General features: G+C 43.2%; 19 protein-coding genes across 25 annotated transcripts; 4 read left to right on the plus strand and 15 right to left on the minus strand.

Annotated features, from left to right (window-relative positions):
• Positions 1-762: 762 nt before the first annotated feature.
• vps9d1 (VPS9 domain containing 1) lies at positions 763-20,837 on the minus strand. Its single transcript, XM_071911266.2, has 15 exons — positions 20,648-20,837; positions 20,312-20,477; positions 19,849-19,960; positions 17,184-17,246; positions 16,901-16,953; positions 16,275-16,362; positions 16,103-16,188; positions 15,279-15,427; positions 14,710-15,078; positions 14,256-14,385; positions 12,708-12,913; positions 11,580-11,664; positions 8,092-8,196; positions 5,221-5,337; positions 763-2,923 (listed from the first exon to the last, which is right to left on the minus strand). Exons 1-14 carry the CDS (start codon positions 20,835-20,837, stop codon positions 5,226-5,228), a joined length of 1,914 nt encoding a protein of 637 aa, XP_071767367.2. The 3' UTR covers positions 763-2,923; positions 5,221-5,225.
• A 2,034-nt stretch (positions 20,838-22,871) lies between these two features.
• Positions 22,872-32,493, plus strand: znf276 (zinc finger protein 276). Of its 3 annotated transcripts, none has more exons than XM_071911248.2 (12): positions 22,872-22,984; positions 23,856-24,170; positions 25,143-25,458; positions 26,048-26,094; positions 26,214-26,624; positions 27,348-27,429; positions 28,046-28,132; positions 28,270-28,389; positions 28,989-29,064; positions 29,541-29,658; positions 30,053-30,152; positions 30,525-32,493. In XM_071911248.2, the coding sequence occupies exons 2-12, from the start codon at positions 23,909-23,911 to the stop codon at positions 30,796-30,798; spliced, it is 1,893 nt and encodes a 630-aa protein (XP_071767349.2). In that variant the 5' UTR covers positions 22,872-22,984; positions 23,856-23,908; the 3' UTR covers positions 30,799-32,493. The 3 variants fall into 3 exon arrangements, with proteins under 3 accessions (XP_071767349.2, XP_071767350.2, XP_078139337.1); XM_071911249.2 differs by having other exon boundaries at positions 22,903-22,984; positions 23,876-24,170; XM_078283211.1 differs by lacking the exon at positions 22,872-22,984 and having other exon boundaries at positions 23,852-24,170.
• A 21-nt stretch (positions 32,494-32,514) lies between these two features.
• fanca (FA complementation group A) lies at positions 32,515-57,411 on the minus strand. Its single transcript, XM_071911272.2, has 42 exons — positions 57,182-57,411; positions 56,332-56,444; positions 55,622-55,718; positions 55,282-55,436; positions 54,742-54,837; positions 54,543-54,616; positions 54,250-54,359; positions 54,005-54,115; positions 53,712-53,775; positions 52,671-52,783; positions 52,498-52,574; positions 52,069-52,210; positions 51,580-51,713; positions 51,190-51,300; positions 50,870-50,965; positions 50,522-50,584; positions 49,903-49,970; positions 49,502-49,562; positions 49,102-49,151; positions 48,534-48,604; positions 48,256-48,354; positions 47,736-47,869; positions 47,531-47,601; positions 46,531-46,630; positions 44,598-44,785; positions 38,799-38,895; positions 38,487-38,690; positions 38,279-38,352; positions 37,992-38,124; positions 37,769-37,831; positions 37,115-37,284; positions 36,905-37,010; positions 36,532-36,591; positions 36,340-36,444; positions 35,935-36,050; positions 35,651-35,816; positions 34,904-34,966; positions 33,677-33,770; positions 33,430-33,505; positions 33,056-33,221; positions 32,883-32,981; positions 32,515-32,716 (listed from the first exon to the last, which is right to left on the minus strand). The coding sequence occupies exons 1-42, from the start codon at positions 57,240-57,242 to the stop codon at positions 32,618-32,620; spliced, it is 4,350 nt and encodes a 1,449-aa protein (XP_071767373.2). The 5' UTR covers positions 57,243-57,411; the 3' UTR covers positions 32,515-32,617.
• LOC139921086 (olfactory receptor 6N1-like) lies at positions 42,427-43,362 on the plus strand. Its single transcript, XM_071911242.2, has one exon. It carries the CDS (start codon positions 42,430-42,432, stop codon positions 43,360-43,362), a length of 933 nt encoding a protein of 310 aa, XP_071767343.2. The 5' UTR covers positions 42,427-42,429.
• A 3,868-nt stretch (positions 57,412-61,279) lies between the features above and the next one.
• On the minus strand, positions 61,280-63,165 carry slc10a3 (solute carrier family 10 member 3). The gene has a single exon (XM_071911246.1). The coding sequence runs from the start codon at positions 62,730-62,732 to the stop codon at positions 61,317-61,319; it is 1,416 nt and encodes a 471-aa protein (XP_071767347.1). The 5' UTR covers positions 62,733-63,165; the 3' UTR covers positions 61,280-61,316.
• Positions 63,166-66,090: 2,925 nt separating this feature from the next.
• Positions 66,091-74,311, minus strand: chmp1a (charged multivesicular body protein 1A). The gene is made up of 7 exons (XM_071911273.2): positions 74,192-74,311; positions 72,839-72,858; positions 72,657-72,734; positions 71,072-71,218; positions 70,253-70,381; positions 69,252-69,445; positions 66,091-68,278 (listed from the first exon to the last, which is right to left on the minus strand). The coding sequence occupies exons 1-7, from the start codon at positions 74,196-74,198 to the stop codon at positions 68,257-68,259; spliced, it is 597 nt and encodes a 198-aa protein (XP_071767374.1). The 5' UTR covers positions 74,199-74,311; the 3' UTR covers positions 66,091-68,256.
• A 3,590-nt stretch (positions 74,312-77,901) lies between these two features.
• On the plus strand, positions 77,902-87,411 carry cdk10 (cyclin dependent kinase 10). The gene is made up of 14 exons (XM_071911241.2): positions 77,902-78,037; positions 78,230-78,540; positions 79,626-79,698; positions 79,844-79,915; positions 80,052-80,154; positions 80,767-80,848; positions 81,174-81,241; positions 82,611-82,663; positions 83,328-83,397; positions 83,622-83,681; positions 84,010-84,133; positions 85,047-85,186; positions 85,308-85,360; positions 85,458-87,411. Exons 2-14 carry the CDS (start codon positions 78,451-78,453, stop codon positions 85,550-85,552), a joined length of 1,083 nt encoding a protein of 360 aa, XP_071767342.1. The 5' UTR covers positions 77,902-78,037; positions 78,230-78,450; the 3' UTR covers positions 85,553-87,411.
• A 2,149-nt stretch (positions 87,412-89,560) lies between these two features.
• On the minus strand, positions 89,561-94,145 carry vps4a (vacuolar protein sorting 4 homolog A). Its single transcript, XM_071911250.1, has 11 exons — positions 94,007-94,145; positions 93,344-93,455; positions 93,000-93,144; positions 92,834-92,895; positions 92,295-92,414; positions 91,987-92,143; positions 91,274-91,422; positions 91,081-91,162; positions 90,743-90,962; positions 90,393-90,533; positions 89,561-89,662 (listed from the first exon to the last, which is right to left on the minus strand). Exons 1-11 carry the CDS (start codon positions 94,025-94,027, stop codon positions 89,561-89,563), a joined length of 1,311 nt encoding a protein of 436 aa, XP_071767351.1. The 5' UTR covers positions 94,028-94,145.
• A 761-nt stretch (positions 94,146-94,906) lies between these two features.
• sntb2 (syntrophin, beta 2) lies at positions 94,907-121,394 on the minus strand. Its single transcript, XM_071911245.2, has 7 exons — positions 120,472-121,394; positions 104,792-105,011; positions 103,849-104,059; positions 102,058-102,200; positions 101,528-101,724; positions 98,048-98,238; positions 94,907-97,858 (listed from the first exon to the last, which is right to left on the minus strand). The coding sequence occupies exons 1-7, from the start codon at positions 121,196-121,198 to the stop codon at positions 97,766-97,768; spliced, it is 1,782 nt and encodes a 593-aa protein (XP_071767346.2). The 5' UTR covers positions 121,199-121,394; the 3' UTR covers positions 94,907-97,765.
• A 3,399-nt stretch (positions 121,395-124,793) lies between these two features.
• spire2 (spire-type actin nucleation factor 2) lies at positions 124,794-147,547 on the minus strand. Of its 2 annotated transcripts, none has more exons than XM_078283110.1 (15): positions 147,161-147,547; positions 140,664-140,707; positions 139,205-139,591; positions 138,120-138,200; positions 137,862-138,026; positions 136,562-136,648; positions 136,018-136,135; positions 134,425-134,591; positions 132,663-132,885; positions 130,043-130,170; positions 129,404-129,541; positions 129,245-129,312; positions 128,557-128,584; positions 127,735-127,832; positions 124,794-125,010 (listed from the first exon to the last, which is right to left on the minus strand). In XM_078283110.1, the coding sequence occupies exons 1-15, from the start codon at positions 147,456-147,458 to the stop codon at positions 124,920-124,922; spliced, it is 2,121 nt and encodes a 706-aa protein (XP_078139236.1). In that variant the 5' UTR covers positions 147,459-147,547; the 3' UTR covers positions 124,794-124,919. The 2 variants fall into 2 exon arrangements, with proteins under 2 accessions (XP_078139236.1, XP_078139235.1); XM_078283109.1 differs by lacking the exon at positions 124,794-125,010 and adding an exon at positions 125,938-126,361.
• Positions 147,548-154,563: 7,016 nt separating this feature from the next.
• Positions 154,564-165,199, minus strand: chst6 (carbohydrate sulfotransferase 6). 2 transcript variants are annotated; one of them, XM_071911263.1, is made up of 2 exons: positions 165,120-165,199; positions 154,564-156,854 (listed from the first exon to the last, which is right to left on the minus strand). In XM_071911263.1, the coding sequence occupies exon 2, from the start codon at positions 156,770-156,772 to the stop codon at positions 155,573-155,575; it is 1,200 nt and encodes a 399-aa protein (XP_071767364.1). In that variant the 5' UTR covers positions 156,773-156,854; positions 165,120-165,199; the 3' UTR covers positions 154,564-155,572. The 2 variants fall into 2 exon arrangements, with proteins under 2 accessions (XP_071767364.1, XP_071767363.1); XM_071911262.1 differs by having other exon boundaries at positions 165,114-165,199.
• A 3,538-nt stretch (positions 165,200-168,737) lies between these two features.
• Positions 168,738-173,322, minus strand: tmem231 (transmembrane protein 231). The gene is made up of 7 exons (XM_071911268.2): positions 172,897-173,322; positions 172,578-172,744; positions 172,148-172,276; positions 171,911-172,054; positions 171,158-171,239; positions 170,627-170,732; positions 168,738-169,270 (listed from the first exon to the last, which is right to left on the minus strand). The coding sequence occupies exons 1-7, from the start codon at positions 173,033-173,035 to the stop codon at positions 169,108-169,110; spliced, it is 930 nt and encodes a 309-aa protein (XP_071767369.1). The 5' UTR covers positions 173,036-173,322; the 3' UTR covers positions 168,738-169,107.
• A 2,358-nt stretch (positions 173,323-175,680) lies between these two features.
• Positions 175,681-185,742, plus strand: gabarapl2 (GABA(A) receptor-associated protein like 2). The gene is made up of 4 exons (XM_071911244.2): positions 175,681-175,853; positions 177,565-177,620; positions 180,463-180,635; positions 183,266-185,742. The coding sequence occupies exons 1-4, from the start codon at positions 175,820-175,822 to the stop codon at positions 183,378-183,380; spliced, it is 378 nt and encodes a 125-aa protein (XP_071767345.1). The 5' UTR covers positions 175,681-175,819; the 3' UTR covers positions 183,381-185,742.
• Positions 185,743-190,325: 4,583 nt separating this feature from the next.
• adat1 (adenosine deaminase tRNA specific 1) lies at positions 190,326-195,537 on the minus strand. The gene is made up of 9 exons (XM_071911269.2): positions 195,396-195,537; positions 194,519-194,587; positions 194,260-194,314; positions 193,866-193,996; positions 192,713-193,307; positions 192,465-192,610; positions 192,127-192,226; positions 191,821-191,907; positions 190,326-190,458 (listed from the first exon to the last, which is right to left on the minus strand). Exons 1-9 carry the CDS (start codon positions 195,535-195,537, stop codon positions 190,326-190,328), a joined length of 1,458 nt encoding a protein of 485 aa, XP_071767370.2.
• Positions 195,538-203,087: 7,550 nt separating this feature from the next.
• wwp2 (WW domain containing E3 ubiquitin protein ligase 2) lies at positions 203,088-247,576 on the minus strand. 3 transcript variants are annotated; one of them, XM_071911279.2, is made up of 24 exons: positions 247,530-247,576; positions 246,185-246,266; positions 242,290-242,446; positions 241,547-241,668; positions 240,000-240,137; positions 233,044-233,122; positions 230,915-231,078; positions 229,636-229,882; positions 229,124-229,213; positions 222,446-222,620; positions 216,013-216,067; positions 213,898-213,979; positions 212,686-212,814; positions 210,405-210,483; positions 210,131-210,202; positions 209,934-210,022; positions 207,696-207,855; positions 206,267-206,400; positions 205,907-206,047; positions 205,690-205,810; positions 204,993-205,097; positions 204,779-204,875; positions 204,067-204,139; positions 203,088-203,943 (listed from the first exon to the last, which is right to left on the minus strand). In XM_071911279.2, the coding sequence occupies exons 2-24, from the start codon at positions 246,252-246,254 to the stop codon at positions 203,844-203,846; spliced, it is 2,679 nt and encodes an 892-aa protein (XP_071767380.1). In that variant the 5' UTR covers positions 246,255-246,266; positions 247,530-247,576; the 3' UTR covers positions 203,088-203,843. The 3 variants fall into 3 exon arrangements, with proteins under 3 accessions (XP_071767380.1, XP_071767381.1, XP_071767382.1); XM_071911280.2 differs by lacking the exon at positions 247,530-247,576 and adding an exon at positions 246,765-246,874; XM_071911281.2 differs by lacking the exon at positions 212,686-212,814.
• Positions 247,577-249,257: 1,681 nt separating this feature from the next.
• LOC139921116 (diacylglycerol O-acyltransferase 1-like) lies at positions 249,258-254,172 on the minus strand. The gene is made up of 5 exons (XM_071911275.2): positions 254,138-254,172; positions 253,984-254,049; positions 253,791-253,878; positions 253,603-253,665; positions 249,258-249,770 (listed from the first exon to the last, which is right to left on the minus strand). Exons 3-5 carry the CDS (start codon positions 253,851-253,853, stop codon positions 249,600-249,602), a joined length of 297 nt encoding a protein of 98 aa, XP_071767376.1. The 5' UTR covers positions 253,854-253,878; positions 253,984-254,049; positions 254,138-254,172; the 3' UTR covers positions 249,258-249,599.
• A 2,720-nt stretch (positions 254,173-256,892) lies between these two features.
• Positions 256,893-265,183, minus strand: LOC139921117 (diacylglycerol O-acyltransferase 1-like). Its single transcript, XM_071911277.2, has 8 exons — positions 265,047-265,183; positions 264,254-264,341; positions 259,575-259,615; positions 259,095-259,180; positions 258,282-258,334; positions 258,085-258,190; positions 257,240-257,344; positions 256,893-257,005 (listed from the first exon to the last, which is right to left on the minus strand). Exons 1-8 carry the CDS (start codon positions 265,181-265,183, stop codon positions 256,893-256,895), a joined length of 729 nt encoding a protein of 242 aa, XP_071767378.1.
• A 2,054-nt stretch (positions 265,184-267,237) lies between these two features.
• polr2c (RNA polymerase II subunit C) lies at positions 267,238-270,725 on the minus strand. The gene is made up of 9 exons (XM_071911255.2): positions 270,575-270,725; positions 269,790-269,839; positions 269,321-269,389; positions 269,168-269,220; positions 268,843-268,971; positions 268,617-268,668; positions 268,318-268,486; positions 268,142-268,216; positions 267,238-267,924 (listed from the first exon to the last, which is right to left on the minus strand). Exons 1-9 carry the CDS (start codon positions 270,658-270,660, stop codon positions 267,780-267,782), a joined length of 828 nt encoding a protein of 275 aa, XP_071767356.1. The 5' UTR covers positions 270,661-270,725; the 3' UTR covers positions 267,238-267,779.
• Positions 270,726-271,013: 288 nt separating this feature from the next.
• Positions 271,014-276,762, minus strand: coq9 (coenzyme Q9 homolog (S. cerevisiae)). The gene is made up of 9 exons (XM_071911251.2): positions 276,661-276,762; positions 275,418-275,646; positions 275,173-275,308; positions 274,781-274,923; positions 274,121-274,205; positions 273,032-273,136; positions 272,200-272,355; positions 271,802-271,855; positions 271,014-271,706 (listed from the first exon to the last, which is right to left on the minus strand). Exons 1-9 carry the CDS (start codon positions 276,716-276,718, stop codon positions 271,671-271,673), a joined length of 1,002 nt encoding a protein of 333 aa, XP_071767352.1. The 5' UTR covers positions 276,719-276,762; the 3' UTR covers positions 271,014-271,670.
• Positions 276,763-277,890: the final 1,128 nt, after the last annotated feature.

Consider the following 277,890-nt stretch of genomic DNA (forward strand, 5'->3'; position numbering starts at 1 on the left):
TACAGCAGTGGATTTCATCAATGGAATTAGGATTGAGATGCTTCAGAAGTCTCATGTACACTAACTTTTCTAGGATTTTTGAAAAGCATGGAAGGACCTACAGTAGATAGGGCAATCATTAAAAGATTGTGGGTCCCCTAATTTAAAGAGGGGAACTACTTTGCCATTTGGAATTACTACAATTTCCAGCCTTATCAATTGCTTGATATCTTGGATCAAACCTGAGTAAATAAGCGTCTTCTTTCACATAATCTGAGGGAGAACGATCAAGTGTGTTTAATCTTCATAGACAAGCCAGTATTAACAAAATACTTCTTAGAAGCTTCACTGTATTTGTTAGTATTTTGTTTTTGTTAATCTTGCAAATCTTCTCTCCACATTCACAAAAATTGAACTACAAGTTGCAAAGTACAAATGAAAAAAAATATTAGTGAATACATTATGGAAGTGATTTAACCCCATACTCATCAGTCAGTGCGTTGTCTATGAAGCAAACAGTTTTCGCATGGACAGACTGCCTGCGATTTACAGCCATCTAACCCCACCCCATTTAAACCAATTGATCTTGATGTGAACAATACTGATGTATAAATGGAGCCGCATGCATAGTCTATGATCTGAAGAATGGGATTCAGCCTGAGTGTTTCTCTGAAGTTTGTCCTGCATCCCAGTCAGCTCCATCTCACATAAAAGAAATAGCAGTGTCATCAGCTGAAGTCTACTGATCAGATTTAGAGTCGGACCAAAACACACATGAAACCATTTAAACATTTCTCCGCTCTTCTTTATTGGCATCACAATCCAACACGCATTCATTAGTCACATTCTAACTTTCCCATACACTGTCACAGTAAAATAGTTTAATAATGATGAAATAACATACATTCATATAATAAACTCTTCAAATGCAACAACAACAACAAAAAATAACAGACAATAAATCATTAGTTGCATCAGTGTAGTGGTTTCATCCACTTTGCAAAATATATATCTCAGCTTCCTGGCCTTTTTATTATAATTACATACAGTTTCCATAGATGAAAACATGAGTATATTTTTGGTGTTAACAATGTCACAAAATGCAGGCAGTAGTTTTAAATCCAACAAACACTTAAGATATCTTTTCACATCATCTTTTTGGACCCATACAAAATAAAAAATATATGAAATAGGCGATTCGATCGAGCAAATAAACCAAGCAGAATAAAACGACGACAAAAAACAGTCTGTAAGTGAACGCAGAAAAGACACTGGAGGAAACTCTGCTTACTGGATCTACCTTTGTCCTTCAGGTGAACACTCATCCCACCACTGTGCACACATTTGAAACCAAACGGCTTGAAGAGCTGCCATATATTTTGCATTTTCTCGAGTCCTTCAGCGTCCATCGGTGGGTAATCTAATTCAAGTTCGCATGGATAAACCTCAACCAATCCATAGAGTGGCAATGTGCCTGTGCTCTTGCTCCCATCCGGTGGTTTTAAACCTGTGTGGATTTGCGGGGATGAGGGTTCACTTCGAGGAAAGGGGTTAGAGAGAGAGGAAAACAGAACAATAAGGTTGTGTAGAAACGGTTGCTTTATTTTGACGTTTCCTTGACATTGAAAGGCTAAAGTCGAGGAAAAGTTGACGACAAAGACGAGCGACCTCTCCGAATCGAACGCTCGGTTTCTACTCGTTTGCCTCTTTCCATCCAAAAGTCGTTCACAGTAGACCTTTGGACACTCGAACCGCTTTTGGGAAATGTCGGATGCTGAAAACGACACTGCTGTAAATCAACGTGACAATATAATGTTCCACACATAGCTGCAGTCCCTGTGGCTTCACTTGCAAATCAATTCCTACAACACACGCATACACACACAAGTTGACAGGACTTAAAAAAAGAAAAAATACAGTGGAGCAAACCAACAAAGTGCAAAAGTATGAACAGTCAGGTCTAAGTATTGCCTAACTGTATTCCTGTGTGCGTCAATTCCTGCCATAATGGTCGGCTGTGTGCCGTCACATGACAAGATGACAGTCATTAGAGATGACCCTCAACTCCCAAAGTGCATAAACTAATATATCATTTCATATTTTTGTGGATGAATTTTACCTGTTCATTCTCCCAACCAAAAACAAAGGTGCACATAAAACACACACTCACCCGCACAAACACACACAAGCTCTCTCTAATAAATACTCATCATCGCCGTCGATGCATTCTTATAAAACCGCTGCAAGATACGTGGATTAAAAAAAACTCTAATCCGACGTCAGTCTGAGACATTCCCGCTCATCAGAGGACTCCTTAAAATAATGAAAACCTGTAACACAGTTCAATAGCGCTCTTTCAGTTTAGCTCCCACAGAGATCGCCTATTTCCTCATCATGGAAAGCAATAAAACTGTGACAGACGTGAGGAGGGTGGGAAAAAAACAAAGTTGTAAAACATATTGCAGGTTACTCTAAAGTTGCAAACTTTAGGTGTGAGCAAACGCTAAACCTGTATGGATTCATACAAACGATGGCATCGATTCCAATTCCGTTCCCTAAGACTCCGTCCGTTCGCTAATCTAGACCGCGCAGTCCCTTCTGCAATCCAATCCTGGTTTATATAGCAATGCCTTAGTGTTTGAAAACACAGCGCGAGACCCAGCAGAGCCTAGTCCGGCACCGAGCCCCCGCTCCAGGGCCAGGGTTTGGTTAGAAAACTATTCATGGTGTAAGCGGCCAAACGGGTCCGTAGGCACTGGCGACCAAAACAAGAGGTAAGAGAAAGATAGTCCTGTTAAATATAGAATATCAGTCTGTGTCTGGTAGGTTACATGCGTCTGCAGCTGCAGGGGTGAAGGGAGCTGCAGGTGCGGCTGTTGCCATTCAGCGGTGCAGCGGGGATGTGGGTTGGATTGCAGGTTGGGACTCTTTTCACTGCAGCAGCCTACAACGCAAAAAGGAACAGCAAAACAGTATTAAGAATACAATATTCAAGATTATATGCAAGGGTTAGGCTGATATATACAATTTCATGGGTTTCAGTGGAGAGTTTTAGTGTCCCATGATGGTCTAAATGCTGTTTCAGAGGCTTTTCCACCCTGACAAGAACACAATTCTGGGTGAAGCACTTGACATTGTAATGTTTTGGCACGAAAATGGTCAAATTTAAAGATATTGGCACAAAATATCAGCTATCGGCAGCTCTGAGGCAAAAGTCTCAGTATCGGCCTTCATAAACCTATATTGGTCAAACCCTATTATAAATCAGTGGAGCTGTAAAAATGTGATATCATTATAGTAGAATGCATGATAAGCATAGGCACAAGTTTCCTCTGTGAAATATTGGATAACTAACAAGCCTTGGTTAGATGCATAACTTTCATGTTTTTAGAGTGTCTTCAAACGCAAAATAAGGATCAGCAAAATCTGACTAAACTATTTTCAAGACTTGCTTTGGCCCTGGATGCCCTAAAGTGACTTTTAAAGATCTAGCCATAAGTGACTGGATGTGACTTATGGCTTGATTCATCAAGTGTAATTTCAACAGTGTAAGACGGCCTAATTTGATCAAAATCATGAGAGAAGACTTGTGAAATCACACATAGAACAACTGTCTACATTTGAGGCCGACATTTAAAACGAAATCTGTTATTCCAGTGTGAAACACTCCGAACGTCCAGCTCCCTCTTCTCAACCCAGCGGCCCGGCGGCAAAGCGACAGTTCTGGGGAGCGCAGCGCTCCGCGGAGTCCAGTATTTAGCCAGAGTGGAATCATTGTGTCACTGGGAGTTTTGGGGAATGCCGGTTGAGGATGTCACATGTTATAACATACAGTCCCATCGTGTCACTTTGGGCCCCGCCAGACAAGCCGTCCAGCTACACTCTAATCCCTCGGTGTGAAGCATTAGTCTTAGCTGGTCTACTTCACTCCGTCTCTCCCTCCATCCCTCCAGCTCTGGTCATAATTGCTGGCAAAAATTGTCCATCTATGACATATTGCCTCAAAATGTTGCCCATGTATCATGGCCTTTAGACACTTCCAAAGATTAGGTCTAACAAACAGCAAAAATGAAATGAAGACTGTGTCAGTGTTGTAAAGCCATCTTAAAGGAACAGTTCACCCCAAAATTAAAATTCAGTCATTAACTACTAGCCCCCACAGTTCCATCTCAGCCTATTGAAGTTAACAGGGCCATCTTTTTATAGCTTCCAAAAAAGAAAATTCCACAAAACCTAAACAAAAACAAAACAAAAAACCCCACATAAAATGTCCATCAAACAACCAAGTGTTTTGTAGCCAAACAATTGCACTGTGGGTCCAAAAGTCCAATATTTACCTCATCTCCTACATTTTCCTCAACGACATTGCTTTGTTCTAGTTGCGCACGACCCTGCAGCGCTCTGGCGGAAGTCGCAAAGCAATGTCGTCGAAGAAAATGTAGGAGATGAAGTAAATATTGGACTTTTGGACCCACAGTACAATCGTTTGGCCACGAAACACGTGGATTATGCTGCACGAGCTGTTTGGAGAAATTAGATGGACATTTCGTCCATTTTTTTGGGAGCTGTTAAAAGGCGGCTCCATTAACTTCAATAGTTTAGAAGAAGGCTGAGATGGAATGACGGGTGCTAACTCGCTGGGTGTTTTCCGTAACAACTTCAATGGATTTTCATGTTGGGCTGAACATGAAAATCCACTGAGTGAGAGAGTAAGAGAGAGTTAAGAGTAAATCTGAGCTACTTGTGTTATCTTCATCGCTGGTAACGTATTGTATCGCTTTGTGCTGTCATTTACTCAGGTGTGGTGTAATGAATTGCATTCTGTTTTTAAATGGAGCAGTATTGTATCCAAAACTAATGTAAGGGCATTTAATTACGTTCCTGAGGTTTACCATCTTGATGTTATCGCGTTCTCTTCATCTTTGCATTTCGCAAGTTCTACAACTCTTTACATTAGCATTGCTAGCTGACAACAACTACAATACAGTAGCTTCAAATGCCAACACTACCTTACTGTGTTACTTGGCTACTTGTTTTTGCTTTTTGGCTGTGACTGTTTGTCCAACAGCCATTTTGTTTAGATACGCACAAAGATAGAGCCACAGATGTTTAGTTTTGCAACTGTCAAACTATCATGACACTCAGCCTCACCACATACTCCTTTCAGGTGTAGTGGCTTACTTTTTAACCTTTTTCACAAAGGCCAATGAATGCATGAATCTAGTCCGGACATTCCTTTACCTGTATCAGGTGAGCTTGGCTGTGCGAAGGTGAGCTCCTCCTGTGTACAGCGACTCAACGTAGGCCAAGGCACTCTGCATGGAGGTCAGACAGTAGCCCTCCTCTCCTATCAAATAGCTGGAAAATAGATGGAAAAGAGATGTGAGTTTAGCTGTTCCTTTGAAATACCTTGAGGCTGGAAGAAACCTTGACAGTCAAATTAGGACAATAGGAACACAGACAAAAGACGACTCCAATCTGATAGAAGGAAAGATAGACAGGCATGACTGACCACAAAAACCCCAAACATCCACGCACAGATTGGATCCCCCGATTCATTCTTTTTGCTGGAATCATCAAATCAGCATTTTCCCTTAAGGGTAACAGATCAACCTCCCTGCTCAGCCTTGACCATACCACTACTAAACAAAAGGAATCCCCCCAGCTTTAGAGCTCTCCGTGTATATACACAAAAAGGGTGGGCAGCATGAGGAGTTCGAAAAGAGGAGAATGATGGGTAGAGAGGGATGAGAGGAGAGGATTGCTCAGAGACAGCAGACAAGAGACAGAGGAGGGCTGGAGAGCCAGTCAACTCTGGCTGACCCTGAACTAACGAGAGCAAGACACGAGAGCAACTGGATACGAAGGCAGGGGAGGAGAGAGAAGACACAGAGAGAGAGAGAGAGAGAGAGAGAGAGAGAGAGAGAGAGAGAGAGAGAGAGAGAGAGAGAGAGAGAGAGAGAGAGAGAGAGAGAGAGAGAGAGAGAGAGAGAGAGAGAGAGAGAGAGAGAGAGAGAGAGAGAGAGAGAGAGAGAGAGAGAGAGAGAGACTAGGATGTTTATCACTTAACTGCTGGTAGGGCTGTGGTCAATTGTCAATAAAGATGTCTGATACTGCAGAGTGTTGTCACGATAGCAGAATTTGGACTTCGATACCAACACTAAGTTTAATATGTAAAAATGCAATGCTACTGCAATACCACTCCAAACAAGAAACCGGACAGCTTTGTAGAAACTTTTTACACAGGGGTTTGATGAGGGTTGGTCCATCCCCTTGTTGGCTTTGTTAAGTGAAATAGTTCCATATTTGGCTCCTGGCACCAGAATTGTCAACCAGTTTAGGTGGACTGGGATCCAGTTCAAGACGTTGTGGACTGATTGATGCCTTTGAATGTTTTCAGCTGTTTGGCTGTGACTGCTGCAGTCCACTGTCAAGAGCCAGATTGAGGCTCTGTCTATTCCAATCCTTCTTCTTCTTCTAACTATTCCAATCTGCATGTATACACCCTCTAGAGGCCATGTTGAGCTTACAGAATACTTTGAATTTCTAGAAAGTATTTAATGTTCATACAATTCAGTACTTGAAGTAGTGAAGTAGCGAAGTTGAAGTAGTGTTTAAATTTCAGTTATCGTATAACACTATACGGCGCCTGTGTTGACTGAGGTGCTAATGATTACTTTGTGTGTGTCGGCTCAAAAGCACAGTTCAAAACATCATTAAAAAGTGAAAAGGAGCCCGCACACCAGCCAGTTAGGGCATCAAGCCTCAAAAAAACAAGGACATTAAGAAGCTGAAATAGCCAAAATGGTTCTTTTAATTTGACATGGTGCTCAAAAAGTGCAAAAAACTAAAATTGAAGACAAATTGAAGTAAAATAACCTTTTTCCCCCCTTATCTCACCTTCTTAATGTACTTTTTTTAAGCTTGTTTTGGTGTGCGGCCTTTTCCCCTTTGAGGGCTGCTGGTCACGGCATTGCATACTTTTACACAAATTACAAAAACAGTGAGCGACAACTGATTCAACTAATCACTTCAAAGACCCCCCCCCCCCCATCCCCTCGGGTGCCACCTCTCCCCCAACTTGAGCCCTTCCAAACCGCTGAGCTGCATAAACATCGAGTGGGATTTTATTTGTATTTTTATAGGGAAGAAAAACCAATTCCTAAATATCCCGACATTCCACGGCCACTGCCAATCTAACCAGGCGGCTTTTTACGACCGACTGTTTTTACGGCTGCGAGTAGACCTCTCGGGTGTGGTCTGGACTCACACGCGACGACACCCTGATACTCAGCCTGATTCATCTGAACCCGAGATCCCCCCCCGTACGTCCTGCTTGCCTGCTCCTGTCTTGGTATTGGCCAACATGCATTCAAACGTAGTGTAGTAGTTGTGGCATATGCTTACAGGACTTTATACCCCTACTTTATGACAGTGAGCATGTGTCAACTTCAGGAAGACAGCAGTGAGAAAGATGGTGAACAAAAAACAAGGGTCATATACTGATGTCCCTTTGCTGATACAGCATTTTATTGCAAATTGGATATCATCCAGTCAAGTGTCGTCCACCTCTGATATGATGCAGTTTGATTACACACTGTACAATTTAATTAATAATACACTGGTTGTCTATGGGAAGTCCTTAACCTGAACTGATTCAAATGAGACATTTTGACTGGATTATTTTAATTAATAATGTTTTTATTATCATCATCACCATGGAGAGTTTTAGTGTCCCATGGTCTAAATGCTGTTTCAGAGGCTTTTCCACCCTGACAAGGATAAGATTCCAGGGGGAAACACTGAATACTTGGAATGTTTTGGCGGAAAATTGTCAGATTTAAAGATGAACATCGGCACAAATCATTGGCAGCTTCAATCCAGAAATGTCAGTATCGGTCTTCAAAAGCCTGTATCACTCAAATGAATCACGGTGAGGAGTATTGCGCAAGTTGGCAGAGGCTTCTTATGAGGTACGCTTTTATCTGAAACAATGCTGGCATCTCTAAGAATGAGCCCTGCGGTGGAGGGAGGTGCAGGTAAACAATAGTTTTCTGCAAGAACTTGGTATGTTTGTCATTTGCCGTCATTCCCCATCATGCTGACACTCACCCTTCGTGAATGAACTCTTCCAAGGCGGCGCATTCAGACACCAGCTGGGGACACTCGCACCGCAGAGCCACGAAGGACAGGATGGGCAACAGGTCGTCTGCGCCGCTGTCGGACGAAAGAGAGAAGCAGAGAGGAGGAGGAGGAGGAGGAGGAGGGGGATGTGGGATGAAGCACAGAGGAAAACAGCAAGTAAATAAATAGGGCAGAGGGAGAAAAAAAAACAAAAAAAAGAGAGAATGACATTTACAGGCTATGATGACATGTGCGCCCCGAGGGACTGACTGGAAACTAAATCAAACGCAGCCCTTAATGGGATGTGTGTTCAGAGATGGAAATGATAAAGCTTTTTTTTTTTTCCTGTTGGGAGGAGCGATTACGGCCGGAGAGATGATGACAGCTCGATAGCATTCTCTCCCTGGGTGCAGACAGTGACTGTTTGTTTATTGGGACTCACACGCAGGGGCCAGCCGCTCGGGCCCACCGGCCTCGCGTGAGAAGCTAGGTGGCTGGCCCTCGACTGACCCCGGCCGCACGCAACTGGATACTCTCCCTCTGCAGGTTCGGGGAGGCGCGGACAGGCTCGTGTAACCGCGGAGAGCTGGACCTCACACGCATAATCGCAACCCTGAGTAATAATCCTCTGAGTTCACTACTGTAAACACACACACACACACACACACACACACAATAATCAATCCCCTCACGCGAAACCGGTGTCTCTGCATTCCAAGGCTACAATGCGCCGTGTCTGGATACTGATTTCGGTGAGAAACCGCATCGGGGGACGAAGCTCCGTAACGGGGTTTCAAAAGACAGCAGAAACACTGAGGGAAAAAAACAAAATCAACAGGACAGAGAGAGGGAGAGAGGTGGGCGAGGTGAGCGACACAATGAAGAGAGAGAAAAGAAAAGGGATGTAGAGCCAGACAAAAGGCGTGGGGGAGAACAAATGAGCCCCCATTGGTCAGGAACAAAAGAGATGGATGAATGTGGAAACGCTATTGAACGGATTAAAAGAAGAGAGCGAGCAGAGGAAGAAGTGTGTGTGTGTTCAATTAAGTCGAGTGGAAACCAAAGGGACAGGGTGTGAAAAGAAAACACAAAGTGCACAGCGTAAATATAAAGTACGCTCATTCCTATTGAAAGCTGATGATCCTATATATGAACTGAGCGAGGTCATGATTAGTTAGGAGCCTGATTGTAATTTCTCTTGCTGAAACGGGCCTTGACCAAAAGCATTCCCTTGCAGAAAAGCAACCTGTATTTAGATGGACTAAGAAAAGCAGTCACATCTGGGCCTGTACCGAACCATGATCAAGAAGAAAAAACATTGGTCACTGCCAGATGGCAAGCAGGAAAATATACAGTCCTAAATTACCCCCCTCAATGAGGCCTGAATCAACTTCTGAGCGAAAAAAAACATAAGAAAGAGGACACTTCTGCAATGGTGTTTTATTGCATTAGAGTTGCCAGCGGCCACTGGCTAGATTATGGCATTCCCGAAAATAAGATGGAACTGCGATGACCTAAAAGAGCCAGAGTGCTCCGTGGAGAAGAGTTGTTTCTTTGCAGCAGAGGCTTTCTGCTCAAGCTGCAATCATTTTACTTAAAAATGTGATTATACATCATATCTGGAGATCACAGACCTAGTCATATGAGATCATAGATTTTTGAAGACATAGCAGAGTTTGACTTTGCGGCTCGGCCATAGAGTGAGAGTCCGGCTTCCTGAATGCTCAGTGGGCAACTAATGCTTCCAGGTAACAAATTAAATCCCAGACAGTACATAGGAGATACTGCTTAGCAACTAAATTTAGTTCCGAGAAATGAAAACTGAATCACAGCGAGAGGGTGGAACGAAAAAAAAAAAAACCTTCAACTTTTTTGGATGAACGTCTTTGAGAAGTGCTACACCCATCAACTCCTCCGGTCCGCCGTCTCCGATCGCCCCGCACACACTCCGATACAAGGAGACAGATATGGAGCAGGAGACGTGGCCTCAGTCGTCCTCCGAAACATTAGCGGGTCCAAAAAAAAGAGAAGACGCAAAAACAGAGACGGGGATGAGAGTGTATGGGGAAGACGAGATATGCAACTCTTTGGGGGGGAATGTGGACTCATAAAGCAAACAGAGAAGTTCTAGATTTAAAGCCTGGGGGCTGTAAACTCCTCTTTGGTTTCCTACCAATGCTTTTGAGCCCTATTAAAAAAAACACAGTCTATGCCCTTAACTTGAGGCTTAAGTTAGCAGACTCTCCAGTCAAGCAAACAACCCAGTAAATGCTCCTATTCTGAGACTGCAGCATTAAGATCCGGACCCACCTCGCTCTGAAAAAACTATTAGCCCTCAGTTGGTTTACTAGACGTCTACAGTTCTCTGGTTATACAACATTGATACCAAAACGCTCCCAGTCCATTAACTTACAGATCAGGGTTTAATTGAGCAGCGATGCAGATTATAAGCGTATCACTGCTTTCCCTCCTGGGTGTGGTGCAGGGGGGGGGATAATACGAAGCCCCGACTAATAGATCCGCGTACATATTTCCTCTGCGGCCATTTATTTGCCGACGTTTCAGACAAACCTTTGTCAAAACGGGGAACAATTTAAATTGAGTCCGCGGTGCGCTCTGTGTGTTCCCCCATTATGGGCGCTGTGACCCACTGAGCCTCTGTCCGACTCTCTCTGCATCACCCAGGATTCTAAGAACCTTCTCCGCCCCTGTCCTTACCCGAGCTCCTCGTCGGGACCCTGGGTCTGTTCCAAAACCCAGACAGGACGACCCAATTTTTTAGGCCTGGCCAGGAAGAAGCGCTCTACAGGGGGGTAACAGACCTAGGACGGCCCCCTGCTGCGACGGGCCTAGCCGAGCGCTGATGAGACCTGACAGGGCGACTACCGAGGCAGGGAGCCTTAAATGATGTTTGGGTACTTCCACTGGACTTTGGGAAAGTCTTGTCCCTTCCTACCATCAGCATGGAGTCAACAGGGATCGGGGAAAGGGCTTTCACTTTGAGGCAAAGTTTAACTAGGTGTATTTGGGGTGGATTCAATTGAAGGAAAATTCCATCCAATCTGTATTCAGTGCATTCCAGGAGCTATTTTGTGATCAAGTCTTGCAATTTACTTGTTGGTGTACCCACTTTCCCGCAACCTGCCTTGTCTACTTCGACTTCAGTTTGTGATTTCCTACATTTCCCAGAATGCAAGACAAGCCCTCGCTCTTTGATTCTGAGGTACTGACACCAAAACCTGACGTTTACCGTTGATGTTTTAGGTAGCTTCAAATTTTTATACCATCAAACTCCATTGTAGCTACGCTGGAAATACCTCAACATCACCAACAGCTGTTTTTATAACAGTGTTTTTGGGGGGAATTTTCCTTCAATTATGTGCATTTGTGCTGTCTGCTTCCAATATGCAGTGGAAATCTGTGCGTGTGTGTGTTAGTCTTCATCAGTAATGGCGAGGCAGTGATCTCATACTCACATGGCGGCCGTTTTGGGCGTCAGGTCCACCTCGTGGAGGCATCTGTAGTCCTCGGCGCAGGCACAGATCAGACGCAACGTTCGAACTGCGGCACAACAGCAGAGCAGATGTAAGAAATATGAGCGATGACGAGCCACTGTAGTCGGCCCAAATATCCAGAAGTAGTGCAGCACTAATTCTGCCAGTGTGCAACACACTAAATTCATGCTGTGGTTTGCTCAAAGTAAGAAAAAAGCGAGTAAATTTCACCATGACTTCAGAGAGCCACTTCAGATCAGTACGCCTTCTAACATTGATTATTTTGAAAGTGTAGAGTGACAGGAAATGTGGGAGAGAGACAGACTCAAACCTACAACAACATATCATCAAGAACTTATCCTCTTCAAAGTTATTTTTACTTTTAGTATTGGACAGTACGAAGTGGAGTGGAACATGAAAGATGGGCAAGACAGACAGGCATTGACATGTGACGCGATTTGAGAACCACATTGGAACAAATGACATGGTGAGTACATGATATTCGCTTTAGCCCACCAGAAATCTTCCCAGCTCATTTATTCTAAAGATAATTTACGGCCACGCACAAAAAGGTGGAGCTGAGTGGGAAAACCACACCAGCGGGACGGTTGTCCATCACTCAGATTTCCAACCAAACCACATCTTTTTGAATCATCTGTGAACGATTTTTGTTAAGTCTATCATGGAGTTCATTTTGTTGACTTCAACATATTTGGCTGCCTCAGACACTAAAAATGGTGAGAAGTGGTAACTCTAACCAGCAAATGATCTCTCAATGTTCCAAGTAATAACCCGCAACATTCCATATAAATGTCTATTTTGCTGCTCATTGACTGCTATAACTTAATGGTGACTCAACCTATATCCAGTTTACAAACAACTGTTGCTGCTGCCAGAAACAGAAGAACTGGGTAGTTAGCATGAGCAGTGATAGCCACCATGACTGAACAGACAAAGAAAAGAGCGCCACCTACAGAAACTCAAATTGCATCAGCAGAAAATCCAAGGAAAAAGACGTCACAGTCCTGGACACACCGTTTGGTTGACAGGTGATCTCTGGGAAGTGCAGTGCAGAAACACCACAGCAAGAAAAAAACAAAACTAACTCACCAATACACTCCAACTTCCTCTGAGGACAGCAGTCTTTACACACAAGCTTCAGCTCCTGAACTGCAGACTCATAGGGGTAGGAACCTTGCAGCGCGTCAGGGTCCTGGGGGAACAGCTTCAGGGGAACACCGACATCTCCAGGCGAGACGTCCCGGTACAGCTGCATACTAGTCTCAAAAGCCAGTTCCCTTTCCTTATGTACCTTCCTGATACAGATACACAGAGAGTTACAGTCAGACTGAAACCAGTGCAAGGAAATTTTGCAGCAATGGATGTTCATGATTGACGTGGTTGACGTCGCTGATATTCAATATCTTTAAATGTGACCAATTTCAAAGCAATTTGTTTTTTATTCCAAGTATTCAGTGTTTCCCACAGAATAAGAAAGATAACACTCTGCTCTGGAGAAACTAAACGAGAAAATAAAAATCCTGGATCCATTTTGGATCCATCAACACAACTTAACTGATGATTTGAAAAGACGGGCCACAAAACAAAAAACAAAATGTCTACTTGTGTGTTTTGAGAATCAGACAAGCAATAAAGGATGGAAGAGGCCGACACACTCTAGTTTTAGAGTATCACTGCCACATACTGGTCAATGTGAGAGGTGCACTCATGCAGTATTTCTAAGGAACATTCACAAACATTCTTCCCAAATGGTAACATATATAAAGCTGATAAAATCCTATACAACACTGTGCAGCATCGTGCCAAACCTGGACCCATCTCTAACAATAGAAACAAACATGTTAGCCAATGTCTGAGTCCTGTGACATCCTCCCACCACTTCAGCCAGCATGCTATTGATCAGCACTAGACTGCGACCTGGAGTTTGACCCTGGCATTTTGTGGGCACTTTCAAACTAGTATGAGTTCTTACTTTGCTGAAGTTATGCATCGGTTCAGCTGCCTTTCATACTCTATTTGGACTCATTGTCCAAATATAGTAACTCTAACCCAATTATATATAGGTCCAAAATCAATTAACCATCCAGACAGTGGAGAAACAACTTTAGCCTTGTGTAGAGCAGCGTAACAGGCACCCAGTCAGGAGCCTGTTTGATACAGAGCCATTATTTGCTTTGATTTGATTGGCTCACGGCCAGAGTGAGCGCACGCTGTCAGGAAAAAGTTTGGGAGCAGGTAAAACCAAAGACTGTATATAACCGAGACATGAAATGTTATCGTCTCAAAAAGTTAGCACCCAGTGTGGCTGGTGAACCTCAAATTTTACTGGCATGTGATGCTTCATGGGTGGCAATTTCGGACCATGCTTGATTGGCCAGAATTTTGGTCTAGGAAAGGACTTTGTTTTGAGGTTAACATACATAGAGCATCGGCATAACCCATAATTCACGGTGTATTTAACCCATAATACTCCGCTTCCCATAGTTGGGTGGAGTTGGTTTGGAAACGTAGTGAGAAACCTCCCTCTCAAAACGAGGTCTCACTCCGACTGTTTTGCTCTCATACAGACAAATGAACCCAACTCTGGTGAACCAACTAGATGTGAAGAGATGACGATTCAGGATGTGGCTGCATTACCTGAAAAGAGCCAACAGGGGGCTCCACAGTGGCGTGAAGAAGGCTTCCTCTATGCTGGCGACGCACAGGTCCTTAGAGCTGGCTGTGTTCAGACACTCAAAGGACAGCAAACACAGCGACAGCAGCTGATCTGAAACACAAAGCAAGGGAAGGGAAGGGAAGGGAGGGACAATTGAAATATTGCAAAGGTATGTACTTGGACAAGAAAGCAAGATGAGGAATGACAAAGACGAGCGATCTCTCTGAATCTAATGCCAGATTTTCTCTACAGATGTTCTCCATAAATCATCCCAAACGACTGGACAGACCTATGACTTTGATGTCACTGTGGATGTTGAAAACAACAGTGTTTTAAATCAACATGACAAGATAATTTTCAACTATGGGCCCTGTGGCTTTCATTTGCAAGTGAATTCCTCACACAAACACACTCATCCTCTCCGATCCTGCTCACCAATGGCGATATGGATATCCTTGACGATGGCCTTCAGGTGTTCCTTCAGCGCTCTCATCTCCAGCTCCTGGACGCGGCTCTCGTCCCGCTCCGGCTGCATCGAGGGGTCGAAGGTCAGGTCAGAGTCGGAGCCGGCGTCATCCCTGTCGCCGTGCGGCGGCGCCCAGTCCAGCTGGGTCAGGAACTGCTCCAGGTCCTCGAACGAGTTCTCGCGGTCCACCGTCACCAGCGTGCGAGGCTCCTCCCCTTCCTCCTCCTCGTAGTTGGTGTTGCGGTCGTGGGAGAGGGAGGGAGAGAAGGAGGGGTCGGAGCTGAAGCTCTGGCTGCCGACGATACCGCCGCCGGTCCTGCTCGGCTTCTTCTGGGTCTCTGTAGAATCCACGGCATTTTCATTTAGATAAATGTCCGTTTTGCTAATGTATCTCCCACTGATGTAACACAGTAGTGATTCAACCTATACCCAGTTTATGAAAGCTTTTACATTTGCGGTTGAGCTGGGAAAGAAATGATTGATTTGAACCAAACGTTCCCTTCCAAGACCCGCCCCACAAATAACTGGCCAGCCATACCTGGGTGCAGCAGGCTTTGGGTGCTGCGGGAAGCTCTCAGGGGCAAGGCGGGACTTGAGGGGAGGCCTTTACTGACGATGGGGTAGAGCCTGTTGTAAACCCGGTACTGGTGTTTCCTCAGGAGCTTCATCACTGGGTGGTCAGAACGGCTGTGGACACAGTACATGTGGAAAGTAATTTCTCTTTTGTTTTGATAATACGTGTCTGGTGCAAATAGTTGGAGTGATGGCGGCACCTAGTGGCCATGCAAACTCCTACTGGAGGACAGTTGAGTTGAGGAGATGGAAGTTTTCAACTGCTTTTCATGTGTCATTTTTGGGACCTTTATTTTACTTTACTTTGTTAATTTAGATGGAATTTTCTTTACTTAGATTAACTCAAAGGCCTATTTTGCCAAATCTGAACTTTATGTTACAACTTGTCCCTGCAGCATACTGCCTTCTGGCATCAAGACCAACAACAATCATCAAACTGTGAGTTAAAGCACACCATTAGCAAGCACAGGTGAGACATGACAGATATTCTCGCTCCTTTGACTCAAGTGTGTAGTCACATTTGTGAGTGATAGTAACCAAACCTAATCTAAACACAAGATAACACAGGGAAAGACAAACGTCACCTATTGACGGAACCAAACAGAGTAGCTGAGCTGACCCTTCGAGCGCCTCCAATAATCTGCTGTGGTACTGGTGACATAACACCTATCACTCGACCATGTTTCATCAGACTAACAATACTGCTGAATGTGTAGAATAGTAGCACAAAAGAGCAGCTAAGAACAAACACTACTTTAAACAGAGTGTTATCCGAATGCGGTCAGTTACCTGAGCAGGAAGGAGACCAGACCTGAAACCAGCGTGGCATCGTCAGGATTCTTCTTCATGTTGGCTTTCCACAGCTTGGGCCAATCCTGAAGGACAAACAAACATATATGAAAAATGTATTGGCAAACGCATCTGGAATTTCATGACCCTGCTCAAATTCAGACAAACTCACATGGTCTTGTTCATATTCCAGCACATTGGCGTAGAGAACGCGCTGCTCTTGTTCCTCTGCAGTCACTGTCCCCGATGCTGCGAACCTCCTGTAATGAAAACACACACACAAATGTTTATGTATCAATTAACATGACAATGAACAGTTTTCTTCTTGGGTTGATCCACAAGCACTTACATTATCTATGGATCTGAGCTGATGCAAAAATGTATGCAAATATCACATGGAAATACAGGCAATAATTTTAAGAATTCAAATATATTCTTCCCTCAGACCTTGATTTCTTAAGTGTGTATTTCCAAAACTGACTGGCTTTGACAAGTCAAGTATTTGACAAAAAGCTGCAACATCATTTTTGCAATAGATAACTCTAGCAAAAAATCTAATCCTTTAGAGAGCATTTTAAACGCACTTTGGACACACTGAGAGCGACAAGACATGTCAATTTCAACTGAAAGTTTGTTAGACTCATTGGAAGGAACTAACTTTACTTGGGTTGATGTAGCAATAATTACATTAAGGGTGGGGGAAAAGGGAGAGAAGCAGTTCTTGATGCTTGTAAGACAAGACAAGACACACTCAAATAAATGTAAGTTTTAAATGATGATTAAAAGACGGAGGTGTACCTGTTGGCCTCCTCCTGCAGCCTGAGTCTTCTCTCCTCCATCTTCCTGTGGAGCTGATGTCACGACAAACATTGAGGAAACCACGCACCATCATCATGGATCAGCTAAAAGTGATGACGCCTTTTTGGAGTTTCAAAACACAGGGGGGCGTCTTGTCATTACAGCCTTCAGTGAAAAATGAAAACCCCCGCAAACGAGAATATTTCCAGTACTGCGACTATCAATGTTTCAGAACTTTCAAAATAAAGTGAAACCGGGCCAGCGGCCGACAACAGAAGGATACGGCGTCCTGCCTGGCTTTGGCTATGATGAGGTTCTCCATCATCTGCCGCTGGAGAGAGAGCGTCTGCGATGGAAAAGAGAACAAGTTACTTTTGTGGTTTAAGTGCTTCATAAGTTCATGCAATTAAATAAGAAATATGAGTCCATGTTCTCCTCAACAGTTCTCCTTGACTCCTCCACCTGATGGTGACTTTATATGCAATAACTGTGTTCATTGTAATGCAATGATCAAGTCAGACATATTTTACCATGCCCACACAAGGAGCAAAATATAGAGTAAAAGGCTCAGTAACAAGTCATAGCAAATATGCGATTTATATGGTGAAATGTCCATGTGGCCTTTGTTATATCGAAAAGACCAACAGCAAGTTAAGGATCAGAATATTTGAGCACAAAAGAAATTCGAAATAATGATGTCAAGTCCTCAGTAGCTACACATTTCAATACAAATAAACATGGTTGATTGAGGTTTATGGGTCTAGAACTGGTCAAGAAGCCATTTAGAGGAGATAGGTACACGCTAATCTTGAGAAAAGAAAGTAGATGGATCTTTGAAATAAACACTGGCTCCAAATGGGCTAAATGAAGAAATGGATTTGTCTTGCCATCTATGAGATTTGTATTGGGGGAGGGATAGAAACTTTGGAGGTAAACAGGATTCCTGGATTGATTAGGGGTTAGTTGAGTTTTTGTTGTATGATGTGAAAATAACTTTCTTGCTGTATATGATGACTGTAAGAGGACAGTGAGCGAACTAGAACAAGACTGAACAACATGTTATGTACTGTTATGGTTAATTATGTGGTATAGTCTAGTGGCTAATTAAGCTGACAGTTGAAAGAAGTGTTTACTTGGTGTGTTGGATGTATGCCGATTTGAAGAATGGCTCCTAGACTTTCGTAAAACGTCTCAACTCATGTTCTACCAGGTATGTAGGTGTACTGACAAGCAAGGTAAAATTAAATTTACAGATTTTTTTCATTGAGTGTGGCGTTAGGTTCTCCATAGAAGAGAACGACACATATCGAGGAACCAAACTTTAACTGGACTTTACCTTTACAAACGCCTTTAGCTTTCTCCAGTAAGCACGCAGCTCCACTTGGTTGTTTGGACGTCGGAACATTTTCCGTATCTGAATGATAACATTACATTAAAAATCCCTCCAACACAACAGACAATGGAAATAGGGATAACGTTAGCGAGTTAACTAGAAAGTTGAAAGTTGCACCAACGAGATTTATGTTATCGCATTTCGCATACCATTTTTTTCCTGTCCGAAGAGAGAGTCACCTTTTCCCACCAGAGTGATTAGTACGACGAGGAGAGAAAGTTCCGCTGTTTTGTTGAGACGTTATCTAGCATTAAAATATCCCTGATCTAAGCAGTAAGTAGATTTCAACACAAGTTGAAGTCCCCTGCATGCGTTCAGCGACAAGCTACCAAAGGTAGATACGACACGCCCGGAAGTACATCGATTTTGCCTTCAAAATAAAAGCGCATCGAAAAAATAAGTATTGGTGTTCACTCTCTTTTTTCAAACTGCCGGCGCCTTTTGTATAAAGTCAATGTTAAGTGTTCTAAGGGAGAGTGTTGTGCTTGTGTACCACTTTTTGTGAAACATCGACGGTTTCCCACACTCATTTGTACATCAAATTCAAGGACTTTTCAATGGCTTTCAAGATATTGCTTGGTGTAATTCAAGGACTCAAAATTGTCATGTTTTGGGATTGGTCAAAACTAGACACCATAGAGGCTTAACTTGTCAAGTCAAGAAATCAGGGTGAAATCATTGGTTTCAAAATAACACATCGTTGCCATATCAGTGCAAATATCCATCACAGGGTTTTCCTCAAGATGTGAAGTGTTGATGCTAGGGTGGAGGTGGGAAGACACTACTAGACTGCTAGACTTTGGCCACTACAGTTTAATACACTGTATTACTCAAATAAGTTACACTATCCATGGGTTTTATTTTGAAAATCGATGGGAAGTCCTATTTTTCTTTATTCTAGCTAGCTTGATAACAGCTGAGCCTGGAAGGGTCCAACAGAGATCAAACTAATTGACTGGCCATGAGGGGGGCGGGGTATCACAGATGGCATCAACCAATCACGTGTCTCTTACCTATGGCAAACACTAAAGCCTGAAAAACAATCTGCAGTTTTTCCAACATCTACGTGTGACAGTGATGCAAATGAATGCCTCCAGCATAAAAGGTATGGACAGTGTCATTTTATGCCTGGGTTGAACCGCAGAGTAAACCGTACTGACTCCTGTCTTGTCCTTTGAATCTTGCATTTTAAAATGCATGTGGTAAATACTGTGGAATGAGGGAGAGGCCACTATTTCTACACTATCTGCCTTGCTTTAGCATTTCATTGTATGCAGAGAAATGCATGGAGGTCCAAGGGGTAGTGAATTGCAAAACCAACCACAAAACCCCCAGAGATAATCAGCTGTGTAATATCACTAACCTATTGTGTGTGTGTGTGTGTGTGTGTGTGTGTGTGTGTGTGCTGTGTCAGGTGAGTGCAGAATGACCTGGGTGCAGAATACATGTGAGCTTAGAGTGAGTCAACAAAATGCTTGGTATGGGTCAGAGGCTGAGGCCCAAGCCAGGGGGGGCTTTCTCTCTCCCTCTCTCACACACACACACGCGCACTAACCAAAGATGTCTTTTGGTAGGCTTGACCAGGTGCGAGCCTTGCCAGACGAGCTTCATAATTCGCTTTCAGCTTCTGGTTCAGGCGTGATGCTTCTTCAATGGGGGTCAGTTCCCTACGCACAAACACACACACACCCACACACACACACACAGTCAATACATTATTACTGAAGGGGAGATTTCTCACAAGAGCTGCAGCGAGCGAGAGCTACATTGCCTCGGAAACCATATTAAAGACTCAAAGGCAACATATAATCGTATTTAAGGCCTCGAATTGAGATAATTCAATTGAAAACACTTGAGGACTTGTTAAGGATCTGGTAGATGTTTTGCCTTTGCTCATTGACGGTTAGGAGAATCTGCAAAGTGGCTACTTCCTGGAACTGCCTGTTGTTTACCTTAATGGATATCTATATATGGAATGTAGCAATGCTTGCACTCCTTGATAAACACCCGGCCCTTACTTTCTGCTGCTGTCCTGTGACTCCACTGTCTGCAGTCTCTGGAAGACCTCGGGGGGCAGGAAGGGGGAGGGCTCCCCGTCGCCCTCCGACAGCACCCTGCGGTGGCCGGGCTTCGACGGGCTGCCCGCTTTAGGCCCCGCGTCCATAGGGGTATCAGATGGAATGACTGTGACAACAGAAGAAGAAAAGAGGAGGGGGGGGATAGGTGGTGATTGGTTAAAAGGACAAAGTGGCTAAACATTGGCTAGTTTTGATTTAGGACCCCTGAGGGCACGCTCCAAGAACTGATTATCTGTTTATAAAAGCGATGCTTGTGATTGGAGGAAGCGTATTCACCAGTGTTTTCAGCGGTGGCGGCGGCAGGGAGGACGGCGCTCAGGTGGTTGAGGCTTCCCGATTGGACGGGCGAATGGGAAGCGGAGGCGGAGAGGTCGGGCGGGTCGTCTCTCCTCTCTATAAAGGACTTGGCTCGCTCCAGGCACTGCTCGGCCAGCCGCAGCATCCGCTCCACCTCCACCGCCACCATCTCCCTCTCCTCTGAGGAAGAAGAAGAAGAGAGAGGGAATGACGGAAAGTGATGTTTGGAGAAACGGCATTCCTAGGGGATTCGTCTCTATCAAGGTCATCTCCTGACATTTCAGGTCTGATCCAATTTGCTGGAGTAACAGTCAAGTACTGTGTTCCAGTTGATTAGTTCAGTTGCGGTTCAAATCATTAACTACGTTGGCAGAGGGGGCAAGTCTGGGCAAGCTCCACCCACACTATTAGTAATAACTTTATAAAGACTGACTGAGATTGCAATCAGCATTCAGCCACTAATTCGTTATGTGGGACCATAGCTGTCAAACAATAAGTTTCTTAGACACAGTCAAATGTAGGTACAGTCAAATTCACTGTTGGTGCATTTGTGGTCCCATCTAAAAATCATAATTGCCTAACTTTGATGGATCATATTCACAGATCTTACTTTGTGATACACCTTCCTCCAAAAGTGCATGTGAAATGTAGTTGATCGTCCTCAAGTATTCACAGTAGGCTTCCTGCAGAGACAGAGCAAGCATGTAATATATTGTTATAACACACATCCACAATACAAAATGCCACCATAAATGTCCATGCCCATGAATCATTAATACAACAACAAACATCAGGCAGTTTAATGCTGCCTTGCTTATCGGCAAACAACCCAGTAAAACATGACTTTTACAGTATATTCTCTCATAAAACATGACTTTCTGAATCATTAGGTTCCACTTGTAAACTTGGCATACATACAATCCACCAAGCAGCTCTTGGTTCAATAAAATTCTTCAGAACTGTCTCCTGTTATTCCCACCCCTTCTTGCATCACAAACACACCTTGGAGGGTGGAAGTGTGAACCAAGTCTCAAAGTGGACATTTTATTGAAGTCACACGCTGCTTGGTGGATTGTCTATAGGCCGAATATTACAAAAGACCCTAATGATTCATAAGAGGTCTCAAGTCATGTTCTAGCAGGTGGGTGCGCTTAGTGACAAGCAAGACAACAGTAAACTGACAGGTTTTTGTATTCAGTTTGGCGTGACGTTCTTTCCATTCAAGACAACGGCACATACGAAAGCGACGTATCATGCCATAATATATTTCCGTTATGTTTATTGCAAAAAGCAAAATACAGCGTTATGAAGAGACTTTCGGAGTTCACTTCCTGTAGCACTGTTTATTTACCTATGTGTGACACCATTAGTAGGAGTGGTCACATAAATATGATACCCCCGCCCCCCCCTTTCCGTCTGTTTACATCAACTAGACCAGGCTATTTCCTATGGTTTTAAAACTGTACCGCTGCCAGCAGCAAAGCCGGATAGCCTACTACCTTATGTCTGTTCCCTGCGTCCAGCTGTATTGCTATTTTGGCCATTTTCATGGCATTTTGAAGGGGCGTCACGCCGCCGTCTGAGCCAGATGCAGCCATCGCTAGTCCGGATGTGACGTAAGGCCTGAACGGAAGTATTGTCAGCCGACCAGAGCAGTGGTCAAGGTAGCTAGAAGGAAGATGTGGGTGAACTTATGTTGCAACGTTTTTTACTGAGTAAAACAAAGTACCAAAGTGAAAATTAAGACGGTATTCAAGGAGGAATCTGTAGTGAATTGAATTATAGTTGTTATCATCCTTTTTGCAGCATAACACGAAGTTTTTTGTTCTCTACACCTATTTCCCCCAAACGTGACAAAGTTTACGTTTTTATTTTGAAGCCAAAATCTATCTCTGGCTGGTAGCAGATAGTTGTTTATTAATGTGTTTCAGCGCTATTTGTACACAGCAACAAGAACTGATAAAATCATAAACACTAATCATTTATGGTCGTGGATGTTAATGGATTATGAATGTTTGCTAAACTGAGCGTTTATGCTGTATAGGTATGTATATAATACGTAACTACAACAGCTTAATTAAAGTAAGCTTGACAATTTACTTTAGCGAACAGTTTATGATTTTTGGCAATTTCTCACATTTTCCAAGGGTGGCGCTACATAATATTTCCCCTTTTTTTTTCATTACCACTTCCGGGTTTCAATGTTTACAACTGGGAGCTGAGTTCAAACCACATATTTTCCTGGCTGGTTCAAAAACATCATTTTGTGCCAAAAACAACATGCATTGCAAGTGTTAAGATTTGCATACATTCACGGTAGGATTGTGTATGCCATAAAACTATAACGTTAATAGATTAACTTTCAGTAGCCAGTAAATAATCTAATTTGGCAAGCTAGCTAGCAAACGTAAAGGGCTGCTCAGGCTAACCAGCTAACGTAAACTAACTGAAAATCTGTAACAAACAGAAATTTAAGAAGTCATCTGCAATAGTTCAAATATAACGATTACTGCAAATAGAATGACATTGTTTCGTTAAGGGTGATTGGAAATAAGAAAAGTGATGTAACGCCAATGTTAAAATGTTTTTATTGCAACCCCCTAATCAGCACTCCAGTTAGCCCTTTTTTTAAAATGTAACGTTAGTTATTTCTGTGAGTTTTGTCTGATTTCTGTGCAACTTTCATGTAGTTTTAATTATTGCAGTGATATGTGATATGTTCTTTTAACTGTTAGCCTTGTCATCACCTGCAGATTTTTACATTTGTCTTGTTAAAATCAGATGTAAATGTAATCATCACTGAGGGAGAATTGGGTCGTGGCAGCAGCAAATAGTAGTATGATGCAGCAAAGAAAGATATGAATAAGAATCGAGTAAATGGGGGTTATAGAAACATACAGCTGACAATTACAACATGTAAGGTGGTAGAAATTAGTCAATGAAAAGTATGAAAAAAAAATTACAGCATTATGGTGTACAGAGGGTATGCAAAATAGCAACAGCAGTAGAACTAGAGACAGAAAAAAGCAAGTAGTATTTGCATAATATGAAAATATACCCAAAACGTGAAAATTATTAAATGAATTACAACATTGTTCAAATAATTGTTTAATAATAATAATAATAAAGACTAAAACTTAAATAAAAACTGATAGCTAACCACTCGGCTAACATTACACGTTTATAGCAGCAGGGCTCTATCGTCAGGATTGGTTGCCGAGAGTCCAAGTCTTGTAATTGATGATGAAGAAGAAAGGCAAACGTCCGCGGTTGCCCGACGCTTCACGACCGACGAGCAGGACACAGCCGGGCGGTGTCGGCGAGGTCAAGAAGCCGTCTGGAAACAGAGGGAGACCCCGGAAGACCGTCCCGGTAGCCCCGCCGACGATAGGTAGCCTCCATCATGATAAAGGTCCCACAAACAAAACTGCAAGGTTGGACTTGACCGTGACAGCTGCCGACGACACGCAAAAACATCCGGAGAGCAGGTCGAAATCTTCAGGTTGGTGGCAAGCGTTTGGCTCAGTACTAGCGTGGCGTTTTCATGTATGGTGAGAACGGCACACCAAACTCCATTTAAAAAATCTGTCAGATTCAAGTTGCCTTGCTCATCTGCATTCACGCCTCACAAAACATGAGTCAATACCTTTTCTGAATTGTTAGCTTCCACTGATGAATTCGGCATGCATATAATCTACCAATCAGCACTTATTTCAATACAATTTCAACCTTTACAACTGGATCGCCTGCTATTACCACAATGTTCTTCCACCAAAAATGCGAGGGTGGTAGCGAAGACTGGGAACCAATTCTAAAGATTTGATTGAAATACAATGCTGCTTGGAGGATCAAATGTATGCCGAATTGAAGAGTGGCTCCTAACGATACATTAAAGGTCTTAAGTCATGTTCTTTAAGGTTTTCACATTTGCCATAAGCAAGGCCACATTCAATTTCCAGATTTTTGAATGGAGTGTAGCTTGATGTACTCTCCATGTGAGAGCGAATGGCAAATGAGGACTAGCTGAGTACTAGATCCTTAATGCGTCTGTCATTTACATATCTCAAATGCTTGGTGGAGTTGTTGATGTTGCTGTAGCACATTACACTTTTATTCAAACTAGGATATGAAAGCATTAATTATCCAATCAGGTTTCTTGTTCATGGTATTGGGCGTACATTATTAAGTTAAACGGAAGAAACCCTTACCACTGTAACTTGCATTATATTTTCCCCCCTCTGCCTGTCAGTTGTTTACCTTTTTATCCTCTTCTTCTTGTCAAAGTTTTCTTCCGGCCCAGGACACATGTTGAGTAAATTTAGTCTTGCCCTGTGACCTAGACTCATGATAAGATAACCTACTTACACTCAAGGTAACCTACTAGACTTCTTGTCCTATGGAGAGCCACCAGAAGCCCCTCTACCCATTTTGGGTCATGAGTTGCAGTTTAAGAATCTATTTTCTGTCCCTGCAGGTAGACTATCCACTGCCCTCTGCAGGCTCTGCCATGGGAAGTTCTCGCCGCGGAGCCTGCGGCACGCCTTCAACAAGTGTCCTCAGGATTCGGCTGATATTCTTGACGACGAGTCGGACACGGCCGCCCAGTCGCCCGTTTTGTTCCACACAGACTTCCAGCGACTGGTCGGGGTGCCACTGGACCGTGACCCGCGGCTATCTGAGTTCATCTGTAAGAAATGTCATGCCAACTTCTACAAGTGTCACAGCATCCTGATCAGGTTCCTGCAGAGAGTCAACCTCCCACCAGTTGGCAAAGAGAACGCCCGAGGCCGGTGAGTCTGAGGGGGGAAACTGCAGGTTCAGACAAGGATAGTGACTATATGGGTGTGCTTGCGTGTGTGTGTGGGAAGCTATCGTGTGAAATTGGAGAAGTGACATAAGCAATTCTGAGGAAATCTGAGGGTAAATATGGTCAGCTGTATAAAGGTATTACTTAAAGCTGCACCAGGGCAACTTTGCATGTTGAGAGGTAATTGTGTTCAGAGGTATTTGAAAAATTTGAACTTCAATACCCAGAATTCTGTAAGGTGACGTCAGTAAACTGCACACAACACGCTCATGTTTACCAACCCGGTCGGTCTGTGATGCTTCATACCAAAGAGACATGAGAGGAAAAGATCTAGTATTTCATTTGGGCAAATAGGGTGAATCTATGGGTCTCAGTTAGGGGGGATGGGACTATAGCAGTCCCATTTTGTGATTTAGGCAGATAAGACAGGTGTATTTTTACTTAAAAATCTTGCCTAGTACAGCTTTAATGACAACAAAATGGAAATTGTTGTAGCTTTGTATGCTGTTATCTTGGTCCAGTTTCCAGGTAGATAATCTACAGCCGTTGGCAACTGCTTGTTTCTTTTTCAGGAAGAATGCAAAGTGTCCACAGTCCTTGGTGAACCATGGTTCAACAAGTAAGTGACCGCATCTCTTCTTCACCTTTGCTATTATGAGAGTTAGAGATAATTTTCACTGAACTCTCCCATCATGTCTGCCATACTATTGAGGCATTCTACTGTCTTCCCTGTTACAGCGCCGCCGTCCTTTACCTCAGACCCCAAGTGCCTCCACAGCCTGGTATCCTGGGCTCACCACCACGGAGAGGCCTGCCGCTCCTGCCCCGACCTGAAGGAGGTGCTGGAGGGCCGGTGTTGGGGCTCTGTCAGGGCCGTGTGGGGCTGCGTGGACGGTCACAGCTACACCATGGACACCGCCACCGCAACTCACGCCACTGGCAACCCAGCGAGCCTAAGCAGCGGCCCGCTAGGGAGTGGCAACGACGACGGTCCGATGTCTGAGGAGGAGGAGGAAGAGGAGGAGCAGTCCAGAGCAGATCTAAGGACCCCAGGGGGAAGCACAACCGGTCTGGCCCAGCCTAGCCCAGCTGCAGTCACACCGCAGACTCAGAGCTCGGCCCTGATCGACGGAACCACCAACACTGACGGTGAGAGGCAAAGGCGAAGGAGTTCATTCCTTAGGAGAATCCCAAAAAGGTCAAAGTAAAAGGCAGCACTTCCCACAAATAGAGTCAAAATGTTGGATTCATTACATGGCACAAGGTTCATTGAAGAGTACACAACCATCATAAAACGTGCTGCCTTTTACTCCGTTATGAGGATCTCCCATGGAATCTTTTGGTGTTTTTGTTTTTACAACAGAGAAGGTGGTGGTTAACATAAGCCCAATCTTAACTGGGACTATTGATACCCTGAAGTTGATTTTCTGTGTGCCATCTTGCACCAAATTGTCCATCTTCAGAATAGGAAACAGTTTATTTGCCAAATACAGTATAAGACTGTTGGAATTTGTGTTGGTGACATTTCCATGCATGTAGAATTACGTAGAATTATGTAGAATTATCTTAACCCAGTTAGTCAAGTAAGTGGTTTAGGTCAACACATGTAAACATCATAACTAGGTTAGAATAACCTGGTTAAGCTCATACTCTGATTATGAGAAACCTGATTAAGATGTCTGGCTTACTCCCATATTAAACTGGTTACTGTAGTATGGAAACTTTTACTTTTAGTTTTCACCGTCTGTGCAAACTCAGACCCGCACAGCATTATTCTTCTTCTCTGAGGAAGCTGCCTCTACAAGTTGAGCAAAAACATAACAGATATGCGTCAGTATGATTTGTTGACTCGTGTGGTTTCTCCTAAACTAGAGTTTGCGGGCCGCGGGGAGGCACCGTCTCCTGCTCCCGGCCAGCTGGAGGACAGGACCGCCGACAGTGACCTTTCTGACAGGTGAGTCACATATACAGCTCATCTTTCTACCTTCTCGTCGCAGTTCCTCTTTTCCCTGGTCTTGTAATTGTAAAATCCTGGAGTCACTCACGCAGAGCATCTTTTTCTTGATCTTCCTTTAGCCCTTTACCGTCTTTGTATGATAGATGGTTAGAGTATACTGGGGTTAACAATATATTGGTTTGCGGATATAGGCCTTGTATGAATCAGAATATGGTCCAGTCAATGTCTACCTTCAATATGATGCAGTTTGATTGATTATATATTTATTGTAGAATTGATCAGTGCTACACTGGTCGTCTGTAGGAATACCTGAATTGATTCGGATTGATCAGATTCCACACAAGTGCGCATGAACGTTTTATTATTATCCTGGATTTCATTGGAGAGTTTTAGTGTCCCATGATGGTCTACATTTTGTTTCAGAGGCTTTTCCATCCTGACAAGAATCAAATTCTGGGGGAAAAACAACACTTTTGTTGAAATATCTTGAATATTAGCACAAAATATCGGCTATTGACCTTAAAAATCTGACAAATCGATACAGGCCAATCCCTTTGCGTTTGCATTGTGGTTTGGTGACAGGACGTTAAAGCTTGGGTATGTGCGTCCACAGAGCCATATCCATCGAGGACGAGTTTGAGGAGAGCAGAAAGAGGGGCTTCTCAGACGATGAGCTCTTCCAGCCGTACCCAGAGAAGAGGTGGGTAGAAAAGTTTTGCCTTCAGCCATGGACGCTCCTCTCATCCTTCCTAACATAGTAGAGATCTACTGAAAATAAATGGTGACAAGAGAATCCCGGGTTTGAGCTCAGTGTGCCTTCCTCTCCCCACTCCACAGGCCTCGCAGGGTGACCGCCCCCAACAAGAGAAGACGAAGCCCGAAGGCCCCGGAGGAGCCCAAAGTCAAGAAGAAACCCGGACCCAAGCCTGGCTGGAAGAACAAGTTCAAACCTAAAGGGTACAGAGAGATGCTCGACACGAGTCTATTCACGACTATTCGGTGTATGGTCTAAACAAATACTTGAATACCGGGGAAGGTTAGAGTCAGGCTGAAGTCATGTGGAAGAGATTTGTTTTTAGTACCAGGAAATCAGCATGGTGAGATAAGAGAGATGATGAAGAGCAGAAAGTGATGAGAGGGTAGAAAGATGATACATCATGTAATAAAAGAGCGCTCTTTGTTGTTGGAAATTGTCTCTCAAATTTGCACTTAAGGTTAGGAAATGTTTGAAGGCTGCATACAGTAGGATTGTACTTTATCTTTACGGTATCAGAGGTCAGAGATCTTGTGAGTTGCATGCCATTTTTTTTAAAGATTTTATTTTCTAATTGGAACTCAGTTTTAGTTGAAGATAGTTTTAGTTTTGATGGTTGTGGATAAAGAGAATGTGTCCTGAACTCTTTTCTAGTTAGGACTCTTCTATTCTACAGTCTTAGTTTGGCTTTGATAGAAAGACTTAAACTGAAGGTAATACACTTAGTTTCAGTTTTAGTCAATTAGAACCTTGTATAGTATACACTTGTATTAACAAAGTAATCATGTGTTTCTATTCTCAGAGAGGAGCTGCCCAATATCTACAAGTGTCCATATCAGGGCTGCACAGCTGTCTACCGAGCTCCTGATGGTTTGAAGGTCAGAATACAGAATATATTATACAAGGGCAAACTAATGCCATCTCTGTATTATTGAAGTTTCTCTGTTGTTAAGAAAACTTTATTTTCTGCCCTTTTTACACATAGATGTTTAGCATTGATATGAGGTATCTCTATCTTAGTCATTCTTGTCCAGTGACCCTATGTGGGTTTAAGCATATAGTGTTCTGTAAAAGAAATGGATGACATTGGTATTCAGTATGTATTGTCTCATATTTAAAGCTTAGTAACTGGAAGGTGTTGCCAGTGAGAAAGTGGAATCAGTGCATCCCTTAATTACTATTAACGCATGTAATGCAACAAAATAATAGGGGGGTTAGATCAGACACACCTCAGGTGACTGAAGGAAAACAGATGGCTAGTCAGTATTTTACACTGTCATACATGACCAGAGGTAACAATACAATCCCTATGGCCGTGTAAATGACTAGTTTTCTTATCCGGTGGGCTTTTCAGAAGCACATCAAGGAGCACCATGAGGAGGTGAGAGAGCGACCCTGCCCTCATCCTGGCTGCAACAAGGTCTTCATGATCGACCGCTACTTGCAGAGACACGTCAAGCTCATCCACACCGGTAAGGTCACACCACATCTCTGTGGATCTAGTTTGTACTAGGGTTGGACCAATGTTTTGGGGGGTTTTTTCGGGGGGGAATTAAAGCTGCCAATAGCTGATTTTTTGTGCTGATATTCAGTATCTTTTAAGTAATAATCGGACATTTTCATAAAAATAAATGTACATTTTACTACTTTGTAGCGCTGATTGATATAACACAATAGTTCAATGTTCATGAAAGATTTTCCATTTGCTGTTCTAAACACCCGGTGTCTGGTAGGTCTTTCCTCAGAAAAATCCTATGGTGCACAGGAAGTGATGCATTTTATGATTCATCAACAGAGGGTTCGTTGTATTGTGTGTTCAGTGTTTATTTTGGCTTCTACTGAAGTGTGTCACCTGTGTGTTTCCAGAGGAGAGGAACTATATCTGTGACCAGTGTGGTCAAACCTTCAAGCAGAGGAAACACCTTTCTGTTCACCAGATGCGCCACTCAGGGGCCAAGCCACTACAGTGAGTACTGATGATTCTGCTACTCAGCTATGCTATTAGTACTTTACATGTAAAATGGATCTATCTTACACCAGACATCGCCCTTTCCTCCTCTGCTCTTTCATTCTTATTTTCACGTGAGCAGAGCACTAAATGCTCAGAAGTGTAAATTGGAAGTTTGTCTTTACGCTAAATTATGTGTGATAATGAATATCCATACTCTTATCATGATGAACATTATTTTAGTCAGTTAGTCATATCCATCATATTAGAGGTAGACAACACTGATTAGACAAGATCTGATTTTTAATAAAATGTCAATATTGGCCCCATATATCATTCTAACCCTGATCAGTATACAGTCATTCAGCTGTCTTTTCCAACCTCTTCCAGGTGTGAGGTGTGCGGCTTCCAGTGTCGCCAGCGGGCGTCGCTGAAATACCACATGACCAAACACAAGGCGGAGGCCGACCTGGAGTTCGCCTGCCTGCTGTGCGGGAAGCGGTTCGAGAAGGCCCACAACCTGAACGTCCACATGTCCATGGTCCACCCGCTCACTCAGGTAGATTCCCAGAGAGGCGGCGTCCAGCAGCAGCACCCGCCGTACTCCGACATCCACACCATCACACTGACCGGGGAAGTGGTTCAGCAAGACCAAGACAGATGACAGCTGGGAGAGTGATTCAAAGTCTGTCTCTGGTGGGGCATCACATGACAGAACTAGTATGTTCAAGTTGGTCTGCTTTCCAAGGCAAGGCTACAATTCCTACAGTTTGTTCACATCTTCACACATCATCGGGTTGATGGACTGGGATGGAGGCTGTGGCTCTTTCCAATAAGTGATGGATTTTAGCACGGGTTTAATGACATAACTTGTAAACAAAGTCCGTCTACTTTTAAAATTAGAGTTAACAGAAAATAATTTGACTATTTTCTTCACAATGAGAACTTTCATGTTGGTTGATAGTGACAATATTGGTGAGAATTATTATCTTATGGCCAGCTATTTATATTTTTGAAGAAGTTTCATTCCAAAACGTAGCTATTTCATTTCGAGGGTGCTTTCCTGCGAACTATACCATAAATAGTCAGCTTGTTTTGGGGGAGGCAGTGGGCTTTCCTTCATCTTCAGTATCTACCAGTTATGGACAAATTTGCGTTACACTTTCTGGGCCAATGTGTGGGGAGTTCTCGTTCCAAAATGAAGTACGGGCTGGAAAGTGAGTTTTGAAAGCCAGAAGTAATGATTGAGTCACTGGTATTGATCAACCCCCCACAGATGTATCGTGGTCATTTTGTGCTATGGGGCAGTTAAGTTCTTATCTATTACGCCTTTAAGTAGTTCAAGAACGGCTAGTCTATTTTATGGTCTATCTGACAGCAAGATAGGCTTTCTTCCAACTTCATAAAGTGGCAGAGGGAACATGGTTTAAAGGAGATTGCTGTAATCCTGGGTTTTAGAGGACAAGAAGTACAAATTGGTGCCTCTGTAACGGGTCTGATGTAAAGGTGGTAGGAAACGTGATTTTGCACTACCTGGAGAAAACAAGGCTTCTGTAGTGCACTGTGACTGACTTGAGTTGACAGTTAAAGGGATAGTTTGGTTTTTGCGGGATTTAGCCGTTTCCTACTTACCCAAAATCAGACAAACTCATGGATGTCATTTTTATGTCTCTACATGCAGTTTGAAGGAATGGGAACGGTTAGCTTAGCTCAGTTGCTGGAAGTGTAGGGGATCAAGTAGCAGCTCCTGGGAAACGTCCTACTTCCTAATTGGAAAAATCCATTTGAACAGCACTCCACTCATAATTCCAAGTTGGAAACTCGGGAATCTTCTCTGAGCTCATGTTCCACCAATATAATACTTCCATATTAAGTAGGAAACTCAACCAAAAAACCAAACTATCCCTTTAATGTGTATGGAATATGGATTTAGATAAAGCAAGATTTTTTTATTTGATAGCTGAATTATACAGTAGCAGACCCTGGTTAAGCCACATATAACTGTATAACTGTGTGTACCCTACATTAATGCTGTTGTAAATTCTATAATGTAATATTCTCATTACCTAGATATCGTATGTAAAGCACTTATTCTGCCTGTATGCGCTGTGTAATTCCCACAGTGCAAATTAATGTGCAGAATGATTCTCAAGAACATGGATTTTCTTTGTAATGTTGCATACAGTAAATGTTTTTATTAAGTTATTACAATGCAAAGTACTCTTTAAGTGTTTATCTCTGAATTGTAAACATTGAAAAGGGCTTGAGATATACACATGTATAATATAGACATTTAAGTCCTGTGTGCATTATGTACAAGATGACCTGTAAATAAACTGTGTGGAGATGTTTTTACAAAGCTGGATATCAACATTCATTTGAGACTTGCATAGTAAGCAGTAAAGAGGTTTCCAACGAGCCTCCAACCATACATTCCCTTTAGCTTTGAAGTTTTTCTGCCTGAACGCCCGCTCCTCACCCGCTCAGAGGAAGTCCATCTCCTGACTGAGGCTGTCGGGGCCGAGGTGCAGGGAGAGGGCTGCTGCCACCTCGGGGTCCAGCTCTGCACACTGTGACTCCAGCTAGACCAGCAGACAGAGAGGGGGCAGGAGGGAGGGAAGGAAGGAGTGGGAGGGAGAGGAGTGGAGATACGATGATGTTGCAGGGCTCTGACTTCATGCAGGCAGGTTAGGGAATGAATGTAGTCAGTGGAGTGTGTGTGTGTGTGTGTGTGTGTGTGTTGGTTACCTGTCTGAGCTGGCTGGAGGAGAGAGCGGTCGGGGAGGTCTGAGAGATCGTCCTAAGAAGAAACTGCTGGGCTCGGCTCAAGATCTGGGATGGCTCCGCCTGACCGTACAAATCATATGTTTGAATTCAGTAATGTGAAGTGTGGAGACCATCCCTCTGGTATGAACAGATACCCGAGGCTCAGTCACCTGGTTGGCGTGGGGTTCCGAGCTCGGTTTAGGCGTGTCCCCGTCCAGGAAGAGTTGGAGCAAATTGATGTAGCAGAGGACAGCAGTATGCAGGAAGCCTGGACACCGGACGGCCCTGTCTAGCAGCTCAGCACTCTGCTGCAGCAACAGGCTACACACACACAGTAAAGACCATTTTTCCAATAATTGATAATACAAAAATTACAAAGCGTAACTGCAATAACAATTTATAAAGTATTTTTAGTACAGTATGCAAGTTACATTGGTATTTGAATGAAACACCATATTCCAGGTTATTATTCCCCCAATAAAGCCACACTTAAACTAGCCACACCAAAACGACTTGTTGAAAAACTCACCTGTAGAAGGCCAATGGCATCAGCCTAGTGCACTCATCTCGTGTCACCATGGTAACCGACTGGTAAAGACCTTGTTCTAGTGCGGGGGGAAAAAGATACAGCACATGAATTTAACAATGCAAAAATATACACATAAAACAAATACCAGCAAAAAAGATGTACACTACCAGCTGGTGTCAATCCTTTTATTATGTTTTTACTGAGCGCATGTGGAGCGAACCAAGGTTTTAGAAACGTTGTACTCTACCGTTTGGCTTAAAGATGAGCAGCCAGTCAGGAGAGTCCACCAACACAGTCAGGACGTCTGTGCACAACGCCCTGGCTCTCTGATGGCTCTTCTCCTACAGAAACCATCACAGACAAAACACAACAGTGACCCCCTCCATTCAATAGGTGAGGCTGGTCAACTTGCCACCGCAACTAAAAGACTATTAATTAGTGTAAAGGTTTTTTTGTCCATTTATTGTCAATGCTATGTGATAAAAGGTGTTGGGTTTTAAAGCTGCTGTAGCATTTTAACATCAATACACCATTATCATATTAACTTTGAGACAATAGTGTAATTAGCATATGAGACTATTGTTGAGAACGTTGGTAGCTTCCACACTGCATTTTACATTGTGAGCCACCAGGTTGGATTTGCAGGGAAATCATATATACTTACTGTAAATTCACATCTGTTTTCTTCATATTCACAACTCCTTCTCATTATTATATATTGCATATATATATTGATATTTTTATACAGTTTCCACCCATTTCATACTGAACATAATTCCTATTTTTGATATATTTTCCCATCATACATACTGTATACTGCATTCATTCTTTCTTAACCTCAGTAAATTGTACTGCTGTTTGGCACACCTTCATAATGCTGTCATCCATATTTTTTTCAGACTTTTTATTCGTACATTCTTCTTAACACGCTCTAGTGTTGACACTGTGAGTTGTGTATGTTTATATAACCCCCACTTGCTACATTCTTGTTTACATTCTATTTTTCTATTTCTACTCTATTTTCTTTACTGTTTCTCAACATTTGCTGCTCCAACAACACAATTTCCCTACAGGGAACATTAAAGTTACATCTAATCTTATTTTATTTTATTTATTTAGTACTTAGCTCTCATAACTCTTAACTCTTATCCAGAGGACATTGCAATGAGTGAATCAGTAGAATAAGCTTCAATTCCTACATTCCTTGACCTAAAAATTTTACTCCTACTTTGTTAATGTTGTTTCTCTAAAGCGGTAACAATCTGGTTTCCACTATATTTGGGCTGAAAACCATCCAATGCAATGAATGTGTGAAACAAACTGTAAACCCTGGTATCTACAATGTTCATGTATAACAGAAAAGTGCTAGATAAAGAAATGGGTTTTGTTTTGTCTTTTTTTGTCTGAAGCCCTGTGTGTGAGAGAAAGAGTGTTTATGTATCTGTGTGTGTGTGTGTGTGTGTGTGTACATTACCTGAGGATACAGGAAGGTCCAGATAAGGTCATTTATACATAGGAAAAGTAGAAAAACTAGCACCTGGAAGGAGGAATGAGAAAAAAAGGTCAGGTGGAAAACACACAGAGTGGTCAAATGTCAGGTCAAAGGTCACACTGCATGCAGCAGATCATGATAGGAATCGGTTAAGTCTGTCCTCTTGAATCCCAGTAGGTCTTGGACTGACCAATATCTCCTTCAGGACTGTCAAATCTACCATCTGCGGCCATTTTCTACCCCCTCCTGGTAATCAGTTGGTTTAATAATAATAATAATAATAATAGATTACATTTATATAGCGCTTTTCTAAGTACTCAAAGCGCTTCACAAATCGGGGTGGGGGACACACGACTCAACTCAACTCATCCACCACCGGTGTGTAGCACCCACCTGGGTGATGCACGGCAGCCAGTTTGTGCCAGAACGCTCTTTATTGACCACAGAGTCAGGACCTCGGTTTAACGTCTCATCCGAAGGACGGTGCTCACTCACAGGACAGAGTCCCTGTCTCTGCCCTGGGGCATTGGGGATATTATTCATGAAACCAGAGGGAAGAGCACCTCCTACTAGTCCTCCAACACCACTTCCAGCACCAGGTGGTCTCCCATCCAAGGACTAACCACAGCCAGACCTGCTTAGCTTCCCAGACAAGCTAGCGATGTGATGCAGGTGCTATGGTGCTGGTTTCACTTAATTAGTGTGAGAAACCCAGTTATGTGCTCTCACCTGTCGGCACTGCCTCTCCCTCTCTGCTCCCAGCATCTCCAGGGTGTTTCTGAAGCCCCGGTTCTCCCCCCGACGCCCCCCGCCGCCTCCCCAGGCCCGGTGCAGGCCGGCGGCCAGCAGCAGGGCCGGAGCTGCAGGCACTGGGGATGACATGCCCTTCCCTGAGCTGCGGGCGACAAAAGGGTTAAAAAAAAACAAAAAAACACTGGTGGACTGGCCTGTTTTGGGTCCCACTTCCACAGCCTTTGTTTAAGTGCATAAGTAAGTGGCTGAAATGGTTTTACCTGCAGACCCAGTGCTGACAGTCCGTGAGGAGCTGCAGCTGCTTCGGGAGAGGATCTCCATCACACAGGTGACGCCACAATGACAACAGCATTGGAGATGCACGCTCCCACCAGTGCTTCACACACACACACACGCACACACACACACACACACAGTAAGCATGACTAAAATCATGAAACAGACACTGGACATAAGTTACAATTAGTGACAGAAATGCCGAGCTTCAATGCGTTAAGTCTCTTGAATTTCTTCAACCAATTAAAATCTCGCTGTCATGGTATCAGTAATGGTATTTGGCATCAAAAACAAATAAACAAAAATCAGTCAAACCCTAGCGTCAAGGCCTTAAGATCAGCAAGGAAAGGTGCATTCATTTCGTTAGCTATATGAAGAACAGACAGTACCACAGTGGAGACCAGGAGCAGAGGACAGCGGAGACTGATCTGAGACCAGGCCTTGTTGACTTCTTCGGACGAGTGTCCGCACCGCACACCGGCACTCAGCACGCCCTGGGGAGGAGACACAGTCTAATCTCATGAGAGCTCAAACAGCAGAAAAACATGTTTGTCTTTAGATTTCAGAAATGCAGTTCTCACTCTCAGGAAGTGTGCCGTTACATGGTAGGGCAGCAAGCCAGCCGGAGAGCACGCCTTCCTCTGACGCACAAAGAAGTGCAGAAAGAAAGAAAGGCAGACAGAGAAGAAAGACACGGGCATTGTAGCGGTTATTAGGTAGTGAGGAGATGTTGTAGATCAACACCGCACAACCCATCCACTGTTAAGTCTAGTTTACTAAAGGTGTATTTCACAAACAGAATCATCATTACACTTGACTTACAGATTATGTAGGTACAAGGCAACAATAAACATGTCGTCCCCTCTTTGCATGTTATCAATCACCGTGTTGGTTGTCACAAGGTTTGTGACTACTTTTTTGTACTTCATCAATAGAAAGAATCCAGCAGCTCACCTGATGCTGGTTGACATGTTCTATCAGGTTGTGGCAGTCCAGAGTCATCCTTCCTCCTTCATTCTTTACCGTAACAAACGACACTGCTGGGAGGGCCAGCAATACTCTGCGTGACACACACACACACACACACGAAAAGGTTTCAGCGGCCCCACAGCTGACACCACAGATGATCTGCGTGTTATGCATCAGTGTGTGTTGTGTGTGTACCTGTTCCATGTCTGCAGTGCGTGCTGCAGGCTGAGCTCCCCGCTGATGCTCGGTGAATCGGAGGTCACGGTAGAGGAGCACCTTTGGGACGCCAGCTCAAACAGGAAGTCACATACATCGACTCTGCTTCTGCTAGAGTGACCGCTCACTTCCATCTCATAGACCAGCTCCTGCACAGACACAGTGAGTGTTACTGTAACACACACACACACACACACATGCATCACACCAGTATAATTTTTTTTTTTTATTTGACCCCTCCACCACCCCCCCGCTTTGGAGGACATATAGCACTTTGTTTTTACATTATTTTGATTTTACTGAAATTCTTTTTACACAGTTTTGAGATGAGGTACATTTTGACATGATCTATAGATACACACATACATCTGCACATGCACAATTACACATAATCCCATATACGTATACATATATATCTATATGCACATATACATACACATATTGCATGGCAATGCAAAAAAATACATCACCATTCACACATATCCAACTCTCTACATACATACATAGCATAATGGTCCTCTTAATCACCAGCCCAACTCCCAGTCAAATGTAGTTAGGAACATAGCTCACACCAGTATAATTGTTTTTTGGTTAAACATCTGTCAGCCATTTTGGTGAGACACACACACACACCTGTAATCTGGATAGGATGTCTGGAAGACAGGTGCCTGTTTCTGACACTCCACTCTGATCCAGCTTTTCCCGGCTTTGGCCACTGTTAACAGAAAATATACAGCACTGTGATTATATTAATGGAAGCAACAAATTACATTTACATTGTGTGTGTGTAACAGCACGAAGCTTAATTTTCCATTACATATGACGTACAAGACTTTTCCAATGGAAAGAATTCTACCAACCCTGACTGCTGGTCCATGATAGCATTGAGGATATGAGCGCAGAGGCTCCTAATGTCGCCTCCACAGCCTCCCTGTTCCACAGGGCAGGACAGGTAGAGCTCCAGGCAGGCCCACTGCTGGTACTCCTGCCTACAACACACACACACACACACACACACACACACACACACACACACACACACACACACACACACACACACACACACACACACACACACACACACAGGTGCCTTTAGACATGGTACAATCAAATGAATATGCAGTGCGTGTAATTCTTCCTTACCTATCTGGGTCAGGCAGGGCATCTTCATTTCTCTGCACTCTGAGCTCAGTGGCCAGCCATTCTGAGAAAAACAACTTCACAAACAACAAAAGACTCAAAGCTGCATGGTTGCTCTCCAATGCTCAGTGAAGCTATAGATCATTTTTGTAGAAGAAAATCATTTTAGAAAGGCAAGGCTTAATCCACGACCCAATAGATTCGGTCATACCTGGTATTGTGGTATCTGTACTAACTGACGGAAAGCGGCGTGCCTCCACAGATGCCAAGCAGACTTCCTCCAGGTCGTGTTGGCGTCTGCAGTGCTCCTCCACAGTCCAGGGTGATCCTCCTCATGGTATTCGCCCTCTGGACCCTCGCCGGTGAGAGGAGTCCTTCTAGCTTCAGGCAGCAGTCTTGGGATGAGGTACAGCAGCTGAAACATATAGACACAGTTACATGCATTTAGTTTTAAAGTTGTACAGCTAATAATAAACTGAAAAAAGGACCTAAAAAGGAGAATGGTAATGTCAGAAAGTGATACCTTCTTATAGAGGCTGTTTGGTACGTAGTCCTGCTGCTGGTGTTGAGGCAAGGAGTCGCCTCTGCAGATCCCGTAGCACACAGCCGCCAAACAGAACCTGGTCAGCAACAAGAAAAATATACGAGTCAAACTGCCGCTCACATGCTATGATCAAATTCTGATGACAACAGCAACAACATCCTAATGATGACAACATCAAAACATGATGACGCTAATACTGGTCACATCATAGAGATTTTACCGCTCAGTCTCTATGGGTCATACCTTGATGATGATAATATTCTGACAAGTATTCCAATAAGTCCTTCAATGAGTCAGCTACAGTTTGTTCGCCACAATAGGACATTGCTGAACGGCCGGGTGAGACGCACGACTCTGTGACCTTTCACCTCCAGGCAGAAGATCAGCGGAGGGATGGCTTATTGATAAGTGTAGCCTTTGCAATATGTTGATGTGCTAGGCTTAGAGAATTTTATTGAAATTATTATTTATCACTACAGGGGACTGGGACGATCAATTAAAGCCTCTTGTTGACCATAATTCTCTTTTTGGCAAAAGTCTTCAAGTCAAACAATATTCAAAATTAAAACAAAATTTCACCTCACAGATTGCAAAGTAACCAACCATGAGGGCTTTACTAAAATCTACAAAACAAAAACTGGATTTAAATGTCACTGGACTAAAGTATATCCTTGCACATTCTTAATAGGTACCTAAGAGAATAATTTCCTGATATGCCTTTGAAGAGTGACTGGTAATTAAGGTTAGATGTACAGTAGTGGTCCACTGTGCCGTATCCCCCAATGTAGCATGTTAAAGAGTAAACATGTTGATTCGGACAGCGGGTCATCGGTCAACAGTATCTCCTCATCCCCTGAAGAGCAAATTAGAACTACAGCAGCCTGAGGGAACAAACAGGGAACGCCACCAAAACATAGACACTCCTTAGAGATAGTGTGGTAGTGGGGTGTGGTTTTTGTGTCTGTCTGAGGCGGGAGGGGGGGGTACTGGGACACATCTCTTGCAGGGAGGCTGGGACAGAAGGCCCCTGGACTCCAATAAAGAGTACGGTCAAAGTTAAAGTGAGTGCAAGAGAGAACATCTAGAAATAAGGAAGACCCACAGCTGTTCATTTATACATTAATGCGACTAATTGATTTTTTAACATTAAAGTCCTATCTGCAGACACAATTTGCTTGTCCATGACAATTATAATACTAAAACCTACTCTGATTCTCTATGAAATAAAAATATATTCAAAACTTCCTCCACAAAAAAGACAGCAAAATACAGGGAGCAACAATTTCTATTCTTTAATATCATTATTTAACGGTGTAGCAGTTTTAAACATCAATATTATCATTGTCAAATTAGTTGTGATACATTGATATAATTACTATAAACAAATGAGAGCATGGTGGATTTGATTGGTAGCCTCCATCTCAAACCAACGGTGTTGTTACTGCTAGTGTTTCTCAAAATTAAGATATTTCCCATAAACCTTTCTGTCCGCCCTCCCCATGCCTGGCGTCTTTGTCTTTACTGAAGAGGATCAACATGTTGGAAGTGATTTTTCCATTGGCCTTCCATCATCTGCCACTGCCAGAAACTCTGAAAGCTTTAGCTCCGTTTACACTGGAAGAGCAATGTAAAATTCAGTGTAGAGGCCGGTAGAGCCTGACAATCTTCTTGGCGATGGTCTTGCTTGTTTACGGTAATTATACTAATGTCTCAAAATAAATGTGTTAATATTTTATTGATGTTAAAATGCGACACGTAGCGCAATTAAGTGAATTCATCGCAGGCCGTGAACGATAGAGCAGCAGAATTAATCCCAAATTAAAATCTGAACTTTTAGTAAAACATAAAACATAAAACAAATGTTGAGGTATGACCTCCTATGAAAGGTCGGAGTGTTGTGTCTTTACACTTTGTGCACATCCAGAATTTTTTCTCAAGGGCGATACTTTAGACCTCGCAAGGTATTTCTCATAGTCTCAGGCAGAACTGTCGCATGGGCTGTGCGAAGTGTGCGACCGCACAGGGCCTCGCGCCTCTAGGGCCTCGCGCCTGGCCTGCAATCCTGCAGTTTTGTTAATTCCATTATGCATAGTCAAGGTCACATGAAAAAATCTAACAAATAATTTTTAGATATTGCGTCGTTACGTAGTGCATGCTCCATCTCGCTGGAACAACTACAGCACTTCAAACACTTTGTTTCCTCAAAAGGATTGAAGGAACCTTCCCCAACTGTGAGATTGCGCTCAGGATCCTATTGACTATCCCAGTAACGGTGGCATCGGGCGAGCGAAGCTTTTCAAAGTTGAAACGAATTAAAAACTATTTGCGCACCTCCATGTCGCAGGACAGACTATGTGGGCTCACCCTTCTATCAATTGAAAAGGATGTTGCATCCAAGCTGGATTACAAGGATTTTATTGCTGAGTTTGCGGCCAAGAAAGCAAGGAAAGTGACTTTCACTTAATCCATTTATGTGTATGGTGAGTCGATCTCATTTGTTTGAGTTACAGTAGAGTGCACACTACAGTAGGCTAGGCCGTGTATGACCTGACCAGTATGAAAAAATAATCCTACATCGTAATGAAATGTATAGACCTGAAATATTGAATTGAAACATTCCAGCTTTTATTAACCTGTCATTTTTCCATAGAAATGTCATGTCAAAATAGTGACAGATGAGATGACTGTCATCAGTGGGTGTTACTGTAGATTTTTTTCCTTTGAAAGACTATAGCAACAAGTGATGAGCTTAGACATTATTCTGTATTATTCTAGCCTACTTGTTCAAAATGTATTGCCTATATATTACCGTATTGTACAGCCTGCAGTAGATCTAGAATAGCTACATGCATGTGACTGTGACCGTAGGTTACGTGTAATGACCGGTCTGAAAAATGATCTAAAATCTGAATGAAATGTAGGCTATAGACCTGAAATATTGAATTGTAACATACTGTCATATTTCAACATGCCAAAATAAAGTGACAGCTGAGCTGACTTGATGATGTAAAGCCAATAGTTTTACAGTTGATTTTTTTTCCTTTGAAAGACTATAATAGCAAAAAGTCATAGCTGAGACTATGTGCATGATGATTCTGTATTATTCTACTTGTTAAAAATGTATTGCACCGAGATTACGCGTGCAGTAGAACTAGAATAGCTATGTGCGTGTGACCGTGATTCATGCGCATGCATGTCAATGAGCAGGGCCTCGCACCCCCCCCTGCGACGGCCCTGGTCTCAGGCGTTGTTCAGAAAGAAGGAGGCACGCAACATCAATGATGCAACGATAAAGAAATCATCTTAAGGGCACGAGGTCTGTTCTCCACACGAAGACTCGGTCAGTACTTCGGTGAACTGCGTGGAGTCTGTAATGAGACCCGCTGAGGATGAGAGAACCTGATAAAAACTTTGACGGCGGGCGTAATCAATAGACTGCTACTGACATGTAGTTTCATCACAAGACCGTTTGCAGAACACATCTGGGAGAACAGAGAGAGTGAACTTGAGGAGCGGTACATTTTGAAAGGGAACTGACCACAATAATACATTTGTCATATGAAATGTTGAATTAAATGTTTTTGCCGTAGCTTTTACAAAATCTCTCCACATGGACGGCTATGTAAATGCGACATATCTTACACTTGGAGGGCACGTGCATCTGCTGAAATACCGATATTTGTATTTCTTAATCACGCTCGCGCTCTTCGTTCTTATCGTCTGCAGTAACGGCATCGTCTTCTCTCTCATCTGTGTTCATAAGAGCCTTCATGAACCCATGTATATTTTCATTGCCGCTTTGTTACTGAATGCGCTTTTAGGAAGCGTGGCTCTTTATCCAAAACTTCTGATAGACTTACTCTCCACTAATCAAACCATTTCTTATCCTGCCTGCATCTTCCAGGGGTTTCTACTGTACGTGTACGCCGCTTCCGAATTCACGCTGCTGTCGGCGATGGCGTACGATAGGTACGTGTCCATATGCAAGCCGCTCCATTATCACGCGTTCATCAAGACGCACACTGTCAAACTAATTCTGATCTTGGCCTGGCTTTTGCCGGTTTGTGAGGTCGGAGGTGCGGCCGTGATGACCAGCAGACTGAAACTGTGCAAGTTCACGCTGGCGAGAATCGTTTGCGATAATTTCTCGCTTGTCAAACTGAGCTGCGGGGACTGGAGGATGAACAATTTATACGGCCTGTTGATAATGGTGATTGCCATCTTTCCGCCTGTGATATTCATCCTGTTTTCATACACGAGGATATTGATGATCTGCCTCAGGAGGTCCAAAGCCTTCAGAAGGGGAGCACTCCAGACGTGTCTCCCCCACCTCTTCATTTTCAGTAACTTCACTATCATTTCTCTGTTTGAGGTGATTCAAAATAGGCTTCCTTCTGACATGCCGCATATCTTCCGTGTTGCGATGTCTATTCAGTATTTAGTCATTCCGCCTCTCTTTAATCCTCTCATATATGGATTCAAAATGCGAGAGATCTCTCAGCAGCTTAGGGCGCTGTTCCGACTAAAACGACTTGTTCAGTAATCACCACTTCTCATCAGCTTTTATCCCTTTTCCAAACTAACATTTCTGTATTATGGGTGCACAGGTTTTACTCTTACCTACATGTTTAATACCACAAATTGTGGCCCACATCACTTCTGTTTAAATGACATTAACTGTAACTGCAAAAACACCTTGTTTCAATTCATACTTTGGAGTTTTTTTGTTTAATCAATACCCTTCATACAGTAATAAGATCAGCCCTTTGTACTAATGAAGAAATAGTTTGATATGTCAACAGTAATTAACGAAAATTCCTGCCTTTTTCCTACATTCATTCAGCAGCAGTATAAGGACTATTCATGATATACTGTACACCACATGCTTGACTTAACTTTGGCAAAGTAGAACAGCTGCATAAATGTTTGCATTAACGTGTTTGTTCATTTATAAATTCAACAATAATAAATAGTTCATGTGAAATATTTTGTTGATATATTGGTTCTTTTTTGAAACTGCAATAAGCTCAAACTGAACCGAATGCTACAAATGCTGTTATTTCCCAAGGCCAACTGTTTTTGGCCAAGGCAGGTAAAATAATAATAATTTTCTTACATATGATTTACATGTCAAACATATGAAATGTAATACTCCTGTTCAAAATGTGTTCTACACTTGTATTTTAACAAATACAGTGGAGTAAGTCAACAAGTATGCATTCTCAAGATGTGAACACACTTATTCAGTTTTGTATTTTATAGTCCATACACACCATATTTCCTGTATGATAAATCGTTTTCATGACAAAACACATTTTGCAGCATGTTATTGATTATATTGCCTGTGATAGATGTAGGATGCATATTTTACATTTGACTATATTTACAGATATTTTGTTTGTCTTGATGCCTTGACATAATCAACACATACACAACGTTAATGCTACAAGTGTGTGTGTGTTTGTGTATGCGAACAATCTGGACAGTGTATTCACCCGAGAAAGTTATTTTTGCAAATATGCATAAATACGGTTTTTTGTTGTTGTTGTGTTGTTATCATAATCCTGGGTTTCAATGGAGAGTTTTAGTGTCCCACGATGGTGTAAATGCTGTTTCAGAGGCTTTTATACCCTAACAAGAATACAATTCTGGGGAAAACACTGAATACTTGTCATTTTTAAAAAATCTTTTTGGCGTGAAAATGGTCAAATTCAAAGATATTCAATATCAGCACTAAATCCTGCCTTCAGACGCCCTCATGGCGCTGCAGCCCCTCACCTGACACAGAAGAGCATGTTGGTGTGCGTGCTGCAGACCAGGGCCGAACCGAGAGCCTCGGCGACGGGCACCAGCGTGGGCAGCAGGGCCGGGACCGTCTGCACCAGAGGACTCTGGGAGTTGGAGGCGTGGAGGTGGACCACAAACGCTGCCAGACCGAGAACGTGCGCGGCGCTCAGCGATGACCCCTTTGGACAACAGGAGGTTTGTTAAACTGGAGAGTGTATTTATTTATATGAATGACATGGAGAAAATCAGAGGTGAAGGGATGATGATGGGTAGAATGAAGGAGAGAAAGGAGGGAGAAAGGAAACAAGAAACAAAGGCCGATGCTTTACCTACTGAACCAAACTCCTGTTACGGTTTTATTGAGGAGAAACGAACTAAAGTAAAACTAGTTTTCTGCACATGTGATTTAGTGTTGATTTACTTTTCATTAAGCTTCAAAATGATCACAGTTCATCAGGGGCTTAACTACTCTGCCAACTTCCACTTTGCTGTTCAGAGTAGGAAAATCAAACAAAGGGACAAGTGATTGGTCATAGGTGATAGTCCAACCCATATTGAAAGCCTCAGAAAGAACATTATAACTGTATTAGTGTCCTCCTTTAATCAATTTAAACATGACTTTAAAGACGATCAAATGATTGATCAAACTATTTTAAACATATCATATTTGCAGCTGCACATTTCAATCTACCATACACTCAGTTTTAAAGATATGAAGTTTTTGGCTGTTTACTAATTAAGGTATGACGATTTAAAAAACGTACAGTTTAGGCGGACAATGCTGTGGGATCACAGTCAGTTTTTGCTATAAACAGAGGGGGGCGACTTCAGAATCGGGGGTAGGTACCAGTGTACGAAAGATTGATCTCACTTCAGCCGACATGTCCTGAATATTTCATCTCTCTTGGACATACAGCTGATTTTTAATGAATTTTTGAAGTTTTGACTTTATGAAGATTTGGTTATTATGCAATAAGTCACGCCCACTTTCATCAATCACGACCAAATTGCATGGATCGACTTGGACATGATCCTAGAACATGTGCACAAAATTTCAGAAAAATCTATCTATATAAACTTTTTGCATTTGTAGCGCCCACTAGTGGTAGAGCTCAAAATGCTTTTGTGGGCGTGTTCAAGCAACACTCCTCAACATGTGTTTCACATTTTGGCTTAATTGGATTAATGGTCAATGAGTTATAGCCAATTTAGTGTTTGGGCGTGTTTCGTTAAAAGTTTATTGGTGGATAAATGCCAAACCAATTGGCCTATCAATGACCTTTATACAACTTTGAAAGAGGACGGTCCAGGATTGTGCACACCAAGTTTCGTGTGAATCAGATGAACGGCCTAGGAGGAGATGTGAAAAAAGTGTTTCTTAAAGAATTCAAAATGGTAAAATCCAATATGGTGGACAAAGTGGTACATGGATTGGACTCAGCACCTTCCAAAGAATCTATGGAATCATTTTCTAGTATTCATACATACAGTATACAATAATACTTATATTAATACTGCATATATTTTCATATACATATTTTTCATACATTTTTCCTCGTCTCAATGTCATTCGTCACATCCTGTATACATGCTGTAATTCATATATTTTTACACTACATTATATATTTTACATAATACATTCTAGTGTTTTAACTGTCAATTGCGTTATGTTTAATACCCACAATTTTCTCTATTAATATTTGTACCCTAATTTTATTTCTTTGCTGTATCCTATTATTTGTTGCTGCAATGACCCAATTTCCGAATGAAGATCAATAAAATGTTATCTAATGTAATCTTATCTAAGGAAGAAACTTGCAGACACGCAGACAGCCAGACAAGATATGAAAGGGCGAGGGAGACAGGACAGACACAGAGTTAAAGAGACACAGAGAGACGTCCACATGAAGGCCTGGTTATGTACCTGGTTATGAAATAGGTCCCAGAGTCTGTGTGTGAGGCTGGAGAGCAGCTGTGTGTTACCAAGCAGAACGCTAACAAACCTGGAAGCCCACGGGATTTGTCTGGGGGCAGACAGAGGACATGATGAGCCACAGTCCAACCCTCAAACTACATAATACAGACATGTAGAGAACAAGACTGAAAAGGTCAAGTGACTGAGTTTTACAGTGGCATTATGACATTTGGCAGGGTTACTACACATTATCAGTTTTGAAAAAATCTATTTTTTCCAGAACAGCAAATTGTAAAAACCTTCCTTTTCCATACTTCTCCAGACTGTATGGGAAGCCTGATATGAACAAAGAAATTTCCCTGCGATAACTCTATATATTTTGTGCATGATACCGTATTTATTAAGGATGGGACGATATGCTTATCTCACGATTCGATACAACCACGATAAATAAAGGTTCAATGACAACAAAGTCTGACTGTGCAGAATTCTGTTTATTTCTGAGCCACAAATCTTTCTAGCGATGGCATTGGCTGCTAGAATGTAAACAACAATTTAAAAATGTCATTACAAAGTGTAAATAATATCATTTGGATGGAGAGCTTGTGAAATTGTGATGGACAAGCGTCTCATTTGTGATTACTGCAGCAGAATAACATGGAGTTAATATTACCGTTCACTTTTCTGTCCCATGATACGTATTGTCACATTTTTGTATCGTGCTATATTGAATTTCAATATATCGTCCCATCCCTACTACTGATGTACTTATGCTTCAAGTGATATGTTCTGTGAGGTTTTGTCAACGTAGGCTTCATCTATTCTGTGATGATATGGTTCAAGCAGGTGACAGCCTTGGGAGATTGTTCTTTTAGAAGTATGTTTTGCAATAGGCTGAGTAAATCAGAAAGAAATCGATCAACTGACCAACCGATCAATCTGTGAATCAGTTAAGTAAACAGGAATCACTCTGCTGCCACAGCAAAAATGAGAATTTGTAAAGTCTTACTTGTTAGGTGGGTTTGCTCGGGAAGCGTCTAACATACACTGGCAGAAGTTTCTCAGGATCATATTGACCACCTGAGGATACAAGAGACAGAAGGTAACATACCACAGCCAATTGACACAGCTGGAACAAGACAAAAAACAGAGGACAGCAAGGTATACAAAGAAGACAATGAAATTGTTGACAGTTCATACAGGGAAGTTCATACATTGACATGAAGCTCAGGGGACAGGGGTGTGTCTGTGTGAAGCTTGATGACCGTCTGGCCAATCGGCTCCTCGGGACGGTCCGGGAAGATGGCGCTGAGAGTGTGCGAGATCCTGGACAGCTGAGCCGACACCTCTGAGGACGGGTTTGTAAATGAAGAGATTCGAAGAGACTGGGCTTAGTGGAAAACAACTGAGATACGAGCGCTAAGAATGAGAACCTCCAGTGAGAATAAACTAAACTCTTGAGCTGTATCTATAATGTCTGAGGCACTCTGAACCCAATAAGGAGAGAAGAGACTTGAAGCTTCGTATCTAAAAAAGCTTTTATTGTAATGGCTTAGAACCGACGTGAGGTGGAGCATTTTTCTTTCAACACTTCCTTATTTGTCCTTTTTGTGCAAATCATGGCTACAATCAGCCTAAAATCTGTGTAGCGCATTCCCAGAGTAAATAAGACTAATTGTGTGTGTCTCTGTGGATGTGTGTGTGTGTTGACGTGTCTCCCTTCCATCTACCTACCTCCATCATTGCCCTCAACGACCAGCTCTCTGAACTCCTGCAGCTGAACTTTAAGGACCTCCAGAGGATCATCGTGGTTTTCCACACACAGCGCATTCCCTGGAAGCACAACGCAGCTCAGCCATAGACATACATAAATAACCTGCTGCAGTCCTGTATTACTCAGTGAGCAGCGCCATGCTACTGTAGTGTACTTTAGATAAAAGCATCCGCTAAATGGCATACATTATCATCACTCACCTCTATGAGAGCGTATGAGGAGAAGTAAGGATACTCACTCTCCTGCTGCCGCTGTCTCTGGCAGGACTCGACATAAGATGAATACTGGGCAGCGGGGATCTTATCCGCTCTGAAAAACAGAGAAACAATTGTCATAATAGTCAAAATATACATTTAAATTATTATAGATGTACAATCATTTGTAGAGCATGCCACTAACGATCCAATGGTTATTCCCATAAGGCCCATACTGACTGTTAAAAAAAGATATGCAGTCATTGTACTGTAAGGTACAAGGGATAAAGACATTGCCATATGAAGAAGAAGAAACTTTATTTATGCAGCACTTATCTAAAAGCAGCATTTACAAAAGGTGTAAAAACAAGAAAAGCAAAATATATAAGAAGATAAAATAGGAAACGCATTCAAAAGAGAAAATTGGTTAGAATAAAAAATACATAATAGGATAAAAAAAAAACATAACGCAGGGTCAAAAGTGGGCAAAATCAAAAACAATTACGTAAATGCAAGTCGATAAAAATGTATTTTGAGATGCGACTTAAAAGATGACACTAAATTAGCGGAGTTATGTGATGAATAGCTTACAACCTTCAGATAATAACTCACTTTTTCAGAGCTTCTATGAAACTCATGCGGGCATCGGCCTTCACAGGAAGCTGTAATGGACAGACACAGAGTTCAAAGTGAAAATCTGGCATGTAGCACACATTTACAACTACAATATAACTAAGAAACTTCCTGTAGAAAGACATAAACAGTGTTTCTAGTTCATGTATGATTTAATTACTGGTTATACAAACTGTAAAAACTGATTTTCTTCAAACTACTGTCACTCTTTAACGCTTTAAGATACAGAGTTCCTAAAAATATTCCCCATTTGTTATGTGGTTTATATGTGGTTTGTTCATGAATGCACACTTGGATCCAAACTGAGATAGTGCGAAACCAAAACGAGGCAGTTCATGTACAGAAGGGTAATGGCAAGGACTGAAATGACGTTTCTCACCACTCTTGGCGTCAGCAGAGCAGGGAGGAACCGCGTCAGGAAATACGGCCTCCGGAAAATACTGTCAGAGGACAGGAGTGTCACTGATTAGTGGTCAAATTCGGCTTCGGAGCCCTTTTTAAAGCAACTTAGAATTAACTTTAAGACAGATATCACATCCAAAATAAAGAAACAAAATCTGTCAAAAGTCCAACTGTGTTTAGTACAGCAGATATGAAGATACTAAAACATCTTTGGCATGTACACCTCTAAAAGCTGTATTTCAGACTTTTTAAGGACCCACAGATCCTCTAATGTACTTTATGAATGCAGCCCGCTGACAAAGAGGCCAGTGATGAAATGTTACACCGTGCTGCTGGTGAGTTGAAACTGGGTTGCTTCCATTGAGTCGGATTGAATACCTGGCCTCCATGACTGCGGCAGAGATTCTCCCTGCGCTCTCAAACAGAGACACCGCCTTGTCCACGTCCTGCAGAGCCTGGCACTGCACACACACGCACACACACACACACACACACACAGGTTTATACTACTATACTTCCACTGACGTACCTCCATTCACTAACCCCCAGCCCAGACTTCAAAATAACCCATTTTCAAAGACAGAGGCACAAAATGTCAACAATTTGTAGGACTTTCCTCATCTTTCTACCCTTATGAAGACTGATGATAACGCAATCCATTTCCACATTCCATTTCTCTTCAGAATTAGATCTGTTTATTTACAGACATTTGTACAGAATGACCTCTTGAACTTATTTACAAGCAGTTTGCTTCTACCATGCTTGACATTTGCACTGAATGGAGGGTCATACACATACAGACATACACACGTCTGATAACTGTGCTTTACAAAAACAGTCAACAGACTGTCTGTGTGTGTGTGTGTGTGTGTGTGTGTGTGGAGGGGGGGTCCTGACTGACTGACCTACATTTGCTTCTCATAGACTGTGGTGCTGAGGCGACAACACAAACAAACAGACATCAGTACACAAACACACCACTTGGTGTCACTGTTACCTGCACTGGTGCTCCGGCTGCCCCAGAAACATCCTCATACAGACCCATGTCCTCCACTGACACCTGCAAACACACACACACACACACACACACACACAAAATCATCATGGATAATGCCAGAGTCTGCAGAGTCTTGTCTCTAGCATTCGTGATCACAAATCCTACATCTAGCTGTCCAGCATAATGAGAATAACACATGTGAGGTCTGTTTTAGAGTGGATTTTTCCTTTAAAGTTGAAAAAATCCCATAAACCTCGTTGGATGAGTATTGCTACTAACCCTAACCCCCACCCCCTTCCCCTTCCCAGAAAATGAATGTGGTAATGATTTATCGATCCCATTCCTTACCTTGAGGTCAGCTAGCCTGGTCTTAGCCAGGGAGATGTACTCCATTAGGAGGCTGCGGTGTTTCATGGCCACATAGGGAGGATGCAGGATGTGAACCTGAGAGGTCAAAATGACGAGAAATTAACTTGATCGGACAGGAGGGTAGAAAAAGGGTTTGTGTTCACATGGGAAGTACAACAATCCTTCAACAATCCAATTTTCCCACAGGGATCCTACAGGTTTCATCTAATCTAATCTGATATACACTATATATCTTATGTCCAGTGCAATGATGCCACCCCATAATGTCCCAGGGACTAGCGAAACCTCCCGAAGCTCACCTTGAGGTACTGTGGGGGGTCAAAGGGCACCAGGTCAGACAGGAACTTCAGCAGGAACACCAAAGATTTCTTACTGGCCGCATGGTAGCCACTGGCCCCTCCGAAAGACATCTGAGAAAAGTAATTGACAGGAATATAATAAACCAAAAGGTGTGACAATAGATTAAAAAAAAAGGATGAACTAGATCTGAGGAGAGAGAGCCAGGTGAGAAGTGTTATAACAAAGAGTCAGGGAACATTCAGTCAAATCCAGGCATTCCTGAACCCAGTAGCTCCTCAAACATCTGAAGGCTTTCATTCAAAAATGTTAGTCATCCACTTTGGAAATAGTCTGCCACCTGCACTTCATCAATCAACATTTCTAGTTTGACTAGTAGGGTTAGAACAAACCTTGAACCAGTCGCTGTAGGAGGGGAAGAAGCCGGGCCCCTCCAGCGCTCCCTGGCGCGCCAGCAGGAAGGCAGTGATCATGTTCTCCAAGTCGTAGCCGTCAAACGCAGAGCTCAGCAGCCTGGACAGCAGCTCTGGCAGAGAGAGAGAGAAGACAACGTTGTCTTGAATGAATGCCAATGAATGCCAATGTGTATAAATCTGTGTGTTTACTAGGGTTAGACTGATATATTGGTTTGCCAATATATAGGGCTGATATTGTCCTTTTATTAAAAATCAGATCTGGGTCAGTCAAATGTGGTATGATGATATGATGGATATGATGCAGTTTGATTTCATAATTATGGCAGAATTGATCAATGCTACACTGGTTGTCTATGGAAAGACCTTAACCTCAATTGATTGTAATGAGACATTTTGATCAGATTCCATGTTGTCGTCGTTGTTGTCGTTTTTCTTCAGTCCCATGATGTAAACCCTATTGTTTACCTCTGAGGCTGGGCTGGGCGTCGGGGTTGTAAACCAGCAGAGCAGAGAGGAAGGAGAGGACGTGTTGCCAGTTGACCTCGTGCGTTTCCAAAACCTGCTGCAGGTGACACAGCAGCTCCTCTACACTGAAGATGACAGCCAGCTGCGGCGGAAACACGACAAAAAAGTTCAGTTCACACAGTACATGATTCTATACACAGAATAGCACTGAAAACTGGTAGGGTGACAGCACACAGAGCAAAAAAATAAATAAAACCACAGTGATTTACAGAGAGACCTCAGAAATTCACAAATCATTGTGGAATTTAGAGACTGACAGCGAGGCCAAGTAGGATATATTCTCAGGAGAGAGACAGAAGTGTACACGCCCTCTTACATGAACAAGTTATACAAACAAAACTAGCACTGGAGGCTCGCAAATCTATTTACCTTACGAAAAAGGGAGGTCAGCGACCGACTGGCTTTAGCGAAGCTCCACTCGCTCTGCATGGCGATGGCATCCGACACTGAGGAAATATGTTTTTGTTCGCTTTATGTCCTTAGGAATGGAAGTAGTGATCATTAAGAAGGGCCACGAAGATCAACATGCGACTTGCTTTTACCTGTGAGTCGAGGTTTATAGGTGAGAGCGTTGGTGAGGGAGTGTGTGAAGAAGCGGCGAAGGGCCGCTGGTGATGCGGTCGCTCCGCACAGCGACGCGTCAAACAGCTGGATCCTGCACAGACAGAGGGAGGGTGGGTGAGAGACGGAGACCATATCCCACACAAACCAACACTGTGTGACCCTGTGCTGTGAGCCTCTCACCATAGAGCAGCATGGTGGGGAGATCATCTAAATTATAGATCATCATTCAAGACCCATGTGGAACACCTTGCTCAAAAACCGGGGCTCAAAATGAGCTTTTTGCATAGAAACAAAGCATGGTTCGCTTTTGAAAAACACATACATTCCACTGCCCTGTCTGTATTTGCTTATGAAGACAATTATACTTTAAAGCCAGTGGATGCAGTTTACTACACCTTGATAAATAATGCATTTCCTGCATTATACACTCAGTGGCCACTTTCTTCGGTTTACCCCCCTGTCTCTCGCTCCTCCAGACAGTGAGTCAAGTGGCTGTGACTCACTGCATGAAGCGCGCAGACAGGCTGGAGAGGCTCAGAGACAGCCGCTGTTCCACTTAACGTTAGAACGGGACAGTGAGCGGTACAGGTTGGAGCCGGTGGTGTTATGGTGCGGGGGAATGTTTTCTTGGCACAGTCCCCGGATCTCAACCTTTGGGAGGAGGTGGAACGGGGTTTTTTACACTGCAAGAATGCATCGCTGGAAAATCTGCAGGGACTACGTGATACTATCGAGTCAACGTTGAGCAAAGATCCTTGCGGAACGTTTCCAGTCTCAAAGAATTCTGTTCTGGAGGAAAAAGGCTATTCTACCAAGTACCTAGGTGTAGCAAATAAAATGGCCACTGGTATTTATCTATAAGGCTCTACTTTTGAAGCTACCACTAGGCCTCATATCTCTTCTTGCTTTCTAATCCAGTAATTACGGTATGAGGAATCATTAGGAAACATTTTGTTCTCCGGTTTCTCTTAGAAGAAGAAGAAAAGAAATCTGATCTGAAATAATAAAATGAAAACAACCATAGTTCAGCTCCCGCTCTGCCACACTGCGTGGTCTGTGTCTTATCCATGGTGTCCAGAAGCCCTGAAGAAGGAAGGAGGGGAAACAATATGTTGAAAATCAAGACAAAGGAATTATTAAAAAGTATAGTAGGATTTCTCAGCAGTTTGGAGACTAGGGGGAAACGTTTCAGATCCCACATCATAAAGCCCAGAGGTATGAGTTAAAGTAGGGATCTAAATATTTCATCAATACAGGAATACAGCTGCACCACAGCGTTACAGCGGGTGGGAGAGGGGGAAGGCGGACTCACAGGCGAGCATGTGGTCCAGCACTGAGCAGCAGAGCAGGGAGACCCTCCTGTTTGGTGCTGCTGGCTCCTGGCTCCCCTCAAACCCGGCTCCCACCAAGACCCCGACCACCGCTGGAATACAGGGAGACAAGAGGGTCTTTAGGCAAAGGTTGCATACTGTGTTTTCTCTTAAGATGAAGTAATTGAGGCGTATTAGTGCTTATTTGGATAGACAATGACTGAGAAATCCCAGTGATGTTTCTTACTGGATAGCACTTCCCGTTGGACTTGTCTGGCCTCCTGCTGGTCCTCTGGAGCCATCCAGCCACACAGCGCCTTCAACTCAGACACCAACCATGACCTCACTGCCTCATCACTGAGGGGAGAAAGAGGGAACCAGAGGACAAACATGAATGGCGAGGTAAACTTGGAATCCTCTCTAGTTTGTATAGTAATCTCCCCCATCCTCTTACGTTCACCCCAACAAGAGGGTGAATTTCCCCCTTGGAGGATCAGTAAAGCATAACAACATTCATAAAAAATAATAATAATTCTCTACCTCTCTAAAATGTACTTGAGAGTGAGGATGTTGTGAGAGTGAAGATGGTACACCACCTCCAACTTGGGCTGCTTCTGTAAAGACACCACATTCAATTACTTATTTCATGTACTTATTAGTACAAACCAATACACACAAACACTATATATCCAAACTCTCCCTCTCACTCTCTTTCTCTCTCTCTCACACATTCACACACCTGAGCCTTCCAGTACTCCTGCCAGAGCAGCTCGGGGCAGAGGGCTCCCAGGGACAGCAGCTCTCTGCTGGACTGCAGCAGGACACACAGCCGGGTCTGGAAAGGACATCCACACCAGGGATGGGACTTGAAGTATAGACAATTCACATTTGACATGCTTGCTGCACTCTAAACGCTAAATGACATGGCGGAATTAATGATCCACCGACTGATAGAAGTGATTTGGCAACCATTTCCTACATGCAGAACTGGTGCGAGAGTAAAGTTGTGGCGGCAGGCAAGTAAACCAGAAAAAGCCAAGTCACTCTGTGGGAATGACACAACCTCATTAGCATACTGAAGGTGCTGGTGTCTTGACTGTACAGTGTGATTATAGTTGTGTAGAGATGTGACTGAAATTTCAATTTCAATTCAACCAAATTCAATACCAATTTAGTATGTTTTGTTTCTTTAAATGTGACCATTTTCATGCCGATCTTTTCAAAAAGTTTTCAGTGTTCCCCCAAGAATTTTGTCACAGCGCAACAGTGAGATACTAACTCGCTGAGAGGAGGTGAGCAGCACTCTCCTCTTGTCCTCTTCCTCCTCCTCTTCCTCAGTTCTGATGATCTCCATCAGTCTCTCCAGCACCATCCTCACGGACAGAGCCGCCACGGGGACGCCCAGCTGCCCGGCCTGACGCCTCAGCTCACACACTGGGAACGCACAATGTAAACACACACATAAGACATTTTAAGACTTTCTGTTTAATTTTGGATCCCTGTCCCACTTAAGAGCGCCGCACACACAAACACACAGACACACTGACTCACTACAGAGCGCCGCTGCTTCAACAGCGTCAGTGTATACACGTCGCTGTGCCGCATTTCAAATCGCTCACCCAGGAGTGACCCTGCCATGGCTGATGGGAGGCCTTCAGACGCCGCCCCTCTCTGCTCTGCATTCTCCTTGCAGAAAAGATTGCGTGGGTTTGGACTCTATAAAAAGAGTTCAAAGATGAGAAGAAGTGAAGATACACGGGTGAAGGATAAAGATGAGATAAAAATGATGAAGGGAAAAAAAGACACACTGACATATCAAACACTGGCAAATAATCAGGAGCAAATGCCCTAACCCGCTTACATAGAAGAAACACCTTGTCTATTATTTGGTCAGTGTGATAAATTATTAGACGTAGGTCAACAATCAGCTTAGAGGGAACTTTGGTCCTGAATGTTGCCCTGATGTGATTTTTGCTTGGTCTTTGATCTCCATTATAATGCTAAAAAACTACCATTCCCTGATAATGTAATAACTGCCAGATGCTGTAATAACCTGTCAAACTGTAACAAAATGTCCCTCTAAATGGGTTGAACATGTAATAAAAACCTGTTAATGTAATAAATTGCTGGATAATGTAATAACATGTTGATTGCAGCTTGATTGCATTCACCTGTGTAAAATAGTCGCTAATTAGATGTCTGCTAAAAAGCTACACATAGCACCTTTAACTGGTTTTATTACATATTTAACATCGATATTTCATTATTATTATTATTGAACTTTTAATTAAATGTGCAGCCTTAGTGGATTTGTCGTCCCTCCACTCACCCCGGCCTCCTCCAGCAGGCTGCAGAGGCTCTGCTGCTGGTTCAGCAGCTGGACGGCTGCCTCCTGCAGCCGCTGGCCGTCTTCCTGCCTCGGCCTCTTCACCACACGACCAGCTGGGTGTAGACAGGCAGGTAAAATAACACAATGTGTATTTATTTTATTTTATTTCAGGTAGTGGGGATCAGCTTTACGGCAATAGGAGGCACTGCTGTTAGCGTTATACTATATGGAAGTAGCATAACACTAAAGTGCTATTGTAAAAGAATTAGGCGGGGTCTCTTGTGGATAAAAGCACAACTGCCTCGTCGCCTTTTTCCTCTCCTTCCTTCCTGTAAACGAAAAAACTACGTCCTGTCTCGCTCTGTAGTACTTGTATCGCCTTATTTTCCTTTCAAAACAAAAACTATTCTTAAGCAGCAGTACCAATCACTCACTCGGAAATGTACTCATGTTCTAACCGTGAAACACAGGAACTGCTCCAAACAAACACTGCTAGTACTAACAAACAATAAAACAATCATGGCACATACTCCTTAAAACATGACTCTAGACATTTTCTGAATTCGGCGTACAAAGCATTCACCAAGCAGCACTTGCTTATTTAAGATATCAACTTTTTTAACTGATTCGCCGCGGTGGGCCACTTTACAAGTTAGTATTTTATTGAAATAAAATCTGCTTGGTGGATTATATATGAGCCGAATTTAAGAGTGGCTCCTAATGACTCGGGGAAGATAATGGGAATAGACTTGTAGTATTTGTTCAGTGCGTTTCAGTTCTGTATTCACATAAGATAATGTTGTTACTGAGACTCGTTTAGCAAGGAGCACAACTCCAGCTGTCAACTCACCAAGGAGGCTCGACAGAGTCCTTTTCTGGGAGACGGAGCTACACGATGCACTCAGAGACATTCTGCTTTAACTGTGAATAAACTAACATTTAGAGCATGTCGTCTTTTCTGGCTACTGCGGTGTTTTCAATTAATGATAATACGTTGTATGGTTAATTAATTATTATGAAAAAGTCTTCTATATTCGCTAGTTAGTCGATTCTGTCTGCGGCGAAACTGTTTTGGTTCACCCTCACTTTCATGTTTTCTCCTCGCGCTCTTCTCCCTCTGCTCTCTCATTGGTCCACGCCAGAGCCAATCAGGATTGAGCATGTCGCCCGGACAAACAAAAATGAACCCTGAGTTTCAATGTCCTGAAAGAGGTATGTGTGTGCGCGCGTGCGTGTGTATCAATATGCCAAAATATGCATACACAGTATTTTACAGTATATGGAATATATTGGGCTCGCAAAATAAATAAGCATTACTAATGAGTGCCAGTAAAGGGAATTCAACAACAGATCAATCTCCCCAGACAGGACAGGAGACAAGCAGATCAATGAATAACAAAGCTGGCAGGGCTAACATTTCCTCTGTCTCTGTCCTTCACTCTTTCTCTCTGTTGATCTCTGCTCCTTGTTCTTCTTCTCCTGTCAACAAACAGACCTGGCAACCCACACCATTAATTGACTGAGGGTAAATAGCAGCAGCCAGTCCATTAGAGGCACTCTGTCACTCTGTCACTCTGTCACTCTGTCAGAAATGGGAAGTGGGCCTACTTCCCATTTCTTTGAACTGATATTGAATTGAATGTGCGCAGCAGGAGCGTCAGTTTACCCAACCCTACAGTGTTATTATCAGCTTCCAAACCTGTGTATAGAAACAGATCACAAGTGGGGCAACGACTGATGACTGGCAAGATTATTATTGGGTTAAAGTGCTAAATGATTAGATGTAGGTCACCAAACTATCAGTTTAGAGGGAACTTTGCTCCTGAATTCTCCTCTGATTACCTTCCAAATAGATTTCTGTTGATTTTTGCTTGATCTTTGATGATAAAACTACAAGATCAAACATGGACTCGCTCAGGCCGAGGTATGGAGTGCGCCACACCTTGCCAAACCCAGCTGACATCCAATGACTATGCGCCAACAGGTTCCAGCTCGCCCTTGGTGTGAGGGCGAAGATATTCCCTTGTACTCTCCCAGAATGCTCCTCTCCTCCTCTCTTGTGCATTTTCTGGACTTCCCCGGCTTCATTGCGGCAGTTCAGCAGGGAAACCGTCTCACGGGAGCAGGTGAAAGGAACTCATGAAAACTTAATGCAATCTGTCCTCATGCATTTTTTAAGGGCCGCCTCTCTCTCTCTTCCTATTGTGCCGCTAATGTGCAGGATAGAATTTCCAAACAAGGACAGGCGGGTAGACGGAGGCGAACTCGCCATCGTCACCCGTCAGCCCCGTGAAGCACGACAGACACTGACACCCCGGGGGCGAGACAGCCGGGCGGCTGGCCACACACACACACACACACGCTCAGTTACAGTACCAGCTCCTTTCACCTGTCTGAATCAAGAGTGACACGCTGTCACTTGAGGGATGAATCTACCAGAACATGATGCAAGCAAAGATGTGATTAACAAATGACTGGATGGAGAGCTCAGCAGTGTTTTCTGTGTGTGTGTGTGTGTGTGTGTGTGTGTGTGTGTGTGTGTGTGTGTCTCCTCTGTGTTTTAATATGTAAGGCAGCACCCTCTGGTCAAGATCCCCCACTTCAAACCCTGCTCATCGCTGCAGATGAATGCTAAAATCAGGCTCCAGCAGCAGTAAAGGAAACCAAAATGTTTTTTAAAAAAAAGAAAAAAGCCCCTGATTCAAATGCATAGAGAGCAAAATAAGAGCCTGGGACAAGCTGCTGGTGCTGGATGCTGGTTCACACTGTTTCCAGCTGGGATGCAACCTTTGATAGTGTGTTGAAACACGCCACACTCCAGTGGGTGGGGGAGGTTTTGTTCCAAAACAAGAGCGCAGGCTGGAAAGCGAGGTTTTAAAAGGCAGACATCACAGCAGGTGGTGAGTCACAGAGTCACTAGTGTTGATCAGAAACCCTATCAAGCCCTCACAGATTGTGCTCATTTTGTACTATGGGACAGAACAAATTGTACGTATTGTCCCTTTAAATTCCAAAACAGAGTGGGAACAGTCTGTAATAGCAAGCTTAAAGGCCAAATGAACAAACGAATAAACTAGTAACTGGGAAAAAATTGCTTCAGCTTCCACTGCCTGCAACAAACATTTCTAGTTACAATATAGCTATGATGTCAGGGAACAAGTCTGCCCATGACACATGCTCTGTAGTAAGAAAAATCAATAATCATCCCGGAATATAGGGACATTTACCGATACGTAATGGTGAGGAGTGGAGCTATCATGTTGCTCCCTCTTACAATCATCATTTCCCTACAGAAAACACACAGAACTGGATACAGGAGTCGAAAAAAAACACACCAAACAACCTGAGCTCAGCCTGGAGGCTTTTTTACAGCGGTGCTACATTCCTGACAGCCCGGTCACAAGCACCAAGGTCTACGCTCTCCTGTTTTTCCACTACAAAAAGTCCCAGGAAAGCACCATGGAGGGCCTGCCGCTGCCTTTCTTAAGGAAGTCAACAGGAAATGCACTGTTACAGGCATATAAAAGCCTCCCCTCGGGCCTCCAGCCAGGAAAACCAAAAGGCTTTAATGCCTTAGTGCGTCTGAACCGGCTGACAATACTTCATCTCTCTAGCTGGGCCTATTCACTTCCCTGTAACCTATGAACGGCAATGTGCTATTGGATAATAAGCTGATAAAAACTGGCCTTTGTCCCCCTGGTGCAATGAGTTACTAGGCTGAAGGCAGTTGTATGCATTTTCCTCTTCTTGTTTTTCTTCTTTTTTTTTCTAAAGCACTCTGCTGTTAGGCAAGTGCTAGGTAAATAAAGTTTATTATTGTTTATTAAAAATCAGATATCATCCACCCCTGATATATCTGATATTGTACAATTGATCAATACTACATAGGTTGTCTATGGGAGGACCTTAAACTGAATTGATTGCAATATATTGATTGGATTCCATACAAGTATTCAGGAATATTATTATTATCCTAGGTTTCAGTGGAGAGTTTTAGTGTCCCATGACGGTCTAAATGCTGTTTCAGAGGCTTTTCCATAAATCTCCAGTGGGAAACACTGAATACTTGGATTTTTTTTTGCATCACAATGGTCAAAATTAAAGATGTTGGATATGGGGATAAAATACCAGCTGTCAAAAACATCAGTATCTTTAATAACCCATATTAGCAGAAGCCATGTCTACAGCAGTTAAAGCCCCATATGGGAATTTCAACACATACCAACAGACTCTTAAGTGCAAACAGCTCAGTTAGGTTGGGTTGCCTTTTGGCAACCCAACCTAACATTTTGACACGGCCGGTTTCTTTTCAAACACACTCCTTCGACAAACTGAAGCTTGCTTTTGTAAGATGCTTTTAATTTTATCATAATTTTTTTTTTCTTCAATTCTCCTCTTGAATATTCAAGTACATGGATTCTTCGATCCAGGAAACACAATCAGTAGCAATTACTTTCAAAAAACATCATCATCATACTCCTGTCTGATTCAAGAAGCAATTCCACTTTCCTCCCCCCCAAAAATCCCCCCCCCCCCCCCCTCTCCTCCTTTTGCTAAGACACATTGACCTCTTGTAAACATGATACAAATCAATCTTGTTCTTATTTTTTTTGGATTACAAAAAAGAAATCTGGTAGAAAAATATCTTTTCTTTTATAGGTATTTCTCTTCTTATGCGTATTTACATTAAGTACCTCACAGTACAATCTGATTTAAAAAGGACATACTGTAAAAGAAACAAAACAGGTCTTAGAGGGGTAAAAGGCCTTTGGTTTTCATGAAAAATAAAAAAAACAACAAAAGAACCCAAAAAAGTCCATTCACTGTCCTGTGTAGAACAACAGTGATGACTGGATTGTTGATTGTTGGCTGGCTCTCGCCTTGCTGTGTGTGACTTGTAGCCCAAACTGTGGGGCAACATCTTTCCACAGGTTGAGGAGGGTTCGTGTTTTTAGAAGAGTTCAGAACAAAAACTCCGGCTACAATCAGGTGTCAGTCCTGGGGGCGGCGGGCCCGCACAGCCTCCGGTAGGCGAAATGCCCCAGGACGATGAGCAGCATCTCCGAGGTGCTGCTGAGCGCCACGATGAACGGCGCCTGGGACGCGAAGTCGGCCTCGGCCCGGCGGAAGGACAGCTGCATGACGGCGAGCGCCAGCAGGCTGTTCTGCACGCCCACCTCGATGCTCACCGTCTTCCTCTGCGGCAGCGCGAGCCCCGCCAGCTTGGCCAGGGCCGCCCCGACCACCAGCCCCAGCACGGGCACCGTCACCCCGGCCGCCACGATCTGCGGCCGGACGTTGGCCAGGATGGACGCGCCCATCTGGTAGGCCATGAAGATGCCGCCCACGATGAGCACGAAGCTGAACGGGCGGATGAGCGCCAGCAGGACGCGCGTGAGGGCGGGCAGCCGCAGCTTGACCAGCATGCCCAGGGAGATGGGGATGGCGATGAACAGGAGCGTGCCCAGGATCTTGACGAAGGGCACGTGCAGCGCGGCGTGCACGCCCAGCAGCCGGCCGTACAGCGCCGACGACAGGGGCATGGCCGCCGCCGCCACCACCGTGGACACCAGCGTCATGGAGATGGCCAGGGTGACGTCGCCGCCCAGCAACAGGCTGTACAGGTAGCCGCCGCCGCCCCCCGGGGCCGAGCAGGTGATGACCAGACCCAGGGACAGCGCCTTGGGCAGCGAGGCCAGCCGGGACACACTGTAGGCGTAGAGCGGCATCACCAGGAACTGGCCCAGCACCCCGAGGAGCAGCGGCACCGGCCTCCGCAGCAGCGCCCGCAGCACCTCCACCTCCACCTTACACCCGAAGGCACACTTGTTGATGAAGATGAGCGGCAGCAAGGCGAACAGCACCGGGTTCTCGGAGAAGTGGGACAGGCCACCCGACTGGATCAGCCGGGTGGCCGGGTCGTCGCTTCCGGGAGCCACCCTGATGGAGTAATCCGTCCGCTCCTCGATCAGAACCGGCACCGAGTCCTGGTCCAGGTCCAGGAGCTGGATCTGCAGCTGCGCCTTGCCCGGTAAACCAGAGCGGATGCTGATAATGTAACTCGTCACCGGCCCTGCGTGGCCGCTGTCGGTAACGTTGAGTATGGATAAGACCTCCGGGTCCAGGGACTGGACCCTCACCGTCTGCTTCCAGCTCTGGCGGCCCTTCCTGCTGGCCGCGGCGCTCCGGTACTGACTGGAGATTACAATCACGCCGTTGGTGTTTTCCGGGAACTCAAATTCCTGCGAAGAGCCGTCGCCTATATTAATATACCTTCTGCTGCTGTCGGCCGTCAGGTTGGTGTTGTCGCTGTTGTCGACAGGCAGGGTCCTGGTCGTCGTCGCCCGGTCCGCTCCGCCGGTAATAAGGAAGAGACAACAGAATGCAAATAGCGTCCTCATCGTATTGACGGACAGGGGGCGGAGGGGCGCCGCATAGACACGCTTCTCCCCCGCCAGCGGCCTCCCCAGACGGTCTACGCCGCCGCCCTGTTACAACAGGCCGCTGAACTTCTCATATTCTCCGGTACAAAACAACAGCGTCGGCAGCCGGCTCCACATCCCTCCTGGTTCCCATTTTCTCGCTGCCTTTATACCGGAACCTAAACATCACCCCGCCCTGTCCGAGCCCAGCTCTACAGCAGCCCCCAGCAGCAAAGAGGAAACATCCAAATTTAGGCGAATTTCACACGGTTTCACGGTTTTCTCTCGTACTACTCGAGGCCAAAACGTTCGTCTCCGTAAACCAAAGTTTCACCGTGTTTTCCGTTTTTATTGTTTCCCCGGTTGATGGAAACTATAAGCATCGTAGCCACCGTTTCCTTGCCGCTTATCGATGTTATGTCAAGCTAGCCACTATAAAATAGCACATCCTGTTAACACTTTCAAAATAAAAGCCCCATTGACGAACATCTGTTGCAATGTGCTTTAAGTAAGTACCATAGAGAAAATAAAGAATGTATTCAAGGGGTAACTTGTTGTAAATCAAAATACAATTGATTTATTTTCATATAAGGTGGACAAATAGTACATACCCTCGATTTATAATATATTTGATAAGGTGACTTTTTTTTACAATGCACGCCTGAACACCTAGACACTAGACACCTCTGTCCATCCATACATATAGCCTTCTGAAAACCCGGTAATTTCACATCCTGTAAATATGCTGTAAATTCACCCATTTGTTAATATACTCTTTTTCTTTCTCATCTTTTATAGCCTATATTGCATATACCTTCATTTTAAAAAAATAGAAATTATCATAAAATTCCTATTTCTCTACTTCATTTGTCAATTTGCTCTACTGCTGCCTTTGCACACCCTGCATAAATATACATTGTTATTCATATATTTTCATACTTTTCATTCTTATATTTCTTCTTCATACATTCTTGTTGTGGCTTCATACTCCTCAGTTGCTCTATTTGACTGTGGTTGTACTGGGCAGCTGCAGTGTAAATGTTTGTTACTGTATCAATATGAACCAGGATGTTGCTGGAAAGACTATGCATGCTCAGCAGACTTAAGTAAATAAAAAAATCTTTGCGGCATCGTACCTTGGGCTGTTTTTACAAAATGTCATGTACACTTCCGACACTCTAATACGCATGCGTGTTTAAGTGACAAATCTTCGGCTTTTATTATTACGGCAAAAAAAAAAAACTTACTTCCGCTCTCCCTCTGGCTAACGCTGACTATCTTGACGCAGCTCCCCTCTAATCCAATCGGAGCGGCCCTGAGCGTCAACTCTCCCCGTCCCTCAGCCAATAAGCAGCGGCGGTCACATGAGAGAGAGACAGAAATCTATTAGCGGGGCTGCTCTGGCTCTCATGATAACAGAGGGAACACCATGATTTGTTTCTATGGGGGGAGGCAGCCAGGGATTACCCATACACACACACACGTATGCATCTGATTTGCTGATGCCGACCAAAGCAAAATGGTGGAATTGCTAGAGACTGAAGAAAATAAATAATTCCAAAACATGAAGTCAATGTGAAATTGTAACACAATTCAGAATTAGGGATCTTTAGCCTTTATGCAGAGAGCTGTATCTCATCTCTCCTCCACTCTCCCATTCTCTGCCTCCATCTGTCTCTCTCTGTGTTAGACTAGAATATACCTGGGCTGTGTATGTGTGTGTGTGTGTTGATCACCGGATGGCAGGGCTGGAACCGCGCGCACACACACACACACCCACACACACTCATTCTAATCTGCTTTGCCTCCGGCTGTTTGATGTCTGCTTATCTCTCCAGCTGCACATTTCTACTGTTTCCGTGCCTCAGTTAGTGCATGGGCCTCCTGTTTTCTCACCAAACAGTAAGTGTGTTTAGGCCTAACTGATCCCCATCACTTCAAGGTAATTACCAGTTTTTCTTGATTATTTACCATTGATGCAGGTTGAGTGTGTGTTCACATGCTTGTGCAAACAGGGAGCATTCTGTTGCTTCTCTTTACTGCCCACTTAATCTAGATTTTCCAGTTTCCGACCCTTGACCTTTGACCCCCCCTCGCCGCGCTGAGCCCATTCTGATCGTGTGGAGACAAATCTGCACACTCCCCACAGCTCCAGTATCCAGTTACAACCCGCTGCCAAGTAGGCTATTGCTTATTTGTCATACACAACAACAGACACAAACTGTGAAATCCGACACCGCCGCCCATAGCAGCATTAAAGGGGAACTCCGTTCTGTCAGCAGACCCTGGGAACATCCCTTTTATAGTAACCGCCTGTTTGTCTGTCCGCTCTCCGGCTCGTATTCACCTCGGATATTTAAAAACCCCTTTTCTTCTTCTGCGAGGTCAGTCGGTCGGTCTTTTGGAGATTGAGTGTCGCCGCTCCCAGTGTTTCGAAGCGCAAACCTGGTTTGTCGTTCCATTGTGTTTCTCTTGTGTTGCGCGGCCCCCTTCTGTCGCCACGGCTCTGTCTGGGGCTTCTAGAAAAAAACAAACAAAAAAGGAGGCGGTGGAAACACTCCAGCGCACGCCAAGGCAACCTGCTGGGGCGAGCGCTTCGGCCTCTCGCGTTGACATTTAATAGAGCGACAGCCAGTTGTTACGGGGGCTGGCGGGCAGGCGAATACCCCGCCTGGCATTTCTGCTGCTCCCCGGGCTGTCTAGTTATTTAACCACGGTATGATAATTTACCTCACAGACAGAGAGAGAAGAAAACCAAACAAAAAGCCCATGGGTGAAATCAGACCACCTCCCATTTGGACAGTTTTACCAGAAAACGGCTTCAGTGAGAAATTACAAGAACATTTGCAGACAGTTTACCCCGAAATGGCCGTGTTGGTATGGAGTCTGTTCAGCGTTCAGTGAATAAACAGCAACCCATGTTTGCCGTTGTGTGTGTGAACACAGCGCAGCCGCCTGAATATTCATGAATCGCCTCACAGCAGCAGTCATGATCTGCGTTTTGGTTTTGCCTTGCTACAAATAATAAGACCATAGGGAGCCGTGATGACTGATCAGAGAGTATTATTCTGCCTGCCCAGAGGATGTGTCATTGTCAGTGCATCAGTGTGTCTAAATTTGGGACACACAAAATATGCTCATAACATCAAATGCTGTGTCATCATTACATGTTGCTATTAAAGCTGCACTAGGCAACTTTGCACATTGGCGGCCCCAACTGGCAGTAAGAGGAAACTGAAACATTGGAACTTCAATACCCAGAAATCCTGTAAGGTCAGTTAACTGCACACACTACGCTCATGCATTGAAAACAAATAACTGACTTCAAAGGGAAGACTTTGCATCAGAGGGCAGTTTTTATTTTCACAAGATAAATATACAAAACAAAAGCACTGCGAAGTCGGCGTAACTCTGAGTATAAATAACCCTCCCCGTGTTAAAATGAAAGAAAGGTTAACTTTACCCCCCCACACACACACACACACACGATGAAGCTGCTCTGTCATAGGTGGAGATCTGGCTTCTGTCTGCATCTACAGCAAAGGCTCAGAGAAGGACGCACCAAAACCAAAAACATTCTAACTCTATCAGCCTTCTTCCAGCACGCCTCCTCCAGTCACCTCACGAATAATCGGAAACATTTTAAACAAACTTCGCAAGCAAATCAACAATTTACAAGGCAAAGCAGGAGTAGCAAACCGATTCCTGCCGAATGAAAAAGTCCCAGGCTGTACATCCCTGCCCTGCTTTGCTATCGTCACTTCTTAATCAACTTCAACGCTACAGATAAGGGTCCGCGATAATGTCGGCTTACGATAGCTATGGCAACCAGAGCCTGTATTTATCAAGTCCAGCGTTGGATCAGAATTGGCCTGAGATGTGGGATGGATCGAGGAACTATTCAAGGACTCCAGATCGGTGGTCCCACCTGGAGAAGCTTGGATAAATACTAGGGATGGGACGATATATCGAAATTCATTATATCGCGATACAGAAATGTGACGATACGTATCGTGGGGCAGAAAAATGAATCGCGATATTAGCTACATTTTATTCTGCTGTAGTAATCACAAATGAGACGCTTGACCATCACAATTTCACAAGCTCTCCATCCAAATTATATTATTTGCACTTTGTAATGACATTTTAAAATTGTTGTTTAAATGCCAATGCCATTGCTAGAAAGATTTGTGGCTCAGAAATAAACAGAATTCTGCACAGTCAGACTTTGTTGTCATTGAACTTTTATTTATTACATCGTATTGTGGTTGTATTGAATCGTGAACCCCATATCGCGTATCGAATATCATATCGTTGCATCGTATCGTAGCATATCGTCCCATCCCTAATAAACACAGACCATGACGGATAACATCTCAGTGAAATGAGAAATTACTTCATACCTAAAGGTTAAGATCAGCTTGCATCCACTACTGTTCGATTTCTAAACTACTGTCCTTCAGGCACTGAGGGGGGGGGAAGCACCTATGCAAGCACCTGCATCCCAAATAAGGCGTACAACGTTCAAAGCAAAAATAAACGTAAGAATACAGGCATGGGTAATCATCGATAAATCTCAACAAAAAATACAGATGACAGCAAAAATAATTCATTTTGACGCTGAGAAACAAAACGATTGAGGATTGTCCTTTGTTGTACACAGAGTTGGAACTTTGTCATGATGAAGCGGTCGCGTCTTGGATGAATCTGATAAGAATATACTTATTCTTGCCCGCTAGCGTTATCGACGCGTCACCGTGCGTTTTAACTCTCGAGAAACGGAAAAGTTACGATACATCGGAATGCGCGCACAGTGATATTTCTCCCCCATCTGATGTAGTTGGCTCCTGCCTTTCTAGAGAATCATCCGTTGCAACCAACATCTTTCCATCGGCGGGTTGAAAACGGAGAAAGCCCGAAAAACATCAAAACAAAATACATACATCTTCTACCCACCCAACTCCCTTATAATCAATATGTCAAACTTATTAAAACTCTTTGTCTTTATCGTCGTTGTACATTATACAATATGTAAAATGTCTGTACAAAGGATACATCCAATAGTGTGTGACTCGAGATTCGGATAGTGAAACCACAAGATGAGGTGGTGGTGGTGGTGGGAGGGAGACAGAGAGAGAGAGAGAGAGAGGGGATACAAAAAGGAGGAAAATAGAGGAAAAATTCAATGAAAGGTAAAATGAGACACAGCAGGGAATTGGTAGGGGAGACAGAGACGGGAGCAGAGGTGGATCGAAATGGGAAGGTGAACGAGAGAGAGAGAAGAGAGAGAGAGATTCATGCCTTCTCAGGTGTTATTTCTAGCCGGTGTGAGTGTGTATTTATAGACCAAGGGGGGGATGGTAATCAATAGGCTCATTAAGTCCTCACGGTAGGAACAGTTCGATAGAAAGACACACACACAGCTCCCGTTTCCCCGTCTTCATGTTTGTCTGCCTCCAAACAGTTGTTGTCGTTAGCCCACCGCCTCTCCTACAAGACGTCTTCAGTTCCGCAAAGCAGCCAACCTATGAACATGTGAAAAATGTGGGTGAGTAAAAATTGTTTGAACACATGACTTTATTTTTTAAGCTTTTGAGAAGTGTGAAAAAGCCTTGAAAAGGTCCAGTGTGCCGAGTATCACACGTCCCAATATCACTCTGCTCTGACTGGTCAACAGTATGTACATTTAAAGCACTAGACCATTATTTTAGGAGTTCTGACGCATCTGACGGAGGATTGGCGCCAAAATTATCTCTCTTTCTCAGGTAGCTAGTTGTTGCGAAGCTTTCTAGCTTGATCAAACAAAATAAAATCAGTTTCAGCAGGTAGACCAGTGAAGCACAGATGGCCTCATTAATTATTAATGATTTAGTAAATAAAATGCAATTTTCTCAATAATTTACACAATATTTCATAGTATCTGCGAGGACACCCTTTACAAAAGTAAAGGAACTATCTAAAAAGGCTACTTTTTGCTACCGAGTTAAAGCTGCAGAACCCAGAAAATTAAAATCCATTGTCAAAGCATGACAAATCAAGGTATTCTTTCCAAACCACATCACATTTTTGTCTGTGCTAATGGGAGCATGTCTTTATAATGCAATACAGCAACCCAAACAGTAGTGTGTGGTGCTGTGCAAACTAATTTAAAGATCTAATGCTCCATTCTAACTGCAAAATTTTCACAAGTTTTTATTAAATATATTTTTTTATATTAATAGAGATGAACATTTTGATGAGAATCTCTTGTTTCACATTTTAGACATTTACGACACCATTCTGCAGAGCAACTTGCAGTGAGTTAACAGGTAGGGGGTTCAGTGTCTTGCTCAAGGACACTTCAACAGGAAACATGGCTTAAAATTGCTGGCATCGAACCTGCAATCTTCTGGTTATGGGATGGTCTCTCTAACCGCTACGCTACTACACTGCTGCCCAGTTTATCGCCCAGCACTGGATGCACCTCACATAATGCTTAGCACCAATAGAGGTCCATACCGTCGGGACAGCTGGTCCTCCTTCTCCTGGGAACGCGAGCTCTCCCCGCCCAGTGAGGTGGCCCCTGCAGGCAACTGGTCGAGCTGGTCCATCACCTCCAGGCCGCTCTGCTCTGCTATTTGGTGGATCAAGTCATCCACCTGCTCCTGAGGCGTGGTCAGCGTCATGGCTGAGCTCATCGAATCCTCCATCACCTGGAGTGGGGAGGAGAGAGAGAGATGGTTTGAGTTGAAAAAGGAGAAAAATCAGAGAGTGCAGAATTGGGTTTTACTATCCAAGGCCGGGGGCCACAGTACAAGACTTTTAAGCCCATGATAGCTAGGTTTTGGCATCAGGACTGATCTTCAAGATTGGAGCGAGTCGGCGCTAGTTTGTGGCGGTCGGACAGATGATCTTGTAATGTGTGAGGGTTCAGGACTTTAATTTCTTCACAAGATTTGATGGTTGCACACCCTTAGATACTCGGGTCGTGTATGTTCCCGAAATCCAACTGGTCGTCAAGTGTGCATTCCCTAACTCCAACTGGTCGTCAAGTGTGTGTTCCCTACATCCAACTGGTCGTCAAGTGTGTGTTCCCTAAATCCAACTGGTCATCAAGTGTGTGTTCCCTGAATCCAACTGGTCACCACGTGTGTGTTCCCAAACCCAACTAGTTGTCCAGTGTGTGCGCCTCTATGAAGTGAGACAAAAAAATTGGCGAATGCCAGTCGCTAAGTGTGTGATATCCAATGTTTTCACAGTCTGTCATATAGTGTTGATTAACAAGATGAACATTACAACAAGGCATTGAAAGGGCTCTTCATAAATAACACCTAAACACCTAAAACTTGACCAAATTGTGTTGGGTCTTGGTTTCATCAAAGTTTAACACAATACAGTAGTACATTTCAGCCTCACACACACTCATACACACACACATAAATACGGGTATGCAAAATGTGTGCATGCAAATACCCGTACAAAACCCCCAAAACAAATTCGCACACTCTGCAGCCACTCACCGAGGTGTGGACGTCGAGGTTCTGGACCTGAGTTTCAAACTTATCCATGACGGCGGAGACCTTCTGGAGGTCCATGGAGCCCAGAGCCTTGTCCAGGGCCTTGGTCACCTGGGTCATGCTCTTGGTCACCTGATGGAAAAAAAAGAATATACGTATATATATATATATATATATATATATATATATATATATATATATATATATATATATATATATATATCTTTGCCTTTATAATGTGTATGTCTCAAGTTCTGACCCACATTCTGTGAAAGTTAAAAAAATAAATAAATCCCATCTACTCCTTTCCCTGGCGTTTATTTCCCATACCTTTTCTCATCTTATGTCTCATATCTTTTCCTAGAGCCTCCCTATTACATATTTTCTCCCTATTACATAGCCCTGACCTTTGCACTCCTCTCTATTGGTTGCTTATAATGCTGATGATCTAGAAATTGAAGCTTATTCCACTGTTGCACTCAGTCTAAGTGACTCTGGATAAGAGCATCAGCTAAATGCTTAAAACATAAATGCAATGAAACAGAACAAAGACTCTGGGCCAAAGTATTAACATGTAGAAAGGGGCAGAGAGAAGGAGAAGAAGAAGGAGAAGAAGTAGAAGAAGAAGAAGAGAATGTATCAAAGAGTAGGTGTAAATCAGAGGGAATGGAAGGGCTTATGTGTGGTGTGATAATATGAATATTGTTATTTCTTTCTCTCCATTTCAACCTTGTGGATTCAATAAGCCATTGTCAGTATGACATAGACTTATACAATAAAAAGGGACATGGACTAGTCAACTAACTAAACACAGTAGCTTACCCCCTTCATGGTGACAGCGGTCTGGACTTTAGAGGCCACCGCGTCGACACGAGACGCCATGCGCAGCCAATTCAGACCCTCGTTTTTCTTTCGGATGGCGTTCTCTGCGTAAACTCTGGCACATTCCACATTCTTCTGCTGCAGAGCCTGGCCAACGGACAAACACACACAAACACACACGGTTCACACTCAAACTCTGCGTCAACAATACACCTTTCATTTCACCTCCGGGTGTAACCTTGCATGTGTATTTATGCATCAACTCTAAAGGTGTATACTGACTCGGTGAAATGTGCTTTCATGTTAAAGCCGGCAAAAATCAGTGTTTTTAAATCATGTTTTTACACTCATATGTTTTTACCTATTTTATTCCTGTTGCATACACCTGTTTCACTCTTCTTTAACCCCATTTAAATTCAAGTCTAATATTTTTATTGTTCATCTTACTGGCTTTTATCTCTTATGGTTGTATTATATGTATAGCATTTCTTACTCTTGAAAAGTACAGTGCATAAAAAGTTTATAATAACAACAACAACAATACTTTCAACAGCAAAAACAGCAGCAACAGCAACAACAACAATGACAATAATAGAAGAATAACAATAACAACAGCATAGCCATCCCTCTTCATTTAAAAAGTATTAGAGCTTTAAACAGGATATGGAAAGTGAATACTAACATCACTCAGCAGGGAAATCTCTCTCGCCAGTGAGACAAAAAGGGATACTTTACGATCCCTTTGTTACATCCAGCTTTCCAGCTTTCTATTCTATAATGACCAAACCAAATCATCTGGAGAAAAAAAAAGAGTTGGAACTAATTTGGGGATAGATTCCTAATAGCCTTCTTTCCCTGTGAAAACATTTAGTCAAAGACATTAAACCAATACCCAGATATCATTAACACGACAGAGCCTCGACAGCACTTCTTGTTTAATGCTAAAGTTGTACTGCCCCCTTCTGACTGATGCCTGCCACTCATAACATCACCTGACCAGTAGAACATGGATAAATGATCAATCACTTACAATTTCAGTGGTTAGAGCATGTCATTCCTCTACTTGGGTTATATGAGTACAGATAAAGAATTGCCTTTACCTACTAAGTCTACAGAAATGAGTCACTGGCTTAATTCCAAACAGCCACACCCACATATTATCATCACCCCCCAAAGACTCCAAAGATCACACAACACCAACTATGTATGACATTCAGGCCTGCTATGAGCCATTCAAGACTGAAGACGCATGTTATACAACTTATACAAAACAATTCCAAAAGGCTTAGAAGGTGACAATGTCAACAAGGTGGGTTCTGGTGCAGGAATTTAAGATTGTAGAGTATCTAAAAAAACTCAATTTTAAGGGAAAAGATAAGTCTATTTGACCACAATCAGAGGCTTCATGCAAAAAAACACTAATCCAACTCATTCAAAAGCTTCTTGCCATAACAATATACATACTCTTTTTTCGGCGGTCGGCACAAAACAAATGATAGCAGTTTAATAGGCAGGGAAAAGCCAAACACCAAAGCACTGCCCACCAAAACGAGGCCTGGCCTTTAACCTGGCTCCGATCGCTCACCTTCTTGACCTTGGCCTGCTCCTTCTCCGAGTCCTTCTCTGCCTTTTTGGCCAGTTTCTCAAGCTGCTTAGCTGTAAACTGTGAACAGAGAGAGAGAGGCACGGGAATGAAGTCAATAGATTATTTCTTTTTTTCAGATTATATCAAGCTGAGATGAATTAAACCTTTAGTCAGATACATACCTTTAGCTGGAAGAGTGTTTCTGGGGAGAAAGAGAAAAAGGGAATTAGGAATATAGAGTGTCTCTTTAAAAGCACTGTGTCCCAATGATTGTCTGCCAACTTTCTCAATCTCTGCCAATTATTGGTGAATTGATAACAGGAGTAGCAGTAACACTACCAAAGACAAACCCTGATAGAAATTTGGCATCACCTAAAAAGAAAGACCTCACTAAATTAAATTGGGACAGGAATCCATTGCTGGTGTCAAAGGGCTCTGATTAATGTTTACTCTATTAGAAAGCCTCTGCTGATGACGTCCCAGGCTGCTCAGCAACACCTTAAGGTGAGCGGGCCACAGCAAAGATGCACCAAAGAAACACTTTGTGACATTAATAGTTGGGTGCTTGGTTTAGCATGCGGGCTTATCTAACTGGTAGAGGGAGCCAATTGTCAGACAAGGTAATGAGATTGGCTGCTGCTCGAAAACAATGACTGGAGCAGAGAGGAGACAGACCTTGCCTTGACAGTTAAGTAATTGACCCAGCAAAGGCACCCGAGTCCTTACTTACATACACACAAACACGCATAACTGGCTACAGCTGAGGAGCAAGCTCTTCTCCTTACTTAGCCCCTTCATGTGACGTTTTCTCTTGGATAGAGCGGACGTCACGCCAAACTCCATTCAATAATCTGTCACTTTAATGCTGCAGTGTTTATCGGCAAACCTGTACACCTCGTACATGACTTAAGACATTTTACGTAGCGAGAGCAACCACTGATAAATTCGGCATACATATGATCGACCAAACAGCATTTATTTACATAAAATGTAAACTTTTAGAATTGGTTCGCCCGTTATTTTTAAAATATACAGTAGAGGGTGGTACCCAGTAGCGTGAACTAATTGTAAAAGATGACATTTTACTGAAATAAGTGCTACTTGACGGATTACTGGTATGCCGCATTATAAAAGGTATTTAGCGAGGTGTGTACGTTTGCCGATAAGCAGGGTCAAATCAAACTGCCAGGTTTCTGAATAGGGTTTGGCCTGACATTCTTTACATACATTAGGAAACGGTGCGTGTCGGGGCTAGCAAAGACTCTGTAGCTTGAAGTTTTTAAATCAAACCCAAGGCTACAGTCAGATAGCTACAGTGCCCAGCTATATTAGCGAAGTTAGACAATTAGTTATGACCGAGTATCAAACCAAAACTGGTTGGACAGCTGCTGTTACAGTTAACATGTAGCTAAGTTAATATATTAGATTTAGCTAGCCAGCCTAGCTAATTTTGTCGTCACAAACTGATGATGTAACTCAAAACCAAAGGCAAACTCCATCTAGACAGACTCGTCAACTGTTAAAACACTAGTTACCATCCATGTCAAGGCGTTTATGACTTCCAGGTAATCAATTTAAAATGTATTTTCCGCTCTCCAACAAGCTAGTCTTGATTTGTTTTGATTAGCCCGTGTATCTGGACACTGCACTTCCTGGTTCTGACACTGCACTTCCTGGTTCAGGGGCAGTCACGTGATTATAGGTGGAGCCCGGTAGAAACACGTGATTTGGTGGCTCACATAAACTATGGTTGAAGATTATAATTTTGGATGATGTTAAGTCCCTCTTACATATGTTATGACTTCCCTTTTTCTGTATTATTTTGTATGTATGTGTGCATGTTATTTGTATTTTTAATCACACAATTTGTTGGTTTTGGTGCTCAGTAGGCATAATTTATGTTTAGCTGATTATATTGTACATTTATATTGTACATCTACAAGTTCTTCAATCAAAAAAACATAATAAACTATGACTTTTCAAATCATCTCTATTTGTTTTTTTAACTCCAGAATATTTTACGACTGAGCCACTGGACAGGCGATCCTACATTAGTGCCACCCCTCAGTGAGAGAGAGAGAGAGAGAGAGAGAGAGAGAGAGAGAGGAGGGAGAGGAGGGAGAGGGAGATTGGGGAGTGGAGCAGCCACAGATATAGCACACAGGCTCTTAAGTGCAGACATAATGACTCTAAGTGCACTGTAGTGTAGGCTGACCCAGCAGTGATCACCATGTATGTGGATGTCTATGGATTGTACAACAGCTGACTGAAGCCTAATGGGGTCTGGAGCAAGCCAGAAGGAAGATTCAGGTAAGAGTAAAGCAGTAGAAATACTCTGATTGAACAAGCAAACAAGCATCGCACTCTGACATTGCCTATCCTTCGATTAGTCTGTGAAGTACACAGATTAGAGTCATGAATTCATGTATTTTATACCATAATCTGTTGTCTCATTATGACATTTTGTCACTATTCAACCTGTAGTGTGGTGAGTTGAAGGTATATACATGTATACACTGCCTGTCAAGTCTGGACCCACCTGACTGAATGTTCTATGTTCTTCATTCTCTTAAAGCCATTTTGATCTAAAGGCTTCTGCTTAAATGCTTGAAATGTGTTTCTTAGACAAATATAAACAGTGAAGTTGATCCTATGTATGAATTTCTTTCCAAAGTCTTTGCCTTTCCATCAAGGCAAAGGGCAGCTACTTTAAAGAATATAAAATATAAGATAGGTTTGATTTGTTTAACACATTTTTGGTCACTGCATAATTCAATTTGTGTTAGTTCATAGTCTTGATGTCTTTACTGTTATTCTAAAATGTGGGAAATAGTAAAAATAAAGAAAAATGGGATGCGTCCAAACTTTTGACGGGCAGTGTATATACATTTTCAGGTATACACACCCTACCAGTTACCATTGAAACATAGAGGATATGGTCAGAATGAAAGGAGTATCAACATCTAAGCACTATTAACATAATGATACTGAATGATACCACTCTCTTCATTATGCGTTTCTTATTTGAGGCTCTTCCACAGAGTAAATACCCTTATTAACACGGCATCGGCTATCACACACCAGGTTGAAGAGCATTAGAATACATAGAACATTTAGTGGAGAGTCAGTAGAGATGGTGTTTACCACCGCTGTCACTAAGATGGAGGCCTGGATGACCACTCAAATTTATTATGCTGCTACTAATGCTGATTAACATCCACCTTGCTGCTTTCTTGGAGATAAAACCATGGCAACAAAGCAGCCAAACCATTACACAGTATCACTGAGTGGAGTCCTGACAGTGCTGTTTGTGTATCTATAGGTGTGTGTGTGTGTGTGTGTGTGTGTGTGTGAGGAGGGGGTGTGTGTGTGTGTGTGTGGGGGGGGGGGGGGGTGTCACAGTATATCCTCATGTTAGTAGAAAGCCTCAGGTAACCTCAGCGACCGTCACACCGCCGCGTTCAACACCGCGTCTTTCGCAGAAGCCTTTGAATATAGGCAGACACTGTAAATTAATTGGTTGGTCATTAGCATGATGACTAACATGATGCAGGCGCAGCTCTAACGCTCTTAAGAAATTAGCACAATCCTATTTAAAAGTTCTCGCTGTTCACTGGGCTTAAAGCAAAAAAAACATTCCGATCCTGAAATGTTCCTGATTTATGGGAATATGAAACCCATTATACTCCCTATAAATCATGCTTGTAGAAAAAGCATGTTAATTAAATTTTATATACAACTCTGCGGGCCGCTGTGGTGTCCCTGTTTGACGTTATCAATATACATATTACAAATCCGTGTGCACGGTCTACTAATCCGCGGGCATGGTCTAGGACTCTGTGCGCACTGATTACTAATTCGAGGGCACGGTTTACTAATCCATGCGCACGGTTTACTATCGTGCGCATGGAGCCGGTCAGATATCGGAGTGCGCGCATAGCGGTGTTGTGTCTGGGATTTACCTCATGTGGAAGGAGCACTTTCTTTCTGCTGGTTGAGCTCACAGTGCAGAACAAACACCCGGTTCCCTTAATTTGTCGCACCAAGTGTCAAACGGTTTCCCGTCTCCACCCGTTTATTCAATCCATGCCTAACGCCGTTTGTTTTTTACTCCTGTCTCAGTGACGCGTGTATCTTCTCCAGCTTTCATAAACTTCGTTTCCATATTTCAGCTGTGCTACACCACGGAATCGGTGCTACATTTTGATAGAAAGTGGCTTGCTGTTCATTGGATTAAAAAAAAAACTTGATCGCATTCCATTGGTAAATGTAAAATATTTCTTTGCTTCGCTGAATATGATTGGATAAAACGCATCAAAAACAGGCATTTTTTGTCGAAAATAGTTTGTGAATCTAAAACGTCCATACGCCGGAAATCCGGCACCTGGCCGGAGGTCTTTAAGCCCTGTGTTCATCCATAAACATCCAGGAACAACACAACACAGCAGAAATTAATATGTGCGCTGATCCAGCTAAGCGTTTGAAATATAACAATATAACTAGACAACAATGTGTCATCATTAGTGAACTTTAAAGGAGACATATTATAGAAATTCGAAATGTCCCCTGTTTATATACATGTATGATTAAAGATGTTTCATATAGACATTGTTTAAAATAGATTTTGTTTGAGCGGTTAAATTTAGAGTTCATCTGTTTTCAAAGGGAGTTTCAGACCGAGTCAACGCATCACAACTGGACTTGCTCTTGATTGGCTCAATTAAGCAATTAATAATTGCTAAAATCCCTCCAATTGGACAGGTTTGCAGCACCTGAACTGACTCAACTTTCAACCCCTCGTCCTGCCACACACACACACACACACACACACACACACACACACACACACACACCACCTGGAAGCCGCCACTCAGCAGATTTACCTCATTTAACCTGGTGGAGCTGGCATTATCAGCCAATCAGGGTCCAGTATTGTGACTGTTAGTCTTCTAATTCATTCAATAAACTCTTTTAACTAAACTACACTTATTTGCATTACATCACACGGAACATTATTCATATCCTGAACCATAGTATATTTGAAAACATCAGGAAAGCTGAATAATATGGGACCTAGACCATACGCTGTGTACTGTAATAAATCAGTGTGATGAGATAAATTCATGTCATTTCTCTTTGTCGTAGAGTTGCCCTCCTCCTCACAGTCCAACACTGAGTCTGCAGGCTCCCCTGACTTTCCTCCTCGTCCGCCCACCATCATCGTCACGGCTCCGTCGCGGGATGACATCTACGCTTCCGCGTCCACCATAACTATAGCAGACGCCATGAAGGAGCGGAGGCCTAACTCAACCCCCATCATAGTGGGGCACAAACCAATAAAGAGCCAGTAAACTTAAACAGAACACGTCCTGCTACAGAAGGTACGCTCAGGACTCTGGTTTCATCTAGTAATACTTTTTAACCTTTTGACTCCTTCTAAAGGTTGATTTGGACCACAAATATTGTAGGAATATGTAATACTAACACTGCTGCTGCTGCTACTACTACTAATATTTAAGGCCATATGGTATTCATAGTATTTATAATATTTCCGTTTTTTTGTCTTCTAACAGTGTTTCAACGATGAACCAGAACGAAGTCCACCTCTGTATGCCTGCACGGTGTGGGTCTTCGTCTCTGCTCAAACTCCGGGAAAGCGCACGGTTGTCCTTTTGGTGGCCTAAAACAAAACACGATGGCTGCGCCCACCGGAGCTAGCTGCTGCCTGTCTAGTTAATGCCATAACGTTAATAATTCCAGTCTTCTTTAGTTGAAATCGGTCTCAAAAGACAGAATGGACGCCATTGGCGAGGACGAACCGGACCCTATAAAGCTGAAGTCCATTAAGAACAACAGAACATTCACAGTGCCGCAGAATCACAGGGTAAGCATTAGCTCTGCCGTTCTGCTGTATTGGGAGAACGTCACGCCAAACTCCGTTCAGGACTCTGGTAGTTTAATGTCGACTTGCTTATCGGCAAAGCTACATAAATAATAGAACATGACTTAAGACCTTTTACAAGTTTTGATTGTCTACGGAGAAGTTCGGCATACATTTAATCCACCAAGCAATAATTATTTAAATACAATTTAAACATTTTAATTGGTTAGCCTGGTATTACCACGGTTTTCTTTCATCAGAATAGCACGGCGGTGGACGGTAGCGAGCAGCGTGAACCAGTTGTAAAAGTTGAAATTCTATCCCAAAATGAGCTGCTTAGTGGATCAGATGTGTGCCGAACTTACCAGTAGATCCTAATGATTCATAAAAGGTCTGAAGTAATATTCTACGAGGGGTCTGCTTTTGCTAATAAGCAATGTACCTTAAAAATGCCAAAGTTTTTAATGGAGTTTGGCGTACAGTTCTCTCCATCCAAGAAACTTTGCTCCAGTCATTGTTTTCGAGCAGCAGCCAATCTCATTACCCTGTTTGACCATTGGCTCCCTCTACCAGTTAGATAAGCCCGCATGCTAAACCAAGCACCCAACTATGTCACAAAGTGTTTCTTTGGTGCATCTTTGCTGTGGCCCGCTCAACTTAAGGTGTTGCTTAGCAGCCTGGGACGTCATCAGCAGAGGCTTTCTAGTAGAGTCAACTTTAATCAGAGCCCTTTGACACCAGCAATGGATTCCTGTCCCAATTTAATTTAGTGAGGTCTTTCTTTTTAGGGTTAGGGTTAGGCCAAATTTGCCAAATTTGTAGCAGGGCTAGTCCTTGCAATTCAAGTGTTCTTATTCATTGTTGGATACATCAGAGATTATGACACATGCAGCTATCCAGACCAGCAGTACACCTCCCTGTGTCTTTCCAGTAACCATATTGATTAGTTGAGGTTTATCCTTTTAGGGAATGTCGTAACCAAAATGCACTTTCTAGGTAAAGACTTCTTAACTAGTGATGTATGGAACTGCTAGGAACTGATCTGAACTGATCTCATCTCTTTTCTTCTCCCCTCTTTTTTTTTTCAGCTCGGGAACTGCAGAAGTGTCAAAGAGTTTGAGAAGCTGAACCGAATAGGGGAGGGAACCTATGGCATTGTGTGTAAGTCATGAATGTAGGAGACTGTTGATTTCCTGGTTGGACCAAAGATGTCAGACCAGCAGATCCAGTGGACACAACCTGGTTTTGCAGAATGTGACCACAGCTGCTCAGTAGATAAGCCGCTTGTTTCCTCTTCTTACCGCAGACAGGGCCCGCGACACCAAGTCTGACGAGATCGTAGCGCTGAAGAAGGTGCGGATGGACAAAGAGAAAGATGGTGAGACAACTGCTGCCCTTAAACAAGCGCACCTTCTCTCTCTGTCTACAGAGTATCTGAGAGTCCTTACAAAGTCTGAAAAAGTATTCAAACTTTTCTCTCTCTCTCTCTCTCTCTCACTCCCTCTCTCTGACAGGGATTCCCATCAGCAGCCTCAGGGAGATCACCCTGCTGCTGAGGCTGAGGCATCCCAACATAGTGGAGCTGAAGGAGGTGGTCGTAGGCAACCAGCTGGAGAGGTAGTCCACACACACACACACACACACACACACACCTGAAAATGTAACCATGAATTTGAGAGCATAACATTTCACTAGAGCCCAAAAAGACTGTCTACCAAAAAATAGGGAGACGCATTTTATTCATTTCATTATTTGCTCATTAAGCCAGGTTAAGTCCACACAAAATACCCTGTAATGACAAAGTGAAAACATCCTTTATCTACTATTCATGAACTATATTTTAAGGCAGACAAATACTTTTATTACAATGGTGTGTTACCACCGTTTTACTAAAGCAATAAGCCATGAGAAGCTGTAATTTGCAATGATTTTTTAACAGCTAAGACAATTTTAGGTCATTGTAACCCAGGATAATGATTTTAACAATAATAATAATGCAAAATATTCATGCATACCTGTGTGTAATCTGATCAAAATCTGTCCTTAAAACAATTCAGGTTAAGGTCTTCCTATAGACAACTAGTGTAGTATTGATTAATTCTACAATACATATGTAATCAAGCACAACTCATAGTCATCAGAGAGAAAATACTGCATGTAGCCTCTTTAACTGGCTCTCTCTGTGTGTGTGTGTGTGTGTGTGTGTGTGTGTGTGTGTGTCCTGTCCAGTCTGTTCCTGGTGATGAGTTACTGTGAACAGGACCTGGCCAGTCTGCTGGAGAATATGCAGACGCCGTTCTCCGAGGCTCAGGTAGGACAGAGTTTTGTCATTCAGGAACTGCTATATGGGGAAAATTTAGCTGCTATTGTTAATTTAGCCTTGAATTGCACTGTATGAAGGGAGATAATAGTGGTGAGTGTGAAACATAGGATGAGAATAGTCACTCTCATACATTCTCTACTTGAATGAATTTGTAGTCAATTAGATTATAGAGAAATCAAAATGTTCCTCATTTTTTTGGGCGACCCCTTGGAACCTGCTCAAGCACCCTTGGGTCTCTCCAGCCCCGACTTTGACACCCATTGTCTCATCTGCAGTGTGGTGATTCTCCACTTCTCTGGGGGTTTTTTTCCAGGTGAAGTGTATAGTCCTTCAGCTGCTGAGAGGCTTGGAGTATCTCCACCACAACTTCATTCTACACAGGTCGGTCCCAGACACTCAGTGGGAACCAAGTCTTCTGGCTTCTAATACACTGTTTCCTCTGTAGTTTGATGCAGCTGTGGTGCTTGGGTGGATCATTCTAGTTTTATCAATTAGGTTATCATTTCCTTGCTATGCTACATGAATACAGAGGAAACACTGTTCTGTTCTCAATGTATTTCGCAGCGTTGTAATTGTTTTCTGATCAGTGGACCACAGGAAGGCTAACAATTGCCAATTGCGGAAGCTCAAATGAACTAAAAATAGTAGCAATGGAGCCATCTACTAGTCTATAATCTGATAGATACTCTGCATCCTGTATAGAGGGCTTTCAGGCAACATAATGCTGGCAGCCATATTGGAGTGCATGTGACTTGGGTGGGTCAACAGAATTCAATAGATGTGGTTAATTTTTTTTTCTGGCCTGTTTTCGCTATTTTCTACCAATTTTCTTATTGGCAATTCCTCATGTGCTCCATGGTCTCTGTCACTGTGCGACCCCCGTCGGCCTGGGAGCGTGTACACTACCATGTGCATCCAGTGATCGCTGGAAAATGCATCGCAAAACACCAAAGCAATGACCGCTTATCACCAAATGTGTCTCCAAAACCATAAAAATGTAAGAATGTTGCGGATTATCACTTTAAAACTGAAGGGGCACGTACCAGTGGCCAGAGAACTATTCCTAATAGATAAAATACTAGGACTGAAAGTGTCAGAAACATCTTTAAGGGACTTTGTGGGAACAGCATCAAGTGGACAAGTAGATGACCTCATGTGGGAGACAGTTTCCTTTTAAGCAAAATGGGGAAATCGGTTTAAAATGTCTCAAAACTGGAGAATATTCTGAAAAATCAGACAGGTCTTGGTCAGGAGAAGAGATCTGCAGTTGTTTATGTTCCAAATGCATTCAGCTTTTCGGCCCTCTCTTATTTTTGGGCCCGCACTGCGTCATTAAGCCACGGAGATGGATTAATTAAGTGGACTGATCTGGTTTTCGGGGGTGCGGTAGCATCCAAGGTTGTGGGGCAAAGGTCGTTAAAGCGGCTAACGAGATCATCGGCGAGCGCAGAAAGAGCCATAGGCCTGTTTTCACTCAGTTGGGTAAAGGCTGATGGGAATTTAATAGATTAACTGTTAGGGATGCAGGGGCATATGAGGTAAAGTCATCTTTTTTTTTAATTATGATTATTATTTTTAAGACACAGGATCACAGACTGATCATGTAGAACACATCCCATTTATTTGTTATTACTAATCTCAATCCTCAAACACTGCAAATGCATTAACACAGTCCAGGGGCCTGACTAGTTGCTGAAGGCACTGCGGCTTATCGTAGCCCGGCCATTATCCTCTCCAATCTCGTTAACAGGGACCTGAAGGTGTCTAATCTGCTGATGACAGACAAAGGCTGTGTTAAGATAGGTGAGTCATCATTATTACCATAACCACCTCTGCCGCTTGCACCATAATCACATTATACCTGCACTGCCCACACTCGACCATCACTGACCTCTCTCCTCGACTGTGACCAGATTGGCTTTGATTTTACAGTCCATCCAGTCAAATTCCCAACACTTCTGGAACGGATCCCTAACTTTTTTTTTTTACTTGTATCTGCTTTTCATATGTAAATGAAGGTGATAGTAAAATAACAAACTGCTGATAAAGCACAAGTTCGTTTCCTTGGCTTGTGCTCCCGAGGCAAAAGTGCTTCTGAAATCGGCTACTAAAGTCAAACGTCTTGTGGCCGTTCCAGCATCCCAGCTTAAAACTGCAGTTGACCGTTTTTTGGCTCGGGAGCTAACCCCGCCTGAACAGCTTAGGCTGGCAAAATCAGCATCTTATTTTAAATCACCTCTTAAAACCTGTTTTTATAGCCTGGCTTTTGTAATGTAATGTTATGTAATTTTTTATTTTGCGGTGCCTTCTTGTTTTAATTAAATTTTACGAGTGATGTTTGCTTTATGCGATTGTTAAAGCGCTTTTTTAAAAAGTGCTATAAAAATAAATGTTTGTGTTTTTATTATTAGTTGTAGTAGTATTTTCATGGGTCTGAATTTTGGTTTCCCCTGTTCCTTCTGCACAGCTGATTTTGGTTTGGCCCGGATGTACGGCATCCCCCTGCATCCCATGACGCCCAGAGTGGTTACACTGTGGTGAGTGGTGTGTGTGTGTGTGTGTGTCGGCCTTTGAACCATGTTTATGGTGTGCCTCTTTAGCCTAATTGTGTGTGGCGTGCGCCTGCAGCTAACCCTTGTGCTTGCTTACTTTGTCCTTGTGCTGCCACAATGGAAACTTATCCCTCTAATCCCTCTAACTAATCCTCCTTCATCAGCTCCATTACCTCTGAACGACTGGGTCTCTCTCTCTCTCTCTCTAGGTATAGAGCACCAGAGCTCCTCCTAGGGACCAAGACCCAGACTACAGCATTAGATATGTGGTAAGGCTTCAAGCTCCGACATGATGGAAAAAACACACATAACATACCGACCAGTATTTTGTGTCGATATTCAAATATATTTAAATTTGACCATTTTCAGGCCAAACAATTCCTTCCAACAATACAAGTATTCCTTCTTTCCTCCAGATGTCTATTCTTGTCAGGGTGGAAAAGCCTCTGAAGCAGCATTTAGACCATCATGGGACACTAAAACTCTCCACTGAAAGCCAGACTAATAAAATAGTTTAAGTTAATATTAAGTTGATTGGAACTGACGGCAGGAGTCGCTGAGGTAATGTCCAGATCACGGTGATGCTTCTCTCTGCAGGGCGGTGGGCTGTATCGTGGCTGAACTGCTGGCCCACAAACCTCTGCTGCCTGGAAGCTCTGAGATCCAGCAGGTCGACCTGATAGTTCAGCTGCTGGGAACGCCCAACGAGAATATCTGGCCGGTAAGAGTTCAGCTCGGAATACCTCTCAGGCGGGGCCGTCGGCTCACTAAACACGAAGTCCCTGCATCTATCATCTGTATCTTGCCATGAAAACTTCCAAACCTGGTTATATGTATTACATTTCTGGGGACAAAGTGGAGCAACGACTGATAATTGACTGACGAGATATTATTTGGTCAGGGTGATATTAGGCCCCATGCTAACACTTTAGCATATACTATGTTGAGTGATAGCAGGCCCCATGCTAACACTTTAGCATACACTAGCAGCTCTAAAGCTAAATGGTCAGTAATAAATGTTATGCAGCCAGGTCTGTCATTTTTGTGTAGAAGATTGGTGAAATTTACACAAAATATAATAGAAAAATAACATAATGTTTTGTACTAGCAGGGACAAAACTGTTTCCATAGGAAGTGAATGTGGTGGGTGAAGGGAGCCTGAGTACAGCTAAAAACTGCTGCACAGCAGATGAATACATGGTTTCTCACCTGAAATAGTTCAAAAAATAAACCTGGCTACATCAGATATGTTGAGTTAATTAGATTTCATGTTTTAAATGTAAATGTCAATTTATGAATCTACAGGGCATACAATAAAAACACAAACTTTTTATTACTAAAAGGTCAGTTGTCTTACTTTCGATAATGCTAGTGGCCTACTATCACTCAACATAGTGAATGCTAAAGTGTTACAGGGTGCTTAATCCTGCTATACTTTGTCTTGTGTTTCTTTTAGTTTTAGTACTTTTATTACCTTTTTCGCTGCTTTACCACTGGATTTGGGTACTTTGCAGCTGGCTTGAGGCCGGCTGCCAGTCTGGGGCCAAAAATGACCCAAGGATGACCCCATTTATTAAAGCTTCATCAAATCTAAATCACCTAAATGTGTGTGTGTGTGTGTGTGTGTGTCACAGGGTTTCTCTCGACTCCCCCTCGTTGGCCAGTACAGTCTGAGGAAGCAGCCGTACAACAACCTGAAGAACAAATTCACCTGGCTGTCTGACGCTGGACACAGACTACTAAACCTGCTGTTCATGTACAACCCTCAGCGCAGGTACAGGACACACACACACACACACACACACACACACACACAGTAAAGAATGCTTTAGCAGACACGCACCTTGTCTAAAGAGGAACCCAGCAACTGATTCTTGTCTTTTTTTTTCATCCAGGGCTACTGCCAAAGATTGCTTGGAGAGTTCCTACTTCAAAGAAAAACCTCTACGTAAGTAAAGGAAACCAGATTCTGGGTAATATGTGAAAGGTGTAAGCCCTGACCTCCAGTGTGTGTCGTTAATCTTCTTCCTCTCCGCTCTCTCCAGCCTGCGAACCGGAGCTCATGCCAACCTTCCCTCACCACCGCAACAAAAGGGCTGCTCCTCCGGCAGAAAGCCACGCGAAACGAAGCAAAGTGTGATGATGATGATGATGATGATGATGATGATGATGATGATGATGATGAGACATTGGATTGGAAGACAGCAGTGTGGCAGTGGCATTCTCAGTAATGTGCGTTGGACCCACAGATTTTGCTCATAATGATAATGGTTTTTGTGTAATTTTGAACCAGTTCAGTTTTTATACAGATGGAGCCAAACAAAGATATGGACTGTGGCACAGATCAACACTTTGTTGGACTGGCTAGACGGGTCTCTTTAGTGTTAAAGAGTAACTAAAACCCAAATCTGTGTGAAGCCTGACATCTAATGGTAAAAAGCCTGGTACTGAAATTGCCATCTTCTATTGGCTGATCTTTTGTGCCAGGTGATGTCACCACCTGTTGTACTCTATAGAGCACAACAGCAGCATGCTTTTTACCACAAGATCTCAGGCTTTACACAGATTTGGGTTTGGGGTTTAGTTACTCTTTAATTAAGTATGTAGCGCAATACAAAAACAGCTTGAGCATTTTCAAATGGCTGTACCTGTACATTCTGCTATGTGGATGCAACAGTTGTGTCGCTCATAGGCTCAATAGCAATTTCCTCTGTTATGTGTCTGGAGGATTCATTAATGTCCTTATTGCTGCCAAGCTCTGTTCACTAAATAAGGTCAAGGTAATGATGACAAAGTTTCCTTGACGGCAGTACGGAGGAACCATGTAGTTCGAGGCGAGCATGGGTTCGGCAAATGGACGAGAATCCATTCTGCCGTTTCAATCCGAACATCGAAGCAGGAGAGCAGAAAGAAGACTCGTGTACATCCTCAAAAACTTGACTAGAGTTGCCCTGGATCTGCTTGAAGATTTTGTATTTTTTTTTTTTATCGAGTCGTTCGGACGGTATCGGGGTGTAAGTAGGACCGAAGTAGAAGAAACGCTGCCATTTCCATGCAAGGAACGTCAAAGGGGTTGTGGCAAAAATAAAACGGCACGGTGGCCTTGTTGTTAAAGAGAGGTCGCCCTGGAACTGAAAGGTCTCAGATTTGATCCGCGCCCCCCAACAACCGTCAATGTCCATCAACACCCGACGCGTCCTGTCTAAAGTGTCCTTGAGGTAAGACGCCGAACCCCCTACCTGCTCGCTCACTGGGAGGCGCTCGGGATAAGAGCGTCAGCTTAAATGCCTAACATGTAAATAAACCGTGGCCTAGTTTCTAGAAATCGTCGAGAAGTGTGTGGTGGTCGGCAGGGGGTCTTGTGTCTGACACTCGAGCGCCATCAAATAAGTTGTAATGTAGCATGTGGAGTATTTGTATCAAAATGGCGGTCAGATGATGAATGTTGTGGCACAGTTTGACTGACTGTAAGCGGGACAGATTTTGTGCGATCGGGGATCCCGCACCTTTTCACCGATGAAATTCCAAAAATGTCTCCACAACTTCTCCATGAGCCCTTTTCAGATTTCCATGACCAAATTTGAAGGAGACTGAATTCAAAAGTAACCATCAACTATGCTAACATTAAAAATTAGTTTGTTTTTCACTTTAAAACCAAGGATTATTATATTATTTCAACTCTGTCAACACAACAACTTGACAAATAAAATGTCATGACTTTTCCCAAAACTTTTCTCCCTTTTTAATCATGTTTTATAACTTCTCCAGGAATGGAAAATTCCATGACTTTTTTCCAGGTTTTCCAGGAGTGTGGGAACTCTGTGTGATTTACCTGTACTTTGCATATGTGATGACCAAGAGGTGAACTAAAGTTTCATTAATGTTGTTGCACTCCTGGCAACAATCACTTCATGAAATCGGTAATAAAATTCATGTATAGCGCTTAAGTCATCTGATATTTTCAAGTCAGGCTTACTAATATTTGACAATGATGTTACCATTGTGAAATCACACTAGGCTGTTCAAACCTGAATAAAATAATTTCAAACCAATAAGTGACTTTTCCCATTTGAAATGTAGTCTGTTTTTATTAATTCAGGTTAAATTAGTAGTTATGGTTACATGGGCCAGCGGCAGGTTAGGTCCCCTTAGGGACGTTAATAACTGACCTTGGACTAGGCCAATATGTACCTCCAGCTATACAAACACACAGCAACACTAGCAATGAGCTATTTCAAGAAGCACCATTACTCAGCCAGAAAACTCATGAAATAACCTCTGATGTGCAGTTTGTAGTGAAAGGTCAGTAGTTGGTATGATTACATGATGAATAGAAGAACCAGTACCCGAGTTTAATTTGAAAGATTCAAAACATCATGAATGAAATGACATTCTGGCTAACTGGGTAATCCTGCTTCTTAAGGTAGCCGCCAGGGCTAGCTTTCCCAAAAGTGTCGTCATTTCTGCCCATTAGCTTACAACAGAGCAAATACAATTCAAGCGGTGTGGGAAAGCCAGCCCTGAAAAACCAGTAATTAAACAATATGGTAGTGGAACTTAGTGTGAACGTTGCTTCCCGTTAGAAAAGACGACTTTGCACTGTGCGCTGCCTTCACATACATGGAGCTCCGTCATGAAACATCAACAGAGGAAATACTGACTGTGTAAACGTCTCTCTTCTACCATGAGGTCTATCATACAGTCCGACAGATGACATATTGAGCTGAGAGAAGAGGCGTGTTAAAATAAATAAGTAATAAATAGTGTTCCGTAACACTGTGTTGTCAATGCCTGGGCAAAAAACACAAAGATGTTGGAAAAAAATGTCACATATTCAAACCTCCAGAGGCGTGCTTGATTCCTTTGCTTTGGATGACAATTGAACAGTTTCAAAAGCAGAAACTAGCCAGATAAATGGATATCAGGGTGGAAGTCGGTTTACTTCAGTTCGCTAAATTCAAAATGTAGAGCAGAACTGCTTTCTATTGGTTAACAATAGAGCGCTCATTTGACTCTAGATGGAAAGATGACATATTAACCTTTAAAGTAATAACCTGCAACATTTACATATAAATATATATCCGTTTTGCTACTCTCTATCGCCAATTGATAAAGGATCCCATGGACTACCACTTACAAAAAAAAAAAAATTTTTTTGGATTACCACTTTAAAATTTAATTTGATTTTTTTGGGGGGGATTTTGAGGAAAACGTTCTTCCTGAAGTGAAATGAATGGACTCTGGAGGGCATCAATCAAGCACTTCTCTTGTACAGTTTGATACATATTTGAAATTAATCTGACTACTGCTTTGCCCGGGTCAGATTGCTGCTAGCAGGTACGGGCCTGTTGGAGACAGAAGGACACTGGGGCAGCGATCGATCGATGAATCTGTCCGTCGATCACCTCCGGATTCATCCATCGCAACGACAAAACAAACAGGGCGGTCGACAAACAGCAACATACACATTAAGACACACGAGTTTTAATAAAAACACTTCTGCACGTATGCATTCACACGCCCGCATGCCTGGCAGGACAACTAAAAATGTAACTCCTTTTTTTTTTGTTTCTTCTTCAAAAAGCTTTTTGGACGTCGCTCTCCGTCGCGGCGATCCAAAAACAAAGTGCAGGATGGCAACAAAATGTACAGTCCTTCAGTCGGAGAGAGTGTAGGCTCAAAAACTCTAACCCTGCATTCACGTTAAAATGCACCTTCGTTCTTGCCAATGCGGGTTAGATGGGGGTTGGGGGATAAAGTTCATGTTTTGGAGTGAATATGCTGTAGCGGCTACTGTTTGAAATGGGGAAAGACAGTGGGCTCTATTGTCCAACTCAATTCACACCAACATTTTTTTTTTTAAGCACTTGGCCCAGCTCTTCCGAGGATTCAAAACACAGTGGATTGGACGATTAGAAGTAAAACAACACACAATTTCTCACCCTCATCGTTTCAGCCGTTTACTTTGAAATCCGTGAGAGGCGGGTGAGCCAAGCGGAGCGGGGTCTGAAGGGCGGGTAGAAAGCGCACAGGATGGTCGGGTGATGGGGGATGGGTGGGTGGTGGTGGTAGTAGTCGTAGTTTGACCTGTCAGGTGCACGGAGGGAGGGAGGGAGGAGGGGAGGGGAGGGGTTATCTATCTCTCTTCTCAGCCCTCCATCCCAAAGTCCTCTGTGAACTTCTTGACCTTCAGCAGGTCTTCGGTGTTGACCGTGGGACGGGTGGTGGACAGGGAGCGCAGCATGTCCGACTGGAGAGGGGGAGAAACGGAACGATGGTTTTGTTACGAGATTTTTTTTTTTACAGAATTTCTTATTATATGCAGTTTCTCCTACATTCAAATTCAGAAATTAGCACCCGCCAAGCGCCAAATAAGGTAAAATCAGTAAGAGTCACCCAACACACTGGCTGGCAACTTTTTCAGACGATAACATAACACTTCAAAATGCTCTTTTATAATATGAATTACTGCGATTCATGATGAATAATAAGCTTGATCCATTGTATCTGAGTATGTTAAGTTATCACAATATCTGATTCTATACATGAAATCTATACTGCTCTTTTTAAGATTTGGGCTGACTCACTAGCAGGTCTTTGCTCAGCATTACCCACAATGTGATATTCAGGCTTCAGGTTGGAATAATAGGTTTTGGGACAATATTATATAACATATATATATTAAAAAGTGTTCTAATTTTGCCTTTTTTCCCCCAACAAAGCTGATATCAGGTTCTTTCAGGTGTTCTTAGGGTGTGGGATGGCATTGTTGTTTCCAAAAACTAAATTATCATCCTCCCAATACTACATGTGAATATAAATATGGTGCCATTTCAGCGGAATCTCCCATGTCCAGTTTTACTATGGAAGTCAATGGGGAAACCGGACAGCAGCAACCACAACTGGCTCTGTAATTGATATTGGGAATAGGTGTGAGAGCTACAATTACTGTGTTGTACGAGAGTGCGTGTGTGTCTCACCATGCAGACTATGGGCTCCAGCAGCTTGTCACTAGGCACATCCATCCAGGTCATCTCTATGGCGGCGGGGTCGCCAGGGGAACAAGGGGTCAGGAGGTCGTCCACCATCACCTGGTTGTTGCTACGGGACGGACCGCGAACCTACAGCAATATGAAAAACAAGTTTGTGCTGTATTCAAAATGGAGGCCGACGTCACTTCCATCCCGTACGGGTGGTGTGGGACAACAATTGAAAGCATACCGCAATGTTTTCCATCCCATTGTAAAACTAATCATCCATACTAGTGGTTCGACTGACATGGTTTCTGCTGTGGAATCTGATCAAAATGTCTCATGCAAAACAAACGCACCTTTTTGAAGTGCGTGGCCGACTGGACCTTCCTGACGGGCTGCATGAGGGCGTCCCGCACGATGATGCTGATGTCGGCGCCAGAGTAGCCGTCGGTCTTGCGGGCGAGCTGCCGCAGGTCGGCCTCGCTCAGGCTGTGCGGCGTGTTGCCCAGGTGGAGCCGGAACATCTGGGACCGGGCCGGCTCCTCCGGCAGGGGGATGTAGATGCGCTTCTCGAACCTGGGACATGGCAGAGGACCAGTTTCATTCAAGTCTAGGCCCAAGAAATAAATACAGGGTATCTGCAGAATTTACCACCCTGCGATACACATTGCAGTGTGTTCAGGTGACCTCTGACCTTCTGCGGATGGCGGCATCTAGGACCCAGGGGATGTTGGTGGCTCCCAGCACCAGGATGCCGTCGTTGTTGTTTCCCACACCTGCGAAACCACAGAACTGGAGCTATTTTATCGATATAATATCTTACTGCACGTCGTCTCTGAGCGTATACTTCGTGTGTTATCTCTGTGATATTTTCTCCGTCGACTCACCCTGCATCTGCACCAGGAACTCAGTCTTGATGCGGCGGGCGGCCTCGCTCTCGTTCTCGTTCCTGGAGCCGCACAGCGAGTCCACCTCGTCGATGAAGATGATGGAGGGCTTGTGCTGGCGGGCCAGGTCGAACAGGTTCTTCACCAGCCTGCGCGGGACGGGGAGGGAGAACGACAAAGAGAGAGACGGAAGGAGCAAAATGAAAAAAGGAGACACACTCTAGATTAGTTTTGGTGAAGCAGGCGGGGGCAGATTGCCTCGGAGAAAGAATGACGGCGCAGCCGGTCTGGATCGTAAGCGGGTTTACTGGGAGTGCATGTTCACCTATTGTAGTTTAATTTCAAGACTTTTCCCATGACTTTCCATGACTAAATTGGAGAGCTTCCATGACCTAAATTTTATTCCTTCCTGGTTTGTTGATGTTGTTTTTCTAAAGGAGTGAACAGTCTGGTTTCTACTCCACTTGGGCTGAAAACCATCGAATGCAGTGAATATGTGACAATATGTTACAAGTTGTAAACCACATTCTGGTATATTCCTATGAAGTGACCCGTTTGTAAAATTCCCTGATATTCCCTAACTTCCCTAGAGAATTGATCGAATTCCCTGCGTTTCCCTCTCTGGAATACACCTCTCTAAACTTCATGCTATTCCAGGAATTCCAGGACCCATGGGAACACTGCAGACAGCTTATTACAGGAAAGAAACTTACTTCTCGCTCTCTCCCAGCCATTTGGACATGAGGTCAGAGGAGGAGACGGAGAAGAAGGTGGAGTTGTTGGCCTCGGTGGCCACGGCCTTGGCCAGGTAAGACTTCCCCGTCCCCGGAGGGCCGAACAGCAGGATGCCTCTCCACGGAGTCCGCTTGCCTGGGAACACACAGGGGAAAAAACTTGTCTTCTTAATTTTCGGTTAACTTTATCAAATTTTGCTGTTTCCATTCGGCTTTCCAATTTAGATGCATCATATTTCGTGGATGCAACCCCAGCTAGAGAGGGATAGCAGTCAGAGCTACAGTACCTGTAAAGAGGTGAGGGAATTTGATGGGCAGGATGACGGCTTCCTTCAGGGCCTCCTTGGCTCCCTCCAGTCCAGCCACATCGTTCCACCTGACGTTGGGCTTCTCCATTACAATGGCACCTGGACGCAGAAACAGACAGTTTTAATGAAGTTGGTCAACAACACTCTCTACAGGCTGACGAAAACAAACCAGAGAGGTGACTACAGAGTTTCATAATTAACATATATTCATACTTCTCATTACAATCAATCCAGGTTAAGGGCTTCCAATAGATAACCAGTGTAGTATGGATCAATTCTACAATAAATATGTAATCAATCAAACTGCATCATATCCATCATATCAGAGGTGGAGCACATTGACTGGACAATATCCCATTTTTATAAAAGGCCGATATCAGTCGGATATGTATTTCGGTCTAACCCTTGTACTAATGTCAGGCCATTTGATATTACACAAATGTCAGCATAAATTCTCAATTTGATCCCTCCTTAACCACACACATACATAAATACATGCACTAATTGCACACGCTCACCCATAAGTTGCTCCTGCAGTTTCTTCTTCTCTGGGTTTTCACCCTCGCTGTCGCTGTCACTCCTAGAGAGGAAACAAGCACATAAAGAAATATGAATTGGGATGAAAGAAAACAAGCTGTAGGTGTGATTAGTGTACTCTGACAGAGCAGAAGAGCAACAGCATACTTGTCATTGCTCTGTGCCTCCTTGACAGGTTTCTTGCCCTGTTTGTCTTTGTTCTTCAGGTAGTCCTTGAGTTTCTCCGCTCTGTCCAGATACTGCATGCACTTTCCTCGTATGCTCTCCTTCGCCTTGTCACTGTGGGCCTCATCTGGAGTAAAGATGAGACACTACATGCTTATAAGGAAGAGGGATGCAAACATGACTACAGAGGGATGCTGTGACATCAAGCGACAGCAGATCCTACGTTACTGGAGCAGTCAGTTTGTGTTCAAACGATAAATATATGAATGTATGTTATATACACATGTTATGGCATTGTGTATTGAGTGTAAGGCTGCAGTACTCACATTTGATAGCATGTAGGAAGTACTCCACAGCATGCTGGTACAGGCGCAAGGCCTCCTCATAGTTCTTTGCCTTGTCCTCCTCTGTGGCTTTGGTCACAAGATCAATCGCTTTCTGCAAGAGGGACGGAGAGGCAGAGAGATGTAGGCAATGCATCCTGTCACGGACCAGTGGTCCCCTCGTTAGTCCCAGCATCATGTCAACAGCCTGATCCAAAGGGATCACTAACGTGTCAGATAATAGAAGCCAATTAGTTTCTTGAGGTCTATGACAAATGTTCCTCTGCTATTTGATGAGCCAGTCACCAGACTACAACCCTCCAGCAGGGTTTTTGTTTTGCAGTCTAGCCCAGCTAGCTAGCAGCTTATTAGCAAGCTAGCTACTGTTATAAACATGCCCCTGTGCATGTTTAAAATTGAAGTCAACAACCGTCACCAGAATTCTTGCTATCATTGTTTTGATATTTAGCTAGCTGCTCCAACACGTACTGCCAATGCAATTAAAATGACGCATTGTAAATTGACACAGCTAACCAACTGGCGTGCTAACAAAGATAGCTCTAGCGTTAGCTGTTTTCATTGCCAGTTAGCGTTCAAACTGCTGTATAACGGGTTGTGTCCAGCTGTAGCTAACGTTAGCTACTCAGCTAGCTAACAGTAGCCTACCTGTAATGTTGACGTTGTCATTTCATCTCACTCTTCTGCTATCCGCCCAGATTTCTAGCCTTTGATCCTCCCCAATGACGGATGTTTGAAGAAATGCGCCTGTTAACTGTATTGTATTCTTCGGGGACAGGTTGCTCTTGACATGACAATAGTGGCTAATACGATAGCTAGCAAAGATGACAGCTCGGCCGAGCAGCAACAGCAACACTGCGTCTACTAGCAGGTGTCAAGCTGCCGCGAATAAAAAAGAAAACTTCCGGTCATAATTCCAAAGTAAAACCCAAATAGATGTGTAACGTTTTAAGAAATACAAGTACCCAAATGAAAATAAAAAACATATTTTGGGAGGAATCTGTAGCAAATTAAAATGCAATTGATGTTTTTTCGAACACCTTATGTAAACCCCAACACTTTTGTTCTCTTTTTAAAGTTGCAATTTTATGCTGTATTTTCCGGTCGTATTTATGGCAAACCCTGGCAGCTTGACGCAGTTTATTGGCAGATGGTACAAGCGATGTATGGGTGTTGCCACCTAGCGGTCATGTTGGTGCTATGGAAGAATTAAAATTATTTTTAACTGAACCACATTCAAAACGCCACTTCAAAACATTGGCATGTAAAGCATTTAAAGGTTGAGAACAACAAATCAATAAAAAAACAATGAAATAAAGTTTATGTGGGACTCATTTCTTCATTCATCATGTTACACAATTCAGGGGCACTATTATTACTTTTTTAATGATTTAAAAACAATGTCATCTCATTTTTAGAAGCAGAAAAGACTGAATGGGTCTTAACAAAAGCCACATTTATGAATACAAAACTAACCCATAACTATAATATTGTTAGAATCCCCCATAAAGCATCCATCCATACAGATACAGCACACAACAGCCGGTATCATTTTGTAACAGTTTTATTGGTAGATATTTACATTTGAGATTATTACATATCTATCATACATTGTATACTGTATCTTGGTAGGAAGTCTAAAATACTTTGCATATGACGGGTTTTCGCAGCAGCACTTAATCCTCTTGTGACTTTTCTGCTAAATGATTGTGTTGGACGCAAGCTGCCACAGATATTACCTTTGGTTCAGAAACCCCTTCTTGAAGCGTTGCTTTGCATAGACAGGAGAGCCACGAGTTCAGAACATAAAAAGAGGCAGGAGAAGAAGAAAAGGGAGGGTACATTCACAGGTTTAAAGGGATCTAATAGACTAGTGCGCCAAGCTGAAAGAGAGTCTGTAGCTCAAAGAAACCAACTTCAAATACTTGGATCTCTGTACTGACGCAGCAAGGAGAGACAATGCACACTACTGCTTTTGTGTTTGTGTTGAAAACTGTTTTGAACGTAACTCAAAAGATGTGCAACAGGTTATGATACACAGGCTTCACTCTTTGAGGCGAGTGGAAACAGGCAAAATCGCCTGTAAATGGAATGGAGGTTGAAAATTGGATACAAAAAAATGTGTGCAACTTTGTAAAAGGGAAAGAAAGTATGATTAAGAAGTGTAACACTGCCTTTCACCATTGCCTCAAATGTTGCCAAGTGTATCAGGACCTTTTGTGTGCAGACCGAATTCAACTCCAATCTGAGATTTTAAGGGATTGCTACATCGGTAACACATGCAGTCAGGAACCTTGGCTTACTAAAAATAGTAAAAACAACTAGAATCTGCAGTTAACAGAATTGCATGTCCGCACTCCCCTGCTTTCATGCAAAAACCGTGTTGTTCAAACAATCGTCGAAGAGATCAAGGTCCAAATAAAAAGCATACAGGTCATGCCGAGGTTATAAACACAGAGCGACTGTGATCCGTATCTGAGGACAGAAGGGTTGCCTTGTTTTCCTATGCTGCAAGGTCAGACATAATGGGACATTGTCTGTGGCCTGAAAAAGGACACAGTGGATCTACTGAAGAGGAAGGTTCACTTGAGAAATACGTACCATGAACCAACTGAAGCTTATGAAAATGTGTCAGTCTTGTTCCACTCAAAAATGAGTAAAATCTTATCATATGAGTTGAAGGAGTTGATTAAAACTTCACCAATCACTCTGCTGTATCACTTCTATTTCAGAAAAAAAAAATCTACAATTATGCCTAAAGCTGATGCGGAATGGGCGAACGAATGAGTTTGCTGATGGCAGCTGACGGTAATGTTCCGATCAGCATGGGATTATTGTTCAAAAGAAACTTTCTTCGACTCTAAAAATGGGAAAGAAGGAAGGAGAAGGCCATAATGTGCGGGTAGGCATCAGCTATAACTCCTCTACTGCAGGGGTTCTTAGGTTTTTTTTTGTCATCCCAATAAAGTTCTGTTCATTAAAAGGTATTAGTATTCTTGTCATGCAAGGAGCCACCTTGAAACAAGCCTCTTAAATACATTTTGTCTGTAGCCGGAGTTTAAGAAATGCTGCTCTAAGTGGGTTCAGACCGGACGAGAGCGGAGGTGATAGCGGCTGAGACAGACGGACGACATTGCGGTGTCGGTACGGGGGGTACACACTGCCATTTTCGTAAATCATCTGATACAGAGTTCATTTGAAGTTCAATGTCAGGAAGTCATGCTAATGTAAGATACACACTTATAAAACGAACCAACATAAAAACAAAAGTAATGTGGTTTACACTATAAGAGTAATACTATTGCTGTGCACATTGAAAGCTTATGTCGTTTTTTAAAAGTTCTCTTACGGCGTGACGTACAAAAAAAGAAAAAACGTTACAAAGAGCGTCTTTGTACTACGTGGAGAAAGGCACAGTTGGCAATCCTGATTACAACAGTAGTTTGGGATAATGTGCTAAAAGGTGAGTCTTTCAGACGACAGGCACGCTATCAAGCCGACGTAAGCATGTAGTATTAAAACGCACACACACACACACACACACATACACGCAGACACACACTGCACGGCTTTCACCATTCGCAAAATCTCAGCATGCGAGCTCAATTAACTGCAACTCTAAAAAAGCAAAACACACACACAGCTTCTCTCTCTCTCTCTCTCTCATTCGTCCACCACAAAAACAAAACAAGTACATAAAAAGAGCCCAAAGTACATTGGAAGGCTGTCATGGAATGATAGGCATAGAGTAAAACGAGGGAACATTTACAAAATCTGTTCTTGGCTGCGTCGGAATTGTCTAAAAAAAATCCTTCCTTTCCTTAATACTCTTCAGTAACACTTTACTTGAAGTGCATCGGTGAGGTATCACAGGTGCATTAGAGTTTTGCTTTTTAATGTTATAATCACAAGCAATTTCATACGTTATCACATGAATGTTGTGAGATCGTTTATAGCTATTCAGTTGTGGCACAAAGTATCCCCCGTAGATTCGCACATTGTGCCTTACAGTATTGCATTCTCATCAGAATGCTTAGAACGCACTCGGAATATGCTTGCAACACGCCTCGGCTGCCTTGTAACACCTTATAATACCTTACGAGCAACGCTTCAAGCAAAGTGCCACTTACTTTTCCTCGACCTCGCGATAAAAAACGCAAAAGACCGCGGGAGGCCGAGGAGAAGCCGGAAGAGAAGGCACGTTTTTGAGACAATCGCAAAAATGACTCGAGGGTGAAGTCGTCCCTTTCGGCGCCGACTCGGGCCTAACTTCAACCGTGAATGGAGAAATTGCAAAAAACAAAAAAGGGCCCCTGACCCGATATCAGCGTTTCGGGGGCTACTTCACCCTCCGCCCCGGTGCCTGGGCCCGTTCGGTGGCCTGCTGTCCATGCGGCTGCTGCCGGCTCACGTCAGCAGGCCCATACGGGTCAGCTTGGCCGACAGGAAGGAGTGGAGGACGAACACCACCGGCTTGGGGCCCGAGTGGAGGTCAAACACCTGTTGGGAGGGAGGAAGGAGAGAGGACAAGAGAAAAGAGGAAAACAGCGGGGTAGAGGAGGCAGGAAGAGAGAGTCGCCAGAAGAATCAAAATTAAAAGGTGATAATTGCAACATTTGGATATGGCAGGTGGGAGATCAAGCAAAGGATTACTATCACACATCTTCCCTCAGGTGGCCCGTAACGTACCATTTCTCCCTCCGGACCCCCGAAGTCCAGGTAAAGGTTGCGTATCCCGTCGTCGGCAGACATCTTGAGCTTCTCGAAGGGGTACCTGAACAGCACGGCGCCCCCGGCGGGGTCGGCCGGCTCTCGCGTCACGGTGAAGCCCTTCTCGTAGTGCAGCGTCAGACGCACGTCCTGCCTGTTCATTGTGCAACCTGGGACAGTAGGTGGGAGGGGTGTTAGAACAGGACAGGAAATAAGGGAGGAAGTTTGGTTAAAGATCTGTGCTCAGGCCCATACAGTCACTAATGCCAATTCGTGGAGAGAATTTCAATGGAAGATAATTAACAGATTTTTCAGAACACCACAAAGTGTGGCAAAGATGAATCCAAACCAGTCAAGTAGATGTTGGAGGGGATGTGGAGAGACCATGGCTACCCATTTGCATATATTTTGGCAATGCCCATTGTTAGATAACTTTTGGAAATCAATTTTTACTACTGTGAACAAAGTATTAGATGTTGAATTGGTAAGAGACCCTCTGATAGCAATTCTTGGGATGAAACCGGATGTAATTCACAGTAGGAAAAGGATGTATCTCTTACAAATATTATTAACAGCAGCAAAGAAAGCAATTACAAAAAGATGGCTTAAAAAGGACCCCCCCACCTATGATGAGTGGTTAACAATTCTAAGAAGCATTTATACAATGGAAAAAATTACATATATGCTAAGACTACAGAGAGAAATTTTTATAGAAAGATGGACACCACTAATGGAGGCAATTGGGGAACATTGGGATTGATAACTGAACGAACATATACTTAGTAAGGAACTGGACTGCAGGTGATGATCTGAGGTAGTTTACTGTGTCTTCTTTAAAGTGAGACAAAATAAACAGGAACTTTTATTTTTTATTTTTTGATAAATAATATGGATATTTTCCTATGTATATTGGACTGAATATGTAAGGTGAACTTGTATATAACCCATGTTTAGTTTTGTTTTGATATGTTTGTGTTATTTACGTTGGTTATTTTCACTATTGTTATTATTATTATTTCAATTTGTTTTGATTTATTTTTATACATATTTTCATGTTGAATTGTTCGGATATATAAAACTCTACAAAAATTGTAACCCCTTGTAAAGGAAACTGTCAACCTATGTTGAAATATTTTTGATGTAAAAGGGGATGTGAGAAATAACCAAATAAAAAATAAGTTTCAAAAAAAAAAAAAAGAACAGCGGTAGGGGTCTGAGTGGGTACGTGTAAGTGTGTACGGAGAGGTGGACAATATGTGCACAAGTGTGTCTGCAATATGTCTCAATATTTAAAGCTCCACGAAGTGACTTTGCAAATAGGACAAATCTACGACATCTAAATGAGTGGGGATGGGACGCTCGTCTCTTTTGCAGCCCTGCTCTGATAAGACAAGTGTATTTTTACAACAAAATCTTGCCCAGTGCAGCTTTAAACGTGCGGTCATCTCATTCGAAGCGCTTTCATGTGTATTATTGTAACTTGAACAGTCTGAATGTTCCTCCACAACTGTGTGTTTGTGTAGCAGCGGGACGGGGAAGGAAAAAAAAAAGCCTGAGGTTTTCCAGCGCTGTGACTGCAGCCAACTATTGTTCTCTGCTGAGTGGAAACATTCTCCTCCGCTGGCTCCGACTTCTGCTTTTCCTACGCAGCGTTTCTCTCTCTGTGTGCGACATTTAATCTGCGGCGCATTACTACCGAGTCGCTCGTCGTCAGAAGCTTCCTGCGTCAGAGGATCATCATGCCATTTTAAAGCCTGTGTACAGAAATGTATGTAAATGTGGAGCTTCTTGTTCAATTCCTTGTACTGACACTGCTCAATACAGTCAAACTGTCCTTGAGCAAAGGCATCTAAACCTCATGGAAATATGTCTTATCCAACTGGCAACCTGGGTGCTGAAAAGTAGCTAACATTAGCCAAAATACCGTGATACTGTGCTACAAGAAGCCATCTGGACAACGTGGTTTTGTCTGTCCTTATATGCAAAAATAACCCATTAAGGGTTTAGTTTGAAAACACAATATATCCATTTTGAAACATAACTCCTACCAGAAATCACTGCATAAAAGTTCCTTAGTAATCCTAGGTCCTTAGTGATTTAATCCTCAGAAGTGAACCTGGGTCCTTCTCCTCTCCACAAGCTGTATGTAATAGGCACACATGCATTCACCCAAACGTATGCATGCACACATATTGTATGCAGCCAAACACACAAGTGCGCAAGTAGGTTTGCAGGAGAAAACGAATCAACCCACATGCGGACACACACGTCAGGTCTTTCTCAATTTGTTCTTGTCTGTTTCTATGCCTCCATGATGTGTTAGACAAAATATGCAACGGCCGAAGTACGATTCCAAAACTACAGAACACAGAGGACGGATCAAGATCCCAGAAGTTCACTTGCCAACAGAGGAGGCATCGGATGGTGACTTGGCCGACGAGAACGAAAGGAAAACTCTGAGGGTTCTGTTTTCGTGACGGCCCACGGCGGGTGGCGGGGCACTGAGCCGGCGAAGTGGCATTTTCGTTGGGCGCACACACACAATTTTTTTCTCCCCTGTAACCATTTGATATTTTGGTGACTCGCCATGAATGAGAGGCACAGTAGGGGGGGTTTCAGTAAAGTTTGCACAGTGCAATTTTGGTGTCAAGGATTCCAGGGATTTGCACTTGCACTGCCCGCCTGCTAAGACCAGGTCAAAAGTGCATGGCGCAGTGTTCTGTCAATTTGACTTTGATATATTTCCCTCAAGCAGGAAAAAATAAGATACAACATTTTCCGTTCTAACTATATACACATGTGGCTGTGGTGTGAGTGACTGTCATCCAACATAGAAGTGTCAGTACGTGGAGGCGGCACCATCCTCTATAGATGTCAGGGATCTGGTGGATGGTGGACGCTCCCCTCCTGTAGCCAAACTGTCCCTGCTGTTCGCCACCAAGCTCTGTTTGGCTCTTTGGCCTAACATCACTGAACCGTTTCCTACATTCAGCAACAATTCTCCTAGAACCAGAGCAACACGGTAACCAAATGTGTTTGGTACATTCCATTTGCTTTCTCCAAGCAAATGGAATGTAAGGTGTCGTATATCCACTTGTGGCGATTCCCGCACAAGGACTGTTCTGCTTTCTCCATCAAATTCTCAGACGCAGAAAGACGCAGAGCACACTGCTTTTAAAGGGAAGGAAAAGAAGAGATTTGATTGGTCGTGACTGATGTGACCTTTGCTCTCTGTTCTTCATCTCAAACTGTAAAGACGTTCTCTGTTCTACAGTCCATCAAAAAACAGTAAAAGATGCTCTGTTCTCACGTTCTAGAGAAATTTGTTCTCTCCAAGACAACTTGGGAAGAACGTTCTCTACAAGGACACAAGTATTGACTTTGAATTCTTGATACTAATAATGCGCACACACACCAACACACACACACACACACACACACACACACACGCAATCTCACCGATGGAGACTTCTTTGATAAGCTCGGCGGCGGCGTGTCCGCCCTGCACCAAGGCTCGTGTCCACGAAGACAGATCCCAGTGGGTCTCCACCCGGAAGACGTGGGACTCGATGCCCCGCCCCGTACCTGTCCGGGTGGCAAACACCAGGTCTGACCCCTGGGCTGGAGAGCCCCGGGCGCTGCCAGAATGCACCAGCCTGCAGGGAGACACGGATGATGTAACATGGAAATATGATAAGGCATTTGTTATCTTTACCCTCCTCCAGGTTCTCCTTGTTTTGCCAATGCTTCTGCCTTTGCTCTACTGTATTCTTAGTTAGGATAAAGCTGCTATTACCCAGTATCTCCATAGCGATCATCAAAGTTTCATCTTATTACTTGACAAATCCAATAAATACCCAAATCAGTCAGTAAGCAAAATCAATAGAATAAAACAAAATGTAGGACTGTGGGACCGATATAGGATTTTACCACTGCATACAGTAAATATGCAGAGCTAGCTGAATCATCCTCCTGTCTGCTGTCTTTACCTTGTGGCTAGCAGTGGGTGGGTGAGCAGAGGCATGGACCAGGCCTCTCGGCTCCACGGCACCGATTCAAACAGCAGGATGTCTTTCTCCGTCAGCGCCATGACCACCGGCCTGAACTGGTGGCGTCCGCCGTCCAGCTGGACCTATCGGAGACAGAGGGCGGGACATGTCAGCGCGGAGGGGTTTACAGTAGGGTTAGATTGATATATTGGTTTGGAGTGATGTAGCTTGATAGTGTCCAGCTATAGTGATGTAGTTAGATCGTGTGCAGCTATAGTGATGTAGTTTGATCGTGTGCAGCTATAGTGATGTAGTTTGATAGTGTACAGCTATAGTGATGTAGTTTGATCGTGTGCAGCTATAGTGATGTAGTTTGATCGTGTGCAGCTATAGTGATGTAGTTTGATAGTGTGCAGCTATAGTGATGTAGTTTGATAGTGTGCAGCTATAGTGATGTAGTTTGATAGTGTTCAGCTATAGTGATGTAGTTTGATCGTGTGCAGCTATAGTGATGTAGTTTGATAGTGTTCAGGTATAGAGGAGTTAAGAGTCTCACCCTGACTGTCTGATCTGAATTGGGTGATTGTGGTTAAAATAGAGCAGTGTATGCGTGCCTGAGTCACGGCTGAGTGACTGGAGTGTTTGCAGAGTTATCGTGACGAACCAGGTGGTGTGTTTGGGAGTGCAACTGACGTGAGTAGGTAAGCCCTGCAGGAAGTGGTGTAGCGCAACGGAAACTTCTATTGGTTTTCCGTCTCCGTTTCCTGTCTAACCTCAGCCTAGATAAATAGAACCACACACATCCATACATTCAACACGGCCTTGAATGAACACTACATCAACATTGTTCACAGAACAAGACATGAATTGAAACTAGCCCTGGGTTATTTTTTAATGGAAATGTTGAAGTTTATGATTAAGGCTAACCCAGGGAAACAAGCATTTCCTGTTTGCTGCTGCAGTAATTGCATATCTATAAAATCTTGCCTTTACGCTTCCTTTTAAAATGCTGGGAATTTATTTTTCTGTCATGTGCCGAGACAGAACTATTGGTGTACTGTACATCTATACTCAGGGAGGTTTAGGCAGCAATGTCAGCCAGTGTGTTTGAGGTCTGGGTGTGAGCAGTGATGTTGATAAGGCTTTATATCAGCTCATAAAGGTGGATTCATTGAGTTAAATTGGCCTTTCTCTCCACTACATCCCTAACTGTGCGGAATCACTAGAGAGCCTGGCAAATAAACAGAAGTGTGCAGAAGTCCCATCTACAATGGGAGACAACCTATTATGTACAGTATATACGCTGCTTCATGAATAACAAAGCACTCTGCGAGGGGAAAATGAGATCCGGGAACACTGACTGAAACGAAAACTGAGCCGTTTCGGTACAATACTCCTACCTTCCTATCTGATTTACCACAGAAAAATGCACCTTTTACATTCACTGTAGGTTAATGTGTAACATATAAAGTTACCTCTATCTGTAAATCTGATAAATAGCTGACAATGCATACTTGCACATTTGGACACATTTCTGCATATTTGTTCTCCTATTCGCACACCTGATCATGTGAATAGCTAGTGATGCACATTTGCACATAAGCTTCAACCTGGAAATCTGTCACTGAAGATGTATCTGTATGTATTTATTTGCTGCATTATTTTATGTGTTCATATGTTCGATTGTTGTACTTATTGTTTGTCAAGCCCCAAGCGACCGAAAGGGATTTTTACACATATACAAACGTGCACGTAGCGTGCAGCTTTAAGATAAACCGGGCCTGTAAATACCTGTTCAGCCAGCCAGCCGATGTGCTTGAGGTGGGGGTGCGTGGAGGCCGAGGACGAGGACCCCAGGTAGGTGTTGATGTGGGCCAGGGTCTGCGGCAGCAGGGCGGCGATGTTGGTGTGGACGGCCGTGAACCAGGAGTTGGCGCTGGGGCCGTCTTTGCAGCGCAGCACCACCGTGTGCTGGCCGTCTGGGGAGTGGAGCTCCAGCAGCCTGGAGGGGGAGGAGGGAAGGTCAGTCGCTAGTCTTTTTGGGGTCAACAAAAAGACTACAACATGATAAACATCTTTTCTTCGTCTGTTCAGCCATGGTGGCTATCACTGCTCATGCTAACTACCCAGCTCTTCTTCTATTTATTCCAAACAAACTGGAAACATAAAATGTATCACCACCTGTGTACCAGAGGATTTTTCCCAGGTAAGAGCTATCAGACACCGGCTGTTTAGAACAGACAATGGAAAAGCTTTCATGAACTGACTATAGTTTGATGATGATTTAAAGACTGCATATGATAGTATAGTATTACACCTATAATACCTAAGGGAAAATGTGTATGCTATGCTGTGTCATATTTACACCTAAATTATATTCAGGTATTATTCTTTGGATGGGAGTAATCAATATATTTCCACATTTTCACACACAGTACACAAATAATATTCCCCTTTAAGGAACATTAGCAGTTTTAAGATATTAATATCCAAAATCATAGAAAATATTTCTATCAAAGCTGATTATCTCTCAGACCAAACATTCCAAATGAATGAAAAGAAAATCAAAATGGGGAAAACAACCCACACACACCCAGTGGCAAAACACACACACACCCAACCACACCCAAACTCCCACATACTCAGGTATTTCTCTCTCTCTCACACACACACACACACACACACATACATACACAAACAAACATTCAGTGGGTGCCATATCTGTGTCTCAGACCTGTTCTCCAGGTCGGGCATGGTGAGGTTTCTGCTGATGAAGCACATCTTCAAGCTGATGACCTTCCTATCCTTGGGCGAGGAGGAGCTGCTGTGTTTGGGCGACCCAGAGTCCTCGCTGCCGCTGTAGCTGGGAGACTGCGGGCGCACGCCGTCCCACGGCAGGTCGGCCACCAGGGACGGCTTCTTGAACAGCGGGGAAACCTCGCGGATGTACTTCACTGTGGGGGGGAAACGCACAGGGAGAGGAAAAAAATGAAGTGACATACATCCACACTAGAGATAAAGATAGCAACAGAAAAGTCTGACTGAATTATGTTTATTGTGGTGCCACAGATCTTTCTAGCGATGGCATTGGCTTGCTAGAATGTAAACAACAATTTAAAAATGTCATTACAAAGTGCAAACAACATAACATTGATGGAGAGCTTGTGATTCATTTGTGATTACTACAGCAGAATAAAATGGAGCTAATATCACCATTCATTTTTCTGCCCCATGATACGTATTGTTACATTTTTGCACTGAGATGTATTGAATTTCGATATATCGTCCCATCCCTACAATCTACCAGTGAACCGATATTGGCCTTGCATTAAAAATCAGATATCACCCTGTGTGGTCCACCTCTGATATGATGGATATGATGCAGTTTTTTTTATTACATATTTATTGTAGAATCAACAGTACACTGGTTGTCTATGGGAATTCTATTGATTCTAATGACACATTTTGCATTCCACTCAAGTATGAATGAATATGTTTTATTATGATTATTATAGAATTAGGTCATGCTGATATAATGTATTTATAATATAATGTATACAGTATTTTTGGGAAAAAACAACAAAAATATTTAAATGAATATTTTTATTCACTACTTCAGTGACCCCCTTAAACATATTCACTTAGGTACTTTGTATTACTCAAAAAACTGCAACACATGTTCATCAGTATGGGTTCTATTCTGAATTTTTGAAAAAAACTTCACAGAAAGTGTTAGCGGTAGGTAAACCAACATGAAATTGTTGAAATGTTGGAAAGAACGTTCTGCTCATTTTCCATTTTATTATTGAGGTCAAAGGGTCAAAGGTCAAATTTAAAGATGTTGGCTATCAGCACGTACACAGTATCTGCTGTCGGCAGCTTCAATCCAAAACTGTCAATAGAGGTCTTCCAAAATCCCATAATCGGTCGAACCCTAATTGCCTGATGTAATAGGCTACTTCTAAAGGAATCAATATGCGGAATGTGAATCAACCCATTGGATTTCAATCACATGAATCACATCTAACAATAAATGCTCCATAATCTAGCCCTTTTATCCAATATATATATATTTGGGCGATTTATACCCATATATTTCACTATTTCGAGCAACACGGAAGGACAGAAAACATTTCACCAGTTTATTTAAAGTACCAGTAATCATCCTACTACTTTTAACTAGTTTCAGTGACAGGCCAAGCCAATTAAAGCTTTTTTTTTAAATGATGTTCGAGTTCCATGGATACTCCTCTTTATCATGTAAGAATAAACACATGTCCGATTGCTGCAGTTTGTCAGAGTACAGCAAAAACTATCCCGGGCTTATCCTTGGAAGCATGACAGTTGTTGAATATCTATAGATCTGCAGCAGATAGTGTGTTGATAGTTTGACCATCTGTGGGATTCCGCCCAATAACACACAGTCACTCAGGATATATGGTGCGGAACGCTGTGGGATGTTTTTTTTCAAAGAACTGAGCACCCAATCTCCCATCAAATACACTTGCTAGCCGACTTTTCTTGCTTTGAGACAGCTGTGGTGCAGTACTATCAACAATCAGCTTGTAAATTGATGTGGAACGGCCTATCGCCTTTCCCCAAGTACTGTGATCTTAAAAATTTGGCAGGGGACGCCGACCTTGTCCGTGTGTTTGTCCAACCTCAAGTTTAAACATTCCTAATTATTCATATTTTATCCGAATGGAAAAAGGGCATTGATCATATTTCGGCCAAGCATTCGCAAAGTAAACAGTCCCCGCTATCTGCTAGCGTGTCTTAAAAGGATATACTGGTCCCCAGTGTGGAATTAGCTTAGAAAAACAAGAGTTAACTTGGCGGTACAGCTGTGAGCTTGGCAGGTTGGCTGTTTGGAGAAGAATGGCTTTCGCTCCCGATATGATGGATTCAGTTTCCAAATTTGGTCCCGTGGCCTCGTCCCCCTCCCGCCCCCCGCCAGCCCACAGTCACGTGCCCCCCGCTCGCTCCTCCACTCTTTTATCCTCCCTTTTACATGCTTACTTTTTCCTCTGCTATCAATCTTTCCCCCACCGCATACTCTCTTAGTCTATTCATGCTATGAAAAGCACAGGGCGTGCTCAATGTGTGTGTGTGTGCGAGCACGAGAAATGAAAGAGAGAAAAACAGACTTTGTCAATGTGTGCATGTGTGCGTGTGTGTGTGTGTGTGTGTGTCCGTCCACTGGGTTGGTCTGCTCTCTCTGAAACCTGAGATGAGGCTCTGAAGAGGTGAGGTCATTCTCGAATGTAGGCTGAGATAGGTTTGTGAAAGTGGGTGTGTGTGTGGGTGGGTGGGTGTGTGTGTGTGCGAGCTGGAGAAATGGAGGGAGAAAGTCAGACTGTATATGAAAGGGTGTTTGTATATGACTGTAAGAGGGACAAAGAAAACCAGAGAGATGAATAAGACAGTCAGACTTGATGTACAAAGTCACAGAGAAAAATGACTGAACCATAGATTCAGAGAGAGAGAGTGTGACTGTGTGCAAACTGTGCATGAGTCCATGCATGTTTGTGTGTACATTAAACTATGTGTGACTCAGAGTGAGGGCGGTGCTGGTAGTAATGCTGGGGCAATGGGCCAAGACGTGGAACCTCATTTACTGGCCCTCTTAACCACTCTGCCCATACCGACTGGGAATATTTCTGCATACGTAAGTGCTTTGGCCTGAGTCAATGAGTGCATGCACATACGCATTCCTGAATGCCCGTGTTTATGTCTGCGTGTGCGCGCACGAGTACGCGTGCACACCCAAATCCTCGTCTGTGTATGGGAGCCGGCCTCTGTGTGCACAGCCCTCGTTTCAGACTAATAATCAGATCTGCAGCAGAGATGTTCAGCTGAGATATTTTCCAGCCACAGACTCAATGCTGCATTTGTGGTTGTACAAGTCGTAGTCTTTCTTTTTTTCTTCAAACACTGTCTCTGTCTCCATCGCTTACTATCGTATACACTGACTGCCATCAGCAACGCTGCAGCAGCCTGTTGGTTTTTGAATGTTGTCCAGCATTAGCAGTAATAGTTTATTTGTTTATTTGTTAGGATCCCCATTAGCTTTGCCCTAAAGCACAGCTAGTCTTCCTGGGGTCCACATTTAAAAACATACATTAAACACTACAGTCAACACAAATGGCAAACATAAACATAAAGATAAACATAAGACATATATTTAAAAAAAAATAAAAATAAATAACATTAATATGTATGAGTAAAACTTACACTGATGACTCTCAACAGTTACCGGCAAAAACTACAAATCTGCATATGCATAACATCCTACAAATATGATGTTCCTAGGTGTTTCCTCAGCAGGTGTTGTTGCTGATGCATGTACTGTAGTGTCATCTGCGTACATAGTTAATTTAGCATTTTTTAGTACGAGAGGTAAATCGTTGGTAAAAATGGAATACATAAGTGGGCCTAGGTGATAGTAACAGCAATACTAATAATAATGCTACTACAACTACCACTACTACAACTACTACTACTTATATACGATAATATCGAGTATCACAATATTTTCCGTGGTACCAAAGATCACCCTACCAAATATCAGCTATTAAAGCCTAAAAATTGGATGTGATTTAGAGGAGATAAAACAAAATACAAAAAAAATAAAATAAATAAAAAATAAAAAAAGATCTGATAATAACGTATATCACGATATTTTTGCAGGGCAGCATTGCGATATAAAATTTTGGATATCGGCCAAACCTAACTACTAATACTAAAAATAATTATATTTTCATCACACCATGTAAAACAACTGTGAAGTGGTTTACAGAGAATAAAACAATAATAAATGAAAGATAAACAAGATAGCCAATAAGATAAACAATAAAGTTAGACTTGAATATAAACGGTACTGAAATCTTCATGCTTTTCAAACAACTGAGGACCAATCAGTTCTCTGCACCTTCTGACTGTTGGCCAGTGAACAAAATTTTTCCAAATAGTTCCTCTCAAGTGTGGAGCACCACCACAACAGTGGTGCGACATTACATAGGCTACATGTTACAGGTTTGAAATGTTGCTTATATTCTTAACCAGAGCAATTTACAGTGCAAAACATCCAAAATTACAAGCAACCAAAAATAGGGAGCACAGAGTTCAGCAATGCGCTTATAATACTCATAAGACCATAGAACAATCCTGTAAAAACGGAGCACTACAAAAAGAAACAGAATAAGAGCTGTGGAGAAAGACAGAAGTGATTTTTGAAAAGCAAACAGAGTGCCACTTCCTGGACAGATGAGTTTTCAGTCTACGACAAAAGATAGGAAGTGGCTCTGCTGTTCTGACTAGAGTAGGAAGGTCTATCTACCATTGGGGAGCCAAGAGGGAGAAGAGTCAAAAGTGGGTGATGACCAGGCCAGGCAGGGAAGGCATCTAGGGTTGGACTGTGGTATGGAGGTATGGGGGGTGCAGAGGTGGACCATGGTCTCAAGGTATGGGGGTGCAGATCCATTCGCAGCCTTGAACACCAGCACCACAGTTTTGAATTCGATAAGAGCAGCCACTGGCAGCCAGTGACATGAGGTTGAAGATGAGGCAGGCTGCAGCATTCTGGATGAGCTATTGAGGCTGTATGGAGTGCTTCAAGAGGCCTGTGAGGAGGGATTGCAGTACTCCAGACAGAAAAGGACTAGAATATGAACAAAGAACTAGGCTGAGTTCCTGGTGAGGAAGGGTCTGATTTGGGCGATGCTGTAAAGCGCAAACCTACAATATCGTGACAGTCTGTTGTCTAGAATCAGACATTTTTTGGCAGTTCAGGCAGGAGTCACTGTGGTCTTTACAGGTTTTTAAGAGGACAGGATGTTCCAGGGAAATGTAACATCTCAGTCTTGTCGAGACTGAGTTTGAGGTTTGGGCAGACATCCAGCTGGAGATGTCAGGAAGACAAGCGGAGGTGTATGCGTCAACCCGAGTGTCAAAGGATGAGAAAGATAAAGTTGCATTGAGTGTCATTGGCATAGCGGTGGAAGGAGAAGTTGCGCGATGTGATGATACAGCAAGCGATATAAGTGTAGGGAGAGAAGAGGAGGGGACTCAGTACTGAGCCCTGGGGGACTCCGGTGGAGAGGGTGCAACGATGAAAATTCCCCTCCACAATACTAATAAGTGACAAGTAAGACAAACCATGAGAGAATAGACATGGAGAGCCCCAGGTCAGCAAGGCTGGCAAGGTAGTACAATGTATGAAACAAATCAGTGGGACTTGGACAACATCTGTACCAGTGCCTGTGTGGAAACAAAGGCAATAAGCTATAGGAGTAAAAGTTAAGAACTCTTAGGCCCGGATCTACTAACATGTCGCAATTCCCGGCGCAGCGCAAAAGCAATTGCGGGTGCAATTGGTACCGCCAGCGCAAGGTATTTACTAAAGTAGGGCACGCAAATGAGCAGAGGTGCAGATAATTAATTAGAATTGTGACTGCGCTAATACAAGGGCCAAACAATGCGCACAATAGCCCATTAGCAGCAACGTAATGATGGGGAAAAGAAGCGCAAATGTCTCTCCAGTGGAGCTGGAAGTGTTGGTGGCAGAGAAAACACCGTTTTACCCGCGTGTAAAAAGTCACTCTGGGATGACATAAAGTGAATGCAGTTGGGCACCACAAGCGCGATTTAGTGGAGGTAAAAAGCGCTGGTATGATATGAGGTGAGCCAAAATGCTTACCATAAATAAAGCCAAAGAGGAGCCTTAACTCCCTTGGAGGAGCAAGTGCAGGAGAGCCTGACTGAGACGCAGGTGCCAGGTGTGGGAGGGATGGAGAGGGTGAAGGTATGGTTACATATAGCTGGAGAAGCCGCGCGCACACCTCCCCACTGTAGTGACAGTTATTACGCACACATGTTGTACTGTTTTCATCAAGGCAATGGCGCGGAGATATTGGCTCATAATAAGTGTCAGCAAATCCAGAGAAGAGCGTGCAACTTTTCTTTTTTGTATATTTAGGTAATAGTCTGCATGTTGAGTACGTATTCTGCCACTCCGCCAATGAGGCTTAAATTGTACTTTTTTAAGTCAGCATACTAATACTAATACTAATAATACATACTAATGACTGCGTGTTATGCTGTGTAGATGACTGTGTCACTTTGATCTTGGAGCCGGTTCCAGAGACAGTTTCAGCAGAGCTATCCTATGCGCAAAATGATAAGACATGCTTTTTCTAGGTCTTAAATTCTGTGCGCAATCGACAGGTGTTAACGGCCACCGCCTCTTGATAAATCACGTCCACTGCCAATTTCCATAAATCCCTCCTTTTATTTTGCGCCTCAGCCTTGGAACACCCACAAATGCATATGCAATTAGACCAAACCGCAAAAAACGGCGCACACAGATCAACCCATGATTTCAGGCGCAAATGCCCTGTGCGCTGTCTTAGTAGATCAGAAAACAAGGTTTTAGCACCCGCAATGCGATTTGCGGTGGCACAAACCTTTAGTAGACATTTCCATAGTCAGTGTAGTAAGTGATCCATGGCTAGTGTAACTTCATGGCTAGTGTAACTTCAGCCACAGACAGGTTGGACAAGGTGAAACACATATTGTGAAGAGTTCCACTGGTTTGAACAATGAGAAAAATACAGTGGACTAAATGCTGTATGTGCATACATGTTAATGCTTTCCAGAACAAAAAGCCTTTTTCCTGTTACTTACAATCAGTCTCACCAGAGTGACAGGGAAAGAGGATATGGGAATGATTCATTTCCCAGCATTGGCAGGGAGTTTCACAATCATGGCTTTTCTCTGTAGAGGGGAAAGTGAAAGTGTCCTCATTGACGCACTGAGAAGCTTGGTGTGCCAACTTTGCACACATATAATAATGTATAATAAAATTTTATAATAAGGTGACCTCCAGTTGGTAAAAATCATAAGGTAAACAACCACTAATATGAACAAAAACGTACTACTTACTACTATTACTACTTACTATGGTGTATACTGTTCATTTATGTCATTATGTCATTAGCTGAAGATTATTCTTCACAACAATTATGGCATTACATGAAATGACAGCACGTCTACATAAAATGTGTGGTCATGTTGTATAGTGAGACCGATCAGGATTTTTCCATAAGTTTTCGGCCTGGCATGTGCATTTTCCCAACTTTCTCATCGCCCAGAAATTCATTTTCCATACGTTTCCAGATTTCCCAGGCCTGACAAACGACATACTTCCTTATTACAGTCTATTTCCCTCAGCTATTGTGCTGTTTTTTTCTCCTTTTCCACCATTATAGACAGATTTATAATGCTTGCGATGCATATCTGTCTGTCAGTGTTGTCAGTCCTTCGGTCTGTTGGTCTGTTTCCCGACCTCCCTGTCTGTCTGTCCCATCTGTCTGTCTGTCCTCGGGTGCTGTTAAAAGAACTCATTAGTTCTGTCAGGCCTGTCACTCAGCTCCATTTCTGCTTCTAATTAGGCCTGTACACAGAGGACTACCAGCTCTGTGTGTATGTGTGTGTGTGTGTGTGTGTGTGTGCGCGCGCATCTTTGCCTCTATATATGTGTCTATATGTGTGTATTATGCATGTGTGTGTGTGAGAGAGATTCCCCAGAGGTACCATCCAACCTCCCATAAGGCTGGCTCATCTGCCTCGCTTCATACCTCTCTGCCCACAGCAAAAAAAGGAGGAGGAAGAAGGATAGAAGAAGAAGGAGAGGAATGCAAAAGGCAGAAGGATCTGACTCGACACATATTTGGTTGTGGCGTTAGTTGTGGCGTGAGTCCGTGTTCAGCCTGTACTGCTACTCCCCCCCCGCCCTTCTCTCTCACCACACACACACACGCACACACATGCGCGCACACACACACACACACACACACAAAGTAATCATCTTATGGTATGGTTTGAAATAATAGCTTACAGAGTGGTAAGTCAGTCAGTCAGACCCCGGCCTCTGTTTTTTTCCCCCCAAAACTGACCAAAAATTCCCCTGCGGTTTGGCCAGCTCCTCTCTCTTCCCTCTCTCGCTCTTCTCTCTCTCCTCCCTCTCTCCGTCTGTACACCCTCTCCTCCCTCTCTCACTTTCTTGCTCTCCACCTCTCCCTCTGCTTCTTCGCCCTCTTCCTCCTCCATTCCCTCTCCTTCTCGCGTTCCCACACCTCTCTCATTCAGTCCCCACTCTCTCTCTCTCTCTCTTTCTTCCCACATTGTTACCCTCCCTCTTTCTTCTTCTACTCCCATCCCTCTCTCCCTCCCCCTCCCTCAAAGTCTGTCTCTGCCAGACCCCTAATGAGAACAATGTGTCAGAATGCAGCTCCTATGGAGGGAGCAGTGTGTGTGTGTGTGTGTGTGTAGAGCGCTGGTTGTACTTTGCTCTACACCTTTCTCATGGGGTTCCCCTTCAAGTACACACATGTGCACATAGATAAACAGCTGCATGGATGTATGAGCCTTCTAATGGCGGACTGTTTTGTCATTTAATCCCTAACATGCACTAGTCACTAAACATTAGCCTCTAGTTCTTATGTTTTAGTCACTAGTCACTATTCTGCCAGTTACTAGTTGCAACTAGTAATTTTACTAGTTGATTATATAATATATACTAGTTACAATTTAGGTACTTACAAGGTATACAATACAAGGTACTTGTAACTAATTTGTTTTTTACTAGTCACTGATCTGTTTTTACTAGTAACAATTTAATTTAGCAATTTAAGACTAGTACTTTTTTCATACTTACTAGTGACTAATTAATTATTTGCTATTCACTATTATGTTTTTACTAGACATAAAACATAAAATGACATAAAATAATAATATTTTTAACTGAATCCTATAGGGCTACACATTTTAGATAGCTATTTTAGTTATTATGCATTAGTTACTAGTAACTATTTATTTAACACTAGTTCCTATTCTAATTTTTACTGTTCGCTATTCTTCTGTTACTAGCAGCTATTAAATAGTGACTAGAAGTAATTTGATAACTTTTTTTTATTCCAAATGAAGATATCAACATTTTTCTTATTACTAGACTTACTACTTTTAAATGCTAATGACTCAAAACTAGATGTTGATACAATTGTAGGTTTTACTAGTAGCATCAAATGCAATAAAAACTAGTCATTATTGAAAAACTACTAGTCCCTATTGAATAGAAACTAGTAAAACTGGAACAGTCACTAGTGAAGTGGAATAGCAACTACTCTAAAAGTTACTAATAACTAATGAATAATAACTAGTAGAATTGGATTAGAGACTAGTGCTAATTAAAACGGTCACTAGTGAGTAATAAAAAACTAGTAGTAAAAATAACGACTAGTAGCTATCAGAATAGAGACTAGTGACTAAAAAATAAATACTAAGATAAGATAGCACTTTATTAAATACTGCTGGGTATGTTTTTAGTGACTAGCAACTTTTAACTGGCATAATAGTGACTAGGGAGAAAAAGAACAGTGCCAGTGGCTATTTTTAGTGACAAGTACATTTTAGGGAATAGATAATAAAATGGCACACAGATGGATGCAGAACGATGGCGGAGATGCAATCACTCAGCCACCTGTTGCAGTTATGTTCGATGGATTATGTAACGCTCTTCAGTGTGCCAGACGAGAATTGAACCAGACATGAACCAGTACACCAACTGGCGGAATAGTGACTAGAGACTAAAGAAAATAGGTACTAGTGCCTAATTTTTAGTGACTAGTGTCTTTTAACTGGCAGAATAGTGACTGCTAACTACAAAATAAATACTAGTGCCTAATTGTTAGTGACTAGTGCTTTTTAACTGGCAGAATAGTGACTAGTGACCAAATTATAAGCACTAGTTCCTAATTGTTAGTGACTAGTGTCTTTTAACTGGCAGAACAGTGACTAAAAAATAAGCACTAGTGCCTAATTGTTAGTGACTAGTGTCTTTTAATTGGCAGAATCGTGACTAGTGACAAAAAAAAGCACTAGTGCTTAACTGTTACTGACTAGTGTCTTTTAACTGGCAGAATAGTGACTAGTGACTAAAAAAAGTACTAGTGACAAATTTTTTGTGACTAGTGCTTTTTAACTGGCAGAATAGTAACTAGTGACTAAAAAACTACTAGTGCCAATTGTTAGTGACTAATGTCTTTTAACTGGCAGAATAGTGACTAGTGCCTTCTTCACACACACACACACACACACACACACACACACACACAAATGCATATGCATGCACACATGCAAGCATAATTGCATACACAAGACTGCACATACACGCAGATGCCCACATGGTCACACATGGTCGGGTCCAATATCTCTCACACACACACACACACATCATAACAAGGGAAAAATGAATTCCCTCATCTCCTCAAACACACAATGTCACACCTGCCCCCTTCTGTTTTCGGTCCTCTCTGACCTGGTTCAGAGGGAAGGCTTGGGACAATGATGCTGTTGATGTGTGTGTGATGAATCTGTTCATCTGCAACACCACACCATTACACTTAGGGATGCCCATAAATCCATTGTTTTTACGGTTGACTGTTCAGTGCGTGGTCTAAATGAGCATTTGAATATTCGGTGCCACATTTTACGAAAGGCTAAAGCAGGTTATGGACAAAAACTCAGTCCCATCACTTTCTGCTCTCTGTCATACTGATCCAACAGAAGTATTATTTTTCTATTGATTGACAATCTAGAGCAGTGATTCTCAACCTTTTTCATATCAAGGACCACTAATTTAGTCCACATTAGCGCTACAGACCCCCATTTGATGAGATGTTGTCTCTCGGCCCCAAATCTGAGAATATTTGTATTATGATTTAGATTATGATCTAGTCCAGAATTCCATGACTGTCTCTATTGTAGGTAGAGAGATAACCACATGACCAAAACAGTCATTCTTCTACATTCTCTAACTGTGTTCACTTCTTGTAAATGGAATAATGCTGAAGTTTAACAATTCATCAATTTGCTGGGGACCCCCTGGAACGCCCTCAAGGACCCCTGGTGGTCCCCGGACCCCATGCTGAGAACCGCTGATCTAGAGGACCAAGCCTGGACCTTGAATGTGAATGGCTGGCTGGCTGGCCTATGTCTTTGACCCAGAGAGAACAGCTGGATTTCCATCCAAATATTTTATTATCAAATCAGGAAGCTTAAAGGAAATGGCAAGTTTCAATAAAAATTCCTCAGTTTGGCCAAAGAGTCTTTATGCTCACTTGTGGCAGAAAAGATTTCTCAATAAAGACATTATGCAGTAAATAGTGATGGGTGTCGATGATTTGTAATGTAATAATAAGTAATGACGTAGGCTTGGTTCAGTCTTATGGCACAACAGTTGAAAAGTGGCTTTGGACATTCTGTAATGTTCTGTAATGTTCCAGAAATGTCAAACCTGCTGTTTCTCCCATGTGTAAGTTTCTATCTTGGTTGTATTGACAACCTCCAGACAGCATGAAATATGGCCAACATTATCTGACACCAAAGAACAATATTAACTTACCAATACTACTCAGCTCTTGAAAGACTCTATTTTTTCTCATGAATGCATTTGTTTTTGATGTTGTGTTTTGATGTTTTTGATTTATTCACTTCAACCCAACTGATGGAAACGCACCGAATTCGCGTTTCATTTTTTTTGCGACATCAAAAGATGGCTTCGAATTCGCCTGACAGTTGGATGGAAACATCGCTATGGAGGGAAATCAAAGGCCTGTCGCTCTAACAAGGCCCACCCTGCAGTGGAGTTCATAATGAGACAGAACTGACAAACTGGCACGGCCTATTTCGGGCGGCGCGGATTCACGCTCCGCGGCGGATCTCGCCCGGCGAGGACAGCGAGCGGCCGAGCGAACGGATGGTCGGCCGGGTTTTGGCCTCTGAACAAAAGGAAAGAACTGTTCCTCATCAGGGCTGTCCCCGTTTCATCAATGGCCTCTTTGTCTGCTTCTGTGCTGTTTTTATTCCTCCAATTATGCGCACAATGGGCTCATCCTGCGTCTCCTTCCACTGACCAGCAGGCTAACCCAGTAAGACATGAGGGGCTGGTGCAACGAGCTTTAACTAATCACTGGAACATATGGGACATTATGTCAGTCTGTCAGCTGGTGAAAGGGGGGCAGTAACTAGCAGTATGTCATGTCTAGGATGTGTGTGTCATGTGTTAACGGGGCGAAACCACTTGATTTAAGAAAAATTCATATTCCTGTGGCCTTGGAGTCTGCAGCTCCCTCCCAAAGCCACAAATCACACAACCTTGACCCTAACAGGATGTCATCAAGATGACAAATCTGGAGCTGTATACAAGCACCAGGAGACTGATTACAGACCTGCACTGCAAAAAATGTCCATCTTAACAAGTCATTTTCAGTGTTGAAATCCTAAAAGAGTGAAAAATCCTGCTTGTTTCTGGAATTTTCTCAGAACAAGTGTCAAGTAGGGCTGCAACTAACCATTATTTTCATTATCGATGAATCTATCGATTATTTTTTCAATTAATTGATTAGTCATTTAGTTTATAAAATGTCAAAAATAATGACAAATGCCCATCACAAGTTCCCAGAGCTTAAAATGATTCTTAAAATTGCTTGTTTTGACCAGCAGCCAAAAAAAAAACTAAGTATTGATTTAATAATAATATGAAACGGAGAAAAGCAGCAAATCTTAGCATTTGTAGAGCTGTAACCAGCAAATGTTTGGTACATTTACTTGTTAAATGACTAAAACCATTAATCGATTAGCAAAATTATATTCAATTAGCCTAATTTTCTGTTGATCGACTAATCGATTAGTCGACTAATCATTTCAGCATTAGTGTCAATAGTGTGAAACAAGGCAGAATCACGCAGATCACTCCGCTAGTCATCGAGAAAATAAGACTTGATTCAGGAAAAGTTGATTTGCATTGAAAACAAGAGAAGCAAGTGATTATTCTGGATATTTCTTGCAGTGTGTAAGTATTTGCTGAGCTACTATGGGCCAAATGGGATTTTTTTCTATGTGTTGCCAGTTCTGATAAGCAAAGTTGAGCACTGATTCAAACCAATAAAATAAACTCACTGTTCCTCTATCCCCTCCATTCCATCCATCACTTCCTCTACTGCATATCTCCTCTCCCTCTCCCTCTCCCTCCCCCTTCATGCAATGTTGAAAGAGTGCTACGAGCGCGGAGCAGCACAAAATGTCCAGGCTGGAGCCGCCGGTGTTGACCTTTGCCCTATATGCGCGCATACAACCGGAGGTCAGGAATGTGGGGCGCCTAAGCTAATTGTGAAAATATCTGGGGGTTTCTGTAGTGTGTACACGCCACAGGGGTCTGGAAATTCAAGCCTCGCTCTGACCGGCCGTCATTCGTTGCCTCAGACCCATGGGAGCCTACAAGGGAGAGACAGAGAGAGAGGGGGACTGGGAGGAAGAGTCAGTCCACAAACAACACAACTCAGCGCCTGTCGAACCGGCAAACAATGACAGGCAGCTGACACATTCCTCCAAACAGACTGCCGTGTTTGGCTTCACATCGCATCCTCATATCTACGGCCGAGGAGCGTCGGAATCTATCGGTCTTTCCGTGGAAAGGGCGGAAAGGGGGTTGATTTGGGTTCGACTTCGTTCAAAAGAGCGGAAATGTGTTGCACATTGATTAGTTCCTACAATTCTAGCTAGTCAGTATTCATCCGGCGTTCATTCCAAACCATTAAGCGCTGCATTTAGCCATTCCTGGCCCTAAGTTTCCTAAGCCCGAGGGCCCTGTGGCTTCTCTCTCTCCGACTCGCTCTCTTTCCACTTTTCTACTGATGGCACAGTTCAACATCAGCGTGCACACTTTCTGGTGTGCACATGTCTCTGCATAGATCTATGCACATGAGTCAGTACATATCTCCCAACACATTTTTGCATGTTTGCTACCTCCATCTATAAATATGTTTGAGAGAAATGCGTTAATGAGAACAGACAGCAATGTACTTGTCGCTTTTTCTGTACATACGGTTCCTCCCTCTGAAGTTTTGATAAGGCGAACAGCTAGTAATGCACACCTAGACCCTTTCAGTACATATGAATGACCATCTGTAGACCTGCTAATGTGAATACGATGCACATTTACTCTTTATATATGCTGTAAATACACATTTGATTTCTTCATATTGTAATACTTTACTCATTTACTATATATTGCCTATGTCTTGATATTTCTATTGTCTCTTGCTTCTTACATACTGGACACATTTAATAGTTTAGGTGTATTTCCATATAGTATACACTTTTTTCAGTATGTTATATCGCTGTTATTTTAGTCCATTACATTTACATAGTTGTAGTTACATTACATTTCTACTTACTGTTGAAATTGTTGGCTTTTATGTTTGAATACCTCATCTCATTTGCTATATTCTTATTTTCATTCCAATTTCCCAGCTGTATCCTATTTGTTGCTGCAATCACCCAATTTCCCCCAGTTTCATCTTCCCTTGCATCACCCTGTCCCTTTTCTTTCTCTCTCTCTCTCTTTCTCTTTTTATTTCTTTGTCCCTCCCCCTCCTGGACCATGTCACTGCAGCCACACAGAGACACATGTGATTTGCTCATGTTTACAGTGACCTCTTATCTAAAAGAACCCACACTCACTCAAATATACAGTACAATGTATCTAACTTTGACTTTGACCACGACTGTGGTTACTTTTCCTGTTTACACTAATCAAAGGCTTCTGTTCTGTTGATACTATTTAACCCCCCCCCCCCCCCCCCTCCCTCCATGCTGCCAGAAACATCAACAGCTGCAAGGCTGTGGAGTGTTTGTTTATGTGAGGTCGTCTGTTGTTACATCTTAATAAGTTATAGAAATGGTTATTTGTGTCGGTGAAAGCTGCGATACACCGAAAGTGACAGGAGTATCTAGAAAGTTCGCCATGCTTTAGTGATAGCAATGTGCATCCTGCTGCTCCCATTCAAAAGAGGCCAAAGGGTCGTGTATTGATGAATGTACCATCTTGTCAGTATAACAGGGGCGTCAATTCACTACACCTTAAGCTAGGCTATATGGCAAAGTTCCTGCATTTAATATCACTTGCTAACAAAACTTCTAGGGACAAAGTGGAGCAATGACTGATGACTGAGCAGATTTATTATTCAGTCAATGTGATAAATTAGGTCACCAAACTATCAGCTTAGAGGGAACACTGGTCCCGAATGCTCGCCTGGTGTGACATATTTTTAGATATGGCTTCCAAATGCACTTCTGGTGATTTTTGCTTGATGTTTTCGCTCTCCATTCTAGTGATAAAACATCAAACGTGGACTCGCTTAGGCTGTTTGGCGCCACACCTCGCCATATCCAACTGACGCTCGTGCCAGTATAACGCAGCTGGAACTAGGAAAGAGAAGTGGGAAGAAGAGTATACAACACAAGAGACTACTCTCGGCCTTTTGCAAATCCCCGCTCTCGCGTTGGCCAACTTACCCTCCAGCGTCACCTCTTTTCCTGCCTTCTTAAGCGCCTGCACCGCCAGGTCGTGTGTAGCCTCCCGGAGGTCGTTCCCGTTCACCGACAGGATCGCGTCGCCCACCCGGAGAGCCCGGCTCTGGTCCGCGGCGAGCCCCGGGAAGATCTTGGAGATGAGAATGGGCATCCGGTTCTCGCGCCCCCCCTTGATACTGATACCCAGCCCGCCGGACTCCTGTTTGACAACTCGGACTTTACGCACCGCTTCCGAGGAGCCGTCCAAACTGACGGGAACTTCGCCTTGCCTCGAACCGAAGCTGGACCCGGGACTGCCGTAGCTGGACCCGGGGCTTCCAAAGTCAGAGTTTGAGCCGTTATTTGGGTACTTCCCGGGGCTGTTTAGACCGTAGTTGCCGTCGTATTGACCCCGGTTGACACCCCCGCGCCCCGGGCTGCCGCTGCGCCCCCGCCCCCCGTGGTTCTGGTTCGGGTGTTGGTCTTGACTTTGGGTCGGACCGCGGCTCGGGTTCCCCGGAGCCGTTCCCGGGTCGTTTCCGTTCGACATGCCATTTCGCAGGCCCGCCGAAGAGTTGTAATCCAAGTGATTGGCCCCTTGTCCGGTCGCGTCCGCTTCGGCCGTTAAAGTCAGCGTTTCTCGGGTGAGTTCGGCGGCCACTCGGATCCAACGGTCGCGGAGCAGAAGGTCCAGTTGACCGTTTTTGTCCGCTCTGGTCCAAACTGCCATTCCTGGACGGTTAGCCTGCTCCGAGGCGGGCCGCTTTCACACTAAACTCATCATCAACTTTTTTCCTCTTTTCAGAGTGCGCACAAGCAGCGACTAGGCTACACTGGCCCGCATCGACACACCCACTCACACACTGACTGCAGGAAACAGGAGAGAAAAAAGAGCGAGAGCCCCCAAAAAAAGAGAGGGAGGAAAAGAAAAAACAACTGGCTGTGATGGGCCAGCCGGAGAGGGATTGTTGTTGAGTTGAGGCTCTAAGCTGTCCGACTATCACTATCAAGCTAGCCACAATAAAAACAATTACACTTCCGTTCAAAACTTTCAAAATAAAATAAATAAATCCCTTAATATTAAATCCCTTATTAAATCAATTTGCAACAGGTTACAAAGTGTTTTGAGTAATACAAAGTGCCAAAGTGAAAACAAGACAACACTAAACATAGTGTTCCCTAGAAATGATGCAGTCACCCAACTCAATCACTATCAAGTTATACATGTAAAATAAATCAAAGTTTCAAATCTGTTATGGACCAATGTAAATACATTTTTGTAAAGCCATGTGCATTGTCTGCTAGTCTTTTCTTCTTGTGGTGTTTGGTTTTGGTGGATTGGTTGATTAAAGCACAAATGATGCAGTCACTCCTTGGGCCAATCAGTCAATAAAAAATTTAAAAAAACCTTAGGGAGAAATGTTTTTTTCTTGTTTTTCAAGAAACTAAAACTGGTGGGAAATCCCATATGTTGTACACTGATAGTCCTAGAGGTAAATTTGTAGGGCAAGGATAGCTGGATATGTGGGCCAAATTTCATATCATTCAAACATGCAGTGTTTGAGGTACAGTATGACTGGTTACTAAGGTTTTTTTGACCTGTAGGTGTAGCGCCCCCCTTGGGACAATCAGAGTCATTTTGAAATGTCAGAAAGCAGTGGTGAGATGCATCATTCCTCCAAGTTATGTCCAAACCTGATCAGCATGTGTCTGATAACGGCATGATGGAAGAACCTGATCCATGGATTCCCCTCTACTTCATCACAGGGGACAGTAAAGTGCACATTTAAGGAGGAAACACAACTAAAATGAAAATATTATTGCTGTTCTGTACACCCCAATAATTTCATAAAAATTTTCAGCTTTTATTTTGAAAGCAATATCACCTAACTTCCGGCCTTATTCTGGCTAACTCTGCCTGACTTGACACAGCTTGTCTGTCAGGAGTAAAGTCGGAGCCGGATGACAGAGACAGCCAATGGACATTTAGACCTTTAGATTACTTATTCATGATAATAGAGGCGGGGTTTTATAGAGGCATTATAGATCCACTGACTGGGGACAAAGCCTTCTTCAGTTCACTACCAAGTTGCTCTCATGTCTGGGCTCTATCAGTGGATACTGCTATAGCTGCTCTAGGCTCTTTTCATATTCTGGAGGTTATAAAGCCATCTCCATTAATAGCCAATCGATAGAACTGCAGACCTACTGTCATTAAACCCAATAATAGCCCTATACTTTCATAATGCATTGGCCCTGGTTTTATTCAAGGCCTCGTCTAAGCCTGTAAGATGCATTATTCACAATATCTGCTATCTCACCTTTGGTCTGCACCATAGACCGTGAAAATAAGGTCTGGACCGGTCTGGACAGAGGACCAGCAGTGAGGTAGTGCCCACATTGGATATTGAAAAGAAAAACAAAACCTTGCCTTACATCCAAGATGCATGAACTAGAAAAAGGGAGAAAGGAAGAGCAAATGAAGCTACTCTTGGAGACAAATGGATCACAAGATAGTTCATATTTTAAAGCTGCATTCACTAACATTTGAATGCGGACCATGTAGAATCAAGCAATACAAATATGTCGATTAACTAATTTGCTGGGAGACTTGTGAACTGAGAACCATGCAAAAGCCATTAAATTACACCCATATTTGGTGTAATTGTATCATGGTTGATTCTACATGGTCCACATTCCAATATTAGTGAATGTAGCTTTAAAGCTGCAATAAGTGACATTTTCTGACCACTAGAGGGTGACAAAAACATCAACACATTTGTAAATAAACTCACAGCAAAGCCACTTCTCCCTCCCTGTCTCCCCCCCCCCCCCCCCCCCCCCCCCCCCAAAAAAAAAAAAAAAAAAACTTAAAAGGTACCTTTTAGTTATTGCAGATAGGCCTAATAAGGATTTGGTATGTTAATATCCATTGTCTGTTTACACTGAATAGGCATGTCCCCCAAATATTGCAACATATTTAGCCACTTAAACTTCAGGCCATGTAAACACAATCAGGTGGCTGCAACACACCCAGGACAGCGCCACATTTAAACATAATCACCAATATGTGCACTGACTCTTTATAAGCTCGTGAAGAGCGCATGTATTATATATTGAGAGCACGATATCACTATTTTGAGGGCTTTTGGCAATTCATGTGCACGTAAAGAGGAAATCGAGGGAACGAACTGTATCTCGTGCGCACGAATAAACCAAAACGAGAGCTCGAATTGCATATCGTGTGCACGCTACAGTAAATCGTGGCCATGACATAAATTATTTTTCTCCCGATGGCCACTCCCAGGCTCCATAAGGAGGAGCTACGTTCCGGACCAGAATTTGACAACAAGCTTTATAAAAGAGGTGAAAACAGCAACACAGCTGCTGCTGTGTGGATATTGGTTTATATCATTATGTCTCAATGAAATCTCCACATAGCGCACGTTAGTTTCAGGATTGGTTATAAGGTCTGATATTGCTTATTGCAGGTTTAAGGTAATATACAATATATGTCCCACTATAGCTACCAGAATCAAGCCTATTAGCTAGTAGCTAACTAGATTGTAAGCTAACCAACTTCCCTGCTAAATTCAAACAGTCGTTTCTGAGAGTGCTAGCTAATTTGACTCCAACTCTTGTGTTAACTCTATGTGAAGTCCTCACTTATGTGTTGAAGTAACACAATATATATATGTATATATATATATATATATATCTCATCTTCTGGATAGTGTAGCCCACCATGAGTTGACGTAAATTCAAAATGGCAGCCATGGGAATAAAGTGAATTAAAAGCCTACATAAAAATTGACAGCTTGTGTTGTTTTCTTTGACCATTGAAACATTGTTACATTGAAACATTGTTACTACTACCTTGTTTTCAATGAAAAAGATGATAAACAAAAATCAGACATCATCAGACCAATCAGAACTGAATCTGCCAAAACCTAAGTCCACTACCATTGCCATTTTGTAAATCCATTTAGAATCCATTATTTCTTTGTCATGTAACCATGAAGACTTTCTGCCGAAATGCGTTGGTTTTTTTGAACCAATAAAGACATTTATCAGAGCATCAATTAGCCTCCAAGTGTAGATGAATTTGTTCTTCCTTTTTCACATCTGATATTGACAAATGGGTCAGCAGAGACAAGACAGTGACAAAAAGGAAAAGTAAAACATCCATACACTGAAATATACCGCCTTATGCTCCCGTTTATTATTGAAATGCAGCTTTCTGACCACCGAGGCCTTCATGTGGGCGCACGGAACAGCTGAACCCAGCGTGCTACAGGACAGTAAAACTCACAGACACGGCGTGGTCGTGTTTGTCGTTAGATTTTATTGCAGTTGAGGTTTGCTTAGTGTTTACAAAACCAGAGCAGATTGCAAGCGTCCATGGGGAGTGAGAGAGAGTGAGAGAGAGGAGGGAGCTTCATCTGCTCGGTTCACGTCATCCCTCTGCATTGGCCAGCAGCTTCGCCCATGTTACATTCACAGTGTCGCCGCCGTCGTACCCCATCCAGCTGGACCTCCGACCTTTTTGAGCACATCCCAAAAAAAAAAAAAAAAAGCAAAATAGACCTTGTTAACGCAGCAGCCGCTTGATACAAATCCCCTTTTTCTGGACGATTAAAAATAAAACTTTTATGACGCGGTGTACAAGCTTACGAGTGTACAATGTGTTCTTTTGGTGTCACTTAGAGTAAGTTACATTCATAGCAAAAGAAACAAGGCAACCACACAGGGAGCTAAAATGCTAGGATTACATCTCCGCTCTTATTCCCCTCAAATCACCCCCCCCCCCCTTCTCTTTCCTCATCTGCCCTCTCCTCCCATATGCTTGCCTTCTTCTTCCCTCACTTCATCGCTCTTTCCAGCTGAGAGCGTTGGGAAATGAAGTCGTGGTGCGATAGATAAGGCAGACACGGGATGAACTGCTTCCTACTTAAACCTTGACAAAGAAAAGAGAGCCTGGGGGCGCTCTTTGTGTGTGTGTGTGTGTGTGGGCCAAGCACTTCAGCTAGGTGAGGTATGGAGGATAATGGAGTACTTGCAGGGCTGGGAATTGGGTGGGTGGGGTGGCAGCGGTGGTTTGGAGCAGCTACACTCTGACCAAAAAGGGTTCCATACAGCACCAGCAAGTGGTTCTATAGGCTTGTACCACAGCAGAACCCTTTATGGTGAATTAAAGAACCCCTTTAGAAAGGTTCTCTACAGCACCATGCTCAAATGGCTCTACATTGGATCTTTATGGTGCTGGAAAGAACCAATTCAGAATACTTAAAACAACCATACTGGGTTATTTGTTATGATTCTCCATTTTTTTTTATTTTAACCAATCAGAGGGTTCTTTGAGTCATTACGGCTCTGTATAGAACCACTAGCCTAACCAAAGAACCCTTGAGGAACCCCTCCTTTTTCTGCGTGCACAGCTAAACAAGTGCAGCATTGTGTGTGTGTGTGTGTGTGTGTGAGATGGGGGGGGGGGGGGTAAATCGACAGTCTGTCTACTCATTGGTTCACATTGTTCATCCTCGAAGGCGTCAACGACGACGGCGCCGACGCCTGAAGCTGCTGCGGGTGGCGAGGATGGGGTCGGGGAGGAGGGTGCTGCGGGTGGCGCTGTGTCTGCGGGTGAGGCGGAGGAGGGTGGGGGTGAGGCTGAGTCTGGGGGTGTGGGGGATGTTGCGGCTGTGTGGCGGTGGCGGCCGCTCTGCTCTCCCTCTTGGGGGTGTTGTTGAGGATGTCCAGGCTCCGGCGGCTGGACGAGATGACGTCGGCGACGAACTTGGTGCAGTCGGCGCAGACGTCGCGCAGGGTGCAGCCGTGGGCGTACAGGTGCGGGAACTCCTCCTCCACCGAGCGACGCGACAGGCTGCGGAGGGACCTGGGGGGGGGTGGGGGGGGGGAGTTGTTATTGGTCGGGAAATTACATGGAGTTTACCCGCCTTTTCAGTTGCAGGAATACAGTTTATCCACCTTTATAGTCCGACATAAATCATCAGGAGTTAAATTCATAGTAAACATCACAGTAAATAGGATCAAACTGATGTAAGTTATATGAGGATAGGGTCTTTTAAGGGGGGAAAAACATAAATTAATGCTTTTCTGGATATATAATAGATTTTTGTTCATATTGGTGGTTGTTCGCCTTATAATGATCACCGACTTTATGTTTACCCCTGCATCACTGGTCACAAGAATACAAAAAAGTCATTCAAAACCTACAAATTTAACAATGTCACATTAAAAACAGCCACTTTTCTTGCTTTTCTTTGCTGTCATTTTGTCTGCGCGTCTTTGTGCGCTCCCGTAAAATGCACTTCAACCCGATTAACATTCAAGCTGCTTTCAAAACAATAAACTGAAACATATCCCATTCGGCGCATTAAAAATCAGCGGAGCATCTGGGAGAGCGGCGTAATTAGCTGCACTTTTTATGATCTCGCATTCCGAGTGAATATAAACCCGGCACATGATGAAATGTGTAAAGCGGTGGGACGAACGTCAACTAACACACAGATTAAGGTCAGCTTTTCTGATTAAAATAACGCCAAACATTTGCCGTTATGAAACCCCACTATTTCTGCGCTGTAGCGGCGTGGACGGGTAGTGATGACAGGTGCTGGGCGGCAGATCAGCACAGCACCATGCCAACATGTTCTCTCACTCTTTCTTTCTCTCCCCCCTTCCGTCCACCTTTCACACTCTCTTTCCGCGTCCATCCTCGCGTGAGGCAGGGCGAGGAGTGAGGATATTAAAGACGGCTGGTCAATTATTACATAACGGCTGCTTAGAGGCCTTGGAGGAGGCACTGCGAGCATTGTATAACGGGGTGAGGGGAGGGGGGGAGAGAGAGAGAGAGAGAGAGAGACTGGTGATTGGATTGAGTGTGTGATCTCCTATTGGTTGAAGTGCAGCAGAGGCTGCCTCTGCTTTAGGTTGGAGCAGGTTAGCAGTCAGCGGCTGCAGGGAGCGGGGGGGGGGGGGGGGACTTAACTAGATTTAACCTGCGTTCTTCAGGTGAGGCGTGCGCTCGTCCTTGGATTTAACAAGCATAAGGATCGGCGGGAAGAGACTGCGGAGGAACTTTTTGCCTACTGGTGTAATTTCTATCAAAATCTTTCATTTCTATTCAGTTTCTATAATTAAACACATCATTTGCATAGAAAAATACTTGGATAGAAACCCAGCCTCTGGCATAGGTGAATTCCAAACTCTCCCTGCCAGTCCGCTGGCATACAACAAACACAGACTCACTTGTAGACTTGGCTTTTGTGCCCGTGGCTCTTTGGAGTGCTGTGGAAGCCCACGGTGTACACAGGGATGTGGGCCATCTTCTTGGAGGGAATCTTCATCTGGGCCGCAGGGACAAGGAGCGACAACGGAGAAAAGAAAGACAGAAAGTGCATTGTGAGGGGAGAACAGGAGACTTGGTAGCAAACAGTTAATGGAATTAGGTTGAACAGCAGAGTCCACAAACAAAACCAATAGACTGGAAACAGGCACAAACTACAGACTCCACACTACACACACAAATAAACCAACAGTCATCAGTTGGTCCATGATCACAGCACACATATCACAGACTAATATCACACAGTCACATACAGGAACTATCTGAAACTGTTCAATAATGACAAGTCACAAGTATGTTACACAGTACAAAACAACACAAGGAGTCACAGCACCACCCAAAAAAAAGGGAAGAAAAAGGAAAATAAACAATTCAGAAGCACAGAAACAACACACAAACACCCAAAATCTCAAACCTACAGAGCACAGAACCACACATCCACATGGTCTGGGGACTGGGGCAACAAATCAAAAATCAACAAAAGAATTAACATCCGCAGAAATACCAGCCACCACACCAAACAACATACTCGGCATATTAAAATAACATATTAAACTATGGTGAAATATCCCATTTAGAAAATGTTAGTTCTTGTTCACGCTTTATAAAGCAAATAGCGAGCCAAATAAGCACAGAGCACTGAAAGCATTCTAAAAAAATAAAAATAAAAAAACATGACTATGCACTGGCATCAGTGCAACACACACACAAGTCATGCAAGTTACCTTTGCACTACAGGAGCCACAGACAGATCTGCAAGGGAAATAAAATGAATGAATACACCAGCATTCCTGAACATTAATGAACATATGTGTGAACGCAAGATGAGTTTGATGAAACGCTATTTGATAAAAAAAAAATTAAAAAAAACACGATAGCATTTTGGAATTAAACCCTTTACACACAAGCTCTCTAATGATGTGGTAACACTACATTAAATATTCATTAACTAATGTTAACTAATGCATTTACTAATATGAATAACAACATTAACAAAGATTTGTTCATGTTAAATGCACATGAACAACTGCATTAAGTAATGTTGTAATACATGTTTGTTAAGGTTAACTAACGTTTACTAACATGAATTAAGCATGAACAGTGACATTAACAAAGATGAGTTCATATTAAATGCACAACAACTGCATTAAGTAATGTTGTTATACATGTTTGTATTACTTAAGTATAACTAAAGTGAGTCACAACAAGCATTACCCAACGTGTATAGTGTGTTCATGTGCATTTAACGTTACCTAATCTTTGTTAATGTTGTTATTCATGTTTAATTCATGTTAGATAATGCATTAGTTAACATTAGTTAATGAACACTTAATGTAGAAGTGTTACCAATGATAGGAATTAAACATATTGTGAATTCATATAAATTCACAATATAAATATATAAATTCGCACCTTTTACACAGTAAGCAGGTGGATGGCCAAGAGAAGAGGGGGAATTTCACTCTACAGCAGCAGCAAACCTGGAGAAAACACACACACACAATTACTGAGTCTATCAAAGCACACCGCACTGAGAGAGAGAAAGGCATCAGTAGATTTCCATTCCATTACCTTGCCTCTCTTCAGGTTATTGTAGAGCTCTTTGCTCTGGAGGAACTTCTCCATCTCGGCTTTCACCAACACGCGGCGCACGTTGATGACCTCGTCCACCGTTAGGGCGAGACTCTCCACGGGGTGGCTGAACTCCTCCTGAGCGTGGCCGTCAGTAGAGGAAGAAAGGAGATCGATGAGTGGGTTGTTACATCCAGAAACCTTGGTTTTCACCTGACTACTGAACGCTGAACATTTTCAAAAGTGAGTGTTTCCTCTGACCACCAGGACGAAAACATCAAATATCAAACTGTACAAGAATTCCTGAAAATATACACTAAGAAGCAGTTGAAGCAGCTCCTTAGTGTTTGCCCCTAAAGGTTGGTGTGTGTTCCTAGAAAGCCTTCAACCGCCTATTCCTGTGCCAAACTCACTCCTTACCACCTAAACCTCTGTAAAAGCTACCGAAAACCCTGCAGGTCGGTAATTATAAAATGTCAAGGGAAGATTTTAATTCAGCTGAGGGAGTGGAAACCAGAAGGGAATAATGTTGTCTGTGGAAATGTAAAAGGACATGAGGATATACAGTATGTGTGCTGGTGTTAAAGAGGAAGTGAAATTAGGAAGTCTCTGATCTTGTCGTCTCTGATTTGAACTCACCATCCACTGGTGCTCGTTTCCCGCTCTCGAGCTGGAGGTCGGCTCGGGCCCCTCCGTCGTCTCGTCCACTGAGCTTAGGGACAGGCGGGCCGGAGAGGGGGGAGCCCAGCCATGAACCGGGAACGAGGCTGGAGGGGTGGGGGAGGTTGGGGTGTGGGGCGGGGGGTAAATGGGAACAGATAGGGAATGGACGCAGAGAGAGAGAGAAAAAAAAAAAGATTGAATGGAATCAAATGAAAAGGAGAGCAGAGAGAGCGAACGGAAGGAAGCCGCGAATCCCGGTCCATTCTTAACGCCCGTTCATTCATTCAGCCCCGTCTCAGATCTCGGCAATGGACACTAATGCCGGCCGTCTATTATTAATCTGATTTCAGCGGAGTGCTTCAGCCCATCCCCGGTGCATCTGTAACTCAGATCGCAGCGAGAGGTCCCGCTCGGCGCCTGCTTCAAAAGAGGAGCTCAGGGGGGGTCATGAGAAATTAACCAGCCAGCCACTGCAGGTGGGGCAGGAAGAGGGGCGAGGGCTTTAAATTATGCAACTGTGATGAAAAAAAAGAGACCACACACAGCTGAGATTGGGTGCCTCTTCAATCCTGCAAATGGAAGGTGTCAATTCAGCTCTAATGGAAAGCAAACACGGCTGGGGGAACGGCTACAACTGGCTGGTGAACATCATCAGTACATATAATTTGGATCAGCTGCCGATGACAGCGCGGGCTTACAGGCTTACGGGCCTCGGATTCAGATGGTTAGGGCTTGAGACTCCCCTGTTGGCAGAGCGGTGAACTACATCATAAATAATAATGCATAATATGGCAGGGAGAACTGCAACGGCCTTCACAGGGAAAACGTCTCCCAAGCCCGCGCGTACAGCACACCATTCAAACCCATTAGCGTCCATCCCCCCGTTACTGAGTCATACTTGATCAGCACATCTTTATAAGTTGATTAGAATCCATCACAACACTCCCCCAATTCAATTACACAGTGGATGTAATCCCTCTCAACCCTGCTGCAACCAAGTACCCACGCTGGACCGACACACATTACTCTTGATGAACGGCTCTCGGGCGCGCGGCGGAGCTTCACCTCGTGCCGCTCAGTGAGATAACGGTAATTCAGGGAGCAGGAATGCTTGGAGTGTGCCTCGGGGTGGAGAGAGGAACCCATGGGTGCACACGGTGGATGCCAGAAGCCTCCACACCCTTTGAAATTTTTCGCTTTTATTGCCTTGAGGTCCAACATGAAAGCCAAATCAGACTTTTGTTCACCTTCATTAGAGTGCAGGTTACAACCCACAATAATAAGGAACGTGCACACTTCTGCAACCAAGGTTTTAGTTTTTCCATTTTTAAAACACATTGTCAGGAATAAGTAGCCTTTTGCTTTTGCCTTGACTTTGCTAGTTACGACGTATAAATGAAAGCGGAGAAAAAAAAGAAGTCTGATTTAATGGGTTTTCATTCCAGCCTCAAGGCAATAAAAACTAGAAAACTTGAGCGGGCGTGTGTAGACTTTTGATACCCGCTGCACTGACAATCACACTGCAATGGGTTTATTTGGTTTTGTGGGAATAAGCTTGGATATCAGTTTATTGGCAAATTTCTGTGAAATCATGCACATCTTGTTCACGGTTTCATTAATCCTTTAAAGAGTATGAATGTACAGACCCTTGAAAACCACAAGCTGTAGGCTGACATGCCTGTGGTTGTAGCACAGTTGACAGTGTGTCTCCCTCTATAGGAAAAGAGTTAAAACTGCAGCCAATGTAAACAGTCCATTGGCGTGAAACGGAGGACCTGTTATCTATCAAAAAACACAAAAACCCTATTATCTGGGATGTAATCCAGCCCTAAAACACTAAGTTACTGATCTCAATTCTTAAGAAAAAGGGTTTGATAGATTACCAGAAAATGATCCTTTACATTAGTGATCCCCATAGGAAAATTCTCTTTTCTCTTGCTCCCCTTGTACAGCAGGTCAAAGGTCAGAGGTCAGGGTCAGCTACAGGACACTAGGCCACCCAACTGCCCAGTGTTTTAGCCTTGTACCACATCAGAATCCTTTCTGGTGCTATAAAGAACCCTTTTCATAAAGGTTGTCTCTACAGCACCATGCTCAAATTGGAATTATTAAACTAACTTTAAGACCCACACTGGGTTATTTGTGCAGACTGACCATTTCCGCCTGTGGCCCTGATGTGGCCCATGGAATTCCAAGACTTTTTCATAACTTTGTATAACTAATGTTCTTCATTCCTGGTTTGTTACTGTTGTTTTTCTAAAGTGGTAAACAGTCTGGTTTCCACTACAGCTGGGCTTGCTGTGGAGAAAAACTGCTGAAAACCACCATCTAATGCAATGAAAGCGTGAAGTTGGAAAATACATTCTGCTATATTCCTGTAAAGTGACCCATTTGTCAGATTTCCTGACAGTCCCTGACTTTTCACAAATTCTGGAATGCACCTCTTTAAATTCCATGATATTCCAGAAATGACATTACCTGTAGGAATCCCACAAATCAGAGGGTACTTTGTGTCACTGCGGCTCTATTTAGAGAAAGAACCCTTTATAACCGAGGAGTCATTGCCGAGATGGGCGGTCTACATTTACGCACTGACCTCTGTGCGTGGGAGGCGGCCCGGCGCCTGTCAGCGTCTGGGACCGGGGTCTCTCGCCCCTCAGCCTGACCGCCCCGCCCAGCTGGCCCGACGCGGAGAGCGAAGGAAGCATCTCCCCGCGGAGGAAGGCCAGGTCGTGCTCGGAGAAGGAGCGGTCCCTTTTCAGAGGCGTGGGGGAGCTCTCCGTCCTCCGCAGCTCCCCGCCGTCTGGGGACTCCTCCTCCTGCGGGTGGGGGATGGGAGGAAGGAGAGGGAGTGGAGAGCAGGATGGAGGAGGAAGAGGAGAAGGGAAGTGTGGGGGCGTAGGGCAGGGAGAGGAGAAGTGAGGGAGTAGAGATAGTAGGGGTTGGAGGTGGAGAAGGGGTGAGGCGGAGGGTAGAGGGAGGGACAGGAAAGGGAGGAAGGAGGAAGAAAGGAAATGAAGGGGTGAGGTGAAGGGCAGGAGAGATAGAACAAGTCGGAGGAAGAGGAGAGGTACATTATGTAACATGTTAGATTCTGTGTCAACTCACTAAGCTGAAATACACATGCTCCTCCATTTAAATTGGCATATGGGAGTTTTAGTTTCTCAGAGGTAGAGCTGCTCTGGAGGCAGAAATAATCTGATTGGTTGAGTTAAACCTCAGTGGGTGGAGCCAAAGAACCACAGTTTTTCAGAGTGTTCGGAAGTTGGCTAACTAGCAAAAATAGCGAGGACAAAACTCTGGTCAAAATATACAAGAAATATGAATGGCATTCAAGATTTTGGAAGGTCAGCAGGTTAGCTAACTAGCTTTCCTAGCTAGCTATAGGCTAGTATGGCTAGTTTGAAGCGGCTAACTAGCTAACCTAGGTAACTTAGTATGGCTAGATAGCATTTTTCAGTTAGTAATAGGGTTCATAACATTAGCTTCCTCCTCTCTTACCTCTTTTCACTGGGCTTCACTCTAATGTCACTTAGACAGAAAACTGTCGTTCTTTGGCTCCGCCCACTGAGGTTTAACTCAACCAATGAGATTATTTCTGCCTCCAGAGCAGCTCTGCCTCCGAGAAATGTTGTACACCTAAAACTCTAATCTGCTGTAAATTGGTTCCTTTTCAAGTGGTGAATGTGATTTTACAGTACTGTATTAAACGTCTGTGCCGCTAGACGGAGGGAGCACAGTGCTCGACAGGCCAAGGACAAGTGTTGGATGTGAAGTGCCAACCAGTGGCTAGAGGGGAGGCTTTAATTATTGTAAAAGACTTTTCTGTAACCTCACTTACAGATGTTTGCATGCAAGGTAAAGAAAAAGGTAGAAAGATGGGGGGGGGAAAGCTACCAAGAAAGGATGGTTTTGAACTATCCCCATGTCACCTTTGTTACCTCAGTTTGGTTTATTTACTGTATATAAAAATGAGAAAAACCAAAACACAGATTGTACAAGTAAAATAAAAAAATAAATCAATAGCAAGGCAACAGTAAACATGACATCCCCCATGAATGATCCAATCAATAACAAATATGTTTTGACCTGTAACTGTAGCGCTCCCCTTAGGCTAATGAATGTTATTTTTGAAATGCTTAAGCCCTAATCACGACTATCCACCCACTGTGCCATTCTGCAGCTGCACAGACGCATCTTTAGCCCACTTAAGATCTGAAACATTGACTAGAACATTGATATTCTTCCACAGCAGCGCACGCTTTATATTCTCAAAGCCGGCCCTTAGAGATGACAAGAATGACTCCTTTTCTTTTGTCCTCCAAGGATCTCGGCATCAAGCGCGTCCCTCGCCTCACCTCGAAGATGTTCATCTCCTCCATCTCGGCGAGAGTCGGGGCCTTGAGCAGGATGCGAGGGCGGGACGTCGGCCGGGGCCCCGGCTCCGAGACGGACAGGTCGATGCACGAGGTGGATTTGACGTTGCAAGGACACGTCTGAGCGAGGCAGGGCAGAGAGCCGAACGCTGGGAAAAGAGAAACCCAAACAGCAACAGAGAACAAGTATGTCAGATACACTGAGAATATGCAGAGTGGTTTTGGATGTGAGCATTTCATTTTTTGTTATTTTTTCCATTTCTTTGTTTCGACTGAAAAAAGGTGCTATGTGTAGCATTTTAACATCATTAAATCTTTACCGCATTCATTTTGAGACATTAGTATAATTGCCATTAACAAATGAGACCACTGCCGAGAAGATTGGCAGCCTCTCCCGGCCTCTACACTGACCCAATGCTACACATTTTACATTGTGGAGCATTGGGTCGGATTCAGAGGGAAATCTGCTGTATTGCTTTATGGCGCAAAGGCATATTGCTTTACAGCACAAAACAGGAGAGGCTGCTGTTCTTCCAGCACAAACAGAGCTAAAGCTTTCTGGTAATGGCAGATGGTGGAAGGAGTGAAAGGCTGATGGAAAATTCATTTCCAACATGTTTATCCTGATCAATGATCAGTGTTTTCTTTGTTTTGTTTAGGTTGTGTGCTGTGTGTATTGACCCTCTCTGCAAAATGAGCCTCCTTTATCCACAGCCCACACACTGCATTACCCTGACCTTGATCTGTAAATAGCTAATCAATATATATGAAATACAATACCACCTCCACATGTACTTTAGCTGTAAAAGGAAAAAACTCCCTTGTTTCTACAAACTAGTCTGCAGTACTTGACTGTAGTGCGACCCTTACAGGCTGCAGTACAGGTTGTGCAGTCAGTACAGTGTAAGCCCTGATGTCATTACTTAGCAGAGTGGGTGGTCGGCTCACCTTCAGTATATCATTTGTTATCCGAAAAGCACAGTGAAAGCATAACATGGGTCGAACTGAAAGTCATGCAGTGACTACATATAGGCAGTCCCTCTTATTTACCAGAGGGACAAATGCACACAGGTCCATACAACAAGAACAGCCCAATGAACCCTATCATTAACTTTCACTTAATGCCACCACAGTGCTACTATAACAACAAAAGACACAATAGCTTAATAGCTTCCCAGTTGTCATCCAACTGGTTTTCTATGTTGACGAATGCACACAGCTAGTAGAATATTCAACACTGCCTCTCGGTGGCCACTTCAAAACTGTCCATTGTGTCTCTCCAATGGACACAAAACACAAGGTCTACCTTTGACTAAGGTGAGGCACCACAGGTGAGTGGGGAAAAAATCCCTTTCATCCCATCAGGGTGAAAGTTGATGCGTTATGTTGTGTCTATATTTACATAGACACAACATAACACATCAACTTTCATCCTCAAGCAAAAATTATAATTTCTCAACATTGACCAATCCAGCCCAAAATCCCCATTTTCACCTGTGGTGCCTGGCTTTACTTTAGTTATGGACGCTGCATGGGTGCAGTGGAAAGCAGGCCATGGTGAATACTGTTCCTTACGTCTGGGGCTGGGCGGGACCACGGGCCTCAGCTTTCTCTCCTGCTTGATCTCAGCCAGGACTTGGTCGTGGAGGGACTGCTGCTCCTGAGGGGGAGGAGGGAGGCTGCGCTCTGACACCTGATGAGAGAAAACAACGAGAGGACTTTCACACTCCTGACAAATCTGGGAGAGGTGACTAGGATAAAAAGCAGGATTCAACCGTTATGGGTTTTCAGGGCTGTGGCTTTGTGCCAATATTCAAATGTCTTTAAACTGAACCATTTTCATGGGAAAAAAACATCCAAAAAATTATTCAGTGTTTCCTCCAGAATTGTATTCTTGTCAGGGTGGAAAAGCCTCTGAAACAGCATTTAGACCATCATGGGACACTAAAACTCTCCACTGAAACCCAGGAGAATAATCTCTACTGGACCTCATCACGGAGGTCAGCAGATATCAGTGGAGATACCCAGAAAAAAAAAGGATGAGCATACTCCATTTAATTGAATATACCCTCCGCTACATTGCTGGTGCGAACTTGTACTAGGAGTCAAGGCCACTCACCGGTTTGAGTGGAGGTCTTGATCTTATGAAGTCCAGTATCAGTTCATGGGCGTTTCTCTTCACTCTGGTAGGAATGTCACCGTCCACCTGGAAAAGACAAGAGAGGAACATCATGAATAAGTACCATCTGTAATAACACAGTAAGATGCAATAAGTCTTGGCACTTGAAAGATTTTTAAAGTGAAGTGATTATAATGTTACTGCATAGTAATAGTGATACACATTCATTAGTGCTTAGACACTCATAAAAACCCTTTCTTAATATTTGTCTCCTGGCTGAATTCTGTGTCTGACTGTGACGATAGGCCTCAAGGTGACACTCTGTCACATATATGATGTTACGCGGCATATTTATTACCTGTAACAAAGCCTATATATGGCACAGTGCATTGCATGAAAAAGGGGAAGGCGAGCACAGCAAGGTCTTTCAATGACAAACTCTGGGAGTCACAACAGTCTCACTCCCGTCTGCCCTCTGAGTCCGTATGCCCCATTTCCAGAGGGCGATCTCACCACACTCAAATGACGGTGCAAAAACATTTTCAGCAGGGTGAGGATTGCAGAAAGAAGGAAAGATTCCCCAACATTATGATTTATACAGAATATTTAGCATTTTTCATAACAAAGGAGATGACTTGCATTGTTGAAACACTTGAATTCGGTATCTATTGCAACTGCAACTATACTAACCAGGTCTTGTCTCTTACTGTGTCATTATGTCTGTCTGTGCCGGATTGTTGTGGAAGAGGAGACAAGTTCTATCAGTGTTGTTGTTCCTACTGGTCGTCCATAGAGGTCGATAACTATCATAGATTAATTAATGCCCCTTTAACTAGAACTGCACTTTACTTAAGGCATCATTTTTGCAAATTAAAGCTGCAATAACCAAAATTTTCTGACCACTACAAGACATTGGAAACAGCAACACATTTGTAAATAACACACAGCAAAGCCACTGCACTACGGAGGCCTACCAAGGACATACATTGCAAAGCACCGTGCATAAAGGCTAATAGCTAAGCTAACCGTACCTACGGAGAAGTGTCATGGGTTAACCAGACTCACTTTGCCAGATCTTTCTCCCGCTGAAGGTTACATGTCCCACAGTGACAAGTGAAGAGGTAGGTAACATGTTTACTAGTTTAACAAGTTTACTCACTTGCTTTATCGAGTCCACCATTACGAGAATTTTTCCAAAAATGGGAGGAGACAAGCTAGTTGTAAACTAGCTGTAGTTGTAAGCTAGCTGTAAACATAAAATATATATATATATAAAAAGTTAGGTTTTTCTCCCTCTCACCATGACTTTGCGTAGCTGGAACTTGCGCGCCCGTATGTCCTGCATCAGCATCTCGAAGGGCGTGAGGCTGAACTCGGTGGGCAGCGGGTTGAAAGGCTGCTCCTGCACCTTCTTCAGCTTCACCCCCTGCCTCAGCTCCTTCATCAGCTGCACCCACAGACGTGCCTGGTACGGGACAGATAACACACACACACACGTTACACAACCCTGCCTTCTCCAATGAGACATACTGTCATATTGTCCCCTCACTCATCTCACCCAGTCTGTGTGTTTCAATGCGTCGAGCTCGGCCGTGGATCTGTCTTCCTGAGTTTCTTCTGTTCTGATCTTCTTCAGCATCTGAAAACAAACATTTTTACAATGCTGCACCTGTCTATTACCATTACAGGCTCCAACAGTGATAACAGTAACATAACAGAAGTATGAGCTGCAACAATGGTCTTAAAGAGGCAATAAGTAAGATTTGTACTGCTTCAGAGCCCATAGTGACCATAACAGGGTTGCTGATCACTACCAATGACTCAGGTTCTGAGATTCATGGCTTTCAAAACTCATTTTCCGGCCTCACCCTTTGGAGTTTCCCCAGAGATTTGTGCAGGAGATACAGTAAGTTCTATCAATGCATTTCAAAAGCATTTGTGCTAGATACTGGATTCCACATGTGATCTGAACACATTACTCTGGTGGTAACAGGAGTGTCAGAACTAGGCTGAAACACAGTTTGATTACCATTTGAAAAAAAAAAACACTGCAAACTACTGTTCTCATTTAAAGGAATACCATGACATTTTGAATTTAGTCTCACTTTTCTTCCAAACACTTGTCACATTATGAGAAAAAAGCTTCTGCATTTGTCCTTTAACTTATCCTTTGGCTTGTTGCTAGCAGTACTGATTGTTTTCAATGAGAATTGAAACTGTGATTGCTTTTGTACCAAAGGATACAAAACAGATGAAAGAGGCAGAGGCAGATGAAAGTATGGGCAGAAATTAGTGCCAGCAGAAACTGAATTGGAATAGCATTTATTTGAAATTTTTATGCTTAAATTGAAATTTGAATTGAATACAAATTTGAAAGTGACTGTAATAGTTTGAATTTGGTCATTATTGCTTTCAACTTTTATTTCAAACTAGTTTGAGGTAAAAATTCAACCCTCAATACCCTTTCAAATTCAGTTCTTACAATTAAATTTCAAAACGAAACATTTAGAAACTAAATATCTGAAATCATATTCATAGATCATTTATCCATGTCTACTCCAAAACGGAATGTATTATTATGGAAACCAGTGATGATGATCGATTAATAATCCAAACTGTGAGGAGCATAACAAGCAAACGCACCTCCTTAGCATCTCTGATCTTGATGAGGAAGGTCTGCAGCTCCAGCGTCTCTACAAACAGGGCCCTGCAGACGGCCTGGTAGTGCTCCGGAGCCAGGCCCGGGTTGGCCAGCCGAGACGCGCACAGTGCCATCACCTGGCGGAACGTGCACACTGGCCTCGTCACTTCCCCCTCCTCCTCTTCCTCCACCTCCTCCTCTTCCTCCTGTCCGCTGTAGCCCTCGTCCGTCGTACCGTTCCCGGCTGTCCTGTCGCCCTCCGGGCCCTGGTCCCCCGCGGCCATGCGCTCGATGAGACGCTCCAGTCGCGGGCTCAGCTCGCGCTCCTCGCTCTCGTCCAGCCCCCAGTCCAGCGCCCGGTAGATGGCCACGCCCAGCGACTGGACCAGCTGGATCGGACAGATGAAGCAGAAAAGAAAGAGAAAAAGGCAATAGTGAGCATGTTGTCCACCACGGATGGCAGTCCCCCTCTGCCTTCTTTTGACCTGTAAGTGTAGCGCCGTCTTTGGGCCAATCAGTGTCATTTTGAAAGTGCTGGAACACAGTGGTGAGATGCATCATTTCCCCAAATTTTGTCAAAATCCAATCAGATATCATATGTGTTGGAAAGACAAATGAATGAACAAAGAAATGATTTTGCACCCCCGTTGGTCTAATGAGTATAAGTAAAAAAAAAATCGCCCCTAGCATCCCCCTTGGGCTATTCAGTGAAATTTGAAAAACACCAGAACACAGTGGTGAGATGCATCATTCCGGAGACTGACTTCTTCATCACGGGTGACATTTCTAAGTTTGATACAACAAGCTTTTATGGTGTGTGTGATTTGTCCAGTCAGTTGGATAAAAATGATCATTTTTAACTGCAGATCCAACATTGATTTTGCATGTAAGATTGTATCAAAGCCTTTTAACTAATGTGAGCCACTTTTCAATGGCAGTCCAATGCAGGTTGGTACACATTATATACTGTATTTAGGTTCCCTCAGCAGTTTTTTTGGCACCATCAGAACTGGGGATAGAACCAGCAATCATCAGCTACTAGGTTTCCTCTCTGTTTAACCAATCACCTGCTGCCCTTACGTCGAATGAAGATGGACAGTGTGAAATGAGATAAAGGAATAAGAAAAGCTGTTAGATGAGCTTTAACGTTAAGTCTGCAGTATGCCAAGAGGGGGGATGGCGGTGTTAGTAGAGAGAGGTTTTTAGAAAAGTCCAAAACCCTATTCAGTTTTGGAAAATAAGTGCAAGGTGAAATTCATGACTCAATATTGCCATAAAATACCGATGACTTCTTCCTGAAACACATTACTTTGCAAATAAAGGCTTTAAGTTAGCTCATAGCTTCGATAAAGCCCATAATGACGTGTATTTTTACGACCGGCACCATTTTGACAGTGAAGCCTCTTCCGAGTGTTTTCTCAGAAAAAACAAAGAGAACAGCATGAGGGCCCAAATGCTCACCTGATGCTCTGCGACGGGTGCAAGGGGAGGCCCATCGGTGTCATCTGCAGAGACAAGAGAGGAGACATGCAGCATGTCAGTACTTGAGATTCGGCAACATGTGACTGGATATGATTCATTGTCAAAACTGCAGAGAAAAACCTCACGTTCGCACCCTCGGCGACCATGCTGCGTCGCCGAACGTTATTGCCATGATAAGAGGAGCGAGAGAGGGGCCTGATTTCAATCTTGGAGTCATTAAATCACATATCGTACTCAGTGTGTCCCACAGTCACAACTCGGCCATGCATTAATGTGCCGCAGCTCTGCGCGTGTGTGTGTGTGTGTGAAAAAGCTCTTTCTCCCAGCTCAGATGTCAGTAACGACACCCGAGAGGCCTGAAACTCCTCGTTCAGCAGCTCTCACTGCAGAGAAACGGGAGAATGGACAGACAGAGAGAGAGAAAGAGTGACAGAGACAAAGACGGAGAGATAGAAAGAGAGAGAGGAACTGAGCGAGAGAAAGCGAGATAGAGAGAGATCAGCAGAAAGTTACAGAGAGCAAGAGAGATGATAGAGAGTGAGAGACAGAGAGAGAAGGGGAGAGAGGCCTGGGCATGGTGGTGTGTGTGTGTGTATGTGTGTGTGTGTGTGTGTGGGTGGTTGGGGGGGTCAGTCTGTCACAGCATCTTTTCCTGTCGACAACAAAGCGCTGAGAGCGAGGGCTTCGAATGCGAGACCAGACGGAGACAGAGCGTCACACTGTTCCCCGTCTGAATAGAGAGACGCGCAACAAAGACAGCGGCCGACACCGGAGGAGAGCAGAGAAACTCTCCATTCAGACGGCCTCGGATCAGGTCAGGGGGCGGGACGATAACGCGAGCCCCCTGCGAACCTGTCCGACAGGTTCAGATAATGGGACAGATACCGGGTCGGGTCGCGTAACCGACGATACTCCGCCCGCGGTTTCCCACAGTTGCTGGCCAGTCAGCACAAAAGGGGGTGAGAGGAGGAATCTGCATCAACGACACATCAAGGTCCTCCATCTCAGAGGCTGGAACTCAAGATTTCCCTATTGGCCGCATGACTATGAAAAGGAGTCAATATCCATTCAATGTTGATATTGGATATTTCATTGATTAAAAGTTATTTCATGATCATTTTGAGCTATTTGGCTGAGTAATCCTGCTTATTGAAATACCCCCATAGGAGAGGTGGGACCAAGTCAACTTTGCTTGAGTCCCAAGCCAGTCTCAAGTCAAGTCCCAAGTCTAAATGTAGAACACAAAGTCAAGTCCATGTCATTAATGTCAAGTCTCAAGTCTAAATGTAGAACAGCAAGTCAAGTCAGAACAAATCAAGAGTCCAGTATCAATTTAATATCTTAAAGAAAACTAAATATCTAGGACTTTTCAATGCAATATGGTTTTAATAGGATAAAAACTTGGTAAGAGCATCATGAGTTTGATTTCTATAATCAGTTTCAACTTCAATAAATTCAATCATTCCATACAAATTCAGAAAACAGAATTTAAATTCAGTCGTCTGCTGGAACAAATCTCATCACTTTCAGTCATTTACAAAAACACAAGATCTCAAGTTAAGACTTTAGAAACCTTTTCAAGTCATCAAAGTACAAGTCAGAGTCAAGTCCCAAGTCCCCAGAACCCAAGTCAAGTCAAGTCTCAAGTTATGAAAATTGTGACTCAAGTCTGACTCGAGTCCTAGTCATGTGACTCCAGTCCCCACCTCTGCCCCATAGGTATTAAATGGTGCTCATTAACTTGAGTTATTGGAAGTGATGATGGGAACGGTCCTGCTGTCTACGTCTAGATCTCCCACCTAGAACAATAGCAAATTCAAAATGAATCTGTCAGACTAAACTTAGATCTTGGTGCTTATGGATGTCTTGTAGCCATACCAACCAATGTTCTCTCAATATGAACAACAGTAGGGGAAGTTATTGTATTATATTTTTAGAGTGATCTGGCTGAGTAATGCTGCTTCTTGAAATAACCCCCACCCCCACCCCGGTGTTAGCTGGCTCTCATTAGCTTCAAGTCACACACAGTTTCATCAGGCTAATGACGGAGAAGATTTTGTCCTCGTAACCCTGATTCACTCACACACACACCCGAACACACACACACACACACACACTCTCCAAAGATGGACTTCGCCATCTGTTGCCATGGTAATAAGGTCTTAGGAGATGAAATTGAAAGAAACTACAAACTGACAGAGAGCAAAAAACTGGGGCTGGGAGGAACGGGGGCTACGGCTGCGATTGAATGGAGGGAGAGAGGAGGAGGAGGAAGAAATTAAAAAAACAACTAAAGAATTAGAAGAAAAGAAGAAACAGGAACATCGACATTTTAAGAATACAGCTGTCACCTTGATCTACCACTTCATCCAAGCATGAGCGTCAGTCGGGTTTGGCGAGGCGTGGCGCTCACCACACCTCAGCCTGAGCGCGTCCTAATTTGAGCTTGTCGTTTTTATCTTTATAAAATGGAGAGCAAAGATCAAACAGGAATCACTGGAGATCTATTTGGAAGCCATATCGAAAAATAAAATAAAATTCACATGAGAGAGCATTCGGGACCAATTATGTTCCCTTTAAGCCTAGTCTAATAAATTTATCACATGGACCAAATATCTGCTTGGTCGCTGCTCCACTTTGTCCCCACAAGTTAAGTCTATTTATATAAGTGGGTCTGGAATTTTTTGGTGGTAAATGATATTAGATGCAGGGATGTTTGACATAACTGAGGTTTCAAAGATCCATCTGTGTGTGGTTGGACTTTTGGCATAAACTCACAGGGATGATGTTCATGTTTTATCTTCCACTGAAGGTTTCCATGCTCCTCTATGGGTTGAGAAAAACCTCCAATGCCTACGCTGATGAAATCCTTTCAAAACCTCATTGAATTAAATAAAAATGCATGGTCAGTTGACATTTTGGAGGTGCAAGGTTTTCACCCAACAGGATAGATAAGTAGCTGGACTTTGGCTTCCTATTGGCCTCAACTGCACCCAGTGAATAACCATGACCTCATCCTCTACCTTTACCCTGCAATGCCTTTCTATAGCCTCTATACACACACACTATAAGTTGTTCCTAAATCTTATCCTCACTCCAGCTGCTTATTTATTAGGATGCGGCTCAGTTGATGCGGGAGGACGACAGATTAAGTTAGGAACACATGACAAAACAGGAGCTTTGCAGGGGCTCCGTCCGATCAGAAAACAGCCAGAGCGAGCGCATTTCTTTTAATGTGGGACTTTGCAGCTGCAGTGAGCACAGTCAATTTTTACAAGGGACAATGCGATGTCCATTAGGCCTCCTTAGTCATGCATCTATTAATGAGGGGGTTTTGTGCCATTAAAGTGATCCTCACTCAGACAGCGCTGCATTTGCACTTTAAAAAGTGCGATGGGACACAAGTTAAAAGGCCCCGTCGTTAAATTTCAATTATCAGAGATAGCAGCACAGAAAATCAAACATGTTATCAGTATCTTGTTCTCATTCTTAGACAGGAATCTTCATACAAAAACCGATGACGCACGACAGTTGAGCATTTCTGAAGCTGCCAGTCTGTTTAAAACCGCACTAAGCATTTACATCAAAATCTTGCCTTGTGCAGCTTTAACTCCGGCTCATATTTCGGTTCACATTAACTTTCCTGCCCCTGTGTGGATTGTTGAACAACCTGATGTGGTTTAGATTTCCAGGGAGCAGAAAGTGATTTGAGGCATGCACAGGCTTCCTACTGCAAATAGACATGTTACAGTACTGATATATTTGAATTTGAATCAGGGGATGTAGTGCTATACCCAGTTTTATTTGCAGAATACAGTTTAGATTAGAGGGGGTGGGAAGCTTCATTTTGTCATTTAGACTGATAAGATGGCTGGATTTTCACATTAAAATGTTGCCTACAGCAGCTTTAAAACAATCAAAACTTGAACACGCTGGTTATCTGCTGACATGACAAAACCACATAAATGTTAAGTAGCAACACTCGAGGTGATTCTCTTTCAAGTGTTTGACTCATGTCTTTTACTGTGCTGAGAATACGCCACAGTGTGTGTTTATCTTACCATGGGAAGGCATTCCTGAACTGGCTGAGGTGACTGACTCACCCCACATTTGCATTTCTGGGTAATAAAAATGCCCATTAAAAAACACACACAATAAAAATTAAAATCCCTGTTAATAATAAAGCTGCTGCAATGCCCTCAAACTGCCTTAAACTCTTATAAAAAGTTAAAATGACCTAGGATTACTGTTCATCTCAGCTGTGTGTTTACTCTAGAATAATGGTCCAATAAAAAAAAAGTGTAAGTCAACTTCTAATACTAGCTTAATGTTTTGGGAGGTAGTTGGTCGCTAACACTTCACAGCAAATTTAAGTAAATGGTCCTCTCGCTGACTAGCTGTATTAATAATGTAGGTAGAGTCACTATAGGAGAATGATATAGCATGATGGTGGAGGGATCTAGTTATGGTCTCTGTTTACTTATGGATCAGTAGGGAGTAAACAAACAAAAGACTACTAGGATAAACAACACTCTTGATGAGAGTTATGAGTCCCCAGCAAAATGAGGAATAGTTTCATTTGACCCAGGTCACTACATGTCACTAAATTAGTAATTGTAATTTAGTAGTAGACTAATAATGGTTAAATGTTGTTCTTCCGCCAAGCAACATAGTTCTTGAACAGAAGCCAAGGAATCTATTGTGAAGGAAAAGGCAGATGCGTCAGAGCCATGCGCGTGAACTTTGATTGGAGATAGCAGTTTTCTTGACAGTAGCTAAAGGTTGTTGCTTGGCGACACATTAGCACGCAGGTGTGCTGTTCTGCAGATACTATCCGTTTTCTAGCTGAAATTTGATAACATCTCTTTCTGCTTCGACATTTTTCCTATTGTAGTAGTGGTACCCTGCCCTGTCTGAAACTCTTCCCCTCCTCTCCTTTAATTTTTTTTTTTTACCTTTTGTCTTTTTAAGTAGACCTATAACCGTCGTCAGGAACTCTAGCTTCTTGGCAGTTAATAGCCCAGAGGAAATCACACCGAACTCTGTTCAAAAATCTGGCAGTTTAATGTTGCCTGCCTATAGGCAAAAGTATATACCTGGTAGAACATGACTTATAAGACTTTTTTTGGGGGGGGGGGGGGGGGGGTAGTTGAGTTTTATGGAAAGTGGGGCATATAGATAGTCCACCAAGTAGCACTTTACTTCAATAAAATATCAACTTTTGAAATTGGTTCACACTGCTCGCTACCTCCCACCGCGGAGTAAGCTATTTTGGTGGAAGACTGGGCGAATAAGAGGCAAACCAATTCAAAAAGGATGACATTTTATTGAAATAAGTGCTGCTTGGGGCATTAGATGTATGCCGAAGTGTAGAGTGGTTCCTAATGATTCGTATAACCTCTCAAGTTATTTTCGTTATCGACAGCAAGCAAATATTAAACAGATTTTTGAATAAAGTTTGGCGGTCATATCTATCCAAACAAGTGAGAATAGCATGTGTTGGGGACTAGGCAGGTGCAGACTCCTGAAACTGGTTCCTTGGGCCCCGGCCCGCAGTGAGGGCATAGGCTGCTCCACACAGGACACTATGCAGGTATTTCCAGTGGAGGAAAACTATCAAAAGACTGCGTGAATCCTATGTGCTTCCACCCACCCCTTTGAAGGCTTCTACACAGACTCTCCAAGAGAGGATACGAGGGTGAAGCTGTGCTCTATGAATAATTAATCATTTACCGGCATAATCCAAGTCATCCCTGTTGGCAAGACGGAGTGCGACAAAACATCAACAGTCACAATCAAAACACTGTGGCCGTTTGTGTGAAGGGAACCCAAAGCTCAAATAGGCTGAATAAAATTAACAAATAATGTAGTTGATGATAGATTATTAATGAATACCATATTGGTTGGCACGGGACAGGGTAGCCCCGATACCCTTTTCTCTCCTAGAGACAGAATGCTACTCGAAGCCAGACTCCAAACAATAATCGGGTAATTTAACGTGGCCTTGCTTATCGGCAAAGGTACATGCCTTATAAAATATGACTCAAGATATTTTACGAAACACTAGGAGTCACTCTTAAATTCTGCCCTTACATAATCAGCCAAGCAGCACTTATTTTAATAAAATTTTAACGTTTAGCATTGGTTCGCACTGCTCGCTACCGCCCACCGCGGTCTGTTTTGGTGGAAGAAGACTGTAGGAATCACGGTCGAACCAGTTGAAAAAGTTGACATTTTATTCAAATGAACTGCTGCTTTGTGGATTATATGTATGCCGAATTGAAGAGTGGCTCCTAAAGAATCAGAAATGATCTTGAGTCATATTTCAAGGGGTATGTACCTTTGCCGATAAGCAAGGTCACACTAAAGTGCAAGATTTTTGACTGAGTTTGGCGTAACAGTCTCCAAACGACGGACGGGGCAGAGGGAAGTTGGGGATGAACAACTAGAGAAGCCTAAACGGACAGCTGTCCTACCGTTGTGTCGGGACTCCTGCTGTAACGACACGGTTCCGTCTCTGTGGAGGAGGATGGAGGACGGATCCTTCACCCGGTAAACTCTACCGGCCGGCGGGCGGGGCATCCTCAGCCCGCTGCAGCACTGGTAGCACACCGCCCATGCCTGCTCCTCGTTGATGGGCTGCTCGTAGGACTTCAGCACCTCCTCCAGAGACAGTTCCCGGGGGTCGGCGAGGTCCCGCTGCTCTCCGCGGTCCGTGGGAGCGGACACCCGTGACTCCCCGTCCTCGGCGCTTCTGTTCGTCGATCTGGCCATGGTTGCGATGCCGTGGAGCCCATTCTTCACGCGGTAGGCACTGTGGCCATCGAGGCTATGCGCTGAGTCCGGCCCAGGCTCCTGTCCGATCTTTAACGGCGGCAGACGTCTACCTAGACTCAACTACCGCAGCTGCATCTCGTTACCATAACCAGTGTCAGGTTAGCCACAATATACAGCCGGACTTCCGGTCTGAATTTTCAAAATAAAACCATCAAACGTGTTGCAATCTTTTTTGAGCAATTCAAAGCGTCAGTGAAATGGAGAAATTTGTAGTTAATGAAAATATAACTGATGTCTTCTTCCAGAATGTTCTGTACACCTCGATAATTAATTCTTCTTTTATTTATTATGTATTTAGCAAGCAGTAGTAGAATAGATGTTAGAGAAGCAGCTGGTGACTGGAAGGCTGCAGTTTAAATCCCTGGACAAGCTGGGAAAATGTGGCTTGGAAAAGTGAATGAGTAATGTTAACCCCCAGCTCCTCCTGTCCACCAGAAGACTGTGGCTGTGTGTAATTGTGCTTGTGTGTAATTGTATGGTTATGGTGAAGGGTGTTGCTGGAAAAGAATATGGAGCTCAGCTGACGTTTTCTGGATAAATAAAGGTTAAAAAAAATGCACATCTTGATATTTTTTTATATATATTTTTACACTTATTTCATACTGCCTATATTTTATATCTTTTGGTATGTTTTCATATCTGACATATTTTTCATTTATATTTTCTTTGTCCCAGTATATTCTATTATTATCATAACAGTGTAGTTCATTTTTTTCATACTTTTCATTTCATACCTTTCTACTGAGCACATTCTAGTGTTGAAATTGTTGGTTTGCATTATGTTTAAATATCCCCCAGTTGTCTTATTTATATTCTATTTTTCTTTACAGTATCCTATGACTATTTGCTTCTGCAACGGCCCCCATCTTACCTTACCCTACCTTCCCTTTTTTCCAAGCGCGACACAATTTCCGCTTTTATTTTGACAGTAAATCCACCTAACTTCCGGTGTTGCTCTGGCTCACTGTGGCCGACTTGACGCTGCTTGTTGCCATGTCAGCAAATGAGAGCGATGTCTGATCTGCGGGAAAATGCCAATCAACGGCCGGTGAAGGAAAGGGGGAGGCGGGGCGGAGGAAACCTTCCCTCTCGGTGTCGCATCCACCTGCCAGCAGCCAGCAGAGGGAGGGAAGGACTGGAACTTGTTGAAAATGTTCAACTGCAACACGAATCACTGTTAACTATGGTGATGAGAGTCGATGTAAACGAGAGGGGATGCCGAGTGTGGGAGGTGACGGTTTAATTCCAGGTATTTCAGCCTTCCCCTGTCCTCCCCTCTCTCAGCTTCTCTCACCAGTGTCAAATCAAACAGAATACAACTATATAAAACTTCCGCTCACAACTTTCAAAGTAAAATTATTGCTCTCAGAAAACTAATTTAATACAAATTTGGGTTCATGGGTTAGACTAAGGTAAGGCAAGTGCGACGCCTTGCTATACTAAAGGGCAGTTTATAGTACAGCGATTTATGATCGTCACCACCGGCGATGATCATATTCTATCGTCGGTCGCAATGACATGTTGTTTATACTTCCAGCGACAGGCGATCTGTCATCGTTGCGATGGTCGTTGCGCCCATCGCTGAGACTTAAATTGGATTGAACTTTGACCCCATCGCTGGCTCAGTTGTCATGACAACATTATGGAACTCTCTTATCCTAACGTCGATTAATTCTCTGAGCTCAAATTAAACGTAATCAACAGCTCTGGAAGACCGTACTTTTGTAATAGACTGTAGAATAAAACGTACACTGAGGAGACAATTTATGCTATTTATCTAGACCTGGATAAAGGAATGAAATGAAACTTCTTATTTAAAAAGAAAGAGTGAAAAATAACATTGCAAAAGCAGTTACATAACATTTAGGTACATTAGGCTATTCTGCAGACTGGTTTACAAACTGCATTATTATTATTTTCCTTTCAAATGGTTACATTTTCAATTAGTGCAATTAAGAAAATATATTTCGTTACATGGCGTTAGTAAAAGCAGACTGCAGCAGCTGGTTGACACGCTTGGAGGCTGTAGGCTCCGACTCGCTTTCAGAACGGACACAACAATAAACTTCACAACCTGGGAATATTTGCATTACTTTGAACTGATGGAAGAAAAGGGTAAGAACATTATTGTTACCTGTACATCTGAGAACTGAAAGCACTTGCCAATGTGTTGTGAGCGCTATCCGCTGTTTATTTTTTAGACCAGACATGATTAATCAAGGCTGCCTCTGTGATCATACTAGTTTACCATAAAGACGATCAGACCCCGAATAAATGAAAGCTGCTTGTTAACAGATAAGTAGATAACAACAGTGTATTCGGTGATGATTTCTATAGCCTACTAGTGAGAACATCACCAGAAGACATAAAGGTTGTGAAGTTTTTAAGCGGGTAACTTGAAAGCACTCAACTGGGTTACTTTTAATAAAGACTAACTTAGTAAAGTGCTACAACTACTTGCTATTTAGAACTATAGTAACAAATAAAGTAACTAGATGAGAGCAAATGACTGAACCTCTGCGATGCGTTCTATAATCGCTCTAGTGTTTATACTTTTTATGAGCAACAGCGTCCAAAATCAAAGTTGAGCGATGATGGAATGTTGGTGACTTTGTAGCGATGTCCATCGGGCGATCATAAATCGTTGTACTATAAACTGTCCATGTTGATGCCCATGTAGACCTACTCACAGTATTCAGTCATACAAGCCTATGCATGATGAACATACGGCTGCCAAAAACAAACACAAAACCTTTACTAGACAATATTAAATAATGTCTACTTTTGTAACAACCAGCTAGAAAAAGAGAAATACCTGAAAAAGATTGTTGTGGTGTGGCTGTAGGTCACTTCAGTAATGTAATGTTCAGATTTGTTTCCAAATGTAGGTTACTGTGACACAGTAAACTGTCTTGTCTTTAGCTCTAGTCTATACTCCAAAACACTCTGAGTTGTAGCTTGAGAAGAGTAGCGATTTTCTGACCACTAGAGGGTGACAGAAACCGCAACACATTTGTAAACACACACAGGAAAACTACCGGGCGACGGAAGCCCTTAAGGACAAACCGTGCATAAAGGCTAATGGCTAAAATAAATGTACCTAGGCGAAATGTCGGTGGTTACCAGTCTCACTTTGCCAGATTTCTCTCCTGCTGAAGGTTACATGTCCCACAGTGACAAGTGAAGAGGCAGGTAGCAGGTTTACTAGTTGAACAAGGCTGCTTGCTCGCTTCATGGATTCTGCTATTACCACAATTTTTTTTCAGGGATGGGAGGGGGAAAGTGCCGCTTTCAAACAGCGAGGGAGGAGACGAGCTAGTTTTAAAAAAAGGAAAAGCTACTGAATGGGCCGCAGGACTCAAGAGTTACAACTCGGGCGAAGTTGACAACAAGCTTTAGGAAAGAGGTGAAAACAACAACACAGCTGGTCTGGTGTGTGGCTATTTCTTTATATCATTACGTTTCACGGAAATCTCCACATAGCACACGTTAGTTTCAGGATTTAGTTAACTAGCTAGCTAACATTATCTAAACAAAGAATCTGTCAGATAGCTTAGTAATAAAGTTCAGTTCCCAGTCAAAAACAGCACAGAATGTTGTAAGTTTAGAAAATATAAGCAGCTGTTCACAGCAATTATTGCCAAGAGCCGATGACCTCCAATATGGCCGCCAGAGGAAGAAAGCCCTCTATTCCTCCTGGACAGATTATCAAGGCAAGCTTTTATTTTGAAGGCAACATCGTCTATTTCCGGTTCTACTCTGGCTATTTGTGTGAACTTGACGCAGCTTCCTCCTATGCAGCTCCACCATTGTGTTGCACATGCAGGAGCATCATCCAGCCCACTAACACTGAACACATTCAGAACAAAATAATATATTTACATATATTTTAACAACATTTTTCTGATGTATTCATATATATATGGAAGAAATCAATATATCACGATTAAAAAACGCCCACTTTTATATATCTTCCACATGCATTTACATGTATTCACATACATTTGACATTCCTCAGCAGGAGAGAGATCAGAAATCAAACTGGACAGTGACAATTATAATGGGCAGGCTGCATCGCTTTTATAGTGTTCTGTCCTAAAGACTCAGGAGATAGTTATTCCACCTCTCTTTTTACAGCTATTTTAGTTTTATTTAGTATTTCTAGGGACCCTTTTTCATATCAGAACCCTGCATGGGATCCCAACCTAAAGATAATTAAAACAGATGACCTAATTAGGGCCAGTGACTGGTGGCCTTTGAGATTAGATTAAATGAACTACTGCAATAAAAGAGTTGAGTTCAGACTTGAAAGGGTCTTCTCCCACCTTCACTCACTTTTAGACGAGACTTGCGTTCAATATGGGAAATTCATCAAGGATTAAATCTACAGGCCTAATAGTCTACAAGTACAACGTGTGATATACTGGCTAGTCTGTCAGCTATAGGACACTGGCAGGTGTGTGGATGTTTGACTGGATATGAGAATATATAAGTTTCATTTTTGTCTGGTCTGGTTTTGCCCCTAATTTCTGATGTGGACCTTCATACCTTCCTACATTGTGCTGTCTTATAACCTATTTTATTGAAATATTTTGCCTTATCTTTATTACTTTCTCTCATATTTTTCTTCTTATCATTGTTTATTTTGAATTATATAATTCTTCTGCTAATTGTATTGATAAAGGGTATTGTATTGCTTGGTTACATAATTGATAATAATAATAAAAAGGAGTTTATGTGGGTTTACCCTCCACTACATCCCTGGTAAAGAGATGTAAAACACAGTTCACTGGTCTCTCAGACACCAGTATTTACTAGACTGAGCCAGCAGATGGCGCTCTTATGTAAATAATACTCCACTGTAAAAACTATACTACTACTGATGTCTCACTGTCATCTTTTTAGAACTGCTATGAAGCCAAATCAACAAAGCTTACACACATCTTTTTCTAAACGGGCAACAGTAATGCGAAAGACAAAGATTACAAGGAAATGTTTATTGCAATCATTAGTCTAAAAATCATGAGTACCATATAATCTCTGCTTCATAAATCATTTTGTCTTCAGATAAATACAAGAACAAACTGGCTAGTCTGTCAGCTAATCCCCCTGTGAGACACTGACATTGTCAACTGACGGCACATAGAAACTACAATATGATCAAGTCTAAGAGAAAGGCACAAATCATGTGGTTACAAATGGTAGTTCAGTATCATAGGAAGTCACTGTAACCAAAGTGATTGCTTTTGAAACTCACAAACAGCAAGACACACACACACACACACACACACACACATAGTGGATGCTTCAAATTATTCACATTGTATAGGGAGACCTGTTGCTAGCTGTTAAGGCACGTCATGGGATCAGTGGTAGGTTTTCTCTAAGCATCTGACAGGCTCAACCTGATTCCACAGTGAGACAAAGATGATCTTGAACATTTAGATTCTTTTGGTAACTCAACTCGGAAATGCGTCATTCACTGAAATCTAAACATTTGACTTTGGACTGCGGGGAAATTCAATTGTTGTTCAATCCATGACAAATTCAACCCAGCACAGACAGGAAAAGAAATTCCCTCTATTTCCCACTGAAACAGTGGACAATTATAAGAAGACATGCTGAGCAACATCTGTCTTCACTGTTTTTGCAAATGCGTCTCAGCGGTGAGATCATCATGCATCCATTTCCACACAATCAGACAACAGGGATCCATTTTTCAAGCCAAATAACAGCGTTTCGACGCTTCCAAACCTGTTTTTTTTCAGTTAATCATTCAGCAGTACAGCACTACGGGTAATAAAAGTCACCATGGGTGTTAAGTGCATGTTATTTAAAACACTTGGGCAGTGGAAATGGGCAAATATTGCTTTAAGCTTGGATATGGATTGGCAAATAGGGACAAAATCAACATGGATAATAGAGAGCTTTAAGGAACAAAGTATTTCCCATGCATCATGTCCTTAATAAAACGGGGCTGTTAAAAGCTTTAAACAAGACATTACATCACCTTGATTTAACACTGCTATTAAACACTGATTTAACAACGCAGTGCTCAGTTCACTTCTGCCTTCTGTCTCTTGAACACATTGAGCTAAATAGATACCGACTAATGCAACCTGACTAGCTGGCTAGCATGCCATAGAAAACTGGAAAATCCATACAAAAAATGTACATACACACATTCACCCTCCCTTTCCCCCCCCTCTGTCTTTCTCACACACACACACAGAACACAATGTACTCGGCATACACTCTGTTCCATGCGCTGCATATTGCTCTGACTCAGGCTGACACACACCACACACCAGCCTAACAGTTTCTCATCTTCAATGATATGAACAGTCGCCCTCTTAAAGCACTAGGCCTACTTTTGACATGTTGAATTTCAGCCTATTATTTCACATCACCAGGCATTTGTCTTTCAGCTGATCTGAAAACAGCTCACGGTTAGCGTTTCTCATTGAACACAATGGGTGTCGGCAGCTGCAAACTAATACGCTACCTATTGGTCTCAAAGAGGAATACTAACCAAAACAATGCAGCAGCCACAAGCACATACTGTAGCGGTGAAGGAATATTGCTGCTGAGGGAGGTTTTTTTTTCTTTTCAGTAAGCTGAAAAGTGCTGGTGCAGAATGCTTTCATAACAATGTGTGACAAGTGTCTGCGGAAGAAAAAACAGCAGGCCAGCATTCAAAATGTCAAATGGCACTGTGAAATGTTACTCTTACACTTTTACATCTCATCAATGTCATGTTCGACGCATTCCAGGAGTCGTTTTGTGATGAAGTGTTTTTTTTGGTGGTCTGCTTCTGTGTCTTTTGTCTAGTGGGTGCATTGCATTCTGGTCTCGGGACGCCCACAACGGATACCAACGTATAACCAGGCTATGTGTTATAAAGCTGAAGCCAGTTTTTTCCAGAATGTACGAGGGGAAAGTAGATGTTGTTTCTCTCAGAATGACCTTGCTGCACGTCCGTCAGACATAACAATGAATGCTTTAAGCCCACAGTCTCTTATAGGGAAGCCACCCTGCCTTGATACTGACACTTTTCTCTATAGAAACTACATATGGTTGATCAATATCTTAATATAAGGGAAGGGGTTCAGAGAAACTAAATCCAACTACTAAGAGTAGTTCACTTGTCTCTTTAATCTGGCTGTGGATGGTGTAAATCAACGTGATTTGAAACATTAAGCACTCTCGAGTGTACTCGACTCTCTACTCAAACACTAGAGATTTAGTGTATTGAAAATAAAACAAATCCTAATTATTAATCAAGCAAGCAAGCAACCCCTGTAAACAAACATAAATAAAGAGTAAGGCAGCATTCCAGGAAGCAGGATTACGCAAACTTAACCAGTTCAAATAAATACCATGAGACAACTCCCGCACTGTTGAAGATGATTAGCAGTCAATATGTATGTATGACTATTTTCATAACTTAAAGCTGCACTAGGCAACTTCACACTTTGGCGGCCCCAAGTGGCAGCGAGAGATAATCGTTTGAATTGTTTGTGATTTAGGCTGAAAATACCGCTGGATGTTTACATAAAAATCTTGCAGTGTGTAGGTTTAATGTTCAACTGTAGTTTTACTGATTCAAATCCAATACATGGAGCTATAGGCAAACCTTCTACACAGCTTCCTGGCTAACTGTGTAATCGTGCTTCCTAACCTCCCCCGATGTAAATCCATGACATTAGCGAGCATCCTGTCTCGATCCCAGACAATACTGGCCTCGGGTTCCCCTCTCCTCCTTTGTGGGACCAGAGCCATGGGAGACACTGGCATGATGTCCAGGTTAATATAATGCGGATACCAATGGACTGAATTCACATTCGTTTTTCTGTTACATGTTGCCTGATGGTAGCAGCTCACCACAGCTCAGGACATCATGCCAGTGTTTCCCTCAGTTGAGCAAGACCTGTCTATAATAGTACTATATCATTTAATACTAATATAGTCAGTACAGCTTATATTGAATACAGAATTTATTCTAATATACCCTTTTAGTAATAATGTCTCTGTCATCAGTCAGTTATGTTTTAAACATTACTGGGATGCTCTGTTTTGGGCGGGAGCCAGCTGAAGTAATACCGTTCCCTCGGCGCCAGGAGGTCCAAGCCAAGTCTCTTCTGCTCTTTGTCGCTGTTAACCGTCCTGTAACCTAGCAATGACATGGCGCCCTTACACACTTCCTGGATACGCTTGACCTTGTCGTGGGCCAGCGTGGTACGCCACGCCTGTGACACGTCGGCGGCGTTTCGCGAGGTGATTTCGAAGGCCTCTTTCTTGGTGCCTCTGCCTTTCCCATGGGTCACCTTGTAGATCCATTCCTGCAGCGGCGCGGTCATCTCCAGACCGGCAAACTCGTACATGGCGTTTATCTCGAACAGCGGGTTCCGCACCATGTCCTCATAGCGCACCATCTTGTAGCGGTCTTTCAGGAAGTCCGGGGGCTTCAGGACGGCCCTCTCGTGGATGCGCACATGGCTGCGGCAGATCTCCTGCATGACGCGGTACTGCATGTCGACCGCCGGCATCGTTTTTTGCTCCAGGAGGACGGCGTTGTCGAACATGAACGCTTTGGCCGACCGCTCTCTGGACCGCACCACAGCCCGCGGGTCGCGGACCAGGTGGATGATGCGGAGGTCCAGGCCGGGGTCCTGGAGGAGCGGGTAGAGGGACTCCAGCTCGAAGAACCGCACCCCTTTCAGCACCACGTGGCTGTAAGAGCGACAGGCCTCGTCGGCGCCATGCAGGCTTCTGCCGTCGCACTGCCGGTGGCACTCGCTATTGTTGCTGAAGTGGCCGCGTGGCGTGAGAGGGCAGGCCGGCGGGGAGCACAGTGCTCGACTGTCACTCCACATGAACAAGGAGGACATGTTGTGCCGCTCTGGCAGGTAGGCCTCCACCACCGACAAGTCGCACTGAAATACGCTCCGAAATAGGTCCCTCACCGCCATCCTGAGCACCCGGGCGCCGGACTTCGGCAGTGCGGTCCACACGTGCCAGCCGGGCTCCATCAGATAGAAAACAGACGGGTGCTGGCTGAACACCTGACCCAAGAAGGACGAGCCGGAGCGCCACGAGGACAGCAGCAGCACATGAACTTTGCCCTCGGAGGGGGCGGGGCCGCAGGGGCCGAGCTGGACGTACCAGGCGCAGAGCAGCACCACCGCCGCCCCCTGCAGGATCACCAGGAGAGTCATGGTGGAAAAGCTCAGCTTGCAGCGAGGAATCATGCTGGGTCTGAGTCGCTGTCAGTCTCAGTCAAGGTGCTGGGTGTGGATCTCTCTCTCTCTCTGGAGCTGAGAGTCGCAGAGGCTGAATGAGAGGGTTGAGAGAGAGAGAGAGAGAGAGAGAGAGAGAGAGGGGTTAAACAGGTAATGGACAGCATGTGTGTTCTTGCGATGTTCCTGCAGTCTAAGGCAAGGCAAATCACTGGAGAGCACCTCTTATAGTTTGTATCACAGGTGGTGAACAGTATACCATATGCAGTAGGTAGTACAGAGGTTCTCAAATGTTTTGATGTCAGGGACCCCCAAATAGACACACATTAGGCCACCGCCCCCCATTTCATCACATTTTGCCCCATTAATCCATATGGGATTACTCTTGTTGCTGATTTAGTATTTAATTGCTGAACTGTCTACACTGTACGTGGGGAGATAATAGTGATAAGAGTGAAACCTATGATTACAATAGTCATTCTGATACATTGTGTAGTTGGGATGAGTGCTAGTGAATTAGGCTATAGTGAAATTAACTATTATTCCTCACATTGCTGGGGACCCTGGACCTCCCTCAAAGACCCTTGGGAGTCCCCAGACCTCACTTTGAGAACTATTAAGCGCAAGTATAGCACTTTTATCCTAAAAAATCAAAAAAATATTAACAGGTTTCGTGCTACAACCTGTACCTGAAGCCAAAGTAGTGATGGCTGTTGGCCAAAAAGACACAAGGTTTCAGAAATCGGCTTATTATCATTATAAACTTGCAGTATCCTGTCTAACCTATCTGTCACAAACACAGCATAAATCAGCTTTATCTTTATAACCTCCACCTTAGTCAACATTGTTCTTCCCATCTTCTACCATCCAGATGGCTCTGCTTTTTAGGAGTAGCTGTATATACATGATTTACACAAAGCCCACTGTCACTCATAAAACCTTATTTTAGATCATATAGATATATACTTATAGACACACACACATTTTACACACACAGTCATCAAGCTAACTTGCCCAAGAAGATCTCTTTAGAAAAGGAAAGGACATTTTTAGTCTAAACTAGAACTAGGGTTGGTCCAATAGCCTGGGCTTGGTTATAATAAAATGCATGCCAGCAACTTATGATGCCCTACATTGTTTGAATAAGCATATTAGTCTAAGATTTAAGAGGTCCACTTCAGAGATGAATGCCAACAAGGGCTGGATTTGCAGGAAGAGTTGGTTAGATAAGCGAGAATTTGTTTGGATGAAGACTTGCCAACGCGGGACAAAGGGAGAGGTGACTAAGCATTGGATGTAGTGACTTCTTCAGTCATCCAACCCCTGCTGAAGGACTAACGAGTGGAGGAAAGAGCTGCCGGCGCTGCCACCTCACAGGATCATTGTAACACGCTGTTATGAGAACAATGTCCATAACAGCTCCTCTATAGGTTGAGAAAGGTTTACTCTTGTGCTTATGAAACCCTTTCAAAACCCATGGCGGTCAAGCTGAAAACAAGGTTGGCTTTCGTAGTTCCTGAAAAGTTGACATTTTGGAGATACAAGGTTTTCAGTGATATATAAAAACCTTGTATCTTTTAACCTACATGGAGGAAATGTATGTCAATATTACAAAAATGCCCACTTTTACATGTGTTCTACATGCATTTACATACATGGTATAATACATTTGACAATTTTTTTGAATGTATCTTACATTTTCACATGTATGTCAGACTGGTGTATAGGGTCTTATATGGCGACATACTGTATTTATATTTTTATGTATGGGTTCTAAACCATAAGGCGTTGTTGACTGCATTTGAAATCTGCCCTGCTGCTGCCACAAAACTGCTTTTTCTCCGCTACGGTTGTATCAGAATATACTTTAAACTCAAGACTATATGATCCAACCTGCTGAAGAGTGCAATATGGAAATCAAAGCCAGCAGGGGTAATAAACCGAAAAACATACAGGTAAGTTGCAGAGCAGCAGAGAATGAGTGAGTTTTTGGGCCAGAACAGCAGAGGGAACATACTGTACCGGACCAAAAGGCTCTGCATCCACATGTGGGCACTTAACATCTGGAAAGACTGATCTGCATAGTCGCAGACATCCACCGACCCTCCGCTATGAGGAGGGGGGGAGTGTCAGAGTGTGTATGAGCGTGTGTAAATGCAGTTGAGTGTGTGTGGTAGGCAGAGAAAGAGAGAGACGGAGAGAATTTGAATTGATTGGAGCAATTACATCTGATTTGTCCTTTCTATGTCCAGCCTGCACTGATCATTCATTTTCTGGGAGTCATTATCTGAGAGCTTCTGCTTGACTTGTTCTTTTTTTTTTGTGAAGAAACACTCTGTACACACAGACATACTGATAGTCACAGCAGCTCTGATCCTTCATTAAAACACAAACACAGTCATAGTGACTGTCATAGTAACAAGTGGAAATTACAGTATGTACTAGAAATGATGCTGTCAATAGGGTTTGACTGATATGGGTTTTTGAAGGCTGATAATAATACCAGTATTTTTGGATTGAAGCTGCCGATAGCTGATATTTTGTGCCAATATTCAACATGTTTAAATTTGACTATTTTCATGCAAAAATAAATAAATACAGGGATTCAGTGTTTCCCCCAGAATTGTATTCTTGTCAGGAGGGAAAAGCCCCTGAAACAGCATTTAGACCATCATTCATGGGACACTAAAACTCCATTGAAATCCAGGATAATGAAATTCTTTTAGGGTGTGCAGCTACAATTTTACAATTAAAATTTCCCATTTGGCAGACGCTTTTATCCAAAGCGACGTACACATGAGATTTTAATATAACACAAGCAAGGATCTAGTCAGGAGAGAACGAGAGTAAGTGCCATAAAGCTAAGTTCTAGTCCGACAGGACATAAGTGCCACGAGGCACTGCATAGAGGCAGTGCATTTTTTTTTTTAGCAATTACACAGTCCATCAGGTGAGGAGGTGTTCGCGGATCGAATGGAGTTTGGTAACTCGTTCCACCACAGAGGAACCACAGAAGAGAAGAGTCTGGATAGAGACTTAGGGCCTTGTTGTGGTGGCAGCACCAGGCGCCGCTCCTTGGCAGAGCGTAGTGAGCGGGAGGGAGCGTAGACCTGAATGAGGGAGTTCAGGAAGGTGGGAGCCGTTTTGGTTGCTGCTTTGTAGGCGAGCATCAAGGACTTGAACTTGATGCGGGCAGCAACTGGGAGCCAGTGGAGGGATATGAACAGCGGAGTGACATGTGCTCTTTTGGCCTCCTGCAGAGGTTTGAGCGTACATGCTGGGAGCCCTGCCAGTAAGGAGTTGCAGTAGTCAAGGCGTGATATTACAAGCGCCTGTACTAGGAGTTGTGCTGTATGTTCAGACAGGTAGGGTCTGATCTTCCTGATGTTGTACAGGGCAAATCGACATGACCAAGCAACAGAAGCCACATGCTCCTTAAAGGTTAGTTGGTCATCAATCATGACACCCAAGTTTCTGGCAGACTTTGCGGGAATGAGCTGAGCTGATTCGAGCTGGATACTGATCTGTTGTTGTACAGAGGGACTGGCTGGGATGACAAGGAGCTCAGTCTTTGATAGGTTAAGCTGGAGGTGGCGTTCCTTCATCCATGCCGAGAAATCGGCGAGGCATGCCGATATCTGTGCCGAGACTGTGGGGTCGTCTGGTGGGAACGATAGGAGGAGCTGGGTGTCGTCAGCATATGAATGGTATGAGAAGCCATGTGAGCGGATGACTGCACCAAGTGAGGTGGTGTATATTGAAAAGAGAAGGGGTCCAAGCACTGACCCTTGAGGTACCCCTGTGGACAAGCAGTGGGATTTAGACACTTCCCCTTTCCAAGACACTTTGCAAGATCTCCTGAGAGGTAGGACTCAAACCAGCGGAGAGCAGATCCTGAGAAGCCAAGCTCAGCGAGTGTGGAGAGGAGGATTTGGTGGTTAACCGCGTCAAAGGCAGCCGATAGGTCGAGCAACATTAGAACAGAAGACTGACCAGCAGCTCTAGCTGACTGCAGTGTTTCCACTACAGACAAGAGCGTAGTCTCGGTAGAGTGTCCGCGCTTGAAGCCAGACTGGTTAGGATAGCCAGACAGCTCTTTAAGGCAGGGTGACTCACCACACCTATTCAATGGTAGGAGAAACTCTGGGACACATTACTGCCTTTCGAATAAATCTATAAACAAAATCTGAAAGTAAAATGTCATGTCATGTCAGGTTTTCCAGACTGTTCTTCTGTAGCTGTGGTCAGGGAGGAACCTCCATCATATCAGTGGTGGACGACACTGACTGGACGACTTTTAATAAAAGCCCAATATCGGGCCAGATATATCAGCTGAGCCCTTTTTGTCATTACTGATTATCTAACTTTCATGCCAAGAAAGGAAACTAAACTGAACTGAATAGAGAGGGGAAAACAAAGGCAGCGCAAGCCAGAGGAAGACGGATTTTGGAACACGAATCGCACCAAATGAGCGTCGACACCGAGCGCTGAAAGAGTAAAAGCAACAACAGAAAAGAGCAAAAGAAAGAAAGCGAAAGAGAGATAAGGGGTTGTGGAGGATTATGCTGACTGTTTCTTAAGGCCTCCGTTGGGAGACCAAGCTCACTGCTGAGGGGATCCATGAAAGCGTACCATAATCTCCGCTGCTTATTGAACAAGCCCCAACATGAGCCCTCACCTCCAGACCCTCAGGATACAAAGGCAAACAACAGACTTCATGACAGATCCTTCTCCCTCTCCTCCCCTCTCCCTCTCTCCATCTCAGCATGCTCTCCTGCTGTCACTGTCGGTACTTTTTTCCATTTGTGTATCTGTACTTAAATCGTTCCAGTGTTGTAATTCTCGGTTGCATTTCTGCTTAAATACCCTGTGCAATTTCCCCGCAGGGATCATTAAAAGTCCTTTCATCTCTTATCTTATCTTATTCTCTCGCCCTTCCTGCCCCTCCGTCCACCTGCAATCCAGGTATACAGTAATAACTTTGTTGGAATAGATGTGAAGTTGCCATATTTATACATGTTGCAATCAGTGATGTAGTGGTCTGATAAAAAGGTGGATAAACGGTGACCTGCAGTTTGTGATCATCAGAAGGCAAACAGCCACCAATATGAACCACTTACTATGATACTGTGAATTTATCTCATAAAGATTTATGTCAGCCTAAAAAGGTGGTAAACTATTCTGCAAATAGAAAAGGTGGTTAAACTGAGTTTAGGTGGCGTCACCCTCCGCCACATGCCTTATTCAGATATATAAATTAGGGATGGGCATGAGTACTCGAGTAATCGATTTGGACGTCAGTATTCGTTCAACGGTTCAACGTATAGAGTACTCGCTTTTTTTTTTTTTGCTTTGTAAAAAAAACATATATGTATATGATAAATATAAACGTAAATTGACCCTGTTCTATATTAAAAGTTTACATTTTTGGACGGGACTGCTAGCAAAAATGATAGATCTGCGCACGCATTGTTACAGGATCTAATGTTACAGGCAGAATGGCGACCTGGCATAAGAGTGATGTTTGGAAGTATTTCAACAAAATAGACGAAATGAATGTGCAGTGCAAGCTATGTAACGTTAAACTTGCGTATCATAGAACAACTAGTTCGATGATTAACCATTTGCGCATTAAGCACAAGGAGAAAACAGCGGAGACAGATAACAGGCAGTGTCGCATCACCTCATTTGCTAGCAGTGTTAGCACACGCCGTTGTGATGCCACCAGGGCAGAGAAGATTAGCCAGCTCATCACGAAAATGGTGACTGGAGATATGCTCCCGTTAAGCTTTGTGGAAGGAGAAGGCTTCCGCGAGCTGATGGCGTTTGTTGAGCCGGAGTACAAGCTACCATCGCGGCGAACAACAGCTACAAGAGTGGAGAAGATGTATGAGGAAAGCGCGGTGAAATTGAGGGCTGATCTGCAAAGTGCCGACAAGGTAGCCTGGTTGTTCAATAAATTAATTTCAAATTGCACTTGTTTTCCGTTGTTGGCCAATTTACATAAATGTGAAAGCATTAGATAGTAATAGATATTCTTACAGGCCTATAGCCTACGAAATTAACTGTTTAGCGTTAGCCAAACTTTGGTTCCACTTGTGTGTTTCCAGTCGGACACGGACCCCTACCCGCATTTTCGCTTGGGTGTTAATTTCGGACCATATTCTTACGTCAGTGTTTTTTTTGCGAGTACTCGAGTACTCTATAATGATTTAATGCGAGTACTCGAATATTGACATTACTTAAAATGCTCATCCCTAATATAAATATTGTAAAATGTCTGTTGCAGTAGGAAGCCTGGGCAGCCTCAAATCTCTTTCTGCTCCCTGGAAATCTAAACCACATCAGGTTGTTCAACAACCTACATAGAAGTTAATCTGAACTGAAATACGAGCCAGAGTTAAAGCGGCACTAGGCAAGATTTTGATGTAAAAAATACACCTCTTATCAGCCTAAATCGCAAAGTGGGGCTGCAACATAGAAGAGTGTCCCAACTCCGCCAACAAGTATCACTTCAAGAATGATTTGCCTGATTTCCTAAGCCAATTTTTCATGGGCCAGTGACATGCAAAGTCAAAACTCTGGACAAGAACAGTATTTCCTGACAACCGGATCTTCCTGTATGGTTAGTGCAAAAATGCTGAAGCAACTCGTCGAGCACGTTTGCCCATTAAGAGTTAAGGGATGAACATTTTCTGCAGCTGCCTCAGAACGGCATCATGAATCTCAGTGTAAAGAAGAGCATTGAGTTCAGACGATAAATAAACGACTCAGCCAGGCCGTCTTCTTCTTCTTCAGCAAGCCGAAAACAGCTGCTCACTTGAATGAGTCGGCTCTCGAGGTCCTATCAGAAATGAACTGTACTAAAATATACTGAAAATCTGTTCCAAAGCCGGCTTTCTCTATGCAAACACACCACAGTAAAGATGGGACACTATATTGAAATTCAATGCATCGCAATACAAAAATGTGACAAATGTGAAAAATGAATTGTGATATTAGCTACATCGTATCGTGGTTGTGAACCCCATATCACGTATCGAATATTGTATTGTGAGATAAGCATATCGTCCCATCCCTATACCACAGACAGTGATGCAGTGGTAAATAAAAAGGTGGGTCAACTATATGAGATAGAGTCAGCGATCATCATCATTTTTTGTACCATATAACTTACATCTGTTTGCTGCCACCTTGTGTGATGTAGCCTATACTCTGAATTTATATTAAAAGAGTTATGTCAGCCTATTCATAGTATTCTGTTACATCACTACATGGCCATCTTGGTAGGAAAATAACAGGTGATTGTAATAAATTAACAGTCAAACAATCAAATGACAAACAGCCAATGAGCTGTGTGTATTGTAAAGCGCCATATTGGTTGGAAATACATGTGACATCATGGGAATACTATGAATAAAGGTGGTAGACTCTATTCTACAAATAAAAAGGTTGGTAAATTGAGTTCAGGTGAGTTTACCCTCCACTGCATCCCTGAATATAAGCCATAAAAGTAACCCACCTGTAGTGTGTGCATTTGGATGACCTCCATGACCCCATCCTCGCTTCTAGAGTCCATTACAAGCCTTTCTGTGGGTGTCAAAGTGTGGTGCGGTGGCCCTCCAGGAGGTCCCACAGCAAAACGAGGAATAGCTTATCATTGGTTTCAATTCCCCCGCTGTTATCTCCCCGCTTACCGTGTAGACAGTTACACAAATCTCTTCCCATGGGTCCCCGGGACATAAAATGTCCCCCGTAGAACCATTTGGGTGCTAATAGAGAACCTTTCTAACGGTTCTACTATGGCACAAGCCTAAAGAACTATTTTCTAGTGCTATATAGAACCCTTTTGGTTAAGTTCACAGTGTAGACACAGTAAAACAATTCAAAAGTCAATCATAAACAACAAAAATTTTACCATACTGGATCCCTGGGACTAAATCTAGTCAAATTGGGGGGTTTGTGGAGTCTGATGTGGGTCTATTCGGTGGGGGAAACCGTTTGAGAAGCCCGGGGTTATGCTCCAGTACGGACAGGCTACACGGCACGCTTTTGGCCACCAAACAAACCACAACTTATGCATTTATCCCGCGAAGTCTACCGACATTTCCATTAAGCTAACTACGAACTCCGTCGGCTACTTTTTTGTTTTGGGGGACTAACAGCACGAAGTTAATTGATATTCCCTCGCCGTAGGGGCTCAAGTGCGTCCGCTGCTTCTCGGTCCCTCGTCGGAAACCCGACACGAGTCCCCAAGGAGAAGAAGAAGAAAAAATAACGCTCCTGGCCGAAGAGATGAAGTCCGGTCACTGCAGCTTTTGTTTTGAACAAATGTTTAGCCGGACTGTCTTACCTTTACCTTCCCGTCCGTGTTGCCTGGGCGACGGCCACGGCAGCGAGCGCGCGGTGCTCTCCGGACAGCTCGCGGTCCTCCTCAGCGCTCTCTGCTCGGCCAGCCGCTGTTGGTCTCTTCCACTGTCCGGTTGTGTACAAAGTAAGCCGGGGGGAGTTTTGAGACGTGGCCAGTGGGTCTCCTGGCTGGCAGTGGGATGGGCGGGGAGGCGGGGGGCGACAACAACCGGGGCTGGGACACAGAGAGAGAGAGAGAGAGAGAGGGAGAGAGAGGGAGAGAGAAGGGGGTGTATTACAGCAGGCGGGACCTGACGCCGTTTTCTGCCAAAGGCATGATACCTCTGCAGGGGGAGGCGAGGCACCGTAACCAAGGGAAAAAAAGAGGACGGCACTGCCTTGATAACCTGTATGTCAGTCTGTTGCATCCGATGAGTCATCCATGGAAAAGTGTGCGGCCCGACAAATAAAGACAGTTACAGATTACTCTCCCCGGGAAAGAGTAGTGTCGCGAATTACTGTCTCAATTTCACTGATGGAGTTACAGTAATCAGTCGACAACAAATAACTCGCATCATCATTGTAGAAAAGTTGACTTTTGGCCCCATTTAGCCCCAGTGACCCATATGGGAAGATTTTACTTGTTGATTTAGTATTGATTTTTTGAACTGTCTACACTTTCTTGGGCATTCTGTAATTGGGAGCATTTGTATGGGATTAAATTGTAATGAAATTAAACTATTCCTAATTTTGCTGGGGACCCTTCAAGGGCCCCTGATTTAGATTTCCTGTATATTATTTCCATTTTAGGGAACTTCATAGTTTTACTCTCGTTCATAGCTTTGAAAAAGGAGGATATCATGATGATAATACACTTTTACTTCTGATACTTAAGGAAATTTCATATCAAATACTTTTACCTAAGGAGATTATTTTGAATGATGACCTCTTATCTGAGTACTTCTTCCAGTACAGTGACACCCTTGTTTAGATGATGCAACTATGGTCATGTATGAAAGAAAGGAGTAGAATGGACCTCAGTTCATCTCCCATCAGTCCTGGCGAATGAATGGAGGGAGAAAACAATTGATCTCAAGATTCATCCCAGAGAAGAATAATGCACACTGGGAAAGGATGCACCTGGTTCCTGCATGAGCCGGACTCATATCCTGCACCACCGAAGCTCTGTGGTCACCAGTAACAGGCTGCCGGGTCATGGCGGAGGAGGGGAGAGGAGAGGAGAGGAGCGGGTGGGTGACTTTGCCCCAGGGTGCTGATGTGGGATCAGTTTCGTAATACCTGCGGTGAGGTGTAAAAGCCAGGAAGCTGATGGTAAGCCGGTGCTCAGCCGGTCTGACACCCTCAGGAGGAACTTACACCCATGTGACAGGGCTACTGTTCACTCTACCATACCGGTTCAATTTGCATTCTCTATGTTGCTCCCGGTATTAGGTGACAATAAACAAATTCATACTCTTCTCATCATAACATTTAATGCTTTCATGAGAGAATGATTTCCCCATTTTTGGGTTGCCGATGCTTTTTTCCTGGAACAGAATGAATAGATTTCTCTTTGCTTTAGTCATCTGTACTCACCAGTTGAAAACCCATTACACTCACCTTGGTAGTTAGGTGAGTTAGTTATTCAACTGCCTTCGCACTGCTTTCTGCCTTTCACTTTTAATATTTGATTGCTTCTGACAATAACGTCATTCAGCAGCTGCACTTTAGGGTGCCTGCGAAATGGTTAAAATGTAAAATGCAAATGTGCCTTTTTAGTCAACTGAGAATTTTATAAGGTACTACAGTGAAGCGGAGTCGAACAAACAGGGTGTGACTGTTACAGAGCAGTCTGGCTGGACCTGAACCGGCTGACTGAATGGTTTAAATGAGCTAATGCACTGGTGCTGGTCCAGAACTGGAGAAGACGGCATTTTTGTGCCATCCTATGACTGAAAGATGTCAAACACATTCTATACACACACACATACAGTACAGAAATGGTATACAGATAGTTAGACAGGCAGACAAACAGACTATAGACATGTACACAAACACACAGACAGCCACAAAGCCTCTCTTGGGACAGAGTGAGTCAGAGAAAAACGAAACCATGGCTCTTGCCTCTAAAGTAGGCTACTGCTGATTCTCCTTCCACAAACCCCTCAACAATTCGTCATCCAGTAGATTACAGTACAGACAGCCGCCTGTCATGCATGTATCATGTATACACTTTGACCTACAATCAGGTTTTCTTCCCAGATCATAACGAATGAGGTGGTTACGGGCGACACACTACTCAAAAAGACTTCATAACTTACTGTCAAACACATAACATGTCAACAACTCAGTCACTGGGGTGTCAGTTTTTATGGTCAAGTGTTTTATGGTAGCCAATTTGCACCTTAGGTTAGGGATAACTGTAATCAGTCACATATTAACAAGGACTAAGGATGACTGAGCACGTATGTCCTCAACAGCCTACCTTTCCATCCCTCCTGGCATAACTGCAATGAAATACACCAATGGAATCTTGCCAGTGTGATGACATTCAAATGTGGCTCGTTACAGTATCAAATTATCCAGAAAGGATTCAAAGATGAAAGTAAAAGGACATGTAAAAGAACTTACAAGAAGAAAAAGAAAAGAACGTACAAATGTATAAAAATTTATTAACCGTGGCCTAAAGCTATGTACATTACAAAAAGGTATAGGTGAAAAATTAGGTACACAAAGACGTTTCTTTAATGACTGTCACAATCTGTCATAGTCAAATGTACAAATAATCTAAATTCAGAAAAGTTTTTCTATAAAGCAGCCAGGTGCAGAGCAGGTGTACAGGCTAAAGGAAATGCATTTTTGGGGGCAAAGAATAGCACAGCTCCTGTAGTGGAGGGTCTGAGTGAATACCTGTCCTTGAAAATGTAAGGTCAGAAATGTATGTACCTGTGTGTTATATCAGTAACCAATGTTAATGTGAATGAGGGCTAAGTTTTAAAGGAATACAGCAAGTTTTCAGTAGATTGTCCCATAGGTCAACTTACCTGTTAAGTGATGAGAACATAGACAGCAGAATCATCCATGTGTCCCCGGTAGATCATAGGTTCTGGTACTTACTGGCATACAATATGTTGAGTGATACTGTCACTCAACACAGTGTATGCTAAAGTGTTAGCATGGAGCCTACTATCACTCAACATAGTGTACGCTAAAGTGTTAGCATGGAGCCTACTATCACTCAACATAGTGTACGCTAAAGTGTTAGCATGGAGCCTACTATCACTCAACATAGTGTACGCTAAAGTGTTAGCATGGAGCCTACTATCACTGTGCGCTTAAGTGTTAGCATGGAGCCTGCTATCACTCAACATAGTGTACGCTAAAGTGTTAGCATGGAGCCTACTATCACTGTACGCTAAGGTGTTAGCATGGAGCCTACTATCACTGTGCGCTTAAGTGTTAGCATGGAGCCTGCTATCACTCAACATAGTGTACGCTAAAGTGTTAGCATGGAGCCTACTATCACTGTACGCTAAGGTGTTAGCATGGAGCCTACTATCACTGTACGCTAAAGTGTTAGCATGGAGCCTACTATCACTGTACGCTAAAGTGTTAGCATGGAGCCTACTATCACTCAACATAGTGTACGCTAAAGTGTTTGGAGTCAATGATCTACTGGGGACACATGGATGATTTTGGTGTCTATGTTCTCATCACTTAACAGGGAAGTTCCTTTTAAGTGACTTATCTGTCCTTGTTCCCTCCATGACATGAGCAGAACAGTCATTGTTTGGTATGGTGGCTCAGTCAAAGTGTCGTACCAGAGTAACAGAATATGAGACAATGTTTCCCATCCCTTTTCCTCCTATGTTTACGACAAAGCAGCCATTAACCTGGTACAGCAGTGAGCTGTGCTTGTCTACCATTGAAATAATGATGTGTCACCTATTGCGCTGCAGTGTTCTCATATACGAGGAAGTCAAAGCATTGCCGCCGCATCAGGAGAGGTGCGGCTTTCCCAGTGGGATGGGTATGGTGGGTAGGACCTGGTTCTGGAAAACAAAGGTCTGGATGCGCTTAAAGACCCAGAGGAAGATGAGCAGAACACTGACGTACTGGATCCAGGCAAACTTGATGGTCTCCCAGAACCCGGGGCGATAGGTGGAGGAGGGGTCGTTAAGGCAAAAACCGTGGGGGTAAATTCTCTGAATAACAACATACCAATGTTGTGGGTTAAATCTGACTCACAACCTTTGTCGTCATCTTTTTTCGTCCTGTCTTTGGGTCCAGGGAGGAAACGTAATGTCTGTATAGTAGCTTCTTAACATGCTAGACTTTGCAAGCATAGGAAAACGGATACATCTCTATGCACTGTAGGCGGTTAATTTTTACCATGTAATAATATCACAGTGTAAAACTGTTCTTGTTTGGGCTGATTTTGAACTTTGCCACATCCTGCAGGTCACGCCCATCAAATACTTGCTGGGTAACATTACTGTGTTTTTTTACTCCATCAGCTAAAGTAGCCTATGAGTGGGTGACATTTAAAAAAAACAGCACAAGGCGCGGCTGATAAATTCTCTTCTTTGTTTGATAGACTTCTCACTTGACAGACGGTGATATGCGGGAGGTGGCCAAGTTCAGCAGTGCCTCCCTGAGGTGGTTGCCTCCCTCAAATACACTGGCATTGAACATATTAAACTCTCCAGACTATATTAAACTTTGCATAAAACTGTACCCCTAACATTTCTTCTATCTTCTGACAGTTATATATTAAAACAGCTTTGTTTTGAACTGATATCAGAAAGATTTATAGGTCCTGATTTCACCAAAACAGTGCAGGTAGCAGTTATGGACGACTACAGCCACCATCTCAACTTTCACTGGTTTTCCCTGTTGGCGCAGGCTGTCGTATTACTATCTATTCAACGTCTAAACGTTTGCCATCTTTATTAATGCCACCAATTCATGTGCCAGATGAACAATAACAAGTGTAAGGACAACCACCATATTGAATTGCAACACAAAGACCGTGGGAAATGTTGAGGAGCACAATTCGAGCATCTTTTTTCCTTAGACAATATTATTCATTTATTCACAATTAATGAGCTTATTTATCTATCCATGTATCTAGCCATCTACTTATTTATTCATTCATATGCTTGTTTGAAGATACTGTAGTCTTTTTAAAGGTGCGACAGACTCACGCATAATTCAGTATGGCGGTGATTCTGGAGGCTTTTGGTGCTATTGTTATTGTAAAAATGTTGCGTCACTTTAAATATAGTCCATTAAGCGTCAGACCTGCCCACTCCTACGGCTAAATAACACAAAGACTGTGTTCAGATAATGTCAGGGAGACAGAAGACAGTTGCGATTTACTGTACAGGTTGGACAGCATTTTGCAGTGTTAATAAAAAAATAATCCGGTTTCTAATTTTGGTGTATCTTAGTGTAGATAAAACCTTCAACGCACACACACGCTCCACACACTTACTGTATATACATTAAGGATATCTAATGACCTCCATAGGGAAGCGGATCTCGGCGTTAAGCTGGAAGGGTGAGCCGGCGGCTCGTCCCACGGTCCAGACTGGGCTGGGACAGGACAGAACTGTGGTCACTGTGGGAGGGAAGAAGAGAGAGATGAGTGACAACACTTTGGGGGGTGAGGTGGGGTGTCTGGTGTTTGGCGGACTAAGGCACGAACCATGTGCGTACAACGCCATGGGTTCAAATCCACTCCTAGTAGGTGGCTGTTTGGGTTAGTTTGGGTTTGTTTTTATGTGGTGTTTCCATTATTTTGTCTCCTGCATTTCTCTTCCTCCCATCTTCCCTATCTGTCTTCATAGTCCGCAGCGGTAATAACACAGAAAACCATTAAACTAAACCTAAAAAGAGCTATACAGCTGTCGTGGTGAGCATTACTTGCATTGCATGACCATCAGTGTATAGTATGGCGTTTCATTCAATGTTTTGACAGTCAGGGTATACCCAGCAGACAGTGCTGATGGTGACCAAACAAAGTCAGAGCGAATGTCAACTTACAGTTTCTATCCTGGTAGGCCCCAATGATGTTGATGAGATCGTACGCACTGGCAAAGGGGCTGGAGCCATCAATCACTGACACCTGAGCCGCAGAGAAAGAAAAACAACACACAGAGAACAATTCCTTTAGAAATATCTGCAGCATTATCATTTTTGTTGTCTCTGCATTGCGATCAAAGGTTTGCCACTGTGACAGAATGTTCAAGTGCAATGAAGTGAGACACAAATATTTACATTGTCACTAGCATGAGGGCTTAAGAACATGGGTATTTGCTTGGTTGTGCATCGGTGATATTCAATAAACTGAACACTTGAAGACAGATTAGTGTTCTTTTAAGTTCTTTTAAACCTAGGAATATTTGCTTTATCCCATATACTTAGTGTTTAGGTAACAGGTTTGGGGGAGGGGGGGTAACATGTATGTGAAGACAAATGGTCAACATCTTCCTCAAATACCAGAACATGTGTGTATATACGTACACTCATTCATTCATTTTCTCTACCCGCTTATTCCTTTTCAGAGTCACAGGGGGCTGGAACCTATCCCAGCATGCATTGAGACACCCTGGACAGTCCGTCACAGGGCTAACACAGATAAACAGGCACTCACATTCACACCTATGGGCAATTTAGAGTCCAATCCACCTGATTTGCATGCGAATACCGAGAACATGCAAAACTCCACATGTATTGGAGTGTAAAAGAGAAAAGGAGAGAGCAAGAGAGAGAGAGAGAGTCGCGGTGCTGTCTCACATTGTAAACGTCGTAGAGTCCGCGGTGAGGCAGAGGGGTTCTCTGCTGCAGCCTCAGGTCTCCGCTGACGAACAGCTGGGCCCCGGGGACAGAGGACGAGTGCTGCACGTAGGCCAGGCTCTGCATCACCACCGTGGACATCCTCTGGAGAATGGTGAAACGACAGAAGCTGCATCTATGTTCTATATACAGTATAACAGTGGTTAGGCAGTCTGGGTAGTGCAGCAGAATACATACAAAAAGCTGGTAGCTGAAGGTGAGCAGCAGCTGGACGCCGTACAGCTGTTCCTCAGGTTTCAGAGGGAGCTGCAGTCGGAAGATGAGGCGGTCCAACTTCCCGTCCTGGTTCTGGTCTTCCTCTCTCACCTATGGAGCACATACTATTAAGTACGCCATCAAGGAAACAGCGTAATTTGTCAGCCTGTTAGCTACTTTCTCAAATCAGCACACACATGCATGCACACACACGCAAACACACTATAACATTTATCAAAGTGACAAGCCACCTCCACATCTCTAACTGTATTCTTGACAGTGTTCCACCTAAAATAGCAGCAATCTGCTGCCAGTATCACTTGGTTACAGTGAAAACCATTGAGGTATAGGTGGCTAGCCTCGAGTTACTGTGGTATACACTTCAGTAGAACCCAATAGGATCCCTTCTTACAGAGACAGCGGGGATCCGGAGGTTGGCCCCCTGCATGTTGTTAAAATGTGGAAAGGTGCTCCAGGCAACATAGTCTCCCTTGGTGCTTGTTGCTGCGACCAGGAGAGTCTGGTACTGGAACCTCACGACAGGCTGCTCCTCATAGGTGCTCCTCTTTATCCAGAAACCTAAAATAAAATGCCTTTAAACAGCGAGCAAGGTTCTCTGGTGCTCTAAACAGTACCGTTTATACATGCAATGTTATTTAGCCTATGTATTCAACTGCAATGGCAACAGCAGCAGCGGCCACAACAACAACTTAGAGTTTGACATGATGTACCTTGGCTCCTATAAGCGACCAGCAGAGGTGGGATGTATGTCAGGCACAAAACAGCCACCAGAAACAGAGTGGCTTTCGTGCAAACGCTGGTTTTGTACCGAATCAAAGCCGGGTGAGAATAGACTTCATAGAAAGCCATAACAAAATGCACAGACTTGGGGTAGAAAAGGAAGCTTTTGTTCCCGCAAAAATTAGTTGTGAGTAGTGCTGTGGACCACCAGTCAGTCTGCTAGGAAACATTCAAGCTAGCATGGATGCTAACTGAGTCCTTGTCACGGAGGACTAACGTTAGCGACCGGTCACAGACTACAGTGAGGACAAAACACGAGCTAACTCGGACCGAGTAATCGCCATCTATTAGTTTACGAAATTAAATCGCGTATGAGAGGCTAATTAAGGCAACAAAGTTGTTACGTTAGCTAGTTACTGTAGTAGTAAGCCGCGCCATGTTTCGGCTACTTCCTGTCTGTTAGCTTAGCGTCTCACGGTTACCATGGCTGCCACTGGTATCCTGGCAACGGCACCTAATCCAACGACTAACGAATACTACTACTGCTACTGCTACTACTACTACTACTACTACTACTACTAATAATATACTAGTAGTAGCATTTTTTTCAAGTTTCAAGTACAAAATGGTATTCAAATATTTCAGTACAAAAATAAATGATCAGTCAGATCCATTGCAATAACAAAGTAAAGATTATAAAGAGGTTATTGTAGACTTTTTAAATTGATTTTAAGTAGTCCAGGAATTAGGTAATTTCCAATTTAAATGTGAGAATTTTTGGTATAGCATCCAAAACTTTACTTTTATCCATATAAGGCATCATCAAATTGAAATGAATTCAAGAAACTTCACTGTACAATCAAAATAAAAAATAAAAAAACTACATAGCTAAAGTTCAAAGCAAAATTGTGACCTGTGGCAATTAAGAAATGTTTTTTTAAGTCATTCCAAAAGAGTCTAATGAAAGTGACAACTAAAAAAAACAAGTGAGGGGGGGATTCGTCGTTGGAGGCACAAAATATACATTGAAATACAATTCAAATGTCTTTGAATCAAGAAATTAGTCTATTATTTGTATTAATGTTGTGCAAAATCTTAAAGTAGGCTACAGGTTATACAATTCTTGAAAAAAAAGGCCAAAGTTAAATGGGAAGAAGAACTGAATATAGATATATCAGAGGAGGTTTGGAAAGAGGTCATGTTTTTGGTTCTGGCCATTATTAAATGTAAATATAGGCCTATGCAAATATGTTCACTCTTTTTCTTATTTTTTTCCTCTTCTATTTCCTCTTTCTTTTTCAGCTTGAGTGATGTATCACTCGATGACTCACACTCTCACCTTTACAAAATCTAAAACAAATAGTCATCACTATATGCGAAATGTAAAAAAAAAATTAAAAAAAATGTAAATGTAAAGATGACCAAAGTATATAAAAAAATATTGAAGTACACATGCTCAATGGTGCCTTAAATGTCTCCTCCTAAGCTCATACGTCTGAGATACAAGGTCAGAAAGAACAACTGTGGCATAATCAAGTGCTTTTATTTTCAAGTGTCATAGTCCAGGGGCGGACTTGGTGATTTGGGGGCCCTAGACAAAGGCAAGCATGGGGCCCCCCTGAATTCCAACTCTCTCGCTTATTAATCCATCCTTTCTATATGTAAACTTGGGTAGCTTTGCTTATTTTAATTTTTTAACTTCTCTCTCAGCTACTGATGCAGTGGCAAGGAAAATGAGCTTAAAGTCGAGATGAAACGGCATTTCGAGAGTATCTAACTTCCGTATCGTGACGTATTTCCGAGTGAAACAGGAAAGACAGGCGGGACATAACGTTGGGAGGAATTTGATTTGAACGTTGAAAAGTGGGTGTGTCATAACACCCGAAGACACACCGAAGTACCATGCTGTTGCTAGCTAGCTAACTAATGAATCTTAGCCTCTTAGCTCTGTGCGCTAAAAGTTGAAGATTGATTGATGGGTGGATGTCATGATATTATTGGTTGAAATTAGTTACGGGCATGCTTACGTAAGCACACGGCATATTTTGTTTTACAGGAAGAAAACATGATTGAATTTTGATATAAGAATACAATGAAATTGATTTTTGGTATTTTTTTGGCATATATTGTTAAATAGGTGCACAGTATGACCGGGGATGTGATCTAAAAGGGTTAAAAAGGCATTTTTCATTTCATCTCGTCTTTAAAGTCAACTGGCAAAATCTCACTAGAAGTGGAATAGCCCACTATAGCTTGACTGAGTAGGGGGGTGACCATGACTCCCGATTGAAGTCATTTATTGTAACAAAAAGAGGGGTGTTTTTCAAAAAGTATATTTCTTTAAATTGATTAAAAATAGGTTTACATTAGTTGTATTCTTGTCTTTTGTGGGGCCTTCTGCTGCTGGGGCCCAAGGCAGTCGCCTACCTTTGCCTAATGGTAAGTCCGCCCCTGTGTCATACTTTGTATTGCATCGACAGAATAGAGGAGAAAAATGCACATCGGTCATGTAATTGATGTATTAAATATTGTATTAGAAAAAAAATAGTATACATCACTGTTACCATGGCTCCAATGCTCTTTAAGCAACTCGGGTATCATAGAAAATTGCCTATTTCCCAGTCATGTGAACTGCGTTGTAGGGTCGTTCATATAAGCTCAACTCGAATATTTCCGACAGCCCATGAAGGCAGCATTACCCCTTTTCCCCTGCTGCGAATGGTTTGCGCAGACAGTGACGTCACCTCACAGCTAGACGGACGGTTGGAAGCTTCTGGGCAGAGAGACATTGTTGACGTTTTGTTTTCATCTTTTTCTATCGGGATTTTGCTCCATTGCATCGACATTAGCCGCTTATTTAGACGCTCGCATTCCGAATTTAGCATCACGCCTCAGTGTGGGGATCCAGCAAAAATGAAATGGATGTTTAAAGAGGATCATTCCCTCGGTAAAGGGATTTTGATTGTTATGAAACAGATGCTCTTACTGATACTGTCATGCATCCTCCTTTCCTGTAGTTTCCTGTGCTCTGTTTTGGAGTTTGCCATGTCATCCCGAAGGTGCAGACATGCATGCTTGCCTGGGCTCCCTGTCACTGCTGTAAAAACCATAATGGCTACGCGGCTTGCAAAAAAAACGCTAATATGCTCTTCCTGCAAGTTAAATGACAGCCGTCTTCCCTCAGAGAACGGGGGCTCACCTTGTACAGCGCTGACAGATCATGTTAGCAAGTTGGCTTGTAGCCTCGGCGCGTGCCGTTCTCTCTTCTATGGAGAGAACAGTACGCCAAACTCTATTCAAAAATGTGGCAATTTAACACTGCCTTGCTTATCGGCAATCGCACCTACCTGGTAGAACACGACTTGAGGCCTTCACAAATCCTTAGAGCCTACTGGTAAATTCGGCGTACATATGATCTATCAAGCACTACTTAATTTAAACAAAATTACAACTTTTAGAATTGGTGCACACTGCTAGGTACCGCCCTCCACTGTGTATTTTGATGGAAGAAGAGTGGGAATTATAGGCGAACCAATTATTAAAGTTGAAATTGAATTGAAATAACTACTACCATTTGTATTAGACACATGCCGAATTGAAGAGTTGGTACAAAGCAAGGCTTAAAGGTCTTAAGTCATATTCTACCAGGTATGCACGTTTTCCGATTATCAATGCCATATTGAAGTACCTGATTTTTGAATGCAGTTTGGCGTAACATTCTCTCCATATAAAAGGAAATGGCAACTGTCGGGACGAGATGTTTTTTAACCCCAGAAGTCAAGACAACTCTTAGAAGGAGGCTAAAATAGACATTTCTGTTATTGTCTACCCGTTTTTGTTTGGCTTTTGGCAGTTTAAACCCAATACAACCCAGAGTTGCTTGAGTTTGAATTTCTGTTTTCTCCCTCCACTCCTCCTCCACAGCTTCTGTTCTTCTACCCTCTTCAGATAACCTCAGGTCTCCCTTTTTTGATGAAATGCTGCTGCCAATTTTGTAGAGGTGTTTCCAAAAGTAGGCCTCTTATCTAGGCTAATGAAGCAGAGTGTGATGTGTTGAACCTAAATGGATCCACCACACCTCATCACCCCTGCAGGGTCTCTGTTCAGTGTCTGCCTGCTCCATCTGGCCCTGCCAGTAAAGTGAATTGAGAATAGAGATGCACTAATGTCACTTTGATAATGATCCTGAGTACAAAAATTGTGAGTATCACTTGATAGAGAATACTGACCCAGTTTATTATGTTCACTAAACAATTACGGCTTGGTTTGGGTCCATTACACAAGAATAATAAAAGATAATACATTTTTCTCCATTAGAGAGTGTGAAATGGGCAGGCAACCAAGTGGCTTTGCTGTGATTTGTGGCATGTTAACCTCTTTGTAATGGATGTCAGCATTGGGAAATTCTCTGATAAAGCATTTTTTGCCTGGTGTCCAACATCTACTCCTCCCTGCTACGTAGATTGCAGCAGTTTTCTACTTCCAGCAAGGCCTCCCGCCTGTCTGCCCTTATGCAGTGCTTGATCTTGCATATGGAGCACTATATTGGACTACGCTTGGCTGTATTTGGCAGCGACACATCAGGGGAGACTCCTCAGAGGCCTTGCTCATCCATTTAATCTCTTGACTTCCTGTTTGTTTCCTGTCTCTCCCCTCAGAGCACCGATGTGTGGAGTCAGCCAAAATACGCAACAAATATCCTGACAGAGTACCGGTGAGTAAAGGGGGATGGGGTTGAGTGACAGAAAGACAGAGATAGAAGGAGCGAATGACTGAGTGAGTGAGTGAATGGCAGGGATGAGGGGGGAAAGAAGAGATACAAGGAGTGAGTGAGTGGCACTTATAAGTCATGACTGACAGATTTGGGGTTTTGATACACCTCAGAGGATCATGGTTCCCACTGTGGCCCTTATGCAAAATTCCATGACTTTTCCATGACTTTGCATGACTAAGCCAGAGCGTCTTCCATGACCTAAAAATGTTCTTCCTTCCTGGTTTGATCATGTTTTTCTAAAGGGCTGGAGCAGTCTGGTTTAAACCATCTAATGCAATGAATGTGTGAAACAAGTAATCAAACACATTCTGCTATATTCCTGTAAAGTGACCCATTTGTAAAATTCAATGATATTCCCTGACTTTCCCCAGAGAATTGATCAAATTCCCTGACTTTCCCTGTCTGGAATATACCTCTCAGAATTCCATGATATTCCAGGACTAGTTGGGAGTCCACCAGCTCCTTCTGGTCCACTGTCTCTTTCACACCCCCATGCTAGCGAAGCCCTATAGTATTTCACCCACACCCCCGGCGCTCCAGTTGTGTTTCAGCTTTACATCTGCCGTCCCCTGCAGCGGTGTGGGTTACTAGGCCTCCGGGTTTGACTCAGCAGTTAGCGGCCACTTTAGCTTTAGCCCTGCCTGAGAGTCTCTGCTGAGAAAACTGCATTAGATGTATGTGTCGAGTAGAGCCATGTATCAGTTTGTTGATATATCAGGCCGGTGTTGGCCTTTTATTAATATTAAATATTGGATATCGGCCAGTTCTTCACTTCTGATACGATGGAGGAAAACAGTCTGCAAATGCTGCAATGAATTTTATTTTCTTTGTACAGAAAATGATTAAACATTTAAAAAGTCTAATGTGTGCCAGAGTTTCTCCTACCATTGAACAGGTGTGGTGGTCACCCCGCCTTAAGGAGCTGCTAACCCTAAAAGAATTTCATTAGTCTGGGTCTAGTCCCATGATGGTCTAAATGCTGTTTCAGAGGCTTTTCCACACTGACAAGAATACAATTCTGGAGGAAACACTGAATACTTGTAACATTTTGGCAGGAAAATGAAAAAATTTAAAATACTGAATATCAGTATCAGCCTTCAAAAACCCATATCAGTCGAACCCTAGTTTCGAGCCACCAGAATCCCATCATGTACTGTGTTTGTGATCTGATTTCAGGACAGTTGTAGTGTAATTCATTTCACACTGGGTAACAAAAGCAGACACACCTTCTTGTCACCATTGAAGAGCAGTTGCCTTCGAGGTAAATTTCACCACGCCAATTGTAGCGGAATACAGCCGAGCTGCAGATTGACCTCAGGTCAAAGGACCTGCAGAGTGACCCCGTGCCACGTGTGGAGAACAGTAGGTGTTAAACAAACCGGACTGAAGAAATGCCTCATTGTATGCTGTTTTCAAGGCCCTTTGTGTGGATGATAATACCTGTTAAACTCGATCCTCTTTACCGGTTCTTTCATTCTGCACCTGTTCAATGGGAACACTACTGCGAAAGAATAGGACACAGAGATGGTGAGCGCAGATGAAGGTTCCTCCCATTGTGTAGGATCGCTGCATTGGTTAGGGCATTAAATACAATATGTTAACGCTGGTGGAAGATGTAAGATATTTCCCTTCAGCGTTGATAATGAGGTTCATATTGCAAGGTCCGCATAAAATACAGTGGAGCCTCATTTATCCTAACCTAGGTCATCTTCAAATACAGTGGAACCTCATTTATCCGAACCTAGGTCTGCATAAAATACAGTGGAACCTCATTTATCCGGACCTAGGTCTACATAAAATACAGTGGAACCTCATTTATCCCAACCTAGGTCTGCTTAAAATACAGTGGAACCTCATTTATCCCAACCTAGGTCTGCATAAAATACAGTGGAACCTCATTTATCCCAATCTAGGTCTGCATAAAATACAGTGGAACCTCATTTATCCCAACCTAGGTCTGCTTAAAATACAGTGGAACCTCATTTATCCCAACCTAGGTCTGCATAAAATACAGTAGAACCTCATTTATCCCAACGTAGGTCCACTTAAAATACAGTGGAACCTCATTTATCCCAACCTAGGTCCACATAAAATACAGTGGAACCTCATTTATCCCAACCTAGATCCACTTAAAATATAGTGGAACCTCATTTATCTGAACATAGGTCCGCTTAAAATATAGTGGAATCTCATTTATCTGAACCTAGGTCTGCATAAAATACAGTGGAACCTCATTTATCCCAACGTAGGTCTGCATAAAATAGTGGAACCTCATTTATCCCAACGTAGGTCTGCATAAAATAGTGGAACCTCATTTATCTGAACCTACATCGGCATAAAATGCAGTGGAACCTCATTTATCCGAAACGAAGTCCGCCTAAAATACAGTGGAACTTCATTTATCTGAACCTATCACTCCTCATTACCAAATAAGTGTAATAAGGGGGAAAAAATCGGTGGTGGTGGGACAATATTTTATTGACTATCTGAAATTGTGAGAAATTCCTTTATTGGAAATGAAATGCATTTAAATTGTCTACATCGAGAATTTCAGAGTTGTGTTCTCAACACTTTTTTTAGCATTCCCGACATTTCATTTCTCGTGAACTACATCCATTCCTGAGGCTGCAGATAAACAAGGTCCTGCCACAGTATAATCACATTAAATGAACAATGGATGTTCACAGATGAGATGTTAGTCAGAAGGTATTCAGATATGCAGCCCGTATGACTATGGAATGTCACAAATGCGCTGATGTTTGCATTCACGGTTGTATTCCAGGTGATAGTGGAGAAGGTGTCCGGCTCGCAGATAGTGGACATCGATAAGAGGAAGTACCTGGTGCCCTCTGACATCACAGTGGCCCAGTTCATGTGGATCATCAGGAAACGCATCCAGCTGCCCTCGGAGAAAGCCATCTTCCTCTTCGTCGACAAAACGGTTCCCCAGTCCAGGTGAGAGATGGGAAGGAACGGACTCATGAACATTATGTCCGAATTCACAAACTGCCGTCCACGAATTCATTCATGAAGCTGGTGATACAGTTTGGGAGAACGGTAAATATTAGTGGGGCAGTTAAAGCTGCACTAGACACAATTTTTATGTATCATCTCCACCCTACCAACCGCTAAGAAAAAAACAATTTAGATCCGGGAAGTGACCAGTTCATTGGCCGTCACATTACATGATTTCTGGATAATGAAGTCCTTCAAACTTTCACAAATTCAGACAGTTGCCTCCTGCTGCAACTTACAGACAAAGTTGCCTAGTGCAGCTTTCACTTTCTATACTATCAAAGAATTGTGCACTACTGTATGTGAGGCCCCAATACCTGAAAAGTACACAATTCTTCAGATGGCATAGGAATTGGGGAAAAAGAATAATCTCAAAATTGATGACACAGTGGGCTTTAAGGAACAAACGCACCGTGAAAGGATACTAATGGCCATACAAAGTTACCCATAGACAGGTTGTCTGAAAAGTGTGGAATCATTGGAAAACCGGCAACTACAGAAGCATTCAAACTGCTTGTCAGAAGATGGATTCGAACCCACACCACCATTCAGTCGAGAAACCCTGGTGTCTTAGCCAAGGTAGAGTCCAACTAAAGTAAGACACTATGAAACATCCAATGACGTTCACCTTTGCATTCTTAACCCCGTAGAAAAGAGAATTGTCGACTGGCGCCTAAAACATCAGCACTTAAACATATACACCTATGTGTGGAGGTAATGCCTACTATTATTATGTTATATCTCAAACATCACCTAGATATCAGTTAACATCTCAACCATTTTCAGTGTTTCTGGTCCCTTTAATTCAAGCATGTTAACGGAATCCCAACGAGTAACGACCATACATTTATTCAAGTATTCTGTTATAGATTGGATAGAGGAACTGGTGTTTCTTAACCTTTGAATTAAGAAAATCCACCTGCTGAACTCATTGAACTGAAAGTGAATTGAGCACGCCTCTTTTTGAAGTCGGTCAAGGAACACTACACCATATCCTGACTCCATTGCATCCTATTGCATCCTTTGCCTCGTTTATCATGAGTAAATGCGCCTTATGTAATCGTCTCCTGAAGGCCAATGAGTTGTTCACATGCTATGGCGTTGTTGTCGTCACTTAAACAAGTGGACACCAATGTAATTAATTATTTATTTGCGAGGCCCTGGCCTACTTAAAGTGATGTGCAGTGAAAGCTTAAGCAAGAACCCCCCTCGTTCATGTGTGTACGTGCATGTCGGTTTATCCATCCATCTCTGTAACTGAAGAGCAGGAACATATGAGTTCTTAGTGTGTGTGAAATCAATCTCCCTGTGAAAGAGGATGCAGCCACACCTGTCCTCTTCGTTTACACCCATAAAAAACCACCACTTGTCTGTTTGCATTCGCACCTATTTACATGCTGATATGATGCACAAACATCTAGAGAATCTGACCTATTTCTCTGGCCTATTTATTTCTTCTTCTGGTCTTAGTTCAGGGTATCTACAGGTTCTTAAAAAGTCTGGAAAAGTCTTGAAATTAATAATCTAAATTTAAGGCCTGGAAAAGTATTACAATGTCTAAACTTCAAGCTCTTATTTTCTTGTTTTCTTGGCGCTGCATGTCCAATCTTACACAGGAACACATATTGGTTGACCCACCGAGCGACCCGACCTCATTTGAACCTTCCTGTCAAGTGCCATTAGTCATAGATAGCCATTGTGTTGGAGGAGGATACAGCAACACTATAGATAGATGCCTTATCTAGGCAGGGATACACCCTCAGCCAGGAGTCTGGCTGAATAGAACCTTGAAAGGAAATACTATATACTACAGCCACCGCTTTCCTTATGCAACTGTGCATTCATCTCCACTTCACAATAACACAAGAGTTTGTTATCGTGGCAGACTCATGTGTCCCACACCTCTGGAATGTACATTGCGTGTGTGTGTATGCGTGTGTGTGTGTGTGTGTCAGCCTGTCTCGGGAGTGAATGTGTGAATCAGTGCAATATGGCAGGATTTTGTTTATCCGAGACTTTTTGAACCAACACCAATAATGGGGAAAATGTGTTTAATGACAAAGCAGTATTGTTATTCCAGTATGTCGCATGGTGATACATCACTAGATGTTTCTATTGGATATAAAGTGAAGTGCAGACTTTACAGATTAACCATCATCAAGCATTACAAGGAAACTGAATGAGGAGTGAACTATTGGCTTTTTATTAAAAATGAGATCTGGTCCTGTCAGTGTGGTCCACCTCTGATATGATGGATATGATTGATTACATATTTATTGTAGAATTGTTCAATACTACACTGGTTGCCTATGGGAAGACCTTGTGACATTTTGATCAGGTTCTACACAAGTATGTATGAGTATATATTTTTATTGTTATTATTATCTTGGGTTTCAGTGGAGAGTTTTAGTGTCCCATGATGGTCTAAATGCTGTTTCAGAGGCTTTTCAACCCTGACAAGAATACAATTTGTGGAGGAAACACTGAATACTTGGAATTTTTGATAGCCTAAATGCCTAAAATGTAAATGTAATGGTCTAATAAGAGTCTTCTTTTGTTTGTTTCTGCAGTCTGACCATGGGCCAGCTGTACGACAAGGAGAAGGACGAGGACGGCTTTCTGTACGTGGCCTACAGCGGAGAAAACACCTTTGGTTTCAAGGCCTTTTATACAACACGGGGTTAATGCTGTACTGTATGCCACTCTATCCACCACACACACACACACAAACACACATACACTGACACAGTAGGGCCCAACGTATATTGGTGCACAGTGTTATTGTCTGACATTAGCCTTTGACAGATATATCAATACTGACGTGTCTTATACCAGTAATGCACCAACACAATCAGCACAAACAAGATTCCAGCACAATCATTCAAAAACGAGGTTTTTGACACGTTTCAACTAGACCCTTATGGAAAAAAAATAACTCTACACAAAATTGCTAGAATAAATTAACATGTTCAAAAATTGTATTTGGGTCTAGACAGGGCTAGGATGATTATTAATGTCAAGTAACACTCGATTTTAATAGTCAAACAGCCTTCAGTGGAGCCATTTGTCGTCTTTGAAAGACCAGTTTGAAGACAAATATCTTTAACGCCACCATAAAATATATGGAATCATCACCACACAGTTGTATCGGATATCATTAATTTTCCTCTCCAAGTATTGGATTCGGTATCAGACAAAACACTTGTTGGGCTCTAACACACACACACACACACACACACACACACACACAAACACACGCTCCAGTGATTACACATTGCTCCACCCAGTCATGCTACATTTCTTTCAGTCAGGCTTGATTATGTCAAAGAAAATCGTGTCCGGCGGACGTGTGGAAGAAACCTTATAATCACGTGACTAGATTCATTAACCATGTTATGGATGCATTTGTATGGCTCATATCATGTACTCGAGACTTCAGTTATGTAAATTTAAATCTGTAGGCACACTCAGCGGTATGATAAGACTTATGAATACAGGAACGAAAAACAAGCATGTGAAAGAAAGCAGCTCATGCTCTTTGGTCGGCGAATAACCGGATTCGGCAGATGGAGCGCCGGTTATTAGCTAGTGTTTCTCCAGCTCAGGGCCTGTCTTTTGGTAACACTTTACTTGAAGTGTATTGTGTTGAGATTATGAGCCCATTAGGAGCAGAGATACACTTTTCTTACCATGTAATCATCACATAAACATCAGAACTTCAACCTAAAGGAAAAATCCCCCCTCAGATACTCGTACACTGTTACATATCATCAGTCTGTGATGTCCAATGCATTCCAGGAGTTATTTTGATGAAGTGTTGTAATTAACTTTTTTGGCGTACCCAATTTCCCTCAACCTGCTTTGTCTACTTGTACTTCAGTTAGGGATTTCCTACATTTCCCAGAATGCCTTTAAACAACCCCCAGAGAATGTGCCTGACAGTGCCCGGGCATTTCAGCTGTAGGTTCAGCTGTGCATTCTGGTCCATTGAGGCTACTGTCAGTGGAGAATTTGGTCTCTCTCCTCTTCTACGATGGATTTCTCCCTGTGTGATTGTTGAACATCTCTTGGTGCAAAATGGCGGCTCTAGAAAGAAGCCCTTGCTCTTTGATTCTGAGGGACTGACACCAAAACCTGACGTTTACCGTTGATGTTTTAGATCGCTGACACATTTTCTGCTATCAAACTCCATTGTAGCTGCACTGGAAATATCTCGATGTGACGTCATGTCGTCTACATTTGGCCAGTTATCCACAGGAAGAAGAAAAACACACCAAACAACAAAAAGGACCCAGAAATGCAAGGTACATCGCCAATATGTGATATTCACATAGTGAACAACTAGGCATCAGGCACTTCTGGGTTCTTTTTGACTGCTAACTTCAAACCTACGTAGGTCTGCTCTGGAGCAAAATGACTAAAAAATGTGTTTGGGGATGCAGGTTTTCAAGGGAAGTGGATTGTGATTCTTTCGGTTTCCATCAGGAAAGTTGGAGCAGACAAAAAAACAAGACTGAATGAAAAAATGAAAGTGAGAAGAAGACCTGGAGACTGCTGTTCTGATAAGTTTGCTGAAGAGGCTGATTGATGTTGGAATTGGGAAAGACTGGCAGCTATCAAATAATAACTTTTTGTGAAAGACCTTGTCACAAGTAAATAGATCATTTAGCTACATTAGCTACGTCATTCTAATGGTGTTAACTTACTGAGCTGAATGGCACTTTAACCTCTAACCTTGATGGATGTATAAATATTAATAAGTTTAGTCAGCAATATAAGTTAGGTTAGGTGGCATTCAGGTAACATGGTAGCTAAAGTGAGTCGTAACTAACATGGCACAAAAAGGTTCATGCTAGCTTGCTAAGTTAACACTGGTAGAATGGCTAAAGCAGACATAGCTAACATAGCTAAGTTCCTCTTGGCTACATTCTGTGAGAAACATGAGTAAATTATCTACTTAGTTTTAACAAATTGCTGCAAACACTGTAGATTTGATAGGTGCCAGTCTTTCCCAATTTCAACATGAATCAGCATCTTCAGCAAACTTGTCAGGCCAGTTCTTTTCTCATTTTAATTCTTTCACCCAGGCCTCTTTGTTTTTTTGCTTGCTCCACCTTTCCTAATGGAAATCAAAAGAACCTAAGTCCATTTTCCCTCAAAAATCACTGTTTGCATCCCCAGACGCAACATTTATTTAGTCATTTTGCGCCATAATAGACTTATGCTTGCCAAATATAGACAACTTGACGTCACGTCGAGATAGTTCCTGAGCAGCTACAATGGAGTTTGATATCAGAAAATGTTTCAGCGATCTTAAACATCAGCGGTAAACGTCAAGTTTTGGTGTCAGTCCCTCAGAATCAAAGAGCGAGGGCTTATTTCTAGATTCACCACTTTGCGCAGATGTTCAACAATCATACAGGGAGAAATCCATCGTAGAAGAGGAGAGAGACCAATTTCTCCACTGACAGTAGCCTCAACAGACCAGAATGCAATGCAACCACAAAACATGTAGCATTTTAAGTGAGGGTTGCAGCCGCGATCATAGAAATTACCCAATATTCACCAGCTAGTTGGCTAGCTAACTATGTAGATTCCCATATGCCAACCTTTAATTGAAAGCAACAAGTTCACACCCCTACTCTGGGGGTTGTTGAAAGGCATTCTGGGAAATGTAGGAAATCACTAACTAAAGTAGAAGTGGACGAGGCAGGTTGAGGGAAAGCGAGTACATCAAAAAAAGGGTTATCCCAAAATAACTCCTGGAATGCACTGATGCATTACCTCTCCTCTTTTTCCACATTTATCCAGCTTCTCTGCGTGTGAGAACTGATCCAGGATCATTTGATAAGACCCGCAAGCATTTCGTCCACGATCACCTGAAGGTCAAACTTGGTTATTATCTACTCACCCTCATGTCAGTTGAAACACTGGTGAATTCTGAATGTCTACACAACACACACGCCTTCTTGAGAAGAACTACTGTGGCCGGGTCTTGGTTCTTTAGAGTTCCAAAAAGGGCAAAAATGACCATAACTTTACTCCAAACAGCATTGTCTAAGTGTTGTGAAGCCAAACGACTGTGGGTCCACAAGTCCTACATACCTTTTCCACACTCACAGAGCTCTGGTCACCCTACAGCGATCTGGCGGCTCTTCGTAAGCTAGTACTGAGATGTTTTAGTACAATCGTTTGGCTTCGGAACACTTGGATTATGCTGGTTGGAGTCATTTTCTGGTCATATTTTGCCATTTTTGGAACTTAAAAGAACCAGGACCCGGCCACTTTTGAAGGAGGCTGACATAGAGCCGCGCTAGCTAACTCGCTGTGTGTTATGTGGACGTACAAACTTCACCAGCGTTTCAACTGACATGAGGGTGAGCAGATCATGACCAAGTTTTCATTTTTTTGGTGAACTATTCCTTAAATCCCTGGATTTAATTCGTCAAAAATGGATACTCAGTAGAAAAACTGGTAACACTTTATTTGAAGTGCATTGTGAGCCACCATCAGCACATTACGATATGCGGATTCTTACTTTATAACGTCAGAAACATTATACTGCTTTATGACTTCCATTATTTACCTTATGGATCTGGTATGATCGTGTTATGCTGCTGTTAGCAGAAATATAGTTAACCCTGAAAGTATTCGACCCCAGCCAATTATATCTGGTTCAAATTTTAATGATTAAAATACAATCATAATGTTAATGTGCTTATGATGTCTTATTATTTAAAAAATTTTTAACACTGTTTATAAAGACTCCACCCCTCCACCTAAAATACCTTATTATTTCTGATGAACACTTCAAGTATAGTGTTACCAAAGAGTTTGACCACACATTTTTCAAAGATCATAATGAAAAATCAGAACCACCATCATTTTTTTTTTTTTCAGAGACATTCACAAATTACTCGGATGTTGACAGTTTGGCTGCGATCGTAGTTTTTGGTGCTGAATTGGTTTAAGAAATCTGGTGTGTTTCCACCCTTTACTTAAGTCATTTTACCATTCACATTTGTGCACCGTAAAGCTGATTCAGGCTTTTAAACATGGGATGTAACATTGACAGTATTCCTAGATGTGTAATATATTGATCGAATGCTATGATATACAGGATTGTTTTATTTCATCAATGTTGTTTGATTGTTTATTATATCTTAAAAACATAAAAGAATTTTAGATATTTCAAAAAAGGTAAGGTAGCTGGATGACCTGACCAATAAAAACAAATGTAAAATGATTCTAATTCGAGTTGTTGGTCTTTTATTAAAAAAAAAAAAAACACAATACACTTTGTCAAATATTTGTCAAATATTACATATTTGTCAAAATATTAAGTGACGGACAACATGAAATATTTAAGTGTTCACACCTGAAAAACCATATTGCAGAAAGCATCGTCACATTTAATACAAATTAAAGAAACTCCTGTACAACCAGGAGCAGTGAGACGGATACGACTGATATGAACAAAAGAAAAGTAACAACAGAGCATCTTGGCATGACCATTTTCCATGAATTTCCCTTTCTCAATCAAAAACAGATTTCTAAATATCCTCCCCGACGCCCACAGTTCGCGTGACGGGCTTATCTGCCGTAACGCCATGTCCTGATTAAGAAATCAAGCCTTGGGCACATTTGTACATTTTAACCCGGAGAGACAAACATGAGTGGACACAGCAGCTCCAAGCGAATTTCATTAACAGAGGAATCATTGTTAGAGAGGAATGTTATCTGAGTCTGAATCTGGCATTGCGATGGCATGAACTTCCTCCTGTTCCAAAGAAAAAAGTCAATTCCTGCACACACTTATCACCTCTGCATTGATTTATTAAAAAGAGTCGGCGTTTCGGTCACAAGGACCACAAGGAACTTCCTCCTGGACATGGACGTCAGCTGGGTCTGGCAAGGTGTGGCACTCACCATACCTTAGTTAAATAAAAACATCCCATCATTGGACCATTGTTCCCTCTAAGGTGATAGTTCGGTGACCTATGTCTAATCATTTATCACATTGATCAAATAATACCATCTGGTCGGCCATTAGTTATGAATCCACTCTGCCCACGGAAATGCAATGGATATACGCAGGTTTGGAATTTCTGGTGGCAAATAATATTAGATGCCACTGATTCCTCCTGCCTCCGCCCTCCTCAGACTCTCTATCATCCATTTTCAACCTTTTCTCCCTCACAAGAAAACCAGGTACATGTTGTAAAATTAGAACCAACAGACCTACAAAGGTGAACAACTGGAAGCTGTGAAGTGGAGCTTTACTGAAAAAGCGAAACCTGGAAAGACCCTTTCTGTTGTCCCTAACGAAGGAATGGGAGTGTCAGTGAATTGACAATGTAAGGCAGCAAGGTCATAATCTGCGATACACTGCTCAATATTAGCTTCACTGAAATGGGTCATTTTTCAGGGGAATCTATTAGCCAAAGCCGTAGCAAAATGCGGCCGAATGTCCACAAATTCCCTTCCATAGCTGATCCTCTGTCCTTCCACTGGTTAACAAACACACTTTCACAGCAGATTCCCTGTCTATTCATCCACTAAGGATCCAACTGTTGCATGGAAAAATGCAGATTAAACTCATTCATTCATTCATTCTTCCTACTCAGGGTCATGGAGGGCTGGGGTCTATCCCAGCATGCATTGAGACACCCTGGACAGGTCTCCAGTCCGTCACAGGGCTAACACAGACAGACACTCACATTCATACCAACAAGTCTCCAATCCACACAGGGAGGACCGGGAATGGAACCGGGGACCTTCTCGCTCCGAGGCGAAGGCGCTAACCACTGAACTCCCCGTGTGCAAATTACAAAAAAGTCCTTAATGGGGTTCCACATCCAGGCTGGTGTATCCAGCTGTATTTTTGTAGGGCGGCTGCGGTCACAACAGGTTCCACGTTCAGAAAAACAACCGTCATCTGAGGACACTAATGAGCGGTCAACGACCTCTTGGAGCAGCATGGCGGCGCTGGGTGTCCCGCTGCTGAAGTCGATGTCATCTTGGGCTATGGGGTATCCAATACAGTAGAACATTATTCATCTAAACGTCCAGACTGCCCAGATGACCCGATAGGCTTAATAAATGGATATTATGGAGATTAGGGTTAAACCAATATATCGGTTTGCCAACATTGACCTTTTATTAAAAATCGGATATCAATCAGTCAGTATCATCTACCTCTGATATGATCCAGTATGGTTGATTACATATTTATTGTAGAATTGATCAATACTACACTGGCTGTCTATGGGAAGACCTTAACCTGAACTGATTCTAATGAGACACTTTGATCAGATTCTACACAAGTATGCGGGAGTATGTTAGACTATTATCATCCTGGGTTTCAGTGGAGAGTTTTAGTGTCCCATGATGGTCTAAATGCTGTTTCAGAGGCTTTTCAACCCTGACAAGAATAAAATGACTACTTTTTGTGAGGCGTTCATATCAGCGAGGCTCCGAATATCCCATGTGGGACTGTAAACGCCACCGGTTACCTGCTGACCAGTTGCGTTTTGTAACCCTTGTCCTCCGAGTACGTGCGACAGAAAAACGAGCGTTTCGGCGACCTTGGCGGAGGCATTTGAAGCTGCAGAGAGGGGGGGGGGGGCTTCAGTGGAACAGCAGAAGGCCTCGGTCGCTGCGCGGCCACAGAGGGAAAGCCTGGTCACGCAGCTGCTGCCAGGCCTGCTGGTAAGACTGGGACGCCTGCTTGTAGTCCCAGTAGCTGTGCAGCTCCTTCCCCCTGCACAGACACACATAAGAGACACACACAGAAAGACTCCGAATCAAAACCAGGTTACTGCAGCAAACTGGTTAAGAACATAATGTAAATGAATGTAAACGGAGCCAGTCATTCATTTAGCTATTCCAGTCTCCAGCTCTGCATGAGAATGACAAAACTCCCATCAGGCACAAAACTCGCAAATCCAGAACAATGGACACTCCCTGTTACCTTCAGTTAATACACATCACATGTCTTTATTGCTAAATAGATGCAGGGCTGATACTTTAGCTGTCCCTCCTCACTAGACAAACCATTGTGGTCGTATAAAATCTTGTCATTGTATGCTTGGGGTGTGTGTGTGTGTGTGTGTGCTGCGGGGTCCCATGTGTGAGGCAGGACTGAGCCGGGATCAGGTTATCTGCTGGAGAGCTGAGGAACAGAGGGACCACTGTTCTCCTTTGGAGAGGATTCTTAGCCATCAACACACACACACACACACACACACACACACACACACACACACACACACACAGAATGCATGTGAACAAGAACAACCACAGAGATGCACACATGGAGACTGACAGACAAAATGCGAGCATGAAAAGCCACAAACACAGAGACACACACACACACAATGTGCTGTATAATCACAGAAAGCTGTGCGACATCCTATATGCTTTGGCAAGGAATAGAGGACAAGAGTCATAATGTATTCAATTGCCAAAAAAATACAATATAATGCTTGGAGTGGCAGACTTGCCTCTATGTCAATTATTGAAGGAAAAAGCCCAATTCTTTTTTAGCAGATATTATATTTAGATGGTTCTTTGCAGCAGTCTTGGAAGTGGAACCATTCACTTGGCTACATTTTGCTGTCCCATAGCACCAAATAAGCATAACATATCTGTGGGGGGTTGATAGGGTTGTTGATCAATACCAATAAATCAATCATTACTTCACCAGCTGCAGAGATATCTGGCTTCCAGAACTCACTTTCTGGCCTAAACTCTGGTTTGGAACAAAAACTCCCCACCCACTGGCGTTTCAAGACTCTCCCTAGACTTTTTTTAATATTACGATGTTACTTGTGATGCCGGTGACACACAAATGTTCGCTTTCAGTTTAGCATGACTCACTCTGGATCAGCCACGCCTCAAGTACCAGAAGGGTGGGGTATAGCACCAGAAAGTTTAGATCATCATTTTGGTGATGTTTTAAATGTTTCTGGGGGCCGTGGAACCCGCTCAGAACCAGGCGTATTATCGGTGACGTGTGCAGGCGCCGAGCTGAGAATAAGACCTCAACGATGGCCGATGTTCTCGGAGACGCGACATTTTCATCCGATAGGAGCAAAGTGTGAAAGGGGCTATTGTTCCGAACCTGAGAGAGTTGGGAAGGAGGGACGGGTCGGTGGCTGATACTAGAGACAGGAACGAATGGAAAAGCTCCACTTTGCAGAGAAGAGACCTGGAAACAGAGAGAGAGAGAGAGAGAGAGAGAGAAATGTCAATCAAACCCTGGTCTAAATCTATAAACATATGTTGTCAGTATGTAGAGATGAAATGCAGTAAAAAGTGAGTTCATGTGATGCAATCAGGGCATATAAACCGTGCATTGAAATATTTTTAATGTACTGGAATCTAATCCTTTTCCCCATCAACAGTAGTTACAGTGTGTTGTCTCTACCTGGCTTTAGCTGTGCCAAGGGCCTTCTTGGTGACTCCATGTTTGTAGCCGTTGGCAGTGACATCTAGTGGCTGCTCAGTCACATTACACCAGCTGATAGCTGGAACAGACAAACAGGACGTTTACTGGCGTGACTGAACAAAACCAAAAACACACAAATGAGCTCCTAGAAATGTGTGACAGAGATACAAAGAGTGAGTGGCAAAGGATATACAAATGCGATATAAGATTTGAATTCTTTTGTGTCCTAATTCTTTTGGGGTCTGCGATGATGAGCTATGACAAGAAAGAAAAAACTGAAATTCTGTAGTGTATGGGCCGTGGTGCGGCCGCCCTACCTGCTCCACAGGGGGAGATCCGGCCCTGTCCAGCCTGGTGTTGGAGCTCGGTCTGGGCCTGGCTGCAGGGGAACTCCAGGCCGGACTGGAGCAGCGCCGGAGGACACAGCAAGAAACCAGCGGGAAGGTCTGACACATGGGAGCACCTGGGGAGGACAGCAGGGCCTCACCTCAAACCTGTTCTTATTCTCTTACACAGAAGTCCTCGATTTCTCGAGACATCCCCAACAAAAACCCTCGCTCCTCACCTCGTGACCACGGCTCTCCGCATGACCTCGCGGCTATAGGGACACTTCCCCACCACGACGGCGCCGAAGTAGAGCGCATCCCGCAGGTAGTGGGACAGCAGCGCGCCCTGGAAGCCCAGCACCCCCCAGCGGGCCAGCTTGTCACTGCAGGAGAGCGACAGAGTCGGCTCTCCTCGCCCGGGCTTCACCCGGAGCGCCCCGGCGCTGTGGTACCCTGCCCCGGGGTGCAGAAGGTCGGCCGGGCCACCCGGGACACACTTGGCCCCGGTCCTGTGGACGTCTGGGACCTGTGGACTTTCCGCGGGTGTTTCTGCAACGTCGCTTTGAGGCGGATCTTCACTTTCATCTGTATTCGAAGTAGAGGATTCTGGCTGTTTTGTGTCTCCTCTGTTCTTTGGCTTCTTCTCTTCCGTCTCCTGTTCCTCCAGACGGGGAAGCTTAATGTTTCGTCCGTCACTCGGCTCCTTGGCTTTCCGTTTCAGGTTTCCACCCCTGTCGATCCCTTCATCGGTCCCTTCGGGGGGCTTCACAGGTCTGACAGGAGGGCAGGGCTGGGACTGGCTGTTGGTCATGGGGATGATGGAAGCATCGCCGCCTGGTAACGCACAAAGGTGGCATGTCAGCTTTCAATGTGGACAAGGACAGACTACATGTGTTTTCAGGCATGAGAGTACAGTAGGGTTCAACCAGTATGGGTGGAAAACAGCAAGAGGGCGCTGTTCCTCCAGAGCAAACGGAGCTAAAGTTTTCAGAGTTTCTGGCAGTGGCAGATGGTGGAAGGAGTGAAAGGCAGATGGAAAAATCACTACCAACATGTTGATTCTCTTCAGGGAGGGGAAGGGGGGACAGGAAGCAACGGGGCTTATGGGAAATGTAGTCTTAATTTGGAGAAACACTAACAATACAACTGGTGTGAGATAGAAGCTACCAATCGTCTCGACCATACTCTCGTTGGTTTACAGTGATATATTGATGTTTACAAATTCTACATGTAGCACCGCAGTACTGCAGCAGTACTGTAATAGAAGTGTAGTAGCACTGTAGTACTTTGGTAGCAGCTGGCAGTGAGCTGCTGCCAGCAGTGAGTGATTTCCTTGTGACTCGGAACTTTCCAGACAGCCAGTAAGGGAAAGTGGAAGCATGCTGGACTCACAGGGAGTGTGACTGGTGAAGAAGAGGAAGGAAACTCCTGGCTGCAGCCTCCACTTCCCCTGCTGATCGGCCTGACAAAACACCAAGCTGTGCTGACCACACACTGCCCTGTTCAGCTCCTGGGTCAGGTACCTACACACGCACGCACACACAGACACACACACACACAATGAAACACAGTGAAATAATAAACAAATTTAAGGAAAATGGGGAAATCTGACGTACACGCACAAAAACAGACATGCATATGCACAAATGTACATAAATAACATTGTATTACCAAAAGGTCAGTCTTCTTACTTTGGATAATGCTAGTTACCATCACATAGTGTATGCTAAAGTGTTAGCATGGAGCCTACTGTCACTCAACATAGTGTATGCTAAAGTGTGCTAACCTGATGCATCCCCTTCTGGCAATGACTTCTGCATGGCTGTCATTGAGAACATCACCTGAAGGGATGACAGAGGAGTATAGAGGAATATGAAAACCTTATTTCTCCCAAAGTCTGCTTTTCAGAAATTATGACAAACCTTATTTTCATACTGACAACACATGATGGAATTTTTACATTGGGATTTGACTGGGTTTCCTGGGTGCTACTGTCATAAGATTTACATAAAAAAACACAAAAACAACAACAGCACAACACAGACCGTTGGAACTCATAGCTGTGTGTCCAATACACTTGGTCCCCGTTCCCAGGGAAACAACCTCCTTTTCAACTGTGAATAGAAAAGGATAGCTCATTTGTTACATTTTGCATATCTTAATATTTTCATATTACCTGTATTTTCATATCATGCAAATGTTAAAGTCGTTTTTGTCTCAGTATGTTCTACTGCTGCACACCCTATACATGCTGTAAATTCATATACTTATTTTTACACTCGTATATTTTTAGTTTATATGTTCTGGTGTTGTATAGAGAGAACGTGACACTAAACTCCATTCAATAATGTGGTAGTTTTAGCTGTCTTGCTTGTCGGTAAACGTACATATCTGTTTAAAACCTTTTACAACTCGTTAGGAGCCACTCTGCAATTCGGCATACATCCAATACCACAGTAACACTTTATTTCAATAAAGTTTCAACGTTTAGCATAGGTTTGCCTCCAATTCCCACAGTCCTCTTCCACCAAAATACTCAGTGGAGACTGGTAGCGAACAGTATGAACCATTTGTAAAAGTTGAAATTTTACTGAAATAACGTGCTGCTTGCTGTATTGACTATATGCCGATTTCACCAGCAGACCCTAACGATTCGTAAAAGGTCTTAAGTCATGTTCTACCGGGTATGAATGTTTGCCTAAACGCAAGGAAGCATTAAACTGCCAGATTTTTGAACGACGTGTCGCGACACCTTCCCCATACGAGATAACGGCACTTAATCAGGGACAAGTGGCATTTTACTCACTACCACAAAGTCTGTCCAGCTACAGCACTTTATTTGGCTGAGTAGAAATAAATACGCATTGCAGTGAAAATATATGGATAAAATGATGCATTTTGCAGTTATATCCACAGTCCAACCTTTGCCAGTGTTGACATGCTGGGTGAGTTTTACAACAGCGGCCAGCAGGGTCCACTCTCTGCCCGGCTCAGGCTTCCCTCTCCGGGGAAGCTCGTGGAAACGCTCGTAGCATAACTTGGCGATTTCGTCAGCAGTCCACATAGTCATACCGGAGGTGGACGTGTAAATGGAGACTGAGGGGCATTACAAATTGAAATTTTAATGGATTTTAGTATGTGGTTTAAACATTACGAATATCTCTATTAAATTCATCCAAACTTATCGCTTCTTGAAACACTCCGAGCCGTTCCGAGCTAAGGAATAACGTACTTCCGGGGCACGGGTCTCTTCAAATTTCACAATAAAAGCTCCTTCAGTTATGCCATTAAAAAAAATGGAGTAAGGGCCGGTTTTAGCCTGCTATATTAATTAATAGAAATAATAGATGGGCAACTTGGGCGGTAGGTAGCCCAGAGGTTAGAGAAGCACACTAGTAGTCCGAAGGTTGCCGGTTCGAATCCCTGGCCAGATGGCACAAAAATCTGGCAAAATGACAGCTGGCAACCGGAGGGTTGTCAGAGTCAAGATCAGATGCAAGCTCCTGCCATTGTGCCCTCAGGCCTCTCCAGTTTATGGCTGTGTGTTTGTGTATGGGGTGTTTGGATGGGTTAAATGCAGAAGATTAATTTCCCCATGGGGATTAATAAAGTAGTATTTTATTCTATTCTAATTTATAAAGAACAATTTGAAGCAGGGAAATTGGGAGGTAGTGAAGCAGCATTTCTAAGTTTGCTGCCACCCTATGATTTGAGTCAGTGGAGGGCAGATTGATTTACCCTAAAATAAAAAAATTCCTTCATCCAGATTTTAACATAATCAACTCCATAACATTTCTTTTCATTGGATGAGCTTAGTTCTCAAATAAAATTAAAACCTAATCCAGTGAGACTTCTCACCATAGCCAATATTTACAAAACTAGAAGGCAGTCTTATTCAAACTCAAACTGAAAAGTGACAAAGAAAACAATTAAATCAACTAACTCAAGCCTATACTCAAACTTCAATGTAACTATATCAGCAGATTAACACTTACATTGTTTTTGTTTGTCTTGCATTGTTAAAGTCACATTGAAATTGTTAACTTGATTACTTATATCACTTATATATATATATATATATATATATATACTTATATATATATATATATATATATATATATATATATATATATATATATATATATATATATAATTTTATTTCATTTATTTATTTCATTATCTATTTTATTCTATTAACTAATATTGTTATTCACATTATTTTTTGTTAATTTCATTCCTTAACATTGTCTTTCATAATCATAATTGTGCTTTGGCAACACATGTCAAATGTCATGCCAATAAAGCCTATTGAATTGAATTGAATTGAGAGAGAGAGAGAGAGAGAGAGAGAGAGAGAGAGAGAGCAGCGGTGGTCGAGCGAGCTAGAGAGTGAATGAAGAGAGGGAGCGGTGGTAGCGAGAAAGCCGGTGAATCAGAGAAATAAAACGTTATTTTCTGATTGTTTCACAGCAGTTAGTTGTGAAGCACAAATAAACACGCCCACACCCCCGCACACCTCCGCACAACCCTGCGGGAAGTGCCGCAACACCTCATTTGGTGTGAATACGGCCACACTGTGCAGCGGACGGGTCTGCTTCAGAGCTCTGTGTGTTTGTGCCTGAACACGACGAGAAGGGGGGGTGGGCAGTGGGCGACTTTGGGGGCGGGCTGTAGGCTGCCCACCCAATCAGAAGTTAGAAACGGTACTGGTATTTTCTGTGCTATTTTTCCATTGGCTGAACAAAACAAATTTTTTTCTTAACTTTTGATTGGGTGGGCAAGACGCACGTTTGGGTGCCCATAGCTACCGCCGGCCTTGACTCAGCTTGCCTCCATCTTCATTTCGACTCAACCACCTATTTGGTCTTTCTCTTGACGCAAAATTACGTATAAGTATATAAGTATATAAGTATATAATAAGTGCTCTTGTAGGAGCTTGTGAATACAGTATATGGAATATCAACAATATGCATCATTTTAATCACTTTAACTTACTTAAAGTAGATAGAAAAACTAATGGTATCACCACTATTCGTGGTTCTTTCACTTCCCCTTTATTATAAACATGATATTGCAGTAATTATAGCTTGACACAACCAATTTATCAATAAATAAAGTAATTTTGGGGGGCACCTTGAGAGAGAGAGAGAGGGTGAGGGAGAAACGGCTTTGAATTCACAGACCTGAGTTTTTACAGATGTTTGCTGCGATGAAGAAAAATGAACAGCTGTGCCTTGAACTGACTTCTGAGTCCAATCATCTGTGAACTAAATTCAGCACAGTTTGTTGCTTGATCTTATGTCAAAAACAGACTCAGAATACTCTCTCTGCATGGTCTTCTTTGATAGCACCGTGACTTGTCTGGACACAACAGCAGCTCGAAAGAACTATTTTCTTATCATATCACAGCTCTGTGCATGAATAGCTATGTAAAGAAAGCAGAATGGCTGTTTCCTCATCTGCCTCAGATCCAGCCTGTAGATGCCGTCCTCCTGGCCACCGTCAAGTCCGGAAGTGATGCCTTTTACTCAGTGATCTCCACCAGCCCACTGCTCTACCTCACCCATCCCTCCTTCCAGCCCCTGCGCAGACCCCTCACACTCACCCTCCCCTGTCCCCCAAACCCCAAAAAGAAGAGGGCGGGACAGGGGGAGGAGCCAGAACGCCACAACATCCGGCCGATCAGTGCTGCTGCACTGTGGGACCAATGCTCTATAATTCTGGGCGCGCGCGCACACACACACACACACACACTCGAAAACAGTTACACAATTCAATGGATCCAGTGCCATTAGAGACATAAATGTATGTTGGTGAAATGACAAGAATCACTCTGGTAAGTTTCTATATCTCATTATGATGTCACAACAACAGAGTTCTTTAAAAGCAGACGCTGAGCTGGAAACCAGTCATGTCGCTAACAGATGAAGACTGACAAGGATGGAAACTGTAAGTAGAGAGACACTTAAGCAAAACAGACTGTCAACATCAGGATGGACGTCTGTCAATAGGAACATCGTTGAGGAGACAACATGCAGCATCCAGCAGGACTCAGAAGAGGGTTCACCATTTCTCCCATGTGCCATAGACGCAGACAGGACGATGTCCAGTCCCTGGAGCGTGCCGACCGCACCGCTCCCCCAGGCACCTTTGGAATTCCAGGTAGTCCATGATGAAGTGCTGTCTAGCACCTCATCTGACTACCTGGTTCAGGTGTTCAAGGGGCAGGGGTGCTTTGGCAAAGTGGCCCAGTGCCTGAAGTTGGGCACAGACAAAAAAGTGGCTATAAAGGTGCTCAGGAAGGGGGCTGATGCCATGCTGGATTTCAATAGAGAGTGGGCCATGCTGGGAATTGTCAGTTTTTTGGATGCAGACATGTATCACTTGGTGCGGTGGCACGAGTGTTTCATGCACCGAGGACACCCCTGTCTCGTCTTCGAAATGCTGGACAAGAGTCTGCATGATTTTATGAAGGAGCGAGACGGTGAGCCCCTATCTCTCCAAGAAATTAGACCGATTGCAAAGCAGCTGGTTACGGCCTTTGCAGCTTTGAAATCAATAGGTGTGATCCACGCAGACCTAAAGCCAGACAATGTAATGCTGGTGGACTGTGTGGACCAGCCATTGAAAGTCAAGCTAATTGACTTTGGTCTGGCCATCCCTGCCTCGGAAGTGAATCCTGGGGAAATCTTTCAGGCGCTTTGCTACAGGTCTCCAGAGGTCCTCTTGGGCCTCCCAGTCACCGAGGCCATAGACATGTGGGCCCTCGGGTGCATCATGGCCTACATGTTCCTGGGCACTGAGCTCTACGATTCACGCAGCAAATATGACGCAATACGACTCATTGTGGAGATGCAGGGACTTCCTGAACAGCACCTGCTCGATGCCGGTGTCTATACTGACATCTACTTCAAACGTGACCCAGACGTCTGGAGGCTGAAGACACCAAAGGAGTTTAAAAGCGAAACTGGAATCAAGTCCCGAGCGAGCAGGACTCACATGGTGGATTGGCTCCCTGATTTGATATACCTCTACCCAGAGGAGGCAGAAGGGATTGAGCATGAGGACATGTGGGCATTCATAAACCTCTTGCAAATGATGCTGGAAATTGATGCTGAGGAGAGGGTCACGCCCAGCGACGCTCTGCAGCATGAATTCATCACTATGAGCCACCTGAAGGACTTCTACGCCACCAGCTCTCATGCGAAAGAGTCTTTCCTGGCCATGAACATCTGCACACTGCGGGACTCGGCCTGTAACTCAATCCCCAGTGTAACCAGCAGCGAAGAAGACATAGAGGTCCAGGATTTCTCTCATGACAGCTCTTCACCTGCTGCTGAATCTGATGACAGAGCTTCAGTCACCTCTGTCCCAGTTAACAAGGCTTCTGCTACCTCTGTCCCGGTCGACAAGACTTCCGCTACCTCTGTCCCGGTCGACAAGGCTCCCGCTACCTCTGTCCCGGTCGACAAGACTTCCGTTACCGCTGTCCGGGTCGACAAGGCGCCCGCTACCTCTGTCCCGGTCGACAAGGCACCCGCTACCTCTATCCCGGTGTACAAGACTTCCGCTACCGCTGTCCCGGTCGACAAGGCTCCCGCTACCTCTGTCCCGGTCGACAAGACTTCCGTTACCGCTGTCCGGGTCGACAAGGCGCCCGCTACCTCTGTCCCGGTCGACAAGGCACCCGCTACCTCTATCCCGGTGTACAAGACTTCCGCTACCGCTGTCCCGGTCGACAAGGCTCCCGCTACCTCTGTCCCGGTCGACAAGACTTCCGTTACCGCTGTCCCGGTCGACAAGGCTCCCGCTACCTCTGTCCCGGTCGACAAGACTTCCGTTACCGCTGTCCCGGTCGACAAGGCTCCCGCTACCTCTGTCCCGGTCGACAAGACTTCCGTTACCGCTGTCCCGGTCGACAAGGCTCCCGCTACCTCTGTCCCGGTCGACAAGACTTCCGTTACCGCTGTCCCGGTCGACAAGGCTCCCGCTACCTCTGTCCCGGTCGACAAGACTTCCGTTACCGCTGTCCCGGTCGACAAGGCTCCCGCTACCTCTGTCCCGGTCGACAAGACTTCCGTTACCGCTGTCCCGGTCGACAAGACTTCCGTTACCGCTGTCCCGGTCGACAAGACTTCCGTTACCGCTGTCCCGGTTGAGAAGACTTCTGTCCTGGGTGATAGGGCTGCCACTACCACTGACCCAGCTGATGAGGCTTCAACCGTTATCTCCACTGAGGTCAAGAAAAAAAAGTTCAGACCTGTTAAAAAGATGCGGCGATTCTTCTCCAGAGTGAGGAGGGCCATCCGTCGTTGCTTTACCCGTGCTGAGGAGTGACAGGCTTCATTTGAACTGCCGCTCCCAATTCTGATTTTTTTCCCACCAATCCATCTGACACATCTGAGCAAAAGAATCAGAATTTAGCACCGAGGCCGGCACTGTGAATGCAGTAGCTTCATATGAAAAAAAATAAAAAAAATAATTGCAGCACCTCTGACTCCATCAACTTTTATTCAACAGTATCACTGAGTATCATTTAGATTTGCAAACAAGATTTGCCCTCCTTGGTCTCAATCAAGACTCAGCAGCAGTAGAAACAAGGCTACTTCCACATAGTTTCAGCTAGAGACTGTCTCAGCTATAAAATGTTAACTTATTTAAGGAGATGTGTGGAGGTATTCAGCTTTTGATCCTCTTTATACTTTTCAATATAGACTTCAATGCATCATCTATTAATGCAGATATCTGCTATCATATGCAAAGTCACACGTTAAACAATCAAACTGATGTTCATTACATTGAACTGCATGGTAATATAAAGTATGGTAAATTTTAATTAGTATTTGCTTTTCATCATTCATTTAGACAGCAGAATTGTATGAAACTGTATGAAAAGTCTCAGTTTAGCTGAGACTTTTCATATAGTTTCATGCTGCAATGGCAATAAATCTTTTAAAGGGGCCCTATTATAGGAATTCAAATTTTCCTCTATTTATCTACAGTACATATAATATAATAATGCACTGATATGAGACTGAATTCATACTCAAGTATCGCAAGTCTCCCAATGTCTTTCTCAGCCAGAGGGGATTTCGCTCATGGTTGACCTGTCATCAAAACAAAGTTGACTTGGGGGATTAAAAGAAAAAAAAAAAAGTACCCAAGTCAGAAATTCTGTACAACATAACCTGTTGCCTGTTGGATCCACTTGGCAACATAATAATTATCCTAGTGTTGTAATTGTCAGTTTTAGCTTATCTCATCCTATTAAAATCATAAGCTGCTTTTCTCTTACAGCTCTCTAACTATCTTGGTAAGGACATGTGGATGCAGGGGGGTCAGGTATTTTTTTGGCAGGAAAATAGTCAAATTTAAAGCTAGCCTATTGAATATCAGCACAAAATGTGAAAAGAATATCGGTATCGGCCTTCAAAAAGCCACATCAGTCGAATCCTGTTGTCAGTCACTTCTGCATTGGAACCCAAGTTTTACTTTAGTTTACCAACACCACAGGAACAACATGTATGAATTGTATAACTGAGTGCTGTTATTTGATCTGAATTATGGCAGTATCAGTCATAGCTAAGAAAAAACGTCTATACACATGCACCTTTATTACATGTTTGCAGTTAGCCAGAGTTACCATCATAACTACCAGTTGTTTCAATGAAGCTCATTAAACAAGCTTGTTAAGCTGCAGGACTTCCATCGGGTTTGATTTTCTAACAAAACAGCATGTGAATGCGGCCGACTTGAAAGTGCTGGATGTGGAACTTTCCCTCCATCACATGCTCAGATGTTAGCTGTTGTTGCTAATTTGAATGTGTCTCGTCTCGTTTTCGGTAGCTATCACTTGGAACCAGAGGTTGGGACTCGAGTCACATGACTTGGACTCAAGTCACAGTTTTAATAGCTTGAGACTTGATGCATGAAGAGAAGACTTGAGACTTGACTTGACTTGGGTTCTGGTGACTTGGGACTTGACTCTGACTTGTACTTTGATGACTTGAAAAGGTTTCTAAAGTCTTGACTTGAGATCTTGTGTTTGTGTAAATGACTTAGATTGAAAGTGATGAGATTTGTTCCAGCAGACGACTGAATTTAAATTCTGTTTTCTGAATTTGTATGGAATGATTGAATTTGAAGTTGAAACTGATTATAGAAATCAAACTCATGATGCTCTTACCAAGTTTTTATCCTATTAAAACCATATTGCATTGAAAAGATATTGATACTGGACTGGATTTTTTGTTCTGACTGGTAATCTACATTTAGACTTGGGACTTGACCTGAGACTTGTGCCTCAAGACTTGAGACTGACTTGGGACTTGAGCAAAGTTGACTTGGTCACACCTCTGCTTGGAACATACTGTATATACTCAGCAGTCTAGAGATGTGAGTGATTATTTCCCTCAAAGACGCCTTGATCCAAGCTTGATAGTAAAAACGTAAAGGGACATTTCGTAATATTAAGCTGTTTCTGCTCTTTATCGACCTCTATTGGCGACCAGCGGGAATTGCAACAACATTGATAGAACTTTCCTCCTCCTACACACCCCCCTTCAGTTACAGTAGCCTGTAACTGACATAAATAAAGTCACAGTTTCACGACTGTTCAAGATTGGAGTCTCATTTATTTTAGCTATGTACAGGAAAAAAAAAAAAAAGCAAAATTTCACAATGAACAGAAAAATAAAATCACATCTCACCACTCTAGCCTCTGCAACAGAGGTACGCTAGTTCGTGATAACAGCTCTTCGTCTCTCATATATGGACACACACATGCGCTCGATTCCTCTCATACACTCTTCCTCTCTTGCTCTCTCTCACGTCACTTTAAAATGTAAAAAAAAAAGAAATGTATTTCTCCTCTGGTAGATATGATATAGTGTATTTGCGTGTAGCTGTGCTGTTGTGATTTTGCTGCTGATATTAAAACTATCCTGTTTCTCTTGTTTTCGGTGCGTTTCTAAGCGGTGAGCGGAGGTGTGTGTGTGTGTGTGTGTGTGTGTGTGTGTGGGGGGGACTCTGGTCAAATATACTTCTCTGGTCGCTCCGTCCTTTCAAACACATACGCACTATTTGCATGCGTGTTCACAATGACGCTGCACGTGCGCACACACACACACACACACACACACACACACCTTTCCTTCCCCTGTTCCCCCGCCTTAATCCCACCATTCAGTCCAGTCTCGCGTTACAAAACATGATCGTCCCCCCCGAGGTGAGGGGGGGAGGGGGGCTTCGATGTACAGATCAGATGACAGGCGGTTTCGTAGCCCTGTGATTAAGAAATGAAAAATAATGATACAAAAAAAAAAAAACTATCCCAACAAAAGTTTCTCCTCTATCCGTCTTCCCTCTCCGTTACTCCTGTCCGAATCCCTCCGTCTCCTCGATGGCGAACAGCAGCTTCTCTCTCAGCTGCTCCAGGCTTCTGTAGGGGGGCAGGTCCAGACGATTGAAGCTGTGGGGGGAAGGGGGGGGGGTGTATCAGTTACTGATTCAGAAACACGGTGTACGATCAAAACAGATAAAGAAAGAGAGAAAGAAAGAGTTGATAATGTCAGCGGTGGGAACGGTCACTCACCAGGTGTGGCTTCTTGGAAGCCAAGTCTCCTTCCCCACCTTGTCTATACAGAACTTCTGGGGACCGTTACTCCCTGCAGGGGGGAAAGACACGGACAGTCTCAGCCTTTTTGTCAAATGTCAGCTTGAATTTTTCATCACAGCTGCTTCCGAAAAAAAACCCATCTTCCTGCTTGCTGTTGTCAAAGTTCTTGGAAAGGTATTGAATAAAATATAAGCTAATGTCTGACTTGGTTTAACCGCATATTTAAATGGGTAATGACTGGTCAGTTGACATCTTTGCTTTTTTTGCACCGTTGCTCCACACCAGATGAGTTAATAAAACTCACACTTATTTGGTGCATGAGGCAATAGACTTAGATGGGGAAAAAACATAAATCAACTGTGTCTCCATCAAGCATTCAACATTGCTTGTGTTGACAAAGCATTTGTGTGTTCATTTGATTGAGAGCTTCATAATCAACTTTCACATTTGGAAGTTTATTTCCCTCTCATTCTAGGACCAGTAAACCAATTTCCCAGTATGTTCTGCTGGGAACACAATAAAAGCTTCTCCCACTTTCCATAACCGTAAATGCAAACTGTAAGCTAGCCTAAGAACCAAAGTAAGTGCATAGAACACTGTCACTTACACCTATTATCTTTAAACCACAGGAGATCCTAAAGGTCAACAGAAAGGAATGTGGATTTGTGTGAATTTTCTTTTCCTTTACCTATGAGTTCAGCGAAGCCTCCGACGGGAAGCCGGCAGGTTCCTGTGACGAACTGCAGGAGACGGATTCTCTTCTCGTTGTCCATCTCCTTCACCACCTGCGGTGAGACGGGTCCATATTTACCATGTGAAAGCTGAGTGAACAGTATTTTCTAGTAGTATTTGCCGTCTGGAAGCTGAGGAAACAGCTGGTGATCGACAGTGTGTGTTCCTACCTGCCAGAACCAGTGGATCTGCTTGCTGTTCTTGGTGTAATGTCTGTAGATGGTGTTCTTTTGCCAGTCGGCCAAGTCGATCTCCTGCATGCCGCACAGCATCAGCTGAAAGGAACGAACCGGAGGAAACGCATTAGAATAATAGCTTTGTCGACCAAAGAAGAAGAAAAGAAACGGCCTGGATCGGAATACAATCTCTTAAAATCTATTCCCTGCATCTCGCACACAGAAACGCACACTGGCGAACGACTTTTAGACTGCACACAGAGAGAGAAGGTGTGTGCCCTTCATTTTTTTTATGGCTTAGGCGTTAGGCAGAGGACAACGCAGGACGTGACATCATCGGCGGAGTGAGTCACGGCACATCCCGGCTCCGGCGGACGAATTTAATTAATTGGCTCTGTGGGATTGAATTTGGTCCAAGGCGGGGACGCGCTCGGATCAAAACCCAGCCGGAGCGGGAGTCAAGGAGAAAGAGCGAAGAGTCCTCCATCAATCAGGATCGGGGATGCATCAGGGGCTGGGGGTTCAATCCAATTCGCTTTCATTTCATCAGGCTCGGGAACGGATTTCTGTCATCGTTCAAATCCTGGAAAACCTTTCGGCCCCCACTTAGGGATGGGACGACGTGCTTATCTCACGATACGCGATGTGGGGTTCACGATTCGATACGACCACGATACGATGTCATAAATACCTCCAACTCCTTCTCGTCGAAGTAGCGGAGCCACTCCAGGGGCACCACCTCGTTGAAGCCGTCCAGGAAGGCTTTGGTCTGCTCCTCCACCCCGCGGGTAAACCTCCAGTCAGTCAGCAGGCTGTCCCAGAGAGAACCCAGATTAGACCTCTGAGGGGAAACTGAGGTGTTGCAGCAGCAGCAAATAACAGGATACAGCAAAGAAAAAAAGTCTGACCTGATGTACTCCTCCTTGTTCTCCTCGGTGACCAGTTCGTTCTCTCCGTCGTCCTTCAGCTGGTGAGTGGAGACCTTCCCGAGGATCTCCATGTCCTGAGCGAAATACAACTCCACGCCGCACTCCTCCAGGCTGTTCTCCCTGGACACACACACACACACACACACACACACACACACACACGGACACATAAGTAGAGAAAACACCTACATGCCCACACACACCCCCTAAACCTTAAATGTCCTCACTTTGCAGGTTTTCCTCATCTTTCTATCCTTGTGAGGATGTTTGGTCTTCACAAGTATGGAAACACACACGCACACACACACTTAAGAGGCAAACCCGTGCTGCTTTACTTACTTGACCCACATGATGGAGTTGTAAAACTCGGGGTCTATGGACTCCAGGTCTTTGAGCGTGGGTTTCTTGTTCAGCATTCGCTTGTAGAACGGCAGCGTGAAGCCGGTGTCGATGAACTTCCCGTGGTACAAGGCCTGCGGGGAGGATTAGACATTTTCCGTTAGAAATTAGAAATTGTTCCACGTTACCGTTAAGACATACAGACTCAGGGTCAGTTCACTAAACTCTAAGCTACGACAAAGTCCCTGCATCTAATGTCATTTGCCAGCAAAACTTCCAAACCTGCTTCTATAAACAGACTCCATTTCTGAGGATTGGGCTAAAGTGATAAATTATTAGATGTAGGTCATCAAGCTATCAGCTTAGAGGGAACTTTGGTCCTGAATGCTCCATTTTTTACTTTATTTTTTATCTTGATGAAATGATGGGAAATGATGCATCTCACCAAGGCATTCTGACTTTTTCAAAGTTACACTGATTGGCCCAAGGGGGGCGCTATGCTTACAGGTCAAAACAAGGTGACAAGTTGTTACCGATTGGCCCAGAGGGGGGACTGCACCATTCGTACCGGACAACATGTTTACTGTCGCCTTATTTAGATATGGCTTCCGAATTAACTTCTTTCTTTTCTCTCTATTATAATGATCTAAACTGCGGACCCACACACACTTCCAACCCAACCACCTTCGTCACAATCTTCCCTCTGTGAGAGAGTGTGTGTGTGTGTGTGTGCACAGAGAGGTAGAGTGAGTAGATCGGGCCAGACGGGGCTGTTTAATGTTAAAACACCGCAGAGGGCTCGGTGTCGCCGCGCGCCAAGAACAACACAGACGCCCACTGACTGACTCAATCACAGTCTGTTCTGTTCTGTCCTGACTGACCATCTGTCTGTCCGTCCGTCTGTCTCTGCGGCCAGCGTCACACACACACACACACACACACGCACACACACAAGAGACAGAGGAAGAGGCAGGCTGATAGAGACAGATAGACAGAGAGAGAGGGTGAGAGACGTGGAAATAAACAAAGTAGCAGGAAAAAGAGAAAATGGGGGGACAAAGACAGAAACCAACAAAAGGTAAGGAAAAAAACTCAGAAAAGAGAGAGAGAGAGGGTTTGCTAGTTTGGGAGTTAGTAGAGAGAAGCATCTTTATAAGGCAAGTCAGCGAAGTGCGCTTTAGGACTAAATATAGGCGACTATTGGCGGGTGTGGGCTGGGTGCGGCAGTGAGGTCATGGTGTGGGTGGGGGGGTGGAGGGTGGAGGGTGGGGTGGCAGAGGGAAGGAGGGGTGGAGGGTGTTGGTTTTGGGACCTACAGCTTTCTGTTGGAGTCGATCCCAGACAGAAAGAGGGAAAGCGAGAGATAGATACTGCGCTCCATACATTACGGATATAGAGGATTTTGCACGATTAGACAGTATGTGTTCACCATGGCGATGAAGCGTCCGATGAAGCGGAAGTAGGTGAGGTGGTCGGGGTTGATGGAGGAGGCCGGGTTGATCTGCAGACAGTAGTTGTTCTTGCCGGCGTACTCGAACAGGCAGTACATGGGGTTCAGGACCTCGTGGGACAGCAGGAAGAACCACTCCCTGCGGGCGGAGAGCAAGGACACACAGAGTCAGACGCTGCTGGACCCCGAGCTAATGCTCCGAGTCTGGGTCAGCAGAAGTGGAAGCGGGTGAGAAGGTGGTTAGCAGTGATCGCTGGAAGAAAACAAAAATATCTTTACTGTCTGTATGGTAAGAGCACCAAATGCTGACACAACAAATAAAACACATTTTCTGGGACGACAAGAATTACAGATTAAAAAAAGACGACAATGACATGAAAAACAAGACATCTTATAGTAAAGACAATACTTAATTCAAGTACAATGAATCCAAGGACAGAAATGTATCACTTTTGCACATACTTAATCAAAAAAAAATGCACATTATCATAAGAAAGGCAAAAAAAAAGAACAAAATCAATAATGAAACAAACAGTAATTCCGCAGCTTAAAGTACAACATAACAGTATAAAATATACTAATAAATCTGAAACAAGGTTTGGCTCAGACAAGACGCGTCTAACTGAACTGTGAGCCTGTGCGGGCCGGTCCCATCGTTTCCAGGTATTCATAATCGCTGTGGTATTTTGGACTATTTCCAGGAGCCAGTTCCCAGATAGGAGGTTCAGATCGATCCTCCGTCTATTTCCGCAATGACATTTTGTCTGACGGGGCATTTGGAGACAGAGCGGCGATAAGTGGGGTGAAACCGGATAATGTGGGGGGAGGAGGTTTTTGTCTCTTAAGAGAGGCCGCCACTCGGTTTGTCTCATCGAATTACAGCAAGGTGCTTTCAGGCAGGTAGAAATTAAGAATTTCATTGGGGCAAACTAGCACATACATAGACAAACCATAACTGACACATAAATCACATGAAGACAAAACATATACCATCGAGGATATATACATACAGCAGGGTAGAGTATAAAAAAAACAGAACAAAACACAAATGGACTGTAGGAGGATGCATGTTAAGAGAGAATGAGGGCCGCGGTCGCCACCACCCACCACCAGCGCCACCACCAAGCGCTCCCGGGGCCCCCTTCCCTCCCCCGGCGTGGGTATATGGGAGGGAGGAGGGACAGATGGACGGACGGGGCAGACGGACGGACGGACGCAGACACCTCCCAACATCCCGTCCGTGGTTCTACCCTGTGGTAGAACAGCATGACGTCACCTACCATAGGGTAAAACCACTGACGTGACACCGGAGACAGAGACACAATGCAAAAAACAAAAAAAAAATACCCAAAAAGAATACAAAATAATAACATAAACAAGAGAGATAGACCTGGAACGCAGCGGACGCGGGGTGGGGAGTGGGGGGTGGGGGGTGGGTTGATGGAGGGAAGGAAGGAGAGGAGGATGGGGGAGAAGCTGGGTATCTGCAGGTTTGTAATCTATAACTTCCATAGGACCAGTAGGAATTCCAACATGACTGATCTCCTATACAAGTCTCACACAGTAAAAATCGTACTTATCGCCCTTTTAAGACCTTTTCAATGCGGCCTGCAATTGAATTTAATCCCTTAAAAGCCAAAATAAAGAAACAAAAAGCTATCAAAAGCGGCTTATTTCTGACTGAACATATTTCTGATTCCATAAATGGGTGGTAAAAGAAAAAGGACACCAAGGGACATGAAGTCCAACTGTGTTTAGTAAAGCAGATATGACGCATATTGATGCATATTGTACTACTAACCCTGTTCTGGATTAGCCTAAGAGTGGATATGCAGCGCAAAGAAACCTGCCATTACATGGTGGGGAAAAAAAGACCTCTAATAACTGGATTTAAATACATTTAATACTTTTGAAGGCCTTAAATTTAGATAATTTGAAAGACTTTTTTTGATTTTTTAAGAACCCGCAGATACCCTGGAGATGGAGGGAGAGAGAAAAGGCAGGAATAGGATGGAGGGACGAAGAGGAGGGGGGAGGGGATGGGACTGGGGAGAGGGGGTAAAAAAAAACCAAGGTCACCAACACCAACATTAACAAAAGGTTAACATAAATGGGTCGAGTAACGGGGCCCCTGCTGAGACACCTGTAACACCACACACAGAAAGACGGGAGATGAGGGGGAGGGAGGGGTGCGTTCGTTTCATTCGCCGGCCTCACCTGGCGATGCCGCCGTAGTCCAGGCCCTCCTCTCCTCGCATGATGATGTAGAGTCTGCGGCGCAGGTCGTATGGCTTCACATTCATGATCTGATGACAGAAGTTGAATGAAATGAGATTTTTAGCAGCGGTGAACAAGTCATTTCTAAAGCGACTTCATCGGTTTTGCCCTGAGCCGGCAAGTGGTCTGCCACTGACCTGCTGAAACGAGTCCTCAAACAGCGTCTGTCTGGACACGGAGATCTTCACATGGCTGGGCAAGGCGTTGGACTGGACAGAGACGACAACAACAACAAAACATAAGTTCAAAGAACAAGTTCAGAGTAGACATGAACTCAAAGAGCAGCTTTGAAAATATTGGTTTTCAAAAACCCATATCCGTCGAACCCCCAGCCAGAATGTCCTTAACTCAAACTGGTCCAGTAACACACCGAGAGTTTTATTCGGACTGCGGACTCCAGTCAGCACTTACATGGCACAGGAAACGGAACTGGTGGTATTTCCACCTGAAGCTGCGATCGTAGGCCCCGGGTGAACCGCCCTGCCGCGACCTGCACACACACACAGAGAGAGAGGGAGAGAGAGGAGAGAGAGAGAGAGAGAGAGAGAGAGAGAGAGAGAGAGAGAGAGAGAGAGAGAGAGAGAGAGAGGGAGAGGGAGAGAGAGAGAGAGAGAGAGAGAGAGAGAGAGAGAGAGAGAGAGAGAGAGAGAGAGAGAGAGAGAGAGAGAGAGAGTCAATAACACAGCAATACCTCTGATCCACAAGTCCTGGTCAGGTCAGTTGGCGATTCACTCCACTGATGGGACCAGGACTGGACAAAACAGCAAGATAATCACAGTTTCCAGGTTCATTCGCCGTCTATGGATCAATCGTGTTTATTTCTTCTCTGGTTTTTGGGGGGATTATGGGAAAGTTCATTTAAGCCCAAGCTTCTAATTTTAGAATTATTTTTAGAAGTAGCTGCATTTTGAGGACTTCAGTACCCAGTCATCATGTAAGATGACATCAGTAAAGTAAATTCTTCTCAGTGAATGAGAAATGGATATACATCTCTTTCAAAGCTAAAAAATAGCCACCAAGCATAGAAAAGCCAACAATATGAATTCCGAACATCACCACTTTTGCCGATAAGACTATAAAGATCTACGAGGGACACATGGATGATTTTGGTGTTGTTGTGATGTTCTCATCACTTAAGGTAGGTTCACCAGCGGGACAACCTCCCAAAAACCTTGGTGTATTCCTTTAAGAACCCCCCGGTGGTCCCCGGACCCCAGTTTGGGCATCGCCGTTGCGGACCGTAGAAACAACATAAATGAAGTCTTAAATTCACACCGGCCGCCCTTGCTCTAAATAATGACTTGGTGTGTCTGGGGCTCGTAGACGGAGGTGAGTCCAGGCGCGCAGCTGTGTTAGTATAAGCTCCACCAACCCGCTGCACACACACACACACACACACACACACTCGATATGTGCCTTGTCAGCATCGACGAGGCTGGGAGAGAGAGAGAGAGAGAGAGAGAGAGAGATCGACAGATACTGGGAGGAAGGGAGGGGTGTAGAGAGAGAGAGAGAGAGAGAGAGAGAGAGAGAGAGAGAGAGAGAAAGGTGGGGAGAGAGAGAGAGAGAGAGAGGCCTCTAATGCGTCGGGATTTGCGCTTGCCAAGCTGCCAGGCACATCTTGGTTTGGGTTAGGAAATGGAGACCGCAGCGGCAGAGCGCTGGCCCCGCGGACACACACACACACACACACACACACACACACACACACACACACACACACACACACACGCTCCTTCGGGATCCGGCGCGAAAAACATTTAAGACACTTTCGGAACCCCTCCATGACCGCCGGCCTAAAAATACAGCCTGGAGACCTTCATATTGTTGAAACATCAGCATGAAAAAGGAGTTTGCAGATGCACACACACACGCACAGAGAGACTACCATATTTGTGCATACACAAGAACCACCGCGCAAGCAAATACACACTTGCAGGCTGAGCATACACACACACACACACAGTATATACACACACATGCAGTCTGCAGTGGATCTGCTGTCGCACATCTGCACATTTTCCTGACTTTCTGGGGGAGATTTGAGACTGCTTCAAGGCAAGGCGCACAAGCTCCACAAGCGGAGGGGAAGGTGTGTGTGTGTGTGTGTGAAACATGTGCATGTGATAAAATATGACTCCCTTTGTTAGTGTGAAATATCTGGCACCCTGGAAGATGATTCTGTCTGATTCAAAGCAGCGTGAAGAAATAGAAAAGGCGAAGTGATGAGAACTGATAAAAAAAAGAAGGCAGGCAATGATCAAGCATGGGCTCAATAAAGTTGCAGATAAAAAGAAATGTTGCTTCTCTGAAAACACAATGCAGTCTACGGGAAAATATATAGAGTTTTGTCCTATTTTATGATTTCACAAAGTGGGGGGGGGCGTCTAAATTAATATTTGCAATATATAGCAGACCTGGGCAAAATCATTGTACAGGATTTGACAAAAAAATGTAAAAATAGCTTGATTTTGTTCACTTTGCAATAAGTTTTTTTTGGGGGGGGGGTGGGCTGCTCAGGCTGCAAAATAAGTAAAATCCGACAGACCGCAAGCAGCTCGATGCTAGAGACCATTTCCTGAGTATGTTTTTGCCTTGGTCTGTAATATACTTTGATTTTGAAATAAAAAGGGGTTGCAGAGGGGGTGGGGGTGGGGGTTGGGGTGGGGGGGGGGGCTGAGTGAATATTTACCCTGACTCAAAGCCGGGGCGGGGGTCTTTAAAGGTGGTGGTGCGCGAGTTGTGGTCCACAAAATATCGGACTCCCTCGGCGGTGTACTTCATCTCCCAGCCCGGGGGCAGGGGGGGCTCCTGGATCATCCTGCAACAGGGAGAGGGGCAGTGAGCACGGTCCCAGCCGGAGGGCCTCGTCCCCGGGATAAAAGACTAGCACACCCCCCCCCCCCCCCCCCCCCCCCCCTTCCCTTCCCCCCAAAAGCCCGTGGATCTGAAAGAAGCTGAGATAAAAGCCCTCCGCTGGCCCTCGTCCTGCCCTGAAACTCACAGCCGCGTCAAGGCGGGGTGAGCCTTGAGGTGCGCTTGATTTGTCCGGTCCACCTTAAGGATGAACCAATGCCCTGTGTGCGTCTTCGAGGGGAAAGAACCGAACATTCAACTTTGCGAGGCGTGAAACTCTTCATTCCGCCCTAACTGTCTGACGGGGAGGGAGAGGGGTGATCGGTATGAGTGAGGTGGACACAGAAAAGGAGGAGCGCTTTTCCCGGGTTTTTAATGACAAATAAACAGAGGTGGATGTCGGAAAAAATAACCAAATGATCGGCAAAGAGAGGGTGTGAGTGCGCGATTTTGAACTCAGAGAAGAAACTCATTTGCTGTTCTGGCTTCAGACCAGAGATAGATACCTGCCAGTCATTTTCAGGCGTAGAGTACATACTCCTCACTTGCCAAAATACGAATGGGGGCCGATGAATGCTGCACAGAGACAGCATCCAATTAGTATCACCAGGCTGGTGATCACTGGTTGTAATACAGTCATGTTTGGTGCCTGCTGGGTGTGAGTTGAGCTACAATCAAAGTTCTCACCATGGACCTGATGTACAATTCCATGACTTCTCCACAACTTTCCAGGACTAAGTCGGAGAAAATTGCATCCCTTCCTGGTTTGTTAATGTGGTTTTTCAGCGGTAAAACACATTCTGCTATATTCCTGTAAAGTGGCCCATTTGTGAAATTCCCTAATATTCCCTGACTTTCCCTGCCTGGAACACACCTCTCTAACCTCCATGACATTCCAGGAAATTCCGTGATCGGTGGGAAACCTAACGCTAAACTGTGTACGGTGATCATGTTTTCTTATATACTGTATGACCGAAGACGTACAAGCTACCAAACGCACACACACGTACACACACGCATGGTCCACTCGCTACGCTCGGAGTCTCACCCTTGGGTCCGCGGATCCTCCCACTGCGTGGTCCGCGTGTTGTGGTTGACGAAGTACACCCTCCCATTGTCCTGGCGCTTCTCTGTGGATGGAAGCAACAGGGGACAGCGTTGTTTTAGGGTGACTTTTGTGGATTTGTGATTTATTAGGAGAGCACAGAGAGTGGAGAGTGACGGGAAAAGTGGGAGGGGGGAGAGAGAGAGAGAGAGAGAGAGAGAACAAAGGATATGAGTCGGATTTGAAAAAGTGAATAAATAGGGATCATAGGGATTTATATGAGTGTTCCTGACAGTGACAGTAGGGCTGATTATTCCTACCGGGATGAAGAGAGAAGAGGAGAGGGGGGAGAGGGGGAGAGAGAGAGAGAGGGGGGGGGGGATCTCACCACCGTGATCGAAAACTGGCGAGTCTGTGTGGTATTTCACTGTGGCTTGATCTGAAATACCTCGCTAGGGGTAAACCTATGGCCTCTCTGGTAGGGTTTTGTGTGTGTGTGTGTGTGTGTGTGTGGGGTACTGGAGAGCAAAAGTGAACAGGGAGGGAGATGTTTAATGACACAAAAAAAAAAGGTGCAAGAAAAAAGTCGAACAATTACATTGGAGGCAACTGTGTCAGGAACCATAAAGCAGGAATATAGAGGAGAGTGTGAGGTGTGTGTGTGTGTGTGTGTGTGTGTGTGCAGTCCAAGTGAAGCCGCTGATCCCAGCGCCCCCTCCTCCTCCCTCCGTCGCTCTCTGACATCTTTTTCTCATTAACAGGAGTGTGTGGAGGGCGTAGAAACAGTAGCGCTCACATTGCAGCTCTCCTCTTTTTACCCCCTCCTCGCTCTTTCGCTGTCTCTCTCTCTCTCCCACCCCCACTTTACTCGTCTGTTCCGAGTTTTCACCCCCCCCCCCTCCTTGTAGCAAAGACTTTCTTTCATTCCCCACCATCTCTTTTTTTTTTTTACCTCTACTTCTTCTCCCTCTCTTCGTTCCCTTTACCCCCATCTTTCTCTTTTCTCGGACTTAAAAAAAAAAAAAAAGCGACCGCAGATGAAAAAGGAACACGCCAGAGCAGAGAATCTGAGCCAGCGATATAATTGAGGTTTTTCGTCTTGAGGTACCGCAACATGTTGAAAAGGCATCATGGGGCAGGGAGCTGGAGCGAGGGGGTTGGAGAGAACACGGCTGGGGCGATGGAGCTTGTGAAAAATCGGTTTTTCGGTGGGGACAGAACTTGCCAGCAGCCATTCCTTATGAATGAATTGGCGTGTATCGAATTGGCGTTACGCGCTTGGGAACAGGCCGGATTGCGCCGAGTCCCGTTAAGAATGGAATTAATAAAGGATGAGTAAAGGATGTGCGTAAGTGGAAAAATGAGAATTGAAGAAGAAACTAGAGCCATTTCACCCAGATTCCCCACGGCATAATGCGACTCGACATCAAGAGATCTGCATTAATCAAGGAATGAACAATCGATCTGCTCATGTAGACTGTAAGAAATTGAACAACGAATCCAGCAGTGTTTCTGATGTTGCAGAAAGGCTGGAAACCATCCGATGAGTCCCGGTGGTTGAGAGAAAACTCTCGCACGCCGCAAACATTTCTTCCGCACTTCGCCAGAAACTCGCTCAAAAGCAAACTTGAGGAATTTGAGCAGCCCAGGTAGGAATTGCGCCATGTGCTTCTATGGCGCTTCTAGCTTCACTGGCGCAAGAACGAGAGCCAATGGCTGCCGACCGCTGGCGAGAGTCGTCCGACCTACCTGCACAAGGCTGGCGAGGGCGCAGGTTTTAGATTGGAAACAGCCCCGACTGGAGAATCCGGTCCTGACTGATGGGTTTTGCTTCAACGGCGGCCGCCTCTTGCCAGCTGCTTCTGAACAGCTAGTTAGCGGCAGCTCTACAGTCAGTTCCACGCTAACTGAACCTCCCAAGATTAACCACAATCTAGTTAACAGAAGCCAAATGATCTAACCGCTCAGAAATCCTCGCTAAAGTTCAGCAGCTTCACAACAGCACAGCCAAGACATACTTGAGAAAATATGTGTGTTTGTGAGGTGTGTACCTACAAGGTGTGTGTGTGCAGAGACATGGAAAGGCGTGTGTGTGAGGAGTGCGTACGGTGAACTCACCCCATCCAGGAGGCAGCGCGCCGAGAGGGTCATTTTCCACCGGGGCGCCGGACGACTGCGGGAGAAAACAGAGAGAGAGAGACAAAAACGAATCCGGTTAGGACTAGCTTCCTCAGCGTTCTGTCTCTCCGTCCTCCTTCGTCGTCCTCGTCTTCTTCTTCTTCTATGGCGCCGTGTGAAATTCTTCTGTCTGTCCGCTCGGCGTCTCGCCACCGTGTGAGGGTGAGGAGGAGGAGGAGGTGGAAGGAGGAAAAAACCCCAAAACAAACTCAAGAGAGGTGGGTAAAAAAGAAGCAATGGTAAAAAACGCCAGCGAAACTTAAGAGGCGATCGGCGAAGTCTTCGTTTGACGGGATCCCGCCTCAGATACCTGTCAGTAGAGTCAGGCAGGCTGAAGTGTGTGTGCGTCTGTGTGTGTGTGGAGGAGGAAGAAGGGGGGCGGGGGGGTGGCGGCAGCAGCGGCGGCTCCTCTCCGGTGCGGCGGCGAGGGGCGACTGAGGGAGCTGGCCGGCCGGCGGCTCGTATGCCTTCCAAAAACTACACGCTCGGTAGGAGGATAAAACAACAAGCGCTGTTCCAATGAGCTCACTGGCTGGACCCAGGCCCCACCCTCCCCCGGCTTCCCGCTCGCCCACCCGCCCTCCTCCTCCTCCTCCTCCACCCTGGCACCCCCTCCCTACCCCACCCTGAGGTCCTCCCTCCCTCCCTCCCTCCCTCCTCCTTCCTTCTCCTTCTCTTTCTCTTCTAGCGGTGCTGTGAAAGTAGGCAGGGAGGTGCGATGTCTGAGGGAACTGAGGGGAACATTCATGCTTGTTCCAGACTGGAACCCCCCTCTTCCCCCCTCACACACACACACACACACACACACACACATACACACACCCCAACCCAGCCCAACCCCTCCACACCCCCCTCACCCCCAACCCCCAACCCCCTAACCCACCCCGTGCCTGACAAAAGGCACCTTTATTCACCCTGGGCCTGGAACCACTGTGGGGTTTACTCAGCCTGCACTCGTACACACACACACACTCAAAAAAAAAAAAAGCTTGTGTGTGGCAAATAGTCATTCAATGTGTATGTGCTTACTTAAAATACACACACACACACACATACATATGTACACATGAATATATTAGCTGGAGTGGAAAAGTAGCTGAAAAGACGCTTGTTCGGAATTAGCGGTCGCTGATGGGTTTTCGTGAATACGAGCGAAAAGATGGTCCAAAACAACTTCATCATCATTAAGTGTACTATGCAACACGGTGCGGGTCGGGCCCCTTTAATGACAGCATGTTACAGTGTTATTGAGTGTTGTGGCGGTAAATAAAAAGGAGGGTAAACTATGGCCTCCAGTCGGTGATCGTCACAAGGCAAATAACCACCAATATGAACAAAGATCTATTATTCTTTCAGAAAAACATAAAGTTACGCCTTTTTCCCTATGATTTTCATCAGTTTGATACTACTTACTATAATGTTAACTTAATGTTAGGACTTTAGATTCTATCAGCCATAGAAGGCGGTTAAACAGACTTTAGGCGGGTTTACCCTCCACTACATCCCTGGTTCTATTCCACCTAACAACATTCAGCGCTTGTAGTCTTTACATGCCACCATTTTCCAGAAGTGTACTTGTGGAACCATGGGAGCATTTTTCCCCCTGGCACTTGAGACGCGTCGCACCGCAAAACGCAAAGCGATGATTACGCCGAGAAGCCATAAAGTAGAGCATTATGTCCGCTGGATGTCAACGTCACTTTACGCAGCATTTCCCAAAAATAAATGTGACTGTGCCCATTTAAAGTGGCTCTGTCATGGAAACTCTGAAGGAGCTCGGGATGGAAAGGACTGGGCCCGCTGGAGGAGGAAGAGTGGGCACATAACGGGGTTAAAGGGTGTGTGTGTGTTGTGTGTGTGTGTCTGTCACTCCCATCGACAGCCAATCTGTGCCCCGGCGCCCCACCCTTCTGGGTTTTCTGTGACTAAAAAAGGTAAAAGGAGAATATAATGATATAAAGACATGATGACTTCATCCCAGCTCCGACCATTCAGCTCGTCACTGGCTTCCAGACAGAGCGAGGCTGGAAGAGAGAGGGAGAGAGACTGAGAAAACAAGGGAGAGGGAGGGAGAGGAAGAGAGGGGAAAGCAACATGCTGGCAAAAACGTGTGAAATAAAGGTTGGGTACTATGGATATGCAAGGGATCGTCCATAAAGACCCTTTGTGAGGCACTGCTGATTTTGGCTGGATTGGTCAGTTTTGAGATATTAGAATACTTTGCTTCTAACAACTACACTTAGTTACTTAGTATGTTTTTACACCAGGTGCGTCAAATTTTTAAAGGCGTTTTTCTCAAAATTCCCTGTATGTAAAACCCTTTTTTTCAGCTTAATTTGTAGACATGGACACCAAATGTGACATGCTGCTTCATCACAAAAACAGCTGGTAATTTAAAGAGGCTTTTTCTTCTGTCATTTCTATTTCATGGTGTATTTTACATGAAAAAGGAGCAAAAAAATCTGAGATTTTGGTCATATAAGTACATGGTGTTTCGTAAATAATTCATAAAAAACATTTTTGCAAATACCAACTGCACAGTTATTCATCAGAATGAAAGAATTGTCCTTTCATGAAATAAGCCACTTCGAAATGCGCTTTATTATGGGAATCTGATCCCTGACGGGTTGTGTGTAAACATGTATGAACGTGTGTGTGTGCTTTTTGTTCACCGGTGTCAGTGATAAAACACAGGAGCGATTCAGGTGCTGCTGTTAAGGGTCCTTGTTCCAGTGAGAATGGACAGACGCAGAGAGAGAGAGAGAGAGAGAGAGAGAAAGAGAGAGAGAGAGAGAGAGAGAGAGAGAGAGAAAGAGAGAGAGAGAGAGAGGAAGAAGAAGCAGGAGGAAGGAATTGAAGGGAAGGCGAGGGGCGGGAATGAAAGACTGATTTGAGGGGGGGAGGAAGGGCAATGGACGGGGTGAGGGGGGTTATTTGGAATGGGGAAAGAAAAAGAGAAGAAGACTTTTTGGTGCGATGTGGAAGAAGAAGAGGAGAGGGGGATTTTGGAGAGGGAGATTGGGGGGATTTTGGAGAGGAGGTGTATGTGTGTGTGTGGAGGGGTTAAAGGAAAGGGGGATGCTGGTCAAAGTAAAGGGGGGTTTGGGGAGAGAGAGAGAGAGAGAGGGGAGAGCCGGAAACAGCAGTTAATGACTCCGAGACTGCTCTCTCTGGGGTTCCTAACGAGCTGCAATTACCCTGCAAACACACACACACACACACACACACACACACACACACACGCCTCATATATATCAACTCCCACTGCATGCAAGCTTTAGCGCTTGTGTGTGTGTGTGTGTGTGCAGCATGCGCCCATTACGGCGCCATGGTCCATTTCAGAAGATGGCCGGCCCCCTGACCTCGCTCATTGTCATGTGCTATAGGACAGAAATGTGGCACCTGACCTCGACATTACAACGCTGTGAGCACATCTGCTCAAACACACACACACACACACACACACACACGCATACACACAGGCAAACAAAGGAGGAGCACATGATTTAACGGCAGGCACGTACGCACACCCGCCTGCATCTGCAATAACATAATTACACACACACACACACACACACACACACACACTTTGCATAGGTGCTTCCTAAAAAACAGGGATACAATCATGGAGGTCTGAAAATGCTCCTGAACATGTATGTGTGTGTGTATGTGTGTGTATGTATGTACATCTCATAATGTTGGATGGTAATGTGTGATAGACTACTTTTGAAGTGAATAACTATTTGAGTAACAAGCCCAGTACTGACCAGAGAGCATGTGCAGCTTGGCATACTGAACATGTGGCTGTGTGTATATGTGCACAGCTCAACTATGTGCCTCTTTGTGTGTGTGTGTGTGTGTGTGTGTGTGTAGCATGTGTGTCTTGTTCACACACACTGGAGCCATAAATAGCCATCCCTATCAGCGGCGTGGGCATTCCAAGACGGAACAGCGGACTATCAACATGGAGGGCAGACCTGCCTGTGGCTTTTCTCAAGAGTCAGGGAGGGAGGGAGGGAGGGAATGAAGGAAGGAAGGAAGGAAGGAGGGAAGGAGGAAAGGAGAGAAGGAGGGATGGAGGCGTTCGGTCTCGACTTTGGGCCTGGAAAGTTTCCAGCCTGACCCAAACAGACAACCTGCTACACTGGCTGTTAACTTTATGAGAAGATGACATTTGAATGCCTCAGTCTTTGTACTTTGTCCCTGCTGGCCACCGTACACTCTGTCTAGCTGTGAGCCAATCAAATCAAAGCAAAACAAAGCCTCTGTATCACACTGGCTCCTGATTAGCTGCCTGTTACGCTGCTTTACACAAAAGTGGTAGCATCTGTTTCTCTGCTGGCTGGATGGTCAGCTGTAGCCTAACATTAGATGAGGATTAATATTAAAATGTGATTTACTCCAAATTCGACAGTGTGTGTGTGTGTGTGGCAGGTAAAAACGTACATTTCAGACACTCAATATCACCTTTGAAAGGAGTATTTGGAGGTGAAAGAGGACGTATGGAAAAAGTAAAGAATAAGAAAAGGGAAGGTGGGCGGTACGGATGATGGATGGATAAAAGGATAAACGGGATGGAAGTGAGGATAGAGGCAGAGACGCTGGTAGGAATTGGGTGGAGGTTGTTTCAAAGTTGACACACACACACGCACACACACACACACACTCACAAAGACAGAAACACACAAATGCTGACAGAGACAAGTGAGGCGTGCAGAGACACACGAAGAGAGAAACGCACTCTTGGAAAGACACTACGACACACACATACACACAAAGAGACACACCGAAACGCACACACTCACAAAAGGCAAAACTGCACACCCAGATGCACACACACACACTTACAGAACACATGCACACATACAGAAACAAACGCATAGAAACACACTGAGACACACATACATATACATATACAGAAACTAACACACAGAAACACACTGACACACACACACACACACACACACACACACACACACAGGGGCAGGGCGGGGTGTTTTTATAGGAGCCTATAAGAGTTTTAAGGCTGGTTTTACTAATGGTCCATTGAGAGAGCTCTGTTGTTCTAGTCCCATAAGTCTTTACTGTCTGGCTGAAATCTGACCTTGGCTGCTGCTCTGAGTGGACGGCTACTGTCAGAGAGACGAGCGGAGCTGGACTCACCCCGCTGGAAAAACACTAAAAACGAGTCTCGAATAACATCTCTAATTCCCCCTATAGTGGATATCTCCTGACTATCAGCCAACAAGGAAACTGCAGTGTGTTGCATTCAGAGTTAGTAGCTTCTTACTTGAGTACAGATTGTGTCCGGTGGTGATGACATACAGACCTAAATAAAGATCCACTATGGAAGAACACAGTCGTATTATCCAACCATCAGTGATGCATGAGACCCCCTGGTTTTGCCCCATAAGAGCCTGGAAACGACCTATGGCAGGAAAGTCTCGACGCACGGGAAGTGACACATCGAGACTGGAAAATGGTTTATGAGCATCTTTAACAGAAAAGGAAAAATATAAGGTATCAAGTTACCTCAAAGGAAGGCATTTCCACTTTTTTGTGGAAAACGTGAAAATACATCTCTTGTCCTCTCTCGTCTCTTTGGTTTCTTTGGTATAAAGCATCACAGAGCAGCCGGGTCGGTAAACATGAGCGTGCTGTGTGACGTTTACTGACCTCACCTTACAGGATTACTTTGCATGCTAAGCCTCTAAAGGCTTAGCATGGACCATGCTGCTTATATTTATAGGACCAATAAATATAAGCATAAATTGTGTTTATTAGTGGTATAGGGACATTCGAGAGAGGGTTAATAAAGGTGCATGTAAACAGCCAATGCCAAATAAGACCTTAATGCACAAAATTTTTATATAAATTAATGTCTGTTTTAGTACTCTCTATCTCTGATTTATATAACCGAATAGTGATTCAACTTATATCCAGTTCATGAAAGCTTTTCCATTCAGCTGTTCTAAACACCTGGTGTCTGGTAGCTCTTTCCTGGAAAAATCCTCTGGCACACAGGAAGTGATGCGCTTTACATTTCCGGTTTGTTCGGAATAAATAGAAGAAGAACTGGGTAGTTAGCATGAGCAGTGATAGCCACCATGGCTGAACAGACAAAGAAAAGAGAAACTCAAACTGCATCAACAGAAAATCCAAGGAAAAAGACGTCACAGTACCGCCCACACTTTGATTGACAGGTGAAGTGCAGTGCAGAAACACCACAGCAATGAGCGCTTGGCCAGAAAGATTTCACCAAATCAAAATAAATAAATAAAACGATGATCTCAAGGATTACCACTTTAACCAGGACATGAACCAGTTTCTGGAATGCTGTGTGCATGCAGCCAGGGAAGACTAGTTGGGATACCTGGTAGAGGAAGCGCTGGCTGAACTGGTGCATGGCGCCCTGCAACTGGCTGCGCTGGCTCTGCCACTGTTCGTAGTTGCGCACCGACTCGGCCGTGGGCCTCTGCCATGTGGTGGTTCTGGTGTTGTGGTCCACGTAGTAGAACCGGCCCCGCTGGTCCACGCGCTTCTCCCAGCTGGGACGACAGGGAGGGAAGAGAGGGGGAGGTTAGGGGCTTTTGGCTTTCAACATGATCTTTATTAAGCACGTCAAGAGTGGGCGGTAGCAGCAAACAGCCACGCTGCTGATAGTAACGGCACAGATTCCTAGAGACTTGGGGAAAAAGTAAAGAAACAAAGACAAGAAAAGGAAAGAAAACAGAGAGGAGAGAGACAGGAGAGGGGAGTGGGAGAGAGAAAGAGGGAAGAGAGAAGGAAGAGAAGAAGGGATAAAGAAGGAGGCAAATGAGGTATCGAAGCAAAACATGAAGCAGGAGAGGAAGGGAGAAGAAAAAGGAGACAAGAGATTATGAAGACCAGGGAACCCACAGGTTTCAGAAAGCTAAATGTAAGACTTTTCAAGACCTTTTTCATGCTACCTGGAATTGAATTTAAGACCAATTTAAAACTTAAAATAAAGTAGCAACGCTGGCAAAAACTGCATTTTTCCATTTGATTTGATTTGAACATAGCTAATGAAAGTTGTGAAAATATAAATGGGAAGAAAAAGGACAGCGGGAAAATAAGTAAGGGACATGAAGTCCAACTGTGGTTAGTAAAGCAGATAGTACTACTAACCCTGTTCTGGATTAATCAAGAGTGGCAAGAAACCATTCACCAATAAGTCTTTCACCTTATTCACATTTTTTTAATATTCACCAAAATTATCCTTCAATATCATTGAGAGATGAGCAGAGCTGGAAGCCAAATTACCCAAGAAGGTCCAAATGTAAGGCTACAGCAACTGGACTGAAGTGAACATGATATTGAAGCTAAGACCTGCTCACACCAGTGGTTCATCTATCCATAACGTTAGCTAATGTTAGCAGCCAGCTACTTGATGTTGTGTATGTTAGTTAATGTTAATTTATCTCCAAACAAACTAGTGCTAACTGTGTAAATTGTAGCCTATAACTAGCTTCAGTTGTAACTGGCTAAAGTCACACGTTTGCTAACAGACACAGCTAACAAACAATTGACTGTCAAAGAAGTGCCGCTAAGGATATCAAGCATAATTCTTGGATATTACCAATGCTAAAGATTAAGACTGTAGATGCTGTCAGTTGATAAGAATTACACCTGGTTGGTTTGAAGATGAATATAACGTTAACCGGAGGTAGCTGAGTGCTAACAGCTAATGTTATGGATAGGTGAAGCTCGGATGTGAGCAGGTCTTAACTTCAACATCATGAATATTCCCTTCAATCCAGTCACTGTAGCCTTTGACTAAGACTTTTTTGGACAATTCTACTCATCACTCACCAATACTGGAGGATACATTTTTTTTGTCCAAAGACTAGTTGAGTCTGCCATTGTTTACATCTGCTTTGCAGTCTTACAATGTAAATCAAATATGGCTGTCGTGCGAATAAGGTGAATTGCATGGTGAAAAAAATAAGACCTCTAACAACTGCATGCAACACATTTTAACATTTTTGTAATGCAGTCGTTTAAACATTTTAAGACTTTTTCAGATTTTTATAAGGTCTTCAGATGCGTGTCAGTGTCCTGCAGAAACTTGGCCTCAGACATCATGAAACCTTCTTTACACATGGGGGTCTGGACAAAGACAAAGATATGGATTGTCCCACACAGAGACACACACACACACACAAAGAACACACACAGTCACGCATATAAACAAGCACATACATATGCACTTAAATACACTGATACATGCATACAAAAACATATATCCACACACATCATTGTGGGCAATCACTCACAGGAAAAACACACACACACACATACACAAATCCCCTGGGCTCTGCAGGGCTGACTGCTGTTCTGCTGCGGAGGCTGCTGCTATTCTCATATCTCTGACTCAAGCGCAACAGAATTTGGTAGAGAAAACAGCAACGACTTCCGCATGCTAACAAAAACATACAGTGCCGTCGCTGGCAGATACGGGGCAGGCCGAGACACACACACACACACACACACACACACACACACACACACACACACACACACGTACAGAAGATAGGAATACACAAAGTCACACAGACACAAAAGATACAAAGGTAGATGGAGAGAAAAATAAGAGAGCTACATGGATAGAAAGATACATATTTCCTTGGATAAATAAAGGTTATTCATTTTATTTTAATTGCATCAGGACACACCATGTACTAGTTTGCACCAATGTTAGTCTAATTAAACCTTTACGGATAATTTTACCTTTACTTTCTAATTTTACCTTTACGGATTAATCCCATTTACCCAATGCCAACTCAAATTTCTCCTGCACTCCCACAACATACACACCGACTCTTCTGGTAGGACTAATATTTATCTCCTTATTGAACTTGGTACTGGCAGTTTTGACTTATTGTTCTGGTGACTGAGCCTCAGAAACTGACTGACAAGTCTGAAAATAAAAGACCAAAAACAGATGCAACTGACAGCTCTTTTATTGGCCATGACAGAAATATGAAATGCCTATACAACACAGACAATGGACGATGATGTAATCTTTTTGCCTCCAGTAAGTTTGACAAGTTTGCTAAATATTTTTGCTAAACATTTTTAGAAGTCATGTAAATGTAGTGCTTTATTCTTGGCAACTGTGCATCTAGGTCAAATTTAACTTAACCAACTAGAATTTCTAAAATATATAATGTATGCTATTTTGGCGGAGGCTTTTATCCAAAGGGCCTTACAGTACCATGAACATATTTAGGAACATATTTCCCATGGGTGGCCCCAGTGGGAAACGCACCCCTCACCCTGACAGTGACGAATGGGGACATTTCGCTTTGCTATATTCAATGAGTATGACTGTTTGACTTGAAAAATAAGCAGCCAAATAGGTGACATGCAAGCAGGTTTGATGAAACCACCTGACACAACAGAAAGCAGCAGGTTGACAGACCAGCCATTATGATTAGTGGTTTAGGTTGACATCTTTCTATAGTCCAGTCATTATGATTAGTGGTTTAGGTTGACAGCTTTCTATAGTCCAGTCATTATGATTAGTGGTTTAGGTTGACAGCTTTCTATAGTCCAGTCATTATGATTAGTGGTTTAGGTTGACATCTTTCTATAGTCCAGTCATTATGATTAGTAGTTTAGGTTGACATCTTTCTATAGTCCAGTCATTATGATTAGTGGTTTAGGCTGACATCTTTCTATAGTCCAGTCATTATGATTAGTGGTTTAGGTTGACATCTTTCTATAGTCCCATTATGATTAGTGTTTTGGTTGACATCTTTCTTGATGAGACAATGCAGATTAGTTGAAACTCTGCTTCAACATTATATTTTTTATTCTATCATACTGCATTTTACTGCCTTTGTTCCAGGCTTGGCAGCAGCACCACCAGAACCTTTTTTGGGAGAATTCAACTTTTGTAAAGTAGAAACGTATTAGTCACAAATACCTAATGGACATTTTTTCCACAGTAAATACTCGGCGGTTGTAGAAATTTACAGGCACCTGGACAGTGGACAGAGTCTTGCTTTAAGCTGATTGGCTTTTGCTTTACTGCATCAGGCAAATTTCTTGCTCAAGTTGAACGATTTACACTTGAGCGAACGCCTCTTTGCCTCGGTTTGCACCATCTAGAGTGAAGTTGCATCCATCTGGCTCGGTTTTCCTCCTTCCACTGCCTTTGCATACATTTGTGGCGCCACTATTTTTTTTCACGTTTTGTCTGGACGTAGGGTTAGTGGCATTTGTTTGTACACTCTCGCAGCCAATTTAGCAGTTTGGCCTAAGCATAAGGCTTCTGGAAACCATTCAGAATGCTATTGAAGGTTTTTTTTCAAGTTTTCATTTGCAGTAGCTGGTCAGAAACAAAACTGGACTATCTAATTTAAGGATTTTAATAATAATTTCATACTGTATTGATCCCTGTAGGGAAATTATCATTAGCACTGGAGCAGGTAGGGATTTGGTGTCTTACTAAAGGACACACAGTAGGGTGGATGATGGCCAACACAGAGCTTGAACCCAGGTTGACGTACTCTCTAACCACTAGGCCTCCATGCCTCACATAATAGGTGGGGAAAGCACTGTTCCCTCTCTGATCTTAGCACGGGCTGCTTATTATTTACCAAAGCCAGGGAAAAAATCCCAGGCCCTACAACAGCTTGCCTGAGAGTCTCTACTCAGCTCTCATCAGTGGCTTGAGCTAAAGCTGCAGCTTGGCACAGGACAGGCCTAACTTTTTAAGCTACAAAGGCAGATCCAAAGCCAAGGCCTACAGATGGCTACAGCAGCCCCGAGACACCGCGCATATCAATGTCCTACGGAAACTTTATTTCAGCAAAAAAATTGGTGGATTTTCTCAGGCGGTTGCCTGGCACAGAATGGACTTAATTATTTTGGCTGATATGGAGCCAAAGTCTTACAAAGCTCCCTTGATATTCCTCGGTGGTTTGAGCCGGGACATGATAGGCCTAATTAGCAAAGCCGGAGTGTGTGAAGCATTTCAGCCTCGGCCTCAAGTGAGAAATTTACTCTCTCACCTGGGGACCTGGCCTCAGTAAAACACACTGTCATGCAGGGACCCACCAGCAACAGAACAGACTGTGCTCCTGAATTTGGCAAGGTATTGATCATAGTGTGATAGAAATTTAAATTAGAAGTAGTCGCCGCTCCCTTGTAGCCTCAGTACAAAAGCACTTTGTCAAGGTAATATAGTGAATTTTATCTGTCGAAATGTTGGTTTCTGTGCTGCATTCACATTGTGGTGCTATATGGTAGATGGGAAATTGGATGTTTATTGTTTTCAATAGAAGAACAACAGTAAACTCTGTCAACGCTGGTGCAAATTGCTGCCTACCACACCTGCAGAACTTGAATTTTCCCAACTTTTACATCTTACTGTGGTGGTGAAGACAAACCGGATGTTGAAATATCTAGCAAAATGGATGCACAGCTGCTCTGTTTTTTCACGTCTTCCAGCTTAGATAAAGTAGTGAATAAGCAAGAGCTTTCTTCTTTTGTCCGTTTAGAGTCTGAGAAAACTTTTCTGGAAGAAAAACTGCTAAATATTGGTTTGGCTGAGCTATTCCAATTCGCTGCTGGTTTTTCTTTCCTTTTACAAGAGGAATCATATTTAATAATTTCTGCAAAATATAACCCATTTAACATTTTGAAATGGAATGTAATATTGAAAATCACACAGTAACCCAATACGGAATGGTTTCTATTGGTATTCTATTGCATCAACGGCCACTGAATGTTCAAACCTCATTTGTCAAAATCACCTTGGCAACGAGACAGAAGTTTGCCATTGTGAGTGACAGACAATGCTGACCAGTATGGTGGTATGTGAACGCAGCATTAGTTGTATTACAATTAGCCCTACTGCATCAAGGCTACAAGGGAGTGTGTGATGACTCCCCCTAACTTAAATCCCAGAAGCGATACACTTGCGATGCATTACAGGTTTTGACCCTGTGTTTCAGAAACCAGGATGACGGCTTGTAGGCACTAAAGTCCATTTGGTAGAGAGCAGCTTGACTCAGAGGCTCTCCTACATCTCCAACACATATAGCCTTGCTTCGGATGGCTTTCATTATTTAGGCTTCCAAACCTAGATTGCCTAAGAGTCCCCCCCCCACCCACTAAACAGTTCCTGGTGTGTACATCTGGAGCGCTAGCCCGGCATTAGTCTGCTAATTGATCCTCTGAAGGGCCCAGGCGGCCAGCAGCCAACACAGTGGTGGATGAACGTACATGTGGCTCTAAGAAAGGACTTTTGTTCTCCGGCCCCCATGCTCTCATTCCTTCTATGGAAAAACTGAGATGGGGGGTGGACGGGTGGGGAGGTGGGGGTGACCTTTTCCTAAAAACAGCCTCTCTCTCTGTCGTTCAGCCACACATACACACACAGTGAAAATCAATAAATAATCCCTGAAATTAAAAACGCCATAAAAGCGCTGGCCTCCGGTGGTGTTAGTGACTCTTTTAATCCTCTACACAAAGAGATGGAGTGAGAGAATTGGGTTCCCATTACGAAGGCTTAGCACACAAGAAAACAATCAAGTGGGGTGATTTAGTGCCAGTTAAGAGGAGCGAGCCAGTGTATGTAGTTATGCCTAAGCACATAAAACACTTCTTAAAAAAAAAATAACAGGAAAGGCTTGGTGAGGCAGCTGACGAGGATAGGGCAAACCAATTTCTGTATGTAGGCTACTTCCATCTGCAAATATGATCTGATAATGTGGACAGCTAGCGATGCACATTCGCCCGTTTGCTCACAGTTCTGCATTTACTTTCTTCCCTCTGTATACCTGATCATGTGAACACTTGCACATCTAGCTAATATAGCTAATATTTTGAGTCAATATTTAATATCTTTCCAATTCTCAATTTTTCTGAGAACGACATGACTGGCTGATATCTGATACTTAATAAAAGGCCTGATACATCGGTTTGCCGAACCTTGTCCAGCCCTATAATCTATCAATCAATCAATGCATAAATACACACACACACACACACACACACACAAATGCAAGAGGCATACCCAGGTGGCAGTGGTCTCTCCCAGGTGGTGGTTTTGGTGTTGTGGTCGACATAGTACACTCTGCCATGAGGCAACACCCTCTGCTCCCAGCTAGAGAGAGAGAGAGAGAGAGAGAGAAAGAGGGAGAGGGAGAGGGAGAGAGAGAGAGAGAGAGAGAGAGAGAGAAAGAGGGAGAGGAGAGAGAGAGAGAGAGAGAGAGAGAGAGAGAGAGAGAGAGAGGTGAAAAGACAGAGATAGAGGAGGGGGGGCATCAAGGTACAAATGAAATTCACAGCTGTTTATTAAAACTTTCCTCACCTCAACCATTTAACACACTCACAACCTGTATTACTTTTCCCAGTAACGAGAGGTGTAACAAATTACTATTTCAATTTTGGAAGTGTAACAGGAAAAGTAATACATATCGAATAGGGAATAATAAAGAAAGTAATACTGCAACGTTTTGAACGAACCCTGCCCACAACGCACCACAACCCTCCGTAGTCTCCCCCCCAACCCTGTAGCCCTCTTACCCAGCCGGGAGCGAGTCTGCGGCGGGCTCTGTGGCGGCGTTGCCGGCCTGCTCGGTGCCAGAGCCGCCGGCGGGTCCGGGCTCTGCCGGGGGGGCGGGGCCCAGGGCGTCCTGACCCGGGGAGGGGCTACTGCTGCTGCTGCTGCTGGGGGCCGGGGATCGACCCGACGGGGACGACGGGGGAGGGGTGTGGCGGGCCGGGCCGCCGCGGCCGTTGTCCAGCCCGTTGGAAGTCAGCTCTACTTTGCCTGAGAGAGAGAGAAAGAGAGAGAGAGCAGTGTGAGCAGAGGAGTAAAAGAGACTGTTGCAAGCACGTGGATTGATCCTAAAATCCCAAATCTTTGTTTAATTACCTCTGCCACTGAGGTTGGAAGGAGATTATTTTTTCTCTCCCATCTGCCTGTTTGTCTCAAAAACGTATGGATGAATTTGGAGAAAATTTGGTGGACAGATATTCCTTGGCCCAAGGATCAGTTGATTAGATTTTGGTGGCGATCCAGATCTGGGATCTACTGAGTGCCTGCTAGTTCAAGGACTATATAGCGGTAACACAATGCTTCATCCATGTTAAAGCAAATGAAACCAAAAATATACAAAATAACAAATTATCTGCTTGTACCACTATCTAAAATGTTGAAAAAGTTAGTCTCGAGTAGGGTTAGACTGATATGTCGGCAAATATTGGCTGTTTATTAAAAATCAGATCTGGTCCAGTCAGTGTGGTCCACCTCTGATATGATTGATATGATGCAGTTTGATTGATTACATATTTATTGTAGAACTGATCAATACTACACTGGCTGTCTATGGGAAGACCTTAATCTGAACTGATTCTAATGAGCCATTTTGACTGGATTCCACGCACGTATGCATGAATATGTTGCATTATCATTTTTATTATTCTGGGTTTCAATAGTGAGTGTTATTGTCCAATGGTACCAATGGTCTCAATGCTGTTTCAGAGGCATTTCCACTCTGACAGGAGTTTTTTTGCATGAAAATGGTCAAAAATAAATTTGTTCCAAAACAGAGTACGGGCCGGAGTAGCGAGTGAGTTTTGAGAGTATTCCCAGCAACTGGCCAAGTAATCATTGGCATTGATCAACAACCTATCAACCCCCCGCAAATATGTTATGGTCACTTTTTGCTATGGGGCAGTAAAAATCTAACTTATTGCCCCTTTAAAGATATTGAATATTGGCATAAAATACTGTCTGTGGTGGCTTCAATCCAAAAAAGTATCACAGTTAGAGTTAGTGGAGTAGCAGTCATTCCTGTACCTGCGCTGCTTCCAGGGCTGCTGTGGCTCTTGGAGGAGCGACGGCGACCGGACGACCCCGAGCCGGGGCTCTGCTCCTCGCTCAGCTCCCCGTTGGTCAGAGACCCCCCTCTGGAGCACCCCGGGGAGCCCCCCTGGGACCCTCCTGCCGAGTGCCTGTTGCTCCTGCCGAGGGAGAGGGAGTGAGAGAGAGAGAGAGAGAGAGAAGGAGAGAATGGGATGTGAAGCAGACGAGGAGAGAAAGTGAAAGAAAAGGAGATGACGAGGAAGGGAGGGAGGGTGAAAAGGAGGGGCGATGAGACGGAGGAGTGAGATGACAAAACCGTTTCATCATTTGCATTTGATAGAGATTACAAATGAATTTGCATAACAGAAGTGTTGTCTTTCATCAAGCAAAGTTTGATTTGTTAGCTTCCTCTGCAGCACTTCAACAATACTTCACAAACCAAATTATGATGACAAATTGACGCCGACTCATGGGAACATCCGTGGCACACATATGAGCGAGTGCACGGATAAAACCAGCAAACACACACGCACACACACACACAAAGAGCGCTCAAACACAAAGAGGTGTCAGTGTGAGGCTCCCTTTCCTCTCCAAACGCACTCATATTTTCCTAGTGCTAAATATAACTCTGCTTTTCCGACAAGAACTTTTATACAATGAAAACATGTTGGCTTCCCCCCCCCCAGGACTGAGGAATGCTGAGGCCCAGCTTGGACAACTATCAGTAGAAAGCTGGATTTGGGGCTGCGTTCAAGAGCAGTTGTTTATTAGCTACAACAAGGAGAACAAGCAGGGGAGTAACGATCTGACACTTTGACTGTGCGTGTGTGCATGTGTATCCCTGTGAAAATACATGGTATTGGTGTGTGTGTGTGTGTGTGTGCGTGCGAGCCCCTGTAATTGTATACATAGTGGTCGTATGTATATATACAGTATATATATATATATGTGTGTGTGTGTGTGTGTGGGTAGGGTGCCGCTCGTCATGGGAGACTGCAAACGCGACGATGACAAAAATCCCCACGCTCGCCCTCCACCTCTCCTCTTCCCTCCCCCTCTCCTCTTCCCTCCCCCTCTCTCTCTCTCTCTCTTCTTCTCCTCTCTCTTCGTCACGTCTGTTCAGACACAACTGGACCGACATGTTGACTGGGTTTTCCATAACAGTGGCGGTTTGGGGTCTTGGCTGAACTGCGTTAATGCCCCCCCCCCAACCCCCTGCAATGTTTAGAGGGAAATACCATCTGACCCCACGCACCCCGGCCGCAAAAGCTTTGAAATACATGCAGCAGACCGCATTCAGAAGGGAAGAACATACTAAGTGCTGGAGTCGACCGTGCTGGCGCGCATTTCCTTCGTTGAACTGCTCTGTTTTCTTATTTTGATTTATTTGTCTTACCATTACGCCTCGGGTTTGTGCTCTCGCTGCAAAGCGCTTCGCAAACAGTATTTCAGAAGGGAGTTATGCAAGTTTATTATTGTGCTATTATTGGTGTTATCGTTCCACCGCAGTGTCTGGAGGGATTTGGAAACCATCATTACAATGGAACTTTGCTTAATCCCGATGCCTCAGAAATGGAGTTGGTTTGGAATGAGCGAGCGTGTTTTTCAGTAGCTTAAGACACGTACCGTGAACTATGAGAACTATGCACCATGAGAACTGTGTTGCATGTCGCCCATCCCTCCCTTCCATATTTCCACATACACACACACACACACATACATATCCACCCCTTACAAATGAGGCTAAATTGCAGGTAAAATGTTTCATCTACCTGCTGTCATTAACTATTTGTATTCATCTACCTCACCTGTGTTCATCTGCCTAATGCTTACAGACCAATGCTTAGTAAGTATATTTACTCAATATGTAAATGTACAAAAAAGGTTCATATGTAGGCCTACAATATGAAAATATAACAAAAATATGAAATGTATGCATCCAGGACATCATGTCTAGTGTTCAGTCTCCTGATTGGTCTCATCGCCTCTGTGTTTTATCACCGCAGCACCCAAGGGACTACATCTGAGTCGCCGCTCAGAGACTATATGTGCATGTGTGTGTGCGTTCACATGTTCATGCGTGGCTGAAAATGTGTGTGCGTGTGTGTGTGTGTGCCGACCTGCCGCGGGGTCCAGCTGCACTGGGAGTCTCCTCGCTCTGCGTCCTCCTCAGGTTGGGTCTGTCTGACTGCAGCATCTCTGCAAAAACACACATCATCATCATGTAGATCATACAGATATGAACAGTCATCCTTCAGTCATAATGCATATGCCAATTAGGGAGGGAGAAAGCAGGCACTTTTTGCACTTTGGCGCTACCTTTCCCGCCCGGGGGAAAAAAGACATGAGAAAAAAAAAAAATTATTGTCTGAAAATGCTGACATGCTGCTATTTGTGAAGTTCAGAGGCGGATTCAGAGCTATAGTTTAGAAAAGGAGCCTTGGTTATGCAGATGAAATGTCATTCTGTTTTATTAGGCCTCACCTACCACACTGTTCTTTATCTGTTCACCTATTCTGAATAAGCTGTTTTTATCTGTTAACCTATTCTGAATAAACTTTTCATCTGTTAACCTATTCTGAATAAACTTTTCATCTGTTAACCTATTCTGAATAAACTTTTTATCTGTTAAGCTATTCTGAATAAGATGTTTTCATCTGTTTAAGTAATAATACACAACATTTTCACGGGATTACAAAGAATGTTATAATCATAATAAACTGAGATTATACTGAAATTGAATTTCCTCGTGCAGCCGCATAACAACCACACACACCGGGGACAAAACGACGACAAACCAGGCGCTAATTATTATCAATATTTAATAATAAGAATAAGCCTTAGCCTAACCCTAGGCCCAGGAACGCATCCTTCGTTGCCCTGAGAGGAAAAACCTTGCAAAGAAAATCAGCACCAAAATTCACACAGCAACAAAATCGCCTTGGGGAAAACAGCGAGCACCATTTGTAGTTTAAGCACCATGAATCCCTCTAGGGGTTTAATTGTCAGATTATAAAACACTCTGAGCAATATGATGTGGAAGCAATGAGTCCTATGCAGAGCGGTGGAGACGGTAAGAAAACGCACACGGTACAGTGCAGCGCTAAAAAACTCTTAATAATGAAATCCATATAGACTTGAAACCCATGTGGCAATGGCAGTACAGTTGGTGGTTTAATAGAGACCATTCATCGCTGTACATACTGCATGGTCTGTGCTGGTGTGTGTGTGTGTGTGTGTGTAATGGTATGCGGTCTTAGTGGGTGTGAGGGAATGTGTGACTGTATGTTCGTTCCCAACTGTGTCTGCAAACCACAGGCCCTATAACATGCTTTTCATTATCACTCACACACACACACACAAACACAAACACACACACCCTTCCTATGTGTTGGACACTCGCACCCGGAGCATGACAGCCTCAAACGGCACTTGTGTTTACACATGTATCCTATCTAAAGGTAAAGCAAACAGGTAATCTCTCACATACGCTCGCTCTCTCTCTCGCTCGCACACACACACACACACACACACACACACACACACACACACTCAGTCCTGTGTCGTGGCTATGAAAGGGCTTCTTGTGAGCGGACCCGATGGACGCGCAGAAAAATAAACAGTGGTCTTGAGGAGAAACCATTGTGTCATAGCCGGCTCCCCTGAGTTCATCGCCCCCTCCCCGAATGACACAAGTCTAACTGCTGCTCTGGTGTGTGTGCACATGTGTGTGTGTGTGTGTGTGTGTGTGTGCATGTCATGTGTGCAGTACCCAGTGATGTAGTGGTAAATCAAAAGCTGCATAAACTAAGACCTTTGGTCAGTGATCATCATAAGGCAAACAACCGCCTCTATGAACAGAAATCAACTGTACTTCCAGAAAAGCGTTCATTTCTACTTTTTCATATAACATCAGTTTGATAAGTCACAAAGCTTGTCTATCAGCCTAAATAGGTGGGTAAAAGTGCGTTTATCCTCCTCAACTACAAAAGGCTTCTGCTAGTTACCAGTTCTTCCACTGTCTGTCAACTGCATATCTGTGGTTGTTTAAGGGAAGAGAGGAAGAGGAGGAGGAGATAACTGGTGAAAAGCAGAGGGATGGGACAGCGATCAGAGAAAGAAAGGAAAGGAATTTCCATCTGGCATTAACATGCGTTTCGTATGCAGATTGTGTCGAGATCTGATTTAGCTGGATTGCATTTACACCTATTAAAAGGTGCTGTGTGTATCATTTCTAAACATCGATATATCATTGTCAAATTAATTGCGATACTGCGCTATAATTACCGTAAACAAATGACACCATGGTTGAGAAAATTGGCAGCCTCTATCTCACACCAGTGGTATTGTTAGTGCTGGTGTTTCTCAAAATTAAGACTACATTTCCCAAGTTGCACATGGCAGACAGACAAGAGTGAAGTCAGGTTAGTCAGCTGGCAACCTGTAGGCTGTTGGTGATTGGAGCCACTCCACCATGGTTTTACTGTCAGACATGATGTTTGTTTTTAGGCATGAGGAAAAGAAAATCATTACAAGTCTGTAATCACTATTGTATTATATTATTTAGTATCACTGTTAAAAATGAGGGAAAGGCAACTGACGTCTCTCATAATGCTGTATGGGAAGAGTAGTTCATTCACTCTTAAAAGCGTTATGTACAGACTTACACCCTTGTCTTTTCTTAATTTTTCATAAATATATCGTCTGAATCTATTGTTACCAGCTCATGATTCATCTCGTAGCCGGTTGATTTAAACCTTAAAGCTCTTTGTATTGGGCTTTTTTGAAATGTCTACACAGAAAATGAATGGGAAATTTACTTTTAGGCCTCTGAAAAAGGGGGTGAGCAAGCTTCAGCTCATAAACTTTTATATGTGGATTGGAGACGCATTACATGACCAGAACTTCAATGCATCTTGGGTGGATTTACACCTGAATTTGATGTGTTTTTTCTCCATCTGAATGTCACGCAGGACGCATGGCAATGCCAGGTTTAAAGTAGGTCTACCATGCGGCTAACGGCAACCGTTTCAGCAACCAGCAACACCCTTTTCCCTCAGCAAAAACCCACTCTTTGGCAGTATTTCCGTCCCATACGGTTAAACAAGTCACAACTATTTGGCACACACAGTCTGTGGATTGTATGGAGTCTCTCCCATCATGCATGACCTGTGTGTTAGTCACTGGTGTGTCTGTGTGGATTCCATGAGTGTGTGTGTGTGTGTGTGCATGTGGTGTATGTGTGGATTCCGCTTCTGTGGGAAGGGAAGGTGTGCATATGCTTTGTGGTGTGTGTGTGTGTGTGTGTGTGTGTGTGTGTGTGTGTGCGTATATGTGTGTAACATTTACAAAGTGTGTTTGTCTATATTCGCAGAGTTGAGTTCTTTCTGCTCTGGCTTCTGTTTCTCTCTGCTTTTCAATACAAGGGTTTGTTTATGAGGCGCTGTGTGTGTGTGTGTGTGTGTGTGTGTGAGAGTGTGTCAGAAAAGCTGCCAGGGGAAATGAGTAAAACCTCCAAACTAACAGAGGTGCGTTTAGAGCGAGAACACAGAGGGCCTTAACACCAGCGGCAGGCAACACACTCCCACCTTTATACACTTTATACATTTAGCCCCTCTCAGAAAGCCCACATGCACACGCACACGCACACACACACACACACAGGCAAGAACAAAAACACAAGCAACAGAGCTGTATGCACACTCATGAGAGACCATAAAACACACACGCACACACACACACACACACAAAGACAACTGCCTCTACCTGAAACCCAGCTCTCAGAGGGCACACTTGAAACCTCTGTTCACTAACCTCTCCTCCCCCTAAACACACACACACACACACACGGCCTTCCTCCATCATCCCTAACCCTGTTAGCCAGGAGAGGAAACCCCCCCCCACCACACACACACACACACACACACACACACGCCTCCACCTCGCCCTCCTGCTGGTTCGAGATCACAGGAGGCGATTGTACTGCCGAGCTGCAAGCAATGAGACTCAATTACGCAATTCTCCGAAACAAATTACACAAAAGCACTCCTGATGTCTGTGATTGTGTGTGTGCGTGCGTGTGTGTGTGCAGGACGGGGAGGGTGCATGTGTAAAGCGGGAGAGTTTGAGGAGAAAAGCGAACAGCAGGCCATATAGTAAGCGCAGGGGAAGGCAGGACTCTCTATTCATTGTATAATGTTAACCTTTAGCCTGTGCACCCGTCGCCTATTACACACACACACACACACACACACCTCCTCTTAACCCCTCTTCACATATAAACAGTCACAAAGAGACACATTTATGCAGCCCATGCTGTGGCGGGCCTTGGCCCTGACTGTTGGCCCTGTGTTAATTCACCAGAACACACTGCGGGCTCTGTGTGGCGCTCTATGAAAAGCCTTGTTTGTGTGTGTGTGTGTGTGTGTGTGTGTGTGTGTTGCTTCATGCAGAGAGCAGAGAGGGATGCATGGACCTGGAGCTTCTGGCCAAGCCTATAAAAGCAGCTCACTGACTCTGTGTTGGTTAAAAAGACACCGAGTGTTTACTGCCAAACCATAAAGGAAAGTAAAATGTTAGCGTAGCGCCTGGAAACGGAAGACATTGCTGACCCCGAGTCAGTTGTGGAGGGGCTGAGAATCTCCTACTGGCTGTGCGGTGATTATATCGGTCTGGAAAAAACATAATACCTGCAGTGCTGGAGTGTAAGAGTACACCTGTACTCATACATTAACATCAGTATTATGGGTTCGACCTGACAGGCAAATATCTCCCTAATGTATAGGCAAACCAATACATTTATCTAACCCTAATATTAACCGTATTAATAATACTGGTAGGAAGAACGTATTTGCATGTATAGTGATAAGTCTGTACAAAATGATACACCTTATTTTATATTCAACATGTACAAACCGGGGTCCAGGGGTCTATGCTTTGTTTTTACACACAAGAAAGATTTGACTCATATGGGTTTTTGATGGCTGATATTTTTGGATTGATGCTGCTGATAGCCAATATTTGTGCTCATTTTCAATATCTTCAACTATATCTATAAAGTGCCTTAAACACAAAACACTTTACAAAGCGTTTCATGAGGTAAAAAAACAAAACGCATGAAAAAGCAGATAAAACAGTTACACTGAGAAGCTTTAGAGTGAAAGTGGGTCTTAAAAGATTTCTTAAAACGGCAATGGATTCTGCTGACCTAACACTTTTGAGAAGGTTTTTTTTTTTTCGACCGTCTAGGCGCTGCAATGGCAAAAGTGAGATGAGCCTTTAATTAGAGTCTGGGCTGTGGAACCCGCCGACAGCTCCTGAGGAGGAGCGGTGTTGTAAGGGCACAGAAGATCTAAGAAACACTGATGCAAGACCATGCAGAGCTTTGTAAGCAGTCTCCAAGTCTCCAATCTTCAAATCGATGCTAGAGTTGACAGGGAGCCAGTGAAGGGGACGTCAGGAGAGGAGTGATACGGTCTCCTCTTTTTGGCGCCTGTCAAGAGTCTAGCTGCTACATTTTGTATCAGTTACAGCTGTGAAAGGGCTTAGCGGCAATGATGTCACAATATAGGGAGTTACAGTAGTCCGGTCTGGGTGAAATATAAAGCGTGGAGGACGTTACCCAGGTCGCTAAAAGGAGGAAAACAGCCTGCTCTTTAAAGCCTTGGTCACAGTCAGAAAAAACACCCACGTTTCTGGCATAGCGCCTTACGTTTACTGACTAATTTGCAAGGTTACTGCATATAGCATCTATGAAGCTTGGTTTATCAAACATGATTCACTGTCATTGAGCTGCAGGAAGTCCTGAGCCATCCAAAAATGTCATATGTGCAAGGCTATCATGTAAAGTGATACGGCTCCCTGGGTCGTTTTAGTGGTAAGTATAACTGTGTATCGTCTGCGTAACATGTTAACGGCTTCTCATAGACAACCAGTGCAGTACTGATCAATTCTACAATAAATACGCAATCAATCAAACTGCATCATATCCATCATATCAGAGGTGGACCACACCGACTGGACCAGATCTGTCTTGCAGCCTTCACCTTCCCATGACAAAGACTAAACTCAATCTGCATGGGGACAAACAGCGTAAAGCCAATGCAGCTTGGTTGAGAGGCGGCTGTGGAAAAGTTGTCATTTACAGAACGTACAACCTCTTTGGCTTTTTCCAAATGAGACCCGCACTCATTACCAGGGTGGAGAGACTGAAAAGACGCACACAAACATCCTACTGTACAAGCTGCCGTGTCTGCGTGTGTGTGTGTGTGTGTGTGTGTGGTTGTTGGCAATGTTGAACGAACATTTAAGAGAAAGAGGAAGGGAAAGAGTGAGAGGAGGAGGAGAAATGGTTTAATATTGTGGTGCATTTTGTATTAATAAGCCGTCTGGATTCCTGTGGGAAATAGCGTGTGTGTGTGTGTGTGTGTGCGCGCGCACGCGCTCACTTTTATATATATTCGCTGACGGGTGAAAACCTCCTATCTTCGAAATGTCAACTTTTCAGGAACTGAGAAAACCAGCCTTGTTATTAGTTTGACCACTGTGCATTTTCGAGTTTATCCAGTGAGTTTTAAAGGGATTCATTTGTCATGTATTGCATATATTTTGATATTTTCTAAGAATGTTCACTTATTTACAATACATATACTAGAGTATGTTCGACTGCTATCATTTTACGCACCCTCATTATGCTGTAGTGAATTTTTTCCCACACTTTTCTTTCATACATGCTATGTGTGCTATGTTTAACACCCCCCCATTTGACTTATTCTTGTTTATATTCTTCATATTTGCTACTGTAAGAACCCAGTTTTCATCTTATGTTAGTTGGTTAAGTCAATTAATTATTTTCTTGCTTTTCTCAGCCCATAAATTGTGAAAATCACTGTACTGGAGTTAGGAGAATTTCACATGGCAACAGCGATACGTATGCGCACATCGGCCTCAGTGTGAGTGTACTTCTCTAGGTGCTTCTTTGTGTATTTGTGTGTATTACCTTTACCTCTCTGTGATTGTGTATGTGTGTGTGTGTGTGTGTGTGTGTGTGTGTGTGTGTGGTAAAGGCGGGACTCACTGTCTGCTGCCGTGCTGCCATTGGGCAGGGAGCCCAGATCAACAACCAGGCCGTCCAGACAGACGTTGAGCTCGCCTCCCGCTACAACCGAGCCTTTGTTCTCCGTCTGCAGCACCAGACTCAGCTGGACGTTCTCCACTGGAGGGGGGGAGGGAGGGGGCAGAGAGAGAGAGAGAGAGAGAGAGGGAGAGAGTTGGTAGAGAATGAGAGTGGTAGGAAGAGAGAGAAGAGGGAGAATTGGCGAGAAAGAAGAAAGCAAGGAGAGATGGAAGGGAGGGAAAAAGCAGAAAAAAGGGCAAGAAAAGTGAAAAAAGAGCGATTTAGGCCATTTGATTCATGTCAATTCGGTTGACGGGGGAAGCTGGCTGCATTAGCATACAAACATTCACAACACCGGGGGGTGGAAAGAGAACCGCAATATCCTACTCAAGCAGAAGTGCAGTTACTACATTTTACCTTATGTAATTTCAAATGTAGCAAAGTACGATACTCCGGTCGAAACATGCTTAAATACAAGTAAAGTGACTGATTTCAAAACATACTCAAAAAAGCATGAGTACACAAAAAAGCTCCTAAAACACAGCGACGGGTGTAATTGTAGTTACTTTCACCCTTGCCAACGCCACATCCTCTGTTATTCCTCTCAAATGAGCAAACAGTGCAAGCCCGCAGTAGTGTATTCCACAAGTATTCCTCGTGTATTATCTGCGACGCTCATATCTGTGGAGGGCGATCCTGCTGAGAGGGTCCTGACCACAAGAGGGATTAGCTGAGCAAAACCTGAGCGAAAAGGGTTGAATGTGGTTTCATCCGTTTGAAAAAATGTCAGAGTGCTTCATTTATATAAAAAGGTGGTTTCAGAAACAGTTTTCTGTGTCAAAGAGTGGAACTTGTCCCATCAGTCAAGTAGTATGAGGCACGTTTTGCACATCCTGTAAATTCATGTATTTATTTTCCTTGTGTTCTTCTCATTTGTTATGTTTTATATTATTTGTATATTTAGCATATATCTTAATATTTTCTTCTTTTTTTTCACTTATTTCATAATGTATACCGTTTTGGAAATTGTTTAAATACCTCCAGATTAGTCTCATTATTTTTATTCCATTTTACTTTGCTGTATCCTGTTACTATTTGGTGCTGCAATGACCCAGTAATTGCTGAGTGTATGCTAAAGTGTTAGCATGGAGCCTGCTATCACTCAACATAGTGCATGCTACAGTGTTAGCATGGAGCCTGCTATCACTCAGCATAGTGTATGCTAAAGTGTTAGCATGGAGCCTGCTATCACTCAACATAGTGTATGCTAAAGTGTTAGCATGGAGCCTACTATCACTCAACATAGTGAATGCTAAAGTGTTAGCATGGAGCACTAGAGCCAATGATCTACTGGGGACACATGGATGATTTTGGTGTCTATGTTCTCATCATTTAACAGGTAAACTGACAAACGGGACAAAAAAGCCTCCTGAGTATGTCTGTGTTGTTTTCTAACTCTTGTTGCACTTTGGAAGTGTGTGTGTGTGTGTGTCTGTGTGTAGCCTTACTCTTGCCATCGTGCGTCCGCAGTGTGTCCAGCAGGTCTATGGTGGCGCTGCCCAGTAGCTCCTTCCTCAGGGTGTGGCAGCTCCACAGCTTCAGATCCAGGCGACTCTGAGGCGTCACGTTACTGTGCGACACAACGTAGAACATACACACACACACACACCATTAAACAATACAATGAACAGTTGAACACTAGATATGTTGGCATGCTCTGTACAGAAACCACCACTAACACATCCCTAAATTGTTGTGTTGATCCATGCTTTTCTTTGTTCATGCACTTTGTTTTGTTCATTTTTTTTAAAATTGCAATAACCTCGTTTAAACTCTGTCCTCTTATCCTTTTTAATTGAGTGGCAAAGGTCATGTGTGTAACAATGTCTGTGTTTTTTTTTAAGTAACTTCTACTTCAACTTCTACTACTACATTTTAAATGAGCCACTTTTTACTTTTACGTAACTAGAATTTTATTCATTCATTCATTCATTCATTCATTTCATTTCTACTTAAATAAAATTTCAGTAATGTAATGGACAAGGATATTTTGGTACTTTTTCCAACCCTGCCTACATCACTACACACAACAATATATATCAACACAATGAGAGAAGCATAATTACTGCAACTCAGGAAACAATTAACTGTCTTGTATATCTTGTGTACTCAAGTTCACGCACAACCAAAAATAGGATTTTATAACAGTAAATAATGTTGTGTATGTGTGTGTGTGTGTGTGTGTTCTCACAGGGTGAGGTCCTCGTTCCACTGCAGCTCGAGGTGTCCGCTGCGTTTGCCTGTTTTTTTGGTTTCGCTGGTCAGGCCGTCGGCCGTCACCTCGACGAAGGAGCTGAGCCGAGAGTGACGGTTTGGCAGCTTGGGAGACTGGGGCTTGGCTGAGACCACTGGACCAACACACACACACACACACACACACACACACACACACACACACACACACACACACACACACACACACACACACACACACATATTATGGGAAATGGGTATAGTGGAATATATCAGAATATCGTGGGAAACTCCAAGGCACTCTTCTTGTAACACTGGTTAATGCGTGACCTAGAATAAAAAAAAATGAATAGAAAAGAATACAATAGACACATTTTTGTCTAACCAAAGTTAGGCAAACCAGCAGAGGTGAGAAACAGGGTAGAGGAAAGAAAGATGTGTAACACTTTGCCTGAAGCGGTGCACATTCTGCCTGGCAAATGCAAACAGCAGTAACTGTTTTGTGCACGTTTTTAAAGGTCAAAGGTCATGACAAGGGTTTAGACTTCTTATCAGCAAAAACCATACCCATAAACGCTATTAAATGTTAACTGCCCACTTCTGCGCCAACGCTTTTGTCAGGAGAGGAGATAAAGTTTGAAGTCAAGTTTGCCTTACTGCTGTTATAACAGATCAAGATATAATAAACACAGTGTGGAAAAGATGGAGGAACTGTGCAGTTAATGACATGGTATTAAACTGAATGTCATTTTCTGTTTGTCTGATGATTATATTGCAAGAAAAGTTTATCACAGCGGACTGTCCAACAGTGTGGAATGACTATCTCTTCTCATCCAGGGTTGAGACTATTCACTGGGTGCAGTTTTTCACAGTATTTGGTTCTGGCAGCATCACTGTGAACTGGTGGTGGGGCAAGCTAACAGCCGACAAGTAAACATCGCCCTCTAGCGGAAGAAAGAAAAACATCGGAGGTACTACTTCGCTTCCATTCACTTTCACTTAGGCCATGACTAAGAGCAGAATTACACGGTCGTGACGAGGCCTAGATGTTATGCCTGTTACACAAGCGTCTAAGCAACTAATGTCAGCCTGAGGGAGACCGGAGAGGGGGGGTTGTAAAAGTTTACAGCTAGGCTTAGACAGGCTTAGTGGCTTTGAACTGTTGTAGGCCAGCGGGGGAATCCTGTCCTGGCGTGTGTCAGTCATACGAGAGCCGATCTGTTCTTCCCAAATCGCTGTTGTATCGCGAACTCGAGGCACGCGAGTCTCGGGGTCCGCCTGACGGAGATGATTGGTGGATGAATGAATAAATGATGACGGAGGAAAGCGCAGTCTCCGTTCAGCGGACTCGCATTTGCCGAAACCGGCCGGCTGTCTTTGAACTCGTCAACATCTGGCGAGTGAGACAAAATGTGATTCATCTGCGGCCCTCTGGAGGGGAGAGGGAAGTGACACAGAAAGGTGGAAGAGGGCCAGCACAGTAAGAGTGAAGAGAGATTTCAACAGAATGATAGAGGAGGGGTGGGGGTGGGGGTGGGTTGTTTTTGAGAAATGAGCAGATCAACAGCGAGGTAAAAGGAGGAGATGAATCAGAGCCCAGAAGGACAATGGTGGATGAAATCGAGGAGTTGTGACTGTTTGAATTGGGGGAAAATAAGCCTGGTTAGTGCAGAAGAGAGAAGATAGATGCAGGCCTTGGTCAAATTGTACTTTTTATGTCTTCTTTGGCCCACTTAGGAATACACCAGGGTTTTGGGAGATTGTCCCGTTAAGTGATGAGAACATAAACACCAAAATCATCCATGTGTCCCTGGTAGATCACTGGCTCTGGTACTCCATGCTAATACTTTAGCATACACTATGCTGAGTGACAGTAGACTCCATGCTAACATTTTAGCATACACTATGCTGAGTGACAGTAGACTCCATGCTAACATTTTAGCATACACTATGCTGAGTGATAGTAGCCACTAGCATTATCCAAATTAAGAAGACCTGTTACTAATATTGTTAGTGGTTTTTATTATTTGGGCTGTAGATTCAAACATTTTAAAAATGAAATAGCATTAACTCAATATATCTGATGTATTTAGGTTTATTTTTGGAAGTGTTTCAGATGAGCAGCCATGCATTCATCAGCTGTGCAGTGGTTTTTAGCTGTACACAGGCTCCCATCAGCCACCACATTTGCTTCCTATGGAAACAGTGAAAGTAGTCCTTGCTAGATCAAAGCAGAGTGTTACTTTCATATTTTGTGTGAATTTGTCCAAACTCCTACACAAAACTGCCAGACTTGGCTGCATATCTTTTAGTACTTAGCGTTTAGAGCTGCTACAAGTTCTAATTTTCACTTTTGAGATAATACTACTGGCCTACTATCACTCAACATAGTGTATGCTTAAGTGTTAGCATGGAACAGTGGAGCCAATGATCTACTGGGGATTATTTTAGTGTCTATGTTCTCATCACTTTATGTCTGAGTTGACCAAACTATCTCCCAGAAACAATAAACTGGATTTGCATCTGTCAGATGGCCGAAGTTTGCAAGAGGACAATACAATGAATGTCAGAAAGTGCCTATTAATGTCCAGTCACACAAGTGTATTTGAAAGTCAATATATAGCATACTGCAATTAACAATTTATGTGACACTATCTGAATTGTCCTGATGCAGAGAACACTTCCCAGGTTATAACACGTGCTAAGAATGATCTGCAAATCCTATGTGACCCAGGTTTGGATAGCAAGTTAGTTGTGTATAGCAATGCCAGATAGATCCTTCTCTATGCTTTGAGTGCAGCATAGAGAAGAGCAATATGGTCTCTGAGTTGTCAGGTTGAGCGTTTGTTCCCAGATAAGGAAGTAGCTAAAAAACGAGAAGAGCTTATGTATAAAAAGTTTATGCGTCATACAGACGAGAGGTCTTCATGTTAAGATGAAAAATTATGTGTGACAGGAAGTGAGTGGAGTGTGTTTAGCAATTCAAGGATAAGGTCCTGGGAAAAACACATATACACAGGCTCACATCATGCTGCCTCATGCAGGGGCAGGAGAAGAACGCCTCACTTGGGAATCAGTTCCTACTTGCAAAATTGCTCAACTTACTTTAATGAGTGAGGCAGAGGCTCAGTGTATGTAGAGGTTACAAAGGACCGATGGAGCATCGTTTTCACTATTAATAATGATTCTGAGTATTAAACTTTAAACTTCTATCATTCAGAAAGATGTTATAATCTGTTAAAGCAATAATCCGCAACATTTTGATATCAATAAATGTCTGTTTTCCTACTCTCTATCAGTGATTCAACCTATATCCAGTTCATGAAAGCTTTCCCATTGTCTGTTCTAAACAGCCGGTGTCTGGTAGCTCTTTCCTGGGAAAACACACAGGAAATGATGTGTTTTACATTTCCGGTTTGTTTGGAATAAACAGAAGAACTGGGTAGTTAGCATGGGCAGCAATAGCCACCATGGCTGAACAGACAAAGAAAAGACAAACTCAAAGTGCAGAAAACAGAAAATCCAAGGAAAAGACACCACTGATTGACAAGTGACAGCACAGCAGTGAGCGCTTAGCACCAAAGATGTCAAAAAAAACAAAACAAAAAAACAGGATCACCATTTTAAGCGTTGGCTAACAGCAAAATACCGATCCAATCTTTTTTGAATTCATAAACAGAGAGCATTCATTTAACATCATTGGACACAAGTGAGATATATTTGTCCTCAATTGGAGACAATGTGAGAAGCAGGCGGAAATTCAAGTCTGTTTACTTCTGCATTTTAGATGTAATCTGGGAAATTCTCCTATTTTATCTTGGTATCGCCATGATATCCCATACCAGTATGTGTATCAGTGCAGCCTTAAAAGTTAAAAAATAAATAATAATTACCTTTCAAGGTCAACTGAGACTTTTCAGTGGTCTGGGCACTGCCAGGTCTGGTCATGCTGGCAGCTGCCATGGCATCACAGCTCTTAAACACACACACACAAAATATTGTCACTACACCACAACATAAAAAGAAACCTTCCACACAAGGTGCCAAGATAGCAAGCCATAGGTCTAAATGAATTACAGCAACAGCAAGCATGTCAAGTTTGTCCCATCAGTCGCAGCGAGTGCCATAACCTTCAGTCAAACCCTGACACATCACCTTGAGCCAAATCAGGGATGCAGCCTATTGTATTCAATGAGAAGGGGATATACATATTGAAGGACGATGCACAGCAATATCTTCTCTGGAGCTATAGCTGATTTTCACCTTCTAGAAAAGACTCCAACAAGCTAGGGAAGGAGATCCAGAAGACACCCCCCCCCTTACCTGTGTAACGTTACCTACTGTACTACCAAGGTGACTGCTGTTGCTGGCATCTCAATCTAAAACCAGTCAACGCCAAGTCATGCATGGCAATGGGTTGACCTGACCACAATAAAGGCGAATGCTTAACTCTTGTATTAATCAGATGAGTACCTCGGACGTGTCTCCGCGCTGCAGGTAAACAGATGAAAGCTACCACAACAAAAGCGGACAGCATCTCCCGACAACCTTGTTAAGCGAGCCGACTGGCCACGCAGCGTTAAAATCCGCTGTTCAGCTGATGCCGGCTAGACTTCACACAAACTATTGCGGGTTTAGGTGTCGCGGACGAGCAGGTTTCATTGTCCCCGTATTTAAATACCCTTGGCTGCTGCGCACAAAACACAAACACGGAAGATGATCAAGGTATTTTTATGCACCAGTGTCAAGCCAGCCAGGAAAAACAATACGACTTCCGGCTAAAAATTTCAACCTACAACTCTACTGACAAATGCATGTTGCAACGTTTTCTGGCTAATACAAAGGGGCGAAAGTGAAGACAAAGACTAGGTTTATGTACATTTAAGGAGGAATTTGTAGTGAACGAAAATACAATTCAATAGCTTTGCCATAATGTTCCGTTCACCCCAATATTTCATCATTCTTTCCCCCCCACCGCGACCGGTTTTTTAATTTACTTTGAAGGCAAAATCGCCTGACTTCCTGTCTTAGCCTGGCTAACTCTGGCTAGCTTGACACAGATGAAGCTAACTTAGCGAGCAACCTCCGAGGGATTTTACAAAAGGACATGAGAATAAAACCCGTTCTAATCAACTAGCGACGAATAAAACGGTGTTGTCAATTACATGGTTCACGTCGGAACACGTTACATCTATTGACACGCTAATAAATGAGGCGTAAATTCTGTTTTTCTCGTACCTTTTTCGGCTGTGCTCCGCTGCTGTCGCTAGTTAACTTTCATTTCCGCCTCAGTGACAGTACCACGTGACCCACGGTAATCTGAGGCGCAAGGGATTGTGGGACACAATATCCAATAATAAAATAGATAAAGGGGTTTGGTAAATAAATAACTAACATAATAAAACAATAGGACAATGAAGCTGAAGCTGAACACTGAAGCTACAATATAATAACATATACTAAAATATTATTATTATTAATAATAATAATAATAATAATAATAATAATAATGATAATAATAGCCATCATTACCATCTTTATTTATATAGCACTTTTCAAAACACAATTACAAAGTGCTTTACAGTGAATAAAAGAAAACTGATAAAATCAACAGCAAAACTAATGAAAGCAAGCTTAGAAATATTAACGCAAGACAAGAAACATAAATATAAACCATAACAGGGAGGTCAAAAACAATTAATAAAAAAATATTACATAAAAGTAAGTCTATACAAAGGAGTTTTAAAGAAATAGTTTACCCAAAAATTTAAATTGTGTCATTATCTACTTACCACCATGTCAGGTGACTAAGGACAAACTATTCATTTAAGAAGTGACATAATACAGTTTTAACAGTGAGTTCTTCAGGCAGGTCAATTCAAAGTATAGGAGCCCTGATGGTAAAGAGCCTAACAATATAATATAAATATAATCTAGACTTTGGAACAGCCAATAGGAAGCTCTTGTTTTTAATCTTCAGAACAGCCAATAGGAACCTGCCTGAGGATCTCAACACTGCAATCCGGCTCATATGGGTTAAAAGGTCTGTGTAACCAATGTAAAGATGCTAAAATCAGGGTGACAGGGTGACAAAAAAAACATATTTCAGCTGCATATAATCAATTTTTATATAACCAAATAAATATGGCAGTGGATTTATGAAATCAGGCTGGAACATTTATACTTATTGAAGTCTGTTTCTTGAATAACAACTCACCTGATGAGGATCTAATGTTGGGGGTGTCATATTCATGTATCATTTTCATTTATTGTTTCATAATGTGGGTGTTGTGAAGCCCTGTGAGACTGTAACTCATTGAACCGTAAGGTACAATTTCCTGATTGGACCGCATCCATGAGACTTACAGTAAACTGGAGCAAACTGGGGCCCCTAAACCACATGTTGACACAGCAGTGTGTGAGTAGCAACCTTATCTGCTGTGTGGCTGACTCACATCAATATAAAAGAAATGATCCATAGAGGTTTTGACTAACACAAACACATGCTACAGTGCAGTTTCCAGTCACATTCAACAAGCTTCAGACATACACAGAGAAATAAGATAAATGATAAATTGATTATGTTTATTGCACAAACATTTCTCAGAGGTGTAGGTGTCAAAAGTAGGGACGGACGATATATCAGAATTCAGTATATCACGATACAAAAATGTGACGATACGTATCGTGGGGCAGAAAAATCGCGATGTTAACTCCATTTTATTCTGCTGTAGTAATCACAAATGAGACGCTTGACCATCACAATTTCATAAAATCTCCATTGAAATGATATTGCTTAAACGTCATACTGACATTTTTAAATTGTTGTTTACATTCTAGCAGCCAATGCCATCGCTAGAAAGATTTGTGGCTCAGAAATAAACATAATTCTGCACAGTCAGACTTTGTCGTCATTGAACTTTTATTTATTACATCGTATCGTGGTTGTATCGAATCGTGAACCTTGTATCGCGTATCGAATCGTATCGTGAGATGAGCACAGTCAAAAGTATAATTTCGTGGCGTCAGTGGCATCTGTTCCAAATGAAAAGTCTTCTCTAGTATGGAATGGGTGCAGTAATTACTGTTCAGTCTTCATAAGCTATTGCTGAACTGGGTAAAGGTCCGGGGAGATAGCTCCAAGGTTTTGCAGGCATCAAAGGAAGGTCCTTGGAGAGACGTGAGCCTGGGATCACAGCCAAATCCTCTTGATCCAATGTTAGATGGATAGGACTTTCTTTCTTCATCACTGAGGCTGCCGTTGTGTGTCTATGGCTACAGGAAAACAGTCCGCTGGGAAGACAGTGGTCAGGATGGCGGCGAGGAAGACGACTGATGATGCCGTTGATGAAGGCCGATGTAGTGGTCGTGAAAGTAGGTGGTCACGGCTAGAGGAGGCCCCAGCAGCAGACACAGCCACACTAAGCCGTTGCCGTAGTTCCCCTGGAAATAGCATCCGAGGAAAACAGCAACCAGGATCTAGGAGGAGAGACACAGTGTTAGTTAATGGAATACAGTAAGATTTTGGCAGATTGTCCCACTGATAGTATGAGTTTATATCCAATGATCACTAGACCAAGCAGAATAACATCACACTGTGCCACTCTAATAGATAATATATTTACAAATATTACGGAAGACAATACAGTGAGCGGGCTTCTAATGAATGACATCAGTGACCATTTGCCAGTTTTTGTGATCTATGACTGTGATGATGGGAAGGATAAGGATGTCAATAAATTTAAATACAGGCGAGTGAGAACGGAGGAATCCATGAGTGCATTTAGAGATGAATTACTAACACAAAACTGGAAAAGAGTATATGAAGAAGATGATACTGACAAAGCCTATGAAACATTTCTAAAAATATTCAAATCATTATATGACAAAAACTGTCCAATAAAACAGTACAACAGAAAGCAAAATTATACAGATAGGCCGTGGATCACAAAGGGACTACAAAATGCCTGCAAAAAAAAAAAACCCTATATAGAGAATTCATAAAATATAGAACTATAGATGCAGAAAATAAATATAAAAACTATAAAAATAAGTTAACTAATATTATGAGGATATGCAAGAAGGAATATTATAATAAAATATTAGAGAATAATAAAAACAACATCAAGGGCATATGGAGTGCATTAAATAGCATTATTAGAAATGGATCAACAAACACAAGTTACCCTCAGTATTTTATTGATAATGATAAGACTATAAACAATAAGAATGATGTGGTTAATGGGTTTAACAATTTTTTTGTAAATGTGGGACCAAAATTGGCAGAAGAAATCAATGGCCCACAGCCAGAAGAGGGGGGGGGGGGCTGTTGATGTTTATGGGGATAGAAATCCAAGCTCTTTTTCTAAGAGCAGTAGAAGAACAGGAAATTATCAATATTGTTAGTAAGTGTAAGAATAAAACGTCTACTGACTGGAATGAAATTAATATGACACTAGTCAAGAAAGTCATTGACGGCATTGTAAAACCACTAACTTACATTTGTAACTTGTCCTTCAAAACGGGCACATTTCCAGGTAAAATGAAAATTGCTAAAGTTATCCCATTATATAAAGCTGGGGATAGACATCACTTTATTAATTACAGGCCTGTGTCCTTACTTTCCCAGTTCTCTAAGGTATTGGAAAAACTATTCATTGAAAGGTTAGACAGTTTTATTGAGAAGCATAAATTGTTGAATGACAGTCAATATGGATTCAGAACAAACAGATCAACATCTATGGCATTAATTGAGCTAATAGAAGAAATAACTAGTTGTATAGAAAAAAAGAAGTATGCAGTGGGAGTATTTATAGATTTAAAAAATGCATTTGATACCACTGATCATGATATATTACTCAATAAAATGGAAAGGTATGGTATCAGAGGGGTTGTGCTGAATTGGTTGAAAAGCTATATAGGAAATAGGCAACAATTTGTACAGATAGGTGACTACAAATCAACATGTATGGATATTACTTGTGGAGTCCCACAGGGGTCAGTATTAGGCCCGAAATTGTTTATTTTGTACATAAATGACATATGCAGGGTATCAAAGATACTGAAATGTGTTTTATTTGCGGACGATACCAATATTTTTTGTTCTGGGGAGAATTTGCAGCAGCTTTTGGAGGTGGTTACGGCAGAAATGAGTAAATTAAAACGGTGGTTTGACATAAACAAGTTATCATTAAATTTGAACAAAACCAAACTTATGCTATTTGGAAATCGTAAAATAAACACACACGTACAAGTGCTGATAGATAATGTTAATATAGAAAGAGTATATGAAAATAAATTTCTGGGTGTGATATTAGACCACATATAAAATATGTGCGAGCAAAGATGGCAAGGAGTGTTGCAGTTCTGGGAAAAACAAGGCACATTCTGGATCATAAAGCGTTGCACACTCTGTATTGTTCACTTGTATTACCGTATCTGAATTACTGTGTGGAGGTGTGGGGTAACACCTACAAAAGCACCTTACACTCATTATGTATACTACAAAAAAGAGCCATAAGGATAGTAAACAATGTAGGATATCATGAACACACTAACATGCTATTTTTAAAGACACATGCTGTGAAATTCATGGATCTGGTGGAACTTAAGACTGCACAAATAATGTACAAAGCAAGAAATAATTTACTTCCTGGCAACATACAAAAAATGTTCTTAGACAGAGAGGGGGGCCATAACTTAAGAGGAAAACTGAATCTGAAAAAACGTGTTCGTACCAATCTTAAGAGTATGTGTATTACAATTTGTGGGGTGACTTTGTGGAATGGTCTTGATGTAGAACTCAAGCAGAGTAAGAATATCAAACAGTTTAAGAAGATGTACAAAAAAGTGATTTTCGCGAGGTACAGGGATGAGGAAGGGGCCTTGTTTGTCTCAAGAATGCGACGCTCGCTGATGATGATGTTATTGTTTTTTTTGTTTTTTTTTGTTTTGTTTTGGGGTTTTTTCTTTTTTTATTTGTTTTCTCTCTGTGAGTGTTGGGACATGCCGGATGGGCACCTACAAGTTGATTATGTATAAAGAGGATGAACATAGAGTATGTATGTATAAAGATGATGAACATAGAAGTAATTATTTAAGTTGTGTATGATGGACACTGGGGTGGATAGTTGGACTATAAACAGTAAGTTCATTGATTAAGCTTAGCAAAGGGGTAGGATATATATCTATAGATATATATATCTATATATATATAGATATATATATATATTTATATATATTTTTTTGTTTTTTAACATGTTCGAAATAAATCTATTCTATTCTATTCTATCCTATTCTATTCTATTCTATTCTATCCTTAGATCATTTTTGATAAATTCCAATACAGCTTTCGTCAGCAACACTCCACTGAACCCCCCCTCCTCAGGGTCATCAACGATATTTTAAAGAGTAACTAAACCCAAAACCCAAATCTGTGTAAATCCTGACATCTAGTGGTAAAAAGCATGCACTCATGTCACTCTATAGAAGGTGACGTCACCTGGCACCAAAGATCAGCCAATAGCAGATGGCAATTTCAATAGCATGCTTTTTAGATAAGGTGAGTAGGTCGCACATCCAGATTTTTTGCAGGTGCATCGGAACAAACAGACAATGCAGCAAAAGGAGGATCCCACACATTGCTCTTGCAAAAACAATATATATATATACTGAAACACCATTATATATATATAATGGTGTTTCAGTCCTTACAGACATTCACCAGAGTTTTTGAAACTCTAATGAATATTGTTGTTTTTGTAAGAGCAGTGTGCGGGATCCTCCTTTTGCTGCAGTAGCATACTTTTTACCATTAGATGTCAACATAGTGTATGCTAAAGTGTTAGCATGGAGCCTGCTATCACTTAACATAGTGTATGCTAAAGTGTTATGATGATTTTGGTGTCTATAGGTGCCTACTTGTCATCATCACATGTAAGTTGCCCAATGGAACAATCTCCCAAAAACTTGGTGTATTCCTTTAAAGACTAACCAGAAGTGAGTGGAGAGAGAAAACACTGCAAGTGCCATCAATTAGTAATTACATAAATTAGGATTTTAATGTTTGAAAAGTCTGTTCATCCATTTTTAAATTCTATACCCCTAAAATATTCAATATCTCTAAAATGTTGAGGATCCAGGAAATAAAAGTGTCACCTTTTTGTCAATGAAGAACGTAAATTACATATTATCCTGTAAAAAGTACTGGAGACACTTTTTTTTCAAAGGCTGAATATCTAATTTTGGATTGAAACATTTCATTTGTCAGCTTGCATGGCAGTGGCAGTGAAATACTGTGTAATATTCTCACCTCAAATACCATCATGAGGAAGATCCACAGACGACAACTACGTAGAGGTAGAGCGATCACATACTGTGTAGAATAGAGGGCAAAAAACATCACAGCAAATTAGTAGTGCTTTGCTATGTTCTTATTAGACCAAACCCTAGAACTTTGAAATGTTTTCACGTTTGCTTCATGCAGTAGCAGTCCTGTACCTCACAAAGAACAGCAGACATCAGGAAGACCAGTAACTCTGCTCGCGATGGGGACACATTCATCTCCACCAGCAGTGTGTATACATGTCTTCATATGAGTGAGGAAAGACATATGAGAGATGAAAGTGTAAGGTAGAAAAAGATTATTGAGTGAAAAACTGAGGCATATTTCAGCACCGACAGACTACAATACCTGTGACACCATTTCTGAAAGGGAATGTTCCAATTCTTCCAGAAAGTTATCAGAGTTGTAGCATTCCTGTGTAAATGACAGATTAACGATGATGAGACAATATTGTACAACACAAAGTAGAGAAATTATGCTGTGCAATACCGAGGTGACTCACTGACCACCAGTCTCCGTAGAAATGCCGGTCGCCGAAGCGTAGGAGTTCGGCACAGAAGTTCAGGTAGGAGTGAGACAGAAAGAAGAACAGGAGCCACAGGAAATGAGTCGGTGCCTGTGAAGACAATTGAGCTTGTTCACACGGCGGCCATTTTGAACACTCGAGGTAGGAAGATTGGCATATACTAGCGTTACTTCAACACATGAGTGAGGAGTGAAGATAGAGCTAACACATAGCAAATTAGCTAGCAATCTCGGGAACAACGCCCACAACGACTGCTTGAAGTTAGCAGGGAAGTTAGTTGGCTAGCTTACTAGCTAGTACGCTACTAGCTTCATTTGTTTCAGTGTGGAATGTTTTTCAGTGGGGAATCTGTGAAATGTTAAGTGTTTGTATGATGTATCTTGGTACACAACAGTAGGACAGAGCTGGGCTGTACTTTGTTCTTCCAGGTAGAGTTTCCCACCCGAACGTTCAAAATGGCCGCCGTGTAAATAAGGTCAATGTACTAAACTTTGAGAAGCTGAGATGCCTTCAGTCTGCTGCATTACTTTCTGTCCTGTCCCACCATAACAGAATGCCTTTGAATGTTTTATCTAAAAAGTGCATAAACCAACATCATCATCCATCATCTTCTACATCTTCGTCATAATCATCTTCTGGGACCAGTTTCCCAAATGCATCTCAGACATTACAGTTGCTTGCATTGGCTTACCAAAGTGTATCAATGACATGCAATAACATCAACACTTTGATATTTCTGGGAAAATATCAAACTTATTTATCTAAAGTCAATGGAATGAACTGTACTGCAAACAATACTACAAAACCAAATCACTCACCACAAGTCCTACCAAGTGCTCCACTCTCAGAGTGACGTCCATATTCTGTGTATCATAAAAAAAGAAGTCAATCCCACAAGTATGGAACCTGTTTTTCACTCTAATATTAATGATAGGAGGCATTATGCATCACTCACAGAGAATGAGGTTTCTGACCTCTGGAAGATGGGCTCAATCCACTGACAGGAAAACAAAGGCACAGACGGCAATAAGAGCGTTCAATATGAATGTAGTAAACACATAGATTCAACAAATAAGATTCATGCAAACATTCATGATAACATTTCATAGAACCTAATCAAATTGAATAATATTATATTGTATTATGACACTGTACTCTTGTCATAATATACTATACCATACTGTCTGTAATAACACAGTATGTCGTAATACTATGACAAACTACACTATGGCATGCTATACTATGACATACTATACTATGACATATTATACTATGGCATTCTATACTATGACATACTGCACTATGACATACTATACTATGACATACTGCACTATGGCATTCTATACTATGACATACTGCACTATGACATACTATACTATGACATACTGCACTATGGCATTCTATACTATGACATACTGCACTATGACATACTATACTATGACATACTGCACTATGACATACTGCACTATGACATACTATACTATGACATACTGCACTATGGCATTCTATACTATGACATACTGCACTATGGCATTCTATACTATGACATACTGCACTATGACATACTATACTATGACATACTGCACTATGGCATTCTATACTATGACATACCGCAGTATGACATACTATACTATGGCATTCTATACTATGACACTGCACTATGACATACTATACTACGGCATTTTATACTATGACTCACTGCACTATAGTATTCTATACTATGACACTGCACTATGACATACTATACTACGGCATTCTATACTATGACATATTACACTATACTACATTATAACATACTATGATAACTATGATATACTGCACTATACAACACAATGCCCAAGCACATTAACCACCCACCTGCTGCACGATTCCAACCATGATCTGGATAAGGATTACCTGAAGGTAGGAGAAGCCATGATTAACAAGCTGCAGTGTTTTCCATACACTTAAGACTTCTATGTGGCAACCAACTACAACGTCAGGAAAGGCCCATCACAAATAGATCCCCTGATCACCCTGTCTTTCACCACCACAAATAACCACAGAACCTCCAAGAGCCTTGAGACGCTGCATTATAAATCATTTAGGCATGCAGACAATAATGATACATAGTAATTGAGTTAACCTTATCCATTTCATTTGGCCAGATTGGCAAAACAATATTCCACCAACAGACCACAGCAATTGTCCCCTTCTAAAGCTGTATCAGCAAAGTTTTAGAGCAATGCAGAGTTGTATTTTGTCAACAGTACAAAGCATTTGTGAACAGCCTGTCTATTACATCAGAGGATAACTGATTGTGACTGCTGTATCCACTGGGGATTGGGAGTGTCTTGAAACTCCAAAAAGAGGGGGAGGGTTGTTCCAAAACAGAATACAGGCCAGAAAGTGAGTTTTGAAAGCCAGAAATCTCAGTTCCTGGCGAATCATTGAGGTATTGGTATTGATCAACAACCAATACAGATATATTATGGTTATTTTGTGCTATGGAACACTAAAAATCTGTCTTTTCCACAGAAGAAAGGACAGGTTTGGGTACTATATATCTCTGACATGTTCTCTATCTGTGACATCTGACATCAAGATTGCAATATTTGAAAACAATTAAGAGTGTAAACACATTTTTTTGTGTGTGATGCTTTTGTTCAGCCAGTTACGTTATCCACACTGATTTTGTGCCAAACCCCACCCCTACTGAAACTAACACTGTCCATCTTCATGACAGTGTTGTTCAGCTCACCATTTCCAGCAGCCTGTGCAGTAGCTTGTTGATGCGAACCTTGGGAGTACGGGGGAAGTGTCTCTGGTAGCACAGAGTGGGGGCCAGGAGGAAATAGTAAAGGTCTGAGAAAGCAAAGGACAGTGTCACAGAGGACAAACTGTACAACCGTTGTGGTTCCTTTACAGAAGTCATAAAGTATGACCTTATAAATGACAAGCAGCTTCACCTTGTAAACTCAGATGCTCGTCACAGGCTTTTGGCACATGCGATACATTCTTGTCGGTCTCTGAAAACATACAAACACACATAATTAATGTTTTTTTTTGGATCAGTGGAACCTCTGGTGGTAGATGTACCTGTGTCAGTTGAATGAGCCTGCCGGTACCATCGGTTAGTTTCCTGGTATGAATAGAGCTTCAGGCCCAGAACGGTGTAGGACCACAGAGAGAAGAACGCTCCACCTGGTGGACAATAAAGACAGAAACGACCCAGCAGTGATACAACAGCATTGACAGTACAGTGAGCTCCACAAGGACTTGGACAAGGACACATTTTTTTTTATGTTTAGCGTAATATAATTTTCAAGGCTACACTAAAGTTGGCTGGGTTTTTGGCTTTGGAACAACTCCGCCTGAAGAGCATCTTATTTTACATCACCTCTTAAAAACTATTTTTATAGACTGGCTTCTATGTGATATCTTTTATCCTTCTGCTTTTTAGTGTTATTTTTACCCAGGATTCTTATCTTTTATGCTTTCTTGTTTTTGCTTTATTTTATGAGTGCGATGTTTGCTTTTATTTGCTTTTTAAAGCAAGTCAAATTTGAAGAAGTGCTATCCAAATACAATGTATTATTATTAAAGAGTACAACAGGTGGTGACGTCACCTGGCACCAAAGATCAGCCAATAGCAGATGGCAATTTAAGTAGCATACTCTTTACCATTTGAGTCTTCACACAGATTTGGGTTTGGGGTTTAGTTCCTCTTTAAAGCTGATAGCCTTGTACTTTAATCTTTTACTGCTTCATTTCATATCCATACTAACAAACTATGGAGCGAGATAATAATAATAATAATAATAATAACTTTATTTGTATAGCACTTTTCTAAAAACAATGTTTACAAAGTGCTTTACACACAATAAAACCAGATCCAGAGATGCATGTAAATATAATTCCGCTGCACTTTATGTAGCATTTACCTGTTGATATAGTCGGGTCATGCAGAATGACAGCAGCGGGAAACAGCATGAGCAAGCCCAGATTTCCTAGATGTAAACGTTGGCCGATGGTGGGGGACAACAGACGCTAGAATAGAACAGAATAGAATACGACTACATTTACCAAATCAGAGCAACCTTTAGCAAAAATAAAATATAAAAAACTGAATTAGTCTCACCTTTTCCTGAGACCTCTCGAGAAGCAAAGCTGTGAGGACAAACATGTTGGCAGCTGGAAGAAACAGAGAGGTTTTGTTCACCCTCAACAACAGATAAAGTCCATTCCCAGACAAGAAAACCAAGCTGCTCTCATTCACTGTTGCAATAAACTTTCTTTTGCAGTGTTTGTCACTCAGTGTAACACTGACTTGTGTCCCTGAGTTGTATGTATGGACTTTTATATATTATATTCTGTAGAGCAGTGATTCTCAAATTTTTCATATCAAGGACCCCTAATTTAGTCCACATTAGGGCCACAGACCCCCATTTGATAAAATTTTGTCTTTTGAACCCAAATCTGAGAATATTTTTATTGTCAGATATGATTTTGTCCAGAATTCTAAGACTATCTGTACTGTAGGTAGAGAGATAACAGTGAAACTATGATCAAAACAGTAATTCTTCTACATTCTCTAATTGTGTTCACTTCTTGTAAATGAAATAATGCTGAAGTTTAACAATTCATCAATTTGCTGGGGACTCTCTGGAACGCCCTCAAGGACCCCTGGTGGTCCCCGGACCCCACGTTGAGAACCACTGCTGTAGACAACGCGCGTTATACACACGCACAATATATGCTGTAAATTCACTCTTCAATTGTTAATACCCCTATTTACCTTATTCTTATTTATATTCTACCTTTCCTTGCTGTATTTCCTTTGCTGCTGCAGCGACCCGATTTCCCCAAAGGATCAGCACAGTTTCATCTTACATCATTGTATCTCATCAGGTTGCTGTTGTTGCTGCAGTTCTATCCGAGCTGAGTTTCTCACCCAGTATGAGCTTGACAGACGGCCAGTTGTAGTTGTCCTCCACCAGATGCTCCAACACCTTCTTCACATCGATCAAAAAGCCGTGTCTGCTCAGAGGAGGAACAACAACAGAGAGAGACAAAGTCAAGTTAACATTATATGTGTAGAAAAAAAGCGAGATCCAAGGCACTCCAAAAACAGCATTGTATCAGTCTCCTTTACCCTGATAAAGAATGATTTGGACAATTTTTGACTTAAAATTATGACTATCCAAACAGAATAAAGGCTTCTTATCGTATTATTACATGCCTTGGATCTCTCTTTTATCCACATGACTGCTAGAAGACCCTTTTCTTATCCAAAGAGCCCCCAACCCCATAGTCTATAACACTAGAAGCTAAGAAGCATTGCATGTGGAGATCTAACAACAACCCATGCCTAATCTAATTGAAAAGAGAAATGCATATGTGTGTGTGTTTGTGTGTGTGTGTCTATACTCACTGTATGAAGTTCTCCAAGAACAAGTGAGCATGCGTCAAGACCTGAAAATCAGACAGTAAAACAGCAGTCAGTCAGTAAATGTGATGACATGTGAGGAAAGTCTCTCCCTGATTACTGAAACAGTTGAGAGACAACACCTTGCCTAAAGAGTTTTGTTTGTATTGCTTTTAGTTTTTTTCCTGGGTTTCAGAAAGCCAAATTTAAGACTGTTTAAGACTTTTTTTTAATGCTGCTTGGAATTGCATTTCAGACCAATTTAAACACCAAAATAAAACAAGAAAAAGCTGGCAAAACAGACGGTTTCTGATTGAACACAGAGCTTAAATTTACAGTTTTAGCCTTTAATTCAAGACTTTTTTTTTTTTTTTTAAACACTTTATTTATAGATTTTCAGTTTACAAAAAGAAAACAAACATTGACAGCATAGAACATCAACCCCCCCACCCACCCCAAGGCCGCAGACAATTCCTGACATGTACATTGTTAAGCAGTGTTTAGAATAGGAACATAGTACAACATTGTGCATCAATGAATCCAACTGGCTATCTCATGTGTATGTAAATGTGTAAGAGAAGATGACATCAAGTGAAGGGTATGCTTTCGACAAATTCCATAAAGGGGACCCAGGTTTTAATATATCTATCCCGGGAGTTCTTTCGATTATATCTCAACTTCTCTAATGGAATCATAGAGAGTACTTCCTTAACCCATTGATTAAACGAGGGAGGTGTCACTGATTTCCATTGCGGAAGAATTAGCCTCCGGGCCAGCAGCGTTACAAATGCTGTAACGTTTGCCTGGAGAGCAGTAAGTTGTTCTTCTGACGGAGACACCCCAAAGACAGCAATAATGGGGCTAGGATCTACTGTCCCACCACAAATGTAGGAGATTGCATCGAAAATCCTCGCCCAGAAGTTACTTAGTGAAGTGCACGACCAGAACATGTGACCTAACGTAGCTGGACTGTGGCGACATCTCGGGCACTCAGGGTTGGTGCCAGGGTATATTTTGGCCAATTTCTCATTCGAATAGTGCAACCGATGTACAACTTTGAATTGAATGAGACCATGTCTTACGCAGAAAGAGGTGGTATGTCTACGTTGTAAACTACGTTGCCACGTCTCATCAGAGAGTATAACATCCAAGTCCTCCTCCCATGCCAGTTTAACAATATCCCGTGAGGGGGGGCTGATGTCTTGTATTGTTTTATAGATTTTAGACACCCTCCCTTTCCCATAAGGGTCAAATTCCAGTATAGCGTCTATTGCATTTTTAGGTGATAAGGAAGGAAATGGGAAGTGTTTCTTAGCAAAACTACGCACCTGCAAGTATCTGAAAAAATGGTTCTTCGGAATATTGTAATCTTTCTGCAGTGTTTCAAATGGAACAAATGTTCCTTTAACAAAGAGGTCACCAAAGAATACCAACCCATTCCTATGCCATGTTTTGAAAGCAGTGTCAATTTGGGACGGAGGGAACAGGTGGTTGTCTACTAACGGGAGGAAAATGTTTGCCTGGTTGAAGCGAAAATGTTTCCTGAATTGAAACCATATTTTAAGGGAGTTTTTAACAACTGGGCTCAGGCTTTGGAGACTTAAACTGACAGGTAAAGAACAACTTAGGATAGAAATAGGTGAAGGTAACGAATTGGATATAAGTTCCATAGAGGCCCATGTTGGTCCCTGTTTGGTTTTATACATTGAAATCCAGTAATTCAGCTTAGAAATGTTGGCTGCCCAGTAGTAAAATAAGAAATTAGGCAAACCCAGCCCCCCTGTGCATTTGGGCATCTCTAAGCAGGCTCTTTTGATTCGCGGGGTGGAGTTGCCCCAGATGAAGGTAGTAATATGGCTATGCAATTGTTTAAACCAGGACTTGGTTAGTAAAATGGGGATCATTTGGAATAAATATAAGAAACGTGGCAGTATTGTCATCTTGACTGTGTTTACCCGGCCTGCCAATGTGATAGGGAGCGCTGACCATCTTTGGAAGTCCTGTTTAGTGCGGTCTAATAGCAGTTTGAAGTTGTGGTCATAAAGGTCCTTGTACAATCGTGTGACATTTATACCCAGATAAGTGAAGGATTGATGTTCTAGTTTGAAGGGAAAGCTGCTGTAATCGATGGATGTTGCCAGTTGGTTTATGGGAAAAAGCAAACTTTTGGATAAATTTAATTTGTAGCCAGATAGTCTCCCAAACTGTTGTAATGTGTATATGAGCTCAGGAATTGATTCTGTTGGGTTAGATATGTACAGTAAGAGGTCGTCTGCGTATAGCGATACCTTGTGTGTTATTTGGTGTCTAATGACACCTGCAATGCTCTGTTGCATTCTCAGGGCTACGGCAAGTGGTTCAATGGCTAGGTCGAATAAAAACGGTGAAAGGCAGCATCCCTGCCGAGTCCCTCTGTGCAGTATAAAATAATTGGATCTGATAGAGTTTGTGCGCACTGAAGCTGTCGGCAAGGTATACAATATTTTAATCCATGAAGTGAAAGATGGACCAAACCCGAATCTATCCAGTACCATGAATAAATAATTCCACTCGACCCGGTCGAAAGCTTTCTCTGCATCGAGAGAGAGTACGACCTCTGGCTGACAGGTTGAGTGGGAGGAGTAGAGTATATTGAACAACCGTCGCATATTATAGAATGACTGCCTCCCTGGTATGAAACCTGTTTGGTCGGGATCGATGATGTTAGGTATCACCGTTTCAAGGCGATGTGACAACACCTTAGTGAGGATTTTGTAATCGCAACACAAGAGGCTGATAGGGCGGTAGGATCCACAGTCTAGGGGATCCTTGTCTTTCTTCAATAGTACTGATATAGTCGCCTGGGCCATAGTGGGAGGTAACTTCCCTTCAGAGATAATTTAATTAAACAGCAAGCACAGAAAGGGTGTTAATTTGGACGAGAATAATTTATAAAATTCCGTAGGGAATCCGTCTGGACCAGGCGTCTTCCCACTCTGCATGGAACTTATTGCCTGTATTATTTCTTCATTTGTTATGGGGGCATCAAGGATGGTTTGATCTTCCTTGTTAATTTTTGGTAATTCTAGGCCATCTAGAAATGTTTGGATTTCAGCAGTATTTGAGGAGGCTTGTGATGTGTAAAGTTTGGCATAATATGACTTGAATTGGTCATTTATGATTTGGGGATGTGTGGAGGTTGAGTCTGGTGAAATGCGGATTTCAGGGATTGCGCTGCGTGCCGCTGCTTGTCTGAGTTGATGGCACAGTAATTTTCCTGCCTTTTCACCGTGTTCATAATATGATTGCTTTGTTTTAAGTACCAACTGTTCCGTTTGTTTTATGGAGAGGTTATCAAATTCTGTTTGCAACAATAGCCGTTCTTTAAGAAGTCCAGGTGTAGAGTCATGGGCTAGCCTGTTGTCAATATCCAATATCTGCTGGGTTAGTTCCGTAAGGCGCTTAGTTCGTTCTTTTTTCCTGTGAGCTGCATATGAAATGGTCTGTCCCCTGAGGTAGGCTTTGAGTGACTCCCATATGATAGTATATGACATTCCAGGGGTGTTATTGACCTCCAAATAGAAGTCGATTTGGTCAGAGATTAGCTTTTTGAATGAATTATGTGTTAGTAATAGTGGGTCAAGTTGCCAAGAACGCTGAGGAATGGGACTGTTTGGAAATGACATATCTAGTTGGACGGGGCAGTGGTCGGAGATCACTATGCTATGATATTGGCAGTTAGTTACAAAGGAAATGGTCCTGTGGTCAATCAAGTAGAAGTCAATTCTTGAGTATGAAAGGTGAACTGGCGAGTAGAATGAAAACTGTCTGGTAGTGGGATTGGAGTGTCTCCAAGGATCGAACAACTTGTAGGATTGCATGAACGACAAAATCGATGCACCCGATTTGGACACAGTTTTGTTTTGTCTGGGATTAGATCTATCTAGCGCTGGCTGTAGTGTACAGTTGAAGTCTCCCCCTAATATTAGCAGGTGTGAGTTAAGATCGGGAAGTTTTCCTATGAGGCGAGAGAAAAATTGAGGGTTGTCCCAGTTGGGGCCATAAAGATTGACAAGTACAACTAGATTGCCATATAGCTTTCCTGATACAATTACAAACCGGCCATTATTATCTGGTATTACACTTATTGGCGTAAATGAAACACCTTTCCTTATTAGTATTGCTGCCCCCCTAGATCTATCTCCATAGTTGGAGTGGAATATCTGTTCAATCCAGCCTTTCTTTAGCTTGGTGTGCTCACTGTTTCGGAGATGGGTCTCCTGAAGATACATGATGTCTGGACCCAGTGACTTTAGGTGTGTGAAAACCCTGCTGCGCTTAATAGGATGTTGGATCCCCTTAATGTTCCAACTAATGAATCTAATTGAGCCTAAGCCCGGAGTGTTAGCCATTGTCTTAATATATTGTTAAAAGATACAATTGTATAGCCAGTTGGATGGTTGCAGGTAAAATATAGGTCCCTATCATGATAGAAAATGTTGAAAAGAGTGTACAGACATGTAATTGTTTCTAGGCAAAAAATACAAACAAAAATATTAATTCAAGACTTTTTAAAGGACCTGCAGATCCTGTCTATTCCTTTTTTTTTTCCTCAAGTGTCAGTGAATGTTTGATAGGAATTGCTAAAAACAGTGATGAAAATCTGTTCCAAAAACCCCCCCGATACGATGAGAGGAGAGACCCACCAGGAGGATGATGATCCAGTTGAGGATGCCTCTGTAGCCCGTGAAGCTACTGTTGGAGCTCAGCAAGGAGTCCTGGACCCGGTGGCAACTGGACAGACAGTCATCATCATCATCATCATCATCATCATCATCATCATCCTCATCTTCATGTGTCCTATGTCTTTTTCCCCTCCTATCTAAACAACCTAAAGGAATCGTTTTTCTCCACCTGGTCCACTTTTGCTTTTCTTTTCCCACTACGAAGGGATTACCCATGTGTATAGTATGTAATGTTCCTCAAACTGCTATGCATTGATTGGTCAAAAATCCTATGCATTGATTAGTTGGATGTTGGAGGGTTTAGCACAAAGCTCCTGCAGATAGATCTACATCTCTGTTGATCCTTAAGAAAGTCCTCAAGCATTGTTTTTACATTTGGAAAGACATGCACACTGTTTATGGTCTATTTTGGTCTTGGTCTTGAATAGGACTTGATCTGCTCTGGTCTTGTTCTTGACTTGAACTTGACTGGACCTGGTCTTGGAATTGGCTTGGACTTGACTAAGGTGGTGGTTCTTTCCCCATCTCCACCCCTAAGGATCCAGCCACTAAGAGAAATAAATATATGTCAGTGGAGTGCACAGCTTACTGACGTAATGTTACACGATTTCTGGGTAATGAAGTCCTTCAAACTCTCAAAAAATCCACATCGTTATCTCTCGCTGCCACTAGGGGCCGCCAAAGTGCAAAGTTGCCTAGAAAATGGAAAATTCCCCATTATGATCAAGAGACTGAGGCAGCAGTTAGAGCTTACCAGAGCAGAGCTGCATAGGGATGCTGCTGCTCACTGGGTGGACCAGCAGCAGAACTGGGAGTAGTAGTGGGGTAGAGGCCTGCGTTGTCTTCTTCAGCCGAGGAAGAGGAGCAGACAGAGGAGAACCTCTTCCTCATCGCGGCCATCTCCAAACCGAGGTTCTCTGGACTAGCAGCTAGTCCACAGGAGAACAACTGGAAAGCTCAGAGATGGTTGGATCCACATTCTTGTGAAAGAAAAGCAGAAATAGACCTGTTACACTTTAGTGTCCAATATCACATTCATATAAATAAATGAAATGTTCCCAATGAATAACATGTACTTATAGGTTACCAAAAAATAATAATAAATAAATAAAAATTGGGGGATTAAATTTAGTAGATTTCGAAACATCTTTCTCAACATTTTCTGATGTAGCCTATAACTGTGTATGAAATTTGTTTTTATTTAAATAACCAGCTCGTTAACGTTAGTAATTGTTTGATGAGGTGACAGTGTGGTTTGTAATCTGGTGTAGGATGCTGGTGTTATAATATGTCTACAGCACTATGCGCAGATCAGTACATCATTCACATGCAACGCAGCATCCTCATTAGCCCCAACACCTTCAGTTTTCTCAGCTGGAGAGAAAGTCAAACCAAACTCCATTCAAAAATATGGCAGTTTTATATTGCCTTGCTTATCGGCGTAGGTACCCACCTCATAAGTCTTGACTTAGGCATTTCCTTAATCGTACAGGTCCACTGGTAAATTCGGCGTGCATGTTATCCGCCAAGCAGCTCTTTATTCAATACAATTTCAACTTTAAGAATTGGTTCGCCTGTTATTCCCGCGGTCTTCTTCCACCAAAATACTCCATCGTGGGCGGTAGAGCAGTGTGAGCCAATTATAAAAATTGAGATTTTTTTGCAATAAAGTACTGCTTGGTGGATAAAATGTAAACCGAATTGAAAAGCGGCTGCTATCGATTCAGAGCAGGTATTGAATCATTTTTATCCAGTAACAATTGTCGATAAGCAAGGAAACGTTATTAAATTACACGAATTTTGAATGGTGTTCGGCGTGACATTCGCGCCATACAACAGAACACGGCACAGAGATACGCACCTTTTCATCCCCCGCAAAAGAACCACAGTATCCCGTCTGGTAGGTAGGGCCGCCCCATCAAATCACACTTACATCCCACAACATCCATATTGCTCTCTGTACATATTCGTCAGTGCAGTGGTGCAATTTTAACCTCAGATTATATTAATTCTGTCGTTAGGAATGCGATGGCATCCGTATCAAGCTAGCTAGAATAAAAAGTAGCGCTTCTGATACGTACTTTCAAAATAAAAGCCCAATTGACAAACATTTTATTGCAGTTACAAGTGAATATAAAAAGTATATTTGAGGGGGAATCTGTAGCATCATTTTCGTGTTTTGTATCATACTATTTTTTTTATGTTTGTTTCATTTTAGGCGTCATTTGATACTGTTTCCAAAGGGTGTCAGTGCACATAAAATTTGTAAGAGTAATGTTGTGCTTTTATTTTGAAGGCCAATCACCTAACTTCTGGTATTATCCTGGCTGTAGTTGTCCAGTTTGACGGTCACCCACACTGGCTGTAAAAGGGAGGATGATGAATACAAAAAAATCCTTGAAGGAAGGTCTTTTACAGAGTGCAGTTCCTTCCTTTCTCCACCCAGCAGCCTGTCATTTTATTACATACAGTATGTCATATTAATAATATGACATACAGTATATAGGCCTTGTTCACTCACACTAGTAATAAATAACTCTACAGCTCTCAACAATGTCAAACCTAGACTTAGGACTTGTGTGATGAACCAAACTGTTAGTTCATGCCATTATCTCCGCAAAACAGTGTTTCTTCATCCCGCTTTCCCTCTTTTAACATGCACATTACCATATTCTGCACCAGGACTGCTTTATATTCCATAGGTTATTTATGAAGTTTGCTGTTTTTGTACTCATCTTGTTGTTTTGATATCATTTGGTTTCCTTCACTCGTCTTTGTCATCTCTTTTGGGGGTGAGTTGTTTTTATAAGCCCTTTAGAATTAACCCTCAACCGCAGCTTGTACTGTTTCCTCTTTTTTCAATATACATATAAAACAAATTTAAAAAAATCTTGCACACTTTTTAAACTTGGAATGAAAAGGAAATTCATAAAAACGACAAAGAATTTCTTGAAAATGGATTTATTGTAAAAGAGAACATTTAACAAAATAATAATCTAATAGTTTTACATGTTTCACTGACAGCAGCAAAATGAAATTCATAACAGCTTGAGACAAATAAAAGAAAGGGCCAAACAACAGATTATCAGCAGAGGCCATTGGGACCAAGTGCTCTGTCCTGCTAGTTGTATATTACAGAGTTAGTTCATTGCAACAACACACCGAATGTTACAATGAATCAGTGCTGGTCTAGGATCAACTTTACCCTTCAGGTCATAATAGTAATTGAGATAGAATTAAATTTGATGTCATTTTGTATATGGAAATCTTGATTCTTTAAACACCCCACAGGGTCAGTGAAGTGTCATCAGCAATGCTACTGTGGCTCATGGATCCAAAGACCAGCATTTGCGAAGGATCTACTTGATTCAGTGAACGGAGGCCAATTTATGGCCATGCGACCTGACCGGCGATCCTAGATCAGCACTCTGGTGGTAACAGGTGTTCGGTGAGGACGGGGCCCTGGGTGAAAAAGACGGGACGGCCCTCAGTTGATGGTGAGGACGTCGCTCTGGATCTCGTGGCTCAGCTGCGTCTGCAGGTCGCTCAGCTTCTTCTTGAGGACGGCCAGCGCCGACATGACGATGGTCTCCGGCCGCAGGGAGCCGCAAGACTCCACGTTGTAGTAGAACCTGCCAGGGGGGGGGAGGAGGGGAGGGGGAGAGGTCAAAGGTCAAAGATGAGTGGCGTTGGTAAAACTGTATTTGAAGTGTAAATTGCCCATTAGGAGCAGAGATTAACTTTTCTTACAATATAATCATCAGGCAAACAGCAGAAAATTACATTCAATTTAATACCATGTCATTAACTATACATTTTCCCCATGCATGAAGCAGATTCTTTCCTCACCTTTCTGGTTTTCCGTTGGGGTCGTAGGGAGCCTGGACCTCGTCCTCCTCGATCTCTGAGTATTCGCTCTTCGGCCTGGGAATCAGACAGAAAACTCACTAAAATATCATGTTCAGGGACTGCGAGGCTTTCTATATTAGTCGTCATTTTAAAAGAAGTGCTAAAGCGGCACGCACCACTCCTCGGGCCGCGGGTAGACGGTGTGTCTCAGCGCGTTGTCCGGGTCGTACTCGAAGGACACGCCCGCCGTGGGGTTCCACTTGGCGTGCTCCTTGCCGAAGCCCTTCTTGGCGTAGGCCCTCAGCCGCAGCTCCTGGCCCTTGCGGAGCTTCACCACCAAAATGTCTGACGTGTGTTAGCGAATGATAGGAGAAGTAGGTACAGAGAGGGCGAAGGAGCGATAAAAGAAAGAGTTAAACCAGTGTTTATTTGAAAAAGAAAAACACACACAAGAAAATAAGGGTGTTGAACTTACCGTCCTGTTCGACGTAGTCGTTGGGGTCGTTGTCTCGACTCCTGGAGGTCACCTGGAGAACACAAAGAAAACAAGGTCAGCTCTTTTCTGGTGGTGTAATAATGATATGAATGAAACTGATTTTCCTGTTGACTGCAATACTTTGAATATACAAGGGATACACAAGACAAGTGAGATCTTTCAACTGGGGGCAGAGATTCCCTGTCCTACGCAGGGAAGGACTCACCGGGATGACTCTGGGGTTGTTGGACAAGAGGTCACGCGAGGTGACATGGCGCGTCTGGTCCTCCGTGCACCGGACGTCCAGCGTCAGCTCGACAGAACACTCCGGACAGAAATCATCGCAGGTGCAGTCCTGGAGGAGGAGGATCAGATGGAGACGGAGGGAAGGGGGTAAAAAATGAGGACTCTCCTCCAGCAAACGCAGCTAAAGCTACCAGGAACTAACTGAGCATGAATGTGTGCACACTACTACTAATACTACTACTATCAATGCCTGATATCTCACTGATAACTGTGATCAATTATGACTGAGGTGACGGTATACTTGCCCTGGAATACTGCATTTTGTCCACGATGTCGTCGCTGGTGAGAGGTATGAGGCCTGAGAACACACAAAACACCAACGTTGCTTCAGCAGGATTCAGAGGGATCCTGATTATATTCCAGCAGGTCAAATACAGAAGCCGTGCTGTGGTACATACCGACTCTGTGGGCGATGAACTCGTCATGAAGTACAGACGAGTTGGCGTCAATCTGGATCCAGTCGATAGCTGGAAGTGAAGTGACACAGGTGAAGTCAGTAAGGGGCTGCTCTCCAAAAACTGGGCTTCATCAACCGCGGTCATACCAAACTCACAGACTCTTAAAGATCCTTGTTCATTCATTCATTGTCATCTTTACAAGCATGATGATGCTGTACCATTCGTTCAGTTTGTTCATTTGTTCAGTTGCTAGTGCATGAGTTAGGAACTCCCTTGCTGTATTGGACTGAACAAACCATGTAGCCCAAACTAATTTTTTACAAAGGTGAATCAAATGGACTGGTACTGAATTGATTCCCTATCGTCAGACAGCCAGAACTACTACTTTGTGCCATAAAGCAATCCAGCAGATTTCCCTCCAAATCCTTTAACTGTTGTCCAGTGTGTGAAAGTGTGAAATGTCGCCTACCTATCGTGGCAACCTCTGACATGAAGACCCGTCGGATGGAGTTTGCGACCCTGGAGAGGACACAACAATATATTGATAGAGCTATTCAACAAGACAAGTCAATTTCAACAGCCATTAATGCTGCTGACTGTGATACACATAACTGCAGATTAAATCACTTTTTGAAGGTTAAGCGTCAGGTGTTTACAGGTGCACACTGCTTCACTCATAGTCCAATGTGACTACAGGTTTCTGGAAGTTACATTTAAGAGTTTTTGAGACTTTTTTAAATACCATTTTCACTTGGAATTAAGACTATCTTTAAGGCAGAATAACCCTGAAAGGTAAACAAAACAAGTTAGGTCAGTGCACTGCGACATTTCACCTGCGACGTATCCAAGAAAGGCAACATTCAACTGAATTTACGACGTATTTAGATAGTACTTAAGATAATTCACGTGTGTTTATAACATGTAGATATTTAACTGCGAACATTTCAAGATTTTTTGAGCAACTGCAGATAATCCTGTGCCTTCGTAATACAGTGCTGTATGTTTTCGTCTGGAGTCCCAGTAATGTACGTTACAGCTTACACTCAAGTGTATACACTACACAGAGTGCAATATTTTACGTTTCAGAAAAAGTCCTAGCTGCATAAGTGCTGGATAATTCATTGCTCGTGCAGTTAATTAATTTAGCTATATCCTCGTCACATCACCGTGTGTTTTGGTACAGAGGAGAGTAATGGCTGCTCTCTCCTAAAGCTACCGGTGAGTTGTTGAATAGACAACAGACTGAATACTCACGCCAAATCAGTGTTTTCAATGACAAACTTCACATTCTCGTCTGTCAGTTCTGTGATTTTCACCGTCGGTTGGTTAGCATACGGCATTATTGAAGACAAATAAGTAGAATAAAGTACGTGGTAAAATTGTCCACACTCCACTACCGCGACTTCGACTTGAAGGCCTCCAGGGTAATATTTACCGACCGATGATTGGTCAGAAAATGTACATGCAATCAGTGATTGGCCACGATGCAATAGGAGGCGGGTCTTTATTTAATATCCGGGTCGCGGTTTACCTAGAAAGGCATTTCAAAATAAAAGCGCCGAATCTTATGACATTTGTGACCTGTGAACGGGAGGCAAGTTTGTGGTTTGCTACACCTTGACCTAAGTGAATTCACTTTTAATCTTCTAGTTTTTAGCATTATAATGAAGAATGAATAACAAAGAATCAAACAAAAATTGCAAGAAATGTATTTGGAAGCCATATCTTTAAAAACAAAATCACACCGGAGCATTCAGAACCAATGTTCCCTCTAAACTGATAGTTTGGCAACCTACATCTAACAATTTATCACACTGACCAAATATATCTTTTCAGTCACCAGAAATTTTGCTGATATAAGCGGGTGTGGAAGTTTTTATTACAAATAATGTCAGATGCAGAGACTTTGCCATAGCTTAGGGTTTCAAACCATTGCTTGACTTCAAAAAAATCTATTGAATGGCTATGATTTCATTTTAATCAGACATTACTAAACACAAACAAATGGTTAAATATATACGGTAATGACCAGTTTATTGAAGTCTTAACTGAACCAACAACAAAACTGCAGATCTTTACGTCCTTTCATACAAAGGGAAAAATTATCTGAACAGGGAAGTGACATCTTGGAGGGTGAGAGACCAAAACAAAGCCTGGTCCTGCAACTGAATAGAAAGACAGACCTATGGCACACTAGACAGCCCTATCCTGATGAATAACAGCTGCAAACCAACACATTCAGACCCATACAGTATCAGAAATAAGAAGAGATGCTGCAGCACCAGTGAGCAAAAGGAAAATTGATTTTCAGCTCGTCACACAAGCAGGTGGGACAGGATCAGTGATTACATCATCGCCTCTGGTTCAGTCCTGTGAGGTTCTTCAGCTGTGAAACAAGGACCAAATGTGACGAGTCGGGTTTTAAAAAGGAGAATACATGTAAATGATGAACATGACCGTTGAGGAGGAAGAAAGACTCACCGTTACAGCAGCTCCCATCAGGCCTTGCACCACCGCTTCGCCGGTCGACTGCACCTACAGAACACAGTGGAATATGCAGGTTTTCAGCAGGTGATTTGGGTATGGGGACAAAATCTATTAAAAATCTGCAAATAATGAAGAAAGGTGAAGCTCTGTATGTACAACTACAAATATTCAAGCAATTCAAATTCTTCATTCTGAACCCCAAGTTTCTTCATGTTTCATTCTGAACTACCACTAATATTGGGGAAAGTGGTGAAAAGCGAGCAAGAAGCTGATCCCAAATCAGCATTAAGCAAGGATAACAAACCTGAAGAAGAAACATGTCTAAAAACAACTTTCTGATGACCATACTTCATCTGTTCAACCCTTTAACACGACATGTTAGCAGACTCTACCTGTTTGGCCGTGCCGGCCATGTTGACTACGTCCTGGATGCGGTTGTCAAGGAAGTTCCAGGTGTCCTGGAAGTCTGGGGAGGAATCCTGAACCATCACCAGCTCTGTGGTGTTGTAGATTCCCGTCAGTGCCGCCCGCTTGGTGTACCAGTTCAACTATGAAACAGAGAGAGGGGATTATGGATTAGACCAATATATAGGTTTGCTGATGGATCAGTTCAATATTGGTCTTTCTGGTCCAGTCAGTGTCATCCACCTCTGATATGATGGCTATGCTGCAGTTTGATTGATTATATATTTATTGTAGAATTGAACAATGCCAGACTCGACACAAGAATGCATGAATGTTAATTATCATTATTATCATAGCTTTCAATGGAGAGTTTTAGTGTCCCATGATGGTCTAACTGCTGTTTCAGAGGCTTTTCCACCCTGACAAGGATACAGTTCTGGGTGAAACACTGAATGCTTGTAATTTGTAACGGCCAAATTTAAAGATATCGAATATCGGCACAAAATATTGGCTATCGGCAGCTTCAATCCAAAAGTATCAGCCTTCAAAAACCCATATCGGTCAAACTTTATTATACAATTAAGCATTTATTTAAAGAGCTGAATCACATCCTCAAGAGTGTAGAATGTGACAAGCAAGTGCTGAATGGAATAAGAAACAGAAAGGCAAAGTAGTAGGGAGTGTGGGTGGGAGGTGCCGGGGTGGGTAGAGGGTAACCTGGGAAGTGGCGGGCCGGGCATTGTGGGGGTGGTGGTGAAAGGGGGACAGGAAGGTGTGAGTAGCAGAAGGGGGGGGTCGAGGGTGACGGGACCCACTCACGTCTGTGGAGCGGTCCCCAGCGTAGTACCACATGTCGTCCACCAGGGTGGACAGGTGCTTCAGGCTGTCGGGGATGTTGTGGGGGAGGAGCAGGATGCTCATCGCCTGTGGACAGAGTCACAGTCACGCTTCATTGCCACGTTCAGTTACATGTAGTGTGAGTTTTATTCCATTAGTTAACGCATACAATAGGGTTGGACCCATATATCGGTTTGCCGATACTGGCCTTTAATTAAAAATCTGATGTCTGTCCACCTTTGATGTGATAGATATGATACAGTTTGATCAATACTACACTGGTTGTCTATGGGAAGCTCTTAACCTGAATTGATGCTAATGAGACATTTTGATCAGATTTCGCACAAGTATGCATGAATATGTTTTATTATTATCATTATCCTAGGGTTTAGTGGAGAGTTTTAGTGTCCCATGATGGTCTAAATGCTGTTTTAGAGGCTTTTCCACCCTGACAAGAATACAATTCAGGGGGTAAACTGGATACTTGAATTTTTTTGGCATGAAAATGGTCAAATTTGAAGGTACTGAATTTCAGCACAAAATATTGTCAGCTCCAAAAAAAAAAAAAATCAATTTTTCAGCCTTCAAAAACTAAATGCAGAAAATACAGACACAACACACAATGTACCAAACCCTGCACCAGGTGATTCCACTTTACTGATTAACACCTTCAATCAGAGAGGAGGAACTAATCAGTGAAGTGAAATCAGCTGCTGTAGTGTTTGGAAGTGGTTGGAAGGAAAACCTGCACATGGTTTGACACCGCTGCATTAGAGGGTCAAGTTCAGATGCATTACAAATTTAAATGGTGTCAAGAGGCAGAGATTAAATGAACTAGTTTAGAGATTATTTTAACACTCACGTGGTGTACTGATGTCTAGGCAGAGTCACACACTGTTAGCTAGTGGATAAGGATGCACTGATACCACTTTTCCACTGCAGATACAGATTCTGGCTACTAAATTACTAATTCCTCAATTGGTACAGAGTAGTCTGTGATAACGTATTTCACCAGGTATCATCCCTCCCAACATGTAGCTACCCAGCATCATCATCATGCACACACTGTACCTGAGGCCATGTCTCAATGTAGGGGATGTGCATCCTCAGTCTGGTCTCCACAGCGTCCCTGAGAAAGTCAGCAGTCTCCTTTGGTCTGCAACACATTCCACAGTTATCACACTGTAAACCCAAAACCTGTGTAAATCCTGACATCTAATGGTAAAAAGCAAGCTACTGAAATGACCATCTGCTACTGGCTGACCTTTGCCGCAAAAGATCGGCCAATAGGCTTTTTTGATTGTCATTTTTGTTTTGTGGGGTATTTCACATTTTCACCATATATATAGTATTTTGTAAATACTTAATTAAAAAACACATTTCTTACCAATTTTTCAGTTATTCATCAGAATGAAACGAAACGAAAGTGCTTTCCTGACTTTATCCCCCAAGGAAGAAACAAGGGTTCTAACTGCAAATTCTCACATTTTTATGCAATGTTAGCTAATTTGAATATGTTAATGACCAAATAAATAAAAGTCATAATACAAAAGGTGTTTGTATTTATGTCCATATTCAACATATACAATTTAATTTTGATGAGATGAAAGAATTTTTTCCCCATATTGACTCACTGATTGCAGTGCCTTGCCTGTAAGAAATAAGTGATATTTTACTTTTTTTTTAACTTTTTTTTTTAGCAGCATGGAGTGTGTGTGTGTGTGTACGTACTCGGCCTGGCCCAGCTGGACCTGGTTGTGTTGTTCGGCCAGTATCTCGGTCAGCTGTGAGTTGCACTGGGCAATGAAATGTAGGACCAGGTCTCCGGCTCCGTTGTGGAACATTCCGGTGGAGGCAGAGGACAGGCCCAGTGTCTGGTACCAACACACACACACACACACACCAAATAAAGACGCAAGCAATACAACATTAGCTAAATAAAAAGTTAACACACACACACTTTGAACTCTCCATTCACTCTCCAGACCCTTGTTTCACATTTTCCCTCTGCATAAATGTCATATTTTTGACATTGCTCTACCGCCTTCTACCTTATTTACTTTCCATTTTCTTTGCTGTTTCCTATTATTTTCATGTCACCCTCGTTTGTGACTCCGGCTCACCTCGGCCCCGGCAGCGATGGCCTCCATGGACCAGCCGTGTAGCGGGACGAACTCCAGCGCGGCCGTCAGGACTCGAGCTTGCAGCTGCTCCTCCGTCTCGTACTCCTCGCCCTGCTCTCCGCTCTGGTCCTGGTAGCTTTCCACAGCATCAGCGTGAGTGAAGCACAGGGTGAGAGAACGTGATGTGAGTTGAGGGCAAAATCAGACATCATCAACATCACTAAAACCACAGCTATGGTCCTGACCTAGTGTTGGCCCTGGAAGCCTCCTCCGCTGCCGGGTCGGATGCCAAGGCTTCCTGGGAAGCGGAGTCCTGTTCGGCAGAGTGAGCTTGGTAGTGCTCATGGTAGTTTGTGGATGAGGAGGAGGGGGGTTTGTCCGATTTGGACTCGTCCTGAAGCCTCACGGCTGCCCGGTGGAAGCCTTGTCGCAGGCTGCTGCACTGGGGATTTGTGGCTGTCGGTGCAGCCACCACTGCAGGGAGGAAACGAGTTATTAGTCCCAGTATGTTCTGTTCGAGAGGTGTGCCAAACTCCATTCAAAAATCTGGAAATTTGATGTTTTCTTGCTTATCTGCAAACATACACACCTCATGGAACACGACTTATGACCTTTCCTGAATTGGTAAGGTGTTCTGGGAAATTCGGCATTGAAGTGACTCACCAGGCAGCACTTCATTTCATTAAAATGTCAACTTTTAGAATTGGTTCACACTGCACAATTCCGACCACCATGATGTATTTTGATGGAGGAGAAGTGTGGGAATTGGGAACCAGTTCTAAAAGTTGAAATGTTATTGAAATAAGTTGTGCTTGGTTGATTGTATCAATGCCGAATTCAACAATGGCTTTTCAAGATTCAGAAAAGGTCCTGAGTCACAGTTTATTAAATATGTACTTTTGCCAGTAATCACGGCAACAATAAACTTACAGAATTTTTAAATGGATTTTGGCGCAATTTGCCTCTCCATAGAGAGAGCGTGGACGTATCGGGGCTAGAATTCCAAATGAACTTATCTTACTTTCAGACACAATTACTATGCCATGGCGATTTTTAAAGTAGAGATAAAACACTTGAGGAGAGACATTCCCTGCATGTGAAAGCTTGCATAACAGAATGTAAACAGCACGCCTGCTTACAGAGGGGAAGACGCCCCCCACTTGCAGGAACTTGTTCATCATAGCTGCAACGCACTTTTAAAGTTTGAGTTTTACTGACTCAAACCACTCCGCCGACTAAAAATTACCTTCAATTCATTTATCAAGGCGCAGCCAACATACTACTGTCTAATTCTGTCCTTCAGTATCACCTTCTCTGACAAGTCAAGTGACATTGGCTGGTGGGGCTAACGTCAACATTAGCTCGTTTCCAAGCCATGCAACAGTGTAAACACCGGAAGAGCCGAAACAATAAACTTTACCGGAGTAATTCGGGACGCTGCCCGGTGTTTATTGTAAGACAAACAACAAGTTAGTCCGCCTGTCTTACCGCTACCGAGCCCCCGAAGTGCCCTTCCAGCACGCAGACCTCTCAGCAGCGCCGCCATGTCCAGCTGCACTGAGATGTTTTTTTTAGACACAGTCGCGTCTTTTTCACGCGACTCGATTCCCTGTTGCACATTGATTGCGTCATTGTTGTGACATCCCGAAGGGCACGTGAAGTCTGCCACAGTTAGCCAGAATAAGACCGGACACAAAACGATTTTATTTTCAAAATAAAAGCATCACTTTAAATTTTATTTGGAAGAATAAAAGCCATTACATCCGTACATCCATACATTCTTTGAACTGCGGTCAAGCCAGCCTCCACTTCGAAAAACACGGTCAAACTAGCCCCCACGTTATTTTGCGGTACGCGTATATACTAGGCATTACGGTAAGAGCGTGTAAGAACTGATTTCAAAGTAAAAGCAACGTTCCGGTGAACGTGATAAGACGTGAACGTTATTTCACATACATTCAATAAATCAGTCAGTCTGTCTGTCAATAATGAATGAATACATAAATAAATAAATAAATAAATAACATACATACATAAATACATATATAAATACATAAATAAATAAAACAAAATAATTATTAAATAATAAATAAAACGAATAATAATAATAAAAAAAATAATAACTACCGCCTGCAAACTGTATTTCAGAGAAAAATTGAGGCTTTGAAGATCGAGGCTTTCTCATTTCAATTGTGTGAATAATTAGTCAAACTTAATAATAACAGACCAATTTCACTTCAGAATGATAGCAGACCATCTCAGGACATTCTGATGTGGAATTTCAAAATTAAAGCCCTCTAAAATGTCATAAATGAGATATGTTCCCTCAAAATTCTGATTAGAATTAAAAGGAAACGTCCTGTTTTCACAGACCAATTTCACTTCAGAATGATAGCAGACCACCTCAGGATGTCACTCAGACCATCTCGGGACATTCTGATGTGGAATTTCAAAATTAAAGCCCTCTAAAATGTCATATAAACTGTGTTGCCTCAAAATTCAGATTGATATTAAAAGGATTGATATTAAAAAGGATTGATATTAAGGAGCAGCGAGTGCACTCGCTGCTCCTTTTCTTCTTCTTCAGTTTTGCTTAATGTTGACATTGTCGGAAAATATTATCTGTAGCGTTCTAATAAAATGGTATATGGACTGCTCATGGAGACGTCTTGGAATAGATATAAAAACTTAAGTCTCTTCATTTCACTGTGGGTGTGT

This window comes from Centroberyx gerrardi, chromosome 4 (genome assembly GCF_048128805.1).
Source record: "Centroberyx gerrardi isolate f3 chromosome 4, fCenGer3.hap1.cur.20231027, whole genome shotgun sequence".
NCBI lineage: Eukaryota > Metazoa > Chordata > Actinopteri > Beryciformes > Berycidae > Centroberyx > Centroberyx gerrardi.

Excerpts from the sequence above, each read along its gene's own strand:
- wwp2 (XM_071911279.2), bottom strand. The coding sequence starts at position 246,254 with ATGGCAGCTGCCAGCATGACCAGACCTGGCAGTGCCCAGACCACTGAA. Across the intron at positions 222,621-229,123 it reads GAGAGACCACTGCCACCTGG|CTGGGAGAAGCGCGTGGACC; the intron begins GTATGCCTCTTG and ends CTGTCGTCCCAG. Across the intron at positions 203,944-204,066 it reads CTTCCAAGAAGCCACACCTG|CTTCAATCGTCTGGACCTGC; the intron begins GTGAGTGACCGT and ends TTCCCCCCACAG.
- znf276 (XM_071911248.2), top strand. The coding sequence starts at position 23,909 with ATGATGAAGAAGAAAGGCAAACGTCCGCGGTTGCCCGACGCTTCACGA. Across the intron at positions 28,133-28,269 it reads CAGCCGTACCCAGAGAAGAG|GCCTCGCAGGGTGACCGCCC; the intron begins GTGGGTAGAAAA and ends CCCACTCCACAG. Across the intron at positions 30,153-30,524 it reads TCAGGGGCCAAGCCACTACA|GTGTGAGGTGTGCGGCTTCC; the intron begins GTGAGTACTGAT and ends AACCTCTTCCAG.
- sntb2 (XM_071911245.2), bottom strand. The coding sequence starts at position 121,198 with ATGGCAGTTTGGACCAGAGCGGACAAAAACGGTCAACTGGACCTTCTG. Across the intron at positions 104,060-104,791 it reads ATGCCCGACCTGGAGAACAG|GCTGCTGGAGCTCCACTCCC; the intron begins GTCTGAGACACA and ends CTCCCCCTCCAG. Across the intron at positions 101,725-102,057 it reads CACCCACTGCTAGCCACAAG|GCTGGTGCATTCTGGCAGCG; the intron begins GTAAAGACAGCA and ends GTCTCCCTGCAG.
- adat1 (XM_071911269.2), bottom strand. The coding sequence starts at position 195,537 with ATGTGGACTGCTGACGAAATCGCCAAGTTATGCTACGAGCGTTTCCAC. Across the intron at positions 192,227-192,464 it reads GATCTCCCCCTGTGGAGCAG|CTATCAGCTGGTGTAATGTG; the intron begins GTAGGGCGGCCG and ends TGTCTGTTCCAG. Across the intron at positions 190,459-191,820 it reads CTCCTTCCCAACTCTCTCAG|GGGGAAGGAGCTGCACAGCT; the intron begins GTTCGGAACAAT and ends GTGTCTGTGCAG.
- vps9d1 (XM_071911266.2), bottom strand. The coding sequence starts at position 20,837 with ATGGTGGCGGTGGAGGTGGAGCGGATGCTGCGGCTGGCCGAGCAGTGC. Across the intron at positions 20,478-20,647 it reads CGCCACCGCTGAAAACACTG|TCATTCCATCTGATACCCCT; the intron begins GTGAATACGCTT and ends CTGTTGTCACAG. Across the intron at positions 11,665-12,707 it reads GAGGAAGTTGGAGTGTATTG|TTCGAACGTTGCGTCTGATC; the intron begins GTGAGTTAGTTT and ends GTTGTGCCGCAG.
- LOC139921117 (XM_071911277.2), bottom strand. The coding sequence starts at position 265,183 with ATGAGGAAGAGGTTCTCCTCTGTCTGCTCCTCTTCCTCGGCTGAAGAA. Across the intron at positions 259,616-264,253 it reads ACTGGATCATCATCCTCCTG|GTCTTGACGCATGCTCACTT; the intron begins GTGGGTCTCTCC and ends TCTGATTTTCAG. Across the intron at positions 257,006-257,239 it reads GGCTCATTCAACTGACACAG|ACCTTTACTATTTCCTCCTG; the intron begins GTACATCTACCA and ends TTGCTTTCTCAG.
- polr2c (XM_071911255.2), bottom strand. The coding sequence starts at position 270,660 with ATGCCGTATGCTAACCAACCGACGGTGAAAATCACAGAACTGACAGAC. Across the intron at positions 268,669-268,842 it reads ACAACCCCAGAGTCATCCCG|GTGACCTCCAGGAGTCGAGA; the intron begins GTGAGTCCTTCC and ends TGTGTTCTCCAG. Across the intron at positions 268,217-268,317 it reads TACCCGCGGCCCGAGGAGTG|GCCGAAGAGCGAATACTCAG; the intron begins GTGCGTGCCGCT and ends TCTGATTCCCAG.
- fanca (XM_071911272.2), bottom strand. The coding sequence starts at position 57,242 with ATGTCTCTGAGTGCATCGTGTAGCTCCGTCTCCCAGAAAAGGACTCTG. Across the intron at positions 54,617-54,741 it reads AGGAGTACTGGAAGGCTCAG|AAGCAGCCCAAGTTGGAGGT; the intron begins GTGTGTGAATGT and ends GTGTCTTTACAG. Across the intron at positions 35,817-35,934 it reads TGTCAGCACTGGGTCTGCAG|CTCAGGGAAGGGCATGTCAT; the intron begins GTAAAACCATTT and ends TGTCGCCCGCAG.
- gabarapl2 (XM_071911244.2), top strand. The coding sequence starts at position 175,820 with ATGAAATGGATGTTTAAAGAGGATCATTCCCTCG. Across the intron at positions 177,621-180,462 it reads AATATCCTGACAGAGTACCG|GTGATAGTGGAGAAGGTGTC; the intron begins GTGAGTAAAGGG and ends GTTGTATTCCAG. Across the intron at positions 180,636-183,265 it reads AAAACGGTTCCCCAGTCCAG|TCTGACCATGGGCCAGCTGT; the intron begins GTGAGAGATGGG and ends TTGTTTCTGCAG.
- chmp1a (XM_071911273.2), bottom strand. Across the intron at positions 72,735-72,838 it reads AAACACTCTTCCAGCTAAAG|TTTACAGCTAAGCAGCTTGA; the intron begins GTATGTATCTGA and ends CTCTGTTCACAG. Across the intron at positions 69,446-70,252 it reads ACCTCGACGTCCACACCTCG|GTGATGGAGGATTCGATGAG; the intron begins GTGAGTGGCTGC and ends TCCCCACTCCAG.
- spire2 (XM_078283109.1), bottom strand. The coding sequence starts at position 147,458 with ATGGCCAGATCGACGAACAGAAGCGCCGAGGACGGGGAGTCACGGGTG. Across the intron at positions 129,542-130,042 it reads GAAACGAGCACCAGTGGATG|GAGGAGTTCAGCCACCCCGT; the intron begins GTGAGTTCAAAT and ends GGCCACGCTCAG. Across the intron at positions 129,313-129,403 it reads ATAACCTGAAGAGAGGCAAG|GTTTGCTGCTGCTGTAGAGT; the intron begins GTAATGGAATGG and ends TGTTTTCTCCAG.
- chst6 (XM_071911263.1), bottom strand. The coding sequence starts at position 156,772 with ATGATTCCTCGCTGCAAGCTGAGCTTTTCCACCATGACTCTCCTGGTG.
- LOC139921116 (XM_071911275.2), bottom strand. The coding sequence starts at position 253,853 with ATGAATGTGTCCCCATCGCGAGCAGAGTTACTGGTCTTCCTGATGTCT. Across the intron at positions 253,666-253,790 it reads TGTCTGCTGTTCTTTGTGAG|TATGTGATCGCTCTACCTCT; the intron begins GTACAGGACTGC and ends TATTCTACACAG. Across the intron at positions 249,771-253,602 it reads TCCTCATGATGGTATTTGAG|ATCCTGGTTGCTGTTTTCCT; the intron begins GTGAGAATATTA and ends CTCTCCTCCTAG.
- cdk10 (XM_071911241.2), top strand. The coding sequence starts at position 78,451 with ATGGACGCCATTGGCGAGGACGAACCGGACCCTATAAAGCTGAAGTCC. Across the intron at positions 79,916-80,051 it reads GATGGACAAAGAGAAAGATG|GGATTCCCATCAGCAGCCTC; the intron begins GTGAGACAACTG and ends TCTCTCTGACAG. Across the intron at positions 83,682-84,009 it reads ACTACAGCATTAGATATGTG|GGCGGTGGGCTGTATCGTGG; the intron begins GTAAGGCTTCAA and ends TTCTCTCTGCAG.
- LOC139921086 (XM_071911242.2), top strand. The coding sequence starts at position 42,430 with ATGGACGGCTATGTAAATGCGACATATCTTACACTTGGAGGGCACGTG.
- tmem231 (XM_071911268.2), bottom strand. The coding sequence starts at position 173,035 with ATGGCTTTCTATGAAGTCTATTCTCACCCGGCTTTGATTCGGTACAAA. Across the intron at positions 172,277-172,577 it reads TCCGGATCCCCGCTGTCTCT|GTGAGAGAGGAAGACCAGAA; the intron begins GTAAGAAGGGAT and ends TGTGCTCCATAG. Across the intron at positions 169,271-170,626 it reads TTCCCTATGGAGGTCATTAG|CTATCGCCCCGGGTTCTGGG; the intron begins ATATCCTTAATG and ends CCCCTCCTCCAC.
- coq9 (XM_071911251.2), bottom strand. The coding sequence starts at position 276,718 with ATGGCGGCGCTGCTGAGAGGTCTGCGTGCTGGAAGGGCACTTCGGGGG. Across the intron at positions 271,856-272,199 it reads TGGCCGGCACGGCCAAACAG|GTGCAGTCGACCGGCGAAGC; the intron begins GTAGAGTCTGCT and ends TGTGTTCTGTAG. Across the intron at positions 271,707-271,801 it reads TGATGGGAGCTGCTGTAACG|CTGAAGAACCTCACAGGACT; the intron begins GTGAGTCTTTCT and ends CTTGTTTCACAG.
- vps4a (XM_071911250.1), bottom strand. The coding sequence starts at position 94,027 with ATGACAACGTCAACATTACAG. Across the intron at positions 93,456-94,006 it reads TGACAACGTCAACATTACAG|AAAGCGATTGATCTTGTGAC; the intron begins GTAGGCTACTGT and ends TCCCTCTTGCAG. Across the intron at positions 90,534-90,742 it reads CGGCCACGCACTTCAAAAAG|GTTCGCGGTCCGTCCCGTAG; the intron begins GTGCGTTTGTTT and ends ATATTGCTGTAG.
- slc10a3 (XM_071911246.1), bottom strand. The coding sequence starts at position 62,732 with ATGAGGACGCTATTTGCATTCTGTTGTCTCTTCCTTATTACCGGCGGA.